Genomic DNA, 288,358 nt, shown 5'->3' with positions numbered 1-288,358 from the left:
GGAGTAGAAATGGTCTTTGGTAGTCCAAGACCTTCAAGGTGGGTACAGGTATGACAAGTCGGTCTACATTGAGATCCCAACAACACGAGCTGCAGCTCTGTGACTTCATGACTTTATTCTTCCAGATATGCAGGGGGTAACTGTTACCTTCACACACACACACACACACACACACACACACACACTTGCCAATGGCGAGTGTCCATTTTTAGAGTAAGCACAGTGTGACTTTTAAGGAAGGGAAGCCTTTTCCTAAACACTCTGTACTGAGGCAACCTGGCTCACAATGGAGTTAGTACTTCACAAGATTTCACATTATTTTGCAAAGTATGAATGGTTCTTTCTTTTTCCCTTGGTATATTTTCAAATACGCTGCCCAGGTTTTATAAATAAGAACAGGAATCATAGCTGAATATAAACTTCTAAAAGCCACACAAAGACTCAGCAGAAGCCCCCAAATCCTTTTTGGTGAGGACCCAATTAAATTATTGGACAAGGTGCTTCCCACTCCACCCCCAATCTGTGGTTATGATGAAGGCTAATAGTTTTGCTCTTACGTTTGAATTGATATACATCAGAGACAGAGAAGAGAGTGTTCCATCTATCCTAAGGAGACTATGTCTCTTTCACAAGTAATAATGCATCTGAGGGTATCCCATTTCAGAAACTGTCAGGGCCAGCATGGCCCAGAAGAACTGAGAACAAGACCAGCCCTGAAATGGACTGGTCATCAAGGAAAAATAATATCAAAACAGATGTTGACAGATGCTATACAGTCAAGCGGGTATAACATGCCATCATATTGGTTCACTGGTGTCTGTTTATTGGCCAGGCAAATGACCAGCAGTGAGAATGAGAAAATAATTTGTGGCATATGGATAGGAAAGCCTGAGCTGCTGGTGCTCAGCAGATGAGGCAGGAAACAGCGTTGGATGGTCTGCCCATGGGGGCAAGGCTTCTGATGTTGGTTGTGGTATACGGCCATGATCCCTTGGAAGGATTTGAGCAATGAGCCATACAGCCCCCATGCTGTCTTAGTGCTTCTGTAGTATAAATAATAAATCCATCAAAGAGACAAGTTAGAGTAGTGATGAAGTAGCTAAATACTCCAGATATCTTTGGAAGACTTAATCTGCTAAATAGGAATGTATGCTGATGACTTTATCAGGAGTATTTAGGAACAACAAAAAAAAATTGCTACTGAGAACCCATTTTTAAGAAAATGGACCAATGTAAACATTTAGAGAAAGTGACTGCATCATTTAAGGTTGGATAATAGTAAAAGAAGGGAGCCTTGGGCATCTACTGTGGTAGGTATGACTAGTTCTCACCACCCTCCATCAGTCCTTTTATGTTAAAACTCAGAAGACTGTACTTCACAGCCCTCTTGCATTTGGGTGGGATCATGTGACTCAATGTGTCCAATGGGGGGTGAGCACAAATGACATGGGTCATTTTCAGGCTGAGGCAGTGAAGAATCCATGAATTAGTATGCAGTGTCTCTGGCAAGAGAAAAAATGATTGAAGGAACTTGAATCACCAAGTCATTGCATGGAGGATGTGACTTTGAAGAGCTGACAGAACCCACAGTGTAACTGAGAATGTGCTTTGTGTGTATAGTTTGTGAGATTTGGGCTTGTGTGTTGCCACAGCATAGCTTAACCTAACCTAACTAATATAGCTGATTTCAAGAAATTCAGAAACACATTAAATATAAGCCCATGTCTAGAGTTTCCAAGAAAGAAAATAGCTAGGGAGTATCTAAAGGGTTTTAAAAAATGAAACAAACAAACAAACAAAAAAGACCCTTCTGACTACAAATAAAAATTACTCAGGAAGTAAAGAGTGGAGACACCTAATATAATAGATATTGTTGAATCAGTTAGGTCTCTGATAAATTTAGGTATAAAACTGACAGATACATAAAGCGGATACAACCAGTAATAAATGCAAATGAGGGAAAACACAGTTACTCATCTGATATTTTGTTTCCAGCTTCTCTATCAGGGAAAGTAGAACCAATATTAAGCCATGGATCCCAAAGGCAGGTGATGTAATAGAAAGGGAATGTAATATATCTATGGTACTGTTAGAAGAAGTGTTTCAGATTTCCAGTCAAGAAGGTAGAGTAGGTAAATGCTGTGCTTCATTCTCTCGTGACCAGAATAAAATTACAATTAAATACAGATCAGCCATCATTGAGAATTACCTAAGTCTGGCTGAACAAAAGTCCTATAACTGAAGGATATACAGAAGATGTATCAAGAATAGTAGCAGGGGTGGAGACATAGAACAGGCTAGACCCCATACCCACATGTGGCAGTTAAAAATTGGGAGGAATATCTCAGCTGCAAAGGTCCCCCATAAGAAGGAGGATTACCAACCCTACACCAGGCTCCCCATCCCAGGGTTCTAGTACCAGGCAGAGAAGTCCCCACAACTTCTGGCTCTGAAAAACAGTTTAGATCATGGCTGAGTGAGGCAGAAGCCTATTGGAGTTCCAGGCTCTCTTCTTAAAGGGCCCACACGCAGACTTACTGATGGACTCATTGCTCCGAGCTCCAGTGCTGGAGCAGCTGTTTGAAAGGTGCCAGGGACATATGGGGAGGAACTGAGTTGATTGGCTTCAGGGCAAGGGCTGGAGGGGCAGCTTTCTCCCAGAGAGAAGTACAGGCAGAAGCCATTATTTTTCTTTTTTTTTTTTTTCTTTTTTTTTTTTAAGTATTGCACATTTATTCTTTCAGCCATCTTTAAATAGAGAACTTCAGCTTCTCAATTAGTTTTTTTTTTATATTAAATTTATTGGGGTGACAATTGTCAGTAAATTTACATAGATTTCAGGTGTACAATTCTGTATTACATCGTCTATAAATCCCATTGTTTGTTCACCACCCAGAGTCAGTTCTCCTTCCATCACCATATATTTGATCCCCTTTACCCTCATCACCCACCCCCCACCCCCTTACCCTCTGGTAACCACTAAATTATTGTCTGTGTCTATGAGTTTTTGTTTCTCATTTGTTTGTCTTGTTCTTTTTGGTTTATATACCACATATCAGTGAAATCATAGGGTTCTCTGCTTTTTCTGTCTGACTTATTTCACTTAGCATTATACTCTCAAGATCCATCCATGTTGTCACAAATGCTCCTATATCATCTTTCCTTAACGCCGAATAGTATTCCATTGTGTATATGTACCACAACTTCTTTATCCATTCATCTATCGAAGGACATTTTGGTTGTTTCCATGTCTTGGCCACCGTAAACAAAGCTGCAATGAACATTGGAGTACACGTGTCTCTATAGAGAGATGCTTTTATATTTTTGGGGTAGATACCCAGGAGAGCGATTGCTGGGTCATATGGTAATTCTATTCGTAATTTCTTGAGGAACCTCCACACTGCCTTCCATAGCGGCTGCACCAGTCTGCATTCCCACCAACAGTGTATGAGAGTTCCTTTTTCTCCACAGCCTCTCCAACACTTGTTACTATTTGTTTTGTTGATGAAAGCCATTCTGACTGGGGTGAGGTGATATCTCATTGTGGTTTTAATTTGCATTTCTCTGATGATTAGAGATGTTGAGCATTTTTTCATATGTCTGTTTGCCATTTGTATATCCTCTTTGGAGAAATGTCTCCTCAGGTCCTCTGTCCATTTTTCAATTGGGTTGTTTGTTTTTTTGTTGTTCAGTTTCATGAGTTCCTTGTATATTTTGGATGTTAGCCCCTTATCAGAGGAACTGTTTGAGAAAATCTTCTCCCATTCAGTTGGTAGCCTCATTATTTTGTCAATAGTTTCTTTTGCTGTGCAGAAGCTTTTCAGTTTCATATAATCCCATTTGTTTATTTTAGTTTTCACTTCCATTGCCTTTGGAGTCAGATTCATAAAATGCTCTTTGAACCCAAGGTCCATAAGTTTAGTACCTATGTTTTCTTCAATGCAGTTTATTGTGTCAGGTCTTATGCTTAAGTCTTTGATCCATTGTGAATTAATTTTGGTACATGGTGACAGATAGCAGTCCAGTTTCATTCTTTTGCACGTAGCTATCCAATTCTGCCAGCACCATTTATTGAAGAGGTTGTCTTTCCTCCATTGTATGTTTTTTGCTTCTTTGTCAAAAATTATCTGTCCATATTTATGTGGTTTTATTTCTGGGTTCTCAATTCTATTCCATTGGTCTATGTGTCTGTTTTTCCGCCAATACCAAGCTGTTTTGATTATTGTAGCCCTGTAGTACAAGCAAAAATCAGGGAGTGTGATACCTCCAGTATTGTTCTTTTGTTTTAATATTGCTTTGGCTATTCGGGGTCTTTTGTGGTTCCAAACAAATCTGATGATTTTTTGTTCTATTTCTTTAAAAAATGCCATTGGGATTCTAATGGGGATTGCATTAAATCTGTATATGGCTTTGGGTAATATGGCCATTTTAACTATGTTGATTCTTCCAATCCATGAGCACGGAATGTCTTTCCATTTCTTTGTGTCTTCTTCAATTTCTTTCAAAAATGTCTTATAGTTTTCAGCATACAAATCCTTCACATCCTTGGTTAAGTTTATTCCTAGGTATTTTATTCTTTTTGCTGCAATTGCAAAAGGAATTGTTTTTTCTATCTCTTTTTCTGAGATTCCATTGTTGGTATATAGGAAAGCAATGGACTTTTGTACGTTGATTTTGTAGCCAGCAACTTTACTGTATTCGTTGATTGTTTCTAATAGCTTTTTGGTGGAGTCTTTAGGGTTTTCTATATATAGCATCATGTCATCTGCAAAGAGTGACAATTTAACTTCTTCATTCCCAATTTGGATGCCTTTTATTTCTTTCTCTTGCCTGATAGCTCTGGCGAGGACTTCCAACACTATGTTGAAAAGCAGAGGTGATAGGGGACAACCTTGTCGTGTTCCTGAACGTAGAGCAAAGGGCTTCAGCTTTTCACCATTAATTATGAGATTAGCTGAGGGCTTGTCATATATGGCCTTTATTATGTTGAGGTATTTTCCTTCTATACCAATTTTACTAAGTGTTTTAATCATAAATGGATGTTGTATCTTATCAAATGCTTTTTCTGCATCAATTGATAGAATCATATGATTTTTGTCCTTTATTTTGTTTATGTGATGTATCACATTGATGGATTTGCGAATGTTGAACCATCCTTGTGCCCTGGGGATGAACCCCACTTGGTCGTGATGAATAATCTTTTTAATGCATTGTTGTATTCGATTTGCTAGAATTTTGTTTAGGATTTTAGCATCTGTATTCATCAGGGATACAGGTCTGTAGTTTTCTTTTTTTGTGTTGTCCTTACCAGGTTTTGGTATCAGGGTAATGTTGGCCTCATAAAATGAGTTAGGGAGTACTGACTCTTCTTCAATTTTTTGGAAGAGTTTGAGCAGGATTGGTATTAGATCCTCTTTGAAGGTTTGGTAGAATTCACTGGTGAAGCCATCTGGTCCAGGACTTTTTATTTTGGGAAGGTTTTTGATGACTGATTCAATTTCGTTACTGGTGATCGGCCTGTTAAGATTTTCCAGCTCTTCATGATTCAGCCTTGGAAGGCTATATGTTTCTAAGAACTTGTCCATTTCTTCTAAGTTATTAAATTTGGTGGCATATAGTCCTTCATAGTATTCTTGGATGATCCTTTGTATTTCTGTGGTGTCCGTGATAACTTCCCCTTTTTCATTTCTGATTTTGTTAATTAGTGTCTTCTCTCTTTTTATCTTAGTGAGTCTAGCCTAGGGTTTGTCGATTTTGTTAATCTTCTCAAAGAACCAGCTTTTTGTCACATTAATTTTTTCTATTGTCTTTTTGTTCTCTATTTCATTTAGTTCTGCTCTGATTTTTGTTATTTCCTTTCTTCTGCTGACCTTGGGTTTCGCTTGTTCTTCTTTTTCTAGTTTTTTAAGGTGTAACATGAGGTTATTTATTTGGGATTTTTCTTGTTTCTTGAGATAGGCCTGTAATGATATAAATTTCCCTCTTAAAACTGCTTTCGCGGCATCCCAAAAATTTTGGTAGGATGTATTTTCATTGTCATTTGTTTCTATGTATCTTTTGAGCTCTCCTCTAATTTCTTCTTTGACCCAGTCATTCTTTAAAAGTATGTTGTTTAATCTCCATGTATTTGTGTTTTTTCCTGCTTTCTTTTTGCAGTTGATATCCAATTTCAAAGCTTTGTGATCAGAGAATATGCTTGGTATGATTTCAATCTTCTTAAATTTGCTGAGGCTGATTTTGTGTCCCAATATATGGTCTATCCTTGAGAATGTTCCATGTACACTAGAAAAGAATGTATAGTCTGATGTTTTAGGATGAAGTGCTCTATATATGTCAATTATGTCCAATTCATCTAATGTGTCATTTAGGGCTGCGATTTCGTTATTTATCTTCTGTTTGGATGATCTATCCATAGCTGTCAATGATGTATTTAAGTCCCCTAGTATAATTGTGTTTTGGTCAATTTCTCCCTTTAGTTCTGTTAGTAGTTGCTTGGTATATTTCGGTGCTCCCTAATTGGGGGCATAAATATTGATGACTGTTATGTCTTCTTGTTGTATAGTCCCCTTTACCATTATGAAATGTCCATCTTTGTCTCTTGTTATCTTTTTCACCCTGAAGTCTGTTTCATCGGAAATCATTATGGCTACACCTGATTTTCTCTGGGTACCATTTGCTTGGAGTGTCAATTTCCACCCTTTCACTTTGAGTCTATGCTTGTCCTTGTAGCTGAGATGTGTCTCTTGTAGACAGCATATGGTTGGGTTTAATTTTTTGATCCAATCTGCTACTCTGTGTCTCTTTATTGGTGAGTTCAGTCCATTTACATTTAGGGTGATTATTGATATGTGAGGATTTCCTGTCATTCTGTCTTTAGTTTTCTGGTAAGGCTGTGTCTCCATTGTTTCTTTGCCTTTTTGTTGTTGTCTGTTATTTCTGTGTGGTGGTATTCTATGATGTTTCCCTCTGTTTCTTCTTTTATTACAGTATATATTTCAGATTTGGATGTTTTTTGAGTGGTTACCCTTGAGTTTATGTAAAAGAAAGTTTGATATTTAGAGTATTCCAGTTTCTTCAGTACACTTACTTTCTCTATTCCCATATTCCAGTTCAGGCCTTTACGCTCCCCCTTTTTATGTTTCAGTTGTCACAAGTTGTCCCTGTTGATGGTGGTCTAATAGCCTCCTTTAGTATTTCTTGTAGTGCAGGTCGTGTATTAGTAAATTCCCTCAGCTTCTGGATGTCTGGAAAGGTCTTTATTCCTCCTTCATTGTCCCGACCCGCGGGACACTACACGAGGGACCCCGAAGCACCTAGAAGGGAGGAAAATGGGAGACACAAAGACCGGAGACAAGACAGGAGTTCTGATCAAGTCTCACTTTATTGCAGCTCAATCAGGGGTTATATACATTTTTTGCTGGGTGGAGGGGCATTAACATAAGAAGGGTTGCTACAAGCTAGCAGTCTTAAGCCATCCGGACACACCCTACAGGATGTGGGTGTTATCTAAAGTAACTTTTGCAGGCTAGCAGTCTTAAGCCATCCGGACACACCCTACAGGATGTGGGTGTTATCTAAAGTAACTTTTTCTATCTCATGCTTCTCAGTTATGTGATGGTGCCTTATAGGCACCCGCCCCCTACAGGTCCCCCTTTTCTGTTTTATAAAAAAAGAAAAAAGAGCTCTAAGCCCCTAGGGAACTGTGCCTGTCTTAGGTTGGGACAGTCCATCTCTGTGAAACCTGGTACAGTGACAGGTTTTTATTTTTTATTTTTTATGTTACTTAGAGAGCTGTCCTCTTACCCGTCATTGGCTATCCAGTTCATCTCACAGGGGAGGAGTCCTGTTTTATGACTCCTGTTATTGGAGATAGGGATCTCCTTGCTCTTGCATCTCCAGTCGGGTATAACGGACCTGTATGGGCTTGGCCTGCAAGGCCTCTATTTGTTGTCTGAGAAAGCGCATGAGTTTATTGAGGAGGATGGGTCCCAGTGATAGTAGGATAAAGCACCAAGTATGGGGCCAAGCAGGGGTAGTAAGCAGGGAAAAAGTCCATTGAATCCAGAGAGGGTTGGAAAGGATGTCTCTTCTTTTTTCAAGGTCTTCTTGTCATTTTTGACTCTGTCACGAACAATTCCAGATTTGTTAGCATAAAAACAACATTTTTCTCTGAGGGCCAGGCAGATGCCCCCTTTTTCTGCAGTAAGTAAATCTAATCCCCTCCTGTTTTGGAGGACAATTTCTGCTAGGGAATCCACCTGATCTTGAAGATCTTGGATAGTTTCTGAGAGTACCTGGACATCTGATATGAGTTGCCCAGATAATTTATGGTATTGTACTAGGGAATGTCCCATCCCCGTGGACCCGGTGGCAAGTGCGGTGGTGATGCTAGGCCCGCTAATAAGGGAATAAAATGGACTGCACGTTTAGTGCATCCTGCAATATGTTCAAAAGTCAGGATAGGGACTGGCTCATCTCCTGGAATGATGGATACATCTGGGTGGTTATCTTGGGATTGGGGCTGAACATGATTATTCCCATTTGGGATAATATGTCACGGCCCCACAGATTTATTGGGAGGTTGGGTACAACGTAAGGTTGTACTGTGCCAGAATTATTTTCTTTATCTAGCCACGTTAGGAACTTGGCACTTTGTTTGGGGTTAGTTGTCTGTCCTATGCCTTGTAGGTGAGTAAGTGTGTCAGAAAGGGGCCAAGAAAGTGGCCAGTCTTCTTGTCTAATAATGGTTGCATCAGCACCAGTGTCAATAAGGCCTTTAAAGGTTTTTCCATCAAGTTTTAAATCTAGCATGGGCTTATTGGGGGAGAGATTTTGAATCCAATAAGCATCTGAGGATCCAAAATTCTTTTTGTTTCTAGGCTCATTGCTGGCAGATTTATGGGTGGTCTGGAGTGGGAGAAGGAGTAGTTGAGCTATTCTCTGTCCTGGTTGTATAGAAATGAGAGAGGAAGTAGAAGAGGCTACAATCTGTATTTCTCCTGTAAAATCATTATCTATAACACCAGGGTAAATATATAGGCCTTGTAGGCTCGAACTGCCTCTTCCGATTATTAGACCAAAAGTGTTTGGTGGTAGGGGTCCGGTGACACCCGTAGGTAGTATCTGAGGTCCCATGTCAGGAGTTAATATTGATTTGGAGGAGGGACTGAGGTCCAGTCCTGCACTGCCGGGGGTTGCTCGGAGGAGACTTGAGACAGGACAAAGTTTTGTTGTGGATGAACAAACCAAGTCGCCCCAAGGTTTGGATTCTCTGTAGGGGCCTGGGGCTGGCCCCTCAGGAAGTTTCCCTGCTGGGGCAGGAGAGGATTGCCGTGGGCATCTATTTTTGATCTACATTGATTGGCCCAATGTTTGCCTCTCTTGCATCTGAGACATACTCGTGGGGGCAATATGGGTATGGGAGTGGGTTGGCTTAAGGAGAGTTAGATGTTGTTTTTTGAGTTGAACGGTTTTTTCTAATTGTTGGACTTGGTGGGAGAGGAGAGTTTGATCAGGATCCTGGATAGGAGCTGAAGGCATTTGGGGATTATAGGGAGGGGGCAATTGATTAGAGGCCAGAGACTGCCAGTCAGGATTAGCGGCAGCTTCCTCTAAATCAGCCTCATCCTCAAGGCTTAACTGATCGTCCTCAGGTGGGCTCGAAGTTACATTAAAATCAGGACAATTAGGTGAGGACTCTTTTAGTCCTGAGATAAACTTGTCATGAACACTAACCTCTTGTCCCATTATGAGAAGGAATAAAGACTCTCCTCACGTAGGCAGTCGGTTGGTACAATCCGCCAACACGGACCCAAACGAGATGGCACGGATGGTAACGACCCGCAGACGAATGTCTTTTGGGACTCACCCGGCCAGAGCGACGGGGGTGTTGGGATGAGAGGAGAAAAAGCCCTTACGTGAGCAATCGGTTGGTATAATCCGCCAACACGGACCCCGAGAGGCGACGCGGCTGGTAACGACCCTCAGGCGAAAGCCAGTCGGGACTCAACCGGTCGGGAAATCCTCTGGGTGGACGATTGGAGCTCAAAGTAAGCAGGCAAAATCTCGCTCAAACGGTCCCAAACACCTAGAAAACTGTCTCGTTGGTGAACGACTAAAACCCAAAGTGAGCTGAGAGCAGATAAAAAGGGAGACTGGGACAACAGGTTAGGGGAAAGGGGAACCCTAGTCTAAGTGTCTGAGGGGAAGCCTGTAGACTATGCATAAGTCTAGAACACAAATATATGTCCCATTTTTTGAAGGAGTCGTCCGCTTACCTGTACAGATCTCCCACAAGTTGGGTAGTCTTATGGTGATCAAAGAAGAAATATGCTGCAGCTCTTTAGACTGGACGAACTCAGGCATCTCATCTTCTAGGAGACTTCAGGCCCCACGTTGGGCGCCAGTTGTCCCGACCCGCGGGACACTACACGAGGGACCCCGAAGCACCTAGAAGGGAGGAAAATGGGAGACACAAAGACCGGAGACAAGACAGGAGTTCTGATCAAGTCTCACTTTATTGCAGCTCAATCAGGGGTTATATACATTTTTTGCTGGGTGGAGGGGCATTAACATAAGAAGGGTTGCTACAAGCTAGCAGTCTTAAGCCATCCGGACACACCCTACAGGATGTGGGTGTTATCTAAGGTAACTTTTGCAGGCTAGCAGTCTTAAGCCATCCGGACACACCCTACAGGATGTGGGTGTTATCTAAAGTAACTTTTTCTATCTCATGCTTCTCAGTTATGTGATGGTGCCTTATAGGCACCCGCCCCCTACACTTCATATCTAAAGGAGATCTTTGCTGGATATATTATTCTTGGCTCATAATTTCTCTCTTTCAATAGTTTAAATATTTGGTTCCATTCCCTCCTAGCTTGTAGAGTTTCTGCTGAAAAATCTGATGATAATCTAATGGGCTTTCCTTTGTAAGTTACCGTCTTCTTTTCCCTGGCTGCCTTGAGGATTCTTTCTTTGTCATTGATTTTAGACAGCTTCAATACAATGTGCCTTGGTGAAGGCCTGTTGGGATTGAGGTAATTAGGTGTTCTATTTGCTTCTTGGATTCGAGGATCCAGTTCTTTCCACAAGTTTGGGAAGTTCTCATCGACGATTTGTTTGAATATATTCTCTGTTCCCTTCCCTCTTTCTTCTCCTTCTGGTATGCCCATTATTCTTATATTGCTCTTTCTGATGGAGTCAGAAAGTTCTTGTAGAGTTCTTTCATTTCTTTTAAGTCTCAAGTTTCTTTCTTCTTCCCTCTGTGTAAATTCCAGGTTCCTATCTTCGATGTCACTGATTCTTTCCTCCATCTGGTCAACTCTACTACCTAAGCTGGATATTTTATTGTTAATTTCTTCTATTGAGTTCTTAATCTCCAGAAATTCTGTTTGGTTCTTTTTCAAGATTTCAATCTCTTTTGTAAAATGCTCATGGTGTTCTTTGATTGTGTTTCTGAGTTCATTAAACTGCCTTTCTGTGTTTTCTTGCATCTCGTTCAGTTTTTTCAGAATTGTGATCTTGAATTCTCTGTCATTTAAATCACAAATGTCCATATCTCTAAGTTCCTTTTCTGGAGACTTTTCACTTTCTTTCTGAGCTATCTTGTTGCCTTGGTTATTCATGGCAATCACTGATTTACTATTTCTCTTCCTAGACATCTACAGGAGTGGCTTCTGCAACAGGTTGATAGGTATGCGAAGAGCTTTTGAAGTTCCAAAGCTCTTTCTGCACCAGATTCAGAGCCCGTATGTTTCAGCAGTTCTGTTTACTCCTGCAGGAATCCGCCCAGATAGGTGGGGCCAGGGGCGGGGTGAGTTGTGAGAGGTGGCCCAGAGCAATGGCGGCGACCACCACCACAGCCAGTCCTGCTTCCACAGCTCCCTCCCCTTTGCCGGAACTAGTTGAGCTGCGAATCTGTGTCTGCGGTCCACAGTTCTCAGAGCAGCAAATATTCTGTCCTTTGATCCGACACTGCTACTTTATCTCTTTAGCACCGGCCAGGTGGGGGCGGGGCGAGCTCTGGGAGGGTAGGGAGGGGGCGGCTAGTCTCCGTGCCTAAGGCTTCCGCTCTCCACTCGGCAGTGAGGGCTTAAACCACCGATTTCAGCCCTCTTCCCTCAGTCTTTGCTCAGAGGTCTGCCGTGAGCGAGCGTTGGGTTCAGCCGTGCTATATGCTGCCCCCTCAGCCCTGTGGGCCGTAAGCCGAGCCCTAGCAGTCCGAGTCCTTCCCTCTCCCGCAGCTGTGGAAGATCCGGGAGCAGCGGGCTCCGAGCACTGAGCTAGGTCTGCGTCCTGCGCCCGCGCGGCTCCGTCTCTGCACTTCTCCTCTCCCTCCTACCCTGCTCGCGCGATTCACCCACCTGGAGGTGAATTCAGTAGTGGGCCTCTTCGTCTTGCCTGACTGCTGTGCAAGGAGTCCTTTGTGGAGTTATTGTTGTCCGATTCGTTGTAAATTCCAGGGGAGCGTTACAGAGGCTCACCTCACGCCGCCATTTTTTTCCGGAATCCGAAGCCATTATTTTTCTTTTTGAGCACTTCCCTGACCCAGCATGCAGACACAGGTGAGTACCATATTGGAATCTCTTGGCTAATACCATTCACCCCACCCCGGTGATTCCCTGAGACTTTAGCCCATCCAACTTTCAGCCATACTCAAAGTGCTTCCAGTGACTTTTTCATACAAACAGCCTGTCTTGGCTCATGCTTCAGCTTTCCTAAACTCTCTCAAAGGTTAACAAACCTCAAACAAGCAGCACCTAGCCTCAACTTGCTCTGCACCTCTTGCTAAGCAGACCCAAGCCTGGGAATAGTGAAAGCTGGCTTTGGATTGAGGCTTAGCCTCTTGAGGCATCTCCAAGACCATCACAGGTGGCTGCCATCTGCAGGTAGCTTTGTGGCTCATTCCAGGTTGTCCTGGACAGGACACAGGCTGCAGCTGAACTTAGCCTGTGGCAGGGCCCTTCCCAGGAGGCCCAGGGCTGTCATGCCCTTGGCTAGCCTTAGACCACACCAGAGCAAACAGCTCTCACAAGCAATCACCCAAAGGTCAATCCCTCCCATTGATGTGCAAACAGCAACAAAGGCCCAATTGCAACAGGAGAGCACACACAACCCACACAAGGGACACACCTGGAGCATCGAGCTCTGGTGACCAGGGAGACTGTGCCACTGAGACCCACAGGGCACCTGCTACATAAGGCTACTCTATTAAGACTGGAAGACATAGCAGCTCCACCTAATACATAGAAACAAACACAGGGAGGCAGCCAAAATGGGGAGACAAAGAAATATGTCCCAAATGAAAGAACAGAACAAAGCTCTAGAAAAAGAACTAAACAAAATGGAGACAGGCAATCAACCAAATGCAGAGTTCAAAACACTGGTTGTAAGGATGCTCAGTGATCTCAGGGAGAACTTCAATAAAGAGATATGAAACATAAAAATGGAGATAGAGAACATAAAAAAGAACCAGACAGAAATGAAGAATACAATAACTGAAATAAAGACTATATTAGAGGGAATCAACAAATTAGATGAAGCAGAGGATCAAATCAGTGATTTAGAAGATAAAGAGCAGAAAACATCCAATCAGAACAGCAAAGAGAAAAAAGAATCCAAAAGAAAATGAGGATAGTTTAAGGGGCTTTTGGGACAACATCAAGCACACTAACGTCCTCATCATTGGGGTATCAGAAGGAGAAGAGAGAGAGCAAAGAATATATTAACATATTTGAAGAAATAATGACAGGATGACAGGAAACTTCCCTAACCTGGTGAAGTAAATAGACATACAAGCTCAGAATGCTCAAAGAGTCCCAAATAAGATGAACCCAAACAGGCCCACAACAAGATACATCACAGTTAAAATGCCAAAGTTTAAAGACAAAGAAAGAATCTTAAAAGCAACAAGAGAAAAGCAGTTACTTACAAAGAAGCTCCCATAAGACTGTCAGCTGATTTCTCAACAAAAACTTTGCAGGCCAGAAGAGATTGGCATCAAATATTCAAAGTGATGAAAAGCAAGGACCCACAACCAAGATCATTCTACCCAGCAAAGCTATCATTTAGAGTTAAAGGACAGATAAAGAGCTTCTCAGATAAGAAAAAGCTAAATGAGTTCATCATTGCCAAACCAGTATTACAAGAAATGCTAAAGGGAATTCTTTAAAAGAAGAAGAAAATAAATAAAATATGAACACTAAAATGGCAATAACTACATATCTATCAACAATTATTTTAAATATAAATGGATTAAATGCTCCAATCAAAAGATATAGGGTGGCTGAATTGATAAGAAAACAAGACCCTTATATATGCTGTCTAAAAGAGACTCACTTCAGAACAAAAGGCACACAGAGACTGAAAATAAAGGAATGAAAAAAGACATTTCATAAAAATGAAAGAGGAAAAAAAAAAAGCTGGGGTTCCAATACTTATACAAGACAAAACACACTTTGAAACAAAGGCTATGACAAAAGACAAAGAAAGACCCAGTAATCCCATTTCTGGGTATTTATTCTGAGAAACTCAAAACATTACTTCAAAGGGACATGTGCACCCATATGTCCATTGTTTACGATGACCAAGATGTGGAGGCAGCCTGGATGTCCATCAGTGGATGAAAGGATAAAGAGATAGTACATATATACCGTGGAATACTACTTGGACATTAAAGAAAAAAAAAATGAAGTCTTGCCATCTGCAACAACATGGATGGACCTAGAGGTTATTATGCTGACTAGAGTAAGTCAGACAGAGAAAGACAAATGCCATATGATTTTACTTATAAGTGGAATCTAAAGAACAGAATAAATGAACAATCAAAACAACATACTCATAGATACAGAGAACATTCTGATGGTTGCCAGATGGGACAGGGTTGGAGAAATTGGTGAAAAGGGGAAGGGATTAAAAAGTAAAAATTGTTTGTTACAACACAGTCACGGGGATATAAAGTACAGCATAAGGAATATAGCCAATAATATTCTAATAACTATGTATGGTGTCAGATGGGTACTAGATTTATCAGGGTGATTACCTCATGTTATATAAATGTAGAATCACTATATTGTACACCTGAAACTAATGTAATATTGCATGTCAACTGTAATTGAAAAAAAAATTAAATAGCCTTTCAAGGAGAGGGTGTGGGTGGTTTTGCTCTCCTGATTCCACTGCTGGGACTTCCTCTGCATTATTGTGCTTGATGCTGGGCACATTTTCAAAGTAAATCTGAAGTTAGATTTCTCAAGGGAAAAACAGTAAGGAAAGTAAAAGTTCTGAGAATCCTCTGATAAGAGGGAAAACTGAAGAAACACAAGTTTCTAGTTTTGAAAAGACTTGATGTAGTGGAATATAGGGACTCTCTACAACCACAGAGTATTAGGCACAAGTCTTGAATTCAAGTGTCCAAAATCTAACTGAAAGTAAGCTAAAGGAGGAAATATCGATGTATCCACTCATAAAACCATACATTCTAGACTAATACCATATGGAGCATAGATAGACCCCAGCCTGAGTATTTTCTCAGACTCATCTCCTTCTCCCCTACACCCATTCCCCTCTCCTCCCCTCCCCTTCTTCCCTCTTCACCTTTTCTCTGGTTTCCTATGTATTGTTTCTTTAATTTCAGGCAGGCACATTCCATATGGTGGAAAATAAGACCACTACCAGCCAGACTCATTGCTCCCCTCCCTACAGTGGGAACTATGTTTCCAGATAGCTCCAGCAAAGTCACTCAGGATGACACTGAGAGGTTGAGTGAGTCCCCTTTCCTTGTTAGACCAATCCTTGTGGTCAGGGTGATGATGTAATCTTACTAGCTTGGCTGGTCCCTGCACCCACACTGGATTCAGGGAAGGGAGAGCCCCAGGCCACATACAGGGAGCAGAGTTGCTAAGGAATAGAGAAGGGGTGATCCTCCTAAGTAGAGATACTGGGATGAGAGAAAACAAATACAACATGTGTGGTTTAATATATTTGAAAGATTTTCATGAGGAAGAGTGATTTCATTTAAAACATTCATTTCTAGGAAGTATTACTCTGTCCAAGTGGCAGAGATTTTTATTTAATCTAAGGAAACATGTTTTGTTTTGTTTTGTTTAATCAGAACTGTTTAAAAAGAGAAGAAAATAAATGTTCCATATGACAGACAGCATATCTATTCATCTAAGATATTGAGAGGGAATTCTTGCTTTGGAAGGGAGGGTAAGTCTGATGACTTTCAAAGTCACATTCCACACAGACACCCAAATCTGAGGATGCCATTGCATTGTTCAAAAAGAAGGAAGCACATAACCGGACGTGAAACATGTAGGCAATCTTCAGCAGGATGTTGCTGTTACAAATGTTCTTTTTCTCTCTTTTGCTTTCTTTTCCAAAAGAAGATTAAATCCTCATAGTGTGGAGCCCACCTGGAGCCCACGATGGGCTTGCCACTCTTTAGGGGCTACTGCAGTGTACTGATTTCAGTGCCAGAGCTCTGAGATGCGGTCCTTGTGGACACAACAGGCTTCTTTTAAAATGGAGCATTTCCATATGTGGTTTTGGATTTGCTGCTTCTGAGAGAGTAACGTACTCCTCACACTTTCTTTTGAGTGATTCCAGAGCACAGGAGTCTTACTCACCCACCCTGTTCACCAGGCACCCTCGGTTTGTGGCATGAGCGTGCCCATTCAGGGGTATAGACATTCCATAAATATCAGCTGAATTAATACGTGAGCATATTTGTTATTTGAGTAGCTAATGAAAAACCTTCCTTAACATTAACGATGAGCTCATGAGAAAAGTTAAGTGTTTTATGACATGAGGTAAGTATAAATCTTTTATACTTTTATTACCTTTATCTGTAACAGCTAAGATGTGTAGAATTTTTAAATGCAGAATGAAATCCACTCTGTATCAAACTGTTTTAACAAATATTTCAGTCTTAAACAATATAAGTAGCTAATTGATAAATATCTGAATGCTTTGATGGGGCTTTATAGAATTTTAAATTTATTCCATTATATCATATTTTGTGATTAAAATAAACAAAAATCTTTGATCCAAACTTCCACAAGTAGCAATTTTATTCCACATCTTTATCAGATTAATACTAATTTTCTGATTTATTTCCAGAAAATCTCTTTTAGTTATTTCCTCTATATTTTAGTGAACCAGATAGTATTAAACTTGTTCTTATATTGGACTCTTACTGCATCCCTAAGTCAGAATGAGAACTGACTTTTCCCCTTTTCTGTGGTATTTCCCACCAACTGCTAGGTGAATACTGTTGCCTTCATTAAAAGCCCACGGGAATGGCTGACCTTTTACAAAGTATTTATTATACTAACAAGTGGGGTTTTTTCTCAAGGATAACAGAAAATAGTGGAACTTTACATTTTCGTCCCTGAGAATTTCAAAGATCTTTCTCAAAGGCTACTTAATGTATTTCTTACCTTTATTTTGTTTGTAATACATACTTTAGAATGAAGTTCAGTGGATAGAAGAATCAAAGAAACTCTATTTATATATTCTGTTGTCTTTGTAAATTTGTCATATCAAAAGGTATCTAGAAGAGTATTTGTAAAAAAGGAAAAATGTGAATACCCACATCCCAATACTCCAGATTTTTTACTTTGCTTGGGTTATTTAATAGCGTATTTTCTAAAAATGACTTTTTTCCCTTTGGTTGATTCCAACTCATAAAGAAAAATGCTCTGAAATTTACAAACGGATAAGACTGTTTGCTCAGTGGCTGGGCCATGGTCCTATTCCATATTCTTAAGTCCAGAATAAAATAAAAACATGAAGTAATCAAAGTATGCTTTCTGGGATTTCCATTTTTAGTTCACACCTGTCCTTTAATGCTGCCTCGCCTCTGACTCAGCGCCATCTTCCTTCCCTCACCCTCCTCTCAGCAGCATGTCGCCTTTTTGGAAATTTTCAGATTAAATTATACAACAGAAATTCCAAATAGCTTCTAGGGTTAATCCCTCCACTACCCCTCTAATTATAGACAGTTCATTCATAATGGCTACAGAAAGTGGTATAAGGAGCAAGCATGACACCCTCTAGGATCCTGGCCTCAAGGAAAGGAAATGTTCTCCCTCAAGAGCTGCACATCCCCCAGAGCAGTTCCTCAAAAGCCCCCACCTGCATCACACACTCACACCTATGCCTTCTGCAACACATCTGGTAGTGGAAATTAGGCCACAAGCTGCACCTTAGCTACAGGAGAGAATGCATAATATGTGTGTGTGTGTATTAACTTTGGAAAAGCAGAGCTTACAAAGTGGGAGTTCTCAAAATGTAGAAACAGTTTTCAAAAACCACTGGGCAGCCATAAATGACCAACTTCCACTACAAATGAGAAAATTAGAAGACTGATTTGTATAAAGGTTATGTAACTTGCCCAAGGACACACAACCAATAAGTGACAATCAGGGAAAGCAAGCTGTTTGTAACCATTGCACAGACTGTTCCCTAGGACATAGGGTTGTTTTGGGGTAAGGAGAGGAGATGATAGATGAGATAGATAGATAGATAGATAGATAGATAGATAGATAGATAGATAGATAGATAGATGATTGATAGATAGATGAGGATAGATAGATAATCACGCAAAACAAATTGGCCAACAGAATAGAAAGCCCAGAAATACTGTTTCATATTCATACAGGTATGGACACTTGATATGTGAGAGACTTGGCCATGCAGACAAATGAGAAAGGGATGAATTTAACTGGCGTGAGGACCACTAAATATCCTTACAGAATAAAACAAAATTTGAAAGGTAAAACCACAAAGATTTTAGAAACCATACAGAAAAATATTACAGGAAATAATGCCAAAAACATAATATCCTCATGGCATCTTAAAAGATTCCTTAGACAAGATACAAAAAGATTAACAGTAAAAGGAAATGGTTGAGGAATTGAACAAATTAAGAACTTATTTTCATCAAAAATTACATACAATTTTTGTAATTTTCTGCATGATTTTTTAAAATAACAAAATATAAAACACCAAAGAAAAACAACATGTTCACCAGGAAAGGAATAGCCACCTTAGAAGAAAAAACCATTTTAGGGAGCAAAGTTGGAAGTAGGCCATCAAGCTCTACTCAAGCAAGCGTAGTTGCAAACAGCTAATTGGTTACACCCTTGCGGTGTTTGTGAGGTCCTTGTTAATTTAGATAGCCCTGGATCATAAAGGAAGACACAGTGGCATGTCGTTTTTCGAACATAATCCCTTCCAGAAGACTGTTCGAGTTCTGAAACGTTCGAAAACAGCTGAGAGCTAGGCCTCAGGATCTTGCACTCAGTAGAAGCTGTGTGACATGTTCCACTTCCGAGGCGTGTTTGAAAACCGAAGCATTTACTACCGGGTTTACTGCATTCATAAACCGAAATGTTCGTCCATGGAGACATTCAAAAACCGGGTACTGCAGTATATATATCGCCTCTATTTGCACTTTTGAGCATATTCATTTCATTCAACAAAACATGTATTGATGCTACCACTCTGCTAGGCACTAGAGATTTCATACCAAAAATGATCAATAGCCAAGGTTCTCAGGATGCTCGCAGTTTGGTGGGAAAGCAGAGCATTAAAGAATTTCAATGTTTTTAAAAGATAAAATGCATGTAAAGTGCTTTTCTCGGTACCTGGCTCAGAGTAGGCCCTCGGTGGTAGCTCCTATTGTTACTCTTATTTTGCAAAGTTGGTATTACAGACTGCAAAATCACTAAGCAAGTTTCTGATAATTAAACTTGGTTTACTCATATAATTTGCCTTTTGAGAGAATGTACTATTGAGGCCAATACAATTACTCAGGTGGGTTGGTGATTGTATTTTTAATCTGCTAACAGTTAGCTTTCTTATGTTAGACCTGCTTCCTGTGAGCTTGGTCAGGGTATACTGGTGCCACACCTAGATCTGTTCAACCCCAAGAACTGAGGGATCAAGTCTACGAGGCTGCTGGACCAAAGACGAGTGTCACTGCAATATGGTAGGTGCCTGTTGGAAGAGACTCGACTGCAGAAGCAGCAAGCCTTCCCGTTTCTGTTCCCTTCCTTCTCATTAAGGACTCCTTTCAAATTCTACAGCCCTTCCGTGCTGTAGGGCTAATTCAAGCTTGGCCACCTCCTACAGCTTTCCCAATCCTTAGGTACCTTCAACATCTCCTTCCTTTGCACCACTATGCCACCTTGTGGTTACCAATTTAACCACTGCATTGCAAATACTCATACCTGCTTCTCACACTAGTCTGTGAGCTCCTTTTTACTTTGTCTCTCTGATCCTTGTGTATAGGGCATCTTACATATTAGTGGCAAAGCAATTTTTAATTAATTCAGGAGTAAATGAATTAATTCTTTATATTCTTTGGACTTTAGAGACCCTGGAAAATTGGATTCAGATATTATTCCTGATCAAATTGTATAATTGAAGCTGCCCTACTAAAGTAGGCCTAACAGTTTTCCAAATTAGTATTTGCCCCCAAATTGATCCATGTGCTACATAGCATCCAGTTAATTTCAGACCCTAAGATGTTTAGAAGCCCAAAATGTATGGCCAAGGTTCACGTGGCTGATATTCTTACATTGTCACATTCAGAACCACCTTTGGGTGCTGACGAATCAGAAGACCAACAAGTGTCAGCTAACAAGCACTGAGGTGCCATCTCCCATTCACCCTGAAAATTAATGCTCTTTTTTGTCCCTTCCTTCCCTTCAGACTGGGTACATGGCTGCACTGTGGAAAGCTGGTAAGAGATATCTTGAGTTTTGTTAGTCTCTCTGAGCTAACAAAGAAGAAACACCCAGCTATTCTTTTGTGAAGTAGCCAAGCAAGAGGAGGTCAGAGACTAGATGGTAATTTTGAATAATCTAAAAAGATCTTACAAAAGACTGAGGACTTTTGTTTAGAGCTGTAATAAAAGTTTATTCCTTAATAGCTATGTTTTTGACCATCTGATACAAGTTCAGTGTATTGCTTTACCCAGGGGCAGGCAAACTTTTTCTGTAAAGGTTCAGATAGCAAATATTTTAGACTTCACAGGCCATATGGCTTTTGTCTCAACTGTGCAACCCTGAGATTACAGCACAAAAGTAGTTATAAGAAGTATATAGACCAATGGGCATGTATGTGTCCGATAAAACTATATTTACAAAAGCAGGTGGCAGGCCAAATTTGACTTATGGTCCACAGTTTGTCAATTTCTTCAGTTTATTGACTAGGATATAGTTATACTTAGGAAGTTACCTTATAGACCCCAAACAAGTAACAGTTTAAAAATGAAACTCATGCTGACAACCTATCAGATATCAAATGTAGATTCTGTGTTATTGAAATCCCATATGCAAGAATGCCCCAGTTCAGAACCGAGTTTTCAGCCTCTCTGAACATTTGAACTGGGTAATTCTTTGTTGTGAAGCTTTGAAGGATGTTCAGTGGCATCTCCAGTCTCTAGGCACTAGATGCCAGTAGCACCCTCCTCCTCCCTGGCCCAGCCCCCAAGCAACCTAAGTGACAACCTAAGTGATAGCCAGATGTTCCTTGGGAAGCAAATTTGCCCCCGGTTGAGAATCACTGATTTAGAAAGATTGACAAATGCAATGTAGTCCAAATGTCAATGTGTCAAAATAATGTGAGATAACAAGCTCTGCTAATACATCAAATATTGTCAGTAGAAAGATTTCTCATCCTTCAAGAACCACTTCCAGTATCTCGTTTTCCATCGTGCTCTCTAATTGCTGCTTTGCCATTTCCACAGAACAAATACTGTGGGAAACCTGAATCATAACAGAGCCCATCTGAAAACAAGTTTGCTGAAACGGACACCTCTACAGTGGCCGTGAGGAGGATTCAAGGAGTTCTAAAGGTCAAGCCCGGGGAATATATCTTGAGACAGGCAAAAGTCCCATCCTATTACAGAGTCTTCCACATCCTTTAAGCAGCGTGACACCTGTTAACAAGGCCTCATGAAACAGAATGATATGAGCAATCTGGGAAAGAAAATAAATAGAACATAGACGAAGCCAGCAGTGGCTGTTTATAAATCTCTCCTGGGCTGGCAGCCAGGTGGACGAGGATTGGTGGGATGGGTTACCCAGCTCACGCTGCCTTGAGAGACTAGCTGCAGGAGTGTGCCAAAGGCTGCTTGCTGCAGACAAGGGGCAGGCTGTGCCCTCAGAGCTTCCACAAGATGACAGGCTGTGCCCTCAGAGCTTCCACAAGATGACAGGCTGCCAGGAAACACACCACACGTGCACACAATCTGCACCCAGGTCCTTACAGATGTGCGTTATAACCGGCAAGCGTGTCCAAACGTAAAACACCGAGAGGCTGCCTGACGAAACCACCAACTCCGCTGTGCCCTTGCTCCATCTCAGGCCTGGGGACTCAGATGCTGATCTTGCTCAAACCCATCACAGACATATTTCCAAGAGCTGAGTCCCTGCCTTGCTTCCTGGGACCTTTGTTCCCATCTAATTTCCAAGCCAAGCTACCCACCACATTCCTGTGTGACTGGATCCTGGATTAGTCCAGGTCCTGCCCAGTGCAGGCTCCCTACATCTAGACGTCGCCGCCAAGCACTCCTGTTGGAAAGCTGCCCATCTCTGCAGCTACACTCCCTTCTGCCTGCCACAGGGACCATTCCTCGTCACCTGCCCACCCTGTGGCCCTATTGACACCTGGGCTCATTTCTCTGCTGACTGCTCTGACCTTTCTCTACATGGTCATAGCCAAACAAATCCCCATGGACACCGGGAAACCTTACCATTGTTGGGAAAGCAGTCTTGACTTCAGTTGCTTCTCTGACTGGGGTGAGCTACACTTGACTTGTGAGATACATTGACCTGGAAGGACACCAGGCAGAAGGCTCCGTGCTGGGTTTTCCTTCTAAGGACTTAGGATTTGGGGAGTGCCACCACAGCTGTGTGTGAGGAAGGCCCCAAAGCCTAGCACTTTAAAGAGCATCGTGATCCGGGGAGGCACACTGGTGGGGAAACGTTAGGGCCACAAGCATCAGCTGCAGAACTTGCTGAGAAGGTTCTGGTATTTCATCACTTGCCTTCCTCATTTTCTCACAGACCACATTCATCCTCTGTCCCCAGAGGTTGTCAGAGTGGGGCTCCCCAGCCAGCGACTTCAGCATCACCAAGGAACTTAGAAACACAATTCTCGGGCCCCACTCCGGACCTAGTGAATCAGGACTTCTTGCAAAGGGATTTGGGAATCTGGTCTAACAAGCCCACCAGGCAATTCGGATGCTCAGGCAGCTCGAGAGCGTCTAGTCTGAGTGGTTAGGTTTTCTCTAGGGCCGTGGTCCCCAAGCCTAGTGCATCTTACAATCCCCTGGGATCTAAGAACTACCTCCTGAAATATATATTTCTAATGATGTAGTACACAGGGTAGGCCAGAAATATTGGAAGGCCATTTGGCTGAACCACACTGCTGCCGTTGTGCTTGAACTTGGTATGAGCGAAGTCTGGTTCCACAGCAGAGCCGGTCTCTCCTTTCATGGCTTGACCCCTCGTGCCCCAACTTCAGATACCTCAGGGAAAACATGATTAGAGGTGAAGTGAGGTCTCCTATCCCCACGAGGGAACAAAGTCACAATGCACCTGCCTGAGTAAATGGGAATTTTAGGATGAGGGCGACTCATCCTTTTATGGCTCTATTGGTTGGGGCAACCAAGTCACTACCTTACCCAGACCCGTGGGGGAAAAAAAAAAGCATAAGTTCAACTACTATGGTTTGGGGAGCATTCACAGTGGGGAAAAAACAGTAATGTGACATTGTGGGTCAGGCCCTTTGGGTCAATTCCATGTACTGCTGTTAATGCTTCTACCTCCGGGGGTATAGTAGGGATTTTCTGAGGACAGAGCCAGGAATGCAGTTTCCAGGCTCTCGGCCTCACGTGGAAAGGTAGTAAATGGCCATCAACTGTGATTGGATGGCTCAGGTAGTAAATGGCCATCAACTGTGATTGGATGGCCATCAGCTGTGGCTAGTTGGACATCAGCTGTAACCAGTGAGCCATTTTCCACTAATATGTGGGGCTACTGTGGGGACAGAGCCCCAGAGAGCAGTTTCCAGGCTCTCAGCCTCACCTAGAAAGGTGCTGGCGCAGGTAGTAAATGGTCATCAGCTGTGATTAGTTGGCCATTGGCTGTTACCAGTTAACCATTAACCACTGATATAACTGCTGTGGCTAAGCTAGCAAGGTGATGGTGTAGTGGTGTGGCATTTTGGTGTGGCGTGGCGTGGCGTGGTGGAGTGTGGATTACGGATTGCAAGAGGCAGATTACAGCTAGCAAGTGAGATTGTTTGGCAGAGACAAGTGGACAGCAGGTTGCGGATCGTGTGGCTGCTGTCTCCTGTGTCTCCAACCCAGCCTCCAGCAAGACTATAGTGGTATGATTCCCCTACCTATGGCTCTGTGAGTGTTCCTTTTTGGCCTCATCATATCCTGAGTTCTTATGTGGAGAGCGGGACTAGAGACCCCAGAAGAGACACCGCCGGACATCCTGCATGACAAATGGTGCAGCGAGCGGGATACGGTGCTGGCCAAAACTCTCCGAAGGATGGTGTAGCAGTTTGTGCGTGTGAAAGCTCAGCTTCAGGAGGCCCATGAAGAGAGACACCGGGAACAGGAGGCATGGTCTGCCTTGGAGACTCAAGCCTCCAGATGGCACACCACCCTCTTGGCCATGGAAGGCGTTGCCTTCCTTTTGGTGATCTGCTGCTGCTGTGGGCTCCGAGGATTATGGACATCTTACACCGAGGCCACCACCCACTTGGACACCTGGAGCGGAGAGGAAGATTCCAGCCAGGTAGAAATGGCATCTGACTTGGGGCAGGAGAACGTGTGGCCCCCACACAGTGTGTGGTGTCCGGTGGCCACTGTTCTCAGGAGTTGGACCCCCAAGGAAGAGTGGGAGGACATGGACGACTCTCTGGCCAGCATAGAGAGGGCCCTGCAGGTTCTAGCTGAGCAGTTGCTGGAGGAGGCGATGGGTACAGCCGGCCACGTGGGCTGAATGTTCCTCATGGCCTTGAGTCTCAACACGGAAAATGCGCCTAATGAAATACCTCAGGTGCTGGATCAGGTGTCCAGGTTGGAGAAACTGGAAGCTCGGGTCCACCTGTTAGAAGAGGGGCCCCACAGTGGAGACTCTGAGGCAGAGTTGGAGGAAGTGAGTGGAGACAATGTAGCTCCCAACCCCCAAGCCCAGCCAATCTTGAAGCAAAGGGTAAAACATGAGCAACTTTTGGGCGCTGGGGGGGGGGGGGGAGGCGTTGCTGCCGGCAACCCAGCTGTGACTGAGTTCACAACCTACACCCCATACACTCCTACTGAGTTGCAGGAGCTGGGGAGGTGGTACGGACAGAGCCCTGGCTATTTCGTTTATGTGGTGAGGGAGCAGACAACATTCGCTTCTCCCCAGGTGAGATGGAAAAGCTAGCCTTTGTGACAGTGCATGCGTCCCTGCGACAAAGGTTACAGAACTGCCATAGGTTGTCCCAAAACCAGGGTAACCATTCTCTAATGGAGTGGCTCACTGCTGCAGTACGCACAGTGTGGGGACAGGCTGGCAAGCTGCCAGACTCTGTGAGTCAATGACAGTTATATATGGTAGTTACTCAAATCATCCATGAAATGGGTATGAGACATACTATTTTTAACCTTAACATGCAGGAGCCAGATGACGAGCTTTTTACATGAGAGATCTGGTTTTGGATACTGCACCTGAGAGTGCTTTTGGATCCTGGGTTGCCATTCTAAAGCCCTATGTGGGGTGGCGGATCCATGAAGTTACCATTGCCATGGCCACTCTAGGGGATGTTGAAAAGCCAGAGGCAAAGGAAGTTAAGACAGGAGGTCCGAGCAGTCGAGACTGGAAGCCCAAATCAAAAGTAAAGGGGCGAGGTCGCATGCCTCAGAGAGTAACACGCGCACAGATGTGGCGTGATCTCGTGGCCGCAGGGGTTGATCGGGCAAAAATAGACTGACAACCCAATGCACTGTTGTTGGAACTATGGAAACATTAGCGTCCGGAACAGCAATTCTGGCAAAGCCTAAAGGAGAAGTCTGGGAAAGCGCAACCCGTGTCCCTCCAGGACTTCATGTCAGCTGAGGCCGACGCCTTTTAGCTTGATTAGGGGTGGGGCCAAGGTACCTGATCAGAAGGGTCAAGTGGGACTGGAGGCCCCACGTGGAACTGTCCATACATTGGTCCCCTTCTAATGCGCAGAGGGTTTTGGCACTAGTTGACACTGGCGCACACTGCAGTCTTGTTTATGAGAGCCCTGGCTGTGCCCAGGAAGTCTGGCTGTGCCTAGAAGGACTAGTGGTTCCCTGGAAGCTCTGGCTGTGCCCAGAAAGTAGGTGGACATCGAGGGACACCCCTGGGACATTATTTGAACTGGACTGGGACCTTTTTTTTTTTTTTCCGTGATCTGGGCTCCTGACACAGGGCCCCTCGTGGAAGACTCTTGTCACGTAGATTGTGAGGCGAGACTCTGTAGGGGTGGAGTGTGGGGTCAGAGCTCCAGAGAGCAGTTTCCAGGCTCTCAGCCTCACATAGAAAGGTGCTGGCTCAGGTAGTAGATGGCCATCAGCTGTGACTAGTTGGCCATTGGTTGTTACCCAGTTAGCCATTAGCCACTGATATAACTGCCGTGGCTAAGCTAGCAAGGTGGTAGTGTAGTGGTGTGGCGTGGTGGTGTAGCGTTGTGGCATGGCATGGCGGAGTGTGGATTGCCGATTGCGAGAGGCAGATCGCAGCTAGCAAGTGAGGTTGTTTGGCAGAGAGAAGTGGATGGCGGGTTGTGGATCGTGTGGCTCCTGCCTCCTGTGTCGCCAACCCAGCCGCCAGCGAGACTATAGTGGTATGACTCCCCTACCTATGGCTCCATGGGTGTTCCTTTTTGGCCTCACCATATCCTGCGTTCTTATGTGGGGAGCGGGAGCTGAGTCTCCTCACGACACCCTGCATGACAGATTTGATCCCATCACATGCTTTGATTTCACTGTCCCCTAAGTGCCAAAGTGTCTGCATGTGAAGCAGACACTGTAGACCAGTTCCACTGGGACATGCATACTGTTCCTTCAGCATACTACCCCATGGACTGGCCATCAGGCTCACTGCTTCTGAAAAGCTTACCACAGGCAGAGTCTGTGCAATCACTAAAACATGGTATAAGAAACCGGAAGAGATAGCTGCCTACCTGGCTTCCTAAGGCACACCCTGGTGACTTATGGGACTTGCTCACGATGCCTGCATAATTCTGGAACTCTAGCGCTCATGGCAGAAGTCTATACTGCAATTTGGCCTCATCCTGATGCCTTAATTAAAGAATACATAAGGCAGATTGAGCAGATTTGGTCCCAGCCTTTGCTGATCAGATAATGAGAGAGTGAAGGAGTGTTGTGCTCGTGGAGAGAGTTTCCACAGCCAGGACGGCAGAGCAACCAGGAGTGGATATTGGAGGGAGACCTTTCTCCACTGTTCTCGCATGATCCTTTACATCTGGTGAGCCCGGCACTGATTCATAGGCTTAGCGTTCCTCTCCTGTAATACCACCCACTGAGTGTACGGTGTCACCTTCACTTGACCCTATAGGAATTGGGGCCCAAATACTGGTGCTCTGGCTACTGTCATCACCCTGAGTAGAAACCTGTCCTAAATTTCTGAGCCAGGGATCTGTGTTTCCTATCAATACCCATGAAACAGTGCAGACTAACTTTGTAGCAAATGGGTAGAAAGCTTTGTCTGCAGAGTCTCTTCACTGTTCTCGACTGTGAGTTATGGATTTGTCCCTCCAGCTCTAAAATCGTGCAATCCTATGTAAGAGTTTTGACCAGAGAAAGATCTCCTTGAAGTGAATCTGCAGCCCTTGTGATTATCTGGAAAACTCTAAGAAATTTGATGGATCATGGAGGGGAGTTCTGTAGAAGAACCAAGAATTCTTACCGTAAATGTTTCCAACTCTGCCTCCCTGCTGACTAGTCACCACAGCAAATAAAACGGAGCTGGCGCCAGACCAGCATCCATCCCAAATGCCGCCTGCGTATGTTATCAGAGGACAAAATAATAGACAGGGTGGAGACAGCCACCCATAGGAACGTAAGATGGATGGGCTTCTGTCTGCAACAAGGACTCTTATTTTTCATGTAAGTGACTTTTCTTTATTAAAAGCTAAATTAGAGTCAGTGAACCCCTTCTCAATGGCAAATTAACCTTCTCAGAACACCAGTTTTCAGTGTCCTGGGAAAAGGGAGAATATTAAATACTGTCTTGTTACACCAGTCACTGGGAAGTGAAAAGAACATGGTTTGTTTGAACCAATCATAAAATTCTCAGGATGCAAAATGACCACTACAAAGTAAACAAAATGATTTGTTTCTTTATAGACAAGGGGTTTCATAGACATTATCAGAAGTCACAGATTTCACCTTCATCCCTCACCAGCACAAAATCTATCAACTTCTTTTTTAAAGGCTTGGATTTAACATCAGATCCTCATCTAATCTGAACGTTTCAGCTTCTCCCTCCCCACCTCTTCAAATTTAGGGTTTTTTTCAAATGTGCTTCTTCTTCCTATTGGTTTGAAAGCCAGGGATCCTCGTAAGAATCTATCATGGGCTCTGGGGCCAGGATGCTGGGCACAAAGCTTGAACCCACCACTTGCAAAGGGAGTAACCTGTGTAAGCCACTCAGGCTGCATGCACTTTAGTTACTCCATCAGTCGAGTGTGGAAAATAATATTGCCTACTTCGTAGAGTTATCGCTGGGACCAATGAGTTAAAACATGTACAGTAACTAGAACAGTGTCTGGCCTATATTCAACATCGAGTAAATTATTTTTTTAAAGTTGACAACTGGTACAAGTTTTCTAGAGAAAATATGCACCTCCTTTGATTCAATAATAATACAGGAATCAATGCTTAAGAAACAAAAATAGATGAACCTGAAGATATACGTACAAGGAAGTCCAGCATTGGATTTTTAATAATATAGAAAACCCTATAAGTGCCAGACCCTGTGCTGAGCATTTTTCATGCATTGTCTCATTTAATCCTCACAAAAATGTATGGTAGATATGCTTAGCCTCATTTTAACAATAATAAAAAAATCTGAGATACAAAGAATTAAATAACATTCAATGTTATATCCAGGTTTGTCTAATTCCAAAGCCATTCTTGTAACTGCTACACTCTACTACAATATTTTGAATACTATGGAAAATTTGAAAAAATACAGAAAAGTTTAAAATATCATATTACATTCGATTTAATTCAGGAAATATTGAGCTTTTACTTGTAGCTGCCACATAGTTACACATAAACAGTTATTTTTTAAATCAGAGGAAATGTGCTAAAATGACTCATTCTCTCTCTTATGCAATTGGTAGCATTCATTCATAAAGGTCATTTTAATAGTAGTCATAAGTTATGTTATATAAATGACTAACAATAGCAAAAGCAAACAAGTGAAATGCTGCTTCTGTGTTAACAACTGGAGAAGATGCTTCAAACAAGTCTCTCTGAAAAATTGCCCTAAAAAATCTGTGTTTACAAATTCAATGTTAGAAAATATCTGACAGGGCAAAAAGTAATCCATCAAGAAATAAAGTTTTGAACTTTCTAAAGCTTGTTAAGAAATGGAAAGAAAGAGAATGTAAATTAAAAAATGAGGAGGAAAAGAGTGAGTTATAAAGATGGGAAGCATGGGAGGGTGTGAGGCAGAGACCACGCCTGAAGCCCAGGCACCATCTCGCACGGCCTTTGCACGTCTGTACAGTAAATGAGTTCCTTCAGGCTTCAAGGATTTCATCATCAGAACACATTCATTTCTTACTATCTGCAGTAGATTACAATAGCGATCTAGGTTTTTCGTACTTAGCTGTTTTGTGCCTTGCTCCAAGATGTTCTAAGTATTTTGGAAGTCAGAGGTGGAGGAGCAGGCCAGGCAAGGTGAGGAGAGGAGAAGTGGGCAAAAGGACAGAGCTAGGGAAATAGGCAAGGAGGCATCCTGAGAGAAAGCTTTCTGAACCAGAAGTCGCGTTGCTGGAGCCTCGCAGGGGTGTGCATGAGAGGACTCGACCTGGAGCAGCAGTGACCGGGTTCTTGACTCCATGCAAGAAAGAATTCAAGAGGGGGATAGATGCAGGAAAGCCAAAGTGATTTATTGAAAATGAAAGCACACACTTGAAAAAAGTGGGGGAAATCAGAAGAGTGGTGCCCCGCAAGTCACAATCAGGGGTGTTTATCCTTCCCAGGGAGGAAATTGGTGACGTCCCATTGACGTGGTTCATGTACCTCCTCCCATGGGTGGGACCCTATGTTTCCAGATTTTTCTTCCTTATTTGGTTCCTCCAGAACTGTCATGGCGTCAGATGCATGATGGGAGTCTGCAATGCAAATGAGATTACAATGACATTAAATTAGCTAAAGGTCAGGTTCCTGACCAGCCTAGCTGGGAAAAAAATGGTTCTTGTTTTTTTCCAGGTGCAGGTACTGGACACACTCACTTTGTTACTGGTGTAAGCAGGGAAGGGCCTCACGTTGCAGCCTGGAGGGGGTCATCAATTTCCTAGGCTACGTGTCCTGCCTCAGTGGCACTGGCTGCAGCCTCCGAGCCACATCAGGAGCACACCTGCAAAGACAAACTGCTGTTCGGAGAGCCGAAGCACAAACAGCTGCCCACCACCTCTGGAAATCCCATCATGGTGGGAATTTGCTTGGATGCTCATAACAAGCTGATTCAGCCCTGCGGGGAGAACCAGGTCACCCGACCCATCTTCCTGCACAGAGTGCTGTTCAGAAGATCCCGGTCTTTGCCACTGGCGCCAGGCTGGCCTCCGCCTCTTGCTGGGTGACAGTGTAAACGTCTTAGCTTCAGTTTCTTCATCTGTAAAAGGACATGAGGCTAGAACACTTTCAAGAAGCTTTCCAGCACCAGAGGTTTATTTTTCCACAATGCCCCAGTAAACACATGTGCTTCAAAGTCTTCCCCTTCCAATTAATAAAAAGGGCTCCAAGTTCGCAACATTTTCTAGTGATATGATTATTGCTTAGTATTTCTGAGCCTCAAATGCCTCATGTGCAAAGTGGGAATACTAATATCCACACTTGCAGAGTTTTGTGAAAAGTAGGATTTCAGTGCCTGGCACAGCATCTGCCACATAGCAGGTGCCCACCCTCATCCCAGGTAGGTACAATTAACATTTTGAGCTGTACCATTCGCTGTTGTGAGGGGCTGTCCTGTGCATTGTAGCATGTTTGGCAGTATCCTTGGTCTCTACCTACTAGATGCCAGTGGCACCCCCAGATAGTTGTGACAACCCAAAATGTCTTCAGACATTGCCAAATGACTCCTGGAAGGCAAAACTCGCCACCTCCACCGCTGCTACCTGTTGGAAAGCAGATTTACATATGTCCCAATTACACAAAAGCAAAGGGTGCCTTGCTCAAGATCACTTCCCAGTAAAAATCAGAATCTAGCTCAGAACCCATCTCTTCAGAGCTCTGGTCCAGAGGTGACCTGCACTACAAAATCCTGGGGTTTCTAGCTCCAGAGAGCAAGAAAGCAAGGGAGGGAAGAATAGAACAAATACTTTGTTCATCTACTGTGTTTCAGAAACCCCACTGAATAACAATTGAATAGTTGTACCAAGCAGCGGCCACTCAAATTCTCACTGTATAGTGAGAATGGTTATAGGAACCAAGTGAGTTGATTATAGGAACAGTTATTTTTCAAAGCCCAGGAGAGAATGAAAAATGTGCAGGAGTCTTGCAATCTTTTGAATTGGCCACACATAGAAAGAGAAATATAATTTAGTCTTTCACGTAATAAGAATATAGTTAGATTTGTTCTTGCTTTTTTTCTGGTCCAGCCCAATGGCACAATTGTAGACGATTTATGCGTCTGTGCAGAATGTATCCATTCCCCAGCCTCCCTGATGTTATTTCTGCATTAGATTGGAGTCATTAGATTAGATCAGGCTATAACTCCACTTTTTCATTTGTTTCCCTTCAAAAGTATTTTCACTGATAAATGGCTCTAGTATTAATCTTCCTAGAGAAAAGTCCCAGCATACACCAGCTCATCCTGATGACAGCCAACTTGGAAATGTTTAACCTTTTTATTTAGAAGAAAAAGAAAAAAAAAAAAAAGCCCAGCCGTTCACTTTATCCTGATGTTATGTGCATATGATGTCATGTTTCACCTGGACCATTCAGGTTCCCAGGCCACAAATCAAAAGAATTTCATGAATTTAGGATGCTCTAGCCAACCCCTGGCACTAACGATGTATGTGAAAGGTTAGGAATAAAGGTATGCTGACAGATGGAAAGATTGAGAACGTGTTTTGGGGGAGTCAGGAAGGGCAGAGTGGGAGAGAGTGAGAAGACAAAACATTACAGAGCCAGTAACAGAGAAATGGATAAGGGATGAAGCTGAGTGCACACTTGTAAGATATACCCAAAGATGATGGGTCAGACTTCCAAATAAAATAGAAGACGCCAGGGTACTTTGGGCAAAGCCATCCAATGTCATGGTAATGAACTTAATTTACATGTTTGAGTGTAGTTATTAGTAATTGGTAGAAACAATAACCACAAGTAATTGCAGGTTAGTGACTATTCTCAGTAAAAACATGACCCTTTCTAATTGTGTTCAATCAGATTTGAATGGCATAGACTTAGAGCTGGAGAAAGTAAAGGAACTCAGTTTGGGGCTCACTTTGGCCCATCTTTGGATTATATGACATAGGAAAGATTCAGAAATAAAAGTGGTAATAAATAAGAGCCCTGCATGGATGTCCTGGGTACCACACAAGAAGACACTTAGGGGGATGCCCGTCCATGGCATCTCAATGAGGGGGTGAGGGGTGTTTTTGTAAATACTGGAACCAGGGCCCAACTCACCAAAAGACTCTGCCCCCACCGTGTAAGGAACATTATTCCTTTTCATGGATGCGTTTCCCGGGGAGCACCTTTATGGTGAGGTTATCTGCAAACACCCAGGCTACAACTTTCCAAGGGGTAAAACTTCTCTGGCCCAGGATTAACGTGAGATCTGGTTACTGGACAGGCCAGGAGATTGGCGTGTCCTGAGGACACTGGGCAAGATACAAAGGTGAATGGGAAGAGGGACATGGTCAGTACTGGATGTCATGAGAGCAATGAGAAATGCAAAAGCCAGCAGAGGACCAAAGCTAGGGGTGGGGGAGAGGCCAAAATTTGACCTAAGCAAAGAAAAAAAGTGTTCAGGAATAACGTGGTTTTCCTTTACCCATGGCTGTTTGAGTCTGTCCTAGGGACATCTTTCTGACTCTCCCTCTTCCCATCTGTATAAGTTTGCTAGGGCTGCCATACACCAGACACTGGGTGGTTTAACAACACATATTTGTTTCTTCACAGTTCTGGAGCCTGGAAGTCCAAGATCAAGGTGTCAGCAAGGTTGGTTTCTTCTCCAGCTTTGGGCCTCGGCTTGCTGCCTTCTCCCTGTGTCTTCACATGTCTGTCTTCTAATTTCCTCTTCCTATAAGGACACCAATCAGACTGGATTATGGTCCATTCATATACAGTTGACCCTTAAACAACAAGGGTTTAAACTGCTTGGGTCTGCTTACACATGGATTTTGTCAATAAATACAGCCTGTCCTTTATAGCCACAGGTTTCTCATCTGCAGATTCAACCAACCTCAGATCAAAACAGTATTTTTGGCTTTCTTAACCACAAATCGAAAAATACTGTTTTTGATCAGCAGTTGGTTGAATTGTGATGTGAAGGACCGACTGTAGTTAAGTTTTGGGGGAGTCAAAAGTTATACACAGATTTTCAACTGCGCAGGGATCAGCACCCTAGCTACCATGGTTCAGGGGTCAACTGTAACTTCTTTTTATCTTAATTACCTCTTTAGAGACCCTAACTGCAAATACAATCACAGACTGAGGTATTGGGATTAGGACTTCAACACATGAATTTTCTTAAAACCCCAAATGGGATTTTTCATGCATGCATTTATTTTAAAAAAAATTAAATAAGATCCTATGCGTTGTGAACCATAGAAAACCTATCACAATCAATGGGAAATGTTTTTTGTCTTGTCTTTTTTTTTGGAGGGAAATGTTTTAAATGGAATGTTGCTGAGCAAATGAATTTGTAAAGATTAATTTTTGTAAGAGAAAAATGACATTATTCTTAGGATGCTGAGTGAAGTGAATGCACCATAAAATAAGAAACTTCATCAGCGGCAATGCAACTATAATACTAAAAACTTTGTTTTCACCTCTGATTTATGTATTACATATACATGTGAAAGAATGATGAAAGAGCTATGAGAATATCCATCAGTTGTGATATTTGATTAGATTATAAAATATGATTATATTATATTACATTATATGTATTTGTGACACCATATATTCTATATTACATTATATGGTATTATATTATATGTAAGTTTTTTAACTCACAAGATACTTCAGAAACAAAAGAAAGATCAGTCACCATAGTGATTGTTGAAAAGTCTAAAGAACCAGGTTTTATTTTGCACTGATTATAGAGTATATTTGATTAAATCCAAATTTATGTAATTATTCAGTGAGATGGATGATTCAGACATCCCTTTCTACCATTCTTACTTACTGCATTTTTTCAGAATCCAGAGATAGGCATGGGTCTTGTTTCTAGAAAATAATTTTTCTCTCTCTCTTAAAAATAGCTTTATTATGGCATAATGGACACATAATAGATTGTACACATCATATTTAAGATGTACAATTTGATAAGTTTTGACATCTGTATACACCCATGAAAAGATTGCCACTATTGTAAGCTGAATAATGGCCCAAAGGTGTCCATATCATAATCCACAGAATCTTCAAATATTTGACCTTACATGGTAAAAGGCGTCCTGGGATTAGGACATCAACGTTGAAGGTGTGAGTAAGTTAAGAATCTTGAGATGGGGAGGTAATCCTAGATTATGCAGTGGGCTCAATGGGATCAGAAGGGTCTTATGAGAGGGAGAAGATGATAGAATGATGGAAGCAGATTGAAGTGATGGGAGGCAGGGGCCATGAGCCCAGGCATGCTGGCAACCTTTAGATGCTAGAGGAGACAAGGGACAGATTCTCCCTTGGAGTTTCCAGAATGAACCCGCCCTGTTGACACCTTGAGTTTAGCTCCATAAGACCCATTTTGAAATCCTGACCTCCAGAGCTAGAAAAGAATAAATTTATGGTGTTGTTTGTTTGTTTATTTGTTTGATCTACAAAACAAAAAATTTTATTTCCTACCTGAGTGGTTCTAAGTTGGTGAAAGTATTGCTGTATATTAAACATTCTAACTAGTGAAATTAAATACTGATTTGAGGGAAAGAACAAACAGGAGAAGGGAATCCAGTTCAGTATTGGCTTTTGGCTTTATAGTTTGATAAAAACAATTTCCTTCTTGTTTATCCCATACCTTTCTAATTCCAACTCTAGATTAATCACAGCACTTTTATTCTTTTTCAATTACAGTTGACATTCAATATTGTTTTATATTAGTTTCAGGTGTACACAATCATGCTTAGACAGTAATGTAATTTACGAATTGATCTCCCAATTAGTCTAACACCCATGTGCATTATATATAGCTATATGACTATATTCCCTATGCCAGGGGTGTCAAACATTTTTCAACGGTTTTCACCAAGGGCCATATGTGGTAAAATACACAAACAGCTAGGCCACTCACTCGAGGTGAAGTACGTATTGCCACACCTGATTTATTTAAGTAAACTAAATATATTCTTGGAATTTGCTGCTGGCCAATTAACAATGGATCGTGGGCCACAATTGGCCCGCGGGCCACAGTTTGGACACCCCTGTGCTATGCTGTTTGTACTTTACATCCCGGTGACTGTTTTTGTAACTACTGACTTCTTAATTCCTTCACTTTTCTCCCCCACCCCCCAACACCCTTTCCCTCTGACAACCATCATTTCTCTGAATCTGAGTATGTTTCTGTTCTGTTTGTTCATTTATTTTGTTCTTTAGATTCCACATATAGGTGAGATGATATGGCATTTTTCTTTCCCTGTCTGACTTATTTCACTTGGCATAATACCCTTTAACTACAAGGGTAGTTAAAATTTGTAAGATTTCAAATTTGTAGTTAAATTTGTAGTAGAAAAATTGTAAGATTTCATTTTTTTTATAGCCAAGTAATAGTCATATCTTCTTTAACCATTCATCTATCCATGAACACTTAGTTTGTTTCCATATCTTGACTGTTGTAAATAATACTGTAATGAACACAGGGGTGCATATATTCTTTCCAATTAGTGTTTCGGATTTCTTCAGATAAATACCCAGAAGTAGAATTGCTGGGTCACAAAGTAGTTTTATTTTTAATTTTTTGAGAAATGCCCATACTGTTTTCCACTGTGGCTGCACCAATTTAAAATCCCACCAAGAGTTTACAAGTGTTTCCTTTACTCCACATCCTTGCCAACACTTGTTATTTGTTGATTTTTTTTGATGATAGCCATTCTGACAGGTGATATCTGATTGTGTTTTTAATTTGCATTTCTCCGATGATTAGTGACATTGAACATCTTTTCATATGTCTATTGGCCATGTATATGTCCTCTTTGGACAAATGTCTATTCAGATCTTCTGCGCATTTTTCAATTGGATTCTTTGCTTTGTTGGTGTTGAGGTGTTAGAGTTTTTATAAATTTGGGGTATTAACCCCTGATCAGATGTATCGTTGATGAATATCTTCTCCTATTAGGTAGGTCATCTATGCATTTTGTTATGGTTTCCTTTGCTGTTCCTTTTTAGTTTGATGTCCTATTTGTTTCTTTTCTTCCTTTTTTTTTTTGTGTCCGCGGACATAAATCAGAAAAAATATCACTAAGAGCAGTGTCATAAAGTTTACTGCCTATATTTTCTTCTAAAGGTTTCAGCTGCTGAAAGAACCTCTGGTGGTAAACAAGTTGGGTGAGGCAGGGTATCAGGGAATCACCAGAGTGAGGCAAGTGGTGTTCACCAGCTTAATGCAGATTCAGATTAGTGCCAGTGCCAAGCCTGGGGCCACTCAGCAAAAGGCATTGAGACCATCTGCCGCCCTCCTAGGGCCCTTGAATTGCCAAGAGTTGTCCAAGAAATACTGCATCTGCTGCCCACAGCTAAAAGAGCCCTAGGTGTTGCATGAGTTGCATGGGGCAGGATACCATGGAGTCACCAGATGGAGTAAGCAGAGTTCCGCAAGCCAATGAAAATTCAGATTTGGCATGTGGGGGGAGGATTCAATACAGGAAAGATAGTGTCTGCCCGCCAGCTACACCAGAAGAGGGCTCAACACAGTGACAATGATAGCTGTCCCTCCAGCCCTCATCCTGCAGCTACACAACTCAGTCTCTCCCTGAATGTTTCTGGCCCCTCCCGAGCCACTGTCCCTCCACCAGAGATCAGGATGAGTGTCTGCAAACACGGGAATCCGTATGTGAGCCTTTTAAGAGGACACCTGGGTTTTTAGCAGCCTTCCATTTCACTCAGATGGACAGAATCTATCCTGATTTTCATAGCTAGACGTTGCGGGGGCTCCTCTTTTCAGCACTGGTGGTCTGGGTGGTCTGGGTTGGGGGGTCCAGTGTGGGCCTGGGGCCCCTCACTCCTCAGGGAGACCTCTGCAGTTGAGATATCCCTTTTGATTTTCAAACATACACAGATGTGGGATCATCATGTTTTATATCTCTGCCCCTCCTACCAATCTCAATGTGGCTTCTTTATATCCTTAGTTATAGGACTTCTATTCAGCTAGACTTCAGATGGTTCTCCAAGTTGATATTCTACAATTTAGTTGTAATTTTAATGTGGTCATGGGAGAAGGCAATTACCCACTCCACCATCTTACTGAAATCCCAAATTTGTGTTGTTTTCATCTACTATTTATGAAGTTTGTTACAGTAGCAATAGGAAACTAATACAATCAAAACCACAAAATTTATCTTGGTCCTTTGTGTTCCTTTCCTCTCATCCCTCTTTGCCCTCACCCCATTCCCAGGCAACCACTAATCTGTTTTTTGTCACTAAATAATTGGTTGCATTTTTTATAATTTTATATAAACAGAATTGCACAGTATGTCTTCTTTTTTGTCTGACTTCTTTCAGTCAACATAGTTATTAAAGGAATTAGCCACATGCTGGGTTCCTCAATAGTTAATTTCTTTTATTGCTTAGTAGTATTCCATTGCATGGATACACCACAATCCTACTCACCTACTAATCCACCTATTAATGGATATCTGGGTTGTTGCCAGATGTTGACTATTACAAATAGAGCTGCTATGAATATTCATATACAAATCTTGGTGTGGATATATTTTTCATTTCTTTGGTTAAATACCTAGGAGTGAAATGGCTGGGTCATATGGTAGATAAGTAACATTAAAAAAAAAAAAAGTCAAACTGTTTTCCAAAGTGGTTTTACCATGTTACATTCCCACCAGGATGTAAGAGAGTGCCAATCTCTCTACATCTTCACCAACACTTTGTACAGGTACAGTCAGTCTTTTTAATTTTATCCACTGTAATAGGTATGCAATGATATATCATTGTGAGCTTAATTTGCATTTCCCTAATGACTAATGATGTTCAGAATATTTTCATGTGCTTATTTCCATCTCCTTTTCTTCTTAGGTGAAGTGTCTGTCCAAAGCTTTTCCCAATTTTTTATTGGGTTGCTGTTTTCTTATTACTGAATATTCAGAGTCTTTATTCATTCAGTTATATAGATTAGTAGGACCTGCTATGTGCCATGCACTGTGCACAACAGAGGAAAGGTAGACAAAACCTCTTTCCTCAAAGAGATAACACTCCTCCATCTCTAGGTCTACTACCTTGCTTTGGTCCTTCGTGGGCCTTTGTGATTGTATTGATGAATAGGATATGAAAGAAGTGACACCACAGGATTTCAGATTTGGGGGATAAGGTCACAAAAAGGGACAGGTCTTCCACCTGGCTCTCTCTCTTTGTCTCTCTCTTTCATCCCTTAGAACCCATCCCCCAAGTCATGAGAGCCTCAGGCCACATGGTAAGGCCACACGCTCCAGCCAGCTAAGGTCTCAGCCAACAGCTTTCACAGTGCCTCAGCTCCGAGTAAAGCAGAGATACACATCCCCTGATGAGCCCTTCTCAAACTGCAGATTCGTGAGTAAATATATGTTGTTGTTCTTGTTGTTCGAGGCCACTAAGTATTGGGTTGGTTTGTTATACAGCAGTAGTTGACCAAAACACAAACCACAACAGAGAATGGCATTGTTACACTGAAAATAACATGTTTGATATTCTGAGTAGGTTTTTTTTCTATAGCAGATGAGTATACTCATTAATTTTTAATATATACATATATATGTTTTATTTTTTAATTACAGTTGACATACAATATTATATTAGTTTCAGGTGCACAACACAATAATTAGGCATTTGTATAACTTATGAAATGATCACCCCAATAAATCTAGTACAGATGTGTATATTTATTTAAACAAGCACATTTATGCTTAAAGCTTAAAGTATTTATGTTAAAAGTAAAAGCTTGCTTTTCTAATTTTGCAGGCATTTGCCTTAGAAAATCAAAGATTTTACTTTACAGTAAGCAGTTCACTTTACAGCCATCAGAAAGCCACAGAATTTCAGAGCAGAAAATGACATTGACAGGCTCTTGTCCTCACCATGCAGCATAGAAAGTGGAAGCCATCATTCTTTCTGTTTATTTTATATAACCTAAAAATAAAGATATGCTTTCCTGCTTAGTCACTGTCTTGGTGACTTCTCCATTTAGGATGAATCATACTAAATTTGTTAAGAAAATTTTCTTTCCTTCATTATACAAAAAAAAAAAAAAAAAAAAAAACAGAAAGAAAGAAAAAAGAAAACCCTTCCATTTAAGAAGCTAAATTTATCTCCCAAGTTATTAAAATTCTAATTTGCTAACTGCCCAGCAACAATCCCACGTGCCTCACGGAATCGCGGGTGGGGAAAGCGGGAGACTGGATGCTCACTCAGTCTGGGTTCAAATCCCAGCTCTGCCACCTTTTACCTGTATGACTTTACTCACTTCACTCGGTCCTTCCTGAACTTGCTTTTCTTCACTTGTAAAGTGGAGATGAAATATAATATGAGATAGGCCTCATAGCATTTTTGTGAAAAATAAATTAAATACCACACATTAAACCTCCTGAACCATGGTCGATACTCAAAAGATGGCAGTAACTCTTGTGACTCTGCCACCCTCTTCAACAGTGGCCCCTGAATCCTATTCATGAGACTTCATTACTATAAAGATAAAGTAATTCATATTTTTCAACTCCTTTTTCAAAAAGTCCATGAAAGTCTGCATGAGCTAGCTATCAAAAAGGGTGTGAGTTCATCCTGATGGCAAGCAACTAGGAGGCATCGAAGGGGTGAGGCCGAGAAGAGACCTCCTCTGAAATTGCCCTCAGCAATGATCGCTTTTTCTGCAGTGTGGAGGAGAAACTGGGGATGGGGCTGCTTGACGGCTGGGAGGCCATGCCCATAATTACAGTGAAGGATGTCAGTGGCCTCAGCTAGAGTAGTGGCAATTGGACATAGACAATAATACTTGTAATTTTTAGCTGGGAATGGTCACAGGAAAAGTCTTCAGTCAAGAATGACAAGAGAAAACTGTACTGTCACAAAAGTGAAAAAGAAAGCATTTTAACAAAGAAGTAGCTACCAGGATAGACCTCTGTTGAACAAATGAGAAGAGGTTTAAAATAGTACCTGCCTGCACTGATGATGTGGGGACAGAGCCAGGAGTGCAGTTTCCAGGCTCTCAGCCTCACTTGGAAAGGTGCTCACTCAGTTAGTAAATGGCCATCAACTGTGATTGGATGGCCATCAACTGTGGCTAGTTGGCCGTCAGCTGTAACCAGTGAGCCATTGGCCACTAATATAACTGCCGTGGCTACGCTAGCAAAAATGGGGGCTAGCAAGAAGGTGGTGGCTGAGCTAGCAAGCGGCAGAGTGTGGATTACAGATTGCAGAGAAGTGGATTGCTAGCAAGTGAGATTGTTTGGCAGAGACAAGTGGATGGCGGGTTGCAGATAGTGTGTGTGGCTCCTGCCTCCTATGTCTCCAACCCAGCTGCCAGCGAGACTATAGTGGTATGAGTCCCCTATCTATAGCTCTGTGGGTGTTCCTTTTTGGCCTCACCATGTCCTGCATTCTTATGTGGGGAGCGGGAGCTGAGACCCCTGCAGGCCGCCCCACACAACACATGGCTCAGTGAGCAGGGTATGGTGCCGGCCAAAGCTCTCCAAAGGGCAGTGGAGCAGTTTGTGCGTATGAACACTCAGTCTCAGGAAGACTAGGAGGAGCAGCTGCTGGAGAGCTGGACCCCCGTGGAGGGGTGGGAAGACTTGGACGGTTCCCCAACCAGCATGGACCGGAGAAAGCGAAGGTTGTTACAGCCCTTTGGGCTGGGAAGTTCTTGTTGAGGCAGCCCGGAAGCAGCACTTGTAGTCCCAGGAGGAAATGCTTGCTGAGTCCCCCATGGGAGCTGAGGGTGAGGTCAAGGTCATCCCTCACCCCCAGGACAGCCCTGGTGAATGACTATGGACTATGGGGAATTGCCTTCCATCTGTAATTTAATGGACCGCTTGACTGGGAACATACCCCCATGGAGTGGAACTGGCGGATGTTTGCTTTTGTGTCTCGACCAGCTGCTGTGGAGAATATCTGAGAAAGACTAGCTGTGCCCAGAAAGACTGGTGGTACCCTGAGAACCCTGGCTGAGTCCAGGAAGTAGGGCTGTGCCCAGAGAGAGTGGCACTGCCCTGAGAGCCCTGGCTGTACCCAGGAAGTCTGGCTGTACCCAGAGAGACTGGCAGTGCCCTGAGAGGCCTTGGCTGTGCCCAGGGAGACTGGTGGTACCCTAAGAAGCACAGGAAGTCTGGCTGTGCCCAGAAGTACTGGTGGTGCCCTGAAAAACCCTGGCTGTGCCCAGAGAGCCTGGCTGTGTCCAGGATAGTGCATTTACCTCCAGGCTCCTCGCACAGGGCCCCTCATGGAAGAGGCTTATCCCGTAGATTGTGAGGCGAGACTCTGTAGGGGTGGAGTGTGGGGACAGAGCCAGGAGTGCAGTTTCCAGGCTCTCGGCCTCACGTGGAAAGGTGCTGGTTCAGGTAGTAAATGGCCATCAACTGTGATTGGATGTCCATCAGCTGTGGCTTGTTGGCCATCAACTGTAACCAATGAGCGATTAGCCACTAATATAACTGCCGTGGCTACGCTAGCAAAAGTGGGGGCTAACAAGAAGATGGTGGCTGAGCTAGCAAGCAGCGAAGTGTGGATTGCAGATTGCAAAGAAGTGGATTGCTAGCAAGTGAGATTGTTTGGCAGAGACAAGTGGATGGCGGGTTGCAGACAGTGTGGCTCCTGCCTCCTGTGTCTCCAACCCAGCCGCCAGCGAGACTATAGTGGTCTGAGTCCTCTATCTATGGCTCTGTGGGTGTTCCTTTTTGGCTTAACCATGTCCTGGGTTCTTACGTGCGAGCAGAACCAGAGACCCCCTTAGGCCGCCCTGCACAACAGATGACCACTGAGATGCCATTTCACCATTTATGATATAACCTGTCCCTGCCCGTTTATTACTCTCAATTTCTTATATACCAAGAGCATGGTAGATGTGAACAGCCAACAGAAGTAGGGCTCATTATAGTTCTCATTTAAAATGCAAACTTTTAATTATTTCAGTGCTACTCTGTCATGCAGGGTGTCATGCGGGGTCTCTAGTCCCACTCCCCACATAAGAACGCAGGGCATGGTGAGGCCAAAAAGGAACACCCACGGAGTCATAGACAGGGGAGTCATACCACTATATTCTCACTGGAGACTGGGTTGGAGAAACAGGAAACAGGAGCCACATGATTGGCAACCCTCACTCCACCGCTTGCTGGCTCAGCCACCATCTTCTTACTAGCCCCCATTTGCTGCTAGTGTAGCCACGGCAGTTATATTAGTGGCCAATGGCTTACTGGTTATAGCTGACGGCCAACTAGCCATAGCTGACGGCCATCCAATCACAACTGATGGCCATTTACTACCTGAGCCAGCACCTTTCTATGTGAGGGAGAGAGCCTGGAAACTGCCCTCCTGGTTCTGTCCCCACATTCTCCATTCAAGATCTCCAGGGCCTGGCTTCCTCACTGTGCAATGGGACAGTGGTACCGTGAACGAAAGACAGCAGTGGACTCCAAATAAGGCTTCGGCATTTCTTCAGGAGAACCTAATAGTGGTCAGTCTCCTGCTGGTATATAGCAGATTTATACAGACGTGCTTACATCATGCAGGGGATGACATGACAAATTATCCGACAATGGACACAACTGTATGGAGTGAAGACGGCACCAGGGTGAGGCCATTTCAACTGCATACACTGTGGCATTTCTCCCTGTGTGGTGTTCTGAGGGCACTGGCCCAGTGCCTGCCTGCCCAGCTGAATGTTCACTGAGGGGCCAGCTTGCCAAGAGCACCCTCTGTGGGCCCAGTACCTCCTATAGAAGTCCACTCTTGAGGTGCCTCCAATAGTCAACATCTAAAACCTCCTAGGGGTGAAGGGCCTTCTAAAGGTCCCCTGCCCCAGTTTTTAAGGCCTTTCAGAGAGGTGACAGAAACATTCCACTCCCATCTGTGACATGGCTTTCCGTTCACATCAGGCTCCCTTATGTCTGTATCATCTCCAATCATGATCCAGAGTATTTGTGTTGGGTGAGGCCTCGAAGATCATCCAGGCCACCTCTCATTTTGCAGCTGAGGTTGCGGAGACTCAAAAGGCGTCAGTGGCTTGTTTGGGATCACAGGGAAAAGGGAAAACAAACCTAGACACAGTGTCCCAAAGAAACAGCCTTGAAGGAAGGGCAGAGTCTGTCCTTCAGGTGAGGCTGAGTGGAGGCTGGACTTCGTGAGCACAGCCCTTCATGACCTGAGGCTGACTCTACTCTGAAGCGTTCTCCCCTCATGGTTTGAAAGCTAGCAGTGTCAGGACTACAGACGGCACTCAATGCAACTGTGCTAATGCAAGCTACCTTTCTTTAATCATGAAGACATTTCTCTCTGCAACTCCTACCCGCGTTCCAAATCTACTCCAAAATCCATTAAAATAATTTAAAATGAACTGGAACATTTTTACAGCTGCCGTGTAAAAATGGCATCTGGGAACCCACATTTAGTCTCACTGAGCACCCGTTTTAGGTACGCGGCCAAGTCCTGGAAACAGGTCAGTAAGGCAGCACTCTACCTCAGGAACCGTGAGAGAAGGTGTCCCTGACCACACAGATTAGGGGAGCACTCAGCAGCAGGAGCCACGTGCTGGCCACTCACTGACAAGCAGGAAAATGCTTCACAGGGGAACTTGGTCTTGAAGAAATATAGGCTTTAAAGAGTGGAGAAGAGCACTTCAGTCAGATGGAAGACACGGTCAATGTCTATCTCAAAACCTTAGTATATTACTACCAATCCATCCAAATTCACAAAAGCTATGAAACTCATAGACAAACCAGAAATATACGCAGTCCAACTAAAACAGGCCCAGCTCCTGTCAACAGGGGTTAATTTCACATCTTCTTTCCCTCTGGCCCACTGCAATCCAGAATAAACTGATATACATAACATTGATTGGCAGACTTCGGATATTTTGTCTTAAAATACCAAACTACATTTGTAAGACTGCTGCTTCGGAAATGCAGGTAGGCAGGCAGTCCACACTAATTCTAAGAGGGATCTTTGAAACTTGACCCACTGTAGCTATTTCATCTCAGAAGAGAACTTCCAACTTTCTTTAGACTTTTAACAGAGTCTACAAGCCGTGATTATCATGATCTCATACTTGGTCCTTGGGCTCAACAACCAGCAACATTAACGCGGGCCTCTTGGACCTGAGCGGGTTGACAGCTTTCTGCCTCCTGCAGTTCTGCGCTGGAACACATGGGGGCAGCAGAGCCCAGCCTGCCCCAGACCCGGATTGCATCATAATTGGAATTTGAGGGGAGCTGCTCAGCTCTGCAAGATAAACGGGCCCATCAACACTTTCCCAGCATCGAAAACAGGAAGGAAATGTAAGTGATGCATTCAGTAGCAGCAACGGTAATGACTTCAGGATGCCCATTGAGCTCATGGCTCTGTAACTAGATCCATATTAAATCCAACCAAATCCATTAGGTGAAGGAAGCCTTGAGGCTTAAGATAAGTCCTGCCAATGGGTAGTGGGGTTTTGTTATCTATGTATCTATATCTACAAATACATAGATACATAGATATATAGATAAGATATAAATTAGATTACATAACTAAATGTAATAGTTATGTAACTTCTTTGAAAGGAGGGCTTCTTACATCTTTCTGTTCTATCCAATGTATCTTCAGTAGGCAAGTATTTGTTAAATAATGAGAAAAGAATAGACTTAACAAATTTAAAAACAGAAGGAAATTTCACATTAAGTGAAAATCCAGCATATAGATTGAGAAGGCTTTTTTTCGCACACAAAAAAATTAAGTTTATAAAATAATTAGCAATGTGAACACTTTAAATGACCATCTCCATTCATAAATTTATTCAACAAGTATCTTCCGAGCGTACCTTATATATGTGTAAGGCACCCTTCCAGGTTCCCAAGGCAGTAAGATAAGGAAGACACCATTACTGCCCACAGTGAGCTCACAGTTGAGCAACCGTGAAAAAAAGACAGGGACTGTTATAAAAAAGGAGTGAACAAAATACTGTGAAGACAACAGAGATGGGAGACCATGAACTCACACGGCATGGAGTACGATGAGGTGTGTCTTCAAAGATTAAATAGGAATCGATCAGATAGGGCGGCGAGTGGTTCATCAGGCAGGGGTACATGTCAAGACAAAGCTCGTGGAGACTTGGAAGCAGGAGATGTGGGGTGGAATGAGGGGAAAGGATGAGCCCTGGGCCAGGGTGGTCTGACCAGAGAGTGAGAAGCCTGTGGCACTAGCTTGGACTCCCACCTTGGGCAACGGGGCAGCTGCCAGTTTCTCTTCTGGGTCACGCCTGTGGTCTAGCTACAGTTATGCCAACATAGGGCAGAATCATGCTGGAGAGTTGGAAGGACAGACTGGAATGTGTTGATAGGTTCTGTACACCAGTGACTTTCAAACTTTTTAAAATTGCAGCCCACAGTAAAATATACATTTTACAATGCAACTCACGGTACATAAATATGCATGGAAGGTACATTCATATAGTGCAAAGTTACACACGACAGATGATACACTCTGGTCTTGTCTATTCTCTGTTTTGTCAATGGAGACTTCATAATCCACTAAAAGGTTGCAAATTTAAGTTCAAAAAACACTATTCTAAATAGTTTAGTTTAGTACTCTAAACTATGCAGGGTCTCTCAGCTGGCATCGTGGGTGGAGGATTTTGGTACTGAGGACTATCCTCTGCATTACAGGATGTTTAGTAACATTCCTAACCACTATCCAGTAGATCCAAGTAGCACCCTTCCCTCCAGTTCTAACAAATAAAAATATTTCCAGACATTGTCAGATGTCCCTTGGGGTGCAAAATTGCCCCAGATGAGCACCGCTCATCTGGTGGGGGGAGGTGGGGAGGAATGATTGACCTCGCCTTCAGGAGCAAGTGGCCCTACATCCACAGGGCTTACTCACCGTCCACAAGAGAGAAGAAACTTTGACAAATCTTGAGTGGGAGCTAGAAGGAGGGAACTAGGGTCAATGGGAGTTCCTGGCAATAAACACACGGTGTTTTGGAAATCCTCCATTACTTATGCAAAGACAGCCATGTTCTTATTCCTTGTCATTACCATGGGCATTCTGTAAAGAGCTGAAATCTAGTATGTGCAGACTTGAAGGGCACCTTCAGAAGCCAGTGCTAAATGTAAAAGGAAATTTTATGCATATATGGATTCAAATGAAAAACAGATGTGTAAGTGTGCCAAGTACACACATCTTTTTCTTAAAGTCATCGTGGGGAATTTTGTGCACAGAAAAGTAAAATTAAATAAGATACACTGTTTTTTAAATGCTGTGACTCTTAGGCATTGAATAATAATTTGGTACATCTTTAGTCGAAGTTCCAACTTGTAGCCATACAAGAAAAAGTAAACTGTTAAATGTCTGAGTTTTACTGGGAAAACTAGGGGAGTAAAAGTTTAAGGAAATGAAAATTGTCTCCAGGATATGACATCTTTGAAAGACCTATCCTGTAGGAAATTATTACTTTGATGCAATCATGGCCTCCACACTCTCCCAGCTATCATCAAAAACAAAGAGACCCACAGGCCAAATTAAAATTCAAGAAACACATAGTTTATTAAGTGCATTTAAACACAGTTTGAGAAGCAAGGGCAAGAGTTTGTGAGTGAGGTAACCAGCAGCACAGCGTGCAGGGTGAGGAACAGCCCAGACATCCCAAATCCTGACCCATGGAACATTCACATGTCCTGTCTCTCCCTCTTCAGCAGACTTCCCCACTGAAGGTGTAATTACAAAGATTAGAGATGGGGTTGGAGCAGGGGTCCAACAATGAGCCAATATCGCATACTCATCCTACTCATATCTTACCTGTTACTAACTGGTCATCTGTATTTGACACATTTATGAATTCTGCCCACATTTCACAAGCCACTTGCTCATTCATCTTCTAAACTTAACATACCCTTTAAGATTCACCTCACCTCATGAGGTATGAGCTTGCTTAGCATTTGCTTAAAATTCCTTATGAGATTCGTCCTTCTCTTTGTCTTCTGGCTCTCTAGAGCAAAATTAAATGTACTCAGTACAACAAAATCCCATTACAGTAAGAATCTAAAGTTCATTTGGAGTAAGTTTTGGTAACTCTTCTCCCGTCAAACTATGCCCAAATTACTACCAGGAATATAGTGAACTGAAGTCTTTTCCAAGCCTTAGAATGTTAGAGCTGGGATTAAAATAATGATGACTATCAAATAACAACATGGAAATATGTTCAGCTCTCCTGGAGCGTGGAGAAAAGTAGAATAGTTTTACGCAGCTACATACAAAGTATATACCTACCTATGCCTGAGAACAAAGGAACACCAAAGGATTTCTTAACTCTTTTTGCTGCAACGTTTGGACATGTTTTCACTATCAACAACAAAGATGTTTTGTATGCCATATTGTGTAACATTTTGTAACGTTTTTTTATTTATGCCATTAGATCAATGCCATTAGATTCTAATTTATCTATACTACTTAAATCTAATGGATGCCACTTAGTATGGTTTAAGTATTTTCTGGCTAAAATTCAATATAATGGTCAATTTATTACAACAAAGGTTTAAAATAACAATGTCATTTATGTACAAAGCAGCTCAAAATGTTATTAAATCCATAAAATAGTCCAAATATCAACTTTTTATTTTTTCTGGATTTCTGACACATGTTGAAAAAATACTTTAAATCAATTAATGCAGTGAAAAAGTTTTAAATTGTATTACAACAATGGAATTAGGACTGATTTTTGTCTCTATTTGATAAACTTGCTTTAATGTTCTAATATTTAAAAGCGAGCACAAACCTCATCCATCACTCAGTCAAGCACCTTCAATTTCCTATATAGCAGGATTTTCTTTAAAAGGTAGACTAGTTCTGTTAGTCTCAACTCTGCATTTTCATGTAGATCTTTCCTCTAAGGTGACAAAATCTCAGGCCTTCATCAAACAAACACAGCCTACTATCCTGGTTTCTTGGATGGCATGTATGTCAGCCTGAAAATTTGAGTTTTAAATGTGTTTGTGTTGTAATGCCTGACTAGCCCCGAGTGACTATCCCTAGAGGAATGTCGGGTACTGTGAGAAATTCAAAGGGAGATAAGGGGGAAATCATCCAATTTTCAAGAGGGTGCTATTGGGGCATGATATAAAAGACATTATAACTCCAAAAGTTTCTGGTTTTAAAACGATACATTCAGGTGTTTTGACCCCAGCTCCTCTGTCTCCAGTGTTTTGCACTAGTGAAGCATTCAGCGGGAAGTCAGTACCAGCTCCAGGTGGCCTCCCAGTGGCTCTTGCTAAGTTATTAAAGAACTGTCTCTGCCCCTGAGAGCCTAGAGCTCCCCACTGTGGGCCACACTGGGACTACCTCGCTGCCTGTCCGAGTCAGCAGTCAGGGACCAAATTCAGTCCCTCTCCTGGGGGAGGAGGAATAGATATTATCCCTCCATTTGCTTTTCTATCAAATCACCTACAGTTGGAGGTGATTTATTTTTGTTTTTTATTGATGTTGCTTCTTTTTCTTTCTGTTGACCAACTTATTTTAAGGCTGTAAGTGGACTAGAACGCAATTCTAGACCCTACATTCATTGCTCCAGAGGCCAGCTTCTCTCCATCTCTCTGGTTATACCTGCAAGTCCATTTTGTCCCTTCTCACCACTGATATTTGTCTCTCCTGCATGCTCCAGTGAAGGTTCTAGACTGGAGAGCGTGAGTCCCTTCGTCTGAGCTAATGTAGCATCTCCCCTCTGGTGCGATTGGGGTATTGTGGTCCGCTGCCTGGCCCTGCTCCATCACGAAAGGCTCTTGTGGAAACTGTGATTCGTAATGGTACCTACATCCCACAATCTTATGAAGATTAAACCTGATGATTTATGTAAGGCACCAGCAGACATGTTGGCACATAGTAAGTGCCCAGTGACAATCAGCCATGATTCCTTTAATTATGGATCCCAAGCAAGCCTGGGATTGGCCACCTCAGGGTCAGGTGTCGCTTGCACGATGGCCACCTGTGGCAAACATCCCAGTGCTGGTTCCCCAAGGAGATCACTGACTATGTTCTCCACCCTTGGGGAACTTCCTTTTTTCCCCATTTGGTGACTCTGGTGACTAGCCAACACAGAACCCTCTCCTCTTCACAGATGGGTGGGACTGTGGCCCAAGCTAAGCAATAAGATTTGGGGTGAGTAAAGAGAAAATTTTACGGTTCCTTGTCAGCCTTTACTTTTTTTTTCCATGCACTATTTTAGCAATTCATTTGCTCCCCCCTCTGCCACCCTCCCCTGACCCTTTTTTCCCCAAAGCCAAGCTGAGCTCAAATCTCTGTTCTCAGGTTCACAATAGTGAAAGATGGGCAGTAAACAGCAAGGCCTCCATGCTTTTTTTATAGTGGGCACTGGGCACAGTGGTGAACACACTTGGCTCTCTGTGGACAGTAAGAGATTCTCCAACATGGTAGCAGAAGGACTCTGAGTTTAATCCTGCTCCTTGAGCAAAGACTTTGAGTCTTTCATGAAAACTTCTCAGGTGAACCTCAGGCCTGTTCACTTGGTCTGCACCACAAGCTCCTGGTTTTCCAGGGTTTTACCCTCAATGGACTTCTCTTCCCCAAAAACCCCAGCTGGTCACCTAATTGGCTGTTTTGCCATCACATGACACATGGGCTGGCTTCACATCTCAGACCATGGTTAAGAATCTCACTGTTCTTTCCATCTTGGTCCAATTGCAAGTAACTCATGTTTGTTTCTCTGAGAGTCTGTGGTCGGCCACTTACTCTCTGGTGCCAGTATCTGTATTTGTTAGGATTCTAGTTAACTTCCCTAGAAAGGTCTGTATATGGCAGGTACTGTGCAGCTTACAGAATTGGGCAATTGGGTTCACGGAGATCAGGAACCAGGACTCTCAGCTCCAACAACCTGCCCTTCTAGAAAGATAACCTGCCCTTCAGGATTCAAATTCCAGGGGCAGCGTGTCTAAAAAGAGAGGTAGAAATGTGCCTTTCACACATCCAGAATCTTTGTGGAAAAGGATTTGTGGAAGTACATTTTGAAAACGCTCAACCAAATAGTACGGAAAATAATTTTAGATCATGCGGAATACATGCGATTGTGCACTGACCAAAGAGCCTCTTATCAGAGCATTCCGTCTCCAGGGGGCACAGCTTGCTGGAGATCCAGCAGTTGATGGGATGGCCGGTGTACAGAGCTGGACCGAAAGCTGGCCGTGGAAACGGACCCCAAAAGGCCATGCATTCTTTGCCCTAATGGAAATGCAGGAAATCAAACACCTGGGGAGTCAGGAATGCTGGGCTGGACTTGTTTGTTCTGTACCCACACACCCACGCTCTGTTCTTCAAAGTCTCCTTCATCCAGGTCTTAAGGAAGAGTTTGGTGAGGGAAGCGACAGGATATTTTTAAGGATCTGTGTTGGCTGTTCTCACTGGACTGGAATGCTTGTGGGAGGGGCAGGTAATTGAGTGGGCTTGAGGATCACAGGGAAGGAAAGAGGAACCAGGGGTGGCAGCAGTGACCACCAGAGGCTAAGGAAGTGTAGTGATGTAATAGTGAATTATGAGCATCCTCCCTTCCATGCCCAACCAGACCTCAGGGGCCTGCACCTCCCTACAGGACTTCACACTGGTCCCCTGCATGGGCAGTATCATGATTTGGACCCTGAGAGTGGGAAATGGTAGGTTCTTAGAAACCTTGGTCAGACACTTATGTAATAGAGGAGAAAAGATAACTATAATACAATAAAAATAGAGACACCTGCCAGCTCAGTTTCTGATGTTCCAGAATGTGAGGGTCGATTGGAATATCTCTTCTAAAATAAAAGCAAGGAGTTTCACTTTGTTCCTCTGCTCTTAAGAAGAACACTCAACACTTAGAGTGTATCTTTGGATTTTGAAGGTAATATCTACCCTATTTCAGTCATGAACCAAATCACTTTCTGGATGACCCCAAAAGCTCTCCTGACCTGAGCTATAGAACGAATTCTGCTGAACGAACTCTGTTCTTTCTCCATATTAGATGGAGCCTCCCTGTTACTTGAAATGTGTGTTAAATTGGCTGAAATACCTTATTTTCCTGGCATATGGAATTTCAAAGCCCTCCTTCAGATTTCTGTTACTGTTCAAGGCTGTGTCCTCACGGTCTGCTCTAGTTCAGGGATTGCTTACAGTGGGGTCACTTAATTACTGATAAGAGAGGGAGATTGTAAAGGTGGCACTAAATCTTCTATTTTGAGATTGGGATCTCTTATAATTAGATTTAACAAGTGTAATTTAGCTTGGGACTTTTTGAAAGCTGCTTTTTCTTTCTTTTCTTTTCCTCCTTCCCGCCAAAACTTAATGACTCTGTTTATTATACGTTTACTATGCATACCAGTTTCAATCTTTCTGTTTACTTTGTCCTTACATGTCTGGCCCGGTGACTTTGGAGAGGGTTTGGGATCTGTATGGAATCCACTCCTGGTTCCAACTTAAATCTACATAACATATGTAAAGGTTTTGATTACTAGTTTAACCGCACATTGCCCCACTCCAATGAACAAAGCTTAATTCAGTAGAAGATTCCACAATAGGCTAAAGCAATTTACATTCTGGTTAGAAAATATAAAACTTCAGATGAAACAAAATTTGAGGTAGTAGTCTCCAGCAGACTCTGCCTGCTTGACCCTCCTCTTACTTTAATAAATCTTCCTTCTGTATTTCTACCTGACTAGTGAATTCTTTCACAACCCATGAGTAAGCAGCCACAACAGTTCCAATACCAAAATATGCACTTACTGTGTTTCCCCGAAAATAAGACCTAGCTGGACCATCAGCTCTAATGAGTCTTTTGGAGCAAAAATTAATATAAGACTCGGTCTTATTTTAATATAAAAATAAGACCGGGTCTTATATAATATAATAAATATAATATAATGTAATGCAATGTAATGTAATGTAATGTAATATAATATATAACATAAAATAATATAATATAAAATAATATAATATAATATAATATAATACCAGGAATATAATATAATAAATATAATATGATATAACATAATACTGTGTCTAATATAATATAATATAATATAAGATCGGGTCTTACATTAATTTTTGCTCCAAAAGACGCATTGGAGCTGATGGTCCAGCTAGGTCTTATTTTCGGGGAAACACGGAAATACAATAAGAAGGAACAGAACCATAGGTAACAGTTTTTTATTAAAAAGAAATAAATAAAATATAATAATAATAACAATAATAATAATAAATGAAGCCACTTTAAAAAGGAACTGGAGCTGTCATACCAGAGGAACTGCCTTGTAGGTCTTATGCCTAAAACCTCAGAATGTTAAAACAGGACAAAATAAGCTTTGGATTGGGGTTAAAACAACATTATATCCCAAAGAACTGTTTGTAAAAGTAATACGAAAGAATATATTATGACTACCAGGCTGATGATTATTGTTTAGAATTAACATCATAATGTTAATTTATCTGTACCAATAGAAATGTCTTCCTTTTTTGAACTAATTGTTCCCCTGCTCCTTATAAATACCCATTGCTTTTGTCTCCTAATCAGAATACTATTTGGGCTTCTGCCTGAATCAGTGATTCCCGAATAGCTTTTTTTTTTTTAATCTCAAATAAATGCTTGTTGCTTCTCACTTTGAAAGGCCTTTTTTTTTTAGGTCACCAGTAATGACTAGAAGCAAGGCCTTCACTGTATTTATGATTTTCCTCCCAATTCCAGTTGCATTTGCTTGAAAGCAGCTCAGCTGCCCAGCCTCCTCCATCTGGTAAGGACCTAAACTTTTGTTCTCAAAGGATTATGAGTACTTTGTGTCTCATTATGTGGCATTACTATAATTTTTTATTAGCTTTAGTCAACTGGATTTGCTGTACTCAGAGGCACGCTGATGATCCCTGAGTTCCAGAAACACTCCCCCCTGCCTGCACTGCCTCATGGCAAAGACATATCCCCTGATAATCAGGGTCAGCCACCACAGCCAGCAGGTCACCCTTCTTTTGTCCTGTTCACTCAGTGATTTGTGGAGCATGGTGGCAGTCTCAACTTTTAGTTCAATGGGACCATTGCTCTGTCCTTTGTGTTGAGAACCACCAATCATTGGAGGCCAAAGTTGTGGGAATGGACACAAAATATGTGCTGGTGTGTCATTAGGTATAATGGTGAGAGGTCTGCTCTGTCTACTGGTTGGTTCCTGGATGCTTGTTTTTCAGCTCTGGAGAAACCACACGATCTGTTGATCACTGATTAAGAGCATATAATGCATCCTGTAAGACACTATTCCAGCATCTCAAAAAGTTGACTCCTACTGGTGCCATAACTGAGTAAGTCATTTCACCATGTCAAATGGTCCGCTTTGTATGGGTGAGGAAGTACCATTTGAATATCAGTGAACCTACTGAGCTTGGCAAGGGGCAGAACCTTGTAAAATAATTTCCGTGGTCAAAAGCAGTGTTTTGTGGGACACCATTACCGTGAAGAGGTATTTGGTAAGTTCCCTCTTGGTCTCACAAGAGCACCATACCCAGTAGTAACGTCTACTCCAGTAAGCATGGATCACTCACCCCTCCATAATGGAAAAGTTCAAGTGTACGCTAGCTGCTGCCAAGTGCCTGGCTGTTTCTCCCCCACCCCAGGATTTGTTGCTGCATCAGGGGCTTAGAGTTGGTCACGGATGCTGGATAGTCTGTCAGTCAGCCTTGGCAGTAGTTGTCAGCCTCACTCAAGGGATGTTCATGCTGCTGAGCCTGGCTTCCCAATCCTGTGGCCATGGCCACTTAATTCACTTAGTTGACCACTGCCCCACCAGAAAACCACTGGGATGGCTGGGGAAAAGGCTGATTGGTAGTAACAGAATACATTCGTTGTCGACCTGACTATCAGGAGCCTCCTCCAAAGTGGGGACCCGTTAGTGAAAATCACTTGGGCCACAATTATTCTCATATTTCAGGCCCATTTTGAGAGGTTTATGCATATGATTTTCCCCAGATCTGTTTGTCAATTTATCTAGTCTTTTTTCAGTCCATCTGGCCAAATAATAAGCCGTAGCTTGTGAAACAGTATAAATTCTGATTTCAGTCCATCTTTCCTTCTAGGAAAACTGACATGTACCACTTCTAATTCTCCTTCGTGAAAAAAATTGTCTTCAGGGCCATCCTCCAAGGCCATACCTGAATAAGAATATAAAGCCACAGCAGACCAGATGACCTCCTAAGAAGTCTTGTTCTGACCAGTGGACCAGAGTGACCTTCTGAGTCCCCTGAATCTGAACCAGGATCCAACCATTCCAGAAATTTCTTGGCATTTTTCTTTTTTTCTGGTAAATTACTGCAAGTCCCTTTTGAAAAGGATAGGAGAAAAAATTACCACATGTACTTGTCTTCTTACCAGAGGGTCCTTCCTCATCGGTACTCTGGTTCCCCCCATTTATTAAAGGAACTTTGTGCACTGAGATAAATCTGGGAAGTTCTTGACTTTCCCTTATGATGGCTCAAGTCAGATCTTCTTTTGAGAAGCCTAGGGCTTTTTAGTTATACAGATCAAGGGTCACCTAAGTGGACTGCCCCAAGATCTCTGTGGTTCAAAGCGTGCTCATTACCACCTTGCCCCCGCCCCCAGCTCTGCAGCTATGACGGTAATGAGGACTTGCTGCCAATGATGTGTGTTGCTATTTGAGTTCAGCTTCCCTGCAGTCCCATCACACTGCTGAAATCAGGAGCCCATTCCAGTTGCAGTAACTCTCCTCTCCATCTCTGGCCTACAGAGACTGGGGATGATAGCTCTTTTTGAAGAAACTGTGTTTCTCTTAGTAATTTTTGTCTCTATGCATTGGTGTTTCCAACTTCCAGTCAGTAGTCAAGCAAACAAAACCATTCCCAGGTACACGAGATAGCTCATTAGATACAGAATCTTTAATAAGTTGACGCATATGGATAAATTCAGTCAGGTCAAAAATCATGTTTTGTGTCCTTGGAATCTATCCCACATGTAATTCCTCCAGATTTGTACTACTGTACATGTTTAAATCTTACAATCTTTTACTACATGAATCTTCTAGTCCCAGTGTGATTGTGTGATTAGCTACCAAAGCATGTGGGGGTCTGACTCTCATGATGGGTCCATTATGGTGGGAGAGTTAATATCCTTGAAGAGGTAATTCTGGCAACTACTTCCCAGTCTTCCAACAAGGGAGGATCAGCCTCATTAGACTGGCAGTGAGTCTACTTCTCTAGGCAAAGAGGGCTCAGTGAGATTGGGAGATTCAGAATATGACGGATTTGAATCTTACCAAGTGCCATCATTCATATTTTCTGCATCCCACTTTTTAATCAGTGCTCTAACTTTCACCTAAGAAACGTAGCAAGGCTATGAATTCAAATCTATTATAAATCAGGTACACATGGAATCCATTTTTTAGATCAATTTTAGGCTGCTTCCAGGCCTGATCCACAAGTTTAGTATAGGTTTAATTAAATGTACCAGATTCTATTGGTGCCTCACAGAGATCCTCTCAACACTTGCCATTTTGTGCATGACAACCCAATTTCCATGACACATCACTTAGGGTCCTATGCCTGAGGCTTCCTAGGACTGGTGCAGCCCATTCTGCTGACACATGGAAAGCTGTAAGTGCCAAGAAATGAACACACAACGCCCTCTGGGAGTAGCCTGCATCTATGCCTGACAAGCACTTCCTCATGCATGGGGTGTGATAACTGAGGCACATTCCATACTGCCATCCAGAGTTCTCCAGTGAAACTGAGCTCCAGTTGCACCTTTTATTGGCTACTGTCTCCTTCCTGACTCACTTTCTCACTTCTGTGCCTGTCATTTCCTCCAAAGTAAATACCTACATTTGAATTTGCTTCTGGGGAAATCCAAACCGACACAAGCAGTGATAGAAATAAAATGTCCATACCACCCAAAGCAATCTATAGATTTAATGCAATCCCTATCAAAATACCAATGGCATTTTTCACACAACTAGAACAAATAATCCTAAAATTTGTATGGAACCACAAAAGACCCCAAATACCCAAAGAAATCTTAAGAAGAAGAACAAAATTGGAGGTATCATGCTACTGATATCAAACTATACTACAAAACTATAGTAATCAAAACAGCATGGTACTGGCATAAAAACAGACACACAGATCAGTGGAACAGAACAAAGAGCCCAGAAATAGACCCACACCTCTAGGCCATTTTATCTATGACAAAGGAGGCAAGACTATACAATGCGATAAAGACAGTGTATTCAATAAATGGTGTTGGGAAAACTGGACAGATACATGCAAAAAAAAATGAAGCTGGATGACCTTCTTATAACATATACAAGAATAAATTCAAAATGGATTAAAAACTTAAATGTAAGATCTGAAACCATCAAACTCCTAAAAGATAACATAGGCAGTAAACTCTCTGACATTGCTCTTAGTAATATTTTTTCTGATCTATCTCTTCAGGCAAAGAAAACAAAAGAAAAAATAAACAAATAAAACTATATCAAACTAAAAAGCTTTTGCACAATAAAGGAAACCACCAACAAAATGAAAATGCAGCCTATTGAATGGAAGAAGTATTCACCAATGATATATCTGATAAGGGGTTAATATCCAAAAGTTATAAAGAACTCATACACCTCAACACCAAAAACAAACAAACAAACAAAATTCCAATTAAAAACTGGGCAGAGGATCTAAATAGACATTTTTTCAAAGAAGACATACAGATGGCCAGTAGACATATGAAACGATGCTCAATGTCACTAATCATCAGAGAAATGCAAATTCAAACCACAATGAGACATCACCTCTCACCTGTCAAAATGGCTATCACCAATAAATCTACAAAAAGTGTTGGCAAGCATGTGGAGAAAAGGGAATACTCATGTGTTATTGGTGTGATTGCAAATTGGTGGAGCTGCTATGGAAAACAGTACGGAGGTTCCTCAAAAAATTAAAAATAGAATTACCTTATGATCCAGCAATTCCACTTCTGGGTATTTATCTAAAGAAATCCACAACACTAATTGGAAAAGATATACGTACCTCTATGTTCATTGCAACACTGTTTACAATAGCAAGATATGGAAGTAACTCAAGTGCCTGTCAATAGACTATTGAATAAAGAAGAGTTTGTACATATATACAATGGAATATTACTCAGCCATAAAATAGAATGAAATCTTACCATTTGCAACAACATGGGTGGACCTAGAGGGTATTATGCTAAGTGAAATAAGTCAGACAGAGAAAGACAAAGGCCATATGATCTCACTTATATGTGGAATCTAAAGAACAAAATAAATGAACAAACAAAACAGAAATAGACTTATAGATACAGAGAACAAACTGATGGTTGCCAGAGAGGAGGGTGGTTGGGGAGCTGGGTAAAAAGGTAAGGGATTAAGAAGTACAAATTGGTAGGTACAAAATAGTCATGGGGATGTAACGTACAGCATAGGGAATATAGTCAATAATGTTGCAACAACTACCGTGTTTCCCTGAAAATAAGACCAGGACTTATACTAATTTTTGCTCCAAAAGACTTATTAGAGCTTATGTTCAGGAGATGTCATCCTGGAAAATCATGCTAGAGCTTATTTTCTGGTTAGGTCTTATTTTCAGGGAAACATGGTATACATAGTGTCAGGTGGGTGCTAGACTAATTGGGAAAACCACTGCATAACATACATAAATGTCTAACTTCTATGCTGTACACCCGAAACTAATATAAAATAATAATGAATGTCAACTGTAATTGAAAAAACTACTTTTAAAGAATGACATAGCAGATGGAAATGCTACTGAGCCTGCGAGAAGAAATGAGCACCAGCTCTTGAGGAGCATTTGAAAGAAGTGTTGGTTCTCAGCAGGCCTCCAGGGAACACGCTTCTGAAGTAGGCAACAGCAATTTCAGTTCAAGACCAGCAATGTGAGTTTGGGTTCCACTCATCTGCGTGTGGTCCACAGACCACAGGAAGCTTGTTAGAAATGGAAAGCGACAGGCTCACCCACTTTGTGATGAGACAAGCTTCTCAGGTGGTACACACACCTTAAGATTGAAAAACACTGCTTTACAAGCAGCTGAGCATGAGTCCCCAGCCGAACACAGTTGAACTGAAGAAGGAGAGCCCTACCCCAAGAGGCAGGCTTTATAGAGCTGTGCTGCGCTGGCAGCCACCATGATCACATAACACAATTTGAGAACTCCATCAATGAATGAATCACAGCCTCAACCCCACCCACAGGCATCATAGATGAGAGGCTACATATACAAATGGACAATAGCCAGACCATACATAAACATAGAACTCTCACCCACCACCTGCAGCAACCTGTCCAGGACAGCAGTCCCTTACCTACAATATACAACCTGGAAGCCAGCATATTACGAGTCAGGCTGGTAGGAAGTCAGACTGCTATCTCTAGTGACAGTCCAGGAAGTCAAACAATGCCCCCTGCAATAATCAGCCCCAAAGGCCTAGGACTGGATCAATAACTGACAGCTTTCCTATTTTTAGGACCAGCCAGAGAAAGCCAGACACACACAGCTAACCAATCACAGAGGACTCCCCACTTCTGGTCCCACCTCTTGCTTCCCCAGGCCAGCAGCCTCCCATCAGGGCACACCTGAGTCTTCCGTTTTTTAAACTATAAACCTTTCCCACTCTCTGCCCAAACCAAGTGATGGTAGCTGACGCTGTTGCTGGAGCCAGCTTTGAATAAATAGACTTTGCTTTTCTCATTTCGTTTATTTCCACAGGATCTTAGGCCTTGAGGGGGAAATGAATAGGCAAGTAAGGAAACTTACCTCAAAGAAAACCAAGTGAGCCAGGCTGACTCCACTGCAAACGTCTCAGCTTTGCATATGGGAGCAATGTCTCAAACATTGTTCTGTCTCTCAGAGCACACACGATTTGTCCAGCAAGACGTTTCTCTTTGACTGAGTCAATAGAGTAGGATAGTTAAGCTCACCATGGGAGATCTCTCCCGATTGAGCCTGAGTTCAAAGACAGACTACATAACTTCTGTAGCCCGGTGCAAAATAAAATTCAGGCCTTTTGTTAAATCAAGAATTTTAAGAGTTGAGGGAAGAGCTTTAAGCCAAGGTGTGGGTCTCTGAGCACCGCACAGTTTGCATGCCCTGGACCCTGGGTTCTGAAGCACGCAATGTAGAGAACCTGGAATGTAGTGCAGCTGGGAGCAAGATGCCTCTCTCACTCAGATTTCACTCAGTGTCTGCCGTGGCCTTCGCAAACCTAGGAACATAGTTTTCCCTGAATTAACAGCTCAGAAAATGTGCTAAGGTCTGAATGTTTGTGTCTCCCCAAAATTCCTATGTTGAAATACTAATGCCCAACGTGGTGGTGGTCAAACCTGGGGCCTTTGGGAGGTGATTAGGTTGTGAGGGTGGAGCCCCCGTGGATAGGATTAGTGCTTTTATAAAAGAGACCCCACATACCTCCCTAGACCCCCTTTCACCAGGTGAGGACACAGGGAGAAGTCACAGCTTGTATCCAGAGAGCTCTCACCAGATCTGGTGCCTTGGTCTTGGACTTCCAGCCTCCAGAGTCGTGAGAAATAAATTTCCGCTGTTCATGAGTCACCCAGTCTGCGGTATTTGTTACAGCAGCCTGAATAGACTAAGACAGGATACAAATTGGTTCCTTTTCTGTAAGTGTTGAGAAAGGCTAGTGCCTGCTTTCTGAGTCCCATTGTCTCTTTAACCCTTTCAGAAGTGGAAACATCAGAGGCTTGGGGTTGAACTAATTCAAGCTGAAGATCTTGACGGCAGCCATAAGAAGCAGTCCAGGCAGGAACTGCCAAAAGAACCCTGGACGTGACATTGCAGGCATCCCAGACCCCTCACTTAAGATGAAACTGAATAAGATATTACAAGTGATGCATTTTCACTTTGATGCCTTAGGACTTTGAACTCCCAAAGGAAAAAAAATTTGAGTTTGAACTTTGTTACTTGAATCTGCAAGGTGATTTCATTCTCCCTGGGAATTTGTTAGCTTATATTTAAAATATGTTTAAAAACATCTCTGATTTTGGAATTTTATTATTGAAATATTTTTGACCATATATTATTATTGGAAAATCACTGTTGTTATTGAATCATATTCCAGAAATTTTGATGTCATAATTTAAGACAGTAAATAAAACCAAGAGTGAATTTCTAGTCCTATATACAGGATAGTCATAAATTTAATTACTTAACTCTGCTGACACTTCTAGAGCATAAATTGTACGTCAAAAAGGAAAACCAATGAGCAAGACTTGGGGATGAGCTTCATGAAGATGGGAACTGCCCCAAGGAGTTTCTGATAGTCCCATCCAAATGGGCACAGAGGTGGGCTTAATGTCACCTCTCGCTATGTTAGTGTTCCTCTGAGTATGCTCCTGGCCAGCAGCAGCAAAATCCCCAGAAACCTGTTAGGAATGCAGACCTGCACCCCACCCCAAAAGAAACGCAGACTCCCAGCTCTCACCCCAGACCATTCAACCAGATAGATACTCTGAGTGGGCCCAACTGGCAGTATTTTCACAACCCCCACCCCCCAGGGACACAGATGCAGTTCAAGCTTGAGAACCCCTGTGTTAGAGAATTAAAATATAAGGGAGATTAGGACAGGAATGCTCTCTGCCAACTCTGATGTCACCCTACACGTGGAGAGAGCACCACAACCAGAGTGACAAACCTCTCTGTTTGCCCGGGACTGTCCTGGTTTTTGAACTCAAGTTCTGTGTCCTGAGGAACCCTTCCTACCCAGGGGAACTGGGACGTGGGTCACCCTGTCCACATGGGTAAAATGTCACACCCTCCTCCATGTTCTCAATCACTTCCCTCATGGGATGTATCTGACTTGGTGCCTTGAAAAGAGAGACAGGTCATGTGCAGCCGAATCTCCCCACTCCTGCCTTCCCAGAGTCATCTGTCCCAGGCTCCCTGGTCATCCTGCCAAAGCGATTCAGGGCAGCTCCCAGGGGGAGGCCAGTGACGTCGCAGGACTGGCTGGCAGAAGGGCATTACAGAATCCCCTGTGTGCATGCACGTTCTCCAACATGGGCTTTGTCTGTAATGAATGCCATGAAGTTTGGTCTCTATCTGCTGACTCTTTGGCGGACACAGTTGCTATTTATTGGATCCCACCTAAACTTGTCAAACCTCAGAAAAATCTAAACAGTCACTGATTATGTATGTATATATATATATATATATATATATATATATATATATATATATATATATATTTTTTTTTTTTTTAATTGTGAGAGTATAAAATCAAGAACTATTACTTAGATAAATACAGCAACTAACATGAGAGGGGTGTTTGGAATTAAAATGTTTTAAGTCCATGCTGAAGTTGGTCTATATTGTCCTGACGTGATTAATTGTCTTGCTGGGATGACAAGATAAAACCATATCCCAATGGGTAGGAGTGGCATTTCCTGAGGAACTGAATAGTCCTACAGTCAATCATCCTAATAAGACAACTGAGGATCAAAAAATAATGATATAAAAATATGTTTTAGATGAGTGCAGGAGGAATGGGGGATAGAGGGAGGAAGGGAAGGAGAGAGGGAAGAGGGCACGACGGTGGGATCGGTGGTGCTCTAGATTGAATGTTTGTGTTCCCCCAAAATTCATATGTTGAAATCTAACCCCTAGACTTATGGTATTAGGGGGTGAAGCCTTGGGAGTTGATCAGGTCATGAGGGTAGAGCCCTCAAGAATGAGCTTAGTGCCCTTATAAAAGAGAACACAGAGAGCTCTCTCTCCCTTTCCACCATGTGAGGACACAGGGAGAAAGCTGATGTCTATGAACAGGAAGAAGGCTCTCACCAGAACGCAACCCTGCTGGCACCTGACCTTGGATTTCCAGCCTCAGAACTGCGAGAAATAAATTTCTGTTGTTTATAAGCCCCAGTCTATGGTATTTTATTATAGCAGCTCGAATAAACCAAGATAGATGGATGGATGGATGGATGGATGGATGGATGGATGGATGGATGGAGGAAGAGATGAATTAATCAATTTTATCTTCTCAATTTGTATACAAAATAATGTTGGTTCTGGTATTATAATTTATTCTTCCTGGTATTCCTCTAGAGAATCAACACATTTGTTAACATGTTGTAACTTCTCAATAAATGCATGAGTTGATTCATTAAGAGAAGAGAACTCTTTCTCCTCACTCAGAACCTATTACTCTTTCATCTAATGAGAAACTTTGCTCTCAGATGAGTGTTATTGTTATGGTTATTGCTCCTTGTCTTTCAATATGTGCAGATATGTTTTTACATCTTATGTTCTACCTACAGTGCAATTCTCAACTTTCTGATTGTTTTGTTATTTTAATGTCCTCCTATCAAAGTTACCATAATGAAGCATCTTTTATTTCCTCTGAGAGAACAAAATGTATTATTTTCACTTCCTAAAGAAAACTAAGTCAAAGAATCCTTATACTACTTGAAAGCTCAAATGTTTACTATGTACCTGCTGTGCATGAAGACACCATGCCAGATTGGGTGAGAAATACAGAATAAACAAGATCTCATCCACACAGTCCAATAATTTTTAGAAACTCAACACATGATATAATGTTGGAGGCATTGAAAAGAGATAAAAATACACTGTGCTGTTATTAAAGAAAATAGGGGCATTTTGGGGTGCCTTAGCCATGTGGGAGCCTCCCTGGAATTCCCTCAGGTACTTGGGACAGAAGGAACGGCATGAGGGGCTGGTACTCTCTGTGGGTAGGTGGGATGCTCATCTCAGCTCTATCAAGATTTGGTTTTTAATGTTGATATTATTGCCCCATCTCTACTCACAGGTGAATGAAGCCTGGAACAATGAGCTACCTACCACAGGCAACAGAGAGTCAACAGAGCTTTCTTAACATGGAAGTGATATGATCTATTTGCTTTTTTATTATATATAATTGTCAGCTGAGCCTAAGCACAAAGAAGGGAGAAATCAAAGTCAGTTGAGGGATTGATAAAAATCTAAAACCTTTAGTCTCATTAACCTAACAAAAAAAAAAAAAAAAGAAGAAGGAAAAGAAAAGGTCTTTCAATGTGAGAGGCAACAAGCCAATATTTGAGATCAATAAGAATAGCTATTTGGGAAGCATTGATTCAGGCAGAAAACCAAATAGTGGCCCGATTAAGAGACAAAGGCCATGAGTATTTATGAGAAAGAGAAGGGGAACAATTACATCAGTAGAAGGAAGACATTTCTACTAGTGCAGTAACATAACAGTGTGATGTTAATTCTAAACAAAGTTTTGAATTTTCAGCTCAGTGGTCATCAATCCGGCAGTCATAATATCTGTTTTCTTGTTATCTTTGCAAATAATTTTTTCGGACACAGGTTGTTTTAAGCCCAGTACAAAGGTCTTTTTACTCTTTTTTTTAATTTATAGGGGTGACATTTGTTAGTAAAATTACATAGATTTCAGGTGTACAATTCTGTATTACATCATCTATAAATCCCATTGTGTGTTCACCACCCAGAATCAGTTCTCCTTCCATCACCATATATTTGATCCCCCTTACCCTCATCTCCCACCCCCCAACCCCCTTACCCTCTGGTAACCACTAAACTATTGTCTGTGTCTATGAGTTTTTGTTTCTCATTTGTTTGTCTTGTTCTTTTGTTGTTTTGGGTTTATATACCACATATCAGTGAAATCATAGCGTTCTCTGCTTTTTCTGTCTGACTTATTTCGCTTAGCATCATACTCTCAAGATCCATCCATGTTGTCACAAATGTTCCTATATCATCTTTTCTTACCACCGAATAGTATTCCATTGTGTATATATACAACAACTTCTTTATCCATTCATCTATCGAAGGACATTTTGGTTGTTTCCATGTCTTGGCTACTGTAAACAAAGCTGCAATGAACATTGGAGCACACTTGTCTTTATGTATAAATGTTTTCAGACTTTTTGGGTAGATACCCAGGAGAGGGATTGCTGGGTCATATGGTAATTCTATTCGTAATTTTTGGAAGAACCTCCACACTGCCTTCCATAGCGGCTGCACCAGTCTGCATTCCCACCAACAGTGTATGAGGGTTCCTTTTTCTCCACAGCCTCTCCAACACTTGTTACTATTTGTCTTGTTGATGATAGCCATTCTGACTGGGGTGAGGTGATATCTCATTGTGATTTTTATTTGCATTTCTCTGATGATTAATGATTTGTATGTCCTCTTTGGAGAAATGTCTCTTCAGGTCCTCTGCCCATTTTTCAATTGGGTTGTTTGTTTTTTTATTGTTGAGTTTCATGAGTTCCTTGTATATTTTGGATATTAGCCCCTTATCGGAGGCACTGTTTGCAAAAATCTTCTCCCATTCAGTTGGTTGCCTCTTTATTTTGTCGATGGTTTCTTTTGCTGTGCAGAAGCTTTTAAGTTTCATTTTACTCTGTTTTTAACATTCCAAGATTTGAGACATTAAGACACGCCAGGCAGTTTCTCTGGCATGACAGCTCCAGCGCCATTTTAAAGGGACTCCCTTTATTATTTTTTTATAGTCTGTGACTTGAATTGGGATCCACAAATAAGAAAGTGTCGAAGGCTTCTAGGCAAGAAGAGTCAGCATGAGCAAAGGGATGGGATGTGGGAAAATAAGAATATTCTCTGGTAACAAGAGTAGCCTGAAATACTGGGGGGAAGTAAGAGTGGGGCTAAAAAAAGATCAGTGAAACCAGGACATGAAATACTCTGATTAATGAATTTTGAAAAGGCCTGGCAAAGAAGCGCCATTAAGAATTGAAATTTTCAGGTTCAAGTTAACCATTTTTTACAATTTCACATTATTTTAAATATGTATGCATTTTAGACGTTTAGGCTCATGACTTTTGCATACAGATACTTCAAACAGTGCATAAAGGCCTAACCCAAGCCCAGTCTCATAAAACAGCTCTGAATTTCATTAAGTACTGGAAAGCAAGAAACTAATGTTGTCAGAAAACAGCATGGTCATATACAGCCCATCCAGAAAGCACTATTTATACCCTTTATTTATTTATTTTTAACAACATCATTTTCAGCATATGCCTTGAGGTATAAATACAACATTAAAAGTCTTCACCAAGACACAAACAGTTCTAAAACCTGCCAGTGGTGTTATCAAATTATGATTTAGTGTTTTCAGAAATTATATGTACATCAGGAAAGAAGACGTCAAGTCAGCTTAGACAGAGCATGGCATCATCTCTGAAACACGGGACACACACATGCCTCTTAGTCTCGAAAGTGACTGAAAGGTTTTCCTTTGCTTTGGGATCTACAGTCACCTTTGGTTGGTGAATTCAACAAAACAGTTGGTTACTCCCCCTTGTGCTGCTTCCGATATGCACATAGGAACAGAAAGGAGAACGCTGTGGGGAACACGTAGGGCACTGTGTCACTCACAGTCAGGCCTTCAAAGTATGTGAAGCTCTCTGAGCTTCTGGAAAGAGATGTGCTCAGAAGTGGTACAGACCTTGATCTTATAAATCTCCCCCCCAAACTTCAGGGTAGAAAAAGGTTCCTGACAGAGTGTTAGTCAACTTGAGCTGCTATAACAAAACACCACAAAGTAAGATGGCTTAAACAACAGACATTTATTTTTCACAGTTTGGGAGGCTGACAGTCCAAAGCCAAGGTGCTGGCAGACCCAGTGTATGGTGAGAACCCATTTCCTGCCTTGTAGACGTCCACCATTTTGCTGTGTCCTTACAGGGCTGAGAGCAGACAGGGGTTCTAGTCTCTTTCTCTTCTTATAACGGCACTAATTCCATCAGGCGGGGCCCCCTCATGACCTCCAATAAACCTAACCACTTCCCAAAGGTCCGCCTCCAAATACCATCACATGGGAATTAAGGTTTTAACATATGAAAGTTGGAGGGACACAAGCATGCAGTCTATAGCCCAGAGGGACAAGCTCCTCAAAAGGAAGTACCAGGAAATGATCTTTACTTGGTTTTGTAGAGTATCAGCTGGCAGTTACAAACCCAGCCTATGTAAGGACAGCCTCCATCTCAGAAAACTGACATTGTATCTGTGCCATCTTGGATTGTGGAAGGAAGAGAGCAGAGGTGCACAGAAAGAACAACATTTAAGCTCATCCTCCCAATCATGATTGGAAAACGTAACATTTTTGCAGTTTCTCAAAATTAAGCTCTCAATCAGGAAATGGCTTTTCGAGTCAACAAATACGAAACTGGAAATCACCAGAGTGGTAGTTAATGAGTACCAGCTTCTTGAATAATTTATCAAATTAATAATAATGCTGTTTCTCTACTCTTCGCATGTGTTTAAGGAGCACCTTACAAATTGATCAAAGCTTTTTGTGGGCATTTAGATGCAGTGGGCAGACAGCAAATTATCATTCATGTTTTGCTGTAATTGTTCCCACTGAGGAAAGCTCTATCTTACATTTAGATAAGCAATGGGTCAAATTCATTTAGCATGTAAAAGGTACCATAAAATAATCTGTATTCTTAAATAAACAAACAAACAAACAAAAAACTCAAGGGTCTGTTTGGGAGTCCTTTACAAGTGATAGCCTGGAGAATTGATTGGAAATGTCTGGGAAAGACACAAACAATGCCATCACCTGCCTCTGGTACAAGAAAAGGAAGGGCACCAGATCCCAGTGTTCCATCACTGGCCCAGGTCTTATCTGCTATTTACAACATCAGCCCTGCCCCAGCTCCTGTCACAGAGGAACTTAAGGAACCCTGCTGAGTTGCACAGCAATTTGGGTTTCTCATGCTTTCTCCAGCCTGAGGAAAAAAATCAAGCTATTTACATTACATCACCACCAACAGTCTTTGCCTCCTTCCATTCCTAATGATGGAAACTGTCAAGGTCCATCTCCACTGCTCCCTGTACAGTATCCCAGTTTCCTCATCTCCCTCTGAAGCAACTGCTATCCTCTGCTGACTGATGAACCTGCGCTTCTCCCCCATCATGTGGCAGCCAAGATTCCCTGCCTCACGGCACCTCTTATCTCTCCTGACACTGGAGGACCAAGACTGGGGCTATGCACTGTGGCAGTCCTGAGTGGGAGAGAAAGCACCACCTCCCCAGCACAGGCCACTGCTTCTTCCGGTTAAACAAGTTTCTGGCCCTAAGGGCTCTCCTTCTTAACACTTTCCTAGACCCCACCCTGTACTTCTCTTCCTTCTGAGCTGGACTCAAGAGCCCTGAAAATCTGGCTTCAGAAACAAGAGCAATGACTAAGGTCAGTGATTAAGGTTCCTTATTTTCCATCCCTGGATCATTAGTCAGGATCCCAGGACCTAGTAAGTCTCCCCTGCCCTGGCCCCACTTTTTCCTTCTCTCTGGCCTGCCCAGGTTTACGGTAGCCACAATGGATAATAACAGTAATAATAACAGCTAACTCTTATGTTTAGGTGTCTCACGTGTCTAAACACTTTACATCTAGTAACTTCTTTAATCTTCACAACTCTCATAAATCTCCTTTTTACAGAACTTGAGTAAACTGAAGCACAGAAAGGTTAAGCAATTTGCCTAAGTTACAAAGCTGGTAGGGGCCGAGCAGGAATCAGAACATACGGGGTCTGCCTGGTGAGCTTAACCATCTCACATGGCCTCCCTATTCATAGCCAGGGGGGAACTGACACATCGTGTGCCCAGACGCTCATGGCCTCATGCAAATAAAATGCTTATAGGGCCCTAATCCTGTCTGTTGTATATATATGGAGTTAAACCTTCTCTGTGTTCCTGTCCAATGAGATATCAAAAAGAATTCTGCAGCATGCCGGAGGAGTTGATGTAACCTCTGGCGTGCTGCCGTGCTCTGTCTGTGACAGGAGCAACCGTGTTGCCCCGAAAATAAGCCCTAGCCGGACCATCAGCTCTAATGCAGCTTTTGGAGCAAAAAGTAATATAAGACCCGGTCTTATTTTACTATATTATATTATAATATATTACGTTATTATATTATATTATATTATATTATATTATATTATATTATATTATATTATATTATATTACATTATATTATACTATATTACAGTAAAATAAGACCGAGTCTTGCATTAATTTTTGTTCCAAAAGACACATTAGAGCTGATTGTCTGGCTAGGTCTTATTTTCGGGGAAACACGGTATAATTTGTTCCCTCTCCCTCCACCAATACGCACTGTCATAAAAAGAAGAGGAGAAAGACCCACTCATCACGTGACCTGTGCAACTTGCAAAGTCCTTCACACCTTCAAACACTTGCTCCTGTACCATTTGTTGGTCTCTACTGCGGGCCATTCTAGTCTCTAAGAACAACAGCAACAAAATGCAGTAAGATGTTGCCCTCCGGCAGAGGAGCTCCTTGTCCATGGAGAGGTGCCACTCCCAAGGAGACTGGAGTCTCAGTGCACTTGTCCACAAGGCTGCTCAGTTGTCACTTGGTGCCCAGGGCTCAGTTTCTCTGCTTCTTCTTCAGGCCCCTCAGAAGAGTCTACCAGGGACAACCCCAGTTTCCTTTCAAGCCTCTTGTGTCTGCCCCCAGTGGACCCACAGGCCTGCCTTTGGCCCAGGCCGCCAATGAAAGCACACTCAGTGTTTCCTTGGAGCCTTCCCCTACTTTCCCCTCCCCTCTGCCTTCTCCCTATCGAGGAAGGACTCAGGGGAGCCCCTAGGGCCATGGAGAAATGGACAAGGATGGCCAGTGCCGCAGTGCTCAGGGCAGCACCCCCACTCCCTCTGCACAAACTTGCACCTCACGTGATTCTGGGATGAGCTCATCCCCCAACTCTCACTTTGGTTAGCTGGGTTCTTCCCCAGGAAACTTCTGCCCTTCATGAAGGTGGATTTCTGGTGGAGCTTCCTTACCAAACAACCGAATGAAGGAGCCGATCATGTGTTGGTGCAAGCTGGGGTCCCCCCGCAACCATCCCCAACACACACTTTCAACACCCTCCATAAACAGCAAATCTTGGTTTGCAAAGGGCTCTACAAGCCAGCTGGGCATTTTCTGCAATTACACAGCTGTGATGTTGCATAATATTGTGGTTGTACTAGAAGTCTGTATGTGTTTAAGTGATTGACATGATGAATTCTATGTTATAGGAATTTTATCACATGTTTTAAAAAAGCAGTTGGGCTGAGTGATAAGAAAAGGAGGGGGGCATGAAGTTTCTCCCAAATCTGCCTAATAATGAGTCGTGTTCAAAAGGAAATCTAGTACTACACCTTCTGACTAGGGTAATGATAGCATGTAGGACAGAATGTGGTACAAATTTTTCAAAAATGGACACTCTGATTTTAAAAAAGTCAAGGCCAATACCTGCAATGATCATGGTCATGTGATGGTCTATTGGAAAGAAGCTATTGGCTCACACTGGGCATATAGGTTCTGGAGAAGTAACAACCCTTCTGTTCAGGCTGTGCTGGTGCCATTGGATTCTCAAACACATGATTCCACCGGCAGTGGGGACATCTGTTGGTTGCGCACGTACCAGACTGGAAATAGAAATGCCAGCCTTGGAGAGAAGTTAAAGTCCTGTTTTTTGGGTGGAAACAAGGACAGCCGGCTGAGCTAACTGCCTCTGGGGAATTACAGAGAGATTAAGGGGAAGGCAAGCAAGCCTGACAAAGAAAATATACCTCACAGATACAAAGGATTATTTTTCCTGGACTTAAAACTTTACACTGAAGAATAAGCAAATGGGCCATGCTAGATGAGATTGTCCACCCGAAGTTCAACCCAAATGAATATACGAAAAGGGCTGAGTCCAGAAATCAGTACATTTCATTGTCCAAAAGACCTTGAGCTTCAGCTTCCCAAAAAGTATTTGTAATTTGGGTGGCAGCCATTCACAGTTATTAGTTCAGCTTTAGGGAAAAAAGGGACAGCTAATGCCTCACCATCTGCACTTTCTGGTTTTATTACGGCACAGAAAGAAAAAGGAGGGCTACTGGTGCCTGGCGGGAAAGCACGGCCAGAGCCAGCAGCTGAACACAGTTGGCACAGGCCTGGGCATGAGCACATGGCTCTACCCTTCCTTCCATCCCAGTCTCTAAACCATGAGCTTTGGCTCTTGCTCTCTCTCCCCCCTCCCCCACCCCTCCCTTACCTTCTTCTTCCCCCTCTTTCCCTCCCTCTTTTCCTTTCTTTTTTTTCTTCTCTTTTTCTCACCAATTCCCACAAGTGTATATCCAGGTGTGGGTTCAGTGAAATGTGTCCATGACTCCTAGGCATGAATGAGTTTATCATATTGTGGTCAATAATTTGCGTAAACATTTGGGACACAGGCAGATAAGTTTTATGGCAGAAGGAGGGTGGGGAACACCAAAGTTCCAGGGACGGGAATGTGCACTCTTTCTAGTCTTCCAGGGCTTTGCCAAGCAATCCTGAGCTCCTTCCATTGTCACTGGCATAACCCTAACCAAATCCTCAAGTTGCCTAAAATGAAAGGACGAAGGCCTTACATTTGTGCTCCAAGGAAACTTAGCTTTTCCTAGATTATTTCCACCTGTAGTTGAATTTCTTTCTTTGTGTTAATGTATTAACATTTTCCATTCACAAATTCCATTCCATGAAGATCAAATACTTAAATTATGCACTTTAAAATGTATTTAATCAATTGTTACTCTCAAATTCACCTCTTCTTTTCAGAGTGATATTTTCTGACACACACACACACACACACACACACACACACACACGAGTTCACTTAAGTTTGTGTCTTGGTTATTCTGTTTTGAGTCTAAAAGCATGTCTTCAGCTTACTCTAGTTTCTCTTTATTTCTTGAAATAATGTCCAGTCTTTGCTTACTCCCCTGTATTTCAAAGTTTGGATATTGAGTTTGAATGCATGAGGCAATATTTTGAAACGACAGATGAACTTGAATCTAATTGTCACACAATTAGTCTATAATATCATTACCATGAAACCATTTTCTTTCTGCATTTTTTTAAGGCAAAGATTTAATGTCATTTGAGGACACACAAACTTGGGACTGTAAATAATATTATACACTTTAAAATATCTATTTTGTTATTTGCAAAACTCTTATCATATTATCATTTAATCCCCTTTGAAATAGAGGGGACAGTTGGCATATCATTGCTTTGTGGACAAATAAAGTCCATAAGGGAAAGAAATACTTCATCTCAGAGACATACAGTTATATAATGGCAGAGCTGTACTTTCCAAAAAAACCTCTTGGCTTTTGTCTCCCAGGTTAAAGCTTATTTCATGTGACCACTAAAGAACTAAAATTTATAGGTCCTCAAATTTATAGGCTCACAAAGAATTGTCTGCCAATGATGTCTACCACTCATGGATTTACTACTAGTTTTCATATACATATATATGAAAGTCATGGTTAATAAAATAAAACTATTTAAAAATATTATTGATTTTTCGGCCGGGACCGCCATCTTCCAGTAATTCGTCAAAATGACCAACACAAAGGGAAAGAGGAGAGGCACCCGCTATATGTTCTCTAGGCCTTTTAGAAAACATGGAGTTGTTCCTTTGGCCACATACATGCGAATCTACAAGAAAGGTGATATTGTAGACATCAAGGGAATGGGCACTGTTCAAAAAGGAATGCCCCACAAATGTTACCATGGCAAAACGGGAAGGGTCTACAATGTTACTCAGCATGCGGTTGGCATTGTTGTAAACAAACAAGTCAAGGGCAAGATTCTTGCCAAGAGAATTAATGTTCGTATTGAGCATATTAAGCACTCTAAGAGCCGAGATAGCTTCCTGAAACGGGTAAAGGAAAATGATCAGAAAAAGAAGGAAGCCAAAGAGAAAGGTACCTGGGTTCAACTGAAACGCCAGCCTGCCCCACCCAGAGAAGCACACTTTGTGAGAACCAATGGAAAGGAGCCTGAGCTGCTGGAACCCATTCCCTATGAATTCATGGCATAAGTGTAAAAAAATAAAAGACCTCTGTAAAAAAAAAAAAAAAAAAAAAAAAAAATATTATTGAATTCAGACTAGCTTTCAGAGTATCAACCAGTACACATTTTCTTTGTCAAGGGATATTAAAAATAAAAAGAGCTCCTCATTCTTGAAAAGGCCATCTGTAAACCATTGTCATGACCACTGCATCAGTCAGGATGTGCTAGGTCAGGCTGCAGTAACAAACAGCCCCAAAATCTCAATGATACAGAACAATGAGGTTTATTTCTCACTTAGGGTACATATGCATTGTGGATTGGCTGGGGACTCTGCTCCACATCTTCTTCCTACATTAGGTTAGGCTAATAGATCAATTGCCATCTAGAGCATTTCCATGTGCAGCGTCAGAGAGAAAGAGAGGGCGTGGTGAATTGTCCACTGGTTCTTAAAGCCTCCTCCTGGAACTGACACACGTCACTGCCATTCGTATCTTAGCACTGACCAAAGCAATTCACATGGCCTCTGCTAACACCAAGAGGACGGGGAAGTAAAATTCTACCATGTGCCTGACAGGCAGGAATACTTTAGTGAACACATTAGCAATAAACCACAACTATATTTATTAACTTTTGCTCCATGGTGATAGGACATAGCACACTGGGATTTTCCAAAGGCAGATCTCAAGATACCTGAGGAAGAATTTCATAATTAATACTTCAGTGTAATCCAGTAGTTCTTAATTGTTTTCATTTTAATAACCGACTTTTCTCAACCGCAATTTATACCACGTATTATTTTTCTACATTAAAAAAAGGGAAAAAACAGAGTCCTCTCCAATCTGTACTTCATCTCAGATCTCAAAGTCTAGAAGCTAGAAACTGGAAACAACTGAAGTGAGAAGAGCTTACCTTTTTCATGCAGTTTGCTGATGAGAGTTCTGGGGCTCAGTCTCTTCACTCGCCCTGGGTATTTATCCAACCTCTGGCTTGAGAAACACTGAGGTGACACATAATTTACTCTGCATTCTGATTTCAGCTTCACTGTGAAGCTGAAAATGTTCCCTCTGTTGTTTAACCATACTGTCTCAAGCCCTTTTCAAATCAAGTTGTAGAAAATCTCTGCCCGTTTTTAGTTCAAAAGTCCCTTTCCCTTAGACAATATCCACATGCAGTTGTTGATGTGGATATAATGAGCTAATTCCAAAGAGCCACAAGCTAAAAATTTTAGCTGCTCAGAAGTACTATTTCATATCTTCCATGATTAAATGTCCCTCCCGCATACTCATATATAGTAAGCACAGTTATGTTAGGATAATATTTTCTTTCTCAAAGTTTGACACTACCTGCCGGAGTGTCTGTTAAAATGCAGATTCCTGAGCCCCAACCCAGCTTCTGTGTGATCAAGGAATGGGATCCAGGAGTCTGTACTTTTCGTTAGCATTCCAAGTGACATTTATGAACATTGAAGTTTGAGAAGCCCTACTATGGTATGATCCAAATAACAAGACCCCATCATCTGTTCAAGAAACATGGGTGAAAGCTTACAAAGAACGAGAGGTAGAGATCTAAAGGGATGAACTTTTGAGCCTCCATACTCATAAGGGCTGAGCAGGCACCTTGGCAGTAAGTCCGCACAGAGGACAGTGGGCCCTCTCAGAGAAGCTGGTGGGTAATTTTTATCATGCAACTAAGCAACCATTCATTTTGAAAAATGAAACAGGAATTCAAAGTTTGTGAAGGTCACCCAGAGTTATTTATATTATAAAAGCTATTAAGGTGGTACTCAGAATTTAATATAAATATATAACATATAAAATATTTATATTTTATATATCAACTAACAAATAGCATTAATCTGAAAATGTTTGCTCAGCTTATTTTTTTATCTCAACTCAGTTGTTTTATTAGAAATAAAATCTCTTGCTAAATTTTACAATCATATCAGTTTGAATACGTTAGAGGATCTGTTATGATAAAAATGGTTGTTAAAATTAAGTCTTTAACCAGAATTCCTTGGAGAAAGGGCCAAATGCAGAGTGAGAGCACAGAGAGTGCAAGGTGATCCCAGAGTATCTTGTGCCAGAAAGTAAGATCATGTTCAGAACAGATGGGGCCGTGACATAAGAAACAGTAACCAGTTTGAAGAGATTCCTATTGGCCAGACCATGGACAAGTTGAACATTAAAATGTAATGGTAAGTGTAACAGATTATGATCCACCAAACAAAATAAGAACCTGTGAGGACACATTGGGATATAGATATATAGAGAGAGATAGATATAGATATAGAGATAGAGAGAGATTGAGAATGGACATGAGAATGCTTGTTTTTATAACTGAAAGCCAACAAATAAAGAAGGAATAATGGAATACAAAAATCATCAACAGATGCAAAGACTAGTAGATTAAAGTTTAATGTGGAAGCAGCTACTGACGTAGTCTCAAAGTGTCTCCTCAGAAATTACGATTTTCAAAATAAAAAACTAAGAACTTTATAGTGAAAAAAACGAGCATATGCCATGTTTACCATGTGATCAAATTTAGTGTCACCAGTACTAGGACAAGCTGGCACCAGATTTCTCCTGATAAGATGCCCGAGCCGGTCACAATGTCACTTCTGGAACATTCCTGCCCAAAACGCATACCTTAAATCTAATTATGTGAACATATGATACAAACCCAAATTTCAGAGTATGCTGAAACATACTCTGTATGCTAAAACATACAGAGTCTTGTATGCTAAAACAATGTCAAAAATCAAAAACCACAAAGAAAGATTATTCCAGATTAAAGAAGACTAAAGAGATAACAAAATACAATACATAATTTTGGATTGGATTCTGGACTGAGAAAAATAATAGCTATAAAGGACATTATTGGGACAATTGATAGAATTTGAATGTGGGCTGTAGATTAAATTATAGTATTATATGATGTTGAATTTTTGTGATTTTGATTTTGATAACCACACTGTGGTTATTTAAAACAATGTCCTATTTTTTTGGAAATATACTGAAGTTTTTAGAGGTAAAAAGACATTTAAATTTCAAATGTTTCAGAAAAATAGCACAAACAGAGAAGGACAACAAAGTGGCCAAATGTTATGAATCCAGGTGCAAGGGATACAAGTTTTCTTTGTACTATTCTTGCAACTTTTCTGTGCTTGAAATTATTTCAAAATACATGTTACAAAAAAGAGACACAGATTTTTAGAGAAATGTCACCCAAATGCAATCTGTAGACCTTGTTTTTATCCTAAATGAAATAAACCAATTCTAAGACACATTTTTGAGACAACCAAGACAAGTTTAACATGCTCTAGGTATTACCTAACATCAAGGAATTATTATTGATTTTGTTGGGTGTGACATGATACTATAATTATGTTAAGAAAAAAGTCCATATTCATTTGAGATACATTCTGGAATATTTATAGGTGAAATGATATAATTTCTGAGGCATGATTTAAAATATTGTAGGAAATATTAAAGAGGTGGGGATAAATGAGTTAAAACTGGCAAACTCTTAGCAATTTTTGAGGCAGAGCGATGGCTATATAGGGGTTCATTGTTCTCTTCTCTCCTCTTTTGTGTATGTGTGCACATTTCCATAATACCTTTTGTAAACTTTCAAAAGAAGAAAGAAAAATCTTTCCAAGAAAATATTTCTTTATTGGATGACAATGAAAAATGATTAGTATTTTGGTTTCTGTCATTTTCTCTTCCATTTTGTTTTAACATTTGAATGCAGGTTGAACTGACACATTTTAAACTAAGCAATGTTTCTCTCTAAAAAGAATTGCTGTCCCTGTGCTGTCATATTTTGAGAGAAATTTAATAATGAGGTCAATTATTCAAAACATTCCTGTGTGCGCTCTGTATTCTTTCAGTGATAAATCCACTAATAAGTGGTTCAAATGACTTCACTTACCGTCCACTGAGCATATCACACAAGGCAGGTCCTGTCCTAGTCCCCACATCCTGCTGTGAGGAGAAAGCACAAGATAGCAGACATATGCAGAGGGTAGAAGCAGTGCGGTGGGGGGTGTGGCCCAGGACGCAGGGCCAGTGGAAACACCTGTATAGGTCTGCAGGGAAGAAGCAGGAGGGCAGCGCTGACAGTGGGAGGGCTGTGGGTAAAGCTTGCCATGGGCCCTTAAAATCAGCAGCAAGATCCTTGCCTGGTCCTATAGTGAGGGAAAGTCATTCTTGGCAAAAAGTACAAGCATAAGCAAAGGTCCTAAAGCTAGAAACAATCTAGTACTGCAAATAAATATTCAAAGCTAGAAAACAGGATGTGAGAGGGAGGGCAGAAGGAGAGCATGTGCCAGAGAGGACATGCCACATCACAGAGGGCTGGTCTGGCACACCCAAGCTGAAGGTTCTCCACAGCCCAGTGGAGAAGGGTCTAGAAGGGACATGGCTGGTGGCAAAGAGAGGATCATGGCAGAAGATAGAGGTGACGGGGGAGTCTGGGACACCCCAGAAAATGACAAATATGAGAAGGGGAAAATTGGTGGAAATTGGACCCCCCTGGTTTTGGGATAAGTTGAGCACTAAGAACTAATCACACAGGCCAGCAGGAGTTTTCCAGCAACATCAGAAGACTGGCCCTAGGAACAGAGACCACCTGCGCAGAGTGAAGACTGAAAACAGAAGAAAGGCCAGAGGTAGGAGGAAAGAAAGGAGGGACAGCTAAGAAAGGGAAGGGGAGGAAACTAGAAAGAAGGCAAGGTGCCCTCAGCTTGATGTTGTTACTGCCAATTTGCAGCTGCTGAGCTGGTTCCCAGGATTCCAGAGGTAGTTTGTAACCCTAGAACCACACAATGGCATCTCACCTGCATAGAGATCCAGCTTGACTGAGGTTCCATTAATGCAACACTCTAACCTATTAAGCTATGACACGTAGGATATGTTTGACAGCCGCTAGTTATTTCGACTGTGTCTTATGAAGAGTTAAAAGACTGTGGTGTGAATTCTGTGTGAGGATGCCTGCCATGATTTCCAGCAACCTGTGGGCCGATTCTTCAAGCATATTTCACCACAGGAACTTCATTTCTCAGCTCATAGCCATGAATGCATAAATCACTCAATATTAAAATTCATCTTTTTCAAGCCTCACCCTCTTCCTGTCTACTGTCTAAGGGAAAGACATCTTTCCTAAGTGTCTTATTATGAAGACACTTTTAAGGGAGACTAAAACGTCTTAAATCTCAAAGCTATTTACTGTTCTAACATTTGCTCGTACTCTGAGGGGGCTTTCCTCAGTGCAGTGAGGGAGATGCCCCAACCATACTTTCCTGAGGTATCTCTTTACTCACTCTCACTCCTCCCAGTGGTGTTGGAGAACTCTCATGACACTTACAATTAAGAGACTTCTGTCTGAGCCACAGGACTCTACTTGAGAATTTGTGACTTAGTTATATCCCTTCACTTCTCAGAACCTCAGTTCCCTCCTCTGTGTTTGTATTAGTTTTCTATTGTTTAGATGTGATGTGACTTCTGATAAGAAACATATATTCGGTCTTCGTCCCGATTTCTGTCACAGAGCTCGTAAAATCTTGGAATTTCCTAAGTAATGAGAGTAATAAAGGCGTCGTTTCTTACATTAATGAGGTGACTTTTGGACGGCACATAAAGGTGGAGGCTGGCTGCCAGTGGAGACAACCATGTGATTTGAGGGTTGGAACTTTCAGTCCTATCCACTGACCTCCTGGGAGGAAAGAGGGGCAGGAGATTGACTTCAATCACCAATAGCCAATGATTTAATCACTCATGGCTATGTAATGAAGCCTCCATCAAAACCAAAGGACAGAGTTTGGAGAGCTTCCTGGTTGGCGAACATGTGGAGATTTGGAGAGAATGGCACACCCAGAGGGGGCATGGACGCTCCCTACCTTTTCCCCATACCTTTCCTCATGTATCTTTTCTACCTCTCTGACTATCCCTGAATTATATCCTTTTATAATAAACTGTTAATTTGGTAAGTAAAATGTTTCTGTGAGCTGCTCTAGCAAATTAATCAAACCCAAGGAGGAGGTCATTGGAACTTCCAATCTATAGCCCACAGTGCAGAAGCACAGATGACAACCTGAACTTGTGACTGGCATCTGAGGGGGCAGGGGGCTGGGGGGGACGAGACAGTCCTGCAGGACTGACCCCTTATCCTGAAGGATCTGATGCTATCTCCAAGATAGCTTCAGAATTAAGTCGAATTATACGTCACCCAGCTGGCTTTGGAGAATTGCTTGGTGTGGGGAGAAAAAACCCACACATAATTGGGTGCAGAATTGTTACCCTATAATAAATTACCACACCCTTAGTGACCTAAAACAACACAAATTTATTATCTTACAGTTCTAGAGGTCAGAAATCCAAAACTGGTGTCAGTTGGCTCAAGATGTCGACAGGGCTGCATTCCTCCTGGAGTGAGGAAGCTTCTGTGCCAACACTTTATTTTTAATAATAATATTGAAAGTGGATAAATTTATTTTTACATTCCTAAATGTTCTTTAAGTTTTTAAACTTCTAGAGCAAAGTTGTCCAGTAGAAAATATAGTGTGAGCCATATGTGGAATTTAAAATAATCTAGTAACCACGTTAAAAAGTATAAAGGAACAGGTAAAATTCATTTTAATAACATTTGTGTTTAATTCATTGTATACACAATATCATTTCAACATGTAATTCATATTAAAAATGTATAATAAAATATTTTTTAATTCAGTATCCTAAATCCAGGATGATGTTTACATCTTCAGCTCATCTCAATCCTGATTTGTTGCATTTTAAGTAATCAATAGTCACTCACCTGTGCCAATTAGCTACCATATTTGACAGCATAGTTCTAAAGCATATTTCTCTATTACTAAATAAACTCTTTATGTAATTCAGAAGGACTTGAAATTTAAATATTATTAAGAATTTTAATATTTAATTTACCTTTAATTTTGGATCACCACTGATTATCAATTTATTTATAAGTCAAAGAAAGATAATTGTGGCATCATTTGTCTCCCTTTAATATAGTGTTGGGCTTTACATTCGTTGAAGGTTAATATATTTAACTCCTTGAAGAATAAATGAAGCTCGTTTTTCCCCTTTTACTGAAAGTTCATTCTGTTAAGGAAATATGAGTGCCAAAGGCTCCTATACTTGATTCAAGGTAGCTATTGCTTTATAAATAGTTTAAACAACTTTGAATTGTATCTTTTCGTCATCCGTCATAAACAATTTATTTTAATAGCATTTCAATCTTTACTAAAGACAGGAAAGCATCTGGTTTTATTTGAGCTGGGCCTATTGGCTCAGTGAGAGAAAGTTATGTTTGGGAATCTAAGCTTGCTGGTTGAGGCTATGGACTCAATGTATAACATCCCTCAAATACAAGATTTAGACAGGATTCTATAAGGTGGGACAGGTAAGGGCAAATGAGTACACAGAAACCTTTCAGTACTGCTAAAAACAAGCAAAAGTTTATGCTGTTTAGTGACGTTATTTTTATATTAAAAAGGCACATAGTACTTGTAAAATAAAACTATAATTGATATCACTAGGTTCCTCTCAACAAAAGCGTATCAACCAGCTGGTATATGATTCATTGTTCACATGAATATTTTTAGACTTGTTTTGACTTGTGCCCCAGCTGGTCTAGGGTGCATTTTGGGAACTAAAAGGTTAGTCTACAAAAGGAAAGAGTAAATAATTAGTAGAGTGCTTAATATCAACTTGTGATTGCCCATTTAATTGTTCAACAATCCCTATTTATCATGCTAGAAAGCAACAAATGGTCTGCATTCTTTGATAATATTCTACTGATGGATATTATTTTTCTCATTGTTTAGATATGCATTCCCCATGGTGAAAAATGAAATTATAGGACTCAAATCTATCTTTTCCTAAGACTGTTAGTTTTGCACTGTTAAGAAATAACACAAGTACTTAAAGAAAAGGCACTTTTCATTCATGCTTTTATTCAAGAGATAATGTGTGTTATTTCCTCTTGACATTGGTGGAATAACTTGTCTCAAACCAGCTCCTTCATTGTGAATAACTAGGAAACTGGACAAAATAAATAAACGTCTGTTTGAAGATCCCAGAGAAGAAAGAAACTTAAGAAGGTGAGCAGGACAATTGATCTGACTTTTTCACTTTGAGATATTTGCCAATTAGAAAGCAGACTGAGCCAGACCATGAACTCAAAAGCAGCAGCTGAAAAGCTACCTGGAGCTGGATTCCATTTTAAGGAACTGAACGGTGGGAGGTGATGATCAGGAAAACTGTGGTCCAGAATCCCAAGAGAACAAGGGACCCAAGTAAAGACACAAACATTCCAGTGTGGACTGCAGAAGAGCACCATTTTAGAAATAGGGATGTCATAAATAAGCTACCCTCGCAAAGAATGAGGCCCAGCTTCAAACCAGCTCAGTCTCTAAATTTATTACAGGGCTCATCTTTCTATAAGGAGCAAAAGTAAATTCTCTCTTGAGAAAGATAACATCACATAGAGTCTCCAATTGGCTCTAATTATATATACAGAATATCTGGCATTTTTGTAAAAATAACCAAGGACACAAAAAGACACATAGTGACTGAAGACTAAGAGAAAAGCAAAGAGACACAAAAAGAGACTATCAAGAAATCTAGATATTGAAATTTATCAGGTATAGAATTTAAAATAACTGTGATTAATTTCTTCAAGAAATTAAATGCAAAATAGAGAATTTCAGAAAAAATCCAGAAATAATAAAATGGTATATGAAGTTCTAAAACTAAAAAATACATTATCTGAACCCATGGATGAGTTTAATATTAGATTAGACACAGATAACAATACTTTAGACAACTGAAAAATAGAAGGAACATTTCTGAGATGAGCCAAAGAAGGATAAAAGAGTGGAAAATTCACAAAATACTATGAACAAAATATTTTTAAAACCTTGAACAAAATATTAGAAAATATAACCAAGCAATACATAAAAAGGATCACAACCAAGTGAGACTTTCCATGAAATGTAAGGTTGACTTAGCACCTGAAAATAAAACAATGTAGCTCACCAAATCAACAGAATAAAGGGAATAAAATGATAATATTAGTGTTTTAAGTAAAAACATTTAGGAAAATCAAATCCATTTATTATTTTAAAAATTATTAGAAAACTAGAAATAAAAACACATGTTCATAACCCAATAAAGAATATTTACAAAAGCCTATGGTTAACAAGCCAAAAATGAAATTAAGAAAACAATTTCTTTTCCGTTAGCATCAAAATGAATAAAATATTCAGATAAATTTAACAAAAGAAGTACAAGACATACATTGAAAACTATAAAATATCATTGGAAGAAATTAAAAACTAAAATAATTGGAAAGATATTCTATATTCATGGATAGAAAGATTTAATATTCTTAAGATAGCAACACTCCCCAAATTATTTTACAGATTCAATACAATGTGTAGCAAAATTCCAAGTGTATTTTAAGCAGAAATTGACAACTGATCCTAAAAATTCATATGGAAATGAAAGGGACTTAGACCAGCCAAAAATCAGAACAAAATTAGAGGACTCTCCCTCCCCAGTTTCAAAACTTGCTGCAAAGCTAGTCTCATGACTGTAATTGGAATAAAGAAAGACATATAGACCAATAGTGTAGAATTGAAGTCCAGAAAAAAAAAAGGTTACATTTTGGTCATTGTCTTTTGACCAGAGTGCCAAGATAATTCAGTGGATAAAGAATAGTCTTTTCAATAAATGGTGCTGGGGCAAGCAGATTTCTACAAGTAAAAGAATAAAATTGGGCCTCAACCTCATATCGTGTATATATATATATATATATATATATATATATATATATATATATCCTCGAAATGAATCAAAGAGCTAAATGTAAGAACATGATATAAGAATATAAGAATATGTAACACTAAATCCTTTTTAAAAGATTTTTATTAAAATATATAACTAACATACAATATTTCATTAGTTTCAGGTATACACAATAGTTATTCAACATTTATATACCTAAAGAAGTGATCACCATAAGTCCAGCAACCATCTGACACCATACTACGCTGTCACAATATTATTGACTATATTCCCTATGCTTTACTTTACATCCCCATGACGATTTTGTAACTACCAATTTTTACTTCTTCATGCCTTCACCTTTTTCACCCTGGTTGGGTCTCCCAAACCCCCTCACATTTACCACCTCAAAAAACTAGTACCCATATGACACCATACACAGTCATTACAATATTATTGACTATATTCTTATGCTATACCCTACATCCCTTTGACTACTTTGTAACAACCAATTTGTATTTCTTAATCTCTTCCCTTTTTTCACTCATTCCCAACCCCCCTCCCATCTGGCAACCATCAAAATGTTCTCTGTATCTATGAGATTTTTTTTCTGTTTTGTTTGTTTGTTTTGTTCTTTAGATTCCACATATAAACAAAATCACATTGCATATGTTTTTGTCTGTTTGACATACTTCACTCAGAACTGTACCCTTCAGATCCTTTGATGCTGCCGCAGATGGCAAGAACTCATTCCCTTCCCTGGCCAAACAATATTCCATTATATATATGTACCACCTACTCTTTATCCATTCATCAATCAGTGGACACCCAGGTTGCCTCCACATATCAGCCATTGTAAACATTGCTACAACGAATGTATGGATGCGCACATCCCCTCAGAGTAGCATTTTGGATTTCTTTGGATAATTACAAAGAAGTGGGATTACTGGGCCCTTCTTGTTACTCGTTATAGCCTTTGTTTTAAAGTCTATTTTGTCTGGTATTAGTGTTGCTACCACAGCATATTTTGTTTGTTTTCACTTTCATGAAATATCTTATCCATCTCTTTACTTTCAGTCTGTGTGTGTCTTTTGATCTGAAGTGGGTCTCTTGTAGGCAGCATATCTAAGGGTCTTGTTTTCTTATCCATTCAGCAACCCTGTCTTTTGATTGGAGCATTTAATCCATTTACATTTAAAGTGATTGTTGATTGATCTGTAGTTATTACAATTTAATGATTCATATTTTGATTTTTTTTTTTTGTCTTAAAGCAGTCCCTCTAACATTCCTTACAATACTGGTTTGGTGGTGAGAAACTCCTTTAGCTTTTTCTTGTCTGGGAAGCTCTTTATCTGTTCTTTAATTCTAAATGATACCTTAACTGGGTAGAGTTATCTTAGTCATAGATCCTTGCTTTTTATCACTTTGAATATTTCCTGCCAATCCCTTCTGGCCTGTAAAGTTTCTGTTGAGAAATCAGCTGATCGTCTTATGGGAGCCCCCTTCTAGGTAACTAACTGATTTTCTCTTGCTGCTTTTAAGATTCTCTCTGTCTTTCACCTTTGGCATTTTAATTATGATGTGTCTTGGTGTGGGCCTGTTTGGATTCATCTTGTTTGAGATGCTCTGCACTTCCTGGGCTTGTATGTCTACTTCCTTCTCCAGGTGAGGCTAGTTTTGTTATTATTTCTTCAAATAGGTTCTCATTCCTCGCTCTCCCTCTCTTCTTCTTCTGATACCCCTATGATGTGAATGTTGGTACGCTTGATGTTGTCCCAGAAGTCCCCTAAACTTTCCTCATTTGGGGGGATTTTTTTTCTTTTTACCATTCTAATTGGGTGTTTTCTACTACCTTATCTTCTAAATTGCTAATTTGATCTTCTGCTTCATCTAAACTACTGTTGATTCCTTCTAATATATTTTTCATTTCAGTTATTGTAGTCTTATTTCTGCCTGGCTCTTTTTCATGTTTTCTATCTCTATGTTTATGTTTCTGTGGGGACAAAGCCCCAAAAAGCAGTTTCTAGGCTCTCGGCCTCACATAGAAAGGTGCTGGCTCGGGTAGTAAATGGCCATTAACTGTGATTGGATCGCCATCAGCTGTGGCTATTTGGCTGTCAGCTGTAACCCGTAAGCCACTGGCCACTAATATAACTGCTGTGGCTACACTAGCAAGAAAGAAGAAATAGGGGCTAGCAAGAGCGGATTGCAGAGAGGCGGATGCCACCTGTGAGAATATAGTGGTATGACTCCCCTACTTATGGCTCCGTGGGTGTTCCTTTTTGACCTCATCACATCCTGCATTCTTATGTGGGGAGCAGGAGCTGAGACCCCACCTGACGCCCCGCATGACAAATGGCGCCGCGAGCAAGGTCCCCCGCACAACACATGGCGTAATCGGCAGGATACGGTGCCGGCCAAAGCTCTCCAAAGGGCAGTGGAGCAGTTTGTGCGTATGAAAGCTCAGTCTGAGGAAGACCAGGAGGAGCAGCTGCCGGAGAGCTCGATCCCCATGGAGGGGTGGAAAGATGTGGATGGTTCCCCCACCAGCAGAGGCCGGAGAAAGCGGATGTTGTTGCTGCCCTGTGGGCTGGGAACTGCTTGCTGAGGCAGCCCGGATGCAGGACTTTTAGTCCCAGGAGGAAACGCTTGCTGAGTCCTTCGTGGGAGATGAGGGTGAGGTCAAGGTTGTCCCTCACCCCCAGGACAGCCCTGGCGAATGACTATGGGCTATGGGGAATTGCCTTCTATCCCTAATTTAATGGACAGCTTGACTGTTTGTTTGGGAACATGCCACCATGTAGTGGAACTGGCAGATGTTTGCTTTTGTGTCTTGACTGGCCGCCATCGAGAATATGTAAGCACATTGACTGTGAGCCACTGTTGTTCCAGCACGGTACCCTGAGAGACCCAGAGAGAGTGACAGTGCTCTGAGGGCCCTGGCCATGTCCAGGAAGTCTGGTTGTGCCCAGAGAGAGTGGCAGTGCCCTGAGAGCCCTGGCTGAGTTGAGGAAGTCTGGTTGTGCCCAGAGAGAGTGGCAGTGCCCTGAGGGCCCTGGCTGAGTCGAGGAAGTCTGGCTGTGTCCAGAGAGAGTGGCAGTGCCCTGAGAGCCCTGGCTGAGTCGAGGAAGTCTGGTTTTGCCCAGAGAGAGTGGCAGTGCCCTGAGGGCCCTGGCTGAGTCCAGGAAGTCTGGCTGTGCCCAGAGAGAGTGGCAGTGCCCTGAGAGCCCTGGCTGAGTCGAGGAAGTCTGGCTGTGCCCAGAGAGAGTGGCAGTGCCCGGAGAGGCCCTGGCTGTGCCCGGGGAAACAGGTGGTACCCTAAGAAGCCCAGGAAGTCTGGCTGTGACCAGAAGTACTGGGGTGGTGCCCTGAGAAACCCTGGCTGTGCCCGGAGAGCCTGGCTGTGTCCGGGATATTGCATTCACCTCCAGGCTCCTCGCACAGGGCCCCTCGCGAAAGACTTGTCGTGTAGATTGTGAGGCGAGACCCTGTAGGGTGGAGTATGGGGACAATGCCCCAAAAAGCAGTTTCTAGGCTCTCAGCCTCACATAGAAAGGTGCTGGCTTGGGTAGTAAATGGCCATTAACTGTGATCAGATGGCCATCAGCTGTGGCTAGTTGGCTGTCAGCTGTAACCCGTAAGCCATTGGCCACTAATATAACTGCTGTGGCTATGCTAGCAGAAAGGAATGGGGGGGCTAGCAAGAAGATGGTGGCTGGCAAGTGAGGACTGCTGTGAGGATGGCGGGTTGCAGATTATGTAGATCCTGCTTCCTGTGTCTCCAGCCCAGCCGCCAGTGAGAATATATTGGTTTGACTCCCCTATCAATGGCTCCGTGGGTGTTCCTTTTTGGCCTCACCATGTCCTCACCATGCGTTCTTATGTGGGGAGCGGGACCAGAGACCCCGCAGGCCGCCCCGCATGACAGTTTCCTATCTCTTTGTTGAAGTTCTCCCTGAGGCCATTGAGCATCCTCATAACCAGTGTTTGGAACTCTGCGTCCAGTAGATTGCTTGTCTCTATTTTGTTTAGTTCTTTTTATGGAGCTTTATTCTCTTCCTTTATTTGGGAAATGTTTTTTTGTTTCCCCATTTTGGCTGCCTCTCTGTGTTTGTTTCTATGTAGGGCTGCTATATGTCCTCTTCTTAGTAGAGTGGCCTATCTAGTAGATGTCCTGTGGCACCCAGTGCTGCAGTTTTCCTGGTCACCAGAGCTGGGTGCTCCAAGTGTGGACCTTGTGTGGGTTGTGTGTGCCTTCTTGTTGTAGTTGAGACCTAATTGCTCTTTGCACACCACTGGGAGGGATTTACTCTTAGGCTGACTAGTTGTGAGGACTGGCTGTGACAACAGTGGAGGAGCTATTGTGTGGGGGCTGCCCCTATAGAGCAGGCTTTGTTTTAGCAGGGCCCTTGTCCCTGTCCTGTCTGCCCTTTGGGTGTGTCATCCTTGGAAGTGGCCAGGTAATGATCTGGCCCCATCCAAAGCTGGTCACTAGACCCGCCAGCCCTGGGGCATCCTGGGAGGTGACCCACTGCAAGCCTAGTTCAGCCTCGGGGCCACCTGACGTGAGCCACAAAGTGATCTAGAGATGGCCACCGCTCACACTGTGCTGGAAGGTGCCTTGAGAGACCAAGCTGTGAACCAACATTGGCTGTCTCTAGTGCTGATCTTAGAGCTACTCAACCAGAAGCCAGATGCTGCTCGCTTGGGTTTTGTGAACCTTTGAGAGATTTGGGAATGACCTCAGCATGAGCCGAGGCAGGCCATTTATGGGTGTGCTTCAAAGTTGGCTGGTGCCTGGTCTCAGAGAATCGCTAGGGTGGGCAGACGAAAGGTGACAGCCAGTTCGATGCAGCCTCAGATACAGCGTCTCCCTCCATCTGCGTTCAGGGAGGGCGAGGGCTCAACAAAGAAACAATGGGTTCTGCCAGCACCTCCACCAGGGAGAAAGCTGCCCCTCCAGGCTTCATCTTAAAGCTAGAAAATTCAGTTTCTCTTCATATATCCCTGGAACCTTTGGAGCTACTGTCCCACTTCCGGAGCTCAGAACAAGTGATTCCTTCCATGAGTTATTCTGTGTGCCAGCCCTTTAAGAGGAGCATCTGGGAGTGCAGCCATCCTCCGTCCCACTCAGCCACAATCTCCACTGGTTTTCACAGCCAGAAGTTATGGGGACTTCTCTCCCTGGCACTGGAACCCTGGACTGGAGAGGGCTGGGACCTCTTGCTCCTCAGTGGGGGACTTCTGAAGGCGAGATATCCCTCCTGAATTTTAATTGTCACATGCAGGTGTGGGAGTAGCCTATTCCTTGTCTCCACACCTCCTACTTGTGTCGAGGTGGCTTCTTATGTATATCTGTAGGTGTAGGTCTTTGGTTTGGCTAGACCTCAAGTGATTCTCAATGATGGTTGTTCTATAGTTTAGTGGTAATTGATGTGGTTCGAGAGGAGACGAGCCAGAGTTTATTTACTCTGCCATCTTGATCAGATAATCCACAGGGGTAAATCTTCATGACCTTGAGGTAGGTAACGACTTCTTCATTATAATACCAAAAGCACACACTACAAAATTTAAAAAAAAATAGACTTCATCAAAAACAAAATCTTTGTGCTTCAAAGTACACCATCACTAAAGTAAAAAAGATAATCCAAAGAATGACATAAAATGTTGGCAAATAATGTATCTGAGAAGAGACTTTTGTGCAGAATATATAAAGACTTCTTACAATACAAAAATAGAGGACAAATAGCCAAATTTAAAAGTGGACTAAGGATTTGAATAGACATTTTCCATAGAACATGAACAAATTATCAACATTATTAGTGGTAAAGAAAATGCAAAGCAGAACCACGTAGAGACACCAGTTCACAAGCATTATGATGGCTATGATAAAAAAGACAGATAATAAGAATGATTGGGGAAGATGTAGAAATACTAGAAATTGGAACCCTCATGCCATGCTAGTAGGGATGTAAAAATGGTGCCACAGCTTTGAAAAAAGTTTGAAAAAAAATAAACATGAAGTTACCACTTGACCCAGAATTTCACTCTTAGGCATATGTCCAAGAGACATGAAAACATATATCCACAGAAAAACAGTGTACCTAAATGTTCATAGCAGCATTACTTATAATAGCCAAAACTGTGGCACCATTTTCAAGTGAAAGAAATACACTATCATGATGAAAAAAAGAATAAAATATATATTTATGTAGCTTATTTCAAAAAATAAAATAAAATGAGAGGCGAAATTAGATACGATGCGCCCGATAGAACATGGTGGTGGCAGCTGTGTCTTAGTCCTAATGAGGGCCTGACTGCCCCCCGAGGAGGAGCGGCCCACTGAGACCTGGGTGAGGCAGCTTCCTCCAAATCATGACGTGAGACACATCAGTAGAGGTGAGATGAATTATCTGTCCTTGTGAAAAAGCTGAGTCTGTGGCAAGGAAGTGAATGTGAGAGAGATGTGCTGACAGCTGAGGGAACAATCTGGTGACAGCACGAAAGTGGTGTGCAGAGAAGTGCTGAGACCTGATGATTCGCTCGGGCTGAAGTACTGTCGAGAAGGTTCTGGTGTCACCAGAGGTTGAGGCTGACAGGAATGACTGCCAGACAGCTTTCCAGAAACTCTGCTTACAGTGGCCACAAGTGGCCCCTGCGCTCTTCTCTGCCCTGAGTGACCGCTTTCCCTCCCTGCCCCATCCTCCTACCAGATTCCCTGGGCTCACCTCAGAGAACAGCTGTTTGCACCTTGTCGCAGAATCTGCTCCCAGAAAACCCAAAGACAAGAGTATAGTGTCATACCTCCTGGGAGTTCCTACCAGGGGCACGGGTATAGCCCCAGCCACCATGGGAATCTCCAGACTCAGCCATAGGCCAGATACAATTCCTGTACTTCCCCCAACATTTGTCAGTCAGGGACGTTGTCAACATGGCTCCTTTCCTCAGAGGAGAACAGCAAAGGAGATAGACAATGAACTATCTCTACATGCATCACAGGAGCACAGTTGTGTTATCCCCAAACGAGAAAGGAAAGAAAAATAAACATTTTAACTTTATTCCATTTAATCCTCAGAAAGTCTGAAAAAGCCTATAAAGAAACTGAGATTCGATCGGGCTATGTGACTTGGCCAAGTGCACACAGCTAGAAGCTGGGAATCAGACCCAGGGCTTCCTGATTTCACAGATTCCTTTCCCTGGGCCAGTGCTTTTTGCTCAGTCTGGCCCATGGACCCACAGTGCCAGCATCACTTGAGCTCTGTTAGAAATGCAGATTCTCAGGGCCACCCTAGATCTACTGAATTTGAAACTCTGGGGTTGAAGCCCAGAAATCTGCATTTTAATATGCCACCCAGAGGGTTATGATGGCTACTCAAGGGTTGCACTCATCCTGTACTATGCTTTCTCCCAATAGGAAGGTCATTTTTTTAAAAGTCCTAAAAGGAAGGTGATTCTACTTTATGCATCAATATTAAGATATCCATGTTATGGTTTTAATTCACCTCCATTTGTCCTTACTTTATTGAATAAAAACTAGGCACCCACCATGCAGAACTGATTTCTGTCTTAGGCATGGGAGCTGATCTAGGAGTCCTAGGGATGACTCAGATAACAGATTTGTTATTAAAGGGGATTTTCCTAATTTCTGTGTCCCAACTTATACAAGGGGGAAAATGATAGCAAACAGGTCTCACCACAGCTCTGTGAGGCGTACAGTGCTAAGGAAATGTGTCCTGAGTGAACGCATAAATCTCAGTGATGGAAGGCAGGGGAGACTCATCACTGAGTTTCTCTGTCTCTCTATGTGTCATGTAAGAAATTTAAGCTAATAGGCACAAAAATGTTTTGGATAATAAATAACATAAATAGATTATCACAATGGGTTATTAGAAGCAGCAATATAAGTATAGCTAGTGGTTAAGTGTGGGCTAAGAACTTCAACTTCCTGGGCTCAATCCCAGCAGAGTTACTTACTCACCTACTAGCTACGTGACCTTGGGCAAGTCACTTAACCTCTGCTTCTTAGTTTTCTCATCTGAAAAATGAGAGAATAGTAACTATTGTGAGAGATCAAGCAAGTTAATGCCCACTGTTTGAATATCACTGAGAAATTTTTCTTGGCTTGTTCAGGCAGAATTATGTTCTCTCCCTGAACTCAGACAACATTCTGTTCACATGATCATTACAGTGTGTGCCAGTGTAACACGTAGAATACAAGATGTCCCATTACATTTAAAGTTCAGATAAAATAGAAATAATCTTAATACATCTTCCACATATTGCATGGGGCTCATATTATACTATAAATATACTAAAAAATTTTTCCAAGTTAAAATTTAACTGGTTATTCTTTTTTCTCCCCTAAATCTTCAACCCTGATTTATTGCCCCTCATTTTGTAGGGTGAGAACCATGTCTTACTTAACTTTATATCATTAGAACCCAGCAGACTTCCTGGTACACAGTAGGTGCTTAATAGATCTTTGATAAATGGGTGAAAGGGAACTACTTCCATGATAGGCAGGACATCCCACCACCACTGGGCAGCTCCAATTATTTTGTTGTTGTTCTAACAGAGTTACATGCCTTGATTGTAAGTCCAGCTAAATTTTTTCTGCAGAATCCAATGATCTGAGTGAGTAGCTTTTGCTCTCTACTTAACACGTGGAAATTATCAGGAAACTGTGCCCAAATTCCACACTGTAAATTCCACGCTGCTCATGCCTTTCTTTTCAGCATGACAAGGGCCGCCATATTAGAAAACAGAGCCAGACGTTCATTTGCATTCATTTGGCATTTTTAAAGAGCTTTCCAGGTACCGTGTATGGAACTAACAACAGGGGTGCAACGATGAATGACACAATCCATATCCTTCAACAGGAGGTTTTATAATCTAAATGTTAGAGTTAGGAAGGAAAATAAACACAAGGAAAATGTTGGCATTGAACTAAGGGAATTGAGACCTCAAGAGGATCACACATCAGTTCAAAAGAACATTTTTTCTCTTTTCAAAGCAGAGAAAATTTCCCTTGATGTGTGCCAGTATCAAGGGTCTCCATCTTCTTTTCAAAACACAGAGTGAGGTAGTTCAGATCTACAGAGATCTTCTCCCTCCTGAGACCTTGAAAGCTCAGCTACTTCACCTAACAGACTTGAGCTGAACCCTGAGAATCAACATTCCTTGCATTAAACTTTTTTTCTTTTAAGGTAGTAACAAACTCATCTTTGGAAAGTAACTCTTTCCTGGCTCCATCAAATCAGGATCCCTTTGTTATCTTACCTTATATCACAAATCGTTATGCTATTTCAAAAATAGTTTGATCTTGGATTTTATCAATCATGGGAAGAAGAGTAGAACATGGCAAAGCCATTGAGGAAGAAAGAGGGTAGGAAAGGGCCCTAACAACACAGAGAGCTTTTCTTTGCTTTGCCTTCAGAACTAAAGAGCAGCCTCACATCCACTGTGTCCCAGCTGCTCATAAAATAGTAGAATTTATCAAAAAAAATTTGGATTTTTAACAGGCCTTAAGAAGTAAAGTCATCGCATGGGGCTGAGTCAGGGAATTACAAGCATGAAAAATTATTCATTCCCTTAAATGAAGCCATATGTAAAGAATGGGATGAGTTTCAGAGATGAGAAGATTTGATGTGCTCCTACTTAGAGATGGCTTACTGCTAAGTGAGAGTCATGCATAGACACATAAATCTTCAAATAGCCCAAGATATTTGTTCTTCTTCCCTCTATTACTGGAGAATCTCATTATGCGTCTTCTGAGAAAGTGTGAAATTTTGCAGGAATTTAAATCTGGTTAAATCTCAAAATATTTTAAGTTCCACTACCCAAGATTTTAATAGATGTATAAAGGAGAAGCAGAGAAATGTTTCTGTGGCTGATTAATATCACAGATGTCTTAAACCTGGAAAGATTCTTGAGGAACGTGTTTTCTAAGTCTTGTTTTAGAAACCAGAAAGCTGAATTCCAGAAAGGGTGACGAGCTTGCAGAATCTGATCACCCTGAGAGCACACCTGGCACGTGGGCATGTAGTGATCAATAAATACTTGCTGATTGAGTACGTAAATCTCATTGACAGAAGGTAAGATGAGACCCAGTAGAACTTTATAGCCCTTCTATTTATCTTGTTTTGCTTCTTAATAATACTTAATTATTGCTTAGAGAGAATGCAAGCAAAAGTAGAATAGTATTTAAAATTCATTCTGATTACCAGTTATGAAACAAAAGCCCTTCTCCGGGCAAATTCACAACCTCGGTACTTCAGGACTTCAGAGAAGCAAGCAGTCAAAATGTTTGTCCATGTATCTGTTTCTGTATCCAAAGAACATATCCGTCTAATTCCCTACCTCTACCTAATGAAAGGAAAGGCATTAATGGATCTGAAGAGATCAGCTAATTGAGAGCAGAGCCCAGATTAGATGCCCAGTTTCCTACCTCCCAGACAGGGCTTGCTCAACAATTCCCAGCTGTGTCTTGGCTTGTGGGAGACCAGGCTCTGCGCTTCCCAAAGCAGCTGCCCTTGAATGAGAGGAAATGAATGACGCACAGAATAAATATTACACAACAAACTCACCTAACATTTTCATCTTCATCCTAAATAGCGTTATAGCTCTATGTGTAGTTATTCAGTTAGCAACCATGTTTTGATGACCCACTATGTGCAAGCTGAGTGCTAGGGATGGCACTGGGTACAGTTGGACAGGCAAGCCACCTGCCCTGTAGTCTCCACTCCAGTGGGAAGAGAGGACTAAAGGGGAGCCTAAAAAACTCCAGAAGCTTCCAAAGAGTGAATTTTTGAGTAAAATGTTATATGTGAAGAACTAAGAAGCAAGTACATTTAATAATCAGGTGAGGGAGAAGAAAAAGACATGGGATATCAGGAGAAACAGGCTTTTTGTCCTACAGTTAGAAACTTACGAATGTGCATTTATATTGTCTCAGTAACTTCTCTTGAAGAAAAAAGGAGCATGTCTGTCTCTAACATGCCCATTTTGACTTGTAACATTAGAGTCTTGCTTTGGCCAATCAGAAAATATATAACTCTCCCAGGGGTTGGCTCCTCATTCATAGTGACTGTTATTCAAATTAGCTGGTCTTCTCTAAATTGCCATCCCCTGGAAAGAAGGAGGCACAACCTATTTCCTGTTCCCACCCTCATTGCATCTACTACAGCAGTTTTCAAATGCCTCGGTCTCAGAAACTCTTTCCACTCTCAAAAGTCATTGAGGATTCCAAAGAGCTTTTGTTTATCTAGAGTATACCTGTCAATATCTTCCATAATCAAAATTAAAACTGAACAAAAGTTAAAGCACATATTATTAATTCAGTTTTTAAAGAATAAATCTACCACAAGTTCATATAAAAGGTATATTTTTGTGAAAATAACATTTTTCACAATAAAAAATAGTGAGAAAAAAGAGCATTGTTTTATTTTTTGCAAATCTCTTTAGTAGCTGTTTTCCCATATCTGCTCCTGCAGTCAGTTTACTTCAATATATTATTTTGGTTGAAGTAGATGAATACAATCCAAGCTTACAAAACTGGGCTGTTGGAAAAGGCAGGAGTATTTTAACAACCTTTTAAAGTACTTGTGGATGTTCCTCTTTGCTACTACACCCAAACTCAACAGGTGGAACTTTTTAAAGTGTTAGTTGCAGTGTGCAATCTGAACCTATATCAATGAATTTTATATTCATTAAAATCATTTGTCTGTCTTGTATTTTGAACAGGTCTTTCAGCCACACCTCATTTTGTAGCATCATGCTTTGGTCAAATGGAAAATATAGGCTCATTGAGTTACACAGTTCTTCTAAACAGTTGATTCATTTCATTTTACAGTATCAAAAAGTCCCATGTGCTAATGTTGCCACTGATCTCATCAGAAAAGTCTGTAAGTACTGAAAAGATATTCAAGTTTGCCAAACTTATAATTTTCACTTAAGATCTTGAATGTTATGGGCAGTAAATGCTTTCACTTGTTTTTCTTGAAATGACAGACTCAGTTTGTTTATTTTTTTTTGAAATGTATGCCAGATACCCAATTTTAAATAACCATAGTTTGTCTGTCAGTTTTCCCTTTGAGTAAAAATAGTGTCCTGAGAAGAAAAAGCTGCTACCTGAGCTTGTAAATGAATCACACATGTGCTTTTCCCAATTACCTCTGGTGCAGATGGGTGTCGCTGCTGTGATTGGTACTAAGACGTCAGCAGTTTTAACCCACTAATGCTTTGGCCACATAAATGCAAATGTCAACACAGTGAAAAAGGCAAATACAACTTAGTGTTGTTATGAAAACAGGTGTGACCTCTTAGACTTACTAAAAGGGGTCTGTGGATCACACTTTGAGAACAGCTAACCTGCCAGGCCCATAAAGAGCCAAGGTCCAGCACACTGGAGTTTCATTCTGCAGTTCTCTACACTTTATCCCTGGAGCAAGCCCTCTCACACAGTTATTGTTCCAAGAATAGTCTTCTGTATGCCAATTAGAGCTAGATTTGTGTTCTTGAGACCAGAATTCGGTTTGAGTTTAGTAAAATTTCTTTTAGAAATGGTGATATGGGAAGATAACCAAAGTGACTACACATCAACAAACATATATTTCACTCAGAACTTTGTTCTTGGGAAGGGCATACAGCATATTCTCTGTCCTTGAGCTATCTGCCATTGAGCTGGCAACATAAAACAGAGACGCAGGGTATACCATAGTACAAGACAGCACTTCCTGTCAGATGACTGTGGACGAAAAACACAGCAGCTCTTTAGGGAAAGGAAGGCTCACTAAAGCCTGGAACATCCACAGCTTCTTTAGTAAGTTTACTGAGGACCCACTGGGTGCCAGACACTGTTCTAGAGACAAGGGACACCAGGATAAACAAGATGAAATCCCTGACTTCATGGAATGTAATTTCTAGGCCAGAAGACAGGCAATAAACATATATGTCATATAATGACAGGTCTAATCAGTAAATCTACATGACACAGATTTACAAGAGAAAATGACCAAATTTAACTACATATGTACATATGAAAACTACACATACCTGAGAGAGTCAGGGACAGAAAGTTAAAATGAGGTATATCTCACATTCTGAGCTAAGAATGAGGTAAGGCACCTTGGGGCTTCAGAGGGGAAGAAGGTCTTTGCAGGAGGATAAGAAGAGCAGATGTTCAGTAATTAACAGTTTGCCCTGCCATTTTAATAGGTCATAAATGTTATCTCTGATAATCTCTTATTATGGGCAAGACCCCTATTTAAATTCTTCTAGATATTGGGAGGTGGGGAAGAGAAGTTTCTCTTGAGCCTGTAGGGTCTTGGTTGCCTTTAGCTCAATATAATCCACTTAACACATATGTATGTCTTGGGGCGACTCATTCTCATCCTGAACCCCTACAGGAGCATGAAAATCCTATCCAGTCACATTATGAAAAAATTAGCATATGCATTTTTTAAAACCAACATCTCCACCAGGATCTTTCTTCTGAGGTAATATGGGGATTAGGAGAGAACAAGAAACCATGTTCATGCAGCCCTTCAAAGTCAAAGGAGAAATGTGGATTACACAGCAATGTGAACCCACATCAAAACTGAATGTCGTCTTTCAAGGTCAAAGAGCCTCAAAATGGTTATTCATGAACAACATGTGCCCTCAAAGCTTTGTTGTCTTCATGGTCTTAATGGCATTTAACTGGCTCGCATTTTAACTCAATAGCATTCTGAGAAGCAGACAGAAATGTTGTAAAAGAGGTAAAAAGCTTTTTCAAAGGGAATTATGTTCCAGGAAGAGAAAGTCATCCGGAAACACTTAGGAAACTCTCATGCCTCTGAGTCTGGGGAACATTTCTGCACTGCAGCTAACCTCTAGACGTGCCTGGAACTCAAGGACCATCGTTATCACTAAGAGAGAGCAGGAAGACCCTCATCACAAACCTCCTCCTAGATGTCTTCATCCTGTGCAGGCTCCCACCACCTAAGTAATTAGAGTTGGAAGAGACCTCAGAGCCCATTTGTCCAACAGCCCAGCCAGTGTAGGGGCCCCTTCTACACAGCTCTCCTAGAGTTCTCTTGGCTCTCAAGGACCATGCACTTGGCTGCCATGTTTTGGCAAGGAGTTTAAGAAATGGAAAAAGCAACAGAAATTATTCAGCAAAAACACATATCACCAAATGGACGAATGTCACCGAGTGAAACACAGGGAGTAGAACCAAAGGGTTTGACGGAGAAAATATTTCCCATGAGGTACACAAGCTTCAGCTGTGAGCCCCTCCAGGGAGCATTCACTCTCAGCGATCCTCTCCCTCTGAGCCCTGCTGCCTCACAGCCTTGATGCCCGCAGCACCTTGGATGCCCCCTGAGGCAAGGCCCACAGCTCCCACAGCTCCCACTCTCTTCTCTCCACTGATCTCATCAGTCCCCTCAGCATGAGACCTCCTATCAATGCACCTTCTCTCTGAACCCCAATTGCGGGGACACGAGCAGAATCAAGCTCATATCCACACACTTACATTTCCCAGCTAGGACAAGACTCCTAAGACCTGGTACACTTTACAATCAGGGACTAACTGTTGGTGGGTTGTGCTAATGGGAAAAGGGAAGAAGACAGAAAAAAGAAAAAGAGAAAGACGTCTTGAATGCAGTTTCTCCAAGGCTTTGTTAAGATCACTGGAATCATTTTGACTGGCAGAAGGGTGAGAAACATTTGTTCAGTACGGAATTCAGGATACTTCTTTTAGTAAATTAAGATTAGCTGGAAAGGACCTTCAGGAAGCAGTCCTGGGTGAGGTCACTTGGAGCCCTTCTGCAAATTCAGGAAGGACCCAGGCCATGTGGGTGGATGTTTCTGGGTGAAGTACTATGAACTTGGCTGCTCATAGACATGCCTTTTGAAGAACTGTATGGGCGCGTGGCAGGAGCAGGCCCATGAGCGCTCTCGGCAGCAACAGACCAGCATCCGGTCGGGAGTAGCAATTATTTCATGCTAGCATACATATATCTACCTGATTTATAAGAGCTATATTTAAATTCCTTTATGAGATAAAACAATTTATTTTATAATCTATTTAACCAGCCTCTCATTTCTAAGCATTTAGATTTTTGTCTATTGTTAGGCTACTACAAACGGTGGCACGATCATGCACCTACGTGCATGAATATGAGTCCATGTCTAGCAGTTGAATTATGAAATTTAAAAGTATGTGTACTTTTGACAGATATTTCCTAACTGCCTTCTAAAGATAGACTTATAGTCCCACTAGCAATGTATGGGAATGCCTTTCCTCAGCCCTGGTGCATTACCTAACTTACTGACCTTGAAATATTATCTGACATAGCTGATAAATGAAAAATGGTATTCGTGATTTTAACTTATATTTCTTTCATTTTCAGTGAGCATCCATTTGAGCATCCATTTATGTGGTGAAATATGGTGATTTTTTTCTTCAGCAAATTGTTTATCCATGTCCTTTGCACATTTTCTAAGATCTTTTTCTTATTGGTCAGCTAATGATCTTCCACAGAAAAATTAGGTCCTCGTTATGTGCATTGTAAGTGTTTCTTTCTCCAGTTTGTCATTTCTAACATTTTAAAATATGTTTTCTGCTTGTGTTTTTTTTTTCCTAATGTAGTCACATGTATTAATGTTTTCTTAGTATGGCTTCGGGGTTTTAGGTATTGTTTAGAAGGACCTTCCACCTCTTAATATTCTTTTTAAATCTATTCTCCAATGCTGATCGACGTTTTTTACATTTAAATCTCTAAGTCACTTGAAATGGATTTGATGTCTAGTTGTAACTTAAGTTTTGGGGGCTACTTCAGGACTGTCTATATTATTCCAGCAATTTGTTAGTCTATTCATTTGCCATCATCAAACTTTGTTAATATTATGGCTTCAGGATTTAGAGCCTAATCCTGTAATTAATATTTATTGAGCAAATATTATCTTGGTTTTAAGAGACTCAAAGAAAGTTTGGACTCCACCCCTGCCCTCCTGAAGACAAGGAAGTGGCTGTTGCTCGGAAACTGAGTTTATCCTCCTCTACAGCTCTATAACTGGCTGCCTGCTGGTTGTCCGTGGCGCTCAGAGAACACTAGGTAAAGAGACAGAAGTTTTGGGAGTGGAGGACAAGACCCAGTTCTTGGCCTTGGGGAAATCTCAGGTCATTCCCACATCCTTTCTTCCCCAGTATGGATTTGATCTCTGTGTAGATTTCTAAGACATGTTTTTTTTTTTTATGCTCTAGGCAAAAACATTTTGAAAAGTTCTGAAATAAAGGTCGCTATTTGACATTTCTTGCTTCAGATCTAGCAACAGTAATAGCCTAACCTGCTTATTTCTTCTCCAAAGTCTATGCAAAGTGTCCTAAGCAGCTGAGTCTCCGAATCACCCTCATCATGTCATTTGCTCAAATACAGAGAAAAGCTAAACATTTTCTGCACTCTTCTCAAAATAACAGCAGAGTAAGAATCCACTCCCCCAGATAATTGACTTTAGTAATGCCTTAGAGATACAGCAAGATTAAGCATTTAGCTGCCACTTTTGGGGGAACTCAAACATACACACACACACACACACAAACACACACACACATTGTGCGGGATTTAATTTTTTCCATTTTTCTTCCCCAGGTGTGACTTCTATGTCACTCCAAACATAAGGTAAGATAAATGACTTGTTTCTCAGCAGTTGTGGGGTAGAGGGTATAAGTAAGATTGAAACAAAAACTCTAAAGGTGAGCTCTTTCAAGAAAATCAGCAAATGACAAATAACGTAAAAGATAATAGTCAGTGACTAACCTCTGGCAACTGGAAAAAGATCACACAGATGTCTGGCAACTTGTCCTGCTCGGACCAGGATTCTAAGACTCCGTGGAGCTCAGAAACTCAGGGTAACTAGTGCTGAGCCTCTCCACAAGTCTACTACAATTATACTTCGCCTCCCCTTCTTTTTGGGGAGCTTTCCCCAAGTTCAAAGTGTAAACCATTTTAGAACTGGTTCAAACAACTAGAGGGATTTAAGTCAAACCTGAAGTAAGTAGAGTAAATCAGTGTTTCTCATGTTGAAAACAAGACCACCAGCCCAAAATGGAGTCGCTCATGCTAAGCCCCCACATCACTAAAATCAAGACTTAATTATTCTTTTGGCTTTTCCAGGAATGGAATCTTATACTAGTCAATCAGGACTCATCTGAGCAGCATTAGTGACGTGACATGCCTGATGGACCCCTGTCATCCCCTAAAGGAATGTGACCTTGCAATAATCAATCACTTTTTTCCCTAGTATAACTTCCTTGTTCCTGGTCTTTACTGCCTATGAAAGCCTTCCATTTTGTACAGGTCCTCGGGGCTCCTTTCTCTCTGCTAGATGGTATGCTACCCAATTCATGAATCATTGACTAAAGCCAATAAGATCTTTAAAATTTACTCAGTTGAATTTTTTTGTAACAGTTCATCTAGATATACATATAGATAGATAATAGGTGGATGGAGAGATTAGATGATTGATAGATAGATAGATAGATAGATAGATAGATAGATAGATAGATAAAAGAATATAAATAGAGCCATTTTAAAATGAAGTCAGAGATGCCAACCCAGAGGAACTACCTTTCGTGTCTTACTCCTCAAACATTTGGAATGTTAAAATAGGGCAAAATAACCTTTGGACTGGGCGTAAATCAACGTGCATCCCAAACAACTGTTTGGAAAGGTAATAAGAATGACTGATGACTGAACATTGAAAACATTCTTTGTAATTAACACCACTATATTAGCTTATCTTCATGTATAGAAATTCCTTCTTTCTGTTGATGTCATTGTTCCCCTTCTCTTTCTCATAAATACCCCTTGCCTTCCCCTCCTAATTAGAAGACTATTTGGGTTTCTGCTTGAATCAGTGCTTCCCAAATAGCTATTCTTTTGGATCTCAAATAAATGCTTGTTGCCTCTCCCTTTGGCCTTTTGTCTTTAGCTTAACAATAGATGGGTAAGACAAATATACATCTAAATTTTCAGATGCATCATGAGCTGAGAAGAATGGAAGAGTTGTGAAAGAAATTGGATAAAAGTAGGAAGGAGGCAAGAAAATAACTGGGTGTGAAGCAGGTTCTGTGAACACACTGTATGGGTTAGTAAAAACTAATAAGGTAGACTTTAATCATCAGTTTGTAAGAACTCATGAAATTGCCCTTTGCCAATGACCAAATCGCTAACCAATCAATGACGTGCAAATCTAGCCTTTTGTCTGAGGACCAAATCAAAAGCCAATCTATAAAGTACAATTTTACTCGACAGCATACCTTCTTTTTATCACTGTTAAATATTTCAATCTTACAAAATGTATAAATTTTAAATATACAGAATAAACATCCATCACAGAGCTTAAGAAATCAAAATGACACAAATACAATGGAAGCTGTCCCAATTTCATCCTTTTCTTCTCCCAGGCCCTCCCCATGCTCCTATTCCCAGCTCTTTAGGATTTGGTGTTTTTAATTGCATGCCTTTACCCTTAAGTACATTTCTATGAGTCCATATACAATGTATAGTTTTCTTTTGTATGCTTTTAAGTTTTGACATAACTGATACACTTAGAGTATTCTTCTGCAACTTTCTCTTTTTTTTGGGGGGGGGGGAGGGAACAGGACTTTATTGGAGAACAGTGTGTACTTCCAGGCCTTTTTTCCAAGTCAAGTTGTTGTCCTTTCAATCTTAGTTGTGGAGGGCGCAGCTCAGGTCCAGGTCCAGTTGCCGTTTTCTAGTTGCAGGGGGCACAGCCCACCATCCCTTGTAGGAGTCGAACCGGCAATGAGAGGACACACTCCAACCAACTGAGCCATCCGGGAGCTCAGCGGCAGCTCAGCTCAAGGTGCCGTGTTCAGTCTTAGTTGCAAGGGGTGCTGCCCACCATCCGTTTCGGGACTCGAGGAGTTGAACTGCCAACCTTGTGGTTGAGAGCCCACTGGCCCATGTGGGAATCGAACTGGAAGCCTTCGGAGTTAGGACAATGGAGCTCTAACCGCCTGAGCCACCGGGCCAGCCAACTTTCTCTTTTTAGTTCAAAATATAATTGAAATGTATCTATATTTTTTCTGTCTTCCTCTGGCTCATTATTTTCACTGACTTGTATTACATTAATAGGTGAATCACATTTATTCATTTTCCCTGATAGACATTTAGGTTGTTTCCGCATTTCAGGCTCTTATAAAGAATGTAAAAATAAACATTCTTTGATACTTTTAGCATATGTGTAAACATTTCTCTAGGAACAAAGGTAGGATTGGAATTTTGAGGTCTAAATACAACATAAATTTTTAATCCTCTCTGTATAATTTTCTTGATTTATCTATACACAACAAAAAATGATTGTTATGGGACAGAGATAAAAAAACATTTAATTTGGCAGTATATTTAATTCATTATAGAGACTGTCCATCCTTGTTTCCATATGAAGAACTATGAGATTACTTGGAATTATAAAGCATACTAGAACTTGATTGAAATACATTGTGTTTGTTTTTGGTTTTTTTCCTGTGTGATACAAAGCATAAATATGAAATCCTACAATTGTTTCCAATTGTCTGACATATGTAACCTAGTCATTTGTCCTGGTAAAGCTGTCATTCAAGTACAAAGGTGGCATTCAAGCATTTTCAAATGTGTCATGGGTCATAACACCTATGAGTCATCCCTGAAGAACCATCTTAGGAACTAAAACTAGCAACTAAGGGACTAATAGAGAAAGGATAGAAGCAGGGCAGGTGGGAAGCACTGAACCCATTTAGAAAGATCTAAAATTACAAAATGGCAGTAATTATGGTTCAAAATTTAAACATTATACAACAACATTGAACAAGAAATATAAATGCAAAAATGTGAATGTGGAAGAAGTCACAGAGGTCTGGGAGTGAATGGAAAATTGCTCAGTTCCTTACTTTCTACTTACAGAATTATGTAGATTCTTCTTAATGCCAGTAAATGCCCTGTTTCCCCGAAAATAAGACGTAACTGGACAATCAGCTCTGAAGAGTCTTTTAGAGCAAAAATTGATATAAGACCCCGTAATATATTATATTATATTACATTACATTACATTATATTAGTTATATTATATGAGACCAGGTCTTACATTATATTAAAATAAGACCCGATTTTATATTAAATTTTGCTCCAAAAGACACATTAGAACTGAATGTCCTGCTAGGTCTTATTTTTGGGGAAACACGGTAGTTTATTTCTTAATTCCACAAACATTTCTTGAGCATTTACCATATGGCAGTCTTGCTGCTGTAAACCACGACAAGAGTGAAGCCATATTAAAATAGAACCAGAGTAGCCATTTTAGAGGAATAGCCCTGCACATCTTGTTTTTCTTTAGCTTTTAAACGGGACCAAAATGCCAACAATCCAAGAAGTCAGTAAAAATAAGAATATCGCTTGTGAGAACTGATGAAACTGGACTTTTCCAACAATCAAATTTCTAACCAATTAATAAAGTACAAATCTAGCCTTTTGCTTGATGACCAAATCTCCAACCCATCTATGAAGTACAAATCCAGCCTTACCTCATCCAGCACCAATGAACTCTTAACAACTCTTCCTCCCTTTTCTCCATAAAAACCCTGAGCTCCTCTCCTGCAGGTTGGGGAGACACTATTTGGGCTTCTGCCTGAATCTGTATTTCCGGAATTGCAATTCCTTTCATCCCAAGTAAACACTTTTTGTTCAGTTATTGCCACCTAGATTTTTAGGTTGACAGGGCTAAGTGCTGGGAATGAGGAAATAAGACGCTATCCCCATTCTCACAGAACTGGAGTATAGTAGTAGGAGTAACAGGCATTAAACAACTTACACAAATAAATGAAAGTGAAATGATAAGTCTGATAAACGATATGAAGTGAAGGCATATGGTGCTTTGAGGATATACACTAGGGGGACTTTGTGTCTCTGGAGCTGGGGGAGGCTTCTGCTTGAGCTGAGACCTATGAGATGAGATCACAGGGGCTACAAGCAGGATGGAACATGACACATTTCAATACAGGGTGGAACAGAGCCAAACAAAGGGGAGCATCAGGGCTTGAGGGACTTGGCAATAAGCAATAAGACATGGAGTTGAGAAAATTATTTAGTCATAAAAGTATCTGCTTTATATCTATCATTGCTAATCATACTTACCAAAAATGAGATTATTAACCCAATTTTTTCGACAAATGAGTAATAGGGAAAAAATAAGATGTGGATTTTCTTTGGATCTTGATTTTAAAAATCTAATTGTAAAATGACATTTATGACACAACTGGGAAAATTTGGACTCTAAATGTCCATTATATGATAGTAAGGGATTAATTGTTTTTAGATGTGATAATGGCATTAGGATTACATAAAAACAAAACAACAACAACACCAACAACAAATGAGTCGTCATCTGTCCGAGAGACATTCTGAAGTGTTTGTAAATGGAATGAGGAGATAGCCAAAATTTGCCTTAAAATAATTCAGCATGAGGGAGGGGAAATGGACAAGAATAGAAATAAAGTTGGCATATGTTGAGAATTAGTGGAGCATGGTGATGGGTACATGGAAAGGGATTTGTTATATATTTCTCTGCTTTGTGTATATTTGAAAAAAGGGGGTAAAGCCACATAAGTTTCTAGCCTCATAAGAGGGACTGTGCGTTCCAGGAGAGGCAAAATTCTGTATCTCTGTTTCCTCATTTTGAAAATGGAGTTAATATTAGTGTTCTGTGGTAATGTAAGAGAATATCATTGTTATTAGGAAACACACATGGAAGTAAAAGAATTACAGGGCGTTATGTGTGTAGCCTAGTCTCAAATGGTGTAGAAAAAAATTAATTTTATATATCTATACATGGAGAAATAGAACGATAAAGCATATATGACAAAATGTTAACATTCTTGGCAATTTTTATCTTATTCTTGCAGTTTTTCTACCAATTTGGAATTATTTTAAAAGAGAAACTAAAATAATTATTTACCAAAGCATAGAAAAACATCAAAGTTAATAAAACTGTTTTTAATGATGCAAAAAATTAAAATATAAATACAAAATTATGCTAATAGTCATACTTTTTAGACGTTCACAGAAGCATGTTAATAAAAATGTAAATCACCTAAATATTAAGGAATTTAATTAAATAAATTAAGATAGATGCATAACATTCAGACATTGAAGACTATTTCATAACATATGTTTTTCTTAAAAAAACCTTTTCCTGTATGATCACAATTTAAATATTAAAAGTACATGTGTACAAGGTGTGATCATAAAATACAGTGAATATTTAAATACAAAAATTATTACAATAAAAGACACATTGCCATTAATCCCCCTCAAAACACTCCCCCTCAGTTTGTACACATGTATCCCATTGTTCTTGCCACTTTCTGACGCAGTTCTGGAAGGCCTCTTTCATGAGTGTCTTTTAGATGCGCTGTCGTGGCTGCCTTGACGTCCTGAATCGATTCAAAATATTTACCTTTCATGGTCATTTTGACGTTGGGGAGGAGCCAGAAGTCACACGGTGCCAGATCCGGTGAACAAGGTGGGTGAGGACACACCATAATGTTTTCATTTGACAGAAATTGCCATACCAGAAGGGAGCATTGCCATGATAGAGAATGAAATAAAAACACTCAAGAAAGAGGACTTCCAGAACTGCTTCAGAAAGTGGCAACAACAGTGATAAGTGTGTTTGAACAGGGATAAGTGTATTTGAAGTGAGGGAGGTATTTTGAGTGGGATTAATGGCAATGTGTCTTTTCCTGTAATATATATATTTTTTAATTTAAACATTCACCATATCTTCTGATATCACCTCATAGAAGAGGTTTTGGTTCTGGTTAAGATGGAGGAATCATACTCTATTTTGTCTCCCTCACTGATTACAATAAAACAACGACAAAAACTTGCACAGATTTAAAGCTTAACTCTCAAAGGTCTTCGAAAACTAAATAATGCAAACAGTACAGAGAATAAAACTCTAAGAGTGATCAATCCATGTGGGGTCCCTATTTATTTAGTTTGATTGGTTTGGGTTGTTTTTTATTTTTTGCCTCTTACAGCTATATGACCTAAAACTGCTATATCTCTCAAAACTGGGAATGGGTCCAGACAGGAAAAAATCTGAGGAGAACTTTCTCTAGCCAGTCCCAGGACACAGTTATTTTCATATTCTGGCCACAGCGTTGGTGATCCTCAGTAAAGAAGCTACAACCGTGTACTGATGGGGGCTCCCAAAGGCTCTTTTCTCTCGCTGCCTTGCCACATGGTTGGCCTTGCTGCAGGAAGTGCACGACAGCATGGAGGAAGCTAAAGCATTGGCTTTGTAACCAGCGTACCCAGAAAGGAGGTCCCTGGGAACCGGAAAGTGTGGGAAGACTCTGGAGAGGAGGGAGCTGGAGAAAGAAATCCTTTAAGTCTAAGTAGGAAGTGCCGGCTTACTCTCAATATTCACATGAAATGGACTGAAATCAACACGAGAGCTTTAAGAACTGACTATGGCATAGACTACCTCCCAGGTCCCCAACGGACAGTATTGAAAAGATGTTGAATACAAAAATCATATTGGGATCACAGCCAACAGAAGGGGCCAGGACTTGCAGGATGACTGGCTGCTTAAAAAAAAAATTTTAACAGGACCCAGACTTTTATATCATAATACTGAAAGTGTACTGTATAATCTCTAAAATTACAAACTGCCGTTTCACATAACATGGGTAAATTGCGCAGACATTACCGAGCGAAAAAAATTCACACACATAAAAAAGTGAATGCCATTTGATTCCATTATGATAAAGTTCTGAAAAAGGCAAAACGAATCCATGGTGTTGAAAGCAGAATAGTGATTAACTTTGGGAAGGTACAAATGGTTGGAAGAGACACAGTGAGGCTTCTGGAGTGAAGGCATGATTCTAGATCTAGGTCTGGGCGATGGCTGTACACGTGTGCTCTTTTGGAAAAAAATTTTCAAAGTGATACTTAGGATTGGTGTGCTTTCCTGTAATATTATGCATTAAGAAAATGCTGCCAGCCCCCAAAAAATAATGGTGCTTGTGAGGGTTTTATTTCTAGAGATTTGTTCAGTTCTGCCTATTGTCTTTATGTGTGGATAATAACTTGTCTTGCATAATGTGCTTGGGTCATAATTTATCTCCCTCAGAAGGTTGTGGATATTGCCACACAGTCTCCTTGCTTTGTTGTATAGAAGTCTGAGACCCTCTGGACTCGTTCGCCCTTGTGGTGCCTGGATTTTTCTGCCTAAGTACCTGAAATAGGTTTTTCTTCCTTCTTGAAGTTCAATAAATGTGCCTTGATATTCATAACTGTATTAATTCTTTCATGGTGTACTTTGTGGGGTTTTTTCTGAATTGCATAACCTGTTATTTTTGTAATTCAGAAAAATGTTCCTTTATTTTATTCCAAATAGCAGGCTCTGTTTGATTTGTTTTTCTCTCATCTTAGGGGACACCAACCATCCTCATCCAGCTCATCTTTCTCTGTCTTCTACCTCTGTCATCTGTTCACTAATGATTTGTGTTTTCAATAATTTCTCCTCATTTACGTCTATAATGATGTTGTGTTGGCTTTCTTAGCTCTGCAATCACCCTTTTCTTTTTGTTCTCTAATTTCATTCCACTTTGAGCTCTGATTTGGTGAATACATTGTTAAGTTCTGCAATAGCTTGAAGCATTTGTGGATAAACTGCCTGTCATTCCTCAGTTGTGTTTTTATGGGAGTTTAATCCATCTTTTCACGTGCTATTTTCCTACCTTCTTTTCTTTCATGCATACATATAAACCATGTATTTTCACTGCTTTTATATGTTACTCAGGCAATTCAGTGCTGAACTTTGGTCCTCTCTGCTTCAGGCAGGCGAGTTCTCTTTGACACTTTTCTCAAGTACTATAAAATCTGTCTTCCACTCTCAGCTGCATTAGAATTTAGTGAGTGCTGGGAGCTGTTTTAAAAACTGCTCTTCTGAACCCTCAGGATACAGATTTGGGGAAAATGGAGAGACCTTTTTAGGCTGAGAAATGTCCTTACTGAACCTCAGTTTGCTGTTTCTTCTAGAATCCCATCACTGTTCTATGCCCGATCCTATGCTCAGCACCCCTCTCAGCACAGTGCCCTGGAAAATGGCAGACCCTGGTGGTTCTCTAGCCTCTGCCAAGGCCTCACATGACATGAGGCATTCCCACTCTGAGGTGGGTCTCCTTAACCTTTCCCAGGCTTTCTCACTCGCTTCCTCATTCGCTTCCTCCAATTGGAGCATATTCACGTCACTCACCCAAATGCAGTGTGTTAGGAACAACCCTGTACATTTTACACCAGATTCTTGACTCTCTTCCCTTGGCTCTTATGATGTTAGGTTTTGTTTCAGTGTGTTTTTTCTTTCTTTGTTTGATTGCATTTAGTTATTTGGGTTTGATACGTTTTTACCTTTAAAATCTCATTGGGTGTCAAAGGAGGAAGAGCCTATGATTCCACTTTTTCCTGCTGCCACCTGAGCTCGAAAGTCTTCAGTGTAATGGTTTTATACAAACTCAAAATAAAAAGGAAACTAAAACGACAACAGGTTATGTAAATAAGCAGCAGGGGGTTCGGGTCTCCTCTTTGCAGACCTGGCACATACCTACGTCTTTCTATTGAGAGAAATTGAGAAGAGATTTACAGGGTTGACCACATGGAAGTAATAACAGCCGTTCTAATTGTAAGCTAAGAAAGAGTCTAGACTGAGAGAGCTTAATATCAATTCTCCTGGGTGGGAAAAACAATCAGAGGATATGTGATAGTTTCTGATACTAACAAAGCTCTTTATCTGACTAAATTATCAATGACCTAGGGTGTGCTGACATGTAAGGACCAGTCTCACCACTGCCCCGCTCTGTACCCTAGGGGGTATACCCTAGTTTTCCTTCGACAGTTCCCACCTCTATAAAGTATGATGGTGATGTCTGACTCAACTAAATGTCTGAGAGGAAATGAGATAATAAACACAAAGTGCTTTGTGGGAGAATTAGGCCTCTGCTCTTGCTGCTTCTTTTTTTCACATAAAATGAATTTGAGGATCTGATGTTTGTGATCTGCACCATTAATGGTGCTTATAATGCTACCTGTGTGTAAGACCCTGGGGTTCTCTTGGCTATCTCCCCTAAATAAGCATTCAGATTCAATTTGGCAAACACTGAAGCACCCATGAGTGTGGTGGTAGTTTCTCAAAGATGTTCTGTGGTGCTCTTTCATATGTTTCTTCACGGCCCTACCTCATTCTTAGAATCCTAGATGGACTAGACACTTCAAAAGAGAGTTAATGATTTCAAACCAATAGGTCCACGTTAATTAGAGCTAGTACCTTTTAAGTTTCTACTATATTCCAAGTGCTCTGTTAGTCATGTTCAAATCCATGTCCATCCAGTTCTATCAACTATACTATAAGAAAGATGGAAAAACTAGTTAAGACTTGGGAATGTTAAGGAATTTGCCTGGGGACACACAGTTATCCAGTGGCAGATTCAGAATTGAAATGCCAGTCTTCCTGCACTGGTAGCCTGAGCCTGGGCGCTGCAGCTCATTCTTGGTGACTGTGGAGTTCAACTTACGTTAGCTTTCAGGTCACTGTGTACATAAATGTAAGAAATGCTTAATAAAATTCAATGAGGGATGATCAGAGACCTCACACATACCAGGTTTCTTGACAGGAAACAAAAAAGAAGCAGGAAGAATTGTATTCAATGATGATACACTTCTCTAAGTATCTAACCTTTTAGTCTCGAAGGAAACTTCACCCTACCTAGGATCACCATAATCTCTGTTGATGGATTGATAAATTTGCTTATGCCCAGGGTTTCTTGAGGAAGACTGTTCTTTCCCCTGACTTTCTTGGCTAAGCACAGTTTTCGTAAGCAGCCCACAGATACATCTCTATTACCCTTGGCCCCAGCCCCTGCCAGGTAGAACTCACCTGTCCTTGCCTGTCTGCCAGGTGGGCTCCTAGCCTATGGCCTGGCTACTGCCTGTGACAGGCTACAGGGGTCTCTGCTGCTATCGTTGTGCTGTTGCCATTTTTGACCAAAGCCCCAGTGTTCTTTGGAGGCACTCTGTACAATATCTTTTCTGTCCATACTGACATCATTTTAATCATAGGAGAATCCCACCAACACAATTGCTGTATCCCAAACAAATATAACACTTGCTATAAAACTCCTTCATAGGAGAAGTATTTCTGTATTTTCTTTTATGTCTGATCTGTGTGTACGTTTCTTGTTTTTGTTAGGTTCAATGTGTGGTTTGAATCACATAGTCTGTTCTGATGATTTTCACATAAAAGATGTTTAACACATTCTAAATAATTATTATGTTAAGGTCCAAATAAGATGTTAAAAGATTTCCATAAGCAAACTCTACTATTCAAAGTTTACATCTATCTTTGTACTCTCAAACATTTTTACACACCAGTGACATCTATGTTAAGATATTACTGATGAAACAAATCCTGAAAATTGAGTGAAGTGTATCAAATTGAAAATGTACTTGGCATTAATTGAGGGCTCCTGCTATGCCTTTTTAAAATTCATTTGCTGTTTTTCTTGTTGGAGCTTCAAAAAGAGAGACCCAGACAAAATCATCAGGCTGGTAAGATGAGCTATGTGACAAGCTCTCCACATGGAACTATATTAGCTACTGATAGCTATTAGCTCTGAAAATAGTGAAGTCATCACAAAGCATTCTGCCTAGCATGCCCTCTTTGTTTTATGACTGCACTGATTTACTGTGAGGAATGATACAGCTTCCGTCTCCTCCGAGACTCTTCCTCCAAGGAGCCCAAAGTGCTTTGCAAATGTGTTCTTATTGATTTTCATAGCTCTGATGCAGTGTTTTGAAGACACCAGAGGGAAGCTGTGCAGCCAAGGGTATTCAAAGTCAATGGAGAGACTGCATTCTCACTGCTGAAGTCAAGACTGGCTCCTTCTTGGCCCGATCCTGCCCTTCCTCACTTCCTCCTAAACGAGAGGTTTTGCAAACGAGAAGCTCAAATTCATTATACAGTCAGTGCAGGGTTTTTATATGCCTTCAACTTGTTCAGTTCTCAAAAACATTTTTAAATGACTATTACTTCCTTTGGAGGGTTATCATGGTTAAGGATTTCTCTATTGGGAAAAAATTTTTCCCACCATTCTTCAGGCTTTCTTTGTATCTGTAGCACAATGGACAATGGCAGACATGGAAGTTCAACGAGCTATATTTTTGAAAAAAAATTTCTTTTTTTAAAGGAGGAAAGAAAATTTTTTAGAAATCTGAAAGGAAATACTTCCTTGATTTTAGCCAGCTTAAAATATGCATGTTTTGACTTTTCTAAATAAGTTAAAAGAAAAAAATCCTAAAGTATTTAACTTTTTGACCTGATGAGCCATTGAGTTTTCCTGAGACTGGAATATAGATCAGGAAGGAAGTCCACATGAGGCCTGCTTTGAGGAGAGAAGTAGAGAGGCTGGTACGAACTGATGTTTCCATACACCAGCTGTGTGTAGCAGTCATCTGGCTTCTGACATCCTCAGGAGGCTGGTTCAGAGTTGACCTGAGAGGCCCATGCAGTCTTCAAGGAAAGCACAGAGCCCTCTGTCATTGTCAGTTGTGGGGGGCGGTCCTGTGCACTGTGCAATATTTAGCAGCATATCTGGTGTCTACTCACAGATGCCACTAGCACCCTTCCTGAGTCAGGCATATCAAAAATAATGTGCCCCCCCCCAAAAAAAAATAAAAAAATAAAAATGTGCCCTGGGTGTGGGGGGAGGGCAAAATCATCACTGGTTGAGACCCCTGTCCTTTATCAACAACTCTGAAGGGTTTTGAAACTGACCCTTTCCCAAGACTCAGCTCTCACAAATGTTACCAAGAATGCTGTTATGTGAAATGAACCAGACTATCAGAAGAAACTCAAGATGCTGCTACATCCAAAAGACACGTGCCTCCCGCAGGAGAACACTACACACATATTCTAAGAAGCAGCTGCTTTGACTGCCTTTCCCAGGAAAAATGGAAGGCCTTTCGAGAGAAAATGCTCACTTCACTTCACTTAAGGCTTTAGGGATTTAAGCCTTTAGGGATTTAAGAATATTTTCCCCACTCTCTAATTACAGGTATTGTTAAGAATTCGCTGAAATGTTACACTAGCACTCAATTTTAAAATGAATTGCTTTGCTCTTTACAACACATTAAAATTATAGGATGGTTTAGTGATTAACCAAACAAATTGACACACATTATAATCATGTTACCACTACTAATAATTACCTATTGATGACTACATTATAGATTTCCAGTTAAAGAGTAAATTTAAATTTCTTTGCATTTGCATGGTTGTGATTGTGGGAAGTTATGAAAAGAAGTAATCAGTCACTAAGAGCTCTTTTAAACTGGTTTGATTTATTTATTTGGTTTATAAGCAACACTGGTAGAACCATTAATTAATTAATTTACTATTTCCTTTACTTTGAAATATTCAGCTATGGAAAGTGTAGTCCCACTGAATTGAGTAAGGTAGTGCAGACAGGCCTGTCATTTATAGCAAAAACAACAAAGGCAGTATTTTCTAAGAGAAGTCATCTGGCAGGAACCTGCTAGTACAAATATGTTGATGCTGCATTAGTAAGAATATACAACTACACACAGTAGATTAAACAAGAAATAATGGGACTGCAGGAAATACTTTTTAAACAGGATTAAAAAAAAAAAAAAACTACAGCAGGCCAAGAGCCAAAGTCAAACGCCTTAAAAGGAAGACTGCAGTAAGTGAAATATCAGTTATATGTTATTACTAGGAGAAATTGGGAATTAAATCCTTGATTTCTATTCCCAGACATTTCAGTTCAGGTATTATTCTAATTTTATGCTCTCTTAAGATAGGGCTAGACTTGTTGTAAAAACTGGGCTTTTTAATGCCCTCTAGATTTGTGACCTAGGGCAGGACCCTGTCAGGGCTTTAGGGGTTTTATAAATTACTTGGATTGTACATGAAATAGTCTGTGAATGTGATTTAGTAAACACATAATAGAGCAACTCCCTACCCAGGCAGTACTTCCCTGCCAACGTTCTATTACAATGCTTATCCTATTATACCTTCTTTTCTTATTAAATTAGATTTATTGGGGTAACAGTGGTTAATACATTACATAACTTTCAAGTGTACAATTCAATTCAATACTACATCATCTGTATACCACATTGTGTGCTCACCACCCTAAGTTTAGTCTTCTTTTGTCACCATATATTTGGCCACCTTTACCCTCTTCTTCCCCCCACCCCCTGCCCCTCTGGTAACCACCATACTTTTGTCTGTGTCCATACATTTTTTGTTTGTTCGTTTGTTGGTTCCTGTTTTATATCCCACATATGAGTGAAATCATATGGTTCTTGTCCTTTTCCATCTGACTTATTTTGCTTAGCATATTCTTAAGATCCATGCATGTTGTCGCAAATGAAAGGATTTCATCATTGATTATGGCCCAAAAGACAGAGAATTGAGAGTAAAAATAACTAAATAAAAGAACTCTACGTGAGCTATCTGACTCCATCAGAAAGAACAATGTAAGAATAATGTGTATATCAGAAAAAGAGAGGGAGAGGGGCACAGAAAGCCTATTCAAACAAATAATCAATGAGAACTTCCTAAACCTTGTTGACCTTCTTAACAGCTGCACTGGTCCAGGCTCAGGAGGAAAAAGTTGGCACACAGGGGGTTTCACGGAGGGAAGTTTACCAAAGGGGCTATTTGCAGAGGTGGGAGCTGGGTGACAGGAACGCAGAAGGAGGAGTGGGGCACCCAGCGGTAGGAACAGTAGGAAGCTACCACCTCCCCTAGGCCTGAAACGGGAGAGAAGGGAGCAGTTACTGCAGCTGGAGAGAGTTGATCTACAAGACAGGCCACCTGCCATGAACTAGAAAGAGTAATAGAGCCACGGTGAGGAGAGCAGGGAGCAAGGGGAATAAATACCCCCGACCCTGTGCGCCCCACGGGAAGTTGAGGGTGAGGGAGCCCAGGGGATGCAGTCACCATTCCAGTGCAGAGAATGGCTGCGCGGGAAGCGTACCAGTAACCAGCACAACCACTCCACCGTGGACAGAGGTTCTCAAATAACAGCTCTGCTGCCACTGCCACTGGGAAAGGATGCTTTTCAAACTCTTCTTCTGCCTTCCCGAATGGATTCGCTACTTACCCCTTTCACACGCCATTCATTGGCTTCAAAATGCCCCGAGGTGCCAGGGCTGACTGCGTAATTCTGTGGTGGCTAGACCTGAATGTGGCCCTCACTCAGGTCGGGAAAACCTCATGTTTGACTCCCATGAAGAACCTCCATTGAGAACTCTGTCACTGTCTGACCATTTCACAATTGATCTAGAGATTCCACGTCATGCCAAGCATTCTCCCAGCAGGCTGTTTTATAGGTATATATAAACTGAACCTAAAACGTACATGGAAAGCCAAAGGAATTAAAATAGCCCCCAATTTTTTGAAAAATAAAAAAGATCAGAATACTCACACTACAACAAGGGAGGCAAGAATATACAATGGAGAAATGACAGTTTCTTCAATAGTGGTGATGGGAAAACTGGAAAGATACATGGAAAGGAAGGAAGGAAGGAAGAAAGGAAGGAAGGAAAGAAGGAAAGAAGGCAGGAAGAAAGAAAGAAAAAAGAAAGAAAGAAAGAAAGATCACCTTCTTATACCATATACAAAAATAAACTCAAAGTGGATTAAAGACTTAAATGTAAGACCTGAAACCATAAAACCCCTAAAAGAAAACACAGGAAGCAAACTATCTGACATCAGTCTTAGTAAAATCTTTTTGGATATGTCCCCTTAGGCAAGGGAAATAAAAGCAAAAGTAAACAAATTGGACTACGTCAAACTAAAAAGCTTCTGCACAGCAAAGAAAACTTTCAACAAAGTGAAAAGACAACCTACTGAATGGAGAATATATTTGTAAATGATATATTTGATAAGGGGTTAATATCCAAAATATACAAGAACTAATACAATTCAATAACAAGAAATAAACAATTTAAAAATGTGCAGAGTACATGAATAAACATTTCTCCAAAGAGGACAGACACACGAAAAGATGCTCAACATCACTAGTCACCAGGAAAATGCAAATTAAAACCACAATGAACTATCACTTCCCACCTGTCAGAATGGCTATTATCAATAAATCAACAAACAACAAGTGTTGGTGAGGATGTGGAGAAAAGGGAACCCTCATGCACTGCTGGTGGGATTGCAAATTGGCACAGCCAACTATGGAAAATAGTATGGAGGTTCCTCAAAAAATTAAAAATAGAATTATCTTATGACCCAGCAATTCTACTCCTGCATATCCAAAAAAATCCAAAGCATTAATTTGAAAAGATATATGTACACCTGTGTTCATTGCAGCAGATACAGAAGCAACGCAAGTATCCATCATTACATAAATGGGTAAAGAAGAGGTGGTACAGATACACAATACTCAGCCATAAAAAAGAATGAAATCTTACAATTTGCGACAACTTAGATGAACCTAGAGGGTATTACGCTAAGTGAAATAAGTCAGACAGAGAAAGACAAATACTGTATGATTTCCCTGGTATGTGGAATCTAATAAACAAAACAAATGAACAAACAGAAATAGACAAACCTCACAGAAATAGAGATCAAACTGATGGCTGCCAGAGGACAGGGGAGTGTGGGGATGGGTGAAAAAGGTGAAGGGGAATACAGTCAATAATATTGTGCTAACTTTACACTGTGACAGATGGTTACTAGAATTAGGTATATAAATTGTAAGATATATAAATGCTGAATCACTATATTGTACACCTGAAATTAATATAATATTGTATACCAATTATACTTAAATTTAAATAAGTAAATACATAAATAAATATTTACTCCAAAGTTTCAGTAATCAAGTCCATGTGGGTGGCATTGTGAAAGGACAAATAAATCAATGGAACAGAGTAGTGAAGCACACAAATATAGTCAAATGACTTGTGACAGAGGGAAAGAAAACACAATTGAATGGAGAATTTATAGTCTTTTTAACAAATGATGCTAGAACAATTGGACATCTAAATGCAAACAAATGAACCTAAACCCATATCTAACCTTATACACAAATTAACTCAAAATGTACCATACAAAATGCTAAAACTGTAAAACTTTTGTAAGAAAACAGAGTAGAAGAATCTTCATGACCTTAACTTAGAAGTAGAATTTTTAGATGAAACACCTAAAGCATAATCTGTAAAAGAAAGCTAATAAGTTAGACTTTATTAAAATTAAAAACTTTTTCTCTGAGAAGGACACAAGTTAGAGAATGAAAAGACAAGTCACATATTTGAAGAAACTATTTTAAAATAACACTTCTGACAAAGTGCTTTTAACAAGAATACATACATCTCTTACAATTGGACAGTAAGAATATATTAATATAGTAAGAAATAAATGGGCAAAAAATCTAAACAGTCTCTTTATCAGAGAAGATACACAAATGGCAAATAAGTACATGAAAAGATGTTCAACACCATTAGTCATTAGGGAAATGAAAATTTAAACCACAATTAGATACCAAAATATATCTATTGGAATGGCTAAATAAGAAAAAAAGAAAAAAACCTGATGCTAAGTGAAATAAGTCAGATAGAAAAGGATTAAAACTGTATGATTTCATTCATATGTGGAATATAAAACAAAAAAGAAAGAAATGAACAAACAAAACAAAACAAATTCATAAATGGTGGTTACCAGAGGGGAAGATGGGTGGAGGGAGGGAGAAATGGGTAAAAAGGAGGTCAAATATACAGTGACAGATGGAAACTACACTTTGGGTGGAAAACACACTATAGTGTATACAAATACCGAGTTATAATATTGTACAACTGAAACTTATATAATGTTATTAACCAATGTTACCTTGATTTTAAAAAAAAGTAAAAGTAAAAAAAGGACCCTGGTAATCTCAAGAACATAGGAACTAAAAACAAGAACTCTCATATCTTGCGGATAGAATGCAAAATAGTCAAACCATTAGAAAATAACTTGTCGGCAGATCTCTAGAAGTTAAACATATATTTATAATATGACTCAGCAATCCCATATCTATGTATTTATCTAAGAGCAATGAAAAATTAATGTTTAGTCAAAACTTATGGATATTCATAGGCGTTTTATTCATAATTGCCAATAACTGAAAACAACTTAGATGTCCTTGAATCTGTGAATGAATAAACAAACTATAATATATCCATATAATTACAGGCTGTCCTAAAGTGCTAGGTCATGGAGATAAATATCATGCAGTCTTGCACTGTTTAGTGTGATTGATGTCAGCTGTATGTTTGTGCTTCATACATATCTTTTATCAGGTTAAGGAAGTAGGCTCATATTCCTCGTTTTCTGAGAGTCTTTTTTTTTTATCATGAATAGTTGTTGAATTTTGTCAAATCCTTTTCCTGAATCTATTGAGATGATTAAATGGGATTTCTCCTTTAGTTTATTAAAATTACATTGATCCATTTTTTATTGTGGTAAGAGCATTTAACATGAGATCTGCCCTCTTAAAACTGTAAGTGTACGATACAGTATTGTTGACTTTAGGCACTGCGTTGTACAGCAGATCTCTAGAACTTATTCATTTATGTAACTGAAACATTATACCCATTGAATAGCAACTACCCACTTTCCTCTCCCCCCAGACCCTGGCAACTGCCATTCTACTCTCCACTTCTATAAGTCTGACTATTTCTGATACCTCATGTAAGTGAAATCATGCAGTATTTTTCCATCTGTGACTGGCGTATTTCACTTAGCATATGTCCTTCATCCAGGTTGTTGCACTTTGCAGGGTTTCCTTTTGTTTGAAGGCTGAATAATATTCCTTTGTATATATATCCAAAAAATGTATACACATTTTAAGGAAGGAAAGCTGTATTAAAATTGTAATACTCAATATATACCGATAACAAAAGAATACAAGTCATGTTTGACTTCTGCAATTACAAGAGATGATCAAAGTTGTTACCATCAGCGTCCAGACACATCTGATTACAGTGAACTACTGCTTGAGCAACGTTGATCAAAGTGTCCACTTGTATACATTTTTTTGGCACCCCCAGTATATATATCACACTTTCTTTATGCATTCATCCATAATGGATGGACATTTAGGTTGTTTCCACATCTTGTCTGTTGTAAATAATGCTGCATTGAACATCTTTTTGAGATCCTGATTTCAATTGTTTGGGATATATATTCAGAAGTGAAATTGCTGCATCATATGGTAGTTGTATTTTTAATTTTAGAAGACCCTCTGTAGTGTTTTCCATAGCAACTACACCATTTTACATTCCCACCAATCATATACAAAGGTTCCAATTTTTCCACATCCTCACCATCTTTGGTTTTTTTATAATAGCCATCTAACCAGTGTGAAGTAATATTTCATTGTAATTTTAATTTGCATTTCTCTGATGATTAGTAATGCTGACCATCTTTTGTCTATTCAAGTCCTTTTCTATTTTCTTAGTTATTTGGTTTTTAGCTATTGAATCGTAGAAGCTCCTTATATATTTTGGATATTAATGCCTTATCAGATGTATGATTTGCAAATATTTTCTCTCATTCCATAGGTTGCCTTTTCACTGTTTCCTTTTCAAAGGTGTTTCCTTTGCCATGGAGAAGTTTTTAGTTTGATGAAGCCCCACTTGTCTGTATTTGATTTTGTTTCCTTTGCTTTTGGTATCATATCCAAAAAAGCATTGCCAGAAATGATGTCATAAAGCTTTGTTTATTCTAGGAGTTTTATAGTTTCAAGTCTTATGTTTAAGTCATTAATCCATTTTGAGTTGATTTTTGTGTATGGTGTAAGATGAGAGTACAGTTTCATTCTTTTGCATGCAGATATTCAATTTTCCCAGTACCATTTATTGAAGAGACTATTTTTTCCCCATTCTGTATTCTTGGCACCTTTGTCAAAGATCAGTTGACTGTATGAGGTGTGATAAAAAAAAATACAGAGAATGTTTAAATTTAAAAAGATTACAGTAAAAGATACATTGCAATTAATCCCTCTCAAAATACTTCCCCTCACTTTGAACATACTTATCCCATCATTCTTGCCACTTTCTGAAGCAGTTCTGGAAGTCCTCTTTCATGATTGTTTTTACTTGCACTGTTGTGGCTGCCTCAATGTCCTGAGTCTATTCAAAACGTTTATCTTTCATCATCATTTTAATTTTGGGGAAGAGACAGAAGTCACACAGTGCCAGATCTGATGAACAACGTGGGTGAGGACACACCGTAACGTTTTAATTTGACAGAAATTGCCATACCAGAAGTGATGTGTGACATGGATCATTGTTATGATGGAGGATGATTTACAGCACACTTTAAAACACACCTTCTCTCAACTGTAGCTCACACCCAACTAACTGCACCGAACAAGTTGAAATTTGTCACACACTGTTACTAATACACCGCTTCCTGTATTGAAGATCCCTTCCTTTCTGTTGGATGGCACTCAGCAGCAGCATTCACCATACATTTTGATCACATGAAAACGCTCCATGTCACAAATCACTTCTGGTACAGCAATTTCTGTCCAATAAATTATGGTGTGTCCTCATCCACTTTATTCACCAGATCTGGCACCGTACGACTTCTGGCTTTCCCGAAGTCAAAATGACCATGAAAGGACACCACTTTGAATCAATTCAGGACATCAAGGCAGCTACAACAGCACAACTAAAGACACTCATGAAAGAGGACTTCCAGAACTGCTTCAGAAAGTGGCAAGAATGATGGGATAAGTGTTCAAAGCAAAGGGGAGTATTTTGGGTAGGGATTAATGGCAATATGTCTTTTACGTATTATTTTTTTTTATTTAAACATCCACTGTATCTTTTGATCACACCTTGTATATGCATGGATTTATTTCTGAGCTTTTTCATTCTGTTCACTTGGCCTATATGTCTATCTTTATGCCAGTACTGTACTGTTTTAATTACTGTAACTTTGTAGTACAGTTGAAATCAGGAAGTATGAAACTTCCAGCTTTGTTCGTCTTTCTCAAGGCTGTTTTGGCTACTCGAGATCCTTTGTGGTGCCGTATGAATTTTAGGATTCTTTTCCTATTTCTATATATTGGGATTTTGCTAGGGAGTGCTTTGCATCTGTGGATCACTTTGGGTAGTGTGGACATTTTACCAATATTAAGTCTTCTAATCCATAATACAGGATGTCTTTCAATTTATGTGTGTCTTCAATTTCTTTCATCTGTTTTACAGTTTTCAGTGTACAAAACTTTCACCTCTTAATTAGTTTATTCCTAAGTATTTTATCCTTGTTGATACTATTATAAATGGGCTTGTTTCCTTAATTTTCTTTCAGATAAATCATACTTAGTATATATAAATGTAACTGATCTCTCTGTGTTGATTCTACATCCTGCAACTTTACTGAATTCATTTATTAGTTCTAACAGTATTTTTAGATGGTGTCTTCAAGATTTTCTATTTATATGATCATGTCATGTATAAACAAAAATAATTTTACTTCTTCCTGTCTGATTTAAATGCCTTTACTTTTATAGCTTGTTTGTTTGTTTTTTTGTTTGTTTGTTTTTTTCCTAATTGCTCTGGCTAGGACTTACAGTACTTTGTTGAATAGAATGGCAAGAAGAGTGGACATCCTAATCTACTTCCTGATCTTAGATGGAAAGCTTTCAATTTTTTACTGAGTATAACGTTAACTATGGGCTCTACATTGATCAGTTGTGAATGATGAAGCAGTCTTGTCTTCCTGGAATAAACCCTACTTTTTCATATCTCTCTATTTAGATAGATATAGATAGATATAGGTAGATAGATATATATGTCGATGTCGATATCGATAGATATAGATAGATATAGATATAGATGATATAGATATGGATATAGATATAGATATAGATATAGATATAGATATAGATATAGATATAGATATAGATATAGATATAGATATAGATATAGATATAGATATAGATAGATATAGATGGTGCCAAAAAATGTATACACATTTTAATAAAGGAAAAAACTGTATTAAAATTGTAATACTCAATATATGAGGTCAGACAATTATGTTCACAAACTTGTTGCAATAATGTTGCTCAAGTTTTTTGATATCAGAGGGATTATTCGTTATGAATTTGTACCAACGGAACAAACAGTTAACCAAGTTGACTATTTGGAAGGGCTGAAAAGGCTGTGTGATAAAGTTAGATGACCTGAACTTTCTACCAACAACTCATGGCTCTTGCATCATGACAATGCACCAGCTCACACAGCACTGTCTGTGAGGGAGTTTTTGCCAGTAAACAAATAACTGTATTGGAACACCCTCCCTACTCACCTGAACTGACTTCCAATGACTTCTTTCTTTACCCAAAGAAAAAGAAAATATTGAAAGGAAGACATTTTGATGACATTCAGGACATCAAGGGTAATAATGACGACAGGTGTGATGGCCATTCCAGAAAAAGAGTTCCAAAATTGCTTTGAAGGACGAACTAGGCACTGGCATCAGTGCATAACTTCCCAAGGGGAGTACTTCAAAGGTGACTGTAGTGATATTCAGCAATGAGGTATGTAGCACTTTTTCTAGGATGAGTTCACGAACGTAATTGTCCGATGTCATATACCAATAACAAAAGATGAACACAAGTCACGTTTGACTTCCGTGATTGCAAGAGGTGCTCACAGTGGTTACCATCAGTGTAACTTTAATGTTTTTTCCTTTCTTAAAATCTATATACAGGGGAGGCTGGTTGGCTCCATTGGTTAGAGCACAGTGCTCATAACACCCAAGTCACCAGTTCAATTCCCACATGGGCCAGTGAGTTGCACCTCCCACAACTAGATTGAAAGCAATGACTTGACTTGGAGCTGATGGGTCCTGGAAAAACACACTGTTCCCCAATAAAAATTAAATAAATAAGTAAATAAATAAATAAATAAATAAATAAATAAATAAATAAAATCAGCATTCAAGATTTCGTGCATTAAAAAAAAGTATACACATATTTTTGGCACCCTGTGTGTGTGTGCATGCATGTGTACGTGGGTATGTGTGTGTGTGTAAATTTTGCTGGATTCAAGTTGCTAATATTTTGTTAAGGATTTTTACACCTATCATAAGGGATATTAGTCTCTAGTTTTCTTGTAATATCTTTGTCTAGTTTTGCATTAAGGGTAACTTTGTCTAGTTTTGCATTAAGGGTAAATGATGGCCTCATAAAATAAGTTGGGAAAATATTCCCTCTTCCATTTTCTGTAAGGCATTGTATGGAATTGTTATTTTCCTTAAATTGTTGGTAGAATTCACCAGTGAAACCATCTGAGCCTGGAATTTTCTTTGTTGGAAGATTTTAAACTACAAATTCAATTATTCAATAGATATAGAATTACGCAAGTTGTATTTCTTCTTGACTGAGTTTTGGTAGTTTTTTTCTTTCAAGAAATTGGTCTATTTCATCCAAGATAGACTTTGCATATTTCATAGAGGTTGTTATCTATTAATATCTATACTGATGTGTCCTATATTGTTCCTAACGTCAGTAATTTCTGTTTTCTCTACACCTCTGGGTTGATGTTATTTATATTTTCAAAGAAACATCTTTTTTTTTTCTGTTTTTTTCTCCATTGTTTTTCTACTTTCAATTTCACTGATTTTTTTTAGCTTATATCATTATTAATTTCTCATTTCTGCTTGCTTTTAGGTTTGACTGGTTCTACTTTTTATGGTGTGTGTGTGTGTGTGTGTGTGTGTGTGTGTGTGTGTGTGTGTGTGTGTGAAGGCTTTGATGACCAATTTAAGACCTTTCTTCTTTTCTTTTTTTTTCTTTTCTAATATAATATATATTAGCATTTAATATAATAGCATTTAATGCTATAAATGTTCCATTAAGCACTGCATTAGCTACATCACACAGACTTGATATATTGTCTTTTCATTTTCAAAACATTTTAAATTTCCTTTGAGACCTCTTCTTTGACTCTAGGTTTATTTATAAGTATAACTGTAACTAAATATTTGGATAGTTTTCAAATTATCTTTCTGTTATTGATTTTTAGTTTAATTCTATTGTAATCTTAGAGCTCCCTTTGTATGATTTCTATTCTTTTAAATATAGAAAGTATTGTTTTAAAGCCCAGCGTATGGTCAAACTTGATAAATGTCCCATGTGCACTAGAAAAAAAATATATATTCTGCTGTTCAGTTCTATGTGTTAAATGTTACTAGGTAAGTCTACTAGGTAAGTTTAATTTATTGTGTTGTTTACTTCTTTATCTCTTGATTTTTCTGTCTACTGTTCTTTCAGTTACTGTTCTCTCGGAAAAAGGAATGTTGCAGTCTACCACCATAATTATGGATTTGCCCATTTTTCTTTTTAGTTCTATTCTTTTTGTCCATGTATTTTGAAGCTCTCTTGTTCAGTGCATACACCTTTCGGATTCTCACATACTCTTGGAGAACTGAACCCCTTTTCATTGTCATTCCTTCTTTATCCTTGATAACATTTCTTGTTCTGAAGTCTACTTTGTCTGATATTAATATATCTGTTCCAGCCTTCTTTTGGTAAATGTTTGTAACATATATATTTTTAATCTTCTACTTTCAACCTATCATATATTTAATATATAAATACATTTAAATGGGTCTCCTGTGAATAGCATAAACTTCAGTCTTGTTTTTGTTATCCAATCTGATATTCATTTAGTTCATGTGTTTAGACCATTCACATTCAATGTGATGATTGGTATGTTTAAATTGAAATCTATCATATTCTGCTTGGTTTTTATTTGTTTCATTTGTTCTCATTTCTTTGTCCTCTTTCATTAGGTTAATTGATGTTTTTTATTGTCCATTTTATCTCCACTATTGAGTTATTATTTATACTTGGTTTTCTTTGTTTTAAAAAGCATTTGTTATCATTTAATGAACCTCCTTCCGTGTGGTTTCAAGCCACCAGGACACAGCTCCCCCCCACACCTCCACACACTTAATCCTTGCCTCAGTTATTTTGCAAGAATTTGGCCTTCACGATGACAGGCTGCTTTGGTAGCCTTCCCTTCCCCAGAACTTTGTAGCAGCCCGATTGTACCACATCAGTGATGGGAGCAGCTCCAGTCTTGTTCTTGGCAGCATTTACCTGCGTCTGCTCACTGACCAAGGTTCATAATTTATCAAGGTTGACATTTAGGCCGAAGCTCAGGTTCCTCTTTAAGTGGTAATGCCTCATATCAACTTTCCCAAAATAACCTGGGTGATATTTGTCAAAGTTGATCCTGGGGTGATGCCAGGTTCAGCATTACCCTCACCGCCCAGGTCCACGGCTGTGGCACACATGGCTCTGAAGTTTCCAGGTCTTTTTCAGTCTGGATGGCATATCTGGCCAAGATGAAAGAGCATACTTGTTTTTGTGGTTGCCCTAGTGTTTACAATGTGTATCTTAATTAATCAGAATCTACCTTCAAATAATATTACCCCACTTTACATTCCTCCCTCCAATATTCCATGCTATTGTTATCATGTATTTTACTTTTCTATATTCTATCACCATATAATCACTATTATTTTTGCTCTAGACAGCCAAACCTCTTTTATAGCAGTTAAAAATAAGAAAAAAATTATTTTACCTTCATTTACTCCATTTCCAGTGTTCTTTATTTCTTTGCGTCGATACAAGTTTCTGTCTGCTATCATACTCCTTCTTGCCTGAAGAACTTCCTTTAACATTTCTTGTAGCGTAGATCTATTGACAATGCATTCTCATTTTTCATTTGTCTGAAAGTCTTTATTCTCCTCATTTTTAAAAGATATGTTCATTATATGTAGAACTCCTGGTAGACAGTCTTTTTTTGTTGTTTTCCTTCAGCACGTTAAAGATGTCTTCTAGCTCACATAATTTCTAACAAGAAGTCTACTATTCTTATATTTGTTCACTGTATGTAATGTGGTCTTTTTTCTCTGCCTACATTCAGACTTTATCTATTTTTTGTCAGAGACTTAAATATGATATGATTAAGTGTATACAATTTTTACTTATTTTTTGGTTGGGTGGTTTTCTGTTATGTTTTGTATCTATCTTGCTTGGCATTCTCTGAGCTTTTTTTGATTATGTGGTTCGGTGTCTGTCATTAACTTTAGAAAATTCCCAACAATTGCATCTTCAAATATTTCTTCTGCCTTTTTCCCTCTATTTTCTCCTTTTAGGATTCCAATAATGTGTACATTGGACCTACTGATATCATCCCACAGCTCTTGGGTTCTATGTCTTGTTTTCACCTCCTTTTTCTTTTTGTGTTTCAATCTATTATGTTGGTGCATAAGTATTTGCAGTTTTTCCAATTATTTTGAACCTTTTAAAACACAATTATTTTTGCACCAACCTAATAGATAATATTGATTTATCTATCTTTAACTTCTCTGATTCTTTAAAGGCATTCACTAAGTCTGTCAAGGTGACCACAGTGTAACTACTGCTTGCTCCCTTGAGTAGGGGGCAGGGCTGGCTTGTTTGCAGCTGGCTATGTGAGGTGCCAAATCCTTGGCCTTGCCTTGCCTGGGTGTAATGCAACCCACTGAATATGTATCCTCCATCTAAGCCCAACACAATGGAACTGGTAAAAATGAAAAAGTGAACTCGAGATCATGAAAACATGTCCAAGATACATAAAAGGGAAAAAAGAATATTGCTAAATGACATGTATCACTTACTAAATATACCTCATTTGTGTTAATTTTTTAAGTGCCAAATATGTGACATATTTGTGTGTTTATACACATCAAACTGTTAATAGTGGTTAACTCTAGGAAAGGAAATTAACAAAGCTGCTGAGTGTGTGTGTGCATGTGTGTGTGTGTTTATATCTGTATATGTGTAATTTGTGTTTAGATGAATATGTGCTGTGCATGTGCATTGGGTGTGTGTGTTGAGTGGTAGCTTTGGAAAGAGAAATGAAAGAGGATGGGCTCTGTGAGGGTTTGATGGGGAAAACAGTAGTCAATTCATGCATTCTAGCTATTGAGCCTTTAAGACAGAATGAGGGCTTCATGACTTTTGAAAGAACTAGAGGAGTGGATAGACATCAGGAAAGCTGTGACCGAAAGTCAGAGAAAGCTATAGTACAAGTGTCAGCCTGAACGTCCAGGAGTGAGTTGTGGGTGGAGAACTGGTACTCCATCACATCCACAAAGCAGGACCTCCTGGAAAGGGCTGCAAAGCTGCTATGTCCACGAACTTGGAGCTTGTAGAAAAATCTGCGAACCTTCCATGCCAACTCCAACACTCTCCAAGCGATGGTCACCACTGAACTTCACCTTCCAGATCTCAGGAGTCTTTCTCATTGGCCAATGCTAATGCAGAGCCAAACCAGGCACGTAAATGGCCATCTCAGATGAGATGGGAGTGACAGTGCCAAAACGACCACAAGCAATTCAGCCACAAACTTGTACTTTGTTGCCAAATAGATTTGATACAGTTAGAATCTGAGGATGTTGCACCTTCTCCTAAGTGACGTTATGACACATACAACTCCCAGGATTCACACAGTCCCACACATTGAAAATCCACCTGCCAGAAATTGCTTCTAACGCAATTATTGAAAATATGACCACAGTTCCTGTTAATTAACCTATCTTTGTTTTCATTTGAACAGAAATAGATTTGAGCAAATTGATGGCATCTATTCAAATGAGTCACTGAAACCCTCCTGTCAGCTGCAGGCAGATTATTATAAATGCCTATCTAATGATTTATGAGGGAAGAAAGGCCAAATACTTCACTTGCTACTTTCATTCAAAATAATAAATGTACAAGGGGCTTCTCTCAGGAGTGTTTACTGTGTGTGTCATTTTGTAATATATCTCTTTTGGGCAGCCTAAATTTCATGACATCGAGGCAGACACATTTATTGCCTACAATGGCCACTTTCCCCTTCCATGATGGCAGATCCCTAATTTTGCTCTGAGAGTCAGGTAAATTGTGATTGATCCAAGGCAAACCTGGCAATCCCTTACTGGGAATTGGTTTAGGGGTGCCCACATAAGTCTTGAGAGAAAGTTTGCTGGGAGCTACTTGAAAAGGTTTTCCTCCATCATCAGGGAAGACAGCTTCTCTTCTTCCTCCAGACCTTGTCATGCCTGGATGTGATGTCTGGAAGAGCCCTGGCCATCTTGAAGCCACACTGGGCAGCAGCCTTGGGACAAAGCTCATCCTGACAGTAGCACAGAGCAGAGGACTTTTGACACTCGATACCTTTTGCTTTAAGTCAATTGACTTAGAATAAAAACTGCTCTTATTAGAATTCCTTAATTATGCTTCTGGGTCACTTTTGTAATAAAATTTAATGATGGTGGGAGCTTTAGGTCATATTAAATCTAGAGTGATGGTGACATCACTCCAGCATCTTCACTTCCATATTCTACCCTTTGTAGTGATAGCCAATATTTTCATTTGTCATGTTATGATTAGTTGCTATCTTTAATCCATTCTCAATGGATTTGAATGAAAACTGGTAACAAAATCAGGTTCAACTCCAAGAGAAGACATTGCAGAAATAATGTGTCTATAAGTAATATCATGCGATGGTACATATTTGTACACTGCCTTAATGTCACTAGGATCTTACCAAAGCAAGCTGATATAATCACTACTATTTGATCAGTTGGACATGTTTTATTGGTTTATACTGATTTTATTGACTTTGTCTTTATGCTCTGTATTAATAGGCTGCTTCAGTAGTAAATATGTGAGAATTTTGTTTAGGGAAAGAAAAGGTTAACTAGCTGTCTGATCATATAAAGACTTGGTAGTAAGAGACAAGGCTATTACTTCTCTGGCTCCATTGCTTATTGGTTGGGGGTTCAATCTGGGCTTGTAACCTTGTTTTGACACCAACTGTGCGGCTTAGGAATGCTACTGAATTTCTTCAGCAAGCTTAATTTACTCATCTATATAACGCGGATAATAGCAAATACTCTTACAGAAGGTAACTGTGATGATTAAACAAGTTAATATCTGTTCTCTGCCCCTAAACATACACACACACGCAAACACACACGTGTGCGTACATGCGCACGCACCATCACACTCACATGCATGCAATAGGAATTATAATAACATAATCTCAGGTTCAAGAAATTCTGTATTCCAAAAGGCAGGCACGCGCAGCTATTCCGGGTTGCTGAGCCCATCCCTGAAGGAGCACAGCAGAGGGAGCAGGGTGTTTATAGACTGCAGGGAGGTTCATGCAAACTCTCCTGGCTCATGTTCCATCTCCCCTCCCACCCTGCCTCTAACAGACAAGTTACGCCTTGGTAGAAGGGTCGGTATCAGTGACCAAGTCAGGGCCACACTCCAGGAGGTGCCACCAACATCTGCACCAGGAATATGTATACTTTGGTGATGCTCGTCTGGCCAAAACAACTTCACTGCATCAAGCTAATGAGATATGGCACCCTGCAACCTGAGAATTCCCACGTCAGCACTTGTCTAATGTGACATGGAAATATTTCCACCTAGGATGCTAACTTGAATAATTTAAAGATTTTAGAGACTGGCAAGGTAATAATCTACAAATTATTAATATAATCATTCAGTCAAGTGTGGAAAGCAGAGGGTTCTCTCATCCTTCTTCTCTATGAAATGATCGGCAATGTTTTCCAGAGAGCTGCACCCTAATAATGAATCCTTGGGTAGGGCATCTGTGTCCTGATAGTGCAGTGGCTCTCAGTGTGGGGTCCTTGGACCAGGCATATTCCCTGAAAACCTGTGAGAGATGCAAATTCTCCCCCTCCACCCAGAACTATTGAATCAGAAAACCAGCCAGCTGTGGTTTTCCTTTATTTTTTCTTTTTTTTAGTTTCAGGTGTACAAAGCAATGTAATAGTAATAGTTAGACATTTACACCCCTCACAAAGTGATAACGCTCTTCCCCCAAGTTACTACCCCTCTGACATCATATAGAGCTGTTACAATACCATTGACTATCTTCCTTATGGTGTACCCCACATTCCGTGACTACGTGTGTATATATATATACATATTAGGGGGATCAGAATATAGAGTGTGTTGATGCAGGACCAACGTGCTGTACACCCAAAGCTGACGTAGAATAATATTGTATGCCAACTATAATTAAATACACATACATACATACACACATACATGCATACATACACACATACATGCATACATACATACATATAGCCATCTGTGTTTTAATAAGCCCTCCAGGGTATCCTGATGCTCATTCAAGTTTAAGAACCTCTGTGCTGGTGGAAAGGAGGAAATCAGCAGGACAAGAAATAACTGGTTTGGATGCTGAAGACAGAAAGCCCTAAATGTGACAGCTTAAAATCAATCTATAAATTCCCAAATCCTCAGCAAGGTGAAAGAAATAAAAATACCCTCTCTCCCCATACAAACTCCTTTAGGCACAAATACTTTGGGACTTAGTTTTCAATGATGCCCTAAGCATTTAGGTTAATTTATAGTAAGAGCTAACACAGAACATTAATCACGTACCAGGCTCTATATTAACCCTTCTGTTATCTCATTTAACCCTCAAAATAACCTATGACATCAGCACTGTTATTATTCTCAACCCACAGGTCTATATAATCTTAAAATCGGGATTGGATTTGTCCCAGGTAAATCTGTACACGCCAAGTACAGAACACAGCTGGTTCCAGTCCTAAAACCCGATGTCAGGACCAATTCTCCTCACCACTGAACTTGGCATCCTCCAGATTCAGCAAATATGCACTGAACACCTATCACTCACAAAAAGCTGCACAGCAAGTGGAGGATAAAAACAAGGAGGAAGTGTTGCCCTTCCCAAGAAAGAATAAACAACCTAGTGAGGGAGGCAGCCAGAAGGCACAGCCCTGCCATGAGACAGACGTACAAGAATGCTACCAGCAGTGCATGCACAGTGTCATAGGAGGCCAAGGGAGGACAGTGAAATTCAACTGAGGGCATCGGGGAGACATCCGGGAGTATTTCAATGGGCAGAGATCAGGGGAAACCCAATCCAGGAAGAGAAGGGAGGGTGAGGGAAAGCATGACGGGACACAGATGCAGGCTCTGGGCAGGGCATGTACCCCCGCATGGAGGGGGTAAAGCATGTGTGGAGTAGAAAACACAGTGGAAAGTAGGAAAATCACATCCCAAAGGGTTGGCAGGACCTTGAATCCCATGGTAAACAGTTTGGATTTCTATTTGTAGGCCACAGTGAGTCACGTAAAAATTCTTGAGCATGGGAACAACATGATTTGCCCAGGAAAAGGCCGGGGAAAAGAAAGGAACAACAACAAAAAGGACTAGAAGAGAGAGAAGAAAAATAAAGCTTAAGAAAACCTATATTTAAGGAGTCAACAAAGAAGTCATTGAGATTTAAAAAAATATATATTTTTCTGAATAAAAAGTAGACTTTCAAGTGATGGTAACCCATATGAATGAATGAATGAATGAATGAATGAATGAATGAATGAAAACAATCAGGACACTATCAAGGGTTACAGAAAGGTCAAAAACAAGAAAACTAAAAGTGGATTTTGGTTTGGGAGGTGGAAAAGGCAGTGATTTATTTGCCCATGTCCCCACCTACTTCTTGGAGAAGGCTTGCATTGCAGTATTTTATAAGCACTACATAATTACTAGTGCTTATGAAACACAGAAGTATGTTTTGAATACCAAAATGCATTCCCTTGACATTTCAAACACAGGAAAGAAATCCCTAGGAAATCATATTGTCACATTCCTTTTAGTCCTTTAGGGCACCTTTGTAATGAAAAGGCATTTGTCTCATATTACTCTTCTGAAATTTATTATTCTTTTAAAGTTCAGAATATCTGGATTGATTAGAAAACAGAGGACACATGTAGCTACCTTACAGACTGCCTTAATTGAGGCTCTTTAGGTTAAAAATAGCTTATGCAAAATAGATGTAGACAGCATATAAAAGTGTCTTCTGGAATCCAGAAGTGCCTCCTGAAGGAAGAACCAGAACCAGGACAGGCAGACTAAGGACATCATCTCCAGCTCTGCAGGGTCACGTGGGGCCTTCTCCTGACTGTTTATCCAAAGTCAGCTTCCTTCTCATTTTCTCAAAGCTGCTGTCTTTTGTCTAACACATCTACAGATGCCTCGGGGTTAGCACTTCTATTTCAAGTACCTAATAAAGAATAAGGAGCACTTCCATAGCTCAGTACTCAGCCGGAGGGAGAAAAGCTAAGGAGCCTCGCTGGAGTCAGGGTGTGCAGGAGGTGTGGCTAGCCACAGCTGCAGCGAATCCAGTGGCAGTAAGTGGGGCCCTTCTGAAGGCCTGGGCTGGCCAGATTCCCCCCCAAATCATCCATGGCAGGTATGTTTCCGAAAAGCTGTGCGTGTACCACATTTCGGTAAACAGACCTATTTAAAGTGCACTACAAATAACTAACATTGATAAGGCAGCGCTGACATTAGAAATCTGTCCTCACGTTACTCCAGGTAGGGTCCCCAACACCCCCACGAGGTGGGTGGTGTAATCTCCTCTGCGCCAAGGAGAAACTGAAGCTCTCTGAGGATGGATGAAGGAATGACATACTGTGACAGGAGTAATTACATTCAGCAGTTGCAGGCATCAAAGGAGCTGGTAGAGTGTTCAGAGCAAGAAGTGAGGATTGTTCAAGAAGGACGTGGGCACCAACGTCAGGGGCCTCCACCAGCCACACAAAACGGTGAAGGCCAAAACCAGGTGTACAGTATGTGTATGTGCCAAACGACCTGGTAAGGAAGGGAGAGCTGTGGGAGCTCAGAAAAGTGAAGGACTTGGGGATAAGGCAGCTGAGGAAGGCTGCCCCAATGAGGTCAGACTCCAGTGGCTCCTGAAGGAAACATGACACACAGATAAACTGCAGAAGAGAGTGTGGAATTAGGAATGACATGGAGACTGCTTTAGCAGCACAACTAGCCTCAGGTGTTGACTTTATATTTTTGAATGTTTACATATACATACATACAGACATATACCAGGTCTGACAGTTAACTTCGTGAACTCATCCCAGAAAAAGAGCTACATACCTCATTGCTGAATATCACTACAGTCACCTTCAGAGTCCTCCCCTTGGGAAGCTATGCACCTACACTAGCACCTAGTCCACCCTTCAAAGCAATTTTGGAACTCCTTTTCCTGGATTGGCCATCAGAGCTGTCATCGTATTACCCTTGATATCCTGAATGTCATCAAAATGTCTTCCTTTCAATATTTTCTTTATCTTCAGGTAAAGAAAGAAGTCACTGGGGGTCAGATCAGGTGAGTAGGGAGGGTGTTCCCATGCAGTTATTTGTTTACTGGCTAAAAACTCCCTCACAGACAGTGCCATGTGAGCTGGTGCATTGTCGTGATGCAAGAGCCATGAATTGTTGGTGAAAAGTTCAGGTCATTTTCGTCTAACTTTCTCACGCAGCCTTTTCAGCACTTCCAAATAGTCAACTTGGTTAACTGTTTGTCCAGTTGGTACAAATTCAAAATGAATAATCCCTCTGATATAAAAAAAGGTTAGCAACATCACTGCAACAAGTTTGCAAACTTAATTGTTCAACCATGTAAATATATAAAAAGAGCATATGTAAAAGACTCTGTGTGTGTGTGTGTGTGTGTGTGTATGAGAGCGATAGAGCGAGAAACATGAAAGCTATCATTTAATTGAATCCTCCTTAGCAAATGAGTTTTTCCATCTAAGTGAACTTTTCAGCCAACTGCAGCTTCAAGTACCAAAACAGTTTTAATTAAAACCATTTTGAATGGAAATAGTTCTCAAATGAGATAATCCCTATAAAGCATTTAGCACAGACCCTGGCACATAGCACTCAATAAATGTTAGTTATTATTGTCATTCATAAAATGTGTTTTGTAAGTCTCTGCCTTAGGAATCGGAATAAAAAGAGTCTAACTTTCCTGGTGGCCAAGGGTCATCGTGGACATGAATTATTTAACTGAGCTGTGAGTATGGGATGTCTTGAGAGTTACTGGGGACCATGGGGTTGTTTGTCCCTGCCTAACACAGCCCAGGCTGGGAGGTGTGGCTAATGCCAGACCTGGTCATTAGCATGGCTGTCCCCTCCTTTGCCATCACTTCTCACGGTATAACTGTGCCTCCCCTGACCATCTTCACCCCTCTCTTTACTTTTGTACCACAATTGTCTATGAGCTGAGACACAGAGCCCTTTGAATCTTAAAAACATATTGTGTCCTTAAGCAATGCATTCAACCTCCCTCAGACTGTTTCCTGTTTGTCCAGATAATCTTCACGTTTCCAGCTCTAAAATCTGTGAGTCTATGAAATGTTTCACTCAAAGTAAGAGTCAGAGGTTCATAGTGGTCTTGGGCTTGGGGTTTCCTTTAGTGTATTTCTAGTAGCATTCTAGGGAACTGAATGAACATTTGCCAACTTCCTGACACTCCAAATATAAAAGTGATTTTATTTGATTATTAAAGCCAAAAAAAATGGCAGCAAAAATTAGAGATCTATTTGCTATAGTGATGGCCTTGCCTTCACTAGGATTGTTTAAAATCAAATACGACTTGGGTAGATTCTTCCTCTTCTGGCTTCTCCTGGATCTCCCCCAGAAGCCAGACCCGGGTAGCGAGGGAAGAGCAAGTACGTAATGGAGACAGCTCTGATGCAGAAGGAAGAGCACTGGATTTGGAGCCAGCAGGTCCAAGTTCTAGTCAACTATGTGATTTAAAGCTGGTCATATAATAGAACCTCTCTACACCTCAATTTCTCTATTTGTAAATCTAGGATAACAATAGTTGCTTCATAGGATTGTTGTAAAGATTAAATAGAATAATATCTGTATCGTCAGCTCTGGCATCCATAACAAAATGCTACAGACTTGGGGCTGAGACACAGAAATTTATTTTCTCACAGTTCCAGAGACGAGAAGGTCGAGACCACGGTATCGGCAGGGTTGGTTTATCCTGAGGCCTCTCTCCCTGGGCTGCTGATTGCTGCCTTCTTGCTGTGTCCTCATACGGCCTTTCCTCTGTGCAGGCACATCCCTGGGATCACTGTGTATCCAAATTTCGTCTTCTTATAAGGACACCAGTCAGACTGGAGTAGGTCCCCACTTTAAAGGCTTCATTTCCCCCCAGATTTATTAAAACATAATTGACATATAACGTTGTATAAGTTTAAAGTGTACAACATGAGGATTGGGTACAGGTATATATTGTGAAATCACTACCACCATAGGGTTACTTAACACCTCACCTCACATAATTACCTTTTTATGGAGTGGTGAGAATGTTTAAGGTCTACTCTCTTAGCAACCCTCTTATTATTAACTATAGTCACTAAGGTCTTCATTTTTAACTTAATCATTTCTTTACAGGCACTATTTCCAAATACAGTCCAATGTTGAATTACTGAGGGTTAGGGTTTCAACACATGAATTTGAGGGGGACACAATTCAGCCCATAACACTATCCACAAATACACTTTGTACTGTCCTTCCAGATGGAAGGTGTGGCCATATACCTTAGGGCACAGGGAGGTGCTGACAAACGAGACTTGGTAGATATGCCATGGCTGGCACAGACTAACCACAGTGGTTTGCCCTCCCAAACTGGTAGCATTGCTAGGTGCTCATTTTACATCCTACAGCTGGTTTTACAGCTGTGTCCTCAGAGCAGTTATTTCTTGGGAATTTGCCTTGTGTGCCAAGCACAGTACTCGGCAATCTGGGGGCTGCAGGGATGTTGTTTGTGTGTCTCCTCTGCCTGAACTAAGTGGGTCAAGATATGGGGCAAATGCCATCCACTGCTTCTCCCTGTCCCGAGAACCTCCGGGGTCCCACGACAGGGCACTGGGCACTACCAGATACATGGACCCCTTAATCATCTCAATAATCCTTTGTGGAGCTGGATCTTGAAGCTCAGAAATATGCAATTAATTATTTAAGTGCAGACCACTCAAAATAATGTCAGGATTTGATCGCAGGTCTTCTGTGTCAAAGTCCAGCACTTTTCTCCTTAGAGGCATGGATTATCAGAGAGAAGGACTCCCAGGGACAGAAAGAACCCAGTGTACCCCTGTGTGCTTCCTCTCAGGGATTTGGATCTTGGCACTTAGCCCTCCCCACTGAGAGTGAGAGGCCAAGGGATCTCACCAGGCCTGTTTACCCAGCAGCTGTGTTTCCTTCCTCCTTCTTTGGCCTCTGTCCTTTGCTCACTTCCTCTTCTTACCCAGTGGGAATCCCTGGAAATTCACCGTGGGGTGGAGGCAAGGAAGAGTGTTTTGTCCACTGTCCTTCCTGGTCCTTGGCAGCCTGATGTAGGTGGATAGACTACAGGAGGGACTGGTCAGGAGTCTGCACTGATTTGTCTTCCTTCCCTTCAGTTAATAAACAAAAATTTCACGTCAATTATACCACAGTGAAGCGGGGGAGGGGGGGAAGAACTGAGGGTTATGTACACACCTGTCAACTGGAGATTTTCATTAGAAACTGTTCATGGTTTACGGGTGATTTGACGTTTTGTTACATCAGCATAAGTTAGGGTAGTACCAATAAGAAGGGGAGATGTAATAAACAAATGAACAAACAAATAAAAATAATTAGAGTCTAAAAGGGAGCACAAAATTGCTCAATTTTGTCTTATTCTGTATTCTGCAAGTCCTTGGTGATTCAGAGTTGGAAGTCCATGAAGAACAGTGTGGATTTATCTCTAAGGAAGGCATAGAATCATGCTTTCCTACTGTTAACTATAACCCCCTGGCCTCAGATTGAAATTGTCTTTTTGATTTTTCTATGCAAGAGAAAGATGACAAACACCTCAAATTTCAACTACCAATAGGAATGCTGATATCAATTTATTTTCTCATAAATGAGATATCTTTGCTGTCCAAGAAATTTTCACATTAAAATTCAGTCAAAATTGGAGGCTTGCAGGAAGATTTGTTAACACCCTAGTATAACCGTCAGACCACAAGCCAAGCATTATTACAGTTTCTGTGCTCTCATGGAAGAGCTTAGGAAATGGTTGCTCTATATATCTAAGTAGGGAGTTTATGTAATTTTCAATAAAATCTTATATGACAATAAGAGGTTAGACAATTAAGTTCACAAACTCATCCCAGAAAAAGAGCTACACACCTCATTGTTGAATATGACTACGGTTACCTTCAAAGTCCTCCCCTTGGGAAGCTATGCACCAACACCAGCGCTTAGTCCACCCTTCAAAGCAATTTTGGAACTCTTTCTGGAATGGCCATCAGAGCTGTGGTTGTATTACCCTTGATGTCCTGAATGTCATCAAAATGTCTTCCTTTCAATATTCCCTTTCTTTTTGGGTAAAGAAAGATGTCACTGGGGGTCAGATCAGGTGAGTAGGGAGGGTGTTCTAATATAGTTATTTGTTTACAGGCTAAAAACTCCCTCACAGACAGTGCCATGTGAGCTGATGGAATGTCACGATGCAAGAGCCATGAAGTGTTGGCGAAAAGTCCAGGTCATCTAATTTTTTCACGCAGCCTTTTCAGCACTTCCAAATAGTAAACTTAGTTAACTGCTTGTCTAGTTGGTACAAATTCATGATGAATAATCCCTCTGATATCAAAAAAGGTTAGCAACATCATTGCAAACAAGTTCATGAACTTAATTGTCAGACCTCGTATGACAAAGGAGGCAAGAATATACAAAGGAGAAATGACAGTTTTTTCAATAAATGGTGGTGTGAAAACTGAATAGATATAAGTGAAAAAATGAAACGGGACCACTTTCTTACACCATAAACAAAAATCTATTCAAAATGGATTAGACTTAAACGTAAGGCCTAAAACCATAAAACTTTTAGAAGAAAACATAGGTAGTAAACTCTTTGACATGGATTTTAGCCATATCTTTTTGGCTATGTCTCCTCGGGCAAAGAAAACAAAAACACTGATTTGAGAAGACATGCACTCCTATGTTCATTGCAACATTATTTATAATAGTCAAGATATGGAAGCAGTCTAGGCGTCCATCAATAGAAGAACAGATAAAGAAGATTTTATATATATATATATATATATATATATATATATATATATATGTATATATAAATACCTATATTTGTAAAGGTATAGATATAGAGAGAGAGAGAGAGATATGTGGTGTGATCAGAAAATAGGGTGAATGTTTAAATTTTAAAAATTTATTACAGTAAAAGACACATTGCCATTAACCCCCCTCAAAATACTCCCCCTTGCTTCAAACACGCTTATCCCATAATTCTTGCCACTTTCTGAAGTAGTTCTGGAAGTCCTTTTGTGTGAGTGTCTTTACTTCATCCTCCATCATGACAATGCTCCGTGTCCCACATCGCTTCTGGTACAGCAATTTCTGTCAAATAAAAACATTACGGTGTGTCCTCATCCACCTTATTCACCAGATCTGGCACCATGTGACTTTTGGCTCTTCCCCAAAGTCAAAATAACCATGAAAGGAAAAAGTTTTGAATTGATTTGGGACATTGAGGCAGCCACGACAGCACAACTAAAGACACTCACAAAAGAGGACTTCCAGAACTGCTTCAGGAAGTGAAAAGTTCGAAGAGAGGGGGAGTATTTAGAGGGGGATTAATGGCAATGTGTCTTTTACTGTAATAATTTTTACATTTAAACATTCACTGTATTTTGTGATCACACCTCAAATATATATGTATGTATAAGATTATATGTATATATATACACACACTCATGTATACGTATATATACACACAATAGAATATTACTCAGCAATTTTTTAAAAAGAATGAATATTTGCTATTTACAACAATATAAATGGACCTAGAAGGTATTATGCTAAGTGAAATAAGTTAGAGACTGAAAGACAAATACATTATTTTACTTATATGTGGAATCTAAACAAAAGCAAAATAAACAAAACAAAAACAGACTCATAGAAACAGAAAATAAACTGATCATTTCCAGAAGGGAGGAAGCAGGGGGAATGAGTGAAAAAAAATGGTGAAGGGTGATAAAAGGTACAAACTTCCATTTATAAAGTAAAAATAGCCAGGGAAATGTAGCATATAGCACAGGGAATATATTCTATAATATTGACTATAACTTGGCATGGGGACAGATGGTTACTAGCCTTCATGAGGTACACACATTGTAAAGTATCTAAATGTCGAATCACTATGTTGCACACCTGAAACTCATACACTATTGTATGCCAACTGTACTTTAATTAAACTTTAAAAAAATATTATAAAATTGATTGTGGTGATGATTGCCCATGCCTGTGAATATACTAAAACCATTAAATTACACACTTTAAATGGGTAAATTCTATTGTTTGTGAATTGTATCACAGTACACTTTTAAAAAATCATTGGAAAACAAACACACACACTTTTGAATACCTGGAAAGATGGTAGTGCAATAGAAACACAGTTTGGAGATTTTCCCAAATCTCTACATAAAAACAGAGCATCTATATATCTAATTGAGAAATCCCTAGAAAATATTTACAACAAAACTCAGGACAATGAACCCTTATGAGCCCCAGATACAAACGGGTAGGTACAAACCATCAACAGCCACAAAACACGCACAGAATTGGCAGCATCTGTGTAGAAGAAAGCAGCGGGAAGCCCAATGAGCACGCAAGCTGAATTCCTCCTGGGAGGTGATGACTTCCCAACTAGAATTGCTTTAAAGTTTCTGATTAAAAGGTCTAAAATTATTTGCCTTTGTCCTTATCCTTTAGAATGCAGGTTTTCTTTTTTAACAAAGACCCTAGAAAAATTAAAACAAATGTGCACTCCAACTCAGCACAACTTTGTGTTACACTCTAACAGTGACTCCACCTTTCCCCTTTATTCTTTCAGCTAGACCATGTTCTGTAATTTTTTAAAATTCAAACTCACAATTCATCTCCTGGAAATAGCCTTTTACAATTGATCCTTCCAGATTATCATGTCTCCAGGATGGCAGCCTCCAGTTCCCAAAGGCCACTGAATTAATTTCCTCATGTGGAGGTTTTGTGCTTTTTTTTAGTTGAGCCTGTCCAATGAGACAAGTGAGACATTCCTGGAAAGGAGGATGTCACCCCACTGTGTCTAGGGGATGCTAAGTAGGACACAACTGGAAGTCAATTCTGATACCAGTTCCTGAAAGAGAACCATTCACCCACTACTTTAAACAGTACACGAACAAATGTATGATTGCTCGTCAATTGCTTAAAAACAATGAAACTGTCATTAAAGAAAACCATGGCATTCTTTCTAAATAATCCTGAGGAAAGTACTGAAGGTATTGCACTATGCACAATAAAATTCTCAACAGCTTTTCTTTTTTTTATTATTTAAAAACTTTTTTTATTATTTAAAAAAATATTTTATAATTTAAAAAAGCAAAATTGTTTCTAGGTAAGCCAAAGTTAAGTTCTGAAGCACATTTTGGGTAGCCCATTCTGAACATAATTAGTATTTGCAAAAGGAAAGAAGAGAGGAGGGTATTATGCAAACCTAGTTGACCAAGCATATATTTTATACGGCTGTCCTCCTGCGTAAATCTAAATTACCAATTTGTAATTTAGACACTAATTAAAGCAACTAGGTAATGCACCATCTTTTCCAAATAGCTACAGAGCCTTCCTTCTACCATCTTGAGCAGGTTACCCTCTCCTCCTGGGAAAGCAAGAACCAAAGACAGACTATTAACACTTTTTTGCAAGCCTTTTGAGTTTTCACTCTTAAAATTGTCTGGTATTTCTATGTAACTATGTAATTGGAGTGCTTTAAAATTAACTGTACTTTTCATAAGGAACAGTTTGATAGTACTGTGTTTCCCTGAAAATAAGACCTAGCCGGACAGTCAGCTCTAATGCATCTTTTGAAGCAAAAATTAATATAAGACCCGGTCTTATTTTACTATAAGACCGGGTCTTTAATATAATATTATAATATAATAAAATAAATATAATATAACATATATAATAAACATAATATAATATATAATATAATACCAGGTCCTATATTAATTTTTGCTCCAAAAGACCCATTGGAGCTGATGGTCCAGCTAGGTCTTATTTCCGGGGAAAAATGGTAGATGAAAGTAACTATTTAATAAAAGGCAAGGAGTTGGCTTCCAAACTTAATGATAATAAAGTTTTCAAAAGAAAACTTTGTGAAGCGTGCTATTGTACCTCTGACAGCTGCTTTTTTCTTCACTGATGGGAAGTTAATTACTCAAAACACCCCGGAGAAATCATGTACATTATGGCTAATGCAAACTACAAAATAACACATTGAAAAGGTAGTTTGCGTGTATAACACACTTCCCTGGAGTCAGCTGGTCGATAAGCATTCATTGAGAATTCATGACTGCATTTGGCACTCATATGAACACACAGGATTTATTACCTGCTTCTCAGAAACCTGGCCCAGCAGAGAGACAATGATCCCACTCAGATATACAAGTCACAGTTCATGCTTCCAGGATATAAAAGAACACAAGAGGGAAAGCCTTAGGGAGTAACTGAAGGAAGCTTGTTTTCTTTAAACCATTCCTCACTAATAGTTTGTCACACAGGTCTTTCTTCTTGTAGATCTTTCAAGTTCTACAGAAGCTTGGAATTATCACTTCAAAAATTACTGGTCACACCAGAGTAACCTACTTTTAAAATTGGTCTTAGCCTATGGCCAGTGAAGTCCTCCGTTCTGATGCCCTGGGGCATGCCAGCGAAGTGAACCAGGGAGGTACTGACTAGAAAAGCGGTCATGTGTGTTCTGCAATACTCCTCAAGGTCCTCGGCCATGTCACCTGTCACAGTTTACCCACATACTCCAATGACTCCACTCACCCATAAAAGCAAACCTCAGACACCAGCCAGGAATAGAGGCAAGCACCCCAAAAAGTGGTCCTACAACCCATAACACACACTCATGCACCTTCTCTGGCTGTCACCAGCTAGCTTCCCCTGCAGTTGTGACCATCTCCTTGATCCTTGTCTGGCTTGTGGGGGTCCCAGCTAGAAGCTGAGGCCCACCCCATGTCTCTTCAATAATGGACTTGCAGGCATTAGAGTGGAGGCAGTGTATGGCTGCACTCCCTGAGTGCATCTACCGTAAATGTTTACATTTTTAAAAAATTATTACAGTAAAAGACTCATTGCCATTAATTCCCCTCAGAATGCTCCCCCTTGCTTCGAACACATTTATCCCATCTTTCTTACCACTTTCTGAAGCAGTTCTGGAAGTCCTCTTTCGTGTCTTTAGTTACGCTGTCGTGGCTGCCTTGATGACCTGAATCATTTTAACTTTGGGGAAGAACCAATCTGGTAAATAAGGTGGATGAGGACACACCACATGCTTTTATTTGACAGAAATTGCCGTACCAGAAGTGACGTGTGACACGGAGTGTTGTCACGATAGAGGATGATTTACGGCACACTTTAAAACACACCTTCTCTCAACCGTAACTCACACCCAACTGACTACACTGAAGAAGTTGAAATTTGTCAACACTGTTACTAAGGTTCAATGTGCCACTTCCTACATTGAAGATCCCTGCCTTTCTGTTGGATGGCACTCGGCAGCAGCGTTCACCATATTTGTTGATCACAACAGAAAGGCTCTGTGTCACACATCGCTTCTGGTACAGCAATTTCTGTCAAATAAAAACATTATGGAGTGTCCTCATCCACTTATTCACCGGATCTGGCACCGTGTGACTTCTGGCTCTTCCCCAAAGTCAAAATGACCATGAAAGAAAAATATTTTGAATTGATTCAGGACACTGAGGCAGCCACAACAGTGCAACTAAAGACACTTAAAAAAGAGGACTTCCAAAACGGTTTCAGAAAGTGCCAAGAACGATGGGATAAGTGTCCGAAGCGAGGGGGAGTATGTTGATGGGGAATAATGGCAATGTGTCTTTTACTGCAATTTTTTTTGTTTTATTTAAATATTCACTGTATCACTGTTGGGGGGATTGCATAGTGGTGCAGCCACTATGAAAAACATTATGGAGGTACCTCAAAAAATTGAAAATGGAACTATCTTATAACCCAGCAATTCCTCTCTTGGGTATCTACCCAAAGGAATCTAAAACACTCATTTGAAAAAAGTATATGCAGCTCTATGTTTATTGCAGAGTTATTCACAATAGCCAAGATATGAAAACAACCGAAATATCTATCAACAGATAATTGGATAAAGAAACTGTGGTACTTTTATACAATGGAGTATTACTCGGCCATAAAAAAGAATGAAATCTTACCATTTGCAACAACATGGATGGACCTAGAGAACATTATGCTAAGTGAAATAAGACAGACTGAGAAAGACAAATACCATATGATCTCACTTATATGTGGAATCTAAAGAACAGAATAAATGAGCAAATAGACTCAGAGATACAGAGAAAAAAACTGATGGTTGTTAGATGGGAGGGGGTGGGATAGGGGAGAAAAGGGAAGGGATTAGAAAGTGCAAATCAGTAGTCATAATATCGTCATGGGGATATGAAATACAACATGGGGAATATAATCAATAATGTAAAGATATGTGGGGTGCCAGATGGGCACTAGACTTATCAGGATGATTACTTCATAGACTGTGTAGATGCCTGACCAATACGCTATACATCTGAAGCTGAAGTAGAATAATATTGAAAGATAACTATAACTGTAACTATAACTATATATGTGTGTGTGTGTGTGTGTGTGTGTGTGTGTATATATATATATATATGTATATATTTATGACCATAGGATGTGGAGGTCAACATAAGGAAGATGGTTAATGGAATTGCAACAGCTATATAAGATGTTAGAGGGCTGGTAGATTGAGGGGGTGGTTATCACTTTGTGAGGGGTATAAACATCTAACTATTCTATTGCTTTGTACACCTGAAACTAATTAAATAAACATTCACTGTATTTTTTTATCACACCTCATATATTCGATATCGTCCCCTGTTCAACAATTTTCCAAAGACAATATATTGATCATTCATTCTTTTGCATGCCAGTTGTTAAAGCGACGGTGGGAAGATGCTAGAGGAAAACCCATGAACACCAGGTGCTAATGAGAATGCCAGGTCCGCGTGTGGTCAGACAGAGTAGGGCACAGAGTCAAATAGTGTCCCCAAGTCCCAGCCTCGCTCCCTTGGCCTTAGACTCAGGCCAGGCCTCTGCTCAGAGGGAAGGTACGTAAAGAAGGTACTGGGGAAAAGAAGGCAGAAAACGAGCAAAAATGCTCTTGTTTCAAGAGGCAAAAACCCTCTTCTTTGCTTTGTGGGTTTTTGTTTGTTTGTTGGGGTTTTGTTTATTTGGTTTGTTTTGGTTTTCCCTCCTGTTCTTCTTGTAGACATCTGCTGTGGGGGCCATATGGTGGAGGGGCATCACACAGGCATTTAGCTTACATGCTGATTTTTGCAATGCTGACCACCTCCCTACATGCTCGGCAAAGAATAAGTAACCATTGCTCACGGGTGTGAGACTCTTGATCTGGAGGCAGATACTGGCAGCACTGACTTGGAAGGGCAGGAAGCACGTGTCACTTCTTTTCTTTTTTGTCAAAGACCAGGGTATATGTGCATCTGATGAAAATAGCAAAATTTTGATTTAAAACAAAGAAAACATTTATTGCCACCTGCTAAGAACTAGGTCCTATGCTCAATGCTTTCAATATTCACCCAGTATCTTTTGTTTTGTTTCGTAGACAACTTGAGTACAGAAATTTTCAGGGATGGAAATGTAGATTTGACCAAATGTCTACTTGTGATATTTAACTTATTAATCAGCTATAATACTTGTTATAAAACACATTCAATAATATATAAATTTAGAAATATTAATTTTTCCATTTTTAAATATTTTTCGAAGTTTTATTCAAACTTTCCATATGGTGGAATTTGACTTCAGCCTCTCTTTCATTACCAGAGCCAATTTTGAGCCTCTAAAACAATTTTCTGGAGCACATACTTTTAGTGCTTAACTAAACTGAAATATACTGTGCTTCCCCAAAAATAAGACCTAGCTGGACCATCAGCTCTAATGCATCTTTTGGAGCAAAAATTAATATGACACAGTCTTATTTTACTAAAAGACTGGATATAATATAATATAATATAATATAATATAATATAATATAATATAATATAACATAATACCAGTTCTTATATTAATTTTTGCTCCAAAAGACACATTACAGCTGATGGTCCAGCTAGGTCTTATTTTCGGGGAAACACGGTAGAACTTTCTGAACAGTATATATTCTGCCAATGGAAGATTCAGCCCAATTCACAAATATCCATTCTCATAATTAACTAAGATAGTTGATATCTTTTATTCATCCTGTACATGATCTCCATATTCTCTTCTTAACTGAGCTTTAAAAAGCCTGTGTGGAATGACATTCAATAGTTGCAAGTTGAAACCATGCATTCAGACTAATTATTAAACCTGCGTCAAATGTCTTTCCTTTTTTTATAAATGAATGATTCCTTAAGGACCTCTATAAACATCCAAAACTAGCATTCTTTAAGACTCTTTCAAGCTGAAATGCTGTCCAAAATAAAGTAACTGAGATTGCATTCCATTATATGAATCTTTTTAATATAAGGTAACTCTTTTCTGAAGAGTAAACTTTAATGGGGGAAACATTTGCCTTATATTATGGAATTATATGATATATTATCTTGTTTGATCACCACAAGGAGACATTGAAAGATTGTAAAAGTTAAAAACTAATATTATAACAGAATAGAATACCCTAATCACTGCTAGAGATTTGATTGCTATCTTAAAAACTGAAGACTTGGAATAACATTTTTTTTACTGAAAATTTTCATATGCCAGGCACTTTTCTAAGTGTTTTACATGCACTGACTCATTTAATCCATAAAACAACTCTAAGTGGCAGGTACTACTATTGGTCTCATTTAAAAAAAGAGGAAACTGAAGCACTAGGTGATTTGTCCACAGTCCTTGATCTGAAACCAAGTCATCTGATTCCCTATCTCTTACTTGTAAAAGGCTAGACAACTGTATGAATTGCATATTAAAACCACCACCTGATGTCTGGGCCTTAACCTGGACCAATTCAATTCAAATCTCTAGAGGCTGGGAGTGGTATTATTTTTAATGGTCCGGGTTATCCCAATGTGCCACCAAGTTGAAAACCTAGATTGATGGTTTAAATTGCCAACTCAAACTCGTCTCCTGATAAGTAGTACCTGCCACATAAAATCTTAGTAAATCATTATCACCATTGCCACCATTATCCTCACCACCAACAGTTTGTCTTTCAGTTGAAGCAAGTAGCAAATTACAAACCAAGCAATGGGGAAGCCACAAGAATAGGAATAGAGACGCCAGAAGTCAATCTCATGTAGAGTTGGAGCTGTTGTCTTTAGGAACAGAAAAACTTATAGCCTCTCATTTGTTGTAATATAATCAGGGTGTCTCCAAGTTTATAATGTCTGTAAGTACCTCTCCTTAAAACAAACATTGGTGTTTTATTTTTGAACTCTGGGGTCATTTTAACCCATATAAATGACTGTGCTTTTTACCTGCATATTTATTCGACCACCCAACAAACTTTCAATGAATACCTACAATGACCCAAGCACCATGGGAAATAGAAAAATGAGGAAGATGTGTTCTCCACCCTCAAGAATCTCTGTCTATTAAAAGAGATAATATATGGACACAATAATTGCAATCAAGTTTCTATATATAAGCACCATGAGAGAGCTAAAAATAAAACGCTAAGAAAATTCAAAGCAGAAAGGAATGACTTCTAACAAGGGGTTCAAGAAAACTTTCACGGAAGAAGTGTCATTTGAGCTGGACAATGTAGATAATGAGGTATTTGAAAGGGCAAAGAAAAAAGCAGATAATTAAACTCAGAGAATCATGTAAGTCAATGCTGAGAGGGACCCCTGAAAACAGTGGTATCATTTGATTGGCATAGAGTTAATGAGACAGCCAGAAGGAAGAAAAGCAGATAAAGTGCTAAGGGTCGGAGACCTGGCGTCTGCTCTCAGATCCATTTCTTACCATTCGATTGCGCTGTTCAGTATCACACAGGGGCTCTGCGTGCAGGCTGCATTTCCCAGCTCCCGAGCCAGCTGGCCTCCAGCTGGATTAGCCTGGAGACACTGGCAGAAGAGAGGAGCCATGTGGGTGTACACCCCTGTGCTTTGGTCCCGGTCCAACCATAGCTGTTTCCTCCATGGCTCCAACTCCCACTGGACAGGCTCGTGGTGTTTACGGCCTCCACTGATGACCCTGGATTCTGTGCTCTGGTAACACTGGCTCCTATCTTTGTCCCTCTAAACAAGAGACAGTCTTAGTCAGTCTTGGCTGCTATAACAAAGTCCCATCATTGGGTGGCTTATAAACAACAGAAATGTATCTGTCATAGTTCTCGAAGCTGGAAGTCCAAGATCAGGGTGCCAGCACAATTGGGTTCTTCTGAGGGCACTTTCAGGTTGCAGATTGCTGCATCCTCACAAGGCAGAAAGAGAAAAGTCTGGTCTCTTCAGCCACTATACAGGCACTAATCCCATTCACGAGGGCCCCACCCTCATGACTTAATTACCACCCAAAGTCCTCACCTAATAGCATTACATTAGGGATTTAGGCTTGAACATATGAATTTTAGGGTGATACAAACATTCGGTCCATTGAAGAGGGGATAGTGATTTTTTTTTGCCCTTGCCAATAGCTAGGGTACTTTACTAGCCTAGCCATCACCAGCATAATACAGTACCTGTATTATATTCCCTGAAATTCTCTGGGTTTAAAATATTTTGAGTAGTTTCTGTTTTCTGTTTGGATCCTGGTTGAAGCAACTGATTACTCTGTAGGAAGAAAAGAATCCTAGGTGGTCTTTAAAAAGAGGAGAATTGCAATGGATTCTGGTTTTGAGAATGTCCATCAGCATAGACTAAATGCCGAATCAAAAACCTATTCTGATCCTTCTTGTCTGACTTCCATATAGCATCAGATATTGCTGACCACAGTTTCTGTCTTACTATCCACTCTTCTTTCAGTTCCAGCAATTCTATGCTCTGCCTTTTCTACTCATTCCTTGAAGGTTCTGTCTTTAGTGGTCCTTCATTCTTACTCTAGTCTGTGTCCCTAGGCAAATTAATATGTGCCCATGGCTTTGGCTTCATTAAGTTCAACTGGATACTAAATCTATGTTTCCAGATCTGACAGTTCTTCTGAGCTTCAGATTCAAATTTTTATTGTCTACTGGACATCTTCAGCTGTATACTTGTCTCAAACTCGTGTGTCCAAAATCAAATTTGTTCCTTCTTCCAACACAACCTATTTTTCCTTCTTTTTCAACCAGTCTTGGTGTCAATCTATGAGTAGCAAACTCAGCATCTGTACATTGGGAATGTCTTCATTTTACCTTTTCTCTGAATGATAACTTACCTAGCTATAGAATTCAGGATTGACCATTATGTTCCCCTTGGTACTTTGTAGTTGTCCCATTGTCTTTTGGCTTCTACTTTTTGCAGTTAAGATGTTTACTCTTAACCTAATTGTTATTCTTTTAAAGTTCATGTTCTTTTCCCTTTGGTAGCTTCCAGAAGTTTCTCTTTGGATTTGATGTTTTGCAGTTTCTCTAGTAGGAGTGTCATGGCATAGATTTTTATTTTTATTTATTTATTTATTTTTAATAATGAGGGCTCAATCTTTTTTTCCATTCTGAAAAATTATGAGACATGATTTCTTCAAGCACTGTGTCTACCCATTTCTGTTTCCTCTTTCTGGGAGGTCTGATAAGTACTGCTTGAACTGTAGTTTGAGCTCAAAAGTTATATCCACTGAAAATTTGTTTGGGACTGGAGATGTCATTTCTTATTTTAACTTTTGACAGTACAAGAAGTGTATAAAGCAGTTTGACATTATATGTAATTTAAATATTAGTTGTTATTAAAATGGCTTTACCAAAGTTTATGTTTTATACGTAAGTGCTGTTTTGCCTTCTAATTTTAGGATGAATTCATTAAGAAACATTATTAAGTCTACAGCAGAAGTTAATTTCCAAAGCTATTCAACGTCTGACAATAAAAATTAAGTGCAATTCTTTTGGCACAGATTCAATCTCAGCCCTGAGCTCAAAAATTGCAATAAAACTTTAACACTGCCAAGCCATTAAACTGCTGTATGGTAGGGCAATTTAGGATATTCATCTTCTATTTCTAACAAAAATTCATGAAACTGATGGTTAAGCCCAACAGAGTGAGTGAAATCCACTGCTGACAGTATTAGTTCAATAGCACATGATATATTTAAATATTTTCCACCAAGTACCTACTGATGAATAATATAATGCGAAACTATAGGCTTTAAACACCTTGTGTTTTCACTAACTTTGTAAATTTATCCAACTAAGCTCTTTTTCTACTCTACACATATTTATACCACTATCACATGAAATATACATCCTTGAAGATTCCATTTCAAGTTGTACTGAACTTGTGTTTTCTCAATCTCTTTGGAAATATTCTTACCCGTAGTTTTTCCACAAAGACTACGTATTTATAGAAGTTGATTCTTCCAGTACTTCAAACTCACCATTGATTTCTCAACTAAACAACAGCTGAGCAGTATCAGTAACATTCATTGATTCACCAAGAGTGAAGGAAAACTACTTAAAATCATTTGTCTTTTTTAAAAATTGATTATTCATGCTGCTCACAGTGTCCTCAACTCTGTGAGGCAGTTTTTCACCAAAAAATGAATAGTTTTAATAAGTTCATTTTCTCTGGACATGTTTCTTGGACTCTTGCAATAAAATATGATTTAATTAATTCACCTTGGTGTCACGCAGGGCGGCCTGCGGGGTCTCAGCTCCCGCTCCCCACACCAGAACACAGGATATGGCCAGGCCAAAAAGGAACACTCATGGAGTCATAGGTAGGGGAGTCACACCACTATAGTCTCACTGGAGGCTGGATTCACACAACGTGAGACCTGCTGCTGTCCGCTTTTCTGCCAACCGACCGACGACTCCCCATTTGTTAGCTGCAATCCGCCTCTCTGCAATCTGCAATCCGCGCTCTGCCGCTTGCTAGCTCAGCCACCATCTTCTTGCTAGCCCCTATTTTCTGGTAGCGTAGCCACGGCAGTTATATTAGTGGCCAATGGCTCGTTGGTTACAGCTGACGGCCAACTAGCCACAGCTGATGGCCTCCAATCACGGTTGATGGCCATCTACTACCTGAGCCAGCACCTTTCCACGTGAGGCTGAGAGCCTGGAAACTGCACTCCTGGCTCTGTCCCCACACTTGGTAAATAGTTGTCTCCTGGCTTAGCTAACAAATGAGCCATTAGGAAACTTACTTTGCGGCCTTATTTTCATTTTTCATCTTTGTGCTAGAATTCTGTTTTAAGTGCTTTCATTTTTCCGACTGTCACTTTCCCATGAATTGGAAATATTGCTGTGAGTGCTTAGTCTGGTAACGTCAACCTATGTAGCACGCATTTAGTACAGCCAAAGTGTCACTGCATGATAAACACAGTGCTTTGCAATCTAATCCAATAAAATAATGCACAATCTACTACTGTGCCTTAAAGGTAGACATTCAAAGTCCAATTTTCTCTTCTTATTCTGGCATAATGAGCATGCACTGATAATACATAATAAAAAGCCGTGATCTACTGGTGTCTGCGGCAATTGAAATGCTGTTGGGATACAACCGCACCACTGGGATTCGTGTTGGGCAACAGTGCAAAATGATGACAGTGTCATGTATGTTCTCTGTTGCAACTACTCAACCCTGCCCTTAGTGCAAAAGCAACCAAATGAATATGTTTATGCTCCAATAAAAGTTGATAGGCACGGATGTATGAATTTCGTATAATTTTCATGCCACAAAATATTTTTGATTTTTAAAAACTGTTTAAGATGTAAAACCATTCTTGACTTATAGTCCATACGAAAGCCAGCCAGCAGGTTGTAGCTTGTTGACCCTGTACAGTAATCCTAGAACTCCTTGGGACCATGTTTCCTCCCTTTAGGGGAAATTCTATCTAGTATAAGAGAATTAGAGTGCATGTGTGTGACAGACATAGAGACAGTTACTGAGTCTCTGAGGCACAGGTTTCTACTGTCTTTCCTTTGATCTTGTGAATTATTCCAGTATCCTTCTTTGGTGGTTGATTTTTGTCATTTGCAACTGTAAATGTCCTAACAGTACAGCTGAGTTTATCAATTGTCAGCAACCCTAGGGTAGATGGACACATTTGCGTCTCAAAAGCTAAGAGAGACATATCTTTAGTAAGATCACACCTGAGAGCTCCATTGTACCAACCTGATGAAAAACTGATTAAAGGATGAGTTAGTATGACATTTCTTTTGGTGATTGACTCTCTTATTGTACCATCTATGAAATCACAGTGTGTATTTCTGCAGTATCTGCTGTTGTAACGGTCGTTTTGAAATGATACAACACATTTTAAAACAGGCATTTCCTTTTTCCTCACTAGTGAAGGAAATTGTCAGCACATCTTAATATACCATTTTCTGTATGATATTCCTGTTTCTGAAAATGCAAAAAATAGGGACAAAATTATTAGAAAACTTCAAAGACTTAACAAATCCAGAAGTGAAGGTTTATATTGAAATCAACTCATAATGCTAATTGCTAATTATCAATGTTTCCAAACCTGCGTTTATCTCAAAGTTTTGAAAAAGCACACTTTTTCCAAGTATCTATTTATCGTTGTGAGAGTTAGCTATTCTGAGTAGAAACTCCAGTAAAGACAACGCTGCTGACAGTATAAGCATCTGGCATGTGTTAGCGTCCATTCTGTGATTGGCACTGCACTCTTACATATATGATTGCTAATATCTTCACAGCGACCCTGAAAGGTATGTATTATTGAACTCATTTTGCGGATGGAGGCTCAAGAGGATTAAGTTACATGTCTAGAGCCCCTCAGTTGCAAGGCCAGAATTTGAATCTGAAGTCCTTTGGCTTCTCCTCCTCACCCACTGTGGCTGCTAGCCATCCTTTGTAGGGCAATGCAGAGGTCTCTGGGTATTAGTCTAAATTACTACAGAAATCTTAACAAGCTTTCTCATGCTAATGTGCATAAATACATCTCTCTTTTCAGCAGTAGAAGACACTAGAGTTCCAGGATCAGATAAATCCTTCAGTGGTACGGGCTGTCACCATTGCTTATGACTTATTTTATTTTTGTACAACACGCATAAGTCACACTCATAGGTCCTGTCTGTATTTGCAAAGAAAGGATGTTGTAGTAAGTATGAAGGAGAGGTCTGATGCTGAACTTCTCATCTAAGTGACCACCATTTAATCAGATACACATACTTTCACATTCTATAAAGCTTCCTAAAGGTTATTAAGCCAAATAATTTGAACTTCTAAGAAACAGCTCACACAAATTGTGTTTTGGATGCTACAGTGCAAAAATAAGGCCCTTGTTTCTTTATGGTTATGACATTGCTTCCATTTCAGCAGCTCACACAGTAAATGACCACCTCCATTTGATAAAATAATTCAGAAGAATTTCCTTTGGGAAATTTTGACAAAACTCCTTTGCAAAGACTTTACTGGATATTTTAGTGTTACTTTATAATTTTAATGTAAGAATACATTTAATGCAGGGGAGAATATCAAATCAGAAGATTAACATTTCTGTTACAGAATTTCACATTCAAGTAGTTCAGCTTTTTATCAATTTATAGTGAGGACAGAAAGTAGGAATGACCCTCTTTTTTTCTTATTTTGGTAAAATACATATAACATGAAATGGACCATTTTCACCGTTTGTAAGTAGACACTTCAGTGGCATTAAGAACCTTCACGCTACTGGACAACTATTACCACGTCATCTCCAGAACGTTTCATCTTCCCTAATGGCCCTGTACCCACTAAACAAGTACTCCCCACTCCGCGCTCACTCAGCTCCTGGCAACCACCGTCCTACTTTCTGTGTCCATGAATCTGACTACTCTAAGCACCTCCTATAAATGGAATCATATAGCATTTGTTCTTTTGTGTTTGCCTTATTTCACGTAGCATATTGTCCTCAAGCTTCATGCATGTTGTAACATGTGTCAGAACTTACTTCCTTTTTTAAGGCCAAATAATATTCCACTATATGTATGAACCACAGTGTCAGAACTTACTTCCTTTTTTAAGGCCAAATAATATTCCACTATATGTATGTACCACAGCTATCTGTGCATAGACACTTCGGTAGCATTACTTTGTTTAATTTTAAGTAGAAATTCATCTAGGGATATCTCTTTTGAAATTTTTCTTTTCCAGTGCAAGTCTCCCTTAAGCAAACCCAGCATTCAGGACCAGCGGCTTCTAAAGGAAGAAAGGCCTTGGGCTTTACTGAGCTGCCATTTCATCAAGGCTTCACTACGAACCTGTACATTAAACTAGACTTACCCATCTTTCAAATGAGTATCTGGCACGTACTTGCACTGAATCTTCTGTCCTGCTCTCCCTTTCCACTCCATGTTTCGTTCTGCGGAAGTGCTATAGTGTTGTCTCATTAACATTTAAATTAATAATCCCCCTATCTCAGCCTTGAGTGCTATACATTATCTTTTGATAGAGATTTACTACCTTCACGAGATTTCTGCTTTTTCCTTATATTGGTAATTTTGAAGCAATTGTGAGGCTGCCTATGAAGTATGACAGGAAAGTAACTGATTTTTTTCGCATATGTCTAAATGTATGTTGTCCTTCAAAATGATTACTTTCTCAAAATGCCTGTGGAATTATCTGCACATCTATTTTACCAGTTTTATTACTTATAGTCACAGAGTGCTTTCATGGCCAATTACCTCCTCTCCTGTTTGGCTTAATTTAGTCATGTCCCAGTTTCCCCTGACACTGTCCCTGACTAGCGGTCCAGATAGTGAAGTGGAAATAGAGGACATGAGGAAGTGTACTATTTCGTGTAAGATTTTTCATGCACCAGCTGCTTGCCTGCTCGAAGTGCCTTAATATGTAATAATTGGTTGTGCACTAGAAAATCCAATCAGAGCAAGTCTAATTGTTGTAACCCCATGGCCCCAGATGCATACAGAGAAGCCATTTTCTTGCAGTCTTCTCCCCTACCTTCTCACTGCATCCCTACATCCACCCCCATTCCTGCTCATGTATACCACATACAGTTGGGTAGGTTGTGCATGGATTAAAGGCACACTATTGCAGAAAACACAGATTTTATATACTTACTATGACAATTTCCTGCCAGATGGATGTAAAGTGTATTGAGTAAGGGGTCTCTTCTGCTTGCTACAAAAATGCCACATGGCCTTACAAGCAACTCTGCTTCTGAAGATACCATGCATGTGCACACACACACACACACTCACACACACAAATTTTCTCTCCTGACTGCACTTTGCTCCTAAAAAATGCTATTTTAAGCTTTTTTCTGTATCACTTCAAGTAATCACAAGGTCTGAAAAGCATGACTTATCAGTGGCTAATGCCTAATCCACAATTAACAGGTTACTTCACTATTGCCCATCACACAGTCCTCTGAGCAAAGACCTCAGTCGGTTCTAAGGAACTCGTCACTCTCTTCCAGGTCTTTGCTTATTTTAGTCTGAAATACAGGACTGGTCTTAGACTACACAAGGATGCTGCCTACATGACATGATATAGAGGCTTTTCCTCAAAATGATCTTCACTAATGGTAATTTTGAGCACTTAAAATTCAGCATAAAATTCCTGAACCAGAAGAGAACTTGCAGAGAGAAAGAACCAAGACAACCAAGTGTCATAGGTCTCCCAGCCCTGGGCCCACCCTTCCCCAACGACTCAGGTATTTTGAACATCACAGCACTTCTCCTACTGTGTCTGGATGCAGAAATCCCTCCAAACTCAGAGATTCAGGCAACACTACATTTCTGCTGGAGTTGGCATGCATTTGAACCTCTTTGCCAACTTTGAATTCTGGTCCAGAAGTCTCATTAAAATGCAAATACCTTGGAGGAAAAATACCTTCCGTCTTCATGCACTAACACCTTAGGAAGACCTGTCACCCAGGCATGTGACACGAGAGTCCTATTTGATTAATCTTTCTCCCCTTTGATCTCTACAATCAACTAGAACGTCTATTATATTACATCCTAAATAAACCTCAAATTTACTGCCATGTCCTTTCCAACACGATGATGAGTGTATTCATGTTCCTCTCCATCTGGACTGTTGCACAGCCTTCTGTGCCAGGTGCCTCTCCCGCTGCTCCCGTTCCTGTCAACGCTGCCAGAAAACCTGCCGACGATGGGAGCTACTACCCAGGGATGGCCAGCTACACCCCACTGTCTGTACATCAGTGACCACACTTTGATCCTGAGCATGCCTACAATGATACTTTAAGGATGACACCAGAGTAAGGAGGGAACTGCATTTGCCTAGAAAGATACTTTTCTTAGCAAGTTTAGGTGAGGAAGGCAAAACTGCTGCGTGGGGTGTGGGCCACAGGAGGGGAAACAAATTGCCCTGCATGGAAATAAACAGGAATTCCAGGGTTAGCATGATTAGGGGGTGGTGGGAGGAGAGAAGATGGAGAAGAATGGTGGTGGTGTGTCAGTGGAGGAGGGCTGGAAGTCTGCACAGGTGGCCATCCCCAGTGGTGAAGTGGTCAGAGAACTCTTACACGTGTCCTGGAACTGGACAATTAAGTAAACGGATGATAGGTGGCGGAAGCCAGGTTTCTATTGGGGTGGGGGGAGGCTAAAACGATCCCTGTGCAATGGATTAGAGTTGGAAACATCAGGATGAAGTCGTGTTTAGCTTTAATAGAGATACAGATCATGACCTGTAGAAATATGTGTTGGTACACACACACATTTATTTGCTCTGTCAGCTATGAAGGCCTAGAAACAACACCACCCCAGTCCTGCCAGCACATCTAGTACCCAGATCGTGGTTTCTAGTACCACTCACCAGTAAAAGGAACCAGGCATCCTGGGAGAGATAGCTGATCCTAGGACTGGGCAGGAAAAGTACAAGGTGAGCCTGGAGCATCTTATAGTGCCAGAAAGTAAGAAAATGCTTATAAAAAACCCAACTACAATGATGTGGGTATATCAAAGGGACCCAGGAGCCTACTGAAAGAGCTCCCAATGAATAAAGCTGGTAGAACTTTAGCAATAAAATAAAGTAATATTGCATTATAACTCAAAGTGTAAAATAAATATCAATGAGTCCATACTGACATAAATAATCGAAAAAGGGGGGAAAGAGACAAATCTCCCTTAATGAAGAATTCCAAATAATTTGCACCCACAAGGAGGTGGAGCATAGCTCCCCACCCCTTGTGTGGGGGCTGTGCAGAGTGCTTTCTTCTAAAGGGGACAGAATGGAAAGGGGGAAAAGAGTAAGTCTAGTGGAGAAATCTGACAGGCACTACCTCAGCCAGGTGATCACGGCCTACATCAACAGTTGTAAGTCATGTTGGAAGTGTGAACCCTTGATAGGACGTAATATAATCCTATAGGAAAGCAAGATGTCAGTAACAGGGGAAAATGGGGGTGGGGTAGGGCACTTTCTGGAGTAGCTTCTGTTTTTCTGCAAATCTGAACTGTTCTAAAAATGAAATGACTCATGGGAATGGGAGTGTTGTATATACAATTTCAAGTTCCTTTTGTTGATGTGATATTAAACCCTCCTGCTCCCCAAGGTCTCGTGCACTTACTACTTATTCTGGTGTGATAATGGCGGGGGCAGAAATAAAGCAATGGGGCAGTGAGGCTTACCTCCCATCTACCCCTCTTCCTGAGACCGTGGAAGGGAGCAATATCCTCTAGAAGGTGACTCCAGTGCAGGCCTTATGGTCAATGACCAGCAGGAAAACAGCAGTGACCCAGGACAGAGCTGGCATAGCAAGGAGGGGCAGCTACATGACAGGCAACTCGGGAGCTGACCTGAGACCAACTCTTCTTTCTCAGATTTCTTAGAGGAAGTTGTGTCCATCAAGGTCTAGCCAGGAAAACTGTTCTAAGCTTTTCAAACAGGAGGAATTTAACAAAGCAGTTTGGTTTCAAAGCTGTTAGAAGAGCAAAAAGGAGCAGAGGGATTGTGGACGAGAAAGAAAGAAGGGAGCAACACTAGTGATTGGAAGCAGCAAATGCCCCTGGGCGGTTTGCTCTGAACCAGCCCAGAACAGAGGCCTTGATTCTGGGGGCGTGACCTCTGAAAAGCTGCTGCCACACTCTGGGCTTCTGGGATCTAGAATCACCACCCTCACTGTGGCTATGGTCAATGCTAGCAACTTCCAGGAACCACCAGCAACGGCCATGCTGGAAAAGCCAGAAGGAGAACCAACCGCGGAATCCATCAGGAAGCCGGAAGATGCAGTGTACCTACTCCAACCCCAGCAGAACTGCACAGAGTCCAGAAACGCAGATGGAGGCTGAGACAACTGGTGAATGACCAGCCATGGAAGTCACCCTTAACCAAGTGCGAGAGACTCTTGGATTATACTAACACTCAAGGCCTTTCGGAATCTTTCCAACATTATTTATACTTTCTCTGCTTGTTCCTGCTCCTCCAGCCAAACAAAGATCCTCACTGTGCCCTATGGGATCCTTTCCCTCCCTGTGGCCCCTGACCTTGCTACTTTCTGAGGGATGCCCCTGCCCAATGTGTATGAGGAAAAGTCTTACATATGCTTTGAAAACTCAGGTCACCTCGCTGCTGCTCTGCAAGGCCTTCTTCTTACTGTTCTCACCTGGAAGCGGAGGTGTACTGGGGGAAAAAAAAGTGCTGACGTGTGGCAATTGCTTATTTCTATGATATAAAACTCCCACTGGAGTTGCTAACACTCAGCTTGGATGAGTCTGTACCAGCTGATCCAGCCAGTACATTCCCTGGGAGCAATGTCTCTCTCTCTCTCTCTCTCTCTCTGGTGAAATTCCTTAGCCACCCATCTGAGCCTGCCCCACAGCACTCACCACTTTCGACCATGAACTATAGTTGTTTCTGCATGTCTTCACTCTCCTACAGAAAATCATCCTCGTGTAGGAAAAAGGCATGGGTTCAAACCCCAGCTCCACACTCACACCTTTGTGGACACTGACTAAATTCTCAGAGCTTCAATTTCCTCACCTAGTAAAGACAGCAGCAACATGACATCACAGGGATGTTACCGAATTAAATGAGAAAACATATGAAAGCATCCCAAATAACAGTCCCTGGCACACAGCCAAAGTTTAATAAATGCTGCTTTTCTACTTTTCTTAGGCATTTAACAACCTAGGAGAGGAGCCATATTATGATTCATGTTTTAATTACCCCACATATAAAGAACAGTGTGCCTTGTGACTAGTAGTTGCTCGGGGAGATATTCTTGCTCACACATCCACTGAGAAAATGAAGTAGATAGCAAGGTCAAGGTGGGGTGGGACAAGAGCCCGGAACCTGATGGGGAGGTGGGGGTGGGCAGGTTGGAGGAAGGGAAGAGTCAAGAGGAGAGGGTGTGGACTTGCCTAAGCCGGAGTTTCTCTGATGCCTGGAGGCCCTCTTTGGCATGTCCTTTCCCTTGGGCATTCGCAGAGACAGTGGGTGCACACTTACTATTACTCACTCCCCAGTTCTGGCTTTGATTGGAAACCAGCATCTTGGGCCACCAACAGCTCTCTGGGTGGTAAAAATGACAGCAGCAGCAGCATTTCTATCCGCAGCTGCTGAGAATATTTCCAAATACTTAGTCCAATGGGGCAGGAGAAGTTGGCAATAGTGTGTGGTGTCAGGAAAAATGCTCAACTACGAATGCTGGCTTTTTAAGGAGTTTTGTACAGAAATCGCATGTATTTCGCAATTTCTGGCCTGCTTGAATTGATAGATATCTGTCAAGCAACTCCCACCTACAACGTATAATATGCTTGGAATCTGTTGATAGCTGGTGTGTGACATTTCTCATAAAGTTAAAGGCCGACATTCGATTGTTCAACTGAGCAAAACGGCCTGGCGTCCACAGGTCACAGACACGGCTGGCTGCTCTGCTTTGTCCCTGTGGCTGCAGATCAGCACTCCTAGCCTGCAGCTCCCAGACACCTTCTGGGGTCTGTCCTGACACAGTCACACACAGATCTGTGTGTGTCACCTCTTCTCCCCTAGAGCCCAGTGTTCGCTGTATCCCGTGATGACCTTCTGGCATTCGTGATGACTTTGATACGCCTCCTAGCTTGTAGCGGGCATTCAACAAATGCTTATCAAAGAAATAAATTCAGGTTCCACTTATGCAATCACTACACCACCAAAACTCACCCCCATAACTGTGTTAACATACACACACTCAAGAAAGAGATTGGGATGGAACATACATGATGACACGTTCACTGTTTTTTCTCTAAATAGAGACAAAGCGTAACTGCTCGTCCTGCTTTGTCCTAATTATACCACCAGCACTACTTTCTTATAATAATAAACTCTTTATTAAAAGACGTTCCAGGTGACCACAGCAGAGAGAAATGCACGGGGTTTTTGACTTTAGCAGTGTTTAGGGGAATTCATCATTTTCGTAGTCGCTGCTGTAACTAAAGAAGCCAACAAAACAGCCAAGAGAACTAGTCCACATCTGGGGGAGGCGTTTAAAGAACTTCAAACACATGCCAGATTTTGCATGAATATTTATTTTCATCGCGACATCTGACTACCCACCGCGGGCCCCCGCGGGGTTGGGTTCGGAAACTCGGCGACCACGGTCCAGCCCCCGGGCTGGCCACTCACCTCACCCGTCCACTGCGCGAGGGGCATCGCCGGGTAAGACCCGCCGGTACACGCATGCGCCGTACAAGCCCCGCCCCTCCTCCCAGCTACATTCTTCGAAAACCGAGGTGAGAGAGGCGGCGGCTGCGCCTCCGGGGAGAGGAGACGGAGGGGCGGGCAATTGGGAAGGGGAGGGAGGAGGCGGGGCGGGGCGGAGTTGCGCGTGCGCAGTGGTTCTGTCAGCCGGAAACCCGGCGCTCGGGGGCGTGGCCTCGAGGGAGACCGGGGGCGGGGCTCTCCCGGGCCGCTGCCGCCGCCGCCGCCGCCGCCGCCGCTGCCGCCGCCGCCGCGCATTGTGCAGCAGGCGGGCCCCGGAGCGGCAGGGCCCTGGACCGCCGCGCTCCCGGGGATGGTGAGCAAGGCGCTGCTGCGCCTCGTGTCTGCCGTCAACCGCAAGAGGATGAAGCTGCTGCTGGGCATCGCGCTGCTCGCCTACGTCGCCTGTGAGTGCGCGCCGTGGCTGGCGGGGGAGCCTCATTCATTCCCGGGCGCGGGGATGGCAGGGCCAGCGGGGCGGCGGGCTCTGTGCGGCCCCGCGGCGGCCCTGCAGCCGGGTGTCCGTCCCCACCCCTGCAGGACCTGCGCTTCCTGTTCCCACCCTTTTCCGGGGGCTTCGGACCCTCTCTCCATTTCCACTTTTGCGGCAGAGCACCGGCCAACTTGGACGCAGCCCCTCCACCACTTAGGCCCCGGCGCAGAGACCGGTGACCGCCGGACCTCGCGCGCCGCGGCGCCAGCCCACGGCCCCGAGTCTCCCCTTCCCGACGCGTGGGTCTGCTGTGCACGTCGTCCCAGAGCCGGCGAGGGTCCCGGCTGGCGATTCCGGACCGTGCCGCGTGGGGACACCCTGGGGACACCCGCGGTCGCGCCGCGGAGCTTGTTGGTTGAGTAGGATAAAAATATTGTTGTCGTTGGCGTAGCCCCGGCTGCGACTGTTTGCTCCGCAGGAAAATTACTCGGCATTTAACTATCGGGGAGCCGGGTGTTGCCGGCCCCGCCGACGGCGGCCGCCCCGGGTGTGCGGGCGCGGGTTCCCGAGGCGCGGGGGTCTGGCCGGCCTGCCGAGGCCCAGCGGCGGGCGCTTCCGTGTGTGCAGTCCTCCTCGCTGTCATCCCTGCGGCCGCTTCCGAGGCGGGGCACGTGTGTCTTCCGAGAGGCAGAAACCGTTCCTCCTTTTTCTTAATTTAAGATCTAGTCGATGGGAATCTATTTTAATCGGTGGTATTAATGCCTTACCAAGTAACGAAATTGCACTGGAAGTAGCTCCCAGTGGGAGCTCCGTTTGAATCCTAGCCACCAGACAGCACACACTGAAATGAAACCACCTGCTAACCGATTGAGTTACAAGATCTGATTTGCGAGGTGGGGGGACTCGGGAAAGTGACTTGGGTGGATCACTAACAAGACGAGTGGTTAAGACCCTGCCTGTCTAGAGGAGCCCAGCCGTTCCCGGAGGTGGGGCTGAGGAAGCTCGTGCAGGTCTCCGGGTTGCTAGGCAAGGTGTCAGGCCCGGGTGGGTGTCAGCTGTGGGTACTCTGCCAGGGAGAAAGCGCGTGTGCTCAATTTTAAGTGAGAAAGCTGAGACCGAGGCGACAGACCACTTAAAGTTGCATAATTGTTGTTACTACCGTAATTTGTAAATTTGCTGAGTGCTTACCATGTATGTGCAGGCATGAGTCTCTTTCATTGTCTCCTTTAGTTATCTCAACAGTCCTCGGAAATAGGTACTGTGGTTATTGCCATTTTAGACGTGAGGAAATGAAGGCCAAGAGAAATTAGAAAAACGTACGGATGATCAAACAGATGATAAGCTATGGAGAGCCACGTTTTGAACCCAGAAAGGCCGGGCAACTGGGGCCTAGAGCAGAGGTGTGCCGCAAGTTCAGTGTTGCTTATGGGGGCGTCTAACGTTTGACAGAGGGGGTTAGAATTCATAAGGCAGGGGACCTAAGGGAGTCATGGGAAGGTTTTCACCGTTCAACCAGGAAACCCTACCAAGTCCTTGTGGTTGTCCGTGGCTGTGCTTGGCTCCAGGGAGGGAGCGTCAAGGAGTGCAACCCACCTGCGCGGTGCAGTCCTGGAGTCCTGGGCAGTGGTTCTCAGACTGGAGGGTGCATCACAATCATCTGCAAGTTTTGTAAAACACAAGTTGCTGACTCCCAGAGTTTCTGACTCAGTAGGTCTGGGGTGTGGCCTGACAACTTGCCTTCTGAAAGCTTCATCTGGGAAGCCACGCTGTTGCTGTGCTCTGGACACCCCACTTGGAGAACCACTTGCCTGGAAGGTGAGGTGGCCATGAATTTGGTATCACTCAAATGAGGGTTAAATTATAAACTGGTAGAAGGAAAGGAATGCATAAGAACTGATGACAGGGACTCTAGGGACGGTTGTTTCCATGAGGAATTGAGGCCTGAGCTGAGAATCGAAGGGTATATAGGAATCAATAGGGAGGGGGAGGAGGGAATGTGTCCCGGAAGGAACAGCGCGTGCAGAGGTCCTGCGGTCGCCAAGAGCAAGGAGTGTTCTGGGAATACAAAGAAGGGTAGTGTCTTTGGAGTGTGAAAACGAAGTGTAGTAAAGAGGCTGCTCGCCAGACATGACGGTCGCAGGCGGTGGAGAGCCTTTGTGAAGCCGGGGAGTTCAGGTATGAGGGATTCAAGACTAGGGTGGAGGCAGTTACTAATGAGCAGCGGGATGGTAAACCCGAGACAGGAACATGTTCCAGGGATCCTGACTGAGAGGGCTCAAGGACACTGGGAAGTAGTAAGTTAGCAGTGACTTCTGTGACCTTTTGTCTGCTTTTCCTTGTTAATAACCTTGCTCCCCACACCCCATTGTGCGTCTCACTTGTTGACAGAACTGTCCATGCTCCCAAATTGCACAGGCTCCCACTGTGAGCCAGCCCGCTTCTAGAAATGCTCCCCCATCTTCTCTCAGGTTCTGCTAGTCTTCCTCATTTAACCTCTGCCCGTCTTCTCCTCTTCCTCACTATCTTTTGCCTCCTGGGGCCAAGTCTCCCTTCTTGCTCCCCCATAGCTCTTCTGTACCATGCTCAGCTGGGTCAGCATATGCCTGCTTGCACTGCACTGGAGTTCTTTTCTCTGCACGTTTTCTTCTCAATAAAATTCCTACCCCTTGAGGACAGGGAGTGTGTTTTAAGTATTTCAGCCCTTGTGGCACTTAAAGATCAGTGTTATTAGCTCATTAGAAGAACTCAGATGGTTTGAAACTCCTGCCTACCCACTAGGGAGCTCCCTTCCAGATCAGCGCCACTTGCCTTTAGTGTTTTTCTTTTTTTTTTTTTTTAACATGCACACAGATATCATTTAAGAAGTCAAGTAGCCTATGCAGGGGTTGTTAGGCAAAACTGTGTCCCCTCACTCCTGGCTCCCCAGAGGCAAGCACTTCTCGTAGCTGATGATATGGGTATTTGTCTTTGTGCTCTAATGATTTGCTGCCTGATTTTTTCTTTGTATATATTTATTACCTAGTGACTTTCTCTTTGGGAAGGTGATTGCTTATTGTCTTTCTTCCACACCATGCTCACCACATCCCATGTAGTGTAGCAGCATTTTGAAATCAACATGTAGTATTCGGGTGTTTGACTTAAGTGCCACTCATTATGAGCCATGTCGTACATTGTTTTTTTTGTTTCCCTTGGAGCTAATAATTGGCTTTAAAAAAGAAAAGTTGCTTTCTATGTACTATTTCTGATTCAACTCCAAATGCTTTGTCAGTCGCCTGTGTCTTCCCGCAGGCCCCTCACAAGCTGCTCACAAGGTCAAGGCGTCTGTTTGGGACACCTTCTCCTGGAGGGCCCGCGTTCCCGCCTGCTCTGCCCATCTCACATCGCCTGTGCCCTGCCTTCCATTGTTCCACTTGATTGTTCACCGGGAGAGCATTTGGAGACTGTCCACAATTGTCTTTTCTGTCTTCACATTTAATTGATAGATTTCAACGTAGAATTATAGAAAAAGCCTCCTTCAAACATTTTCAGGTATTATTCCAGTGCTTTCAGACTTCTAGTGTTGGTGAGGAGTTTCAAGCCAATCCCTTTTTGTGTGACTTACCTCTTCTTTCTGGAAGATTGTAGGATCTTTTTGCCCATGATAATCATTGTTCACCACACATTTCCAGCACTGCCCCCTGGCCTTTCCTCCCTTCTGGAGTTTGGTGGCTTCACAGAATCACCGTGCCCAAGGGCTGAGGGGGGACCGCCCAGCGGTTAGCTGTGAACAGGTTCCGGCCAGCGCTCCAGATGACAGTGCTGTGTGCAGAGGACCCCGCCCCCTCTCCCTTGGAGTGAAATGAACTTGAAGAATAGCATCTTTGTTGTTGTAAGCCTGTGAGGCCCCTCGCTTGGTTGTTGCTGCAGCTGAACAAGCCGTGTCCTGACTGACCCGTCCCTGTGCGCCGCCGGGTGCCTTTGTATACTGGATGCTGGGTACTTTTGAGCCATTGCAATCTAGAAGCGTGAATTCTTCAGTTCTTGGAGTTTTCTTGTATTATTTTTTGGTTATTTCTTTCCCTCCATTTTCTATTGTCTCTTTCTGGAATATTATTATGCTGATGTAGAATTACCTGGTCTGGTCCTTTAATTTCATATTCTCTCCCTTTTCAAAGTTTTGCTCTACTTTTAGGAAGCTTCCTCATCTCTGTATTCTAATTCTTCTAGTGGTTTTTAAATTTTTTAAATTTTTGCTGTCTTTTTTCCCTTATACAAAGATCTTTTTTGTTTTCTGATTAAAAAAAAACAATACTGAAAATACGTGGTGTTTGTTTCATGGCTGTATTCTCTTCATGATAGTTTTGTTTGTTCAGTTTTCTTCTGACTGGAGAGCCTTTTTCCTCCAGGTCGCTTCTCCCTTTCTTGTTGGAGGGTTTGCTCAACTTTCTGCCCAAGGTCGTCTGCTGGTGTTTGAGCAGAGGCCTCGGGCAGGTGGGAGCCCTGAGTTGCCTTTTCACTGTAAGCCGTGTCACTTACTGGCAGAGCCGCCTGACCTCAGTACCGTGGGTCTGTGCTCTCCGCTGTGGTGACAAGACTCTCTCAGGCCCTTACTAGACACGAGGGGGCCTGGCTGCCTGCAGTCTGGGAACCCAGTGGGGAGCAGGATGAATAGTACCTTGATCACCATCCCAGGTGGATGTGGGGCTCCCCAGTCTGCGACCCCTTACTTACCTCTTTCCGAGATGGGACTGCCCACCTTCTGCCAGGGCAGGGAGTGAGACTGGCAGTGGTCCTGCCATGTAGACAGACTTGAGTCAAACCTCCTGTCTTACCTGCCTTGTCACCCCATATCCAGATGCACCAGGCATGACCGTTCTTGACCCTTCCAAGGTATACCTGGGCCTTTCCCACAGCCCGCTTCTCATCCTCTTCATTCCTCTGCCCTCAGCCATTCTCTTTTCACCTTCCAGCAACATTTTGTCCCCCTTTTCTCTGTCCACCTAGGTCTGTACCTTAAACAACAAGAACAAAAAGGCTATCTTCTGACAGTTTAGTAGTGTTAAGGAACCATTATCTTCATCTTTATCTCTTGAAAACTAGATTTGTGATATCTAGTAATATTAATTTAATTTTTAGTGTATCATGGATTTGGTTGTAATGACATTGTATTTGTGGTCCCTTTCTATTCTATCCTGTTGCTGTTATTCCACTGAAAAGACACGAAATTAAACTCTGAAAACCATATAAAAGCGTGTTTTATGTGTGCTACTTTTGCATTTATGATAACAGACCTCAAACTCCTGAGTTGGAATTTTCATTGGAGTAGTTTTGTCCTTAATCTAATTACTCCCTCCTAAATTCAGTCAGTGAACATTTACTGGCCCACTGCTGGGGAGGAGACACAGCACATTAGACACCATCCTGATGCTTGCAGACTCCAGGGAGAAAGGTGGACAAACAAGCCAACTGAAGTGTAAGTGGTGTTTCCAGAAAGGCCTGAGCACAAGATGCGGGTTTCCAGGAATCTCCTCAGACTGCTCAGTCAGAGTCTGGGATCTCTCCCCTCTTTGAGCGCTGGGGGAGGCCAGCCCCTGGAAATTATTTTAAACCCTCAGCATTTTACTTTAAGCATTTCCATACCTATTTTCTACTCTTTCTATTGAAGTAATAATTCAGCAAACCCCCAAATAATCCTCTGCCTAGATTTACCAGTTCTTGTGTCTTTTTTTCTGCATTTACTCTCTTTCTCTCTGTTTCTATACTTTTTTGGTCGAAATATTTGAAAGTTGCAGACAGACTAGTTCACCTTTAAATACTTTAACATGGTCTCCTAAGATTGAAGGCATTCTTCTGTACAGTCTCATCGTCATCATCATTCTCTAAAAATTGATAGACGTAATACCACCTAATACTATACAGTTCATATTTGAATTTCCCCCAGTTGTACCATGAATGTCTTTTATAGTCTTTTCTGGTTTGTTCGTTTTGTTTTTAAATCTAGGATCCAGTCAAGGTCTACATGTTGCATTTGGCTGTTGTGTGTCTAACTTTTTTTTAGTTTCTCGTGACATTTTACCTTAAAAAAAAGCCCAAGCCAGTTGTCCTGTAAAATGTCCCACATTCTGGATTTATTTGAGTGTTTCCTTATGATTAAGTTTTGGTTAAACGTTTTTATATTAATACTTGTGGTTTGCATTACATCAGGGTTGTCCCACTGTTGATGAATTTGGACCACGTCACTTCACTTTAAAGACACACTTCCCCAGTTTACAGTGGGGTAGGGCTAGGGGCAGTTCTTGGAGCGTTTAGTGTCCACTGACAGTCCTTGCCTGGAACAGTTTTTATAGTAGATATGCAAAATGGTGATTTTCTAATTCTGTAAATCCTTCTGTGCTTATTAACTGGTATCTGATGGAAAGAAAGAACTTGCCCTCCCTCTCTGTGTATATTAGTTTCCTGTGACTGCTGTTGTCACAAATTACAAACTAGGTGGCTTTAAAACAGGAGAAGTTCATTCTTTCACAGTTCTGGAGGCCAGAAATCAGAAGTCAGAGTGCTCTCAGACCGCTGTTTCTCCTCCACAGGCTGCTTCAGGGCTCCTCACGTTTGGGCATCATTCCACGCTCTGCCTCTGTGGCTGGTCACATTGCCTCCTCTTCTGTCACATCCCTCCTGCCCGTGTCCCTTATAAGAACCCTGGTCACTGGATTTAGGGCCCGACTGGATCATCTAGGATGATCTTTTGGTTCCAAGAGCCTTAATTACATCTGCAAAGACCCTTTTCCCAAGTAAGGTCGTATTCACAAGTCTAGGAATTAGGATGTGGACATAGGACACGGTGCGATAAAAGAAATACAGTGAATGTTTAAATTTTTTAAAAAAATTATAGTAAAAGACGCATTGCCGTTAATCCTCCTCAAAATACTCCCCTTCGCCTTGAACCCTCTTACCCATCGTTCTTGCCACTTTCTGAAGCAGTTCTGGAAGTCCTCTTTCCTGAGTGTCTTTAGTTGCACTGTCGTGGGCTGGGAAGAATGGTGTACCCCAGTAGGGCATGGGAGCTCCAGTTTCTCCCACATATGTTGCCCTGTGTGTCTCTTTCATTTGGCTGTTCCTCAGTTGTATCCTTTGTAATAAACTGATAATTGTAAGTGTCAGCTGATGGTCATTGGTGCTAATTCAATGCCTACGAGAATCCCCAGTTTGGGCTGCAGTGAAGAAGGAAACTGTATTCAGTGCAAACAGCTCAATTATGAAACAACACGTCTGTGGAATGACAGAGCTGCAAGGTGGCCCTGAGGCATAGCCCCTCTCTAGCTCTGTTCTCCACGGCTCTGCTCTGGTCTGCTCCACCTGCTCTGGTCCGGTCCAGTCCATTCCGCTCTGCTCTGCTCCACTCCGATCTGCTCCCAGGTGCTCTGGTGAGACATCTTTGGTGAGACATTTCAGCTCCAGCCAGGAAAATAGTCTTCAGTCTAAGGTGGAAAGGGAAAGTGCGCTCCCCCAGCCAGACAGGAGCTGACTTACTTACGTAGATGGAAGTCCGCACCCCGACCCTCATTCGAAGGAGGACTCCAAATTCTCGAAGTTTGGTAGTTCCAAAAGCACTGTCCTGATTGGTCAGAAGAGAACCTCTTTGGTCGATGAAGATGCTGATGGGAGAATGTAAGTTTGAAGCTCTGATTGCATGGGGGAAAGCTGCAGTCCTATTGGTTGAAACCCTATTCCAGGAAGTCCTTCATATGGGCTGGTTCAGATGGCAGGGACACAGTGCAGGCAGGCAGCTGTTGGGTGGGCTGCTGAAGTGCAGTTTGCATGAGAAGTCCCGTGTGGTAATGGCGGCTGGCTCCGTTTTTGTTGTTGTTGTTGAATTAAAATAAGACCGGGTTATATTAAATTATATTATTATTATTATAATATTATATTATTATATTATATTATATTATATCATATATCTGGTCTTATTAAAATAAGACCCGGTCTTATATTAGTTTTTGCTCCAAAAGATGTATTAGAGCTGATGGTCCGGCTAGGGCTTATTTTCGGGGAAACACGGTACCTTCTTTCTCAGGACCTACATAAGGAAACTGTTTTCTTGAGTTCTGTGAGCTGTTCTAGCAAATTGAACCCAAGGAGGGGGTCGTGGAAACCCCCAACTCACAGCTTGTTCCTCGGAAGTCTCGATGGCCCCTGGGACTTATGATTGGAGTTTGAAGTGGGGCAGCCTGTCCTGTATCAGTAGCACTACGCCCTTAACCTGTGGATTCTGATGCTGACTCCAGGTCCTTCGTGTCAGAATTGGATTGAATTGTTGGACACCGAGTTGGTGTTTAGGGAATGGGGAATTGGTTGTTGGTATGGAAAAGCCCACATATTTGGTGTCAGAAGTGTTTTGAGAATAGAACCAGATTTTAGGACCTCGGAATTATCACAGCTTTCCCATTTCCCCGTGTAGTTCTAAGAAACTGGTCAAGGTATGCACTGAAAAGAGACCAGGGACTGAAGGAATGGGGAAGCCCTCGGGCCAGGAGTCGGCGTCTGGAGGACGGTAGGAGTTGGACAGTGGAGGGAAAGGCCGAGGTGACAGTGTGCAAGGAGCAGGATCCTGCAGGTCTGACCCCACGGAAACTTTATTCAATGAGATGAGTAAACTTTTGATGAGAATTCATGCAGCATGAGAAAGTAGAGATTTGGGTTGAACATGCCCCAAGGATTCAATAGGGAAGGGCCCAATATGATCAGTTTTACATTTGGGGCAGCCTGTCTAGTGTGAAGACTACACTCTGCTATGTGTGTTTCCCTGTCCTCAGTAGATACGCTGGCGGATTGTCGCCCTGGAATGTGGCACCACTGTGTAGGCCAAGAAATCGAGTGCGTCTGTTGTGAAGATGAAGAGCTTTCGTGAATAGATGTTGAATGGGCAAGGCTGGTTGCCAGCTTCTCGTGTGTGTGGAACTCACCCTAATTCTACTTCAAGTTTTTTTCTTGCTTTACATCTACAAATGTGCTGCATCTTAGGAGCTCCCAGAGGATAAAGGTGGGGAAGAATGCTTCAGAATTGGCTGTTTTCTGAAAAGGGTGGTTTTATTTGCCCTCATTCAACTCATCCTGTAACTGGGGATACGTCATCTAAGTTTGCCATTTCATTTTTTCACTTATAAACTAAAAATACTATCTTCTCATACCTTGTAGGTAATAATACTTTTTAAAAAATACTATGAGGATTTGAAAGAATTTCTTTAAAGAGATGGCAGCTTCAATTGATAATCCACCTGGAGAAACAGATGTTTGCAGGCATGGTTGTCATAAAGTAACCTGTGATGGAGGGATCGTTCTCGGGCAGGGAGGGCAGTGGCAGCGGGCTGTGGGTGCCCCTCAGAGGGTAGGCTGAGGTCTTCCTTGTCACCTTCAGTTAGAAGGGTGAGGAGTGAATTCCAAGTTAATCTATCAGTTTCTTTGATTTTTTTTGGTTCAGCTTTTTATTACCTTAACCAAAATAAATAAGTGAAATAAAGCAACAACAGAAAACACTCGAATCCCTTCATAGCCGTCTTTTTCAGGAGTCTGAATGTCGTAGAAAATGAAAACCATTTTGTGAGGGTGGTGAGATTTGCGGATTTTATTCTTAGTATCTGTGAACGTTTGAACATTTTTATAGTATTTTCAGAAACTGCAAACAAAACATGCTGGTTGTAAGTTGGAATTCAGTAGACAGGACGTAGGTGACCTGGCTTCCATTGACTTACTGACTGTTAAAGATGTGAGCAGACAGCTGCGCTCTATCAGCAGAAGACTGAAGGTGGCGGAAGGCTCAGTTGTAATGAAGTGAAAGACTGACATCAGTCATAGGCCAGTGGCCGTCCCTGTGGAAGGAAGTGGTCCTTAGCTGAGGGTGACGAGCGTCCTTGTCAGCAGCGGTTCCCAGCAAAGCTTGGGTGCAGCCAGATCCTGATCCTAGTTCTTTCCTTCCTCTTCCTTTCTTCTGAAGTTATATCGAATTTAATGCTAATCCCCTGCCCCCCTTCCTCCCAGTGCGTCTTAGTTAATTCAAAGGCAGAATTTCTATCCTAATTTCTTCAAACAAGGAAAACCTCCCCCCAACCCAACACCAGGCTTTTCTGGGTCCCCTTTGGGCTTCACTTTGCCCATTTCCCCTCCCCTGGCCACCTCTCCCCCCAACCACAGGCGCTGCCGAAATGTACCAGCAGCAGGAGTGACCTACTTTGATAACTCTAGTCTGGCAATGAGGCATTGGGGGGAGCTGCTCTCTCCAGTGTATAGATGGGGAAACTGAGGCACAGAGTGCTACGGACCTGCCCCAGCTCTTACTCTGGCTACCATGATTCAGTCGCAGCATGGAGGGACCGGAGTAACCCCGAAGCTGCACCTAACTCCCTTCCTTGTCTGGGGAGGCTTTTAATGAAATGTCCTGAGACAAATGTTACACACTGAGGCAGCCCTGATGGGGTGCTTCCAAGGTGGTGGGGGCAAGAGGAATTTCGGTGGTCCCCCTCCCAAGGTATTCCCCTTGTCTTGTTGCTGTGGTCGAGCTGCCTCTGGGTCTCCTGTTTGCCAGGCAGTGAGAGCCCACTCCCCCTTCTTTACAACTCTGAGGTGTCTAATGGGGAGACAGTGTGGTGGGCCCTGCTTGCCTGCCTTGCACCCCACAGCCAGTTTCAGTGTCCGGTCTAGACCAGGATACTGCTTCTGTGTCCTGTCTCCCACAGGTGCTAGTGTCTCCCACCTGCACCGGTCACATGCAACTCCTTACCTGCCTGGCTCACCTCGCTCACTGGCCAGGTCTCACCCTGCTGTACCCACCCCCCAACTCCCACAGCTGACAACCCAGGTTCCTCCAGATGCCTCCAAGGCACCTGCCCACCCACTCTCACCTTTCCCCTCCCACACTCCCACCTTCTCCTTCTCACAGCACACGTCACCTGTAACCCCCTCCCCACCCTCTCCCTGCCTCTCACCCCTCCCAGCAGGAACCTCATCTTCCACCTGCTCCCTACCCCTCTCTCCTGCTTCCCCACCTGCTCCACCTCCTGCCTTCACTCACTCTCCCATTCTCACGCACACAACCGCACTCTGCACCCACCTCCTCCCCTGCTTCCTCATTTCCTTCCCTCACATACTCCTCCTGGGCACTTCCCCTCACACATCCCCGACACACATCCTGTCCTCACACTCTCTTGGCCTCTGCCATCCCCAATAAAGCTGTGGGTGAAGACTGGCTTGCTCCACGTGGCACCGACAGACACGCCATTGCTGTGTGGCCACGCCACGGGGAGGAAGTCAGCCCAGAGCGCCCAGCGCCCCGGTCACTTGCGGTGTGGCATGCCATGGAGTGTCCCTCGGTCTAGGTGGGCACACCTTCCATGCCAGCGGGCACTGTGGTTTGGAGACAGCCCCCCCATCGCTCCCTCTCCACCTTTCTCTCTCTGCCCCTTTAAACATGAAATGAAAAGGCAGACCTAAAACCATTGTTAAGATTTTTAAAGCTCTCATTTAAAAATTACAAAATAATTGGACATAGGAAAGTAACGTGCTCAATGTGGAAAAACTAGAGAGTGAGGTAAAAGAAATTAAAAATCATGATACTCATAATTTTGGCATAAAGTGCCTCCCCATTTATAGTGACGTCTCTTCATTTAGTAAGATCTTTCTTTTTGGCCCTCAGTCATGTGCTATAATTTCTTTCAAGTAGGTTTTGTACAGTTTTTGTGAAGTCCATTTCTATCAAGTTTCTCTTTAGCATTCTATTTTTTTGTCTTCCTTTTTTAATTACATTTTTTTCAATTACAGTTGACGTTCAATATTACATTAGTTTCAGGTGTACAGCATAGTCGTTACACATTTATGTAATTTACGAAGTGATCTCCCTAAAGGTCTAGTAGCCACCTAGCACCATATGTAGTTATTACAGTATTACATTGACTATATTCCTTATGCTGTATTTTACATCCCTTTAGCATTCTAAGTAAAGACCCAACAGGAAATATATTATTAACAAAACAATTTTTCAACAGCAACCTGCAAAATTAATCCCAAAGCTGTATTCCATTAAAATTTTTTTTCCTTTGCCTTTTGCACAAATCCTTATATGTAGACATTTTTTCCCATCTTGTTTTTAATCATAATGTTCTACTTTCTAAAAAAAAGTTAATATAACTTTGCATGTTGTGTTCTATCTTTGCATTCTGGGTTTGGTTACATGATAGCTTCCCCTTCCATGTAGAAATTGTGGCGAGGAGCCTTTTTCTTCCCAGCTAGGTTTTTTCTTTTTTAAACCTTCCCCCCACCCCCACCCCCACACACCTTTCCTTTGCCTTAGGCATTCTAAAAATAGATTCATCCACCATTATTATCAAACTGACTAAGTCCTGTTCATTGGAAGTAGTTCGAAAGGAAGTGTTTGCAAGTCAGCAGTTTCCAGCAGATTCATCATCACCTGGGCAGCAAATGTTTATTGAACAGCCTGTTCGATGCAGGAGGCTGGAAACCCCGGGCTTCTCCTAACTTCTGTTTCCACTGGGGTCAGTGTCTCTGTGCAAAGTGAGGTCTGAGATGTGATGGCGAAGCCCACACGTTCATCACTCTTCCGGGCAGCAGACCTCCCTGGCTGGTGCTGGGACGGGCAGGGACCAGTTTTTCCTTTCTGTTGCTCTTTTTCTTTAATGGATGTGTTCCCTCTTTCCTTCAGGAAACTGAGGAGATGCATACATTGGTAGTTTCAGGGAAAGTCTATTTCACTTTGTGTTCTTGGACAGGTAATATTCCCACATTTCCTTAGGTCCAGTCTCCACCTGTTTAAGTGGCACAAAACAAAAGAAATAACGTGACAACTTTTTCTACTGTATCACACAGACAGCTGTTGGTATTTGTGAAGTTGCAGGGGAAGAGAGGAGGGGAAGAAGAAGATTTCTCCTCCTGTCAGTTTGTATTTGTCTCTAGTCATGTGAAGACTGGAAGTGCATCTTTGCTTTCTGGAGCTCAGGCATTTTTCTTTCTATGTCTATCCACGTCTCCAAATTTTATGCTGTTGTTTATTATTTCAGATTAAGGAACTTTTGAATGTTTCCTTATTAAATAGTAATACTGTGCAGCAGAATCCTGAGAATAAGATTGAGTGAAACCTGTTTATAAATTTATTGGTGTCCTACAATGAGGAGGCAGATGTGATTTTTCTCAGACAGGGATCTGAGAACATGTCAATTCCCACTGTAAGATGCAGTCACGTAATTGTCATTTGCATAAGGGTAGCTTTCCTTCCGTAGGATTGTTGCATCCGAGGACTAAGTTGAGTTGAAAAACCTGGAAACCAAGGTATTTGGTGGTTAAGGGTAGTTTGCAGTTTGGATAATAAGGTGCCAGATTTTATATCTCTTTTGCGGGCTTAATGGTAATTCGTAATTTTAACATCCAAACAGCATGGAAACATTTGGAAGATCCACCTCCATTCTCTCCCCCTTCCAGTTACCCAGTTTTCCTTCTCATTGGTCATGGATGGACGAATCATCTAGATAGTTTGCTTTGCATTATGTGTTTATAGGGTATGTTTAGGTTCTTTTACAATGTAAGTGGTTTTATACCATTGATTGTTCCGTGCTGTGTTTTTTTTGTTTGTTTTGCTTAACATGGAGACAGTCTCTGAATGCACACACCTGCCTCATGAACCTAACTGGGCATGAAGAGCTGAGACCTTATCATGTCCTCATCTCAGTGAAGGGTAGGCTTTGCCTGGGTGAGGGCTTCCAGTGGCAGTTCTTCTCTTTCAAACTGTTGATCTTACAGCTTTTATGAATGAGTGAAACCCCTTAAGGATGTACCTCAATATTTAGAATTTTAAAGCTTTGCCTTAAAGACTGTCTTGGGCTGCCAAGGTCAGTGGTGTGGAAGTTTTATTGTAGATTTCATGCACTGCAGTGTGTAGCTTGCCAAATACATACAGGATAAATGGGAGAGGGACCCTGCCCGTGGTGTGGAGCAGAGACAGAAGCAGGTAGAGGGAGGCTCTGCAGTGGTACCAAGGAAAGGTCAGAGAGGGCATCTGAAGGGCAGCAGAGCCCAGGCAGGTGACAGAACAGAGGCAGCCGACTGGGAAAGACAGAGGGGAAGGGCCTCTGGGAAGAGTCGGGCCAGGGTTTGAAGTTGGAGCAAGGGAGGTGCACTCAGACATGGGGCGGTGTTCAGTGTTGGGAGGAGGGGAAGAACCTGGTAGGTCATGGGAGATGAGGCTGGAGGGGTAGTGGAACGCGTCCCTCCCTCAGGAGTCCTGCCCAGGAACATGTGCCAGGAGCCCCGAGGTTGGCCTGCCTTTGGACAGGCCACTCCTCTTCGGCGGAGCTCTGGGCACCCGAGGAGGAGAGAGAGTCGGACACCCTGATGATTCCCGGGCTTTGCTGTGCAGGGCACATGTCACACGGAGTCCCTGCTCCTAAGTGGGCCCTGTTGGGTTCTTGGGACCCAGCACTGGGCAAGCTTTATCCCAGTGCCACCATGCTTTCCGTTAGTGATGGGACCATTTATGATCAGGTGCTGGTTTTTGCATAATCCAGAAGCACAAATAGGACATAAGCCCCAAAGCATTCGTAGGTTAGGAAGGCTGGGGAGGGCTGGGTGTGCTCTGAACTGTGCTGCCTGCAGGTAAGGGAGGAGTGGGGGCCGGAGGGGTGGGGGTGGGGCTGGGTGAGGGCCCGCAGAGGGCATCCTGTGGGGCTTGCAGGTGGGTGGGGGAGGGTATGCTCCACGGAACCCCCGTATGTTACCTCATCCTTTTAAATGTTCTTCCTTTGTTTCATCATGAACATAATAGAGTGGTATGCACACATCTCGTATGTGCAAGATTTGTTTGATAATTGGATTGGGCAGTCAAAATTGTTTGGAGAACTTGGAAATCTTGATCAGGAAAATGACAAGGAGAACAGCTTTAAGGACAAATCATCTGGTGAGGAGGGAGAAGTGGAGAGGGCAGAAATGGGAGGACAGCAATGGCAGGATAGCAAAGGAGGCGGTCGTCGGGCCATGCAGTGGCCAGAGCCTGGATGTGAGGCTGCCACAGAGATGGAGGGGGACACGAGCTGAAGGGACACATTGAAGGAGATCGTAAGGGTCTGCCAGCTGCTTGGGAAGGAAGGGAGGGCAGCGCAGAGGAAAAGGGGCATCTAGAATTGTGCCTGCAGTAGAGGGAGTGTCTGGGAGGGCGTATTTTAACATTGCGTTAAACTCCCGTTACCTTAGGAGGATTGGAGTGTGGGAGAAGAGCAAAGGTAGGCTGTGTACTGCAGAGGGTCTCCCCTGGCAGCTGAAGCGGCATCACCCGGAGCACTTGTTAAAACCCAGTGGCTGTCCCCACCCCCGAGGTTCTGACTCAGGGCCCTGGCGGGGCCTGAGAATCTGCATTTCCTACAAGTTCTCAGTTGCTGCTGCCACTCCTCCAGGGCCAACTCTGTGTAGCTGTGGTCTGAACATCCACTTACAGAGAGTTCCTGAGGAAGGGAGTTCATCTTATCCAGGCTTTTAAGACAGGGGAGGATTTCCTGGAGATGGTAGTTGAGTAAATGGGTTTGGATTTCGGGCTTTTCCAGCTCACCAGTTTGGGGAATTTTAATAGGTCCCCTATCCTTTGCAGGCCTCCATACTGCCTACCTGGACTAGACAGAGCCAAACCAGGGTCCTCTGCAGACATCACAAATGCATTTCAAACTTCCTGTGAGTTGTAGAAATTAAAATAAATATAGAAAGGTCTTACCTCATGTATCCAGACTTTCGTCTATGAATAATTATACTTACATGTAGTTTTAAACACGCATATAGTTTTAAAAAGCAAAAATTTTATTACATGTATTCTGTTTCCCTTCTCACTTAATATTGACAGTTTTACGTGTAAAGACTTTTAAAAGGGACCAGATGTCATCAAAAGCCCACAATTGGTTTCAGTTTTACCCATTTTGTTAAAAAGGGAGCTTCTTGGGGCAAAAAAATCTTTCCCATGGGAATGTTGAGGTGATTTTCTTAGTTATGCCCACAGGCAGGAATGAATCACTTCAAAATGTTTTACAGCTGGAGTTCGGAGTTCGGGACCTGCCACCTGGGCCGCAGGGGACTGCTGGGCAGGGAGGCGAAAGCACTGCTTGCTCTCCTGCCTACTTCTGGGGCTGTCCCTGGAGTCTGGCCTCGGCAGGGCCTGGGGAGGGCTAGTGGTGCAGGGAGGTCCGAGGAGCAGGTGCTCGTGAAGCACCCCAGTTACTGGAGCCTGCTCGGGCACCCACAGCACCTTTTCATCTGGGACAGTTTTCATCCTGTATCCCCATTTAGGACAAACACAGGCCTGGTCGCTGGGCAGGGTTCAGCGTTTTGGCTCGGCTTCTCCGTGTGGGAGGAGGTGAGGAGCCCCTGCAGCGGCAGCTGCTCTGGTGGGTTATGCTGCCGGCCCTTTTGGCACCTCATTCTCGTAGTGGGAACCACACACTGGCAGCTCCCTCCTTCTGCACATCTCCCTTCTTATGTGAAGAATTAAACTCAGAATAATACCTTGTAATTTGAATTTTCTGATCGAGTTAAACAACTCTTACAATGCTTTCTTATTACAAGAATAATATGTACTTTTACCTGCTTTGAAAAATGTTTCAGTTGCATTACCTCAGCATTTATCCAGGTGAGTCAAATATTTGCTCTGTTCCAGCGCTAGAATTGTGGGTGTTCATGGGAGCTGTGCAGCTGTGCGTCTAGGCCCTTTGAATGTTTTGTTCAGGTGGAGGCAGGCAGCAGGGGGTAGAATTTTGCAGGACGTCAGCCTCCATACGCTCTTTTCCCAGGCCCGAGTCTGCGCACAGCTGTGCCCTGAGGGAGGAAATGCTCCTGCACTGGGAAGGCACCGGGGAGGGGGGCCTCACACGGTGGCCTGGGTAGATTGGAGGGTGCCCCAGGAACATCTGAGCATCAGGAGACTAAAGGGGTGGGGACACACTTGCAGTGTTCTGGTTCTGGTTCAGTGTTGCTGCTTAACTAACTGCTTCAGGACTTGATTGTAAAACAGCAACTATTTTATGACGTTTACAGATTCTGTGGGTCAGGAATTTGAAATGGGGATGGCTATTCTGTTTGGTGATGTCTGGCACTTCAGTTGGGATGACCCTACTTGGCCTCACTTGTTGAATCCCGATGTCTAGGGCCCACCCCTTAGTTTGTGATTGGGAGCCCTGGCGTGGCCTGGGAATCTGCATGTCCTAGGTGTTCCCAAGTGCTGCCATCCTCCTCCAGGGACAACTGTGTAACTGTGGTCTGAACAGTGGTTTGTCTCCTCCACCTACAGAGGGTCCCTGAGGAAGGGAATTTCAGGTGGGGCTGGAGGCTCCACTCCAGGTGGCTTCTCTAAGGACAGGCTGGGTGAGAACTGGCTGTTACAGGGACCTGTCCAGTCTCCAGGTGGTCAGACTTCTTCCACAGTGGCCCAGGCTCGTGAGCCAGTGTCCCAGCACACAAAGTGCCTGTGCAGTTTATGATCAGCTCCAAAAGTCACACAGTGTCACTCCCGCTCTCCCCTGTGGTGGAAGCAGTCACAAGTCCTCTAGATTCAAGGGGAGGACACAGAGACCCCATATACTGACCCCACCACCTCATGGAGGCATGGCCAAGGATTTGGGGACAGGTTTTAAAAAGTGCTGCCATGGAGGGTCTCCCTTTGTGTAAAAAACACAGTAAGACTACAGTCTTGCGGTGAGTACTTGGCAGACAAACTGAGTCATAGTTTAGACGAGGCGTTTTGTTTCAGTTAATACACTCAGAAAATCTTGAGAGGAACAATAAACAGTCACAGCAGAATGCGAGCAGCTGTGTCACACTTTACTAGCATGACAGAAACTTGCAAGGTGCCTTGTGTTTGTACAGGCTTTCTATTTTGAACACTTCTCTAATGAAAGTGTTCTTGACCTGAGCAAGTGGAAGTTGGAATTGCTGTTCACGCTCCTGAAATGGGGAGCCTCTTAATGTTCAAACAGGCTTTGTCGACCCCCGTAAGGATTTCGTGAGGCTCATGTGGTTCAGTTGGAGGCTGAGCGCATGTCACACACTGAGGGGAGGGGATTAGCTTAGACGACAAGTTTGGAAAAAAACAAGGTGCCTGTGTTTCTGTGGAAATGGGGGTGACACTGGAGCCCTGGACAGGTCACACAGGCCTTGGAATGAGGCCTCCCATTTGACAGGTGTTGGCACAGGTGTGGGTGGCACTAGTCGTGTGGCCCTGAGCAAGTCACGTGATATTCCTCCTGACTCCGGTCTTTGGCTGTGAAATGGAGGTCAGAACGTGACCGAGTGATTAGAAACAGTGAAGGTGAAGAGCCCACGTGGCGAGACTGGCTTTGCTGCACTTCCCAGACGCATGCCTTGGTCTCTGCCCAGCTGGATGCAGCAGTCTCTGCCTCGCTTTAGTGAGCCTTCGCATGCTGGCCTCAGGGTCCCCTGCCCGCACCCCTCGCACCTCTGGCTACCCAGCCTTCCCAGCTCCTGGCCTCTGTTCCTGCTCACCTGGCAGACATCTTTGGGCTGCGCTGTGGCACCACAGGACGCACTGAAGCCAGCATAGGCTCCTCCAGGCCATTATCCCCTCCCCCAGCTGTCCTGGGTCCTGTGTTCTTATCTGGTGACAAGCTGTCACCACCCCACCCTGAAGGCTGTCCTTACCCTCATACACCACCCATCCCCAAGACCTGCCTGCTCTGTCCTGCATTCTTTCTCCCTTGCACAGCCGGCCCTGCTTCCTATTAGTGCTAAATACAACACGGGCCACCTGCCCATCATCACACTCCCAATGCTTGTTGGTTGCCTATCAACCAGAGCCCAGCTGTCCTGGAATGCTACAAAAGGTAAAACAGTGGTGCCCATATTTGGTTCATTAACAGAATCCCCTGGGGAGGTTGTTAAGCAAACCTTCAAGGCCTGACTTACCCTGCAGCCTCAGGGTCGCCTCCCCAGCGCCCCTCTGCTGGCCTTGCCCTGCCCTCCCCCCCCCCCCAAGGGCATTTCCTTCAGAGCCTGGTAGACATCCCTTCCCATCATCGTAGTTCTGTGACTGGCCTACCCCACGCGGTTCATGCAGCCTTGACTTCTCTGATGCGTGTCCTATAGAGGTGACTGGCTGGTGGCTTCTTTCCCCTCAAGGACAAGGGGATTGCGCCTGGTCATTCTGGTGTCTCTCAGAGCAGGGAATTGGCACCCTGGCCCGTGGCCAAATCCAGCCGGCCCTCCAGCTAAGAACACCTTAACAAGCTGAGTTGCTGGGCGGGAAAATCAAAAGAAGAATGCTGTTTCCTAACAGGAAACTGGAGTTTCAATGTCCTTGAACAAAGTTGTGTGGGAGCACCGCCAAGCCTGTATGAATTATCTGTGACTGTTGGCCCCACCATGCAGGAGTCGAGTGGTTGTTTCAGACGTCATGTAGCTCGCTAAGCCCCGAGTATTTGTGATCTGTTCCTTTACAGAACAAGTTTGGTGACTCCTGGCTTAGGGCAGGGATTCCTAATCATTTGGGAACGTTTTTCATTCATTCTTTCACTAAATACTGTGTTTCCCGAAAATAAGACCTAACCAGAAAATAAGCCCTAGCATGATCTTTCAGGATGACTTCCCCTGAACATAAGCCCTAATGCGTCTTTTGGAGCAAGCCTTAATATAAAACCTGGTCTTATTTTCGGGAAAACACGGTATTTAGTGAGCACCAATGACATGGAGAGCAGTGGCGTAGATAACATTAGTGACCACCCCAGAAAATCTGCTATTTGGAGCTTAACGTTCTGTTGGAGGGAATCAGACACTAAACATAGATTCATGGATAAATTGATGTATAGCTGTATATTAGCTGGTGATAATTTCTGTGAGGACAAAGAAAGGTTCAGTGTGGGTAGGGAGGGTAGAGTGGCTGGTGAGGGGTGTTCTTACAGATGGGTCGGTCAGAAGGTCTCTTTGATAGCCTTTGAGCTGAGTCCTGGATGCACTGAGAGGGAGACAGATGAAGAGGCATTTGGGAGAAGTGCAAAGGCCCTGAGGCAGTAACAGTCTTGGCAAATCAGAGCAATTACACAGGACAAGAGTGGCTTGAGCCTGGCCTGTAGGAGTGGAGAGGTGGCAGTGACTGGTCACTGGATCCCTTAGGGTGGAGATTCTCCACCTTCCCAGGGGCCAGAGTCACCTGGGGTACTTAAAAGTACTGACGCCCGGGCCCCTGTGCAGAGATTCTGAATAGGGAGGTCTGCAGTACAGACCATGTGGGGCCTCGTAGGCTCTGGGAAGCCTGGACTTTATCAATTGTGAGTAGAGAATGCACACCCCCACCGCCCCACCTGACCCTACTCTTGTCATTGTTAGGTCCTGGGGAGTCTTTTCAATGTGAAGGAGGGCACCATGGATTAGGAGCTTTTGCTGCAAGACCTCAGAGGTGGTTTGGCTCCCGGCAGCGGCTCAGTCAATAAATGTTTGCACTTTGAAAAAGAGACCTGCATTTACGCAGGTGACTGCCCTGTTCCCTGTTATGCTGTTGGGTCACACCATTTCTCTCTGGTCCTGAAGGAGGGAGTCTCTGTGGTCTGGGGAAGTTCCCCAGTGTCTTACCTGTGCCCAATGCTCCACCTTTCCTGCACAAGTGGGGTCAAGCTGACGCCCCTGTAGTCCCTGGGGGCCCCCTACAGTTCTTGTCAGCTAGGGCATGCCTCCTTTGGGACCCCTCTTTTCTGGCCCACTTCCCGCGGGGTCCTCCCTGTACCTCAGGTGCACATTGCCACCAGACGCTTACCTCTCTGCATCCACAGGTACCAACTTCATTGTTTGGACGGCAGGTAGATGAGCGAGGAAGAATTATAGGAAACCTTGCAAAAGGAGGCAGGTCCTCCATGGGATTCCTGTGAGGTCCACACTGTCTCCTATCACTGAGCTGAGGTGGTGAGCCCCAGCATGCTGGCCTGCGGGTGTGCCTTACCTACTGTGGGTACAGAGGTGTGTGTCCACACAGAGAGGCAGGAGAGAGGTTTCCTTAATTCACACTTCTTCCTGTGACTTAGGATAGAAGTGCATGTGCTTTCCAGGGGGACGTGGTGATCAGAGTTCCCAATAAAAACATGCGGAAGCATACTGCAGCCATTTAAAATATACAGGCAGGAAATGGAAATGGTAGTTTTGTTTGATTATAACAGTGCTTAAAATAGGGTAACAGGAGTCCTCGGGGAGAATCTGCACGTTCTTTGGGGCCTAGTGTTCAAAGAGGAATTAGTCCCCACTCTAAAACTAATGTGCCTCCTAAAATTCTAAGCTTTTGGACTCAGAATTGGTAGGTCTTCGTTTGTATGGGATCTTGGAATTCTGTGGATTTTTTGAAAGCTGTGGATCAGAGTTTTGTGTGGACACTTAAGGACTCCTCCCCCACCCCCACGTCACCCCATCCCCAGACTTCTTAAAACTCATCCATGAATCCATGGAGATTCACAGATTGCAGACTGAGAAATTGTGCTAAAAGGATTTATCTCCAGTGATAGCCATTGATTAATATTTACAAAACCATGTTAGATTAATACAAAAACAAAAGTGTTGGGTCAGGATTTTAATTGTTTCTTAGTTGGAAAAGGACACTTATTTTTAATCGGACCCTTGAAAGTAACTCAATTTTTTGCCCGACATGAACATTTCTATGTGATAAATTGTCTTGATCCGGGTTTCCCAGCATAGCATGAAATCTAGATACAGACATAATGAGAATTGTAAAACTGTGTGCCCCAGTTTGCATACAATTTATATTAAAATTAGAATAATTTAAAATATCTTGAAAACTGTGAGGAAATTTGGTTTTAAGCCCTTTGTCAATGATGGTAAAAGATTATCTTTTCTTCATTTGTACTTTTCTTAATATTGAGTCTTTGCCTTACACGTAATACATTTAATTTAGTTCAGTTTAGTTCCAATATTTATTGAATACAGCTATTAGTCATCCCCAGTGGGTCCCTGGAACTTAAGCAGGTTACAGAATTCTAAAAGCAACATTAATTGTTTAAGCTGCAACATTCCGGGCTAGTCCACAGGAAGCCCCAGGACCATGGCTCCTAATGGTGGGACGTGGCGTGTGTCCCCCCTGAAACGAGTCTGTGGTAAGGCCGGGCTTCTCCAGCCTGTCTGCTGGGTTCTGAGTTCTCGTCACTCTCCAAAGCAAGGCAGGTGGAGCTGTTTCAGAATTTAAAAGGAAGCCGTAACACTTGACGTAACATTTTAAAGATTAATTGGTAATAACATTTCTGAAGATAAAAAGGACTAAGCAAGGGGTACATGGAGGAAAGTAATTGAAAACATTCCTTGACTTCCATTCACCTGATTTTGGTGCCGGGCTCTCCTGTGCTTGGTGTTGCAAATGCGAATAAGGAAAAACTTGATCTTATAGGGAGCCCAGCTATAAACCACCAGGTAAAGGGAAGTGTGTGAGGGGACCCTGTGGCTACACACCCGCCACAGTGTCCCCTGGAGCAGGGAGGCAGGTGGAGTGCTCACTCAGGTGAGGTGAATGCATTTCTGGCCCAGGAGACCACCTGCGGACAGAGCTAAAGGGATAGGGTGGCCAGTGGTTTAGGGAGGGTGGAGAGGCCCATGGAGGGGGCTGCTGTGAAAGTGCGATTGGTCAGGAGGAGAAGGGGCTCCTGAAGCTCTGGGCTCACCTGCAAGAGCCGGCTGCCGGGAGAAGAATGCATTTCCAGGTGTAGGTGGCCAACCGAGGAGGCCTGAGCCACAGAAATAGATTCTGGCATTATCTGCTTATATCCGTTATTATCTGTTCATAAAGGGTGGTTAACTGTGGCTCTTGGCTTCATTCTGGGGCAGATCCCAGGGCCCCATCTGCTTCCCAAGGGAGAGATGCTTAACCAGGTCCAGTGGGATGGGGAGGAGGACTCAGGAGACCCTGATGTCTTCATTTCGAAGGAGAGGAGGCAGAAGGGGAGGGGAGGCAGCCTTCAGTGCTCTGAAGTAGTTTAGGTGATGATAGACGGATCGAGAAGTGTCTCTGAAATAGACATTTTAAACGAATCAAGAAAAAATTAAAAAGGAAAAAACTGAATAACTGCTAACCACGGAGTGATTTGAAAAGGTTGTCAAAAGGCACTGACCTCGCGGAAGGCAGCTTACAGAATTAATTCCTCTCGTGCACCATTCACCGTTCCAACGCATGGAAAGAGAGGGACCGCCTCCTGGCATATTTTGACAAGCAGCAAAATCCTAAAGCCAAAATGAGACATTGTGTTTATTTGAGATACATAGTAAAGTACCTACTGGTTTTGGCAGCTCCTGGCTGGTCACTGATCTTTGGGGCGTTGTTTTCGTGTGTGAGCTGAGCAGTGACCCACTTGTTCACAAGCTTGTTCACAAGCTATCTAGGAAAAGATGGAGAACAGGAGTTGAGCAAAGGGTTTTAAAGTTTTCCCCTCCTTTTTAAAAAGCAAGTTAAGCGCATAAATACAAGGAAAAATAAACAATTACATCACCATTTTGAGCTAGGTTTTGGCTTCCTTACAGTCTTTTTTCTTTCTATGTATTTTTTAGTAGCACAAGTCATACCACGTATATATATTTTTTTGTCATAACTACATTCTCGTGCTACAACAGAGTTTCATACTCATATTTCATGGCTTTCTTATTTCATTGAATGAGTATATTGTAATTTACATAGCAGCTCCCAAATTGTGATATGTTGGTTTATTTGGCTGCCTATAAATAAGGCCATGATTTCTGAAGGCAGCTTTCTTGTAGATATGTTTATTTCCTGAGGATACTACTCAAAAGAAGATCACATGATTCTAAGGTGTAAACATTCTTTGTTTTTCTCATAAGAAATGAATATGGTACAGCTTTATTTTAATTTCTCCCACTTCTTGTTCACTTGTCACTTTTATCCAGTTATTTTTTTGCTCTCTTTTCTATCATAGTTTCCTCCCCTGTTTGAAGAAGGATATGCTTTTATGGAATCAACATGTCCCTTCGTAACAGTGGGAATTTCCTGCCGAGAGCGTAATTTTGGACACTGAGTCCTATTCAGTAAACATTAATTAAAGCCCTACTGTATATCAGAGGATGGTGATAAGAAGACGCCCAGGAGTAGCTCTAACCTTGAGGCCTTCCCAGGTTCACAAACTCAGCAGCCCAGGATGTGGAGTGTGTCTGGAAATTTACTCTCCTTTCCCAAGCACCCTGAAGCCCCGAGCACCTGGCCGTGGGAGTTCAGCATTTGGGGAGGGGCCACATAAGGGCTGAATAGGAATGTATACAAAAAGATAGGATCATTCACGGTGAAGGTTTCCTTATGAAGCAATCCTCGGTTGCTCCTGCTTCAGGACTGTGTTTTTAAAGTCACCCGTGGTAAAGTCTCACTGTTGTTGCTGGGCTGATTTATACACATTTATTGAACTCCACCCAGCTGTACAAGTGACTCCCTGCCCTCCAGGTAGCTGTCGTCAAGGAGGCAGACCAGCAACATGACAGTGTACTCTAAGGGAGATGCAATGAGTGCTGAGAAAAGGTGGGTGGCTTTCCAGATGAAGTTATGCCACAGCGTCAGGCCTTTATGGACCTTCTATGGGTTTTACTTTTATCCACACTTAAAGAAAGAGGCTGGACCAACCTCTGGGATCTCTTTCAGGCATGTAGGTTATTGATTCTTGTGACTGGCTCTTCCTCAGACAAAGATTGGGGACATACTGTTTATCAAAACACATGCACAGTTGACTCCAAACTTCAAAAGAGATACTCCAGAATTAAAGGGGTGTGTGGGTCATGTTTTCATTTATTGTTTAGTAGGACTTAGTAGTACTTTAAAAGTATGCATTTTATTGTCTTCATGAGCTATTATTTGGTTTTCTTAGTGAACTTTAAAACATTGGTGAAAAATTAAAATTGTATTAGTTGAAATCCTTAAAATTCTTAAGAAAGTAGTTGAATGCCATGAACTTAGATATTGACTTTTTTTTTCTTCTTCTTTCCCCTCCAGCTGTTTGGGGCAACTTCGTTAATATGAGGTAATTGTTTTTAATAATTTGGATATTGTGGTTGGTTTTATGGACACATTTCAGTTGTTACATACACACCATTGATGTTACGGGTAATTGAAGAATATTTCTAAATGAAACTGAATATTTTGCTGTTCACACAGCTGGGCTGTGTCTCCGCTCCTGTGTTCTCTAGGAATGCAGCTGGCCCCCGGCCCCAGGAGCAGACCAAATGGGTGCTGACACCCCCTGCGTAGCCCAAGGACCCTTCTGGCCCGAGTGCATTATTTGTGCTGCCTAGTAGCGCAGGAGGGACACTTATAAAATAAAATACTTAGGTTAATATTCTTTTTTAAAAAAATCAGCAAGAAGTGATAAGCATTTCTTATAAAAACTAGTTTGGTGCTCTTAGTATGTTAGCAGTTTTAATTGAACGAAAAATTCACTTCGTGTTTCTCGTTAGTAAAAATAAAAGAATAGCAATCCATTTGTGGTGATTGAGCTGGATTTGAAGTTCAGTGCTGCTGTGCTGCGGGAGCTACAGGGTAAAGGGCTGCTGTGCCCCCAGCAGGCTTTGCATATTGAGTTGGTTTTGCTGAGCCGGTGGGGCCTTGTCCATCCAATTCCTACCACCAGGGCTCCAGTGTGTCTCCTGACAAAGGTTTCTGTGTGTGGCTGGGTGGGGTGCTCAGATCCCATTTAAAGGAGCTCTGTTTTTTCACTTGGAAAAACTCCATTTTGTATGAAATCTCCAGGAAAGCCGAGCAGTCTAACTTGTCCTATAGATACACACTTCCCACTTCTGATGTGCAGTCCCATAATGGGTGTAACATGAAAGTGAGATTACTCTAATTTAACGGAAACAACTCTTAAGGTGGCACTGAGCCTGTGAGATGGTTGATTTCCTTTCCCATTGTCCTGTTTTCTTCTGGTGCACCCCCTTCTGGAGGGAAGTGGCACGCGGTACTGAGATTTGGGAAGGAAAGGGAGATGGCCTGCAGATCTTTGGTTTGTGTTGTGGAAATTTGTTCGCGATAAACTCCTGAAGTCATAAAACCTTTCAACTGATCTCAGTTTTGTAGCTTTCTCCTCAACAGGTCTATCCAGGAAAATGGTGAACTAAAAATCGAAAGGAAGATTGAAGAGGTTAGTCTTTTCCATATTTTACTTCTGTTTTTTTCCCTATATATTTGTCTTTATTGTGGCAGCTTGATGCTGCTCTATGGTTTGAAACCATCTCTCAAAAATGTGTTCCCTTACTTAATAGGAGACTTTCTGTTTGTTTTAAGTTTCATGTTGAGTGTAACGTGACATGAGAGTACTTAGAGGCATCTCTGTGTCGGCCTTTGTCCATTTTATAAAGGTGTGGTGTATTAAAACAAATTCTACCTTAAAGGCAAGATGGATTGAAATCTTTAGGTGACTTTTCAGGTGAGCCTTTCTTTCCAGAATTTCTTAGAGAAAGCGAAGTGATTACCTGTACACCAGGGATGGAGGCAAGTGCCAGCATCCACTCACCTGAGCAGGTGCTGGAAGGAAAAACACTCAACTCGGATGCTCGGAGTCGGGGACGTAAAGAGTGTCCATAGGCACAGATGGGGAGGTCACACACCTGCCTCACTGAAAGCTAGCTCCTCCGGTGGACTATAAACTTCTATTTTAAAATAATGGCTTATATTTTAGTCAAATAACTGTAGACATGGCTAGACTATTGTAACATGGGCTTGGGAGGGAATGAGGAGTTACTCATTTTGATTTGAAGCCAGATGCTGGAGTCGTGGGGAAGCCTTTGGATTGCCCTTGTCATCCTGCCAGCGCTTATGGTCTTAACACACATGGACAGGGTCGACTCCCAGCCTGCGATTTCTGCGCTGAAGCTGATGACATGGAGATAACATGCAGAAACAAGATGTTAAGCTTTTGTGGGCAAGCAATTAGGGGATTCTTTTAGTTCCCGAAAAGATACCGGTGGTGTTGATCTACCTATTTATATGAGGCTAAACCACCTTTAACATAGCTCACAACAAGGTAGGAAAGTAAAAAGGTGAATTTTCTCAGATACTTGTGCATCTGTGGAAAGGGTCACCACGGGCAGTTTATCTTCTTCTCGATTTTAGAATTGTGGTTGAAGTGACATAACTTAATTTTAAACTGGAAGTGAATCTGTTTTGCCTTATGTCATGCATGCCTATCTGCAACATCAGAAGGCAGTGGAGGACGGTGTTTTTGTTTTAACACTGATATTGGTTATTTTTGTTTTAGATTGTTGAACCACTAAGAGAGAAAATAAGAGACTTGGAAAAAAGGTATGTATGGTTTTTGTTTTGTGTTTAGGAAAATGCTTGTATCTTAGCTATTGACCTTAGAAGGTCAGTATCTTATAAGTTCATCTCAACTTTTAATAATTAATTCTATAATATGAAAGATATAAGGCATTGTCAAGACAAGCACTTTTACATGAGAAAGGTAAAGTTTTACACTAAAATTTGGACGCAGCGTTTTTAAACCTCTTTTTCCTTTTGTCATTAAAACTGTTTCTGATTAAAGCTATGGATTCTGATGAAAGCTATGGAATCTCTCCACACAAAAAAATTATTTGATTGGTTGTTTAATTTTTTTTCAGGGTCTTCCTAAAGCCCAACCAAAAATCCTGGGGTTAAAAGTTCTTCCTCTAATATCCTCTATCAGTTTGATGTCTATGAAAACAAAGTATGGCAATCTGAATAAATGTCTACATAAATGTTTTTGTTTTTTCACGTTTGAGTATAACACCCACGTGGTCAGAACATTGCAAGAACAGAGGGTCTGGGCCTGTTGAAATTTTCCTTTTCTAAAACCTATAAATTTCTCAGTTCCTGCAATTTCATTATATACAAGTTTGAGTCTAAGCCTTACTTTCTCTTGACTTTTGCAGCATGACAAATGGTTTCTAGCATATATTAATTAGTCTAACAGAATTATTTTCAAAACAAGAAAACAGTTTGGAGGGGATAATAGTATTAATATGTAAGTCGCCTGTGATAGGTCATGTTGAGTCATTTGTTTGCTTTTGTCACCAAAACACATAAGAAAGTTTCCAGAATTGAGTCTGGGTGAAGTGAGTGAGAGGGAAAAAATCATATAATGTGGTGGAAACTTTTATTTAAATCAGATTCCAAAGAAAATGCCTCCTCACCCTTTGTCTTAGTGGGAACCCCCCCCCCTCCCAGCGCCCCACCGAGGTTCTGTTGTACTTTCCCTTTCTCTCTTAAACAATTGAGCTTCAGGCACTGGAACTTTATCCTTGACTGTATTTGGAAAACTTTGTGTGTCTGGATTAACAGTTGGGTCTTTAGAAGTTTATAAAAGAAAAATGATAGCATTCATTAAAGTTTATGTAACTTTTTTTCTTTTCATGGGATGAGTTTGGATGACGTGCGTCAGCTTTGTACAAGCCTTCTTCTGTCAAGCCCAAAATAAAAGGGAAGAAATGGAAAGCAATTTTTTTCTTTGATTTTGGTGTTTTCATTAAATGATAAAAGAGAAATAAGGATAGGTATAATTCATCAATCAAAATGTGTTTATTCACTTCCTTCTTGTCCTTAATTAGTAGTTTATATGCAGCAGGCAAACTATTAATTTCAGCTCTTACTGGAGTACAAGTTGTTAGTTTTTTTTAACAGATCCAGTTAGTAATATAAGGTTATTATTTAAATTATTCTTGCCATGATTTGGTGCTGAAATTATACTGTTTGTAACATTCCTCTGGATGAGAGCCAGAATTTCTGCCTTTGAAGTGACCGGCATAATTTGAGATTTTAGTTGAAACTTAAAAAAATTGTTTATGCTAAAAAATAACCCACCACAGGTTTTATGTTGGTCAAAAAGAAAAAAAAAAAAATCTGTTCACCAGGAATCATTTTCTTTAGAGAATAATAATATTCATTTATTTGTGAAAAATGAATCAGCTTCCTTATGACGCAATGGCTTACACACATGATCTCTTGAAATATGACAATTACATAATTCTCTTTGATACATTTCTGATGTTCTTTGTGCTTTTTTTTAATTGAAGTAAAATTGGCATATAACATTATATTCCTTCCAGGTGTACAACTTAATAATTTAGTGTTTGTATACACAATACAGTGATCACCAGCATGAGTCTAGTTAACATCTGCCACCATACGATTGATCCCCTTGACCCAGTTATGCCCACCACCTAGTCCCTTTCCCCTCTGACAAACATCAGTCTGTTCTCTGTATCTGTGACTTGTATGGCTTGTTTGTTAGTTTTGTTTTTTTCAGATTCCACCTATAAGGGAAATCACGCAGTATTTATTTTTCTCTGTCTTATTTCTCTTGGCATAATACACTCAAGGTCCACCTGTGTTGTCACAAATGGCAAGGTTTCATTCTTTTTATTGGCTGAGTAATGTTTTATTGTGTATTATGTACCACAACTTCTTTTTTTGTTCATCCATTGGTGGACATTAAAGTTGTTTCCATAACTTTGCTATTGTAAATAATGCTGTAATGAACTTAGGGGTGCATGTATCTTTCAAATTAGCGTGTTCATTGTTTTCAGATAAATACTCAGAAGTGGGATTGTTGGATCATATGGTAGTTCTATTTTTAATTTTCGTACTATTTTCCGTGGTGACTGCACCAATTTATAATCCCACCAACAGTGCACAAGGGTTCCCTTTTCTCTACATCTTCACCAACACTTGTTATTTCTTGTCTTTTGGTAATAGCGCGTCTGACAGGTGTGGTTTGGATTTGTATTTCCCTGATTATTAGTGACATTGAGCATCTTTCCAGGTATCTGTTGGCCATCTGTATGTCTTTAGAAAAATGTCTGTTTAGGTCCTCTGCCCATTTGTTGATGGCTTGTTTTTTTGTTACTGAGTTGTATCAGTACTTTATTTAATTTGGATAGTAACCTCTTATCAGATGTATGATTTACAGATATCTTCTCCCATTCAGTAGTTTGCCTTTTCATTTTGTTGATGGTTTCCTTTGTTGTGCAGAAGCTTTTTAGTTTGATGAAGTCCCATTTATTTATTTTTGCTTTTGTTGCCGTTGCCTTTGGAGTCAGGTCCAAGAAATCATTGCCAAAACCAGTGTCAGGGAGTTTATCGCCATGTTTCCTTTTAGGGGTTTTATGGTTTTAGGTCTTATATTTAGTCTTTCATCCAGTTTGAGTTTATTTTCCAGTTTCATTCTTTTGCATGTGGCTGTGCAGTTTCCCCAACACCATTTATGGAGGAGACTGTCCTTTCCCCACTGTATATTCTTGGCTCCCTTGTCATAAGTTGATTGACCATATAGGCATGGATTTATTATTTCTGGGCTCTCTATTCTGTTCTATTGCTCTATGAGTCTGCTTTTATACCAGTACCGAGCCGTTTTGATTACTGTAACTTTGTAATATGTGATATCAGGGAGCATGATGCTTCCAGCTTTGCTCTTACTTCTTAAGATTGCTTTAGCTGTTTGGGAAGTTTTGGTGTGTTCCATAAACATTTAGGATTGTTTGTTTCTGTGAAAAATATCTTTGAAGTTTCGATATGGATTGAATTGAATGTAGACTGCTTTGGGTAATATGGATATTAAATAATATTAGTTCTTCTAATTCATGATCACTGAATAGCTTTCCATTTATCTGTGTCTTCTTCAATTTCTTTCATCAGCATCTTCCAGTTTTTAGTGTACAGGTCTTTTATCTCCTTGGTTAAATTTATTCCTAGGTATTTTATTCTTTTAATGGAATTGTTTTCTTAATTTCTCTTTCTTATAGTTGATTGTTAGTGTATAAAAAAGGAGCAGATTTTTTTATATTGAATTTGCATCCTGTATCGTTACAGAGTATTTTATTAGTTATAACAGCTTTTTGGTGGAGTCTTTGGGAGCTTTTATATGTAAAGTTATGTCCGTAAATAGTGACAGTTTTACTACTTCCTTTCTAATTTGGATGCCTTTCTTTTTCCTGCTTATTTGCTGTGGTGTTACTTCCAATATTATATTGACTAGAAGTGAAAGTGGGCATCATTGTCTTGTTTCTTGTTTTAGAGGAAAAGCTTTAAGCTTTTCACTGCTAACTATGATGCTGTTTGTGTGCTTGTCATATGTGGCCTTTGTTACGCTGCAGTACATTTTGTCTATACCCACTTTGTTGAGAGTTTATCTAAATGGATGTTGAATTTTGTTAAATGCTTTTCTGCACTTATTGAGATGATCATGTGATTTTTATCTTTTAATCTGTTAATGTGATGTATCACATTGATTGACTTGTGGATGTTGAACCACCCTTGTGCCCCTGGGATAAATCCCACCTGATCATGGTGTATGATCCTTTTAATGTACTGAATTCAGGTTACTAATATTTTATTGAGTATTTTTACATCTATGTTCATCAGGTATATTGGCCTATACTTTTACCTTTTTTGTGGTGTCCTTTTCTGGTTTTGGTATCAGGTAATACCTGCCTCTTAAAATGAGTTTGGAAGCATTCTCTCCTCCAGTTTTTTGGAAGAGTTTGAGAAGGATAGGTATTAAATCTTTGAATGTTTGGTAGAATTCAACAGTGAAGCCATCTTTTTTTGGACTTTTGCTGGTTCAGAGTTTTTGTTTACTGATTCAGTCTCTATTTATAATCTGTTCAGATTTTCTATTTCTTTGAAATTCAATCTTGGAAGATTGTATGTTTCTAGGAATATATCCATTTCTTCAAGGTTGTCCAATTTGTTGGTGTATAATTGTTCAATTGTTCACAGTATTCTCTTATGATCCTTTGCATTCCTTTGGTATCAGTTGCACTTCTCTTTCATTTCTGATTTTATTTGCTTGAACCTTCTTTTTTTTTTTAGTGTGTCTAAAGGTTTGTTAATTTTGTTTATCTTTTCAAAGAACTAGCTCTTTGTTTCATTGATCTTTTCTGTAGTCTTTTTAGTTTCTATTTTATTTATTTCCACTCTGATCTTTACTATTTCCTTCCTTCTACTAACTATGGGATTTGTTTGTTGTTCTATTTCTACTGCTGTTCTATTTCTATTTCTATTACATTGTTTATTTGAGATTTTTCTTGTTTTCGGCTAGGCCTGTAGGGCTATAAACTTCCTTCTTAGAACTGTTTTTGCTGTATTCCATAGATTTCGTGTGTTGTATTTATATTTTTATTATTTTTAAAAATTTCACCTTTAATTTTTTTTTTGTTGACCCAGTGTTTCAGTAGCATGTTTAATCTTCACATAATTTTGATTTTTCCAGTTTTCTTCTTCAAATTAATTTCTAGTTTCATACCATTGTGGTTGGAAAAGATGCTTGATACAAGTTCGGTCTTCTTGAATATACTAAGACTTGTTTTGTGGTCTAACATGATATCCTGGCAAATGTTCCACGAGCACTGAGAATGTGTATTCTGCTGTGTTTGGTTAGACCGTTTTGTATATATCTATTAAGTCTATCTGATACAATGTTTCAGTGAAGACAGATGTTTTATCTGTCAGGATGATCTATCCATTAAGGTAATAGGATATTAAAGACCCCCACTGTTATTTTATTGCTGTCCTCTTCTCCCGTTACGTCTGTACTTAGGTGCTTTTACATTGGATAAATCAATATTCACAAATTTTATATTTTCTTGATGGATTGACTCCTTTGTCATTCCATAATGCCCATGTTTGTCTTTTATTACTTTATTTTAAAGTTTTTGTCTGATCTAAGTATAGCTCCTCCAGATTTCTAGTGGCTGCCATTTGCATATAACATCTTTTTCCATTCCTTCACTTTCAGTCTCTGTCCCTACATCGGAAGTGAGTTTCTTATAGCTAGCATACATATGGGGTCTTGTTTGTTTAGCCTTTCAGCCACTCTATGTCTTTTGATTGTGAATTTAGTCCAATTACTTTTAAGATAATTGCTGATACTTATGTACTTATTGCCATTTTTACAGTTGTTTTCTGGCTGTTTTGTAGTTCCTCTCTTTTCTTTTCCTCTTCTTTTGCTCTCTTCCTTTGTGGTTTGATCACTTTCTATACTGTAAGCTTGCATTCCTTTCTCATTATCTTTTCTGTATCTATTATAGGTTTTTGCTTTGTGGTTACCATGAGGTTCACATATAACATCATTGTGTGTGTGTGTGTGTGTAGTCTATTTTAAGTTGTTAGCAAGTTAAGTTTGAACTCATGCTAAGTCTCTACATTTTTACTCCTCAGCACCCTTCTGCGCTTTATGTGTTTATTGTCACATTTTACTCTCTATGCTTGTTTCTATGTATTAAGCGAAACAGCTCTCTCTCCCAGTTTTGAAAGAATGGCCACATGTACGAGATGAACCTTATGTCTAACCTTGCCCTGGCTCTTGGTTGTCTCTTGAACCTTGCTGATTGTCTAAGCAGTCTGGTTTATTCGTGGTAGGTCCCAGTTGTTGTCAAGACCTGTGAGTGTTCCTGAGGGAAGGATCTCAGCACCTACTTGCAGAGTGATTGGAATCTAGATTCTCAGGCAGCAGTTTTTACATTATGCAAATATATACAGTCCTGTGGGACCACAATTGTAAACCCTACTGGCCTCCAGACCAGGTGATCTGGAGGTTTCTGTCTTGGCAAAAGTTGCAGAAACCAGGGCTCCACACAAGTGTCTGAACTCCTTTCTGGGAGGCACTGGTGAGCTGTAACGTGTCTAAGGGAGAGAGCACTGATGGCTTCCCCTGCCCCGGGTTCTGTGAGAGCACTTCCTTAACCTCTACTTGTATGATAAACCTGAAGCCTGCCACTCAGGCTGAAGCTCTAGGACAAATAAATAGGCCTTTTTCACAGGAAGACTGGGGGTAAGTTTCAGGGAGTATGCTGTCTGTGGTGACCTGGGAGTGGTAGCCAGGGAAGAACTGTCTCCGATTGTTTCAGACCCGCGGGGTCCCAAAATGCAATTCTTCCCGGCCACCAGAGCCACGTGCTCCAGGGGTGTCCCCTGTGTGGGCTGCATGGGCCAGCTGACTTTGGTAGAGCTGTGGGAGAGGCACCGATGCCAGGCACGCCCACGGGCGTTAGCAGCTGGTGAGAGGCAGAGTACGAAAATGGCTCCCACCATCACGTTTGTTCCTGAAGAGAGTCGCAGCTGGCTACTGCTCCTTCAGCAGATGCTTTACAATTAGTAAATGATTCTCTTTCATATATGGTAGTGTTACGAGGAATGACATTGTACCTCGGCTCTTCGTCTTCTTGAAAGAAAGAATTTGGTCAAGAGACCGCGTTTGTGCAGCATAGAACAGCAAGAAGTTGATCAGTCAAAGCAAGTACACTCCCAGAATGGAACGGGCTGACCCAAGAGAGGGAAGCAGCCTCTCCTCACACTGTGTGAGGGTTTTATCTCTATGGGTAGAATTGTCGCCCTTTCTCCCTCCCTGTTATCTTTCTCCTTCTCTGCTGAAGTGTGCTGTCCTTCCTTCTGTTCTCAAGGTTGCTCTTCAGAGCATAAGCGTGAACCTGTTAATTTCCCATGATTTATTTGAGAAACTCATTAAAAATGGTCCTGAGAATTAGAATGTATATTCTCATAAACAGGATATATATGCTTTCTCTCTCTCTAGCTTCTAACAATCCATCCCCTTGATTTAGGGGCACATGTGAGCCTGGAATCCCGGTGGGCCAGTAAGGCACTGGTGCCCTAAGTGAGGGCAGCTGCAGGGGGTCTGGACCCAGGTAGAAGCTGTAGCAGGGGGCTTTCTAACCGCGGCTGGTCTCTCCTTCCCTTGCTCATTTCTCTCCTTCCCTTGCTGGTCTCTCCTTCCCTTGCTCATTTCTCTCTGTTACCTACCCTATCAGTATATGTGCTTTTCAAACAGCTGCTTTTGAGCTGGGTCCCAGGGCAAGTGAGTCTCATGCAAACCCTGTAAGAGCGAATCTCTGTTTCCTACACCCGTGTAGTTCTCCTGGATCCTGTTGTTTTTCAAGCCCGATATCCTGGGGCTCATCTGTCCTGCGTAGGTTCCCAGGGCTGAGGTGCCTGATGTGGGACACAAACACCTTGCTCTTCAGAGATAAGCTCGTGTTTGTGAGCTGCTTCCCATGTGAGTCACCAGGCCTGGGGTGGGGTTTGGGGCGAGACCAAGTCTCCGTCTCTACTGTCTGCCTTGAGGTGGCCCTTTTATCCTTGTATAAAGCAGCTGTTCAGCTACTTTTCAGGTCTTTTCCAGAGCGAATTGTTTCATGCATAGCTGTAGATGTGTTGTGTTTGGGGGCGGGGGGGGGGGGCGGTTCAGGACCTTCTTAGCAGACATCTTGAACCACCTCTCTGCACTTTTTAAACTGGAAGAAGCACAAGTACAAAGATAATCTTAAAGAATTTACCAGTAACTTATGCTTGTCAAACAGTCAGAGTTACTTTTAAAATAGGTGAAGACGGTAAGAATTTGCCCCTTGGCCCTGCTTTACGAGTTACTCATTCTAAAATGGTTCTGTTCTTCAGTTTGGTGAGGAAGTCAGGTGACAGATGAGCCCATGTTAATGTTTCGGTCAGAAAGCCAAGTTACAGATACCACTTTGCAGTGGAAATCAGTGGAACTCTGTCTAGTTTTATACTGACTGTGATAAGAATGATCAAACAACCATCTCAGCCCTGGCAAGATGAGACTGTAAATGGAAATATGTTGTCTCGATGGGCTTGTCACTGTGAGCAAAGTGGCTCCCAAAAAATAATATTTTTTTTTTTATAAATTTATTTATTTATTAGTTTCAGGTGTACAAAACAAGGTAATACTTAGACGTTCATCATCCATATCCCTCACACTGTGAACCCCCCTCCCCCCATCCACCATCCCTCCGACCCCACACCGAACCATCACATTATATATATAAAATTATAGTTGGCATTCATTAATGTCCAGCCTCTGGTGTCCAATGCCATGATCAGGTATCCACAGCATCCCTGAGGTGGTCTCCCAAACAGGACGCATGCCCATCGGATACCCAACAAAATCTCCACAACATTATAGAATACCTTCCCCAAATTAATTTTTTAAAAAACAACAACAACAACAACAAAAAAAAAAACAAAAACAAACAAACAAACAAAAAACCCCGAGGCCATCTTGTGGTCACCAGCTGCCTCCAAATCCCTTCACCTTTCCCCTTATCCCCAACCCCCTCCCACACACCCATCTAACCACTCTCGGTTTTTTCTTTGTGTCCCCAAAACTGTTTCTGATTAGTTCATTCGCATAGTCTTTTCTTTAGATTCCATATATAAGTGAGATCATATGGTACTTGTCTTTCTCTTTCTGACTTATTTCACTTAACATAATGTTCTCTAGATCCATCCATGTTGCTGCAAATGATAAGATTTCTTTCTTCTTTATGGCTGCGTAATACTCCATTGTATAAATGTACCACAGCTTCTTAATCCAGTCATCTACCGATGGGCATTTCGGTTGTTTCCATATCTTGGCTATTGTGTAAAGTGCTGCAATAAACATAGGAGTGCATACAGATTTTTGAATTGGAGTTTTGGATTTCTCCGGGTAGATGCCTAGGAGTGGAATTACTGGATCATAGGGTAGTTCCATTTTCAGATTCCTGAGATACCTCCATACTGTTTTCCATAGTGGCTGCACTAATCTGCAGTCCCACCAACAGTGCACTAGCGTTCCCTTTTCTCCACATCCGCGCCAGCATTTGTTGTTTGTCGATTTATTGATAATAGCCATTTTGACTGGAGTGAGGTGGTATCTCATTGTGGTTTTTATTTGCATTTCTCTGATGGTTAGTGAGGTTGAGCATTTCTTCATATGTCTTCTTGCCTTCTGTATGTCCTTTTTAGAGAAATGTCTCCCCAAGTCCTCTGCCCATTTTTTAATTGGGTTGTTTGTTTTTTTGGAGTTGAGTTGAGTAAGTTTTTTATAGATTTGTGATATTAATCCCTTATCAGATATATCATTGGCAAATATCTTTTCCCATACAGTAGGATCCCTTTTTGTTTTATTGATGGTTTCCTTTGCTGTGAAGAAACTTTTTAGTTTGATGTAATCCCACATGTTTATATTTTCTCTTACTTCGCTCGCGCGAGGGGATATATCAGTGAAAATCTTACTCCGGGTAATGTCCATGAAGTTTCTTCCTATATTTTCTTCTAGATATTTTATGGTTTCAGATCTTACATTTAAGTCTTTAAGCCATTTTGAATTTGTTTTTGTATATGGTGTAAGGAGGTGGTCCAGCTTCATTTTCTTGCAAAAAATAATATTTTTGAAAGGGAAAGAAACAGGGACATTGCCATTCTGGAAGCCCGAGTAAGTGGATTATGTGGGCTTTTTCTCTTCTTTACCACACCCCCATTTCTCAATACTTTGCTAACATGCCATTTTTAAAATTTCACCTCCGTATCCTGAAATGTTCTCTGAATAGGTAGCAAATAATGATAATTTAAATTCTCAATGAAAGTACGTCTTTACTGTCTGTTCTATTAAACAGTAATGTTAAAGTCTGAAATAGCGTCAAGTGATTACTGAAGGATTCTGGGGGTAAGAAAAGATCCATTATCCACTTCATACTGCTTTCCACTGGGTGGCGGAGAGCTCAGGATTGAGTCTGGAGTGGGGTTGTGAGGCACTGAGAGAAGATGGGGTGATCAGGCATCTGTGAGGGCTGCATGCCAGCTTTGCTGAACTTTACTTTGCCAGCCTCCACCTGAGTGACTGAGGAAGTATTCAGAATGACAGGAGTGTCACTTCATGAACAAGGCATCTGTCAGGCTCCCAAAGTTCTCATGGAAGCACTTACTAGGGTGGGACGTGCTGAGGATAAGGATGGTCCCCTGCTGGGTAGACTGGAAGCACTGAGGTGCCTCAGCCAACCAGGGGAAGGCCAGCGGGCTCTCCCACCCCCTCAGGCTTCCCCACCTGCCTTCCTCTGTTTTTGTGGTCTCCAGAGGAAGCGACCTTTTGAGAATCTGGAAGCTCCTAACACAGGAATTGTAAATGAAAGCCCTCCCTGCCTGTGCTCCAGAGTATCATCATGCTTACACTTCCTGGGATGCCTGCTTCAGGGCCCTCTGTCTCATTCTGTCCACTTCTGTAACTATTAAGGAAATGCGTTCTGTATCCCAGCCAGCGCCTGGAAGGGTGGGTGGACACAGTGTCCCTGGCCCAGCACCTCTTCAATGAAAATAATAACTATAAAGCCAATTGCTTGGCATTTCTTTTTAAAGCACTTTAAGAAAGGTTACTTGACATCTACATGTGTCAGCACTCATTGGACATCTTATATGCCATTTGCTCTGCCCTGCTCCTGAAACAGCAGTGTGGGTCAGGACCCATGGCACCTTTATCAGGAGCAAGAGCCTTTGAAGGGTCACATGAGATATTCAGTAGGTTCTGAAGACGAGAGAAACAGAAAGCGTGGCTGCCCAAGTGGTTTCCCAGGGGGATGCCGGAGTTGTGAACCTGCCCCAAGCAGGCACTCAGCTTTGTGAAGTCTTTTCTTACTCCTTCAGGCACAGTCTCCTGCGCTGGGCCTGGGGCCTCACACAGCTGCTTTCTTCCTTCAGGTCCTGACCGAGCATCTGGAGCATGCCCAACCCCCCCTCACTTTGTGTTTGGCTTTGGCTGCTGATAGCCCACACAGTCTTGAATTTGTCTTTCTCCGGGGCAGAATCCCAAGGCATATCTATAGCTTGATTCTAAACAAGGAGCAGGTTAGCTATTCCTTGAATTCAAACTAGCCATTGGTTGCTTAGTCCCTACAAATTGGCGTAGAGAGGAACGCGATGACAGTTCTCACATCTGGTATTTGTTTTGACTGGAGGCGGAGAAACTACTCGGATGTTTGACTTTTTCTTTTTTAATCTCTTTGTATTATACAGCTTCACCCAGAAATACCCGCCAGTAAAATTTTTATCAGAAAAGGATCGTAAACGAATTTTGGTAAGTTTGTTTATCTGATTAATATTTGTCATATTAAGAAACTTCCTTTTTAAATCAAAGTATAATTCACACACCATAAAGTTCACGCTTATGGAATATACAGTTTTGTAGTATGTTCACAAAGATGTGAAACAGTCCAGTTCTAATTCTGGAGTATTTTTATCACCCCAAAAAGAGACAACATTGTGGCAGTCATCCATTTCCTCTCCTGACCTCCTGGCTCATGGCAACCACTAAAACTACTCCCTGTCTCTATGGATTTCTGGACTTTAGACATTTCATATGAATGAAATGATACAGTATGTACTCTTTAGTATCTTATTTTTTAAATTTAGGATAATGTTGCCAAGGTGTATCCACATTGTAGCATGAATCAGGCTTTTTTCCTTCTTATGGCTGAATAATATGCCAGTGTATGGATGGACCACGTTTTATTTACCCACTTATCAGTTGATGCCATTTGAAGTTGCTTCTACTTTGAGGCTTTTGTGAATAATACTGCTATGAACACACACACGTACGAGTTTTTGTATGGGCATAACGTTTTCAGTTCTTTTGGAGTAGAATTGCTGGGCTATATGGTAACCCTATGTATAACTTTTTGAGGAAATGTGAAACGTCCACAGCAGTGGTAAAAACCTTTTCTGGTTCACAAACCACTTTGATGAATACATGGAGGGACTTCCTTAGCCTATTGTTTTCTCTTATTAAACATCAATACAACTACACAGAGGAAAGAATTCCTTTTAGCTGTTGTGTAACTAAGTGTGTCCAAAGAGATTGGCACCTTTGCATTTTTTTAAAAAATAGCAGCTTTATTGATAAATCATATATGTACCATACAATTCACCCTTCAAAGTGTACAATTCTATAGTTTCAGCGTATTCACAGAGTTGTGAGTTCATACCATCGTTAGAACTTGATCGTTACTGCAGAAAGAAGCCTCGCACCTATTAGCAGTCACTCTCCACTGTTCCCCAAGCCCCTCCACACCCCAAGCTCCAGGCAACCACTAATCTACTTTCTGTCTGTATAGATTTGCCAGTTTCATGTAGGTAGAATAATGCAGTATTTGTCCTTTTGTGACTGGCTGTTTTTAAGATTCAGTCATGTTGTATCATGTATCAGTACTTCATATCTTTTTTATTACCAAATACTATACCATTGTGTGGATAGTTTACATTTTATTTATCCATTTATTATGAGTCATATGGTAGCTTTATTTTGAACCTTCTGAGGAACTGCCAGGCTGTTTGCCAAACAGACCATCTTTTTACAGTCTCATTAGCGCTGTATGAAGGTTCTGCTTTCTCCTCATCCTTGTCTTGTTTGTAGCCCACCTAGTAGGTGTGATGTGGTATCTCACAGTTTTGATTTGAGTTTCCCTGATGGCTAATGATGTTGAGCCTCTTTTTATGTACTTGTTGGCCATTTCTCTATTGTGGAGAAATGTCTATTCAGATACTTAGCCCATTGTTAATTGGGTTATTTTTCTGTTTATTATTGAGTTGTAAGAATTCTGTCTTCTTGGTACAAGTTCCTTATCAGATACATGATTTGTAAATATTTTCTCCCTTTTACTTTTAGTTCTTAAATTTAGGTCTATGATCCATTTTGAGTTAATTTTTATATGTAATGTTAGATGAGGGTTTTTCTTTCTTTCTTTTTTTTTTGCATGTGGTTGTCCAGTTGTCTGGCACCATTGGCTGACAAGACTAATCATGCCCCATTGAATTGTCTTGGCACCTTTGTTGAAAATCAGCCTACCATAAGTGTAAATATTTATTTCTAGATTCTCAGTTCTATTTCGTTGATCTCTGTTTATTCCAAGCCAGTACCACACAGTCTTGATTTCTTTACCTTTGTAATAAGTTTTAAAGTTGGGAAATGTGAGTCCTCCAACTTTGTTCTTCATTTTCAAAATTGTTTTAACTATTCTGAATTCCTTATAATTCCTTGTGAATTTTAGAATAGCTTGCCAATTTCTCCCGAGAAGCCAGCGGGGATTTAGATAGAGACTGCGTTTATAGATCAATTTTGGCAGTGTTGCCATCTTAACAATATTAAGTCTTCCAATCCTAATATAGGGCGTCTTTCCATTTATTTAGGACTTCCTTAGTTTCTCGCAACATTTCTTGTAGTTTTCAGAATGTAAGTTTTGTATGTGTTTTGTTAAATTTATTCTAAAGTATTTTATTCTTTTTGATACTAGTATGAATAGAATTGTTTGGGTTAGTTTAATTTTATGTTGTATATTGCAAGTATGTAGACATACAATTGATTTATGTATTTTCTTATATCCTGTAACCTTATGGAACTCTTTGGTTAGTTCTAATAGTTTTAAGTGGATTCCATGTCTGATTTCCTTTATTTGTTGCTGAGGGTTTGAGTTAACTTTATTGATCCCCCTGCCTTCCCTCTTTTTTTCTCTGTGAATTAAGTTACTGTCTGGGCTCATTTGTTTTCAGCCTGAAGAACGTTCTTTAGTATTTCTTATATGGCAAGTCTGCTTTTTTGTTGACTTATTTTTGAAAGTTATTTTTGGTTGACTATGTGATTCTTGACATATAGTTTCTTTCTGCACTTTGAATATGTCACCCCACAGCTTTCTCCTTATTTGTTACAATAAGTCAACTTTTAATCATATTGTGGCTCCCTTGTGCTTGAGGAGTTGTCTCTCTCTTTCTGCTATATTAGTTTCCTAGAGCGGCTGTAACAGTTCCCACCAACTCACCAGCTTAAAACAACGTCAGTTCCATCTCTCCCAGTTCTGGAAGCTAGAAGTGTGAAATCAAGGCATAAGTAGAGCCATGTTCTCTCTGAAAGCTGTATGGGGATATCTGTTCAGTGTCTTTTTCTTAGCTTCTGATGTTGCCAGTAATTCTTGAGTTCCTTGGCTTGTAGACATATCACTCCGGTCCTTGTTTCCATCATCACATGGTATTTACCCTGTGTGTCTCTCAGTGGATTCAGGGTTCACCCTGCTCCTGTGTGACTTTATCTTAACTAATTGCAAGGTGTGATCAAACAATACGGTGAAAGTTTAAGTTGAAAAAAAAATTACAGTAAAAGACACATTGCCATTAATCCCCCTCAAAATACTCCCCCTCGCTTTAAACACACTTATCCCATCGTACTTTCCACTTTCTGAAGCAGTTCTGGAAGTCCTGTTTCATGAGTGTCCTTAGTTGTGTTGTCATGGCTGCCTCGATGTTCTGAGGCAATTGATTCAAAATGTTTGCCTTTCATGGTCATTTTGACTTTGGGAAAGAGCCCGAAGTCTCACAGTGTCAGATCCGGTAAATAAGATGGATGAGGACACACCGTAATGTTTTTATTTGACAAATCATCGTATACCAGAAGCAATGTGTGACACGGAGTGTTGTCATTATGGAGGATGATTTAGGGCACACTTTAAAACACACCTTCTCTCAACTGTAGCTCACACTCAACTGACTGACTGCACTGAACAAGTTGAAACTTATCACACACTGTTACTAAGGTTTGACATGCCGCTTCCTTATTGAAGATCCCTGCCTATCCATGGGATGGCAGGGGGTGTATTTTGAGGGGGGTTAATGGCAATGTGTCTTTTACTGTAATAATTTCTTTTTAATTTACACACTCATCATATTTTTTGATCACACCTCGTACATCTGCAATGGCCCTGTTTCCAAATAAGGTCACATTCTGAGGTTCCAAGAACAGGTATTTTGCAGGATCCAGTAAAGCTGCTTTCAAACTATTCAACCCAATAAAACTGTTTTCAAACTATTATCTTAGTGTCTGATTTTCAGCATTTTTAGTGTGATGTGTCTGTGTGCATCTTTTGTTTTTTACATTTATCCTATTTAGAGTATATTGAGCTTCTTTAATGTGTAGATTAGCATGTTTCATCAGTTTTGGAGAGTTTTCAATCATTATTTCTTTGAATATTTTTTCTGTTTTTCTCTTTCCTTTTCTGGTGCTCCCATTACATGCATATTGGTGTGCTTATTGGTGTCCCATATTTGAGGTGCTGCTTAGTTTCTTTTATTTTTTTCCTCTGTTCTTTGGCTTGCAGAAGCCTTCTTGATCTACTGCCTTCAAGTTTGCTGAATCTCTCTTCCCCCCATCAATTCCAATTTAATGTTGAATCCCTCTAGTGAAGTTTTTTTTCGTTTATTATACTTGTAAACTCCAGAATTTCCATTTGTTTCTATTTTGTGATTCCTCTCCTTTTAGTTTCAGTTTACTTAAGTATGGTTTCCTCCAATTCTTTGAATATATTTGTGATGGCTGTTTTGAAGGACTTTGTTAAATCCAACATCTGGGCCCTCCATAGGCAGTTTCCGTTGCCTGGTTGTTTTTCTGTTTCTTTCCATGTCTCATAATTTTTTGCAGAAAACTGGACATTTTAGGTAGTATATTGTAGCAACTCTGGATATTGTTCTCCCCTGCCTAAGAAATTATTTTTATTTTTATTGGGTTTTGTATTTGTTTAGTGACATGGCTGGTCTGTTTTAGTAATGTCAATGTACTCTGGAGTGTGAAGGTCTGCTGGTTACTGTTCAGAGGCTACAGCCTTGAGCATGGACACAGTCTCCTGGGATGACAGTGGCTCTAGCAGGGTGCTTATTGACCATCTCTTTCCCTGATTGCTCTGTTAAGCTGTCTGCCTTGTGTGGTATCACACCAATTGCTAAACTCTAATAATTGCCAGTTGAGTGAACTATTCTTTCAACAATGTTTTGAATTATAAATTACTCCTCAGTCTGATCCATTAAATTCTGCTACCTTTTTAGAAGCAGACTTTGTGGCCATTCTTTGAAATTTGTTCTGACCCCAGGAGGGCTCTTAGGTGTCTCTTTCCCTGGGTTTCTCACTAAATTTGCTGGCAATGGTTTAGCTTGTTTTCATAGAGCTACCAGCCTCCTTTTTACTGCTTACCACCTAAATCTCCACTGTTCTGAGCACATCCTAATGCTTGAACTTCTCTCCATACTCTTGAAGTACACTTGATTCCTTTGGGGAGAGCTTTGGAGCTCTCTGTGTTTGCTGACTGCCTCTGTTCTCGGGGAAATATCTGAGCCACTGTGCTGGAGCTGGGGGATGGAGTGACACTGCTGCTTTACAAGCAGGGGCTGGGCAGGAGCCTGTAGCCCCAGTGTTCTTGCCTTCCTTATCTCAGCTTGAAATCCCCACCCTATGATTGAGCTGGCACAGAATGACCAGAGTCTCATTATACACAGCCTGCTGTGCCTGGGGTAGAGCTTCTGTGCTATGAGTGCGAGCTGGGTGGGGGAAGGGAGCTCTTCACCACCTGGCTCACTTGCTGCAACTCACAGCTGGAGGGGATGGGAAATGCTGGTGGCCTGCTCTTCCTGGTGAGATTCCATATCTTTTTTCATTCTTTTTTTTTTATGGTCACTCACAGCCACTGTGAACTGTGAGGGTGGGGAGTCGAGTGGGGAGTGAGCCATGGCTGAAGTGTCTCAGACTCTTACTGACTTTTTATAGATTTTCTTGCATAAACGTTTCTTCATTTGTTGTATACCTTTAAAACAACTTGTACAGACTTTAAATGACTGTTTTTAAATTAATTTTCACCACCAGTGATGATTGTTTTGCCGGGGAATGGGTCTGCGAAGCACCACATGCCACCATTCTGTGAAAATTTTTTGTCTATGACCTTGATATATAAATGGTTAGTTAGTACACAAGATTTTTTGTTCTTCTGCTCATCACGTACATTGTAGAAATATGTATCCCAAACGCCAAAGTAACTAACACTCTTGAATCAATATGAAACTGTTTTGCCCCCAAAATCTCCCTTTTCTTCTAGAAGTTATGGAAGATCTCTTGCCATTTTTAGATGGTTTACCTACATCTCACCCTGAGCAGACTCTAAACCCTGTTTTACTTGTACACCCATCACCACATGAAAAATGTGTATGCATTTAAGTATGAACCAGAAATAGATCAGTGTCTTCAGCAGCAGCAGAGAAAAGTGAATTTTTCTAATCTTTCTGCTGCTGTGACCAGAACATCGGATGCTGGACACTAATATGTGAGCCCTGCACAGTCTAGCAAGGGTTGTTATTATTACCCCATGGGATGGTCTTCCTGTGGATGATGAATATTACTGATTATTTCCCTTTACACATAACCACAACAAATGAGTGGTTTTCATTCATCTGCCACCTCATAGGTTAAGCCACATTTGGAGTCATTTTGGTGCTCAAGTCTGGCGTATTGTTGCTAAAACTTGAAAAGCCTTTTCAGTAATTGTTGAAGTCTTAGCACAAAGAGGAGGTTTGTTTGAAAAGACATTTTGCTGATGTGCTGGGCAGCATGAGTTTGAATGCTGACCTTGAACTAGGCCACTTTAGTTGCCTGTTAGTTCAAGCAAGAAGTACAAGCACATTGAGATGAGCCCATAAATGGCAGAATGATGCAGAGCTGTGGACCGTCTAATCCATTTCTCTGTAAGAGGTCTTTTGTCTTTTGTTCCTATGATCTTTTGGCTATTAGCTCCTTGTTATTCAGAGGGTATCCCTGGGTTTGGTGATCAGTTTTGCTGAGGAAGCTTCCTAAGTGGTAAGCTTCTGCCAGATTTGTTTCTATTTGAAATGCTTGCCTAGTGAGCTGAAATTCATTAGGAAAACTATTCTGTAACCATCCAGCTATGTTACATAAATCTTTCAGTATTTTAGATAGAAAGGCATTGTTCAAGAAAAACAATTCAAATCCATTTTAAACAAGGCTAAGGTGCTTTCAGCACTTTTATGTTCCTCCTAAAACTAGGGAGCTGTTGTAGGTGATGGTGTATGATTTAATACACTGCATTTCTGCTAGCTCTGAGCCAGGACTCAGTTATTTTTGGTGCTGAGATAAAGTCAGCGTGCACGGCACATCGTATTTTAAGAAACAGTTGCATGTAGGTATAGAATGATGTTGTAATAGGTTAAATTTCCTTTAAAAGGTGTAATTTTTCTCATTTGAAAACTGTGTAAAACGTGGGAAAATGCCCTAAAATGAAGGTAAAGTAAAATGAAATTCCACCCCATGAGTTAAGCCCTGATGGTAAGCCAGATTTGAAAGTTATTTTTCCAGAAAATTCTTTTTTCAAATCATTGTTCATCTATGTGGATAGACTATAGGACTGCTAAAGATCAAACCCAAACCGGACATGTCGACAGGTAATGGAGAGAATATGGAGTTAAGTAGGCTGGGCTTATACATCATTACTAGCGATCTGGGGATTTGGGTCAAAAATCACTTCCGCTGGGTATCATCGCTGAACATAGGAGGTTTAGAAAATGGTTCTCTTACTAAAGAATGAATGTAGCTGACTGAAAACTGCTGAACATCAAGACTTTTCAGCCATCTGCATTCTGAGCCTCATTTGTATTTCCATCGGAGCATACATAACTAATTGGTGGTTGACAAACAGTTCTTCTTAAGGCAGGAATTACCATCCTGCTCCCCCAAATCTGCCTTTTGCACCAAGGGTGGCTTTGCTCTCACCCATGAAAACACTGGAACTGTATGTCAGATTTTACTTGAACAGAGGACTTCATGGCTTATTAAATGTTTTAAAACCATAGACCTAGGGGTGTATGTGCCTTTTATTTGCAGTAAAAGAGAATTGGTGTTTTTCCTACTGCTGATTCTTCTAGTTTGAGGAGGAGGAAGTAAATGCCAGTTTTGATGGAGAAGATGGCAGAGTGGAGAAGAGAACAGAATAGGATGTAGACTACTTTCATATGTCTCATCTGTTGTTGGAATTTATTCTTTTCACTCCAGCCTCTCAAAAATGAAAGAAATGTGCTTTAAGTAACCACCGTCCAATTACAGCACTTAATTTGAATGGTCTTCTTATTAGTAAAATTTTTTCAGACATAAATAACTATTCACATTAGTTGTGGTTTAGGGTTTAGAACATGTTCCTGCTGACCTCCTGCCCCTCACAGGTCTCTCACAGCTGTCTTTTCACGGTGGGGCTGGGAAGTGGATGCTGCGTGGTGGTCACATTCCTGCCTGGACGTCAACCAGGCGCTGGAACTCCATCATTCTGGGCTCTGGTCTCCAAACAGCAGCTGTTGCTTACTAATTTGTTCTTACGGACAATTTGAAAAATACTAGTTTTTCATGAGGTTCTTGAGTCCATTTTATACACCATATATATATATTGGTAGTTCACCAAATCTCTGCGTTTTGATAATGACCTTTTTTTAAAAGAAAAAGTAATTCTAAAACTTTGCATGAATAGTATGAAAACCATATTCCATATCCCATGTATTATAAAGCAAGAACCATTGTTGTCTTTTTTTAATTGACATATATTTGACATGCAACAATGTATAAATTTAAGGTGTACAGTACACTTCTATTCCATTGCAGCTTATATGTCTATCTTATCACATAATTATTATTTCTTCTAGTGTGAAGAACAATTAAGATCTAGTCTCTTAGCAAAGGTGATGTTTGTAATATAGTTGGGTTGTCTGTAATCACAGACCTGTGTATTAGTTCCCCAGGACTTATCTAGCAGTTGCAAATTTGTACCCTCAAACTTTCCCCCACCTGCCAGCCCCTGGTAATCACCATTTTTTTACTCTTTGATTTTATGTTTGGGTTCCACATATAAGTGAGATCATACAGTATTTCCCTTTTCTCTGTCTGACTTATCTCACTTAATATAATGCCCTCAAGGTGCATCTATGTTGCCACAGATGGCAGAATTTCCTTTCTTCTCTGGGCTGAGTAGTATTGCATTGTGTATGTACTAGTATATGTACCACGTCTTCTTTATTCATTTGTCCATTGATGGACACTTGGGTCCATGTCTTCGCTAGTATGAATAATGCTACAAGACGAACCTTTTAATAATGTAAAATTTTCTGTCAAAGAAGACATTTTTAAAACTTGTAACTACAATTTTTATGTCTTATTTACTGGATGGTAGTTGAAATTTTTAGGCGGTTTAGAAGCTGACAGATAGAGTATGACTTTTGCTCTAGAGTAAGCAGTAAAGATGCTGCTTTAAAGCCCGCTATCTTCCTTCCATCCTCTTCTACCCAGGTTTTAAGTTGTGGCTACACCAGAAATTTATCTTCTTAAAGTAGATTGTCACCGCGTTCTCTTGTGCTTTCTTTGGGGGTGTTTTACACCCTGTCCTACTGCAGATAACGGGAGGAGCAGGATTCGTGGGTTCCCATCTCACTGACAAACTCATGATGGATGGCCACGAGGTGACCGTGGTGGACAACTTCTTCACGGGCAGGAAGAGAAACGTGGAGCACTGGATAGGCCACGAGAACTTCGAGCTGATTAACCACGATGTGGTAGAGCCGCTCTACATTGAAGGTGAGAGACACCGTGTGCTGTGATCAACTAGAGCGTGGCAGGTGGCTCAGCAGAGCAGCCAGCCCCCGGGGGTAAGCCGTCTGACTCGACCACATCCCATTCCTGTTGTGCTTTGTCCAGAAATGGTCTTCCCGTGTACAAGGCACCCTCCTATTTTCTGTGATAAAGAATAGATATGTCAGTGTGAATGTCTGACTTCACTATTGCACGGCACCCCTGGTTTTGAACTTCATGGTCTGTTGAAGTACGGCTTGTACAGTACACAGCTGTGCCGATTGCCTAACAAGTCTGATGCCTGCCCCAGTCATGTGGAATGACTTCCAGCTTCCTATAGGAAGGTAGCTGATGTAGAATGCTGAATTCATAAAGAAATTGCACATATAAGAGGTTAAATTCCTCTAGTGACTCAGCCACTTTAAAGAAATTGGGAACTACTGTGGGTTGGATGGTGGCCCCCAAAAGATATGGCCCCATCTTAACCCCCAGAACCTATGAATGTGACCTTATGTGAAAAAAAGGTGTAATTATCAGATGTAATTATCTTGAGATGAGATTACCTAGATTGCCTGGGTGGGCCCTAATTCCAACAACAAGTGTCCTTACAAGAGACAAAATGGAGAAGAGAGGGACTTTTGGGGAGAAGAGGACCAGGCCATGTGCAGACAGGGAGAGACTGGAATTACGCAGCCCCATGTTAAGAAACACCTGAGAGAGGCAAGGAAGGATTCTGGCCTGGAGCCTTTGGAGGACATATGGCCTGGCGACAGCTTGTTTTCAGACCTTTGGTTTGAGAACTGTGGGAGAATAAGTTTCTCTTGTTTCATTACTTTGTGGTCCTTTAAGAAACTAATACAGGCTCCTTAAGTTGACTTTCTGAGATTGTCTAAGGTGTACCGAAGAGAACTGCCAGCGGTTGCTTGATTAGCCAGCCTCTTAGGCTCACACAGACTTCACACACTTTCTTATTTAAATCTGACCATAGCCCTGAGAGGTAAGTGGTATCATGCCACATAAATATATGCGGAAACCTGGAATCAGATCATGGCCTGCCCAGCTATAGGGCCGTTAAGCAGCTGAGCCAGAACTCAGCCTCAGGTTGCTGGCTGCAGAGCTTGTAATCACCGGCCCCTCCTCCCGCACAGGTAGTGTGGCATTCTGCTGTCCCCATTATCAAATCCCAAACGTTTTCCCATGTCAGTAAAATATATCTGGAAGAGCCAGTGTAATTGCTCAGCAGTGTTATTATATGGATATACCATAGTTTATTTAATCTTATCCTTAGTTAAAGTTCTGCAGTGTTTTATAATAACTATCCTTGAATTTTATTTCCTCAATAGAGTCCAAATATGAATTGTGCGAAATACTAATATGTCTCCTTTATTGTTTGGTGATGTCTGTTTCACTAACACAGTAACAACATCGAGCATTATCTTAAAAAACTACTAAAAAATATTTTGCTAATTTGACAGAAAACCCATGGTTCAGTGTACATTTCTTTGGTTACTAAAAAGGTTAGACTTTCTAACATGTGAATTCATAAAAGAAATCTAGTTTCTTTTACCTTTTTTAAAAAATTTGCTGTTAGTATGAGTTCTTTAAAACAGGGATATTTATCATTTGGCATGCATTTACCATTTCCCCTCTGACCCTGACTTTTAATTTCATGGAAATTTTATGATTATTATGTAGTCTCATCTGTTCATTTCATCTTTGCCATTTTGGCTGTTTATTTTATCTCACAACCATCCCAAGATTAGATATTCACCCATGGTATTTTTTGTTTGTTTTTGCTTCATTTTAAAACATTTAACGATTTCATCTACCTGGGGTCTGTTTTGGGGGGTAGGCCATAGTTTTTATGAAGTGAAACAAATGACGTAGATAATAGACAAATCGCCTCACTTTGTACTTGGACTTCATCATGGGGTTGCGATGAGGGTTAACTGAGGTAGTGTGTGTGACGGTGCTTTTGTAAGCACGGTTCTAAAGGTGTCCCCGCAGTGTGACCCTCCCAGGGTTTCAGCCAAAGACAAATCTAGCTACTGCTGTGAAAGAACTTTGCTGAAACATTAAGGTTATGAATCAATTGGCTTTAAGATATGGAGATAACCCCAGGTTATCTGGGTGGGCCACATTGAATAAGATGAGCTCTGAAAAGCAACAGAAGAGCCAGTCAGAGAGATTTGGTGGAAGAAACGCCTCAAAGAGAGAGGCAGTAGGGAAGTCAGGGAGATTCCCAGTGTGGGAAGGACGTGACCCACCACTGCTGGCTTAGAAGCGGGACATGGGCAGGAGCGTGCAGGGTCCCAGCCCCCAGCCAGCCAGGACATGGGGCCTTGTGCTTCAGACTCATGGACTGAACCTTGCCAGCAGCCTGAACGGTCCTCTGATGACAGGAACGCAGTCCTGCTGACACCGTGCTTTCAGCCTGTGGGAGTCGGGGCACAGAGCCAGCCGAGCCTCATCGTGCCCGGACTTGTGACCTGCAGACCTGTGACATTATAAATGGATACTTTTTAAGCCTCTAAATTAGTTAGGGCAGCAGTAGAAACCTACCACAGGGACTTGGCACAGTGGCTGGCCAGTGGTAAGTGTCCCCCAAATGATAGGTATTATTATTGCTCTTTTCCCTTTTTTGCACATGGCAGTAAACATTTGTTGAATGAAGCCATTGATTACATAATTTCAGTACTACTGAGCAACCGAAACTTAGCAAAAATGGTATGTTGGTAAGTAAATTGTCTGCTTTGACTCTAAGTTTTGACATCAGGGCTACTCAAAGTCATTTCTACAGCTTCTGACAATGCACTGTGTAGGGGACACACACACACTGAATGGAGCCACACAATAAATGATTGACTTTTTGTCCTTTGCTCCCAATAGTAAGTTCCCTCAAGTAACACCAATGTGGGAGAGCAGAAGACATTCCTCCCTCCTGACAGTTTAAAGCCCATGTTTCACTTTCTCCACGTTAGTTAGCATCAGGTTCTTCCATGCCTTTGATAATCACCCCACCCATTCCTATCCCCCCATCTCTTCACTCTTTCTGCCCCACAATGCCCGCTTGCCTCGGAATTCTGAAGAAGAGCATCATCTGATTCCTGCTTTGAAAAGTTTTGCTTTTCAAAGGGAATAATACCTCCTTTCCCCTTTATATCAGACACAGCATGGCGTTAACCAGATGAGCTTGGTTGCATGTGCCCCTCCCCTTTCCTCAGTGTTGCGTTGGCAAACAAAGGATGACATAATTTAGGGCCCCTGACTGTTGCCTTGCATGTTGTTGCCTTGTACATATTTTCTTGTCATATTTCACTTTCCCATCAGTTTAGTTGTTCCTCTGATTGAATTTTACAGCCTGTGCTTATCCCAAATGGGAGTGCTATATGGTGTAGTATGAAGTCCAATCTTTTAGCAGCCATGCACAAGTTAATGTTTCCTGTTGATATAATAAATTATTGTCCTCTGTGTGGTAAGAGTGTATACACAGAGCTCATAACACAACATTTAATACATAACTCAATTTTTAGTACTTTTTCCTAATAAAAGAAGCTTTAGTCGATCTGATGTTTACGCCATAGCAGAAATGTGTTTCTGCTTTGAAAAGTATTTTGTGGAATTTATTTTTATTTGTTTTGCTGGGGCTGGCCAGTTGTTTGGATTTTATTGAGGTTACAGTGGTGTCACTTAATTTGGCAGTATCTCATAGCTGAACTTCGCAGCACAGATTTCCTCTTATTATTTTCAAAGTCTAACCATTATGTGTCAGAAGCAAAGACATTAGCAATTTTATTCTAATTCACATTTCCAGTGGGAAATCAACTTTGTTTGGACTAAGAATGTGGTAGAATTGGAAAAGAAGGATGCGATTGCAGTACACTTAGGATCAGGATTGAGATGGGGTAGAATTCAGGGATGGCCATGTGTTAATGAAATATAAAAAACGACAAAGATAGCAGGTGCTGCTATCAGATGGGTTATGATGGAGGCCTCTGCATCGTGTGGGCTAGATTGTAGAAAAGATTATTGTTGTTTTGGAAGGAAATACAAGTACTCATTGGAATAATTTAGTCTGATTTTATATAGCTTTGAAATGGATTTTAAAACTGAATTTTACCAACCAAGGCATTTCAGTTTCAGATATTGAATCTACCCTGCAAAGTATTTAGCTCTGGAAAGAATAAAATTATTTATCCTTCCACCCCATCTGTTCAGGACACTGGGAAGTTTCTGAGAAGCCAGGGTCCAGGATAGCAGGGGGTGTTTGAGTTTTGTGAGGGAGATGCCAGACCATCAAGATGGCAAAAATGGGGCTACAGTGTTGCATCAGCTCCTTGTTCTAGCCTGGAGGACTGGAGGGTGAGTAGGCAAGACTGCCCTGTGGAGAAGTGAAGCTGTCCAAGGAAGGAATCCTGCCCTCCTGAGGATGAGGATGGGGGTATAGGACACCGAGCAGTGGCCTTGCAGGGCTTTTCAGAAATGATCAGACTACTGGAGGGGGAGGGAAGTACCCATTCAGCAGGAAGTCCACGCAGTGACAAAGTATAAGAGGGAGGACGGATTTAACAGCGGGGATATGCACTTAAGGTCTGGTCTGGTAGGTAGGGAACTTAGAAAGCATCACTCCCATCTGTACAACAAGAAAAAAGCTGAACAAATGAAATTCAACAATTCTTTTTAGATCCATCAGAGAATTAAGGTCCCAGGGCAAATTGCTACCTGAAAACTGGAAACACAGGTGAACACAGAGAATCACAATTTAGAGGGCTAGAGGCAGCTGCTTGAGCCTGGTAGGAACACCTTATAGAGAATTGAGTAATTGCTGGAGACTGAGTGTGGACAAACTTGAGAGTCAAGATCTCTAGAGTCCCAATTTTGAGGTTTGGTAGGCACACTTTTGTGAGTTTCATCTCCAAGAGCACCTCTGGGTTCTCAGTGAAGATCAGAGAAAAATCTGCTCATGTTTCCAACATGGGGAGGGGGAAAGTAACCATTTTGAAATATACCCAGAGCATTCTTTTCTCCCTAACCAAGGCCTGCCCTCAAGGGAAACTGTTTACCAGAAATTAACTGATGTAGGAGAACAGAAATAGTAAACGGAGGTGCACTGAAAGACGGAGACCTAATCATAGGACTTCAGAATGCTTTCTCTCCTCTCACAACATTTTACTAGCACATCAATAAGAATCTTGCATAATAGCAATTGCAGCAGAAAGAACTCTAAGACTCGGGCCCTGTTTAAGAAGGAGTGTCTAGGGAAACTCAAAGACAGCAGGGGAGACAAAAACCAAGAATATTAGAGGAAATTTTAGCCTCTGACACCCAGAGCAACAGCAGGCAGTCAACACAGTCTAACTCCGGGTCAGGTAAAAATAAAACCTCACATCAAAGGCCTGTTTACCTGTTCCTTTTACCTGGTACATCATTTCTGCCTTTTAATGAAAAATTGTAAGACCCGCTAAAAGGCAAGGGACATGGTCTAAAGAGACAAAACGAACATCAGAACAAGAATAGATATGACAGAAATTTTGTGATTACCAGACTGGCGATTCGAAGTAACTATGATTAATCATAGTTAGCATATTAATATGCTAAGGACTGTAAAGAAAATAAAAGGACTATGTGCAAGAACAAAAGGGAAATGTAAGCAGAGAGATGGAAACTAAGAAAGAATTAAAAAGAAGTGCCTGAAATAAAAACCATTATAACAGAAATGAAGAATGCCTTTGATGGGCACATTAGTACACTGGACAAAGCTGAGGAAAGGGTCAGGGAGCTTGAATCACTAAAACCTTGCCAACTGAAAAACAGGGAAAAAAAAAATTAAAAACCAAAACAGAATATCCAAAAACTGAGACAATCACAAAAGGTGTTACATGTGCATGATGAGAATACCAGAAGGAAACGAAAGACTGGAACAGAAGAAATAATACGAATTAATAATAAGTGAGAATTTTCTGAAATTGATGAGCATCAAATCAAAGATCAGGAATTTCAGGGAACACCAAGCAGGATAACTACCCCCAAATCTACACCTAGGCATACCATATTCCAACTGTAGAAAAATGCAAATAGAAAATCTTGAAAGAAGCTGAGGGGAGAAAACACACTTTACCTATAAAAGAACAAGGATAAGAGTTACGCCATACTTTAGAAACCATGGAAACAAGAAGAATATGGAGTGAAATATTTACAGAGTTGAAAGAAAGAAAAAAAACACCAACCTAGAATTGTCTGTTCAGTGAAATTATCCTTCAAAATTGAAGTAGAAATAAGGACTTTCTCAGACAAATAAAAGTTGAGGGAATTTGTCCCTAGTAGACCTGACTTATAAGGAGTGTTAAAATGAAGTTCTTTAAACAGTAGGCAAATGATGTTGGTCAGAAACCTGGATCTACATAAAGAAAGAAAGAACGTTAGAGAAGGAATAAGTGATGGTAAATGTTAAACAAAAACCGTGGAGGCTGAAAGTTGTTTTGAAAACAGGGTTTACTGAGCCATATGCTAGCCAGACAAGGACTAGGTCCTGGGGCATGCAATCTAAACCATCAGCAGTAGGGCTAGATGGAAAAGGCGTGTCTGCTGTCCTAGGGTAGCTGTGGCTCTTTTATACAATGAGTTTGGAGGCGAAAGATGTTGTTTTGAAAAAGTTTACATTGGCTATAGATAAAGGGGGCAGGCGAAGGTGAAGTGGAGGAAGATCGGGGACAGGAGAATTGCCGGAGAAGAAGGATTTGCTGCTTCTGGATTGCTTGTAAGCAACAGTCCAGCATGTTTATGTGTAAGCAAGATGTGATGGCATCTGGTGGTCAGCTATTCTTTCTAGATAATTTCTAAAATAGTCCCTTGGAAGTTGATTAAAAGTTTCAACATGCATTCAGGAATGTAAGCAGTCTTGTTGGTTTTGGCCCGGAGCGATTGTCTCTTTCACCCATTCTCCTGGCCTGTTGTAATTTAATTTAGAACATCTCAGAATTTTTCTCTAGTTACAGAATAAAACCTTTTATTTTTATATCCTTAATTGATCTAACAGTTAACAGTTTGTCCAAAACAATGGCAACAATATATTGGGTGATTACTGCCTGTGGATAAATGAAATGAATGACAGCAGTGTTATAAGAGACAAGAAGAAGAATTGGGAATACTCTGTTATATAATAAGGTGCCCGCTACCTGTGAAGCAGTATAGTGTTATTTGAAAGTGGATATAAATTAATTGAGATGCAAATTCTGGGACACCCACTAAAAAAATTGAAGAATAATTGATATGCTAAAATAGGAGAGAGAATGGGATCATGTACAGTGCTCGATTGAAATGAGAGGAGGCAGTAAACGAATGGAAAACAATGAACAACGGAAATGAATACAAAACTGTTACAAATATGGTAGGTATTAATCCAAGTATATTGATAATCACTTTAAATATGAATGGTCAAAATACACCAATTAAAAAACAGACTGTCGTAGTGTTTAAAAAAAGCAAGACCCAACTACAGTTGACCCTTGAACAACACAAGTTCGATTTACACAGGTCCAATTATAGTATGTGGAGTTTTTTTCAACAGATACTATAAATGCATTTTCATTATGATTTTCTTAACATTTTCTTTTCTCTAGCTTATTTTATTGTAAGAATACAGTATATAATACAAGGTGTGATCAACAAATACAGTGAATGTTTAAATTTTAAAAATGTATCACATTAAAAGACACATTGCCATTAATCCCCCTCAAAATACTCTCCCTCACTTCCAATACACTTATCCCATTATTCTTGCCACTTTCTGAAGCAGTTCTGGAAGTCCTCTTTCGTGGGTGTCTTTAGTTGTGCTGTCGTGGCTGCCTCGATGTCCTGAATCATTTTGACTGAGGGAAGCGCCAGAAATCGCACGGTGCCAGGTCCAGTAAATAAGATGGATGAGGACACACCATAATGTTTTCATTTGACATAAATTGCCGTATACCCGAAGTGATGTATGACATGGAGCATTGTCATGATGGAGTATGAAGTCAAGATACTCACGAAAGAAGACTTCCAGAACTGCTTCGGAAAGTGGCAAGAATGATGGGATAAGTGTGTTCAAAGCAAGGGGAGTGTTTTGAAGGGGATTAATGGCAATGTGTCTTTACTGTAATAAATTATATTTTTATTTAAGCGTTCACCATATTTTGTGATCACACCTCGTACCTATTAGGTTGGTGCAAAAGTAATTGTGATTTAAAAGGTTAAAAAACAATAAAAAAAACCGCAATTACTTTTGCACCAACCTAACGTAGCATATAAAATAGTATGTGTTAATTGATTGTGCATGTTAACCGCAAGGCTTCCAGTCAGTAGTAGGCTATCAGCAGTTAAGTTTTGGGGGAGTCAAAAGTGACACATGGAATTTTCAACTGTATATCCCACATTGTTCAAGGGTTAACTGTATATATTTTCTACAAGAAACCCACACTTTATATATAAAAATACAGATAGATTAAAAGTAAAGGGGTAGAGAAAGATATCCCATGCTAATACTAGTCAGAAGGAAGCTGCAGTAGCTATATTAAGTTCAGACAAACTAGAATTCAGAGTAAGGAACATTAGCAGGGAAAAGAAGAATATTGCATACTGATAAAGAAGTCAATTCTCTAAGAAGACTTAAGTCCTTAATGTCTGTGCACTTAACAGAACATCAAAATGCATGAGACAAAAAGTGATAGAACTGAAAGGAAAAAATAGATGAGCCCACTATGATAGGTGGGGACGTTAGCACCCCTCTGTAGGAAATGGACAGATGCAGCAGACAGAATCAGGACTTAAGTGAACTCAGCAGCACCATTAGTCAACTAGATGTAATTGACTTCTTAATTCAACAGCAGAAAATACACTCTCTTCAAACTCCCATGGAACATTCACTGAGATTGACCACTTTCTGGGCCATAAAATACACCTTAACAAACTTTTAAGTTTGCCAGTCGAATAGGGAAGAAGTTAAATAGAAATTACGTATATTTTCAGACCATAGTGGAATTAAACTCAAAGTGAATAACAAAAATAGCTTGGAAAAACCACAAAATACTTGCAGATTAAAGAACACATGGGTCAAAGAAGAAATCAAGAGAAATTTAAAAATATTTTGAACCAAACGAGAGAATTTCTTATTTTTTTTATAAAGAATGAGATAGAAGAGAATCTTATTTTTTTTATTTCAAAGCACTTTTTTTTCCCAGATGATAAAAGAAATATATACAGGTTAAAGGAAATTTCGAGAAGTATAAAAAGAAAATAAAAAGTTATCCTTAATCGTCCTATCCAAAGAGACTCTGTTCATGTTAATGTCCAGTCATTTGTCTAAATGTGATTTTTAAAATTAAAAACATGCTCAATAGGTAATATAGTTATATGGTTCAAAAATGTTTTTTATTAAAAATTAAAAAGATACTGTAAAAAGTCTTCCTCTACCTCCTGTCTTCCCAGTTGTCAACTCTCCTCAGGAAACTGCTGTTAACAAATTTTTTGTGTTCATCCGTGGATTCTTTGTATGGCCCAGTTAACACAAATAGGTGTCATAATTCTCCCGTAGAATAGAGAAAGTAGCGTATTTTTAATTGTTCTGCATCTTATTTTTTGGTGTGGTTTCTGTATTCTGATCTTTCTGTGTCATGTATAGAGTTATTTTTTTTTGCGACTGCTTAGTGTTCTATTATGTGACTATACCAGCTCTCCTTACATAGACATTCCTTTCTCTTCAACGTTATTTCATTAGCCTTTCCCCATCTTATGAGTATAACACAGTTGCATCATTCCTGTGTCGCTGGATATTTAGGTTGCAGTATGGGGCCATCATAAACCTTGCTTGCGAAAGCTGCCCCATGTACACATCTATGTCACGGTCGTCGTTACCTTAGGACACGTGACCAGGGTCCGGATGTGTATGGCCTGTCCCTCCCTAAAGAGCTGTCCCAGTTTACTTCTCCAGCGTCTGCACAAACAGGAATCTTGAGACCAGCATTTCTGTAAAGGACAGATAAAAGCAGAAGGGCCCATTGTGTCATGGCGGCCAGTTCCTGGCGCTTGCAGTACCTGTGTGTGCAGCAAAGGTCCAGGACAGTGAACACTGACACTGAACACTTACTGTGTTCCAGGTACTACTCTCATCGCTTTATGATTGCAAATTTAATTCTTTCAACACTCGTGTGAGGTAGGCAATTCTCCTCATTTTATAGGTGGGGAAACCAATGCTTGGAGCCCTTCCTGCCACCTGCCTTTACCCAGGTGTGGAAATCCTGTAAGCATCCTACACTAGGAACTTGGGTAGAAAAAAATCAAAGGGAGATATAAACATTTAGTTGGTTTATATGTAGATTTCTGGTAGGAGAGAATATTGGATTTCTTTATGGACTCTGAATAATAGTTTTGAATTATCTCAAGAGTTTTTCCAGTTTCGACAGTTTTTTTATTCTTTCATATTCATGAAACATTTATGTGGATTTCAGGCACACTGAGATTCATAAAAACCTGTAGGAAATTCACTTGTGGTTAGGTTAGGTGGGTTTTCGGATGCATTGCAGGGCCAGGCATGCCTCAGCTGTCGCGTCCTTTTCCCAACATTATAACATGCCTGCTTTCTGCCAGGAAAGAATGCTATTTTGTACCTATTTAAGGAAAGTATGTGCAGAAGGAAAACACTGGTTTGCTTTATTATTTAATGTTTCTCTGGTTCCCTTCCTTGGTTATTAATTTGAATATCTTAAGGCTCCTACTTTCTAGCTGCGATTACAGCACATGGCCTTCGTAAATGTATCAGGGTTACAGCGGGGTCATTTGGCCGTCAACATCTAGAGGCACATATCCGGCAACTGAAGGAGCCTGCCTTTCTCCTTTATTCTTCTTCTCTCCACCCAACTGAGAGTTTTGAATACCATGCTCATTTTTGGTATCCTTTGAACTATGCAGTTGACATGTTTTGAGGGCTTTTTTCTCTGGGCTGTGAGGGTTAACTTTGCTGCTGTTACTAATATTACTTAGTATTTTTGTAGCACCTCTCATTGCTTATTATTATTTATTCTTGTTCTGGAGTTTCTCCCCTGCTCTCCTATTCCAGAATTCCTTAGCAGGTTAATTAGTCAACGGACTTTGGTTCCATGTCCTTTTTAGGGCAGGACCTGGAGTTACTGGCAGTGTTATAGGCAGAGCATACTCTTACAGGAAAGAAGGGCTGTTGCAAGCTGCATTTTCATGTTTTCAGGTTCTTAAATAGGATGTATCTCCGTCACCATTTAAATAAACATAATGAAATAGTTGTATACTTAGCCTTTTCAGGCTGGGTGAATGGGGAGTAGCCGTTGGGCTAAATTGTCAAATGATGAGAAACAAGCCAGATGGATAGATAGCCTTTTGGATGAAAAAGCCTCAATTCGTGCCTCATCTCTTCCCTCAGCTAAGTTACTGAGCATCGTTCCCAAATTGGCCCGGGCCAAAGAACCGTATATGGGGGTAAACTGTTTTCCACTGCTGATTTCCAGCCCGGCCCACCTACACATTCTGACACATTAGGTCTGCCCAGGAACCTGCATTTATATGTGCTCCTAGGCAACGGAGGGGGCTGCCCTCCCTGCAGAGAGCAAAGCTGGGCGGAGGTCATACGGAAGAAAAAGCCTTGCTCCTTCTGCTCAGTGAGCTTATCACCCAGTGAAGAAGATTTGTACGTAGCACCTAACAAGCCAGCCTGAAGTCATTGTTAACGGGCACACAGGCAGCCAGCAGCGACAGGGCCTTTCTGACAGTGATGGCTGGATTGAGCCTGCAGGAGACAGTTCCTGTTTGCCTTTGAGGTCTGGGAACTCCGGCTCTCAAACACCCTTTTTTCCCTTAGTGTTTGATGCAGCTCTTCTTTGGCTGCATATGTTGTCACCTCTAGAGTAAGAATAGTGCTGAATAAGATCACAACCCATATACCTTGATTTCCCAGCGCTTGGTGGCCCCATCTGTGTAGCAGACTGCAGCGGTGTGGGAAGCTCAAGTTCAGGTACGCCTGAGTGTGCTGTCGGGTGTACACTCAGCTCTGAGCATCTGTCCAGATTTACTGCGTTTTCACCTGGCACAGACCTGCTCGAGAGCAGCTGTGGGGTGTGATGAGGTGTTCTCAAAGGAAACGCGGTGCCTGTGGATGGGAGTCGATGGTCTGCTCGTGGAACCTGCAGCTCTGGAGGTTACAAGCCTGTGTGCAGGAACTGATCTGGCTCTTGCTGTCATGCCTGTAAGCTGGAAGAGGTAAAACAGCCTAAGCGGGGCGGGATTTTGTGAGAGCTGTCTGGTTAACTTGCAGTTTGCGTAATAGAATCTTTGTTTGCTTTTTACTTGTACCTGTTAATCACCTCAGAAAAGCTGGTGCGAGTTGAGAGCAGTCACAGGGGATTCCGCATGCGCGCGCGAGGTCTGACAATTAAGTTCACGAACTTGCCACCGTGCGCTTACCTTGGCAGCGCTGTACACCAGCTCGGTAAGGTTTCATAACCTTGGTATATCAGTGACTCACAGCTGGGTTCATATCGATGAGTGGTGGTGTCTTGATGAGTAGCGTTCATTATTTTTCCATGTTTTTGTGTGCCGCCGCGAGAATGTCTGAGCTTGAATTAGAGCAACAAACAAACATTAAATTTCTTGTTAAACTTGGCAAGAGTAGAAGCGAAATCAGGAACATGTTAGTCAAAGTTTATGGAGATAATGCCATGAAGAAAACAACAGAGTACAAGTGGATTAAATAAATGTTTTTCTGAGGGGAGAGGACATGTCACAGATGAAGAGAGGTCAGGACGGCCAGTAATGAGCAGAACGGTTGAAAACATTGCAAAAATTCATCGAATTGTGTGTCAAAATCGTTGGCAGACTGTGAGAAGCATAGCAGAACAAGTAAACATCCATAGAGAAACAGGAAAATCTTAACTGAAAATCTTGGCATGAGAAAGGTATGTGCAAAAATGGTCCTAAAGGAGCTCACCGATGAACAAAAGCAAAGGAGTGTTGAAGTTTGCCAAGACCTTTTGGAGAGGCAAGACCATGTTTATCATTGTGTTATAACTGGAGCCATGTTATCACTGGTGATGAAACACGGGTGTACCAATACGACCCTGAAACACAGTGTCAAAGTGCACAATGGAAGTTCACCAATTCTCAATAACCAAAAAAGTTCCATCAGTCCAAATCAAGAGTCAAAACAATGTTGCTAACCTTTTTTGATATCAGAGGGATTATTCATTATGAATTTGTACCAACTGGACAAACAGTTAACCAAGTTTACTATTTGGAAGTGCTGAAAAGGCTGCGTGAACAACTTAGACAACCGGAGCTTTTCGCCAACAACTCATGGCTCTTGCATCACGACAATGCACCAGCTCACACAGCGCTATCTGTGAGGGAGTTTTTAGCCAGTAAACAAATAACTGTATTAGAACACCCTCCCTACACACCTGATCTGGCCCCCAATGACTTCTTTCTTTACCAGAAGATAACAGAAATATTGAAAGGAAGACATTTTGATGACATTCAGGACATCAAGCGTAATCCGATGACAGCTCTGATGGTCATTCCAGAAAGAGTTCCAAAATTGCTTTGAAAGGTGGACTAGAAGCTAGCATCAGTGCATAGCTTCCCAAGGGGAGTACTTCAAAAGTGACCATAGTGATATTCAGCAGTGAGATATGTAGCACTTTTTCTAGGATGAGTTCGCGAACTTAATTGTCATGCCTTGCAAGTGCATATGCATGCCTACATGTAACATACATGTGTATGTATATGTTATATATGTGTATATACAAAAGTCCAGAGTCTACCCACTTGGAGTGTCTGCTTCACTGGGTAACTCATGTAGAGCCAGGATTGAGAGAGAATCTTGAATGATCTGCAGTGGCTCAGGAGCCTAATTTTGACCTCTTATATCTTCAGAGTTGAGAAAGGAAGGAGAACAAATATGTAAACTGAAAGCATTCATTTTGACTTCAGCTTTGGTAAAGGTTTTACTTCTCTCCACTAATCTTTTTTTCATTTACTTTTACTGTTGATAAGTGTCTTTGTTTTTTACCATCTTAGCCATGTTTTCAGTGTACATATAGTTCAGTAGTGTTACATATGTTCACATATGTTGTAAAACAGATCTCCACAACGTTTTCATCTTGCAAAACTGAAACCATATACCCATTGAACACTAACTCCGCCCTCACCCCAGTCCCATCTACCATCTTCCTTCCTGTCTACAAATGTGACTACACTCAGGACCTCATATGAGTGGATTCCTACAGTATTTGTCTTTTTGTAAGAGCCTTATTTCACTTAGAGTAAGGTCCTCAAAGTCCATCCATGTTTTAGCATGTGACAGGGCTTTCTTCCTTTTTAAGGCTGAATGATGTCCCACTATATGTATGGACCCCATGTTGTTTATGCATTCACCTCTCGATGGACAGTTGGGTGCTTCTACTTCTTGGCTATTATTAGTAATGCTGCTGTGAACGTGGGTATGCAAATGTCTCTTTATGACTCTGCTTTTAGTTTTCTTTGTTCTATACCCAGAAGTGGAATTCCTGGTCATGCGTTAATTCTATTTTTAATATTTTGAGGAGCTGTCACACTGTTTTCCACAGTGGCTGCACTATTTTGCATTCCTACCAACAGTGCACAAAGGTTCTAATTTCCCTATATCCTCGTCAACACTTATTTTCCTTTTTTTTTTTTTTTTAATAGTAGTCATCGTAATGGGTGTGAGCTGATACTTCCTTGTGATTTGGATTTTAATTTCTCTGATGATTAGTGACATTGAGAATCTTTCCATATTATTTTCAAATGTTTTCTCCCATTCTGCAGGTTGCCTTTTACTCAATTGATTGCGTCTTTGATAATGGCATGAAGTTTTTCAGTTTGATGTAGTCCCATTTGTTGTTATTTTCGTTGCCTTTGTTTTTGGTGTCCTGTCCAAGAAATCTTTGCCAAATCCAGTGTCAACGTCAGCTTTCTCCTGTGTTTTCTTCTAGGAGTTTTATTGTTTGAGGTCTTACATTTGGTCTTTAATCCATTTTGAGTTAATTTTTGCATATGGTGTGGGATAAGGGTCCAACTTCATTCTTTTGCACGTTTTCCCAGTTTCCCAGTTTTCCCAGTGCTATTTGTTAAAGAGACTGTCCTTTCTCCATTGAGTGACTTGGTGCCCCTGTTCAAGACCATTTAACCATAAACACAAGGATTTATTTCTGGGCTTTCTGTTCCATTCCATTGGCCTGGATGTTTGTCCTTATACTAGTACCACACCCTTTTGATTACTGTTGCTTTGTGAGTCCTCCAACTTCGTTCTTTTTCAAAATTGTTTTGGCTATTCAGGGTTCCTTGAGATTCCATATGAAATTTAAGAAGAATTTTTTTTTTTCTGTTTCTGCAAAAAAAAAAAAGAAAATGCTGTTGGGATTTTGATCGGGATGGCATTGCCTGAGTGTTATTTTTTGAAATAGGAAGACCTTTTTTAAAAAACCACCTCAGAAGTTTGCTAGAATAGTCTTGGGAAACAAAGCCTCACAGATACCCAGAAGATGGGATGTGCGGTCTATCACATGTTCTTACCTCCCTTAACAGAAAAATATAGTTACTGGGTTATTCTGTAAAACTGTGCCATACCTAGAATCCCTTTCCACAGATACCATCTCTGGAAACCACCCAGGTCCCCTTCCCCGGTCTTGGTGGCAGTCCCCCAGACAACCTCAGGCTTGAAAGGCTGATGATTAGGGCGAATTAAGTGGAGACCAAGCTCACAGCCTACAATACCATGCTCTCATGTGGAGCCATTTGACTGTGGATGAGAAAGTGTCATGAGCCCCTTACTGGTGAGCATGTCAGGAAACAGCCCCGGATCTTGGAAGGCACTACAGTGATGCCCACGCCTTCCTGGAGATGACAGGAGATTTTCAGGAGGACAGGTGGTGCATCGGTGTGGGTGGGGAGCTTGGGCATTTTTTGGTGGGGCTGTTTCCTTAGAAAGCTTTATTGGAGAATTCGTCGTGGGGACTGTACCTGTGAGTTGGCCTGTTTTGCCTGTCATCTGTGAAACCTAATGTGCTGTTGCCTCAGCAGAGCCCTGGTGCCTGGTTGGGAAGCATGTGGGAGGCCAGGGGAAGGCAGGAGGGGCAGGTCGTGGAGAGGTCCCTGCAGGTGCCCTTGCATGGAGCCGAAGACAAGCAAGGGAGGATTGCTGTGGCAGCAGAGTCTCGGGCGCCCTGTTCCTCTGCTCTCCTGTGAAGGTGGTCATGTGTCCTTCCAACTGTAGCTAAAGTGGGATGTGGTGGGTGGCATGGCACAGACTGCCTGGAGGATGGCTTTCTTCCTACATGCTGGGTCACCACTCCGTTTCCCAGGGAATGTTCCCGAGGGCCTCTCTGCTACGTGACAGGTGTTACCTGACCCTGGCCAGTAAGGGTCGTGGGTAGGGATATTAAAGTGAATGCTGTGCACCAGGGGAGCTGTGTTTCTGAAATCCCAACTGTTTTTGCCATTCATGACTTTAAACACCACCCCCTCTGTCCTGTCAGGGTCTGGTTTTATGTGTACAAGATACTTAAAAACAAAGTGAAAGACTGTTTTCTACCATACTTTTGTGCCTTTGCTTTTATGGCAGATTTGTTTTACAAATTAGAAACATTGTTTCCTTTAGATCTTCATGCTTAATTCTGTGTCTGAAACAATCAGTCTTCCTTCTGATTTGAGTGCTTTATCTGGGACAGAGTTTATCTGAAAACAATCAACTCGGTAATCAGATGGACCGTAATCAGAGGAGACCGGCCCAAATAACTGGCCCAGCACGTGTTTTTGTTCGGATAATTAGACTTTCCCGTTTTGTTTAAACTTATTCTAATTGCAAATGTAAATTAATCTCTATGAAGAATATTAAAATAACAACCAAAAATTCAGTGAAAGATATATGAACACCTTTATTATATAGTCTGAAATCTTAGGTATTCAGAATTTTTTTACTGTTTTTCTTGGAAATAACATACGTTTCATTTTGTCTCCTTCAGTTGACCAGATATACCATCTGGCCTCTCCAGCCTCCCCTCCCAACTACATGTATAACCCCATCAAGACACTAAAGACGAATACGATCGGGACGTTAAACATGCTGGGTAAGTTGCTCTTTCCTGATTTTGCAGCTGTTGTTGGGAATATTGTAGACAACTCCAATACAGATAATTGACTATGCTATGAGAGTTTGATCCTGGTCTTTGCACCCCTCTCTCAACCCCACCTGGGCCATTTCAGTGTGACTTTGACATCAGAATTGGTCACGGGGGAGACATTCATAACCATTCTGTGTTGCTCAGTTCAACCCCCTGAAATGACCCCTGTGCTTCTGATTGATGACCCAGCCTTCCTCCATCTCCCATCTGACCCACGACGTGCCTGCCTCCCTGCAGGAGGGGGTGCTAGTGTCTCTGCTCCGAGATTGGGTTGGCGTGGACGGCACACCTGTGCACACACACAGGGGTTTCAGGAGCTCTCCTGGAAGGAGTGAGATAAGAGCTGTCCTTACAGGGTTGTAGAACGCTGGCTCCAGCCAGAACTGCAGGATTCACCGTAGAGGTGAAAAACGAGAGTGGTACCTTTAAAGGTGGCCACACATATGTATTCACAAATGCTGTGGATCATATACATGTATCTGTGCTTGAAATTAGAGCATGCTTAAGCTCGGCACAGGTTTCAAAAACTAGAGGTTTTGATTCATTGCAAAGTAGAAGAAAGAAACCACTTTTTAAAATGTCAAGTGAAAAATGGATTTAATTATAGGAACATTTAAAACAGGTCCTATAAATGGATTTGGGAAAGACAGCACTACATTTTGATTTGAGCAGAGCATCCAACAGGGGTCTGAAAAGGCATCTGGAGATTGGTTTTCAAGTCTCTTAGACTACACCTTTTGGGGAATCAAGCTCTGCATGAAGTAAAACGATCCATTCTTACGGTCTAGGAAGGGCATTTGTCCTCTTGTGTTACGACGCCAGCCCTGGTCACCAGGTGGGAGAGAGCACCCCCTGCTTCTGCTTTGAGATACGGTGTGTTGGAGGCTGCCCCCCATTCTTGTCCCTGCAAGCTTCTTTCCCCTTCTTCATACTATTTCTCTGCCTCCCCAGACCCGTCCTTCATACCAGAACCAGACACAATAGAGAAAAAGCCACCAAGCATGTTATGTTTAAAAAGATACTCATTCTACCAGTTTAGGCGATGCAGTCACTGTGCCCAAGGCGAGCACGTGCGTGCGCAGACACACATACACACTGTCCTGTTCACTGTGTGAGATAAGGGCTCATCCCAGGCTTTTCTGCCAGGGAACTTGGCGTCTCGGGAGACAGTGTAAGCCCACCGCATCAGTGTGGGATACTGTGTGGGAAGGGAAAGGTTCCAAAAGAGGCGTCGGTGAGGTGCTGGTAGAGTTCAAGGTGCAGGTGACTCTTGGCCTTGGGCTTGAGCCATGCGTGAGCTTGGACCTGGAGGTCTTGGAGGAATGGCAGCGGGTCTTCTGGGAATGACGTGACGGAAGCTGAAGAGGAACAGTTGCTTGGCCAGAAGGAGACCCAAAGGGGACTTTGCATTCCGCGCTGAGAGGAGCTGTCGTTAGCCCTTTGCACCTGAGACACGATGGCCCGGTAGGGCCCTTGCTCTCTGTGGCTTCACTACCCCCCCCCCCCCGGCCCTGTGCTGGGCTCCTCGTGGGGAAACGTGTCCGGTGTCTGCACAAACCCCTGGGCACCCACCCCCACAGCACAGGGGGCTCCCGCGTTTGCCCTGTGCTGGAGGAGCTGTTCTGTGTCCTGAGCGCCTCTGCCTTAACGTCCTACTTGGGAACTGAACTGTGGTTTGGCGGGTTTTCGCCGTGGGGGGAACTGGGCAAAGGGTCCGTGGGAACTGTCTGTGCTGCTGCTTTCAGCTGCATTGGAATCCACTATGGTCTCAATCAAAGCTGCAATGGAAAAAAGACCGTGGCATTATTCCTTTTGAAGGGGCCGCCATTGTCTCTGAGTGGCGTGGGTGGGAATCCCAGCCTGTGGTGTGGGATCCTCTCCGTGTCATGCCAGCCCGCATCCCTCTGTCATTGTCGTCCTCGGCCGTCATCTCCAGGGCCTGACCTGTCAGCTGCTCTCTTCTCTTGTTCTTGATGCGCGTCTTCATGGCTCCTCTGGGTGCTTCTACACTCATACCCCGGGTCACCTCATGCCAGGACCCTTCTGTGTGGCCGGCCTCCCCCAGAAGCCACAGGGTGTGTGTGCACGCCTCCCCTCTCCCTCTTCGGGCCTGTGCTGTGCGGGTGCTGTGGCTGTGTGGCCCTCGGAGTCTGTGTCTGGGCACCGAGGTTCCCAGGTGGAGCATGTTTGAGAGGTTCTGGGTTAAGGGAAGGGTCGTGGGGTTATTTTGTGCAGGATTCTCAGAGCCTCTGTACATCGGGACTCTGCAACGGTTTGGAGGAGGACTTTCCACACTCACGTGTTCACACAGTCATGATGTTCTAGTACATTCTGCATGTGAAGGTTAAATGTATGAAACTGTTCAGAGCAGGATAGAGAAATGTGGCAAGTGGCTTTGGAGAAAGGACTGTTTAAGCTCCCCCTGGAAGGAGGCAGGAGGGCAGGGTGGAGGTGCCCAGACGGGACTGGGTTGGGCACAGTTGGAAGGTGCTAGGGAGCAAGCACGCCGAGGAAGTGGCAGGTGGACCATTTTGGAGGGGAAAGTGGGAATTAAGGTGTGAAGGGCCTTGCCTTCTGCCAACCAGGGTGAAGCTACCTGAAAAAATGCTGGGTGATATGTTGGGGCAAAGGAATCTTTGGGAAACTCCTCAAATCACCTTATCAAACCAACAGATTCGGCATTTGGCCCTGCATACAATCATAAGTATCCAACTAATTACTGTGCTTCTGAAGGTCCATTTGTGTTTTTCTTACTATTTTTGTTGTTATTTTGTTTTTATTTCTTAAGTGAGAAATGCAGTAAGAGTGGATAATTGAAAATGCGTGGATAATCAGATACCATTAATACCAAACATGCTTAAGTTGGCCCCCAAAATATGCATGTGCACATGTGTTTTCCTTGTTTCGCTGAAGCTGACAGTTACTCTTATCATGTCTCTGCCTTCTGTAGGGCTGGCAAAGCGAGTTGGCGCTCGTCTGCTCCTGGCCTCCACCTCAGAGGTGTACGGAGGTGAGTGGGGGGGCCTTCCACGGGGAACGCTCGCCCTGGCCCCCTGGACCATTTGCACCCTGTCTTAGGTTTAAGAGGAATCGACACTGAGTCCAGGATTCTGTTTCTGAGCAGGCTGGGCCTGCTCTTCCATTTCAGTGCAGGACAGCCAAGAGGCGTCCCGGCCCGGCCCGGCCGGCTGTGGTCCCGAGGCTCCCTCCTTGGAGTGGGGCGAGCCTGGTTTTCCCCTGCTAAAGCAACCCTCAGAGGACTGTATCCCGTCACCTTGCCCATAGGGCCTGCCATTCACTATCCCACAGAAGTGTTTTTGCCATTCTGCTCTGAAAGTACCCTGGAGATCAGATGCATTAGGGTTTTTTGTTTGTTTTTTTTTTTCAGTTTAGCTGGTGCGTGTTATTCTTCAGTGTAAGCAATGTATGCTATGAGCCTGACCCACCAAGAACTCAGGGATTGGCCTTTGAAGCTTGCTTGGTGAAAAATGTTGTGCTGATGCCTCAGTGCTGCGTAATGGTTTCTGGAAGAATCTTAACTGGACTGTGCCAGACGTTTCAAGGGCGTGTTCTGCCAACCTGCAGCACCACCACCCTCCCCAGGCCCATTACGGCCCATTGACATCAGAAAAGTTCTGATGTCAATCATCTGTCCCATCTATGTGAATCTGAGTCATTGGTTTTCTTCTCTCAAAGAATATTTGCCTTAGATGTTTTCCCTCACTGTGCGGTAAAAATGTGCCCTTTCGTAGAAAACTTTTAAAGCTCAGCCGGAGGTGCTAGTCTCTTGTGTGTTTGTGTCCCCTCCCTGCACAGGTCCCATTGTACCCATAAGCCAAAGTCAAACTTCTGCTACAAGGGATGTAAAAAATGAATTTATAACATATATTCCTTGTCGAGATTTCTGTGCAAAGATTTACACATCTGATACCCTACTTGTATAAAATTCCTGGTGTACCAGATAAATTAGGTATTAATTCAAATTCCAAAAATATACTCGTGTTAAAGGATTTGTTACTAGCTTTCCTTAAATAGCCATTCTCCTGGTCCATCTTAAAGTGTGATGGAATTTCACTTCAAAGAACAGGAATTGAGAAATAGAAAACGTGTGTTAACGGAACAAGCAGCCACTTGCCCGGCATGCTCCGTCCTCCCACCGACACTAGGCCAGGCCTCCTGGGTGTCTCTTTTAGGTCCTCAGGTTTCTTCTGGTGATGGCATGTGTGACAGTCATTTTCCACAGAGGTGCCCTTAAAATGTTATCCATGATGTCGTGCTTTGCCTTAATTATATATTTTATAACTATAAAGTTGAACCATATATCTCTTCACATAGATTATATTTAATTTCAGCTTGAATAATAATCTAAAAGTTAAGAACAGTTTAAGGGAAAGAGGGGAGACTTAAAATTGAGAGCCTTTGATCTTTTAATTTTTGTTTCCTATAAAATACTAGGTTACTTAAAAGGAGAGATAAGAACGCCATATGCCACTGGAACTTAGAGAACGGCCTGTGAAACACTGCAGTTCCCTCTGTGACATGGATCTCTCCATTAGTGAAATTCATCTTGGTCTTTCCACAGCTCTCATTTGCATTATAAATACTCAGTGTTCATCATTCTTATGAACTTGAAACCAAGGAAAAAGGAAAACATCTCCTTCTTCTCCCCCCTCGTAGATCCTGAAGTCCACCCTCAAAGTGAGGATTACTGGGGCCACGTGAACCCAATAGGCCCCCGAGCCTGTTATGATGAAGGGAAGCGTGTTGCGGAGACCATGTGCTATGCCTACATGAAGCAGGTAAGATGGGAGCGGGCACGTGGGGCACAGACGCAGAGCTTGCAGCGCTCGCTGTAAAGGAGCAAAATGCCGCAGTCACTGCAGGGAATGGGGACTGGGAAAGGAAACCCAGGTTCCCACTACTATCAATTAAAGGCATTATCAACAGCCATGGCTAGGAACAGTCTGCTGCCTCATTGCCTAATTGCCCCCCCCCCCAGCAGTTAAGAAGTGCCTGTTTTCCCAAAGCCTCTAATAAATCAGTGGACTCTTTTTTAACTTCCAGTTATTTAATAGTTTAATATTTAATAGTTTATTTAATATTTAATGTATATTAATATTTAATATATATTATATAATATATAATAGTATATTTAATATTTAATAGTTTAATATTTAAAATGAATTCCTTATTGCTTTCACTTGAACCTCTGTAGGAACTGTTATTTTTATTTATTGACTATTATTTCCTGCTTTCTTAATTACTTGTGCCGCACAGGGGACCTTTTCCCGTGGAGTTTCACGTCACACCCACGTGCTGTAGCAGAAAGAACCTGTGGACTGAGAGGAGGCGGGTCTGGGTTCCCACCCTGGCCCTGCAGCCATGTCCTCAGAGAGGTGACCCCCTTGGTCACTCATTTCTCGTCTCTGATGTGGGGTTCAGCACAGTGCCCCGCCCGTCTCGGGGCTGTGCAGGAGCCGAAGACACATCCAGATAGGGCTCCCGGAGGCCAGGCGAGGGCCTGGCTAGTGCATCCTTTCTCGGTGACCTGCCTGTTGTGTGTGGCCCAGCGTTCGGAGATGCTTTATTAGAGGAAGGGACTTGGGGACAGAACAGGCTGGTGATAGGTGTGCAGTGGTCCGTGCTCTCAGGACTTGAGAGGAATTGGCATATGTCCTTAGAAGCAGCGTCCTCAGGCCCCGGGTCCCCCCAGCAGGCGAGCCCGGGCTTCAGACGGCTTTGGGCTTCATGCCAGGGCAGAGGTGCATCTGGGTGCCTGGCTCTGAGTCACTTGCCCGGGCCAGGAAGTCCTGGAACAATTTTTTTAATGAAATACCAACATTAGAGACCCATAAAATAACCTTGTGCTGATGTAGGTATCTAGTCTTTTTTGTCAATTTCTCAGCCAGAAGCAGAACTAATTGCTTTCTAAGCTACTTTGGGCAGTTGGCTTTTATTATCCATTTATTTTAAGAAACATTAATCAGTTTTAGAAAGGACATAACTTTATCATTTTTGAGCCCAAAATATCTTGACCCCAAAGATTAAGTCGGTCTCCCAGATACACAGCACAGCCTATACGTATCTTGGTACTTAAAGAAACTAAGTTGAGTGTATGAGGGGCACGTAATTGCATTTTACTGCATAGTAAGTTTGCAGGGAGTTATGCCTCTGAACTGTTTTCTTTTGCTTTCAGTCCTATGTTTCTCAGCGAATTTTTATGTAGGTAAAGCTGGGCAAATAGGACATTTTTATTGAGCTTGTAATTTTTATTAAATGATTAACAGTGTAACTTAAGTGGCAATTTTGTAAGTATATGTGTTCGCTTCAGGTATGAGCTCATGGTAATTATGCTAGTTACTAACAGTGTAGCTAGCATTGTTGAGCACTGACTCTATGCCCAGAACTGTAATACACACTTGGACACTAGCCAGGGTACGCATTTCACACACATGCCAGGCAGCACTGTCATACGTGTCATCCGGCTCCTGAGCTGAGGGATGTAGCTCCTAGGTAACTCTGGAACTGTCAGCATTTACAGTGCTGCTCACATAGGTCTCAGGAGATTGATGGGATTGGTGGCAGTGCCCTGAAAACTGCACCGTAGTGTAGCCATTAGAAGCCCCTTGTGTGGACAGCTGGTCTCTGGCTGAGTGTCCCTGTCAGGAGGGATTTCCTTGTGAAGGACCGTCACTCATGTGAAGGAAGCCTCCAGTGAAGAATGTCTGGCATGTGCTTCACACACAGGAGGCCCACCACATGATTGGCGAGTGGATGGAAAAGTCACGTCTGTGATCCGGTTATGCTCTGCCTGGGCTGGGCCGGCTTCCGTGAGGCTCAGCCTGTGCTGGGACTCCCTCTGTGTAACGTCCCCTCATTCCCACCGCCCTTGTGAGGTGGGTGTGGATAGTCCATTTTACAGATGGAACCGTGGGCTCAAGACTTGTTTCCAGCTCCCCGGCTGTGAGCAGAGCTTGAACCCTGGACTGGCGGCCTATAGAGTAAGCTCTTCCCCCGGTCTTGGCCATCCTGGTGGGCCACTGTGGGTCAGGAAGCTTGGCTGAGCTAGAGAAGGTGCAGCTCCAAGTCCAGGGACATCCAGGCTCCTTGGACGCACACGGTCATGTGGCAATGCTTAGGACAAGCAGTCTAGGTGGCATTGCTGTAGAATCACTGTTGCTCCTTGGGGCTCATCAACAAGGGGCTGCAATGTGACATTGTCAGTTCCTAGTTCTAAATGTGCAACTTTTAGGACGAAAGTCAGAACTTTAAGTGTTACAGCTTATGCTATCTAGAGATTAATGAATGAAAAAAAGAACCAGAAAGAACTATGAACCCGGTGGAATAGTATGTCTTTGGCATGTTTTTAATTATTTAATAACTTAAATTATTTTTTATACAGAACGACACATCTACTCCTAAGTATAAATTGTCATTTTATGTCTCCCACATGGTACATGGATATATTTTACTCTGAGTAAACCTAGTGTACAAGGATTGAGAATATAAACAGGATAAATAGAGGTAGGAATAATCTTTTTACAGATTTTCCCTTTTCCGAAGGATTCTCTTGTGAATTTCTCTTAATGAAATATGCTGATGTATTCAAAATAGAATTTGATTTCTCTAAAAAGTCTATCACAAGCACACACTTCAGAGACGTGAACGCAAAGAGACACTGCCTTGAGTTTTCTTCCAAGGGATGGAATGAGATGCAAGTTGGGATCAAAGGGCATAGCATTTTTCACAAATACTTTGAACTTGTCAGAGAGGAATTAAATTGCAGCTGCTCTGTGCAGTTGGATGTGGTGGTTTTATAAATATGGGGACTTCTCCGGTGTGCGGTGGCCAGTGCTTGGTGTGTGTTTGAGCTCACTGCCCTGAGTGAGGCTGACGCCCGGGTCTGTGGCCCACCCACTGGGTGGGGTCTGCAAACAGGCCACCATTCATAAAACCACAGACTTTCAAAGCAGAAAGACAGAAACCTGAGAAATCCTCTAGTCCAGAGGCTGTGACAGTATGGCTTTGTTTTATTTTCTGGCATCAGAATACCTTTTAAAAAATTAAATAGTTTGTATGTATATTATATTTTAGTTAAAAAAACAACACTCAGCAAGCAGCTAAAACAGGTCAAATGTTCAAGGGGTAAGATTCATACCCTAGGCGTCAAGACTCCGTGGCCTGGACCCACTCAGCTCTGCGGCTTGCTGGCGGGGGACCCTCTCTCCACACCCACGTGCCCCACCTAGAAATTGGCAGAGCAACACTGTTCCCTCCCGGCCTTGCAGTGAGCATAGCCTGCTGGGTAGCCAACAACTGAGAACGATTGGTACAGTCCAACTAAAGCAGGGCTGTTGCGGAGATTGTGGAGTGGATCTTCCTTCTGTAATGGCCTCAGGCTTATCCCCATATGGGGAGCAGACCCCATTAAGATGCGTTTATGAGAGGCCATAGGGGAATTGCATGGTTCAGCCTGTGGGTCCCCTGGCCCTGTTGCTTAAGGGATGTGCATGTACCTCTCAGGCACGAGGAAGCATGAGAGCACTTCCTGTTAGTTCTGTGACCCGCCCCTACAGGTAAATACGCCCTGGCGCCTCCTTCAGCACAGGTTGTCCACAGGGGAGGGGTGATGGTCAGCTCCTCCTCGTCAGCACCCGCTCTCCCCATGCTGTGCTTCTCTGTTCCATCCCCGGCACCTTCGATCAGTGAAGACAGTGATCATAATCGTACCCTGGCGATCAGTGGCTTGAGAAGTACTCTCCAAGGAATGGTCACATTTTAAGAGCACTTTAGAGGGAGAGCCATTTAATCCCTGCAGGCAACGTTTCTATCCTTGGGGTAAGTGGGCAGGAGGAAGCTCTGCCCCTTCCTTGTACTGCCCGATGACCCTCGCCAACCAGTCCGGAGCTGCCTCCCCAGGCCTTCACCCTCTTGGCTGCAGCCAATGGGGACAGGCATCGGGACACCAGCTTCCCCATCTCCAATCATCTTCCAGCCTGGTCGCTGTTACATCCGGAGCCCAGTCATTAAAATGGTCCTGGGTGCTGATTGGAAATGTTTCTGAGATACTTTACCCAGGGTCACCATTATGCCAAGATTGGGTGTAATCAGGGAACGAGGTTAAAGTTCAAGGGCAAATACCAAGATTAGAATCATCACTTAGAGATAGACAGGAATGATGACTGTTTTCAAAGCAGTTTCATGTATTGTCTTTTAATTCCTGTGGTGGAGGCAGATGGATATTATTGTCCCCATTCCAAAGATTAGGATATTAAATCTTAGAAAACTGAAGTGACTTCCCCAGAAACGTGCAGCTAGTAAATGACAGGACCTCGACGAGAGCCCACCAGGTATCCAACCCCCAACCCCCAGGCTTCCCCCAGTGTATTTAGCACATGTGTTTCATATGCCGCTTACCTATGTGTACCTACATATGTTTGCCCGTGTGGCACTTTGATCGTCCAGCCTCTGAACTTTCCACTGGTTTTATGCTGATGTGACTCACTTGCAGGAGTCCTGCTGGTCCTCGATGTAATGTCAGAACTTCTGGATGCTTAGAGGCATAGTGAATGAGTCATGGTTCCCCACGTGGACAAAACCACAGACACAAGGTGAAACCAGCCATGCTTAAGAATGACTAGGCTATCCTGGCCGTGTGTGTGTGTGTGTGTGTGTGTGTGTGTGTGTGCGCGCGTGCGTGTGTGTCCGTGTGTCCCTGCCCTTTGCCAGGATGGAACCAGATCCACCACCTGGTAATAGTCAAAGCTTCTGTCCCTGGCAGAGATGACATTTTGTGCAAGTGTTGCTCACAGGTCCTTCAGAGGAGGGTCTCCCTTAAAAGTGGCATTGTGGCCCTGGCAAGCACTTCCTGGCTTTTCATCCTGGGAGCAGGCTTTGGGTCGCTGGCCCTTTCTTCAGGCCTGATATGGGGAGGGATTATACCTTCCTCCAAGGTGTGGGCTCCCAGTGGGCCACCACTTTGAGCAGCCATATGGGACCTGCTGACTGTCTACCCGCCTACCTGGAGCTACCACAGGGCCCCAAGGGCTGACTGTCAGGTAACTGATGGACTGTGCATACTAAACGGGGAACTTTGTGTCCTGATGCTCCTTAGAAGGAGCCAGTGCGTGAGAGGAGAGCAGGTCTCCATCAAGAAAGCCTTGGTTTATATTGATTTGATTTGGGAGGTAGGGCTTACGATGGAACTAGTCTTGTTGGTGTAAACCAGGCTTGAGACCTAGCGTTCTTAAAAAAACGTCGTGACTATCTGTGCGGCTTCATCTGTCCAGAGGCGTTGTCCTGTGTCACCTAAGGTGACAATCCAAATAGGAAAATCAAAACAAGCAGGCTCGTGTACAGGCTGGCCAGTTAGTGTCTGCAGAACTCTGCTTTTAGTAAGGCCGTGTTCTGGAACGTTGTTCCTGGGGAAAGGGTTGGTCAGGAGGATGAAAGGGATTTGCTGTAACCCTTGCATACCTCATTGAGCTTCCTCGGAGCCATGTAGGCTAGACAAGTATAAATTTGCTGAGGTTTTTCCAGTGTCTTCCTAGAATAAAGCCATATTTATCCAATTCTGATTCTTTCTTCATCTTAACAATTAAATGCAAGTGGATTGATACATTTGAGTTATTTTCTATTGAGATCAACATCTCTATCCCTCTTTCCTGTCCTCCTACCCCCATTTTTTTGAAATATTTCTGTTAAGTTCAGGAGAGAAAAGGATTGATTTCAAATTCCTGGACCAAGTCTAACAGCTCCACTCTTAATCCTAAGAATCTAAAAAATCATGTGAAAGTATTATAATGTATTGCTGGGAGTAGTTAGCAAAAATACAGTGCTGTGGTATCTAAAAGTAACCTGTGTTCTGGGTCCATTATTCCCAACCATTTCCTGTCTCAGCACATGTAGAAACTGCACATGAGGGACGCAGATGAGGTTTCTGCGGGCAGAAGTGGCCAGCCAGGTGGCTCCTGCCACTTTGAGACCTAATGTGTGCCCTTGGGTCACTGCAGCTTATGACCTTTAACTCATTATACTGGGGGCAGAATTCTGTGCTCCATAAACCCCGTCAGCTAAGGGTCCCCTTAGAGTCCCAGGCTATGCCAGACCTGAGGTGGCAAAAATACAAAGCAACTGTTTTGTCTAGTAGCGACAACAGGAGCAACTACTAATGTGTAACTGCTGGGCCTGTGCTGAAGGCTACTCAGGGATCGCTTTAATTTTATAATACCCTGTAAGGGAAGCTCTGTTCCTCTCCCAGTTTTACTGTGACACAGGGTAAGTAGCAGGCTGGTTAAGCCACGGAGCTGGGTGGCACAGGAGCCCAGTTCCTCATACCACCATCCTGCCTGCCTCAGATGCCCAGAAAATGCATTTGTAGTCTGGATACAACAGATTAGAAGCACGGATTCTGTGAAAGGCCACTAATTCAGAGTTGTGGTAAAACATTTAACGTTTGTATCCATGAAAAAAACAATCTGTGAAATTAATTAAATTAGATAGTTTAGAGAAGGCTTTTAAAGTTTAAAACATATACTTCCGTAATAACATATTTGGAAATAGGCTTTACTTGATTATAAAAGTAATACATGTTTATTGTAATAAAAATAGAAACAGTAAAAAATACCCAGAGGAGGAAAATGAATGTCTGTAACCCTACCATACAGAGAGAGATGTGTTTTCAACAATGTTGGTTGGTATACACCTTTCCTGGCGGTTCAGCTAGTAGCCAGTATGGGGTGCTATATTGTCTGCAGTTTTTCAGTGGAACAGGTTGGGGTATAGGCAGTGCAGCTCTTTAGAATGTTTATATGTATGTACCTCCTTACCTGAGATGAACACTCCGTTTTCTTCAAATCAGCTATTAAACATTCATTGACATTGAAATCTGTATTGAGTGATAAATTTGCAAAAAATATTACATGAAAAAAATAAAACAATATGCATAACATGATCCCAATTGGAAAAATAGTTATTTGCTGGGGAGAAAAAAATGATGTAAACACGTAAGTATCTTGCAGTGTACCACCAGAGTTTTAATGCCGGTGGCCTTGTGGTGAGACCTAGGACATGTTTTGACTTTTCTTTGGTATAACTCTCTCTAGTCTGCAGATGTGTTTACAATGAGCACATTGTACACAGTTCAATCAAAAAGCTATTTCCTATCGGAACGGAAGGCAGGACTTGTTCTGACATGCTTTGTGTGTAGGCATGGCACTGTGAAAGCGGATGTGCGCACTGCAAAACGAGCCGCCTCTCACTTCCTCTGCTCTGTGTTCCAGGAAGGCGTAGAAGTGCGAGTGGCGAGAATCTTCAACACGTTTGGGCCGCGCATGCACATGAACGACGGCCGGGTGGTCAGCAACTTCATCCTGCAGGCGCTCCAGGGCGAGCCGCTCACGGTATGTCGGCCTCCGTGGGCAAAAAAGATTGGCAACCACCAGCAAGTGCTCATGGGATCTTGATTTAGGGAATCGCATTCCTGAAGTCGCCGCTTTGTGTGTCTTGATATCCGTGCTGCCTGCAGCGATGGGGACAGCAGGCGAATGCGTAGAACGTGGAACAGGGAGACTGATGAGAGCCGGGCAGCTGTGCGTTCCAAGCCCAGATACCCCGGTGCGGTGGGCTGTGGGCTTGGTCCACGCGCCCCGGCCTCAGAGGCTGTCCGTCTGCGCAGGCCTGTGTGCAAAGATCTTTCCCCTCGTTGTCCTGGCCCTCTGGCAGTAGTCGGGGCTGTGTCTGTACTCAGTGCCCCTCAGGTGGCCGAGAAGTGGATGTGTTGGAGGCGGTTTGGGCGGTTTTCTTGGCAGTGCTGAGAAGCCTTCCGTCTGCCAGTCGTCCCCACCCAGGGGGAGGGGGCTTCTGGAGCACCTGGCCACCTGGTGGCCTAGGATCAGTGGTCTGCGTGTGCAGCGAGGCTGAGGCCCGCTGCTCGTTGCCTCAGTAGCCCCTGTGGGGTCAGCGTGGGCCGTTTGTCCCACAGATGCTCATCGTCCCCTCTCGCCTCCCTCAGGGAAGAACGCTGTCCCTGCTCTGCCATGGGGTTTGCTGATTATTCCGGTTGGTTTTCTTTGGTTTTGCCAAGTCTTCCCTGCTCTCCTTTACTCTCCCTTCTTTTTCTTCCTATCTGTCCCATTCCTCTCCCTGCCTTTCTGCCTCCGCTTCTTTGCTCTTCAATCTGTGACCTTCTGTGGCCCTTTAAAGCTCAGTGTTTGGTAGGTCTCCAGATTAGATAAGCATCTGGGGACTCTGAAAATCCTATAGGACGGTTTACTTATCAGCTGAGTTTCCCGGGGAGAAACTTACAGCTGTATAAACATATGAATCTATCTATTCGTCTATCCATCTTTCCATCTCTTCCTTTCTCTCTAGCTATCTACCAATAGAGTTAGTTACTATTTTTGTTCTTTAATCTTTACATCTATTAACTCATTTAATGCTCACAACAGATCTATGGAGTACAGGTGATAATTACTGTCCCCATTTTCCGGCTGGGTAAACTGAAGCACAGAGTTTAAATTGCCCAAGCATACGTGGCCGAACAGTAGCAGCTGTGTTTAAACCCTGGGCCTCCGCTCTTAGTCCCCATTCTCCATGGTGGTCGGCTCCATTGGGATGTGTTTGCTACACCACTACCAATTCAGAACAAAAAGCTTAGCCAATTTAGAACCGAAAAAATGATGTGGCTCCCCCAGGGCAAGACACATTTTTCTAGGTGAGATTTCCTTAACACACAGGGAGGGGTGAATCCAGACCCCAGCTGGAGGTCTGGACACCCAAGCCTGCTCTCCCACCCTCACACTCACGAGATGCCAGCTCCGTGCCTTGGTGCCGCTGTGGTCACACTCAGTCCTTCCCTACCACGCCAAGCACCAGCACTCTCTAGGGTCCTCCCCCCGAATAGACACAGACCCGGCTGGTCGTTATCGCTTCTTCTCCCATCACCCCAGCCCATGCTGCCGCCCGCTCCCATTTCACTGCTGTGGCCTCCTAATCACTCTCATTCTCCTGTCCACTGCTCACAACCCAGCAGCCAGAGGAACTCACATGGCTTTCCTTGTCCTGCGATGTCTGGCACAGCCAGCCTCAGCCCCGTTCTGCTCGCCATCCTGAGTCGTCTGCTCTTGCCTGTCCCTGGAACGCTTACCTTCCAGGTGATCTCCCTGCTCAGTTGTCCTCTCGTTTGGGGAGACTTCTGGGCCATTCTGTGTATAATGGCACTCAGCTGTCACTCTGCCCCTCTGAACTGTGCTTTTTATTGTTTTCATGGCACTTATCACCAACTGAAATGTTAATTTTCCAGCCCCCAACCCCCTCTACAGTGTGAGCTCTTTGATGCCAGGAACTTGGGTTCACTTTTGGCTGTGTCCCCTGCTCCCAGAAGAGTACCTGGCACCCAGGTGGCATGTGATAAGTGTGGTCGAACTACTGATTGGGGTCACCATGGCTGCTTTCCTTTGTGATGAGCCCCGGGGGCTCAGTGACTTGTTCTGGAAGCTCGCGGCTATAGTGTTCCTACGAGGTGGAGCTCATTCTCACTCCCTGTTCCCCTCTGCCGCCGTTGGCCTCCAGGTGCTTGTGCCCTGGACCCCTTGGTCCAGCTGCTCTGTTGAGAATTCCTCACCTTCAGGGACACTCCTAGTGCTGTTTTAGTCACTGCCCTCAGAACTGTCCTTACACCACTCAATCAGAGCTGCTTTGTTTGCAGAACAAACTGGTAGAAGCCTTTGAGAAAGAAATTCTTGATTTATTGTCTCCTGGGCAGCAGCCAGGGCCCAAGTGTCAGGTGGGAGAGCACGTCCCCCGCCCAGCCCAAGCTACCATTGTGGGTAGCGGTAATAATTCATGTGTTGTCTTCATGCTGTGCAAGCCTCTGTGCCGGTGACAGAGGAGAAGGCTGGCTGGTGCCACCAAGATTGCAGTTAGTCCAAAACATGCCGGGGTTTAGACTTCTCTAGATGCCTCCGGTGGCAGGAGCAGGAGTCCCCAGGGAGCCCTTTCAGAATGTTTCTTTCTTCTGTCACACATAATTCTATTTCCCTTCAATGATTTGATGAAATCCTAACTTTTCATCTTCTTCTGTCCAGTTCAGTGAGCATCTCTTGCTTTTATGGAGAAGTCTTAGGGGAGGGGTCGTACATCATGATTCTCTGGATCCAGCCCATCTCTGGCAGCACTTGGTTTATTAAGCAAAGAGAATAAGGAGGAGAGTTCATCTTTTCTCCTTTTCTGCCATGTTTCCAACAAGTCATTCCTAAGACTAAATACCTTTTCAGTGGTAGTTGGGAACACCTCAGTGTCTCATCTTCTCTTTTCCAAGCTGGGGTAATGTAATCGCTTACCTTCCAGCTGAATTTTTTCTGAAGCCCAGTGTTATCTTATCCCTCAGCAAATTTTATTCTTTGGTCATGCCGTAGTGTTTTGAGTCACTGCTGTGTTGGCTGCCTGTTAGGATAACTCGGGTAGTACAGGCAGACCTTGGAGGTATTACAGTTTCGTTCCAAACTACCACAATAAAGCGAATATCACAATAAAGCAAGTCATGTGAATTTTTTGGTTTCCCAGTGTATATAGGAGATATGTTTATGCTATACTGTAGTCTATTAAGTGTGCAATAGCATTATGTCCAAAAATGTACATATCTGAATTCAAAACTACTTGACTGCTAAAATATGCTAACCATCATCTGAGCCTTCAGTAAGTCGGAATCTTTTTGCGGGTGGGAGGTCTCACCTCAGTGTTGATGGCTGCTGACTGATCAGTGTGGTGGTTGCTGAAGGTTAGGTGGCTGTGGCAACTTCTTAAAATAAGACCACAGTGAAGTTTGCCACGCCAATTGGCTCTTCCTTTCACAAATGATTTCTCTGTAGCGTGTGATGCCATCTGACAGCATTTTATCCACAGTGGAACTTCTTTCCGAATTGAAGTCAGTCCTCTCAAACCCAGCCACTGCTTTGTCAACTATATAATATTCTACATCCATTTTTTTGGTCATTTCAACAACCTTGATAGCATCTTCACCATTGTACAGATTCCATCTCAAGAACCTACTCTCTTGGCTCATGCATAAGAAGCAACTCCTAATCCATTCAAGTTTTGTCATGAGTTTGCAGCAATCCAGTCATGTTGTCAGCCTCCACTTCTAATTCTGGTTCTCTTGCTATTTCTACCACATTTGCAATTACTTCCTCCACTGAAGTCTTTACCCCTCAAAGCCATCCATGAGGGTTGGAATCAACTTCTTCCAGTGTCTCCTGTTAATGTTGACACTTTGACCTTTTCCCATGAATCATGAATGGCATTTGTAATGGTAAACCGTTTCCAGGAGGTTTTCAATTCACTTTGCCCAGACCCACCAAAGGAATCACTGTCTATGGCAGCTATAGCCTTTTGAAATGCATTTCTTAAATAATAAGACTTGAAAGACAAAATTACCCCTTGATCCCTGGGCTGCAGAATGGATGCTGTGTTAACAGGGCCTGAAAACAACATTAATTTCATTGTACATCTCCGTCAGAGCTGTTGGGTGACCAGGTGCATTGTCAATGAACAGTAATATTTTGAAAGACTCTTTTCTGAGTAGTTGGTCTCAACAGTAGACTTAAAATATTCAGTAAACCATGCTGTAAAAAGATACGCTGTCATCCAGGCTTTGTTGTTCCATTGCTAGAGCACACGCACAGTAGATTTAGCGTAATTCTTAAGGTTCCTAGTATTTTCTGAATGGTAAATGAGCATTGGCTTCAACTTAAAGTCACCAGCTGCATTAGCTCCTAACAAGAGAGTCAGCCTGTCCTCTGAAGCTTTGAAGCTAGTCATTGACTTCTCTCTAGCTATGAAAACCCTAAATGGCGTCTTCTTCCAATATAAGACCGTTTCATCTACACTGAAACTCTGTTGTTTAGTGTAGCCACTTTCATGGACTATCTTAGCTAGATCTTCTGGGTAACTCACTGCAGCTTCTACGTTAGCAGTTGCTACTTCACTTTCCACTTTTGTGTTATGGACACAGCTTCTTTCCTTAAACCTCATTAGCCAATTTCTGCTAGCTTCACACTTACCTTCTGCAGCTTCTTCACTTCTCTCAGCTTTCATAGAATTAAAGAGATTCAGGGCCTTGTTCTGGATTAGGCTTTGGCTTAAGGGAATGTTGGGCTGCTTTGATCTTCTATCCAGACCACTAAAACTTTCTCCGTATCAGCAATAAGCCTGTCTCGCTTTCTTACCCTGTTTCCCCGACAATAAGACGTAACTGGATCATCAGCTCTTATGCGTCTTTTGGAGCAAAAATTAATATAAGATGTGGTCTTATTTTAATATAAGACCGGATATGATATGATATAATATGATATGATATGATATGATATGATATTATATTTAGTATACTGCCGGATCTTATTAATTTTTGCTACCAAAGTGATGCATTAGAGCTGATGGTCCAGCTAGGTCTTATTTTCAAAGAAACACAGTATCATTTGTGTGTTCACTGAGGTAACACTTTTAATTTCCTTCAAGAACTTTTCCTTTCATTCACATCTTTCCTGTTTGGTGCTAGAGGCATGGCTATTGGCCTATCTTGGCTTTCAACATGTCTTCCTCACTGAGCTTAATCATTTCTAGCTTTTGGTTTAAAGTGACAGATGTCTGATTGTTCCTTTTGAACTCTTAGAGCCATTTTCGGGTTATTAATTGGCCAAATTTTCATAGTGCTGTGCCTCAGGGACTACGGAGGTCCAGGGACAGGGAGAGAGATGGGAGAATGGCCGGTCGGTGGAGCCCTCAGAACACATACATTTATTGATTAAGTTCACCATCTGATAAGTTCGCTGTTCCTGGCATCCCAAAACAATTACATTGGTAACATCAAAGATCACTGATTACAGATCACGATAATAATATAATAATAATGAAAAACTGAAATATTGTGAGAATTACCAAAATGTGACAGACACCAAATGAACAAATGCTGTTAGAAAAGGGCGCCAATAGACTTGCTCAACACAGGGTTGCCACAAAACTTCAATTTGAGAAAAAAACACAATATCTGCGAAGCACAATAAAATGAGGTGTGCCTGTGTACCACTACGTTCTGTAATTCGTACACAGGAGCTGTATTCCAAGTTGAATCATATAGAAACTTAGAAAATAGATGAGTATGGTGTAGGTGGAGCTGGCTTATTAAGTTTATTTTGAAGAGACTTTATTTAGTACAGAGTTCAGTTGAAACACAGCTGCCCGTACATACAAGGTGTTTGTATAAACGCCTTCATGGTAGGTTTGATTCTGCTGTGCCGCCTGGCTGTCCTTTATTCAATGTGCACATGAGAAACGACTTCACTGAGATGAATTTTCCCAGGACAGTCCAGATGTGGCAGAGTTGGGTTTGATCCTGGGTGTGTGTCTTTTCAAAAGCCTTGCTGTTTTACCAAAGGGAGACTGGGGAAGCCATACTTCTCTAAGACCAGTGCAAAGCCAATTACACCTTGTACCAACAGCGTGGGATTGTAAGTGATTCCTAAGCTTGGCCCTTCATCCGTGGAGAGACGAGAAGGCATCTTAGGCACAGGAGGACTCGTGGTGGGTGTGCATGCTCCCTGGGTGCGCCTTCCTGCTCCTTCTTGCCTGTCCATCCACCCGCCGGCCTCTCCCTTTTGGCAATTCCTGAATCAGCGGACTGCTTTGACCTGCACACAGTGCTTGGTTACCCAGGCCTTAATAGGGACCCTTGCGTTCCTGCTTCCTTAGGAATGAAGCCAAAGCTACTGGAAGTCCCAGTGTCTTCTCTTAGAGGAAAGCAAGGTGGCTGAGAGGGCTGCAGGTGCTCACTGTCAGCACCCGCCCCTGTGTCATTCATGTCCATATTCATTGTGTCCCGACTTGGTGTCAGGCCTGTGGACGACACTTGGCCTCCGCCCTCCTGCGCCATGTTGCAGGGGAGGGGTGTGCACAGGGGTTCAGGTGTCTTCCAAAGGGCAGGGAGAGCGGATTTGGGGGAGGGGATGGCATAGTGTCTTCTGTCTGTCACACATATTGAGCATGCACAGCGTGACTATTATACACGTGAATTATAAGTCCTCATATTGCAAAATACCGTGGTGGTGATACAAGAAGGCTGGTATGAGCCAACATGTAGATGTAGTGTGTGACACACCCTAGGAACTAAAGTGCAACAGGACTTTATCAGGAGGCGGGGGGCAGGTCCACGCACCGCTCGCGTGGCATCTTGGCCTAATGCACATGCTGGAGCACATCTTCAAGGCCACGTCATCGGCAGGCTCCAGGGGAGGTGTACCCTGGCGGTCCCCAGGATCCACGCATTCCTGCCACGGCCTGGGCATAGTGGCCCTCCTAGTACCTCTTTCTCCAATGGGGACTCCCCCCCCAGGTCCCAGTTGCTACATGGATTTCAGGTGGGACCATGGTGTAAGGGGTGTGTGCAGCGGGGGGTGCTGTTTGGGGCTTTTCTCACTGGACCTCAAGGGAGCGGGCCAAGCACCCCCAACCCCATGACGTCCGTGCAGCCGAGCTCCGGGCCTCCTGAGCTTGTGGGGATGGCAGGGCCATGCCAGATGGGAGGTTCCTCCTGGGGAAGAGCCCTGAGGAAGCCGGGAGGGAAGTGTGCCTGAAGACAGCCTGGCCCCCGGTTGTGACTGCCCTCGCAGGGAGGCACTTAGAATGAAGCAGTGTGGCAGGCACGACAGGCAGGTAATTTCAGGCTTTAGGAGCTTTTGTGGACTTTCCGGTCTATAGCTCTAATGCTACAGCTGTCTCGTCACAATGTCCTTGTTCCTTTTATTGAGAACGTGTTGGGCTTGAGTCTTCAGACTCTAAGCTTGGCTGCCCATTTGGCCTGTCCTTGTCCTGGACTCAGCACATGGTGCCCTGAACACATTCCTTGCAGCGTATTTGGGGGGGACTTGGAGCTGCCTGTGCACGTTCCTGGGTGGACTCAGCTATGGGAGACAGTGCAGGGTAGGATGTCACAGCTCCGAGGGGTGAGTGGACTGAAGACCAAGCCCAGGCAGCTTTTGAAGCTGTTGGACTTGCCATGGACATTGTCCGAACACAAGAGCAGACCCACTGACCCCGTGTTGAGACTGTGGGAAGGGAACCCAGTGGGCTGGTATTGTCTACAGAGCTGTTGATGGTTCTTCTTTGCTGTCCAGTGCGGGGGATGGGGGAGGTGGCACCAGTGTTGTCATGGAGCTTGGAAATCGGGCTGTTCCAGAAGGCAGTCCCTCCTCCCACCACAGGCCAGCAAGCAAACAAACAAACACTCCTGGCTCTTTCATTCTGTGACTGTGAGGTTAGGGAGTCCCTCAAAGAGCCTTCTGTTCCAGTCTCTCCGTTCTGACTAAGTGGAGTGAAGTGCAGAATTCACAAGGGTCTTGTTGAGCACACATCCATTGAGCACTGGCACCGTGCTGGGCTGCAGCAGGGCAAACATGAGTCACCCTGCCGACTCCTGACGCAGGGAGCTCTCAGCTGGGGGAAGCTGGCATGAACGGCAGAGTATGGAAGGTGAAGGGAGGACCGCCGAGCAAAGGGCAGAGCCGTGCATTCTCCTGGGAATGAGCCTGGGGTGCCTCCCAAGGAGGCAGGTCCGAGCTGGTCCCTGAGATATGAGTAGCACTTTGCCAGGTGGACAGTAGACGAGAGGCAGAGACACGGAATAGTCCAGTGTACACAAATGGAGCATGAGACCCCTCCCGCCCCCTGCCACCTCTGTGTTCTACCCAGAATCTGCGTGCTTCTCAACCTTGGCCGCACATCAGAATCACCCAGGGAACTAGTTGTAAAAATACCCAGATGCCGGCCTCCTCCGACGTTCTGAGCCCTGCTCTGGCGTAGTGCCCAGCTGTCCTGATGGGCAGCCCGGTGGAGAACTCGGTGAAATGTACTGAGTATTGTTCGTGTGGGTCTGTCACCTGCTGGCCATGCAGGTCCTGTCCCAGAACCTGACACGTAGTAAGACTAATAGCTGACTCTGTCTGATAGTGTCCTTTGAGGAAAACCTTTATACGTGTACATGACACACGTGAGCATTTCTGCCACCTTCTCAGCCTTCGGACGTAAGCGGGAAGCACACAGTGCGAGGTCTCACTGTCGGTTTCCTCCTAGGTGTACGGATCCGGGTCGCAGACCAGGGCCTTCCAGTACGTCAGGTAAGACAGCGGGCTTGCTGTGGGCAGCCCGGCCTTCTCAGTGACCCCAGCAGGGCTGCTGCAAACTGAACAGGCAGTGCTGTTGTATGCAGTAATTGTCTTCACAGCTCTAGCAGTGTGGCTTGGTGAAAAGTACATTTTAATTTTAAGATGGAAAAGTTCATTTGGTTCTCTGTTCAAAGTTAAAAGTTTACGTCGTGTCCCTGACTTGTGAGTCATGTGCTAACCTTTTACTGCCACCTAGTGTTCGCTAGGTAAATTTGCCAAGCTTTGAGGTAAGACGGTTTTCGTTCAGGCCAACTCAACATTTGGCCTTAATCACCCATGAAACCTACAGATTCAGAAATAGACCCATTTTAAACATGGCTTTCAGGGGTGGATGAGATTGTCCTCACCTAATGTTGTCAAATTTTGTGCTGAAACTAAATGCACATAAGAATATATTTAAGAATTTTGCTGAATAGTCTTTGTCTTCTTGGTAATCCTCATAAATCTAGTTTTTTGTTGGTCAGTTCAGTTGGTGACTAATTTTAAAATGTAGTTTGGGTTCTGAAAAAAGTTACCATGTATATTACATATACCAAAATACTTTCCCATGTGACACAGTTACTGTGAATTCTGCATGTTTGTAGTATCCTAAATCATGGTAAAATCCAGTTCTATATTTTGACACCATATATTTTCAGTTTTCAGTGCAAATACCCTATGATGCATATCAATCAGAAAATGCTATTCTTGGTGTCCTGAGGCCACCCAGGGGTGCTGTGGGGTGAAGAAGGGGTGCAGGTCTGGGCAGCCCCCCACCCCACCTCAGCCAGAGCAATAACACAGACATTTGTCTGATTATGCGAGGGTTCAGGGTAGAAGTCTCTTTAAGAAATGGAACTGTTAGTTAAAAAAAAACAAAAACTTAAAACAACTACTGTAGATTTTTTCCAAAAGTGTTGTATGTGAATTTTCACACTTAGTCCAAAAGAAAACTCTGAATAAACGTATATAACAGTCAGTATTTTTTTTCTCCCCACCCATCAGTGTCTTGCCTAGAGGGACAAAAATCTTGGGAGTTTAATATAATGGGCCCACTTTGTTTTCCAAATATTCTAAGAAGGGATTTAACCAGGAAATGGCAGCTGCCCCGCCTTCAGGATTGTTTTCATTTCAAAGCTCTTAACCCAGACACCATGTGCTCAGAGAAAACAATCAGGGCACATTTCTGTGTTGCGACCATATTAATTGGATTTCTGTGTATCGAGTACCATCTTTTCATAATAATACGTTTTCACCCCACCCTTCTTTGCCCACCCCACCCCCCAACTCTGTGCGCTTTCTTGAGGGAGTCTTGCAATCTCCAGTGCCATTGAATTTTCTCGAACCACCTCATCAGTGTTCCCCATGCTTCTCCAGCTGTGACAGCTCTGGAAATAACAGTGAGATGGGAAAAGGGAAGTCAGGACCCGTCCTTGTGTTCTCATTGTTTCAAAGGCATCAGACACAAAATGTATTGAAAGTAGCCTCAGATGCTTTTTTTTTTTGGCGAGTAATTAAGATATTTTAAGAATTCTGTGATACACCTGCTGCATACCATCCCAGGACAAACGTGGCCACGCTTCCCAGCCTGCTCAACCAGCACAGGCTGCAGGTGCCAACAAACAACTTGGGGACAGGGCTTAAGCTCTTTCCTCGGAAGTGTTATTGCTAGCCCTTTCTTCAATGTACTGTGCCAGTCATTGACTCCCCTGCTCCCATGGTAATCTCTTCATCTCATGTTAGTCAGTCAGAGATAATGAGGCTTCATGACGCCATCAGACTCAGGAAAGGGCTTTCCTGCCTTCCACTTTTAGTTACTCAGGACTTAGCTGAGAGAGTTAAAGACAGTTAATGTACCAAAGTTTTGCCACTTTTAATAAGCTATTTTTTAGAAACTGAGAATCTTTACTCCAGTTAAAAATATACAATATCTGAATCTGGCTCTCCCTGACTGTTTAAATCTGTTTTCAAAATGTACGATTGCCTTGAAGCAGCGTTTCATGGTTCCTGAGGTTGAGGTCATACGCATTGACACCCTGGCATGACTGTGTTTGATTTTCATGGTCAGGTTACGTCCTCATCCACATAACAAGGGCATGCTATATTTTTTAAAAAGTCACTTTGTCAAAATGACACTTTTAAAGAGCTTCAGGTTAAATGAGTGTGATCTATGCAATTTGACCTTAAAAGTTGCCGGTTTATTTACATACAAGATGCATGGCCCACCCCCACCCCCATGAGTTTGCATAAGAGTCCCCTTAATGTGGACCCGCCTCCCAGCGTCAATATTAAACATGATCGTGGATGCGACTGCATGGCAGCTTTTAATGTCTTTTCCAAATGTGCAGAGACATATGCCGCGAGAGAATGTGCTGTGATGTAATAGTTACTGCCATAGTGATGAAGTGACTTTTTGCCAGTTTCTAGACGAGAGAAGTCACCCAAAGTCACCAGTTATTTTCATTTGTGCTTGATCTAAGAATAGAACAGGCTTTAGGCATGTTCATAGAAAATATCCGTTTGTTATAAACAGAAACCCGGAAAGTAGTTTATTTAATAAATACCCCACCCCCAAAAAACGTTTTCAATGAAAAGGAAAGCAGGACCTGAGGTTTTCTTTTGCCAGTTTGCCACAGTAACCTGCTCCTTAACTGGTAGTGGAGGAGGAGGAGGGAAAGGTTTGAAAACACTTCATTTGGATCACCAAAACTGAACTTGAACAGTCTTCTAAGAAATACAGCTGATGAACATAGACTTAGAGAAAGTGCTTGTGTATGGCAGTGAGGTGTCATTTTTACGAAGTAACTTTTTTTTAACAGAGCCACACTTTAAAGCTTCTGAAAATAAGAACCAAACCTTGGTAAGCGAAAATTTGCTTACTTATCTTCACCTCCATAGCCCAGTCACTCACAATCCATTTGAAACATCCTGATACCCCTGACCGGTTCATACAAGGTGTTGGGGTGGGGGGGGGGGTGCAAATTGAAGGTTGAGGGAGTAGGGAGCAAAGTTCCGGTTTGTTTCAACACTTGGTATTGTTTGGCTTTACCTGTGCTTTGCCAGTATGGGAATTAGATACGGGAGTTCTTCCATTTAAGTGTATCTTTTTTTTTTAATCATCTGCTTCCGTATGGGCCAATTACCTAGGTTCTCATGTCATGTGGACTTTCATCAAAAACTTGTATCAATTCCATTTTGGGGGGGTTGGGGTGCCTATTTTAATGTATTCTTATACTTTAATTAGTAAAGGATTTCAGAAAATTAGCGTGTGTGCCTATTTGAATGTATTTTTATTTTCTAATTGTTAAAGGATTTCAGAAATTTACAAAAGTAGAGCTCTCAGTCCCGTCACTCAGCTCCATCCTGTTCAGCCATGTACACCCCACCTACTGAAAGCCAATCCCAGATGTCATGTCATTTCATCCATGAATACTTCAGCATTCTCAACACCCTCTTATTTGCAGGATTTTATTTTGACATCCAGTTTTTCATTTGGGTTTTGGTTTCCTTCCGGGAGGTGCCGCGTGTCTAAGGTGCACAGGCGGCACCTTAGCTGGCCTCTCTTCTTTCCTAGTGACCTGGTGAATGGCCTGGTGGCTCTCATGAACAGCAACGTCAGCAGCCCGGTCAACCTGGTAAGTGCGTCCTCCCCGGCCACTCCCTCCAGAGCAGGTCACAGGCTCTGGAGAGAAAGCTCCAGACTTTGCTTTATTTGCCATCAGCATACATCAGTAGAGCATGTATGTTTGTTGCTTTCTGAATACTAGAGAAAAAACAAATACAAAATAAAACAAAGCAAGAGATTATAAAGAAATAAAACATCTGTAAGACATAGTGAACAGTGTAATAAGCACTAAACCAACTCCGTCCACCTGAAGGGTCCGGGTCTAAAAACTTGTAAAGCCTTTAGTAAATGGACATTTTTCTGTGTATACTCCTTTCTCCATCATTTAATGTATAGACACTTTTTTTAAGACTTGATTAAATGAGATTAGAGAAGATGGAGGTGGTTAAGAAAGTTTTTCACTCAGCCATAAAAAAATGAAATCTGACCATTTCTGACAACATGGATGGACCTAGAGGGTATTATACTAAGGGAAATAAGTCAGACAGAGAGAGACAAATACCGTATGCTCTCACTTATATGTGGAATCTAAAGAACAAAATAAACAAAACAGAAACTGACACATAGATACAGAGAACAAACTGATGGTTGCCAGATGGGAAGAGGATAGGGTTGTGGGTGAAAAAAGGGGAAGGAATTAAGAAGTACAAATTGGTTGTTACAAAGTAATAATAGTTATGGGAATGTAGGGTATAGCATAAGGAATTTAGTCAATATTGTCATAACTATGTATGATATCAGATGGATACTATATTTGTTGGGGTGATAGAGGGCATGGGGGATGGGGAACAGGATGGAAAAAGGTGAAGGGATTAAGAAGTACAAACTAATAGTTACAAAATAATCATGGGGATGTAAAGTAAAGCATAGAGAATATAATCAATAGATGGTAATAACTACATATAGAGCCAGGTGGGTTCTAGACTAGTCAGGGGGATCACTTCATAAATTATATAAATGTCTAACCACTGCACTATACACCTGAAATAATATAAAATAGTACTGAATGTCACCTATAATTGAAAATAAAAAAATGTTGAGTGGGAAAAGTAAAAAGAAAAAGCTGGTGGTGTTCAAGGAGCGACTGTAGTTTTATTGATATGTTTTGATTGCTGCTTATCCTCACCAGAAAGGGGAGAGCTAGTAAAACCAGCATAAGTGTATTTAAGGACTAAGCCACTAGGCCTCTGCTATCTGTTGTCTCTGCTTTCACTCTTTAGTATCTTGTCTACCTCTTTGGGTCCCTGAAAAGATTTGTTTCTCAAGCAAATGTTCCACATAGTTCAAAAATCAGTAGTAAGAATTTTATGTTTACAGAATTAGTGGAGGGTTTATCCTAATATCCAAAGTTTTTTGTGTGTTTTTAATAGACTATCATAAGAGAAAGCATTTTTTGTATATGCTCATTATTACTATTAAATCTGGAAGTACTTGCATTCCATTGCTGCATTTAAACTAATTTCTAATTATTAGTTTGTATACATCAAAGATTAAAAACTTAATATTTTTAATAAATTGAGATATATTCAAAAGAAAGAGAAGGTCTCTCAGGTACTGATCACATCAGTGACCCAGCCGCACAGACCACCCTCGTGCTGCACTCCCAGCGTTTCCTGTGGGAAGGCTGGTGAGCATCTCGTGCCCTGCCTTAAACACACGCAGTGCTGGTGAACTTGCTTCTCCTCAAGGCCATTCACTCTGTCCTTGGCCAGGTCTGGGTGACAGAAAGTTTTTCCTTATGTTTAGGACTAAAGTCTCATTCTCTGGATGCCCACTGCTGGCCTTACTTGTCTGCGTACGGGGCCATTCAGAGCGGGTCCGATGCCGCTGCTGTGCGATAGTTTCCCAAGGCCTCCAAGGGCAAGGTCGTGCCCCCTGGGTCTTCTCCCCTCCAGCTGGAACTCTGTTCCAGCCAGAGTTCATGTCACGCCCGAGCCCTCTTACCCTTTTAGCCGCTGTCTTCTGAATGGTTTCATTCAGTCTCGTTTTAAATGGGAGGTGTCCAGTGTAGACTGCCCAGCATTCAAGATGCTCTAATCTGTCGATGGCAACTGGCATGAGAGCCACCTGAGCACCTTGACAGCGTCGCCTTGACAAAGCCCAGGAGTCTGCTGCAGGTGATTTTCCCAAACTACCTCTCCTGCTTCCTGCAGTGTTTAAGGACAGATGTGGCCACACCTGCTTATTTTTTGGAAACCACTTCACCTGAAAACCTTTCCTTGTACTTTGTAGGCAGCAGATTTCAGCACATCCCATCGCAGGCATTGTGCACTGAGTTGGGAGTGAGCTCTTACCAAATAAGGAAAGAAGGGGCCCTGGTGGGTTTCCTCCCTTGTGGAACTATTAACCGAATTAGGGATACGGTGGCTGCAAGCACCCAGCCAGCGCTTCCTCCATGCGCTTTTGAATAAATATGCAATTAAAAACAGAATGAGACATGTCTTGCAAGCCTCAGTTTATTTCGAGGATTTATCTGCCTGCCTCTGTGAAGGACATGCCAGCCTTACCCTTGGGTTTTCATTACATGCCCTTTAAAATGTGCATGTTGTCAGTGATCTCTTTTCTTTAGATACCATGTTCTTTTTCTCTTCTTTTTGGAGGGGGCCTTTGTACAGCAACATTTGGGAGCTCCCATCTCTTGTAGAAACCTGTCCTCCCTAAAGTCTGAAGAGTGTAGTGTGCCTGCCAATAGCCCTGATAAAGACAGGGCCACTTTCTCCCAAATTCCCATCACTCCACTTTACTAAGCAGCCCTTTCTTATGTTAGACCCAGGCTCCCTTCCTGCCTCTTTTACCTTCTAGATTTAGACTAAACTAGGAAATGGAGCATGAAGAGTATTTAGGATATATAACTGCCAAACTTTTTGGTGGTCTCTCATGATGGAGTAGCAGCAAATCAGTAGGAACTTGGGAAGGGAAGATGGGCAGTGGTTGCCATAATATGTGAGGTGAGGAAGAAAAGGAGAAAATGGTTTTCCTTAAAGCCTCCCCCCACCCCCGTCCACAAAAGTCCATTCACTTTCTCTCCAGCTTGCCCACAGCCCTCATCTGTGAGTGCATTTCATTTCTGTTACAACTTTCACATACAAGTTTGCAAGTTCTTTATTATCTAAGTTGTTCACACAGTGCACCTGAATGGAAATAAACTATGTTAGGAGAGCTAATTTTGTAGAACCAAACTTTTATGCAAAGTGACATTGCAGTTCCAGTGACGTTAGATACAGAAATTCTCTGTTGTGGTAACTCCCAACAGGGAATGTGTGTGCACATTAGATATTGTTGACCTTGCTAAAGGGTGTTCTTGTCAGCAGACAGTCTAGAGGACACAGGTGAGGGCAGGTGCAGTTCAGCACTTCGTCAGGATGAGTAATCATCTCGAACAGCTAAGCACCCAGTGAAACGTGAGTCACGAGCCTGGTGACTTGCAGAGACACTGGTCAGCCCAGGACACCTTTGAAGGCATGTATGTGTGTGGGTAGTGGTGTCTGCTGTTGCAATCACACTTGTAACCAGAACCTGTTTCTTCCTCAGGGGAACCCAGAAGAACACACAATCCTAGAATTTGCTCAGTTAATTAAAAATCTTGTTGGTAAGTAGGACAAACACCTTCCTGAGTGAAACCACCTACACTTAGTTAAAACACCTTGACTTGAAAATGTGTAATTAATACAAGGTAATTGAATTGGATAAAAAGCAGAACTTTATCAGGAGCACTTAATTATTTTCTGATTCTTTAATTAAGAAATGGAAAGATAAAGGGGAAGCGGGTGGGAAAGGAGGTGGGTTTTGTTCACCTTTGTAATTGCAGGTCTGTGTGGGAAGAACAGTTTTGTTCCCAGCGCTTAAGACGGGGTGATGTTAGATCATTCTGCAAAGCTGACAGTCGTTTGATTCCAAGCACTAGCAATGGCGAGCGTGGAATTCCAAAGAGCATGAGAGCCACAGCAGCTTGTGTGTTTCTGATGGAATCTGTTTACAGTTTCACGTCCGGTTTACAGCTCTGGCCAGCCAGCCGTGAAATGTTGGAAGTAATGCAGACTCTGGGAGTAGCCCAGCCAGGGTGTGCTCTTCAGCCCTAAGTTTAGTATTTTCAACCAGCCCTCAGGTTGCAGACATGCCCTGGGTATCCCCTTTGTCACATAAGCAGGCTTACAATAACTGGGAAATCTGGTTCTTGGGGGCGGGTGTGGGGGGAGAGTGTCTGTTTTCCAGAGTTGATTGAGAAATTTGAGTCAGGACAAAACCAGATTGGAGTGTAGTTAGCAAGGGGATGACTGCGTTGTAGGATATTCTGAGGTGGCTGTCCAGGCCCTTCACTTAGCTGAATTGATTCTTCAGGGTTGTCCTTCCTGGCGTGGAACTGCCATACACCAGCATTGTTTTCATCAACTCTGGACAGCTGGATGGGAGAGGAGATGGTCTTCCTTAGACATACGAGGTGTGATCGAGCAATACAGTGAATGTTTAAATTAGAAAAAAGTTATTACAGTAAAAGACACATTGCCATTATTCCCCCTCAAAATGTTCCCCCCTCACTTCAAACACACTTATCCCATCGTTCTTGCCACTTTCTGAAGCAGTTCTGGAAGTCCTCTTTCGTGAGTGTCTTTACTTTCGCCCTCATGGCTGCCTCGATGTCCTCAATCATTTTGACTTTGGGGAAGAGCCAGAAGTCACATGGTGCCAGATCTGGTGAATAAGGTGGGTGAGGGCACATCATAATGTTTTTATTTGACAGAAATTGCCATACCAGAAGCGATGTGTGACACGGAGCATTGTCATGATGGAGGATGATTTCGGGCACACTTTAAAACACACCTTCTCTCAACCATAGCTCACACTCGACTGACTGCACAGAACAAGTTGAAACTTAACCACACACTGTTACTAAGGTTCAATGCACGGCTTCCATATAGAAGATCCCTGCCTTTCTATTGGATGACACTCGGCAGCAGCATTCACCGTATTGTTTGATCACAACGGAAAGACGCCGTGTCACACATCATTTCTGGTACAGCAATTTCTGTCAAATAAAAACATGGTGTGTCCTTATCCGCCTTATTCACTGGATCTGTCACTGTGCAACTTCTGGCTCTTCCCCAAAGTCAAAATGACCATGAAAAGTAAACGTTTTGAATTGACTCAGGACATTGAGGCAGCCACGACAGTGCAACTAAAGACACTCACGAAAGAGGACTTCCAGAACTGCTTCAGAAAGTGGAAAGTACGATGGGATAAGTGTGTTCGAAGAGAGGGGGAGCATTTAGAGGGGGATTAATGACAATGTGTCTTTTACTGTAATAAATTTTTTTAAAATTTAAACATTCACTGTGTTTTGTGATCACACCTTGTAAACCGCAGCATCTCGTGGCTCCAGCAGCCTCCATTCAGATCCATTTCCCCATCTTTTCCACTTGGAATTTGTTTGTCCCATCACCGTTGATGAAGGGGCGTGCTCAGATAACAGCTGTCTGGGATCGAGGCCATCTAGAACCTCACGACCCAGAGTGAGGCCTGGGGTGGCATGTCAGGCGCACACTAGAAACAGAAACGCACACTCTGACGCATCTCCTGGGGTAAAATCTGCATTTGACACAATCCTTAGGTGATCCATACACGCTGAAACTTGAGAAGCGCTGGTCTGAATCCTGACTGGGCCACAGGATACCCACCATGGTTCTGTGAATGGCTGTGTGAGACACCACCCCAAACCGCAGTGGCTGAAAACGGCACCCGTTTTATTTGCCCTAGATTCTGCCATGGGGCTGCCCTCCACTGGGCGTTTCTTCTGCAGAACTGGCCGGTGGTCACCGGTTCGGCTTCGTTCTGCTGGCCAGCAGGGTCTGGGCCCAGCCCGTATGCTGCACAAGCCCGGCTGTCTGTCCTGCACATGGTCCCCCACAGGGGAGCTACATCTTACATGGTGGCTCAGGGTTCGCTCCTGCAGGCACCTGAGGGCCCCAGGTGTTCGTTAGGCGTCGGCCCGGAACTAACCCACAGTCATTCCCCCTGCACTCCACTGGTTACTCAAGTGGAAGCCGGCCTGATTCCAAGTGAGGGCCTCCTCCAGGGCATGAGTGGCCCGGGCACTCCCTGGGGACAGCAGTGTCTTAGACGACCACACCCCATGTTTGACCACAGGCCACGTTTAACCGCACACTGCATTTGACCACACACTACGTTTGACATTTTCACTTATTCTGGGTTCACACTCAGTGGGCACACCTGGTAGCTGATGGTGGGTGGTCTGCGTTGGAGCTGGCAGCAGAGTGCAGGCCCTCGAGTTTCATTGAGGCCTGTAAAGTAAGAGTAACCTGCTCCTCACCAAGCTCTCATGGGGCAGAAGTGCAGTACCTCCTGTGGCTGAGGGAGTCCATGAGAGATGCGTCACGCAATCTGCACCCCAGTCATTGCGCAGATGGCATTTTGATGTAGCTGATAAAACATCACATCCCTAGAGGTGCGTGATGCTCCCTCACCTTTTCTTCTTTTTTCAACAGGTAGTGGAAGTGAAATTCAGTTTCTCTCTGAAGCCCAGGATGACCCACAGAAAAGAAAACCAGACATCAAAAAAGCAAAGTTGATGCTGGGGTGGGAGCCTGTGGTAAGTGTGGGGGACGCCTCAGGGAGAAAGGTCTCCCCCCCCTGCATCCATGCCCTCACAAGTGCCAGCCGTTGTGAGGTACCCCCCAGTGGAGCGAGGTGGGCTCGGGCATCTGGGCGGACAAGACGTAGGGTTTTCTCCAGGCCATTACTCAGCTTCTAGTATCATGTTTCTCTCATTTTCTGTTATTGGGAAGCTGGCTTGGGCCTACTAGGAGCTCTGCTTTTGTAAACTCTCTGTCTCTCTTGTCCTCTCCTCTTTCTCTCTCTCTCTCTCTCTCTCTCTCTCTCTCTCTCCCTCTCTCTATACACACACACACACACACACACACACACACACACACACACACACTCATGGGAGCTTCATCCATGCAAACAGCGTTGAGGGTGATGGCCACATGCTCTACAGGCCGCGTGTAGCCATGGTTGACCTTCCAATCTCCACAAAGCCCAGGATGTCTTTGCACGTGCAGGTGGGGTGAGGGTGCTGGGAACCAGGGCAAGCAAGTCCCACCAGTTCCCACGTAGGCAGAACACCAGGGTGGAAGTGTGAGAGATGGAAAGTGAGGAAAAAGGTGGACCTCCACACCTTCCCATTGCTCCTAGACTAAGTCAGGCTCTTGTTGTGGCCTACAAGAAGCTGTGGAGGTCTTCTGCCTCGGCCTAGAATGCCCATCTTCCCAGGCTGTGTCCCCCCCAGGGATGCACATGGCTGCTGCATTCTTGTCCTTTGGGTCTCAGTTCAGAGGCCACCTCCTTAAAGAGGCCTTCCTGTGCTGCCACATCTCCAAGAGTATGCTCAGCCCATTTACTGTCTGTCATGTCTCTGACATCCCTTTTTGTTTCCTTGCTTACCCCTGAGGGCAGAGATATGTGGGCTCGTGTAGCCCCAGCAGCTGCCACAGAACCCATGGAGTACATAGTAGGTGCTCCATAAATGTAGGATCATCCTAGGCGTGGCCTGTGGGTTGCAGATGCCGCCACGTCAGGTCACAGACACAGAGAGGAGGGGCACAGGCCAGAGCTGTTTACCTTTAAAAAATGTACATAGTAGGGAATGTAGGGGAGGAAAAATAATTTTCCCTCTGCCTTTCTGAGTTCTCAGCTGAGAGGCCTGTAATAAAAGATTAACAAGAGGGGGAAAAAAGTTTATTAACATGTATACCTCATGTATACATGGGAGATACCAGGGAAGAATGAGTAACTCAAAGAGGTGGCTTAGAACTCTGGCTTAAATACCATCTTCATAGGGAAAGAGGAGCGCGGATATAGCCTCTTAGGGGAGAGTAAATGATTTTTAGGAAAGATGAATGGCCCCTTAGAATAGATGGGAGTTGTGACAGTTCGTGGCAGAGTTTGTCTCGTGTCAACTTTAGTGTCCTTGGCTGATGAAAACTCCCTGAGAGGGATTTATAACAATTGAATTATTTTTGGAGGATCTGTCTTGAGGCAGATAAGGAAAGTTCAGAGAAAGCCCCTCCCTGCATTTTCGGTTTTTCAAGTGCCGACAGCTCAAAATCATCAGTGTACTGAAGTGGCAGATTTGGGGTGGCATGTCCTGAACTCCTACAGGCCTGTTTTTGGGTGGCATATTCTGCTACTCTTCAGAGAACTACAGAACTCAGTAAGTAGAAAGATAGAATCTAGAACCTTAAAGAGATGTGAGAATTCTAATCCTATCCTTATTTTCTGCTGTGGTCTACATGTCTACATGATCTGCTGAAGGCCACAGAATTATATTGAATGAAATAAAAATATGATTATGCCCAGACTTAGCAAAATCTAATATATAACAGCACCAGCTGTACAAAATAAGTTACAGCAAGCATAGCTCTTCATACTTAGAAGGAAATTACCATTGGTCCATGTAAGTAGAACCTATGTTTTAAAAGAAATATTTAGAGGCGGCCGGATGGCTCAGTTGGTTAGAGCGCGAGCTCTAAACAATAGGGTTGCCGGTTCAATCCCCACATGGACCAATGAGCTGCGCCCTCCACAACTAGATTGAAGGACAACTTGGGACCTGGAGAAACACACTGTTCCCCAATAAAAAATATATATATATTAAGAAAAAAAGATTAATGTACATTCACTATGTAACTATTGCTTTTACATTATGTGACATATGTACGCAGTGGGCATTTTATTTGCCTGGAATTAAATGTATAATATTCTAACGTTCTTGGAATTTATCAACCACTGGTTTCTTCCTACTATAGTTTAATTCATAAGAAAATTTTGAGAGATCTTGTCCAAAGAAGCTTTTAGTCATATCCATCTTTATTTTCCCATGTGTGTCTGTTTTCAACAGCTTCATTGAGATGCGATTGGCATACAGCCCAATTTAAAATGTACAATTTAATACGTTTTGACATGAAACCATCTCCACCATCAAGATAACAGACCTATCCTGCTCCCCCCCAGTTTTCAGTGCCCCTTAGCAAGGCCTCCCTCCCATTTCTCCCTTTGTTCTTTCAATGGACTGCTGATTTGATTTCTGTTTGCTTCTGCTGCAGGGCTGCTCCTCACTAAGATTTCTTTTCATAAGGTCCTTCACCTGCTCTGCCTCTTAGGCCAGTGGGGGTGGAAGTGCAGAGGGTTAGTGTTGCATGGGAGAATTGTGGCTCAGATACAGCTGCTTCCCAAAGCATCTTCCCTCGACGTAGGTGCACATGGACATTATTTTAAAAGTGATCTTTGTGAGTGGTTCCAACTGAAGTAGACACCAAACCCACAGAGGTAGTTCACGGTCTCTGGGCCGTAGAGCTCATTTTATGTCAGAAGTGTACCTTGTCAGGTTGCACAGGGTGTTTTGAAGGCAGCTTTGGAAAACTCTGGCCTCTCTCAGTCCGCCAGATGCCCTTGTGACCCACAAGTCGGCACTTCCTTCCTGTGAAACCTGGGACAGTGTGTTGTTTTTTTCAGTAGCAACCTTGTCTCTCATTCTCACTTTTTCTTTAAACAGGTCCCGCTTGAAGAAGGTTTAAACAAAGCAATTCACTACTTTCGGAAAGAACTTGAGTACCAGGCAAATAATCAGTACATCCCCAAACCAAAGCCTGCAAGAATAAAAAAAGGACGGACACGCCATAACTGAAAACCTCATTCTTGGGACCAAGACTCCCTGTTTCACACTGATGGGATGTATTTTTCTTTCCTTTTCATTTTTTCTTAAAGAGAGACTTAAACAGGTGTCATGAAGAACAAACTGGAATTTTATTCTGAAGCTTGCTTTAAAGAAGTGGATGTGCCTACAAATTCCCCTCAAAAACCTGCAAATTTTGCCTTGCACTTTTTAAATCTGACTTTTTATGTAAAATAGCATAGATGCATCTCTGCATATTTTCAAGTTTTTTATCTTGCTGTGAGAGCATATGTTGTGACTGTCGTTGACAGTTTTATTTACTGGTTTCTTTGTGAAGCTGAAAAGGAACATTAAATGGGGTGAAAATGCCGATTTTATTTATAAAAGTGGGTACCTATAAATGAGACATTATACTATGCATAAAGAAAAACTAACATAACCTAGCAGTATTGTCAGGTGGAAGGCGCACGAGCATCCGTTCTTCGTGTGGATAAAAGAATTCTGTTTGAGAGCTTTATGTTTCTTTTTAATTCAGAATTTTTGCAAGGTCTAGTTTTTAGTTGCAAACTTGACTTTGAAATATTTCTGTTGGTGATCGTGATCAAGGATATTTGACATCACTACTGCGTTGTGCTGCATATTTGAGGTGGGGGGGGACAGTTAACGTAATATTGGTTAACAGCTATTTTAATAAAATATTGAAACTTCAGTTTTAAAGGTTGGCTTTCTGCTTTGCATTGTTGAAATGCTTAGAAAAGTATTGGAGAATTTAATTTTAAAAGTTCTGAAAATGCTCAGGTTGGTGAGATATGTGATTTGATTAGTGGGTATTGAAAACATTTATGTGCTATGTGGGCTGACGCTTACCATATGACATTAACTGCTGCGTAGAGAGGTCTTCAGGTCTTACCCAGGGTTAGAGTCATTGTGTGTCCTCTGGCAACACAGACCAGATGGAGAAAAAGAAGTGCCTTTTGTCATCATCTGTGAGATTAAGGCTCATTGAGTGAAAACTTTTGAGAGCTTTTGCTTTTATTAAGAATTCTTTCAAGATTTAGTGTTCGGATTTTTGTATCCTTTTGTACCAAATACAAAAACGACGTACCATGTTTCCCCGAAAATAAGACCTAGCCGGACCATTAGCTCTAATGCGTCTTTTGGAGCAAAAATTAATATAAGACCCGGTCTTATAGTAAAATAAGACTGGGTCTTTATAATATAATAATATAATATAATGTAATGTAATATAATATAATATAATATAATATTAGTATAATTAATATAATAAAGACTGGGTCTTATATAGTATAAAACTGGATCTTATATTAATTTTTGCTCCAAAAGACGCATTAGAGCTGATGGTCCAGCTAGGTCTTATTTTTGGGGAAACATGGTAGTAAGTTAAGAAAGCAGCTCATTTTCCAAGTCAGTGAGCTCTGCATGCATGATATCAACAAATCTGAACTGGTACAGGGAGATAAAAGCATCAAGCATTTGGCCAGAATACTTATTTCCATAACTACCCAGGAGAAACTAGACTTGCCTATCCTTCAGAATCATCATGGAATATTGTTTTTGATTGGACATCTTTTTTCAGTCAGAACCCCTGAGGCCAAGCTAAGGAAGCTGTGGTTTTGTTTTGTTTATCACGCTAAATTCCCCCGAAAGCTTCCAGAACCAAGGGTCAGTGCTAGATTAGAAGTGGTGGGAGAGAACAAGACAGGACTTAAGGATAGTTTCTTATTTTTAATTGTCATTATTTTGGCCGGAACTAAGTGACGCACCATTTATTGGGCAGGGATGAGCAGAGCTGAGAAGCTCGTCTGGGAACTGCTAATGGTAACGCAGACGTTGAAGATAGCATAAACCGGGAGGGACTTGTGTGGACAGACCTCAGCTGTGCGGTGAAGATGGGGCGAGCCCCACAGCCCCAAGGTCCAGAATTCTACCTTGTTACCTGCTCATTCTGGAACTCTTCTGTGGAATTCATCAGTTCAACTTTTCCCCCCATGGTTTTAATAAAATATTTTCAGGGTACTAGGAAGAAGGGGAAAAGGAGTTATGTGTAATTCACCCTCAGCAAGGAAAAACAATGAAAACTCTGAATTAAGTATATGAATGTCCCAAAAAGAGAAGGAAGTGGTATCAAGGAGTCTGGATTTCAGCTGTGCCAGGTGGACACTGAGCCCAGCCCCCCGGGCCCTATCCTGGCTGCTCCTTAAGTCATGGTGGAGTCTCCACTGCATGAGCTGCCCCTGGTTAATGGTTCTTAGTTATCTGTGAGCTTGACTTCGTTTTTCACCTAGAAGCTGAGTTAAACGCTGGTCTGGCCAGGACAGTGAGTTGCAATTTGGTCTCACGAGAGAGACTGTGGGAAATCTGGGAAGCACTCAGTGATTTCCTGGGCAGAGGAGCTGGGAGTTTGAAGGTTTCAGTTTGCATATTAAAGTGATATTGTGCCTTACCTAGATTTACCTAGATACTGTGCCTTACTTTGATTGTTACCTCTCACAGGAAATTGAAAAATGGCCTTGCCCTGAAAACTGCTACAATTCCAGGGGTGGGGGTGCACATTGCTTCAAAGACCCCAATAGGGCTTTGTTGTTCTAGCTACACGAAAACCCATCTGTTGTCTCTGGATTAAAAATTCTTGACTGTGTCTTGTACCTTAGCCACGTATGGAACAAGGGCCATTTTTTATCTACAGATGTTGTAACCGTGCAAAAACTTCACTTTTTTAAAATGACTTTTTTCTTTCTCCTTGATTCAGACTGGCGTTGTCTAGCCTAACAGCACCAGGACCCACTTGCTGCTTTTCTTTCCTTATTCTTTCACCTTTGCACATACTGCACAGCTGTCCATTCCCTTAATCATGAAGCCCTTTGGACATCAGATTCTGGTCAGCATCAGACGTCTGGTTGACCACAGAAACAGTTTTGGTCAAACTAAAGATAACATCTTGACCTTAGCTGTGTTTCAGCTCCAGGCCCATGAAGGCAGAAGGACCGGCCACATCCCCTCAAAACCAGACAGGACGACTCCATGACACGTCAGCACTTGATGCAATGATCAACTGCCTCCTATCTTAGGCCCGACAGAAACCCGAGGGCAACCGAGTCCCGGGCTCGTGCTGCCTGCACCGCTCAGCCAATAGACCGACACAGGAGTTGGGTCATAGAATAAGCGTTTATCATCTGAGCCCCGGTGGTCTGAGAAGGCAGTGGGTTAACACCTCCAAACACTGCCTTGACATTCTCAGATATTTAAGGGAATATTAAAACGGAACTGGGTGGGACCTGGCCCCAAGCTGCAGGGGGATGATCCATTGTTAAGCCATAGGTCAAGGAAAGGTGAGGCTGGGGATTGCGAGGCCTCTATTATGGGACGGGGGTCCCAACCAGGCCCTGCTTCACGACCAATCAGTAGAGCCCATCACCCCAACTCGCTTAGCCACTGTGACTAACGATGTTTCCCCTATACAACCTATCCCCTAGAGGTCATCCGGGAGCCAGGTCTTCCAGCACTAACTCCCCTGTGTCCCCAGGCTTGGCGCCATTTCTTTAAATCTTTCTTTGCTGCAAACTCCTGTTTGTATCTCATTTGGCTTTGATAACAGGCAAACAAACCTCCTTTAGTTCGGTAATACTGTGCTGGGAGGAAAAAAAGCTAGGGATTTTATTATCAAGGATCTTTTTTCCCCCACCCCTTAGGTAGGACAGTGTTTGGGGGGGTCGGGGGGAGCTGGTGTTATTTCCCGTTCCCCAGGGTATTAGGCCCTGATACAACCCCAGCAGGTTAGCCTAGTTAACTAGTTTCTCCTGAGGGCAGGCCTTGTTAGGAAGAGCGGAGTGCTCTGTTGTAGCTCAGAACCGTTCCTTTTCCCTTCCTGAGGCCAGAAGCACGAGCGGATTTTTCTGTACTCTTCAGTATGAGAACCAGGTTGAGCTCCTAGAGATAAAACTCACAAAATTGTTGGGTCGCCTTATACTGACTCCCCCTGGATTTTTAAACTCATACTTGTCCACACTGAGCCTCTAGCAATTTGTCAATTGCAGTTTAGATTTTCCCACCCTGCTTCACACGGAAGTTGTACTTGTAAGGCTTGCGGGAAGATAAGGAGTCTAGGCAGGCGGGTTGAGAAAAGTGAGTGCTTTATTCTGCGCTCCCGGATGAGGTTCACCGGTCCGCAGACGGGGGGCCGGCAAAGTCAAGCCTGCCAGGGTAGAGGGAGGGAGGTGTATATGCCATTTTGGGGGGAGGGTTGGCTGAGTGAGGTGGTAGATGAGCAGGCCCCCCTAGCAGCAAATCGGCGCGAGCGGCTGTGTCCGGAGTTGCTTATCACACCAGCGGTCTCCTGCCTTTTCTGGGAAACGCCAGGGCCCCAGTCTCTGTCAGGCGAGGAGAGGTCTAACTTGGCAGAGGGGTGTGACTTGGCTCCCGGCGGCTTTGACTATGCCTGCAGCTGACCTAACAGTACTGGCCTGTTGGTCTCTCCAATTTGGGGGTCAGAGATTTGTCCTGTGACCTCATCTCTGTTGCATCTAAGAAGAAATGTTGATTTTTCCGTTTGTTTTGCTTTGTAGCAGTTAGGATGGAACAGTAACTTCCCAAGCTCTTTACACGTCACTTAACAAGTTCATTCAAGAACCTTTTTTTTTTTTAAGTCTTAACTATTTTGGTGCACTTTGAATTTTGTGTTTCTGTTCATTTTCTTTTTCAGTCTATATTCTATTGTTCAAAGTTGCTAACGTCTATTGTTTTATCTTCAAGTTCATGGATTCTTTCCTTTGTCCTCTACTCTGTTGTTAAATTCATCCAGATCTTTTTATTTTGGTTATTTTTTTGTTATAAAGATTCCATTTATTTCTTTACATCTCCTCTTTGCTGAGATTTTCTTAAAAGTAAGCTAGAGAAAAAAATGTTCAAAAAATCATTAGGAAGAGAAATACATTCACAGTACTGTACATATTTATTGAAAAAAATCCACATATAAGTGGACCTGCACAGTTCAAACCTGCATTGTTCAAGGGTCAACTGTATATACTATGACCAAGTATAGTTTATTCTAGGCATACAAGACTGGTTCCGTATTTGAAAATCTTTTTCTTTTCTTTTTTTGATCTAACAAATGTTGAATATAAAATGTAAACAAATAAACAACATAACACATAGTGGCAAGGATTTATCTCATAGAATCCAGAAAAAAATATCAAGATAAAAGTAAAATTTTTGCTTTCCTTTTTTCATAATTGTACTGAATTTTATTTTTCTTAATTTTTATTACATTTATTGAGGTGACCTCGGTTAGTAAGATTATGTAGGTTTCAAGTGTACAATTCAATAATACTCATTTGTATATCACATTGTGTTCACCACCCAGAGTCAGTTCTCGGTCCATCACTATATATTTGACTCCTTTTATCCTCTTCTACCATCCCTTTCCCCCCTTACCCTCTAGTAATCACTTAAACTATTGTCTGTGTCTGTGAGTTTTTGTTTGTCTTGTGAAAATCTTAATCAGTATAATTCACCATAAAGAAAAAAATTTCATGATCATATCAAGTGATGCAGAAAAATCGAATCATGTTAAATATTGCAGCTATACCATGGTCTGCGCTTTATGCCCTATGCTATCGTTCTGACACAACTTGAATTTGAAAGATTATTTTTAAATAGGAAAATTTAATAAGCATTGAAAGAGATTAAATGGGAATCAATGATACTTACTAAAATGCAATTTAATTATCAATGAAGTTAAAAACTTGTCATTGAAGATAGAAAAAAGAAGATATTGGGAAAGATGATAATATCTGATTTTCCTACTTTAAAAAGTGATAGTGAGGTTTCAGTGATGTAAGATGTGAGGAGGAAATGATAATGTGTTTATTATATCCCAGAACAGAACCATGTCTGAGTCAGCTGGCCAACTGGAAAGGTCATGGATGGACGATTAACCGAATCCTTCATTCCTAGCTTCACCACTGGATCAAAAGGCAGGAGGTAAAATTTGTCTCTTGTCAGCACAGTAAGGACCTACTCAGCGGTGTTCCTGACAGCTTTTGGACTTCTTCAATACTGGGTGCTTACCATGTTCCCTTTCACATTTCCTGGGTTATTTTCACAAAATTTGTTCCTCAGCAAAAAGAGAAAAGGAACTGGAAATCAGAAAAGAACAGGATGAGAGAGTTCAATTACAACAACAAAAGCAGCCCTGAATTACATCAAATGCACACCACACATCACCAGGAATGTATCTAGTCCACATGTCTTTCATAACAACTACATCTGCCTCTTACACAGTTGCTTCTGGGTTTCATTTCAACGGTAGTGGTGACAGCAGTGGTATCACATGGTGTTTTTCTCTGCCCTGTCCCTAGGATGTCTTACATTCAGTGCATTAGGTTTTTTGCCTTTTTTTTTTTTTTTTTTACGAGAACAGGTATGTACTTCCAATGGAAAGACAGAGCTCTTTAAAAATCCTAATTCCCTGTGGTGTACGTACCTGTTTTCCCGATTGCTACAGCATGATGGGAGAAGCAGGGTAGATCACTAACCTAGGAAATTATTGGCCTAGTTGTTAGAAAGATTTCCTTGAATCCTAATTTATTGGTCTGTACCCTGAATGGGGTGAATCCCTTTTGTCTCTGACATTTCTTCCAGTACCTCGTCTTGCCTGCTTCCCTCGTGTATTTTCACTATTAGTTTTATCAGAGAGAAAAGTTAAGTCAGAGTTTCGGAGGACTCACGTGCTAGATCTTTTCACAAAGTCTCAGTAGGGATGGAGAGGTGCCAATCACCATTGGGTCTCAAACTTTAAGAAACTTTCATCTTCAAATGTAGACATTTCTGTAAACAATCTCGACAAATGTTCACTCATCCTGCTGGAAGCACTTAATTTTGTGAAGCAGCCCATTCCATTTTTAGAATTTTGAGCTAAAATCAGCTTCATTGAGCAGCCACTCGTGGGTTCTGGTTGTGCCTTGGGGCACAAAGACTTCTTTCTCTTGACAGCCATTCTGATGTGTGAAAATGAGCAATCAGGACTCTCCAGGAGTGACATCTCCAACATGCATCCCCCTGAATAAGCTGGTCACCCTCCTCCAGATGTCGCCTACTCAGTATTACGTATGAATAGATGATGAAGGGCGGGGAGCAATGTCTGAGTACGTGCCATCCCCTCATGTCCAGTCTGTGGCTCTCGATCAGTATCTTTTTACAATGGGATTTTTCCTCTTTTGTTAAAGAATCCTTGTTGTATGAAAATGGTTGGTTTGTAAAATTCTGAAGCAATTCCGATCCACAGAAGAAGACAGTGTTTCTTGATTTAAAAAGGGATGCTTAGAGGGTCAGGTGGAATGATTTGGAGAGCACTTGGCCAAGGGCCTCTGCCCAAGCTTGACAAGCTTCCCGCCTGACCTGGCCTCAGGCTCTCAGCCATGGTCGTGGTGGGCTCCTGCTCAGAAGGCAGCTAGCTGCCAGTGCAGGGAGAGTGCAGTCAGGGAGAAAATGGTGGTTTTTCTATTTCCATGCTAAGCACAATCTCAGGAAACCATAGGCCTGTGAGACCTACTTTGGAAGGAGGAGATGGACCTGCCATGGGGAGTAGGGGGTGTGCATAAGTTTACATAGGGTGGTGCTTGTCCTGGAGAGGAGGGAGAGAAATAATTGATGTGAGAAGGACCCCCAATTTTGAGTTATAATCCTGTTCTGTTCCTAACTCACTTTCTATCCCAGGCAGTGTCTGCTATGCAACCCCTGCAGCCATTTTCCTCATACATAGAAATGAGGCCAGGTGAGTTTTTCCCATCCTGAGTACAGTCAGGCTCCATTCACACACATGGGGGAGCACTTACTCTGACAGGCTCTGTGCTTGGTGCTGAGGCTTTAATGCTCAGCAAAGACTTGTGGTGCCTGTCCTGGAAGCTACAGTCTAACAGGAAGAAACATGTCTGTCACATCACCCACGTGGTCATTTTCTCCTGGAAGGGGCTATGTCAGCGCCCATGAGAGGAAGCTGACTAGAAGAACGGGAGGAGAAGTGACAAGATCAAGCGCTGAAGGAAGCCTGGAAATCAACTCAAAAGGAAGAGAGAAACTTCCAGAAGGAGAGGGTAGAATGGCATACTTCAAGGGACTGAAAGGCTGGAGGAGCTAAAGCACAGAGCAAAGGGGATGGCAAGGAAAGATGAAGAGGTTGTCAGGGCCAGGCCTCATAGGACTCATAACATATTTTTACTTTTTTCTTTAATTAATTTGTTTGTTTGTTTATTTATTTTAAGCGTGTTTTGCCAGGACCCATCAGCTCCAAGTCAAGTCAAGATTGTTCCAATCTAGTTGTGGAGGGCACAGCTCACAGTGGCCCATGTGGGGTTCGAACCGGCAACCTTGTCAAGAGCACCGCGCTCTAACCAACCGAGTTAACCGGCCACCCACATATTTTTACTTTTAACCTCAGAATAATTGGAAACTTTCATTCTGGATATATGACAGAAACAGAACTAGAAATCCCTTTAAATAGGAACTCTTGTTAATGAGGGAAACATTGCATTATTTGTTTCTACTAATTCCTAACTCAAATTTAGCCTCTTCTTCAATTATAGTATAAATATAGGCAACAAACTGCAACGGTATTAGCTCTTACCTGGAACTTTGTCAGCAAATACACCTGTCACTAGAGCTTGTTATTTATAGCATGAGAAAGCACATTAATTACTATATCACAAATTTGTCTTTTAAAATGTTAACTTTTTCAATATAATTGGTTTTATTTATAACCCTGTCTTTTATGTATTTAAAAGCATTATTCTTAGAAGAAATTCCTAGGTACACTAAAAAAGGTGAAGAATATCCAATTTTAAATAAATGAGGAAATAGGAGTTCGGTTTCTAATACTGGAAGATTAGGTAGATAACCTGAGTAAATCTCCCAATGCATGTGCCCAATGGGAGCACATGCTGAATATGATTTCCAAGAAATATATATCTTTTTTTGGATGCATCCCAAAAATGAAACAAAAGTAAGAAACCTGCAGAATCCCAAAATGAAGAGAAAGCCAACTATTTGGTGTCTGCAGAATCCTGCAGAGCTTGTGTTCTCTGAAGGCTGTCCAGTGCTTGAGACAGGAGAGAAAGCCCAAGGCAGACTGTCCCTGTATGAGGCTGAGCCTCCAAAAGGCTCCGGCTGTGATGCAGGGGCCAATGACAAATAAACCCATCACTATAAAGCCACAGTGAGGATGCTTCCTGTCAAACTTTCAGTTGGATGGGAGTGGCTGCGAGGGTGTGAAGAGGGCACCCAGGAGAATAGGAACCGTTTGGTGTCCCTGTGTGGTCTATAAATCCCCAATTGGAGAATCCAATCTATAATGGTCCCAGTTTAGTAGACCCTCCCACACCACACCTCAGCCCCTACACCCTCGGCCACTAGCAAAAAGAAATGAAAGTGCTTCTTGGAAGAATTCAACTTCACTCAGGTTTAAAATATTCTTTAATGACACAAAGTTCCAAAGAATCACATCATGGTTGGAAATTACGTGACAGGGAGACGAGACAATCAGGAATGAGAAACAATGGATGGCAGGCAGAAATGGATCTGCAAAAACTTCAGATATTGGAAATAGCAAAGTGTATAAAAGAAGTTTAATACCTTTAAAGAAATGAAAGAAAAACTTGAAATTCTGAAAAGAATTAACAAGAAACATTAAACATATTTGAAAAGGAAAGGGAAAATATAATCAAAATATATACACTCAAAGTTCCAGAAAGAAATAACAGATGGCAAAGAAGTAACATTCAAAGAAATAATAGAATTTTCCAAATTTGTTGAAAAACACCAACCTTCAGATTAAGAAGCCCAACAAATCCTAAGCAGTATAAATACATGGAGACATAGATATAGGTTGAGGTAACAAAGATGAGTATTTATATTAGACAGTTGGAGAGAACAGAGTCACCCACAGAGGAATGACAGGTGAAAAGTAAAATCTGTAACAACAGTGGACACCATAAGACTGTATGATAATATCTTCAAAGTGTTGATTAAATAACTCAGCCAAAAATTCTATGCCGAGTGGAACAAGGGAAAGTGTGAAACTTGAGAGTTTACCACCAAATGACCCTCATTAAATGGATTCTGAAGCGTGTAATTCATATCAAAGGAAAGTGACCTCAGGTGCATGGTCTGAGCTGCAAGGAAAATGAATGACCCAAGATAACCAGATGACAAGCTAAATACACCAATGACTACATACGAAGCAAAGATAATTTGTGGGGAAATTAAAGCAGGCTAGATTTGAAATGCCAAGTTGGGAGGGGAGATTGGAGAATACAGTATTGCAAGGTCCTTGTATTGTCCGGAAACAGATTATGACTATCGATTATGTGTAACTTGCTAAATATGTATTAAATTGGGCAAACGCTAATAGAATGGACCTAATAAAAATCAAGCAAAGAACAGGCAAAGGAAAACAAAATAGTCCAAATGAAGGCAAGAGGGGGGAAAGGAACAGTCAAGTCAAAAGTTCAAAATGTGGTGTTAAAAGTAAAACTAAGTCACCAATCACATTTTGGTGAGTAGACTAAATTTTCTCATTGAGGTCTTAATAGTTATGCAATATTAAAAAACAACAACAACAGCAACAAAAACCACTATGTGCTCTACAAAAGACATACCTAAAAAAAACAGAAAGATAAAAGGCCAAATTATGGAAAAGATAGACCAGGCAAATAGTAACCAAAAGGAGGCAAGTATAGGCATATTAATATAATCAGGAGAACTCAGGTAAAAAGCATTCTTCATAAAAAGGAAATTTGCTGCATAATGATAAATGACTCCATTCACTGGGAAGATGTATTGATTCTAAATTGGTGTGTACAACCTAAATTTGTGTATAGCCTCAGACAAAGCTAGACTGTCAGAATTAAAGGAAAAACTTGTCAAATCCGTCATAGTAGATTTTAACACGCTTACCAGTAATCAATAGATCAAACGGCCACCTCCAAGGAAGGAAATAGAAAATGTAAGCAGTATAACTGCCTAGCTTGAGCTAATGGACTTGACTGCATCTGATGTCCAGAAAACACACATTCCTTTTGAGCACACACAGAACACTTGCTGGGGCTGACACCTGCTCAGACATAAAGCTGACTGAACTTGGTACACTCAAAGGATCAGAATCTAACTGATCTTTTTTTTTTTTTAAAACCACAATGCAGTTAAGTTAGAAAACAAAGCCAATAAGATCATTAGAAAAATTCATTCACTTGGAAATTTAATAACACTCATAACCAACTCATGGGTCAAAGGAGAAATTATTGAAATTAGAAAATCTCTGCATGCAACTTTTCACATCAAACTCATGGAATGTAATACTTGGAAGGAAACATTATATTAGAGTATTAAATGCTTGCCTTTAAAACAACAAGGTTCAAAATGGAACTAAGATCTAATATAAATTGAAGACCTATAGTAGATACAGAAGGAAGGAAATGAAAAGAACAGAAGTTCATGAAATGGAGAAACATACAAAAGAAGAGATCAACGAAACAAAAACTGCATGTTTAAAAGATAAGATTCATTTTTTAAAGGCACAAATAAAATGGAATGAAAAAAAGAACATAATCACAGATGCTACAGAGACAAACAGATAAGAGAATATTAAGAACAAGTCTCAACACATTCAACACGTCAGAATGTTCATATAATGTGAAGACTATGTAGAAAAATTGAACATAGCAAAACAGATCAAGGAGAAAGACAAAATCAGAATAATCTTTAACCACAAAAGAAATGCAATCAATAATCAGACATGTTACTATGAAGAAAACACCAAATTCAAAAGGCTTTCTCTGAATGCTACCAAACATTTGGGAATTGGATAATTTCATTCTTACACAGAGTGGAACAGAAAAAAACTCATGAACACAGACACAATTCCAAACAAATATTACCCAATCAAATCCAACAATGAATAAAAAAATCATGATCAAGTTAGGTGTATTCCAGGCATGCAAATGATTAATGTCAGAATTTTATCAATAGAATTTACCATATTATTTAATAGATTAAAAAGGAAAAATTATACTATCTCAATAGATGAAGAATATTAAATTCAATATCCATATATGACATTAAAAAGTATCTTAGCATATTTTCAAAAGAATAAAAATTTCCTTAACTTGATAAGAAGCATCCACAAAAAAAATATCCAGCAAACGTAGTTTATGGTGAGACATGGAAAGCACTCCCTTTAAGGTTAGGAGTGAAGTGAAGATGTTCTCTCCATCATCCTTTCTCCCTCCTCTTTAGCACTGCACTGAGGTTTGTGCCAGCCCAGTTGTGAAGAAAAAGAAACATAAGTTTTAAGGGTGGCAATGTAAAATAGCGCAGCTGCTGTGGTAAACATGTATGGTGGTTCCTCTAAAAATTAAACAGAATTACCATATGATCCAATAATTCTATTTCTGGGCATATGTGGCCTGTCAATCAAGTTTGTGAATTTGTTGCAACCATGTTGCTACCTTTTTTGATGTCAGAGGGACTATTCATTATGAATTTGTACCAACTGGACAAACAGTTAACCAAGTTTACTATTTGGAAGTGCTGAAAAGATTTCATGAAAAAATTAGATGACCTGAAACTTTCACCAACAACTCACGGCTCTTGCATCACGACAATGCACCAGCTCACACGGCACTGTCTGTGAGGGAGTTTTTAGCCAGTAAACAAGTAACTGTATTGGAACACCCTCCCTACTCACCTGATCTGGCCCCCAATGACTTCTTTCTTTACCCAAAGATAAAGGAAATATTGAAAAGACATTTTGATGACATTCAGAACATCAAGGGGAATATGATGACAGCTCTGATGGCCACTCCAGGAAAAGGAGTTCCAAAATTGCTTTGAAGGGTGGACTAGGCACTTGTGTTGGTGCATAGCTTCCCAAGGGGAGGACATCAAAGGTGAACATAGAGATATTCAACAGTGAGGTATGGAGCACTTTCTCTAGGATGAGTTCGTGAACTATATTGTCCAACCTCGTATACCAAAAGAATTGAATTCAGAGACACAAAGAGATATTGACACCCCCATGTTCACAGAAGCATTATGTCCAGTATCTAAAAGGTGAGAGTGGCCCAAGTGTCCATTGACAGATAAATGGCTAAGCAAAACATGGTGTAAACATGCAATGGAATATTATTATTCAGCTTTAAAAAGAAAGGAAATCCTGTCACCTGCTACAACATGGATGAACATTGAAGACATTATGCTAAGTGAAGTAAGTTAGTCACAAAAGGACAAATACAATATTATTCAACTTATATAAGTCCCTAGAATAGTCAAATTCATAGAGACAGGAAATAGAATGGTGGGTTCGCAGGGCAGGAGGAGTGGGAAGTTAGTGTTTAATGGGTACAAGTTTCATTTGGGAAGACGGAAAGGTTCTGGAGATGGATGATGGTGATGGTACATGACAATGTGAATCTACCTAATGCTATTGAACTGTATACCTAAAAATGATTAAAATTTTATAATACGTACATGTTACCTCAAATTTTAAAAAGTTATAAGGATTCCAAAGGACGAAACAAAGTTGCTACTATGCAGATTTTATGACTGTCTGTAAACACTGCTCTCCTGAAGCCAGTACTGCCTACTAAGCCCAGGATTTTTTGTTACCTACAGTTCATGAATGGGGATATTTCAGAGCCTGTTGCAAAATTATGTATCATTTTTCTGAGAACAGAAAGTTTCCATTAGACTGTCAGAGGGGTCTATGACCCCCAGAAATGTAAGAGTCATTCTGAGTAGCCCCTCCCCGTACTATTCTCCCCACGCCATTCTATCCCCACCCCTGCAGCTCTGCAGGCACAGCACAGGCTGTGACTTGACTCCCTGGGATCGGTAATGGCTGGGATCTTTCACTCCCCTTCAGTCTCCTTCCCACCTTCCTCATCCCCTCTCTCCCCACCCCATCACCACTTTTCTTTCTTTCTCACTCAGGTGGTTTAAATGTGATACAAAATATATTCCTAAATCTTTCTTAAATAAGGTTTAATTTTTTAATATGGGTGAGGCTCTGAAATCAACCAAACTTCAGGATTTATCTCTTACTCTTCGTTTCCTGGATGATAATAAAAAAGTTCAGCTCTAGCTGCGAGCCTGGAACCCAGAAAGCCTAGTTCTATAACCTTAAATAATGTTCAACTATGCTTTCATGCTGGTTTTATAGCTTGCATTTAATGTGGACTAAATTTTAACAAATGGAAGATGCTTGCTGAGCCCCGGGGGAGCTGGGAGTGGTGGTAAGGATTCTTGGAAGGGTTACACTTGGGAGGATAACAAAGAAAGTTCAACTGCAGAAACATCCAGGGGATGAAAACTGTTGCCAGCTTAATTTTCATCCAAATCCATTCTGAGACTTTTCTTTTTAACAAAATGCTTTTATTGCTATTTTAAAATGAAATGTACTGTTGGACACTTGCATGCAATATCAAAAGGCATTTATATTCTTTAACTCTTCCTTTCTGGTCAGAGAAAGTGGACAGAAAAGAACTATAAAAAGCACAACAGAAACCAACTAGTGCCAGGCATCACGAAGAAGACAGAGGATGGCCACTGGTTTCTCGTACACTGAGTAATAACGGTCAGTAGTCGTCGTAGTTGACGCTGGCTCCGTGTCGGAAGCTGTGGGGGTTCCGGGGACCAATGGGGGCATCTTCATCGTAGTGACGATGGTAATCGTAGTAGTCATGTCCGTTCCGATCTCTGTTCAGCCAATAGGTGACATCATCTTCAAATTTCTGGAGAAGAGAGAAAACCACAGAGAATGGATTTAAGGACACAAACACACCCTGACCACATCTTGCCTCTGGCTTTCACTGTGGTGGTTTTTCTTTAATGCTTTCCAACCCTCACTAAGCATAACTCCTTGACATAGCGTTCCTGTGCTCAGGGGTCATTGCAGCCAGCTACAGAAGACTGATAAAAGGTATTTTCCCCCAAAGGAGTACACACCCATACCCATGACAACTTCTGTCATATAAGCTCTAAATATATCCCAGACTTAAACATTTTTCTCTTTTTTTTGATAAATAAAACAGACGTCTGCCAAATACAGTAACAACTTGGCCTGACCCTGCCCTACCCCACGCCCCACCGGCACCATCCACATCTCACTGTGGCAGACACCATCTTAGTACCTTCATATGCCTGGCCCACTCAAGTGCACATAGTAGGTGCTAATCAGTGTTGGCTGAACTGAGTCAGCCCCAGCACTGCCATATTACAGCCACAGGACAGGGTGTTTTGGATGCTCCTGACATTGATTCTTAGACCTGTGGTGTATATAAGAACAGGCACAGGTGCCCTTGTTTGTTCCACAGACACTGAGTAAGTGGGCACAGCATGCCAGGCCCTACCCTGGGACTGGAGGGCCCTCCAACACAAGAAAGACATTCCCCGCCCTCAGGAAGCCCTCAGTTCCCCAGAGACACATATGAAAGAGAACAGTTACAGTTAATACAAGCAAAAGGGAAGGAGGAGGACTGAGACGAGTGAGAAGGGTAGAATGGCGTTCAGGTTCACAGCTCGGGCACGGAGTCTTTGCTGTTAATCTATTTTTAAAGGAGAGACTAGTTTTCCATTGGCGGTGGTGAAGGGGCGCACAGTGCATTTGGATTAAACTCAGAACTTGGCCAGAGATTTAGTGTAAGGGCAAAAGGGCGGAGCAGACACAGATGTCCTGGGGAGGTTGGAGCGAGCGGGTGGACAACCCCTCAAGGCTCCAGGGCCAGTTTGGGCTTCAGGGCCAGTTTTCCTCAAAGGCTGGCCAGTGTACCCCAGCACCCAAATCTCTAGGGGTGCTGTAAAACACAGATCCCCAGGCACCACGGCATGCCTCCTGGACCAAACTTTCTGGTGGTTGGGCCTCAGGAATCTATTTTTACTTTAGTAAGACTGCCAGTGAACGCTAATACCTGATAACTCCCTGAGACTAGAAACCCCGGCCTTGCCCGTGATGGTGCTTGGTGGCCATCTGCTCTGGGTGAGCAGGGGGCCAATCATGCCAGTCTGAAGAGCAGGACTCCACGCTGGTCTCCGTTTACTTAGCCTGGGGGTGTTGGCATCAGCCTCTGCCTCAAAAAGGAGAACACTATCTTGTCTCCCAGTACTGCAGGTTTCCCAACAGCTAAATAATCTTGGTCCTTGATTGTTCTCATTTTATAATCCTGTTTGATGTTTTGGCTTAAAATATATTTTTTCAATAAATTTTTACATGTTTTATGACTAGAGTAATGCAGAGTAATGCATAATTTAAAATATGTATGTGGAAGGAAGCAAAGAAAAAGGGGGATCATAATTCCATTTCCAAAGACTGCCACCACTGGCATTTTGATGGATTTCCTTCTAGTCTTGTCTATGCATATTTAGTCCTTAAAATCTTACTTGATCCTCACTTTTATTCTGCTTTTGTCATCAGACATTATTTTAGCCATTTCCCATGATACCCAGGTTCATGAACTGCAAATACTGGTACTCAAAGAAATGCAAAGTGCCAAATGATGATATGACATTTTCATCTATCAAATAAGTAAATATATTTAAGTTTTCAGTGAGAATACTAGATGCTGCTTACGACGTGAGAAAATGGATGATGCCCTCAGACATGACTTATGAGAATATGCAATTTGGCAATACTTAATTACCCTTAAATGTAATTCTACCTTTGCTCCACTGATTCCACTGGGCAGAATGCAATACTAAGTAAGAAACAAACTACACACGAAGATACAAATAATAGTACCTGCCTTTGAGGTTGTTGTGAATGTTAAGTAAGTTCATTCATATAAGACCTAAAACCATTCCTGGCAGAGTTTGGCTATTTGCACAACAACAAAAAAATTATATTTGAGTAGCAAAAAAGTTAATTGGGGAAAAATTAGTATGTCCAATGGTTGGGAACAGGAAGAACATTATGATATGACTACAGGCTTGCATTTTATGCAGCCACTGAAAATGATGTCTCTTCAGGTCCCCTGCCCATTTTTAAATCAGATTGCTTACATTTTTGTTGTTGAGTTGTATGAGTTCTTTATATATTTTGGATACTGGTCCCTTATCAGAGGTGTTGTTGGCAAATATCGTCTCCCATTTGAGTGGTTGCCTTTTAGTTTTGTTGACGGTTTTTTTTGCTATGCAGAAGCGTTTTAGTTTGATGTAGACCAATTCATTTATTTTTGTCTCCCAATAAATTTATTTTTTTAAATGATGTCTCTAAAGAATTTAATTGTTTCCACCTAATGTAGTATTGTGCATACACCCTTGGTTCACAATATGAATTGTGGGCCCTCGTTGGAGATGCCACCCTTCATTGCTTCCTGGCTAGGGTGGAGGGCTGAGTGTTCTCCTCATCACGCCTCCCACACAGCACGCTCCTCCTGAGCCCCGCCCACCCCTGTCAGTCACTCTGCAGGCTTACTCCCATACAGCAGAGTCCGCCACCTTACCCCTGAGCTGTCTTACCTGTACCTGGTACCCAGGAGTCTGTGATTATAAAATTATTTTTCTTTAATTCGGGGAATATGTCCACTCACGCTACTTGGATGCATGACCTGAACCATCTTTTCCTGCAATTGCATTGACAAATTATCCCCAAAGCATCTGCAAAGACCTGTCTCTCTTTAAAAGTCACTTTTTATCTCTTTCCATTGTCCTCATGAGTCTCTGCATTGATCTTGTTGTTTCTGACATTTTTTAAGGTAAGGATGAAAATGTTTGGGGGAGGTTGTAAGTTATTTTAAGGACACCCAGACAAAACAGTTAAAAGTGTTCCTACGAAAATCAGATTCTTGATGTTCCAGTCCTTTGGGGCAGTAACCTCTCTGGAATTCTACTTCCCAAACATATTAGGAGGGAGTCCCACTTGGACATAGAGTAATGGGAAAATTCCAGCTGATGTTCTCATATCGATGGTAATGTAATCTGATGCCTGGATACTGCTTGGCATACAATGGGGGCTCAAACGTCTGCCTAAGAATAATGACGCTTACTTCTGTGCCCTATTCCCCCTAAGCCACACTGGCCTGCAGGAAGCCAGGCCCCAGCAGGAGAGGATACCCACCGCCTCGTCGAAGCCCATGTAGAGGAACTGCTGGTACCACTGCTGGACCTCTGGCCGGCTCCGGTCCCACAGCTGCCGTTTCTGGCGCTTCAGGCTGCCTAAGAATTCTTTGGCTTTGCTTTCATCAACAGCCACTTCAGTCTTAGTTGGAGCCAGTGCTGAAATGATTAATGCCCACCCCAGAAGTACCAAGAATGATTTCTTTTCTTGTTGCAGTGAATAACTGCTCCACATTCCATCCCCCAGTGCCACATGCAGAGATGGTTTTGGCTCGGCTTCATCCTTACCTGAGGCGTGATCATCAGTCTCCATGCTCCTTGTTCATAAGCGCTCCTATTTAGGAACAGCCGTACAAAGGGGTGCGAGCTAACCTTCAACTTCTAAGGCCCAGGGTGGACATGAAATTCAGCTCATCCTCTGCAGCCACTCACCAGACCACATGGAGGAGGCTGGTGGCTTACCCACTGAGCTTTGCATTTAGGAAACAATTGGATATCTAGTGCCGCCCTGGTGGATGCTCATTGTACTTGCAAACAAGAGAATACCGCTTACTTAAGGACGAGTAGGGAGAACGAAGGGCTGGAGTGATGAGCCCTGAGAGGGCCAGGGCGAGGCCCAGCCTCGCAGAGCAGCAAGTCCTCACATGGGGTTGCTAGAACACACATTGCCACCTGGGGCCACCGCCTCTGGGCCTCACAGATCATTGACGAGTCGACTGAGTCGACTGAGTCTTGCAGGGTACTGACGCTTGCTCTAACCTGGCCATGGCTTCCTCTAATGTCTTTCTGCATGGCCTCAGCTGTGTAAAAGGCAACCCTTCTGCAGGATGTGCTGAGGGGAAGCAGCTGTGCCACTGGGTTTGCTCTTGTGGTCTGGCTTTGAGCCTCTCTCCCCTCATCTACAAAACTGGACTGGCCGTCCCTGTCTCTATGTTGTTATGCAGGCTGTATAGAATAATGGAAGTAAATGCCCTATGTGTTCATTGTCACATGGGAAAATATCAGCGGGTTTCTGTTTTCACCTCTTGTTCATCTGTGTGTTTCTCTCATGGCCTGTTACACTATTTTATACACAGTAGGTGCTCCTTATGTGTTTCTTGGCTTGAATTGAATAAAAGTTGAGGTTGTACACATAAGAGTTGATATTATCCTGGTGGTTTGTCCTCCAGCCCCACTTTTTTCAAGCTGGCCCTACGAGACCTTCCGTCATCCGAGTGTCCTTGGGGAAACAGTTGGCTGCCCAGCACATGGTGGGGGCCCTCAGGGGCACCTCAAAGATTGAGGATGGACCAGAGCCTCATGAGCAGCTGGAAGTTCTGAGAAAGATGCCGGGAGCTCCCCTAGGAGCCCCCTGACCTGAGAGGGGCCACATGTGCTCAGCATCTGTAGGGGGTCCCTGAGGTGCTGACTAGGAACAGGGTGATAAGTACTTGCAGCCCCATCGGGAGCAGGCTTGAGCCTGCTAGTGTCCTCACTAACTCAAAGTGACAAGAATAAGTGATTAAATGTTCACATCGGAAATGTGGTCACACTTCCTAATTTCTAAGAGATAGATAACGGTTTAATTTTACAGGTGAAGACGAAAGTTCCAAGAGGGAAAATGGCCTTCACGAGACCACACAATTGGTCTGATGGATGGAGCTGACAACAGCGGGCCCGGACTCACACTGTGTGCCTCCCAGACGGTGCTATTTCCACAACATTTTGCTGCCGTCTACCACGTTTATCTGAGGAGTATTTTTCACAACAGGTGTTAGTAACAAAGAGGTTTTTCTGTTGCACCCTCCCCCTAATAGCTAATTAGATATAGGGTACCAGTGCAATACAATCTGTGCATAAACCACTAACTGAGCTTTTCTGTGCTGTAAAGGACAGCTCTAAATTTAGATATGCTGTAAAATAAACAGCATTCGATTAACACTGTAGCACTGTTTCTTTTATTTCTGAGTCTATACTGACAGCTTTCAGAAAAACAACCTTCCAGCATTTAATGGCAATAATGTTTATCTAATAAAACATCACACCACACACCCACAGAAAAAGCTCTTCAGATCTGCTAACCTTTTAAGGAGTAAACACTTCTGATTGCCCAAACACAAGACTCCAGTAAGCACATTTAACAATGCCGTTTCATTTCAATCCCATTGAGAATGTAACCCTTATTCAATCGGGGCATATTTACCTTCCCGTTTTTGAAGCATCAGCTTGAGTTTATTTCCATTTGTGCCACCTAAAGGAATGAAAGCAGAAGTCAGGATCAGAGTTGCATTGTACCGTCTAATTTCTCAAATGCAAAAATCAGAGTTGGAAAAACTCACTGCCTGCCCCCATCTTGACTTGGCACCTTGATAGTATTACAGTGTTTAGTGCTTGTTGTACTCCATGTCATGCAGGAAAACCAGTTCAGGCTACCCATGGCTCAGACTGGTGACGATGACCATGGCTGACCAAGCGCATTATGATTTGAGCTGGTCCCTGGGAAAAGCAACCTTGTTTTCTCAGCCCTAACGTCTTATTATGAGAGCCAGCCATCTGTCACATGCACCTTCTTCCTTCAGACTTTCACTTTTCATGGTTCCCCCACAATTCATATCCACCTGGAACCTCTGACGGTGAACTTATTTGGAAATCTGGTCTTTGTAGACATAATTAGTTAAGGATCTTCAGGTGCTATTATGCTGGACTTAGGGTGGACTCTAAGTCCTGTGACTGATTCCTTATACAAAGAGGAGAGGATGGAGGGACGGCAGCCGTGTGAAGATGCAGGCAGGCAGAAATGGGAGTTCCACTGCCACAAGCCAAGGAACATGCCTTAGCACTCTAAAAATTCAGCCCATTTGTTGGCTTGCCCTGATCATCTTATCATCACACGTTATTTATACCATTTGCTGTTATTTTTATTCAGTTCTGAAAGTGTTTCTAATCAGCCCAATCATTTTAACGGAAAATAACATGTGTGGCCTGATAGAAGCCCCTGCTTGGCCTGGTGAGCTGGTTTGAGGACCTATTGATGCCTCTGATCCTTAGGTGCTACATGTAAGTATGAGGCTTATCTTCTGAAGGGGAAAAGCCCAGTCTCAGAAGGAGTGAGCTGAGCATCTCAGGTGTAAGGCACCAGTCTGGCCCCAGGGTGCACGCACATTGAGGTGGTGATGCTTATTTTCTCAGTAGGTCCCTAACCTGCCTCTCCATGCGCAGGCCCCAAGGCCTGTGTTTCCATCTGGAAAAGTACAGTTTTCTGGGAAAAGGAGCCATAGCTTTTGCCAGATTCTCAAAAGTGTTTGGAACCCAAATAAGATTAAGAAGGCCTGCTTAATCTTAGGGGTAGATAGTTAGGGGGAAATGCATTTGTACTCAAAGGTCACAAATTGGCTGCCCCCAGCTGAGCTTTCGCTGCAGATGTGTTTTATTGGCGTGCCCAGTGTTTACAAAATTTGAATTTAAACATCTCTGGGCCCAAGTGAGTCCATAAACAGCCACTTTACCTCTTAGCCACCAGTAGGCATTTGAATTTGAGTGTTACCCAACTGCCTTTAGAGTAGGTATGCCAGGCATGGAACCAGGTTTGGGAAGAATCTCTAGGGTCCACACTGAAGGACTGGGTGGCGCAGGTGGTGTTGCCCTCACACCATGTCTTCTCTAGGAGGGCTGGGTGCCTGCTGGACAGTGGGCTCAGGTATTAGCACAGTGTGGGGCATCTATCAAAGAGTTCAGTGGTTTCCGTCTTCTACACTCACGTCAGTCTGCAGTGATGTTTAAAGCAATTGCAAGTTTAGGCTGCGTTCATAAATGGTTAGCACCTTGCAGAACGGAAATAATTGTCCTGTCTCTGTTCTGTCGCTACTCTGATCAGACCACCCCTCTACATTTGGTTCAGTTCACATCTGATTTTCAGAAGGTCACAGAGAAACTGGAGTTGTGGTCAGAGGAGAAAGTCCAGGGAGGCGAGGGCCCATAAATGTGTTATGTGAGGAAAAAAGGAAAGGAATTTAGATGTGTAACCTAGAGATATGAAAAGTTCTCGGAGGAGAGCTATCGTTCTAAGGGGCCAAGGCACCATAGATTAGGACATGAAGTCAGGTTTGCCACACCAGAGCAGTCCCCCACAAAGTTGGCATAAGTCATCCAAGAGGCTTCACATCAAGAGTTGCTGGAAGCTTCTGAGCATAAATAATTGGAAAGGAAATGAGGCTACCTCAGAAGAGGTCATTTGAAGGGGGTGGGACTACTGTTAAAGGCTGTAGTCCTCCAACCTTAAGAGTCAGTGAAGAAACTGATAGAAACATTTGCCAAAGCAAACAGATATGTTCCCTGGCACAAATATTAGCATTCATTACTGTCTGTTGTCCGTCTCTAACAACTCATATAAAATTAAGTCCGTCCATCTGCTTGCCTTCTGTAAAAGCGCTGAACAATTAATGAATGAAATGTGATCTGATGTTGAAGTAGATACTGGGTTTAGGCATTTGTGATGAGGCTGTGGCAAATATCACTACTGCTCAGGAAATGAAAGCCTTACCAACTCTCAGCAATACAACTGAAAAGCATGGGAAAATCCTAAATTATGAATTATTAATTTGCCACTGCCAATTACTACACACTGAACTATAAACATTAACACATATGATTGGATACCACACTCAATTTGTTTGAAAAAAACAACAAAGAACAAGTGAATAACGGTGACTATTTTTTTCTGTAGTATGGATTTTTTGTTTTTTTACCCCAACATCATCAGTCACTATTTCTAGGCTGTCATTATAGCCATGTCTGAATTTATTAAACCTAGTTACCTGACGTAGATCTCCCAGCAGATTCAGAATTGTAAGATGCCCTTTGAGGTGATAACTATTAATAAATTGATCAAGAATGGCAATGATGATTTTTTTCCATTGAATGTTTTCGGGTGTCATAAAGAGCCACCTTTGAGACTATACACAGATATAAAAATTTTCAATTTATGTCAAGAATGTTCACATTCCAGCACCATGATGGTCCTGTAATATTTTAACTGACCGTTTCACTACATTCTTTGTATTAACGAAATAAAATACAGATGCTAAAAAGGAATAGGTTTATAGCCAATGCTCATTAGCCTTAGTGGGATGTGCTTCTCAAAATGGGGGGAACAAAGGGCGAGAGGTAGATGAATCATGTCCTGGGAAATGACTGATTAGCCTCCCCTGTGGTTGTAGTTAAGAACAGCAGTGATCCTCCCTGCTTGTAGATGGCCCCTGCTGTCCTAAGGCCCCGGAGCTCCAACCTCAGGGCTCCTCCTGCATGTCTCCTCCCTCCCCTCCTCCAGGAGCTTGCTCTTCTGTACTTGCTTTGAATAAGTAAAATACAGAATCTAAGCAACCCGGAGAGTGTACCATTTCATCAGATAGTGCCCAGCTATTTTTTCGTGGGACAAACACCAGTCTCAGGTTGTGGGTAAGTCACTTGTCACCTTCCAGTCCCTGTTCCCTGAGCAGTAGATCTGGGGTCACAGTCATGAGCCTCAAAGGCTCTCATGCATGCAGGAGGCCGCTAGTGGACCACAAAGCATCACACAGCTGAAGGTAGCACTGTCCAGACATGGACAAGTCAGTTCAGATTGCCCTCTTAAGTTAGGATCTGTGGACTCCCAGGGTTCAGATGTCTAAACACCCACCAAATTCCTTCATTTTGGGAGTATGTGTGAATGTGCACAATTTATAGGGAACTAAACCCGAATTTTCAACCAATTCGCTCCATGAAGTAGAGAAGGTGAAGCATTTCTTCTCCAAGAGAAGTTCCTCTGTATTGGATGTAAAACCCGCTTGCTGCTTTGCATATCTGGAAGTTGACCCAGCTGGGAAATGCCTGGAAGGGAATGTGGAAGAAGGCGCCTTTTTGCTCCCCTCAGTCTCAGGGTGTGGGGGCGGTTACCTCCGGATTCAAGCTCCTATTACCCCTTCCCCACTGAAGTTAGTGCTGAAACACTTATTGCTCCTTCTTTGAACCTTTGCCCCTCATTTCCCCCAAGGTTGTCACGGGTATCTCAGGCCCCTGCCCTTGACCTTGGTACCCTCTCCTCCCGCCTAAGCTCTCAGCTTCCTAGTCCTGCGAGTGCAAAACCCAAGACCTCGACCACCCCTGGGACCTGTGGGTCACCTGTCTCCCCCGGCACTGATGTCCTTCCCCGGCTCCCCGGCATCGCCCCGCTTACCTGGGCCCAGACACAACAGCAGGACCAGAGCCAGCGCAGTCACGGCCAGGACCGGGGGCCGCGCGGAAGAGGAGGCCTTGGCCGCACCGGGTGGGCAGGAGGAAAACGCGCGCATCGCTCCACTCTGCGCGGGAGGACTGGCGTGCGGGGCAGAGGCGCAGGCGGGCAAGTGCCCTCCGCGTCCCCGACGGGGCGGGACCCGCGGGCTGGGCGCGGCGCCAGCGGGCCGTGGGCCGAGCGGCTCGCGGAGCGCGTCCGGGCCCTGCTCTTTGGCGGCCGCCCCAAGTCCGTGGACGCCCGCGATGCTGGCAGCGACGCCCAGGACCGAGCGCCGCGCGGCCCGCGAGAACCGGCGAGGTCCCGGCTGCCCGAGGAGGGGCTGACGCCACCCGGGAGGGGACGGCTGGGAGACTGGCTGTGTCCCCGGCCCGGGTCGCCCCTTCTCCCCGCCCGGCCCCTCGCCCCGTTGTCCTCGGCTCCCCGTGCTGGTGCTTCCTTGCGTTTTCATTCTGCTCTCTCCGCCAGGGCCTGGCTCCCGCCTGGGCTTATACAGTGGCCTCTGGAATTTCCTTAATTCCCCACACTACCCTTAAACATGCCCTTGACAGTGCTGAGTTTGGGATATTTTGAAAGACTCCACAGTCTGGGTTCAGAGCTGCAATCCAGGAAAGCATCTCGTCCCAAACTTCGCTCACAGAAAAGCCTTTCAGAAACGAAGAACAGTGTGACCTCCATAGGTGTTCACAGAACAAACGAGTCCCACTGTGCGCTCTGAGATCCACGTCAGTGACACTAAAGCGAGGCCCAGTAACGGCCTGTTCGGACACAGAGGACTCACAGAAGGCAGGGTGGTGTGGTGAAGGAGCCCTAAGACAAACGTGTCCAGCTGACCTTGAGCGTGTCCAGCTGACCTTGAGCGGCTCACCTCTCTTGGCCTCCATCCACAACATGGCAGCAATGTTGAAATTCCCTTTAGGGGCCCCTCCATCTAAGATCTGCTTTGAACTCAGCTTTTTTTATACCTTCCAGTGGTAAGTGCTTACTGTCTCACCATAATTAGCTCTCCATGTAATACAGTTGGATTTCTCCAGGAAAGGAGTATGTTAATATTGCGCGAGAAAAGGCAGATGGTGGCAGAATAAAGAAAAAGTAGGTCTGACAGAATCACAAGGACTTGGGCTGCACAGGCTTCCCAAGGAGCCCAAGAGAAGCACACAGATAATGTTATACATCAAATGATTGTAGGAAAAGGCTTATAAACCCTTGGGGAAACTCTGAACTAAGGGGTAGGATTTTAAAAAGCTACTAAAAAAAGCAATATATTTACTTTTGCCCAAAGATAAGAAATTCATTATTAGGAAGAAAATCAAAGCATATAGAAAGCCGAACTTGTGTCTGGATTGGTTTGGAACATACATGAAAGATATTAATTATAATCTCTTATTTGTCTTGTGGATCATCCCCTTTGCTTCAAATCTCCAACAGTTTGCTTCTAATATGACATTTAAGCTTGTCTCTTAACTAGGATCTGATCAGAACTGAGTTCATGGAGCCAATGGGTACAGTACCCACCGTGATGGAAAATTTTCTTTTTTCATCTTTTGGAAGCAGGCCCACATTTTATGCCTTCTGCCCATCCCATCCTGTATACACTTGAAAATGCAGAGTGGTGATTTTATTTTTTGTTAATTCAAAGAGTCCAAGGGGAAAAAAATCAGCTTTAAGCAGCTCATACAGTTGTAGGATTTGAAGACAAAGTAAACATTGTATCCTAATTTTTAATGAGCTTATATATTTTAAAAAAACAAAAACCTTGATTACTCTTTTAATATTGAATTGGTTAAGACAAATCAAGGATCCTACAGAGAATTTTTTTTTAAATAATTGACAATCAGGTGAGAAGAATATTTCTTGAGGATTAGGCCTGATTTCTCTCCCCAGGGAAGTGATAGAGGTGAGCTCATCCTCCTGCCACCTCCAAACTGCTCCAGCTGACATCCGGGGTGGGGGGCTTGGGGAGAGCAGCGTCTTTCACAGGAGGGGCAGTGACCAGAAGATGTCTCCAGGACAGTATATTGATGGTACTTCTTCCTTTTGAAGTGAAGTCTCCACTTTCTACCCAAGAAGGTGAAAATGATCTCCATTTGAGGTAAAGGACCCATTTGGTAATCACATAGAGCTCCATGCTTACTTGCAAAACAAAAACGGTTTCCAGGAGATTCTACAGTTCCTGGATAAGTGGAACATTACACACCCTACATAATGACTGAATTCTCCATCTCTGCCAATAAGAGACTCTTCACGCAAAGCTTTCATTGAAATATAATACAGAAAATTGTGGAGATCAAATGTATGGCATAACAATCAGGAAACATTACCCACACTCCAGGAGCCCTTGTCTTCCAGGTGTCCCCCACCCCATATGGAACGTAACATAATAGTGTGATTGAAAGCAATTGGTCTCTTATTTTTATTTCCTTAAAAGGAAAAAGAACATAAAATAAAGACTTATGGTTACCAATAGGAAGACACTAATTAATAAAAAGAAGTGTTAAAAGCGTAAGATGTAGGACTGTGTCAATTTAATCCATTTTAATTCTGCTCAATCCTGTATCCACATCTACTTCTCAAAATGCTCACTGAACATCTTTACCTAGGCACTATTCTAGAGTAAAACATCTTTGGTTCCAGTGGTCTTGCTTGCCTTATACATTGTTGGTAACATTTTATCACCACTAATCAAACGGCACAGAGTGTGCTCATCTACCCATCTCATTTAGTCTTTCGTCCATTTCCATTCATGTCACCTGGTCAATGGTTTTACTTGGATCTTGCTCAGTGGGGATTTTCCTCTATCCCACACAAATGTGGTGGACGGCCTTGGGAAAAGTGACTGACCAGGCCCCATTGGCCATTACTGCCTCTTCTTTCAGCACGAGGTTCCAGGGTGTGATGAAAGTCCCATGTTCCAACAAAGTAAACAGCCATTTTAATAAGCGATGAGTGTTCTGGGGCAGGGACCCACTCACTCCGCCTTCCCGGGGGCTGCTAAACTTGGGTGTTCTCCCTGGAGACTCTGAGTCATTTCTCCATATCAAAGTTCCTTCCACTTGTTTATTTGTTCAACAGTATTTACTTGTAAAATGCTAACTACACATGGGGCACTGTGAGAAGTCCTTTTCTTCCTATTTAATTAAATGTGTCATCAAGTGCATGGCTCTCCTGTCTCCCTCTGCTAAAGCCGGTCCCTTTTTTATACCAGTGTTTCTCCAATGTCATCTAAAAATCCCAAGGTGCTTGTTATTGCACATGCCTGGGTCATGCTCCCTGGAATTGTGATCTAGTTGGTGTTGGGTGGGCCCAGGAGTCTGCCTTTTCTTACAAGAGGTTTCAAGGGGCTGCTGGTGTTAACAGTGCTCAGTGAGCTCAGACGTCCAGCTGCCGGCCCAAACTTAGCCTGGCCTCACTGGCCCCAACATGCCCCCATTTACCGTAGCAGCCCCAGGGGCTTCCTTTCTCTGATTTGGCACAGGAGCTGAGGACGCAGATTTTGTCATGTGTCCTTTCTTAGCCTGGTTCTGCACAACAGGGGAAATGTTCAGACCAGAGATCGCATGTACAGAGCTTGCTATGTAGGAAGCACCCAATAAATGTCAGGAGTGGTTCTCATCACCAACACTTCCCTGACTTCTCCATTCATAGTGCTCTGACACCTGTGTGTCCCTCCCCATGCCCTCCAGCCTAGGCCAGGTGCTCAGGAACCCTCATTGTGGACGGCTCCCAACCCACTTTATGATCTGACATCATCACCATACATTACCATACATTAGCACTTCATTATTATACAGGATCAGATTGACCTTCTCAAACACAACCCTGACATGGCGTCCCCACCTCTCTCTCTTACTTCTAGTTCACAGGAAATGTGTGAAGCACGCTAGAAAAACATGCTAAGGTGACATCACCAGGTGAGGGTGCCACAAGCCTCACACACACGTGAAAGCTGTGCAGGGCAAACAGCACTGGAAAGAGGGCAGGTCTGACATGCAACCGCCACTCATTACAAGAGGCCTCAGAGACAAATCAACCAAATGCCATGTGGGACCCAGCTTGAGTCAGATCCAAACAAACCAAGAATAAGAAGATGGTAGGAGATATTTGATCATGGAATGGCTTTCCTATTAAGATAGTTAATTTTTTTAGGTGCGAAAATGGTTTTACGCTTACTTTGTTAAGCCCTTATCTGTTAGAACTACATACTGGAATACTTACGGGTAAAATGAAACGATGTATGGGACTTAGCTAAAAATATATCAGGAAAACCTGGTATATGTTGATAATATTTTTGCTAGGAAACCACTCGTATACATTTTGAGCCCAATTGTGTTATGTACGAGGATCGTTATATGGTTCTCTGCATATATTTACAAATTTCTGTGGTAAAAAATTAAAAACATACATATAGAATTTTAGTGGCACCCCATTGACTCCAAAATCTATAAAATACACATGACTTCTAGATTCTCTATTTAGACTTTAAATGTGTGCAACAGTTATTTTTTTCCCCTTACTTCCTGTAGGTTGCCTAATTTTCCCAAAACTCGATTCTTGGCACCTTCACAGCTTCATGGCTTTGGATTCAACATTCCTAGATTCTGGGAGGTCACTGGGGCCGCAACTCTGCTGGTCAAAGCCTTACGGGTCCAGTCACCAGTCAGGGCAGGGTTCACCTGGGTGCTCCTGCTGCCTCACCGTGTGGACGGTCCTCACTCAGCAGACTCAGCAGGCAGATGGGCTACCCTGGAGGGTCCCAGAGAGCCCATCTCACATGTCTGGGACCTTAGTGGGGTTAGCTGGAAAGTCTGGGCTCAGCTGACATTGTCAATTGAAGTGGCCTCTCCAGCATGAGGTCTCAGGGCAGTTCCTACAGAAATCCCAGACACAGTATTCGAAGTTCAGCTACTCCAAAAGACAAGAGGAAGCTGCCAGTGTTTTAAGGTCTTGGCCTGGAAACTGACATGAATCAATGTACTCTACTGATTGAGGCAGTCACAGAACCCACTGACATTCACGAGAAGCTACAATGATCCCGCTTCTCAGTGGGAGAATGTCAAAGAACTCGTGTCTATCTTTAATCTACCACACCCACTCTCCTTTCAAGGCTGAGCACAGAGAGCACCTCCTCTGAGAGGTCTCTCCTGTCTCCCCGCTTTTTGAATCGCTACAACCCTTGTGTTCCCCCTGAA

The 288,358-nt window shown here is 42.2% G+C and overlaps 3 protein-coding genes and 1 long non-coding RNA gene across 7 annotated transcripts; 3 read left to right on the top strand and 1 right to left on the bottom strand.

The window, feature by feature from the left end:
• Positions 1-72,234: 72,234 nt before the first annotated feature.
• On the top strand, positions 72,235-72,768 carry LOC308505938 (large ribosomal subunit protein eL21). The gene has a single exon (XM_081068764.1). It carries the CDS (start codon positions 72,262-72,264, stop codon positions 72,742-72,744), a length of 483 nt encoding a protein of 160 aa, XP_080924890.1. The 5' UTR covers positions 72,235-72,261; the 3' UTR covers positions 72,745-72,768.
• A 4,335-nt stretch (positions 72,769-77,103) lies between these two features.
• On the top strand, positions 77,104-102,026 carry LOC308505923. 3 transcript variants are annotated; one of them, XR_013994640.1, is made up of 7 exons: positions 77,104-77,385; positions 92,483-92,616; positions 94,374-94,425; positions 97,918-98,075; positions 98,483-98,622; positions 99,157-99,186; positions 99,682-102,026. It is a non-coding gene; the product is annotated as an uncharacterized lncRNA (long non-coding RNA). The 3 variants fall into 3 exon arrangements; XR_013994641.1 differs by having other exon boundaries at positions 77,126-77,385; positions 94,265-94,425; positions 99,682-100,478; XR_013994642.1 differs by lacking the exon at positions 77,104-77,385 and having other exon boundaries at positions 92,472-92,616; positions 94,265-94,425; positions 99,682-100,478.
• Positions 102,027-158,624: 56,598 nt separating this feature from the next.
• On the top strand, positions 158,625-259,519 carry UXS1 (UDP-glucuronate decarboxylase 1). 2 transcript variants are annotated; one of them, XM_081069061.1, is made up of 15 exons: positions 158,625-158,847; positions 183,862-183,889; positions 184,957-185,005; positions 186,122-186,165; positions 197,698-197,758; positions 206,929-207,109; positions 224,140-224,244; positions 227,249-227,308; positions 228,976-229,097; positions 236,580-236,699; positions 245,419-245,462; positions 249,064-249,124; positions 252,646-252,703; positions 255,615-255,718; positions 258,683-259,519. In XM_081069061.1, the coding sequence occupies exons 1-15, from the start codon at positions 158,754-158,756 to the stop codon at positions 258,812-258,814; spliced, it is 1,263 nt and encodes a 420-aa protein (XP_080925187.1). In that variant the 5' UTR covers positions 158,625-158,753; the 3' UTR covers positions 258,815-259,519. The 2 variants fall into 2 exon arrangements, with proteins under 2 accessions (XP_080925187.1, XP_080925186.1); XM_081069060.1 differs by having other exon boundaries at positions 158,627-158,847; positions 184,942-185,005.
• A 13,509-nt stretch (positions 259,520-273,028) lies between these two features.
• On the bottom strand, positions 273,029-283,957 carry ECRG4 (ECRG4 augurin precursor). Its single transcript, XM_081068586.1, has 4 exons — positions 283,113-283,957; positions 279,105-279,152; positions 276,924-277,081; positions 273,029-273,603 (listed from the first exon to the last, which is right to left on the bottom strand). Exons 1-4 carry the CDS (start codon positions 283,618-283,620, stop codon positions 273,448-273,450), a joined length of 870 nt encoding a protein of 289 aa, XP_080924712.1. The 5' UTR covers positions 283,621-283,957; the 3' UTR covers positions 273,029-273,447.
• Between the last annotated feature and the right edge of the window lie 4,401 nt (positions 283,958-288,358).

Source organism: Rhinolophus hipposideros (assembly GCF_964194185.1).
Source record: "Rhinolophus hipposideros genome assembly, chromosome: 12".
Taxonomy (NCBI): Eukaryota; Metazoa; Chordata; class Mammalia; order Chiroptera; family Rhinolophidae; genus Rhinolophus; species Rhinolophus hipposideros.
This window is presented reverse-complemented; position numbering and strand designations above follow the sequence as displayed.

What these genes read in the sequence shown, in the direction of transcription:
- LOC308505938 (XM_081068764.1), top strand. Translation starts at nt 72,262, where the DNA reads ATGACCAACACAAAGGGAAAGAGGAGAGGCACCCGCTATATGTTCTCT.
- UXS1 (XM_081069060.1), top strand. Translation starts at nt 158,754, where the DNA reads ATGGTGAGCAAGGCGCTGCTGCGCCTCGTGTCTGCCGTCAACCGCAAG. An exon ending in ATAAGAGACTTGGAAAAAAG is followed by an intron (nt 186,166 to 197,697) that starts GTATGTATGGTT and finishes TGTATTATACAG; the next exon opens with CTTCACCCAGAAATACCCGC. An exon ending in TCCAGGGCGAGCCGCTCACG is followed by an intron (nt 236,700 to 245,418) that starts GTATGTCGGCCT and finishes GTTTCCTCCTAG; the next exon opens with GTGTACGGATCCGGGTCGCA.
- ECRG4 (XM_081068586.1), bottom strand. Translation starts at nt 283,620, where the DNA reads ATGAAAACGCAAGGAAGCACCAGCACGGGGAGCCGAGGACAACGGGGC. An exon ending in GCTGTTGTGTCTGGGCCCAG is followed by an intron (nt 279,153 to 283,112) that starts GTAAGCGGGGCG and finishes TCATTCCTTTAG; the next exon opens with GTGGCACAAATGGAAATAAA. An exon ending in GATGCTTCAAAAACGGGAAG is followed by an intron (nt 277,082 to 279,104) that starts GTAAATATGCCC and finishes TAATCATTTCAG; the next exon opens with CACTGGCTCCAACTAAGACT.